This window comes from Argopecten irradians, chromosome 3 (assembly GCF_041381155.1).
Source record: "Argopecten irradians isolate NY chromosome 3, Ai_NY, whole genome shotgun sequence".
NCBI classification, from domain to species: Eukaryota; Metazoa; Mollusca; class Bivalvia; order Pectinida; family Pectinidae; genus Argopecten; species Argopecten irradians.
Window position 1 is genome coordinate 46973603 of NC_091136.1, and position 223940 is coordinate 47197542.

The 223940-nt window shown below is 34.8% G+C and overlaps 4 protein-coding genes and 1 pseudogene across 19 annotated transcripts; 1 reads left to right on the forward strand and 4 right to left on the reverse strand.

Moving 5' to 3' along the window:
- Positions 1-806: 806 nt before the first annotated feature.
- On the forward strand, positions 807-7221 carry LOC138318833 (uncharacterized). Its single transcript, XM_069261559.1, has 2 exons — positions 807-1982; positions 3214-7221. The coding sequence occupies exons 1-2, from the start codon at positions 1167-1169 to the stop codon at positions 4330-4332; spliced, it is 1935 nt and encodes a 644-aa protein (XP_069117660.1). The 5' UTR covers positions 807-1166; the 3' UTR covers positions 4333-7221.
- Positions 7222-8276: 1055 nt separating this feature from the next.
- On the reverse strand, positions 8277-29085 carry LOC138318834 (protein dispatched homolog 1-like). Its single transcript, XM_069261560.1, has 12 exons — positions 28545-29085; positions 24711-24936; positions 23012-24456; positions 22623-22850; positions 22163-22288; positions 21837-21980; positions 21501-21618; positions 18223-18350; positions 16566-16652; positions 14829-14999; positions 12588-13140; positions 8277-10655 (listed from the first exon to the last, which is right to left on the reverse strand). Exons 1-11 carry the CDS (start codon positions 28572-28574, stop codon positions 12634-12636), a joined length of 3210 nt encoding a protein of 1069 aa, XP_069117661.1. The 5' UTR covers positions 28575-29085; the 3' UTR covers positions 8277-10655; positions 12588-12633.
- A 6291-nt stretch (positions 29086-35376) lies between these two features.
- On the reverse strand, positions 35377-201764 carry LOC138318836 (nuclear receptor corepressor 2-like). 16 transcript variants are annotated; one of them, XM_069261567.1, is made up of 6 exons: positions 201623-201764; positions 185211-185421; positions 133366-133430; positions 80938-81002; positions 41536-41600; positions 35377-40451 (listed from the first exon to the last, which is right to left on the reverse strand). In XM_069261567.1, the coding sequence occupies exon 6, from the start codon at positions 40442-40444 to the stop codon at positions 38039-38041; it is 2406 nt and encodes an 801-aa protein (XP_069117668.1). In that variant the 5' UTR covers positions 40445-40451; positions 41536-41600; positions 80938-81002; positions 133366-133430; positions 185211-185421; positions 201623-201764; the 3' UTR covers positions 35377-38038. The 16 variants fall into 16 exon arrangements, 15 of the variants coding, with proteins under 15 accessions (XP_069117668.1, XP_069117665.1, XP_069117664.1 ...); XM_069261564.1 differs by lacking the exon at positions 185211-185421 and adding an exon at positions 149846-150056 and having other exon boundaries at positions 201623-201735; XM_069261563.1 differs by lacking the exon at positions 201623-201764 and adding an exon at positions 189822-189954.
- LOC138319709 (uncharacterized) lies at positions 65449-69633 on the reverse strand (annotated as a pseudogene).
- On the reverse strand, positions 170915-178499 carry LOC138318835 (glutamic acid-rich protein-like). The gene has a single exon (XM_069261561.1). The coding sequence runs from the start codon at positions 178126-178128 to the stop codon at positions 175642-175644; it is 2487 nt and encodes an 828-aa protein (XP_069117662.1). The 5' UTR covers positions 178129-178499; the 3' UTR covers positions 170915-175641.
- Positions 201765-223940: the final 22176 nt, after the last annotated feature.

Here is a 223940-nt window from a genome sequence, read left to right on the forward strand (position 1 = left end):
AGAGACAAACTTTCGCGAATTTACATGAATCGCGAAAGTAAATCGCACACAGAAAAAAGGTTTAAAACTGTATATAATGAAAAGATGAACACATACATTGAAATTAACCATAAGAAACTTCTGTCGATATAATTTCAATGATGTAGAGGAAAGGTGTGTTCGGTATATATATATAACCACACGATTCTCATTTGTGATTTTTAACGTTTTCAACATCTTACACACACAAAAAAGCCTCGATATGTATACTTTTGTAAAGCTTAATTTGGTCAGATAATCACTGATAATACAAAATGTACCTACTATTAAAATAACGCAGCACAGACGTGATACGTTAACATAATGTGATAGCAGCGTGGTAATCTTGAACGATCTGTCACCGGAAAGAGTATTCGCAGTAGAAACGTCGATCCCGTTACGATATAGTATATTTTCATCAAGTTTGAAGGGACCATGCGCACAATGGAGGTCTGAGAGAATTTTCATTTTAAACTTAAAAGTTTATTTATTCCAAAATTGATGAAATGTTAATTAATTAAAATTGCGTGTTGTTAGATATTGAGAGTTTTTAGGACGATATACATTGTAATTACCCTGACGTTGATATTGATAGCTGTACAGATTATGACAGTAAAGCCGAGTCACTGGGATACCAGTCTAACATCTGTTTACTACGGTGGGCGTACTGAATCGTTATCGCGTTATGATGACGTAGTTTGAAAATAATAAAAATATATGAATGAGTTTGTCTCGACCTTATGACGCAGTGTAAACCTGTTACACACTTTACTTAACTATCGATTTCATTGATTGGGTCTCGTTGCTATAAATTACCGAGCCGTGACGCACATCAGTGTCGTACAAGGACACGATGTGACAGGACCCGTAGCCTCAAATTTGTCAATTTTGTCGGAGTATTCCTTAGCCGGGAATAGTTGCAAGTGCTCTGAAAAATAATGATTTCAAGAAGCCACGCGAAGTCTGCAATGGTCTGCAAAGGTCTTTATTGCATTAAACGTGCATTCGGAAACGAATTGATGATACTGTAGACAAGGATGGTTTGTCATTACAAGGAGCTGCTCTATAATCAGGATTTTTTTTGTTTCTATCCATTTGGTTGATGGTGATGACATTGGATGACGAAAGCATGAGAAGCTGTAGGAAATATGATCGATACAAATATTCAACAAAGGTTTTGCAACATTTCGATTGATAACGCAAGTTTTTGCAACCAGAATATAAACGATTTGCCAAATGAAATCCTTGCCCGAATATTTTGGTACCTTCATCCGATTAAAGATACCCTTCCAGTCCTAGCAATTGTCTGTCGAAAATGGCGGGAAATCCTGTTAAGTAACGGTTCACTATGGCGCGTGGTCCACGTTGATCCAAGACGCTATGTTTACTGGCACTTCAGCATGATGTGTTGCATTTTTCGACTTTATGGACAACACATACAGAAACTAACGTGGACCGATCACTCGCCAGTATATCAAAGTGTCTTTTCTTTTATTCCTCGCTTACGGAACCTGAAATACCTAAGATTACCAATACTATGGACCAGATCAGTGGTAGAGGCTTTGTCATGTCTGACACAATTAGAAAACATACAAATCAACGGAGGATTCGCATTAACAGACGGTGAACTGGGAATGATAGGGAGATGTTTTCCCAATTTGCTGGAAGTATCTTTGAATGCGTGTTGGCGAGTAACTGCCAAGGGTATAGAGGACCTGGTTGATAGTCTGGCATGCCTCCAGACGCTGAAGCTGAAGATAAACTCTGGCTTGAATCTGAGTGATCCGCGGAGTGGACAAGCCATTCAGAGGGGATATGATATCACAAAGTGTGTTATAGACTACGACCGGTTCACACTCGTACATGTCTTATGTTTGCACTTTGTACCAATTCAGATGGAAGAGCTTTGGGACTTGGTTAAGAAACTAGAACGTCTCAAGAAACTCAGTATCAGCAACTGTGAGGTAGGTACCTATCTTGTTCTTCCATTTAGGATTCCCACCTCTCAAATAAATTGGATTCTATTAATTTTGTTTTCAACTGATAACCCTATTACAAAACGCGAATGAAACAGTAACCGCTAATGCAGATTTCCAATGCTTGAAGGATTGCTTTAAAAAATAAATCAATAATTTTCTTATTAAAGTACAATTCAACATGACGCCATGGTCGATATTAACATGAACAAGATGTGCTGGCGTCACCAAGTACTTCTGTATTTATCTTTTGATTGTTTTACACATAAAGCCATTTGTTCACCGATCATGTTACATCCATACCACCAGATGGTGCTAGCACGATCAAACAAAAACGACGACTGACTTCTTGATATTGAATCTAATGTTTATTTTGGCTTTAAAACAATGCTTTACACATGGCATTGAAATACAAACTAAAAATCGGCTTTATAGAAAAAAAATTCAATAAATAAAAGATGTACATATCGCTGTCATTGAGTCCTAACAGTGTAAGACATAACATCATGGATCATCACTTTGACCTAACGTTGTGTACACATTTTTTAGTTCCCGGTTCGGGTTGATTGTGTTACATTCGTTTCGGTACCTACGTTAATACTTGAATACTGATGGTCCCGTCTGGTACTGCTAATGTTTTGTTTGTAGTTTTGACACTACACCTGCGTCATGTACTAGTATAAACCATCCGCTACACCTGTGTACCTACCACCACCTGGCGGTATGGGATACTTTAGTATATAATGCGCTTATTGGCATTCAAGGACAAAGATAATTTCTATACTATTTAACAAATATCATTTATGCTATTTAACAAATAGCATCTTTGTTATTTATTAAATAACATTTCTATTAAGTTCGATGATTTGGCATTATCACTTAAAATAATATCATATAGCTGTCAAGTAGGTTGATAATTTAAACATGGCATGAACTACACCTACAACTTCGAAAGAAAAAGAAGAGGGAGATGGTTAAGTTTGAAAAATGTTGACCAAAGGGGAAAGACCAAAATTATTATCTCCTGTCGTATCTGTCTGAAAATGAACATCCCATGCTAAATCATTATCCCATTTGGGATATATGATACTAACATAATTATGAATACTATATTTAAATGTGGATTTTGTGTCGATTTCCTTTGCTTTGTTATGATGAGACTATCGACGCTGAATGGAATAGTTTCTGTTGAGTAATGAAGTCTATCATATCTTTGTAGCATATTCACGGTGTTCGACTAGTATCTGACTCTCTACAGAAGTGCTACCTGTTCAACTTGTGGAATGCTCTATTTGTATGTATACGATGTACAGCACTGAAGCTGTTAACGGTAGACCACGGTATGGAGACCATGCAACATGTCGAGGTGGAGTCGGCCTCGTTACGACGGGTAACCATCAACGGATGCAACGTACTGCGCACACTCCGCGTGTACAGCAAGCGCCTGGCATTCATGGAATTGTCCAAATGTGAGAATATCGACATGAGATCGTTCCACGAAACTTTAAGGAATAATGCATCACTTTTGTCTCTGCGACTCGGTTGCATATCGCAAGACAGTCTAACATTTGACGAGGTCATGATTCCTAATTTACAAGAGCTGTGTCTCCTTGGAGACTTTTCATGTGAGACGCTGCACATCAGGAGTCCCACGCTCAGATTACTACACACGGAGTCTGATAATGATATAGTAACGCTGAACCATATGTACATCACAGCCAACCATCTTTGTAAGATCGCGTTGACAGGAATGCCAGCTTTAAAGACTCTCACCATCCAATGCGTCAGTGTGGATTGCATAGAAATGAACCTCTGTAGCGACGACCGTCTTAATCTAGAGTCGTGTGTCATCCACGCACTGAACGCTATCGGCTTTCTTCGCTTGTTTGATTGTAAAGTGAACCTTCTGTCGGTGTGCACTCCTTTAGCAAGGACAATTGTTCTGTATAGATGCCAAATGTCAGATTACGTACTGCAGATGGCACTGAATGGATGCCTAAACATAGCTTATCTAAATCTCGAAAAATGTCGGGAGATCAGCAAGGTTTCTGTTCACTCCCCTTTGATGAAGTTTCTAAATCTGTTTGGCTGTGTGGAAGTTAATAGGCTTGATTTGGAATACTGCCCGCAACTCCTGGCCTTAAACGTAGGCCAATGTACAAATGTACGACTGTTCATTCGTGGGATAGAACAAAGACTAGATTCCTTATGTCGAACCTATGACATAGTCCACCCACAAGAGATGGTGCGCTGGAGTCACGACTTTCCACCTAAACCTTATGTCTGCGACACTCCAGACAGCTGTCTAGACGCAAACGATTACATTACTAGTGAATAACGAAAGGTTACCATAGAAATGTCTGCAACAACGCACAAACCGTAGACTTCTTGTATGCAATATTTGTATCATAGATGTACCGGTGTTATTTTCTACATATTTATACAATAACATTGTTCGACACACACATTATATTTCAGTGATGTATGAATGTGGTACAGTGTAAGTGGCATTGGAAGTTTGTACGCACTAGTGATAAATAGTGAATAACTTCGTTCACGCACTTTTCTTTCAAGAAGTCTGGAGTGTCATTCTCCTTATCGTCAGTAACCGACGCTTCATGCATTTATCATATATGTACAGTAGCGTAGCGTAACCCGACGATTCAATTTCTCTTTCGAGTTATTTTTGTTCATGCTTCTAACTTTAAGAATGCTTAAATTAACGATGTTTAGTTTGCTAAAAAAATAGAAAGCTTTGGTAATTAAAAGAAATAATTTGTAATCTCGTGAAGAAAAATGAGTCTTCCCTTTTGTAACACTGTTTAAAATTCCAGCAATGACTGAGCAAGTGACAAGCTGAAAGCTTATTCAAATAATAGGTTTTTTAATGACAATAGTGATTGTTATGTTCATATATTTACATTTCCGTTTTCTCTTTGCTATATAACCTTACCAACTACGAAATCGTTTACTCTTCCGTAGACGCAGTGGTTGCAGCGCAAGAATACACACACCGGAACAATGACTTCTGCAAGTAGTGTGAATGCGCATCCGGTAAGGCCTATTGTATCTGTATGACAAATCTTCAATATATTGCATGTATGAATGTTATGTAAATAATAAAGTATATATCAGCAAATAAGATATTTAACAAATATTGTAGGAATGGGACGAAAAAAGATAAAGTTAATGTGGAACTATATTCTGTGTACTCTCTGAATTTGACAACATTTCCCGCCAAATTGAAGCCAGCTGTCTCGGTATTCCATCAATTGACCGGCTGTTCCAAGAATCGTATAACATTGAAAAAAAAAAGTTTTATTTCATTTGAACACTTGATTGAAATGAAATGGTCGGTCGAAATGTTTATTGTTTGTTGTTAACTTTTGTTTAAACTGCATTTTTTGTACAGATATTTCAACCTGACGCGTTAACGTGCGTCATTTAAAATATCTGTACAAAAATTGCAGTTTACACACAAGTAAACAACAAACAATAAAAATCATTCCTTAAATACTTATATATGTCTCGGTATTTATGTCAGTTTGGGATTCGGCATTTTGTATACATTTGTTGTAAAAGCCTTGTACATGTTGGTTGGTTCAAATGTTTTACAGTTTGCATTTAAGCATTGAACGTCTTTCAGTTGGCATTCATAGCCAATATGAATGCAAACTGGACAGAGGCTAATTCCATGAAGCGCGTTAGCGTTTCATGTTGAATTTGCCTCTGTCCAGTTTGCATTCGTATTGGATATGAATGCCAATTGAAAGACGTTCAATACTTATATTTACATTTGATTACAATTTTATGATGAAATCCTAAGGCATTTAGCATCTAAATTAATTAATCATTCGTTATCGTCATGGATGGAACAGTCATTTGAACAGCCTCCTTCCGTGATCGCTGGCACGACAATTGTGACGTCACAATGACAATGACGTCATAATAAGCGCTTGAAGTTCATTGTCTATATGACTGCCAACTGCGCTTGGTAAGGTTACATAGTGGGACTGCAGTGAAAATGTAAATATATTGGTATGTTTGTGTATTACTTTATTCCTTTTGTCGATATTTGCATATTTGTGACGTCATGTGTTTGTGAGCGTATCTTCATACTTTGCCGTGAAAATGGCATGGGTTTCACTCACAAAATAATGACGACACAATGAATACCTCATTGGTGTATTAATCCTTTTGATATTTAAAATAACTGACATATCATATAATAGCTATAATTCAACTCTGCTGAATCCTAGAATATAAATAAACTCTGACTAATCTTAGAAAATATTCCAACTCTGACAAATGCTGTAACTTGATTGACATTTCATTTTGCTTTTTGTCTTTTGTACCTTATTGAAAATCATTCTTTGTGTTATGGTTTTGATAAAAGAAAACATGTTCACACAAATCCGGAATGGAAAATACCTTTGTATCTCAATTTTAATGACGTTAAAGTTTAAGACCCCGTTTAAACTAGTGATTTTTTGTATGCCTATATATTACTTCTTATATGTACTTGAGTATAACTTAGTTAATATAAAGTGTCTGTGAATCCTTCCTTACCTCAGATATTACTGTTGACTCGTAGATTATTGTGTTTGTAAATTTTGCCAAACTATGCAAAAAAAAATTTAAAAAAATGTGCATTTCAGTTTTGCAAGTCCACAGGGTTCAGTACATATTTCTGTCACCAAATAACTATGCCCTTATGTTCACTACTTTTTTTATCACATAACTGGCCCATCCAGCCATGTCATATGGCCATGTCATAAATATAAACATACATATCATGTTCATTGGTCAAATAAGTATATAATATACCTACTTGAGATGATTGAAATGCTTTCCCATATGCATCATATAATCTACTACCGCTATTTTCCTGACTTGATGTGTATGCCTATTATTGCCTTTGTAAAGTCGGATTCGGTCAAACCAGCGTTCCTACTACATGCTATAAACACTAGTAAACATAATGGAATGGTTATTTTGTGACAGAAATATGTATTGAATCCTGTGGACTTACAAAACTGAAATGTACAACTTTTACATATTTTGCCACTGTACACAACAGTCTACGAGTCCACAGTAATATCTATGGTTAGGACGGATATATAGGCATACAAAAATCACTATTATAAATGGGGTCTTAAATCTTTAATTGTTTGTGTTGTACATGTAGTTTGGGTGAGATAGTACTATTAAATTGACGTTATTATTTGCTAGGAGTTATGAGTTTAAATTTATGGTTTTAAGTTAATATTATGCTACTGCTAACAGCAGTCACAAAAGAGACAACTACACGATAAATAACAATCTTATTTAATTAAACATTTAACAATATCACACAGCAGTAATATCACAGAAAGCAACATATCATTTCATTTCAAATATCACATTTCCACGTAGATGTTAAACTGTAGATCATAACGGATTTACATTCTAAGCATCAACATGCAGCTAATGAAATATCTCACTCTCGCTTCTCCTTCCCATTTCTTCCTCCCTCTCAACAGCCCCCCTCACATTCTTTCGCCTTTCATCCTCTCCTTTGCTTCTCTTCATTCTCTACTGCCCGCTTTTTTTTCATCCTCTCGCTTCCCTTCATCCTCCCCCCTTTCTCCTCTCCTTTCCCCATCTTTCCCTCCCTCTCCACTTTCCCTCTATCCTTTCATCATTTCGCTTCCCTTCTCCTTCCCTCTCGCTTGCCCCTCTCACTCTCAGCATCCCCTCCCTTGCCCCCTCTCTCCCTCCCTCTCCACTGCCCCTCTCTCCTTTCATTATTTCGCTTCCCTTCTCCTTCCCTCTCCCTTGCCCATCTCACTCCCAGCATCCCCTCCCTTACCCCCTCTCTCCCTCCCTTTCCACTGCCCCTCTCTCCTTTCATCATTTCGCTTCCCTTCTCCTTCCCTCTCCCTTGCCCCTCTCACTCCCAGCATCCCCTCCCTTGCCCCCCTCTCTCCCTCCCTCTCCACTGCCCCTCTCTCCTTTCATTATTTCGCTTCCCTTCTCCTTCCCTCTCCCTTGCCCCTCTCACTCCCAGCATCCCCTCCCCTGCCCCCCTCTCTCCCTCCCTCTCCACTGCCCCTCTCTCCTTTCATCATTTCGCTTCCCTTTTCTTTCCCTCTCCCTTGCCCCTCTCACTCCCAGCATCCCCTCCCCTGCTCCCCTCTCACCCTCCCTCTCCATTGCCCCTCTCTCCTTTCATCATTTCGCTTCCCTTTTCTTTCCCTCTCCCTTGCCCCTCTCACTCCCAGCATTCCCTCCCTTGCCCCCTCTCTCCCCTCTCCAATGCCTCTTTCCATTTACATTTCGTTTCCCAACCCTTTCCTTTTCCCTTTCCTCCTCTTGCTTGTCTCTCCTCTTTTTCGTCCGTTTAGTTTTACATTTGTACTATCGATCAAGCAAAGAAGTCTTACTTTTCAAGAATACTAGTAAATAGTATGAATGCTTTACCAAGAGTCATCATATTATATTTCCTCGTTTAACATATTAGGAGTTTGTTATATTCCGAGTTACAAACATATATCAAAACACGACAAAATACGACAGAATCATTCAGATTATTCCTTCAATTTAGTGTTTATATCTTTGCTATATGTGTGAAAAATAATCTAAAGCATATTTGAGAGCAACATCCTACCACCATAAACATTTATTTTGAAAGCAAAGCAAATATGGCCTGAACATCATGTCTACCTTTTAATATTGGCAATATATTAACCGAAGCTCAAAATCGATCCAACAACGGCAGATATAAGGAAAAGTTTAAGTTGTAGTAAGTGCTGTGTGATTCATCAGTGACACACATCAAACAGAGTGGCCAAATCGACGTCATCCATCAAACAAATCTAAATCAAATCCGCGAAACCCGTCAAACAAATCTAGGTCAAATAGGCCAAATTTAAGACAGACAACATATGAAGAAACGTGAAAAATACTGTCCAATGTCGTTCAGGAACACTGAATGTTTTCTAGTGATATCATAATGTCGATCATACAACTTACCCACATTCTTCACTTTACTGTGTCTCTTATTACTGTGAAGATATATTCTTGGTCAGTTGTCAATATTTGTCCCAAAAATCAGGACGGAATAAACATTTGATTCTTATATAAGAAGTGAAATGCATTTAGTAAAAAATGATTAATTTTGTAACTTACAGTAAATAAGGTGCAACCATATATCATAATACAATTAATTAATTTGAGCCGAAAACGCATCATATCGTTCTATAAATACAAAAGGTTATAATATAAGGAGAGAGGACCCCATTCGGATCAGAATTTAGAAAAAAGGATCTGAAATATGCATGCTAATAAAAACGGCAAATTTAACGTGTTGCTTAGACTACTAAGTAATTGTTACAGACTGACGATACAATGAGTGCATTGCAATGCCAGAAGTTTCTCAAGCACTTGGTGAGCATCTAATATAATGCTACATCTATAAGTATGTTTTAATTCATCAAACCGTTTAAAACATCAAGCATAAAACCTTGAAAGAATTACAGTGAAAAGGAAAGTAACAGTGACGGTAACCTATCTAAATCCTACTTATCATGCTCTTCCACACATATTATATACATGAATCTATCTACGTTTACAATAGATGTTGTCATCATTGCAACTATTCAAGACAAATCATGTATATTACAAACTTTTTTAAACATATACTATGTATATATAATGTTGTCGACACCGCTAATTAAAACAGTTTACAACGTAAGGTTAACAAAATGACTAGTTACGTCGAAGAAATACAAATAATATTGATCTGCACTATTCATACTTTGATGTGATTTTACGTCACATGTTAACGTCATAAAGGTTGGTTTGGTAACGATCCCTGTTGTAATTTGTTTAAAGAGGTTTGCCAGCTGTTTTTGATATGGACACATATCCATATCCGTGACGTCATTCGTTCATTCATAAATAACGATTGACGTGTGATGCAGTCCAGCTGCCGAATCTTAGCAGCTTATGCTTTGTGACAGCTGTACGTAGCAGAAACTGATTTAATGCTGTATTTATGACTCTTATTTTACACATAACTCCTCAAATAAAGCGATACATAAATGTAATTGTTATCTTTGGTAATTTATGACAAAATAGTTGATTCAAACGATATAAATAACGCAAAAAAGGAAACCCCTTACCGGTTGGCGTGGAAAAGAATTATTACGCCATTTGAACATAGTCAGATATACTAGGAGACTCCTAGTATTTTTGATAGAATATAACTAGTTGTTATAAACAGGTCAAATCGGCGACACTCGTCATACAAAAATAGGTCAATCGGTCACAACTGTCATACAAGTATAGGTCAAATCAATGACACCATTTATACAAATATAGGTCAAATCAAATTTATCAACGACAGCATTTTTGCAAATATAGGTCAAATCGGCGACATCCGTCATACAAATATAAATCAAATCGGCGACACCCGTCATACAAATATAGGTCAAATCGGCGACACTCGGTTAGATCAAGGACTCATAAATCTCATATACGTCCTTGGTTGGATTGACAATAAATCAATATACTATATACAAAGTCACCAGGTAGATGATCGTTAAAAACCCACGGGACCCTGCTCTGTCGTCTTTGTCCTGGCTGATTCTTTTGCTTTTTGATCAAGGGTTTCTAACGCTTAAAAAGTAAGAAATCAAAATCTGTTATGATAAACATATAAAATAGGTTCCAAGTTGTTGGAGGACGTACTTATTAACATCGTCGGAAACCCGGTGACTCGTGGGTTTCCGACGATGACCTATTTATTTTATTGGGAATATCTTTACTATCATGAGTAATGGTGGACATGGATCGTAAAATTGAGTAATTATTTTTCAAGTGAGTCATTTATTTAACTCTGTAAGTCATAATTAAATATCTCAATGTTGTTTGTCAGCATTATTTTCACTTTTTATTAGCTCACCTGGCCCGAAGGGCCGGTGAGCTTATGTCATGGCGCGGCGTCCGTCGTCCGTCGTCCGTCGTCCGTCCGTCCGTCCGTCCGTCCGTCCGTCCGTCTGTCCGTCAACATTTACTTTAAATCGCTACTAGTCATAGAGTTCTGCATGGATTGTAACCAAATTTGGCCACAAACATCCTTGGGGGAAGGGGAACAGAACTTGTATAAATTTTGGCTCTGACCCCCCGGGGGCAGGAGGTGCGGGGCCCAATAGGGGAAATAGAGGTAAGTCCTTTAAATCGCTACTTGTCATAGAGTTCTGAATGGAATGTAACTAAATTTGGCCACAAACATCCTTGGGGGAAGGGGAACAGAACTTGTATAAATTTTGGCTCTGACCCCCCGGGGGCAGGAGGGGCGGGGCCCAATAGGGGAAATAGAGGTAAATCCTATAAATTGCTACTAGTCGTAGAGTTCTGCATGGATTGTAACCAAATTTGGCCAGAAACATCCTTGGGGGAAGGGGAACAGAACTTGTATAAATTTTGGCTCTGGCCCCCCGGGGGCTGGAGGGGTGGGGCCCAATAGGGGAAATAGAGGTAAATCCTTTAATTCACTACTAGTCATAGAGTTCTGCATGGAATGTAACCAAATTTGGCCAGAAATATCCTTGGGAGAATAAGAACTGAGTTTGTATAAATTTTGGCTCTGGTCCCCGGGGCAGGAGGGGCGGGGCCCAATAGGGGAATTATAGGTAAATTCTATAAAGTGCTACTTAATTGTCCAAGAGTTTTGTATGGATTGTAACTAAATTTGGCCACAAGCATCCTTTGGGGTAGGAGAACAGAACTTGTATAAATTTTGGCTCTGACCCCCAGGGGGCAGGAGGGGCAGGGCCCAATAGGGGAAATAGAGGTAAATTCTATCAATCGCTACTTGTCCTAGAGTTCTGCATGGATTGTAACCAAATTTGGCCACAAACATCCTTGGGGGAAGAGGAACAGAACTTGTATAAATTTTGGCTCTGATCCCCTGGGGGTAGGAGGGGCGGGGCCCAATAGGGGAAATAGAGGTAAATCCTTTAAATCACTTCTTCTCATAGAGTTCTGCATGGATTGTAACCAAATTTGGCCACAAACATCCTTGGGGGAAGGGGAACAGAACTTGTATAAATTTTGGCTCTGATCCCCCGGGGGTAGGAGAGGTGGGGCCCAATAGGGGAAATAGAGGTAAATTCTTTAAATCGCTACTAGTCATAGAGTTCTGCATGGAATGTAACCAAATTTGGCCAGAAACATCCTTGGGAGAAGGGGAACAGAACTTGTATAAATTTTGGCTCTGACCCCCAGGGGGCAGGAGGGGTGGGGCCCAATAGGGGATTTAGAGGTTAATATTAAAATTCCTTCAGAAAAGAAACAATGAACCTGTATTCAGAAAATTATTTGGCATTACAAACCAGGTGAGCGATACAGGCCCTCTGGGCCTCTTGTTTTCTAACGTTTAAAACAATATAATACAGTACTGTTTGGCGATGCAAAGCGATAGTTAAAATAAGCATCACTGACGCAGCAAACTGTACACATATTGGATTTACCTAGTCTCTTTATCTCTTCCAATATCCTTCGATACACATTTACAGTATACCAATATCACTGTGTAACCATTCGTACCTGACATTATAGTGAACTAGACATCCATGTTATCAGCCTCCCCGCCTCATTCATCAGAAAACGCTTTGTTTTCTTCTCCATTTGTAGAGATGTTGCCTTCCTTTCTAGGACTGTCGACAACCACAGCGGTTTCTTTTGGTCGGAAACCCTTTCCCTTACACTGATCACAAGTTTCGTCAGCAGGTTTCCGTCCTTGCACAGCATAAGCAAGTCTCTTCCACAATGGAACAAGTGATCCAAAATTTCCTTGGGGACCTACTATAGCCAAACCAGTTGAAAACAGGCCAAGCGAATAGATAAGGGAGAAACCAATGGTACAAAACATGAAGATTCCAAACTGAACGAAAAACAAAATCTTTGCAAACAACATGAATATGGACGCCCCTAGTGTGGATGCTGCTCCAGAGGAAATGGATACGCCTACAGATTCAAGCATATCACGGACTTTGCTCTTCCTGTCTGTATGGATGGACATGTGGTATCCTTCCGCGAGATGGACGACGTAATCTACAGACAACCCGACCACTAGGGACAGATTTAGAGATTCCAGCACCTGAAGACAAAATATTATCGTGATTTTGTATTTACATTCACCATTACCGTTAGTGTAAACGGCCGGCTGGTTCATCACCAGCTTAAACCCAAGCAGACATTGTTAGAGTAGAAAAGTAAAGTTATAACTTATTTTAACACAAATAACAATAATCTCATGACAGTAAAACTGAATATGTAATAAGAAAGCTTTCGGGTTGAAGTAACTTGATGGGGTTTCCCTCTCCCCTACGATTAACATATAACAACATCATTATTTCAAAGACAATGACATACATTTACTATTGGACTTACAGTTCGGTAAATATTTCGATAATAGAGCTACAAACTGTGGATGAGAAATTTTAACCAATGATAAAGAATCTGGCGGCCGGAATACCAAGCAGACCTTCAACTAAAATGTCTTCAACTGCCTTCAAACAGATAACCTTAAGAAAACTTCTCATAACCGTTTGGAAACTGCTTTAACGTCCAGCTCAATGTGACTGCCCTGCATGTATGGCGTTCAAATTGTGCTCGCGGCCCTCATTGCATTATCGTAAAAGACGACTAAATTTGTAATCAAATATTTTCTCGTCTCCCCGCTACTGCTTAAACCTTTGGTCTTGATTTGCCCAGTCGCCCCTATGTGGAGAGTTCTAGGTTCCGTCCCGTGACTAAGGCCGCAGTAGTCTATAGAAGAGGTAGTGTTTGCTTCTGGCTAGCACTCAGCATAAAGGGAATACGATGGTTTTTCCATGTCAGTATAATGTGACCGGGTACTATGTTGTTTCGCGGCGTGCCTTAGTGAGATGGAACAACAAAAAGGTCTTCACCAACTATAAAGAGACACAACACATTGTGTATATACACTTGAGGCCATCCTTAAATGAACAAAGCTGTAAAAGGACGATACGCCTAATTAACCAACCAATCAAATTTCAAAGCGAGGTCTCATCTCAGAGTTACAAAAAACCTACCAGATAAATAATTTGCCATAAGTTACAAGATTCGTCGAGGGTTTTATTGCCATCATGGTATGACATACATGCAACTTCAGGTTAACATGGCTATTATGGTATTAATTACCCCGTTTCCAGTCCACCATGTGTATGATGATATTACTTACCCCCAGTTTCCAGCCCAACATGTGTATGATGGTATCCCTACCCCCAGTTTCCAGTCCACCATGTGTATGATGGTATTACTTACCCCCAGTTTCCAGCCCAACATGTGTATGATGGTATCCCTACCCCCAGTTTCCAGTCCACCATGTGTATGATGGTATTACTTACCCCCAGTTTCCAGCCCAACATGTGTATGATGGTATCCCTACCTCCAGTTTCCAGTCCACCATGTGTATGATGGTATTACTTACCCCCAGTTTCCAGCCCAACATGTGTATGATGGTATCCCTACCTCCAGTTTCCAGTCCACCATGTGTATGATGGTATTACTTACCCCCAGTTTCCAGCCCAACATGTGTATGATGGTATCCCTACCTCCAGTTTCCAGTCCACCATGTGTATGATGGTATTACTTACCCCCAGTTTCCAGCCCAACATGTGTATGATGGTATCCCTACCCCCAGTTTCCAGTCCACCATGTGTATGATGGTATTACTTACATCCAGTTTCCACCCCACCATGTGTATGATGGTATCCCTACCCCCAGTTTCCAGCCCACCATGTGTATGATGGTATTACTTACCCCTAGTTTCCAGCCTACCATGGGTATGATCGCCATGATAGTAACTGTGACACAAGCTATACTGACAGTAGCCAGGAATCCTATAACGATGTTCTGTGTGGCTACGGTAATCACAACGAAAGCGAGACATATTCCTATTGCAATTCCCCGTAGAGCCGAGTCCACAAGCGTCTGTAATATATATATTAATATATGTTTGTTGAATAGGGCGAAAGCGCTCACTAGTCTGTCGTTATTGTTTTTATTTCTGATAAATTTCGTCCATAAGGATTTTTCTTCAAATTTATCATATATATTACTTACGGATCGATCGACTTGACTTAACTATGAGAGCTCCCTTGAATGGGGCGAAAGCGCTCACTAGTCAGTCGTTATTGTTTTTATTTCTGATAAATTTCGTCCATAAGGATTTTTCTTCAAATTTATCATATATATTACTTACGGATCGATCGACTTGACTTTACTATGAGAGCTCCCTTGAATGGGGCGAAAGCGCTCACTAGTCAGTCGTTATTGTTTTTATTTCTTAAAGATTTCGTCCGTAAGGATTTTTCTTCAAATTTATTATATATATGTATATATATATATAGTAATATTATACAACTCTCTTGTGTGATGATAAGACGAATTACATTTTTGGTTTGTTAAAGGCCCACTACCTTTCCGGAGCAAAATATAAAGATTTCTTAAAAACATTCATAACCTCAGAAAATATATACCGATGGCCAAAGATGAGGTTACAACACCAAACATATGCAAGATTTCCTGCGTAGTATGTGATAACAATGGTGAGTCATTTCGCTGTTTTACCGTCTACCGCAGTGATAACCAACTACCGCGCGGTATTTAGGACGACGTGGGGAAACATAAGACGACCCGCGTTATGAAAATAAACATTTTATTTATTTTAATTAAATTGTTTAGGAGGTGATAATAAGTGCAGCATTAACGTTAAGCTAATAACTTTTGCAACTCTACAAAATTATCAATCTCGTTATACATTCCCATTTTAAAAATCAAAAACTGTTTCGGAAAGGTAGTGGGCCTTTAAAGGGATAAATCAGTCTAAGAGTACAGTTAAAATATAAAAAAAATATATCGGAAACAAACCAGTTCTAATAGAAATTAGATTAGTTGGTTTTACTATGATATGCCAGAAAAGTCCACAGTAGTGAACTTTATGTGAGGTTTTCAAACTCACTTATTGTCCGCCATTACATATATTGGTCGGATGACTTGTAAGCCGAACCCTGACCATTGTCAGTGTAGCAAAGATTTTTTGTCTAAACTACTCAAATCGCCCTTACAGTAGTGTGTTTACCTTATTAGATGCATGTTCTTGTCTAATAAAATAATTTCATCAACTCCTCTTTGTGGTTATGTATTGCATTTGTTTAACGTGCGTGACTTTGGCTCGGGTATGGGTACAGCGTACATGTTGTATCTGCTTAATCATATTGATCAACGATTTAGAATTTCCACGCCATCAATCGAAATACTTCACACTGTCGTGATTTAAAAAAAATGCTTTTTATATGTTTCATAAGGAATGTAGAACTAGAACAACACATTTATGTCATATTTTGCTTCGTGGTTATGTAACAGAATTAGCCTCACTGAATTGTCCCTTTAACTATACACAAAATACGGCTTCGTTTGTTGATGGATATTTGAAGCTGATTATTTTTCATTAATTTACATTTTCTAGTTTCTATTTTAAAATTGTGTCGACGATACCTTTTGGACTTTCAGCCAATGCCACGGATTGTTTCCTTCTGGTGTACACTGGAATCCCCCAGACAGAGATGGAGGAAGTTCCGAAATCTGAAAAAAAGTATGTACCATACTAACAAATCTATTCATGTGCATGTATGTATTAGTGATACTAGCCTAATTAGTTACATTCTATGTATATTAAGGTTGTATTCTTCTGAGGTTTCAGTCCCGTTGAAGTCTCGTTTCGACATAGATCAAAGAAGTTATGAGATTTTCAATTAAAATATATCAATATCTGTAGCAAGTTGCCAATTGCAAATTTTGTCAAAAAATCACATTTCTATTTTTAGTAGATTTTTTTATACGGGGAATTTAAGAAATGGCCCATTTGGCGGCCATTTTGAAAATGTGTCTTTTTTCGCCTTGAGTAGAGCCACAGTTTTACCATTTTTTACTGAAATTGTTTTTGCTAAAATCCTCACTGCGCCTGTATTTTTAGCTGTATCGAGCTAATTTTTGCTGTAAATCTTTACTGGGTTCGTGGTTATCAAAGTATCGAGCATTAATGTGTGAAATGATACACTTTTGTCTCTTTATTTTGACATTTAATTGTAATTTGAGCACTTTCATTTTTTACTCTAAAATACTGAAAAATAACAAATATTCAAATGGAGCAAAAAAGTAAGCACACGGACCCCCCATTTTTCTGCCTGATTTAGAAAGAACAACCCTTTCCCTGTTGATATGCAAAATATTAACAAAAGTTTAATACCGGAACTTTTTCTATACAGGGTTAAATTTGGCAAAAATGGCTGAAAATGGTGCATTTTGTAGCTCAAAATTAAGGGGTAGGGGTAGCATATGTTCTTATTCTGAGAACAAATATTAGTCTTATTAATCAAAACTGGTATATTATTAAAGAAGACTACTGGAATATAAATTCTACAAACATCCATACATATCAAACACCTCATTAAGAAATTATGACTTTAATCTCTTGTGTATATGGTCAAAACGGCAAAATTCCCATAAAATCCAATATTTTGTCAACTAGGCATCTTTGAGTGACAATAGCTCGAAAACAAGCACACGGACATATGTTTTTTCTTCTGTTTTCTTTTATGGCATGAACCCCTTTTTCCAAAAATCTATATGAGAAAAAAAGTTTAATACAAGAAAATTTTGACTTCTCAGAGGAGTACATCCTTAATTTGAACCTTCCTAGAGTAGAACATTTACAGACAATATATGGGGGGTTAGATAAACAAAAAATGCAAGGTGAATATAGCAAGTCCAAACCCCCATCACACTCATCCCCTCCATCTCACTCCACTCCAAATATCCAAATGATTCATGTCCTTTATGTCAGATACAAGTAGTATTGATTATGAGCTGATGATTCACGTCCTTATAAGTCTATAATTTTCTTTTCCGAAAATTACTTTTATAAGTTGTATTCAAAAAAAATAAAGCATCGATACTTCTTTAATCACAACAGTGACAAAAGAAAACTGTACAACCCAACCCCCCTCTGTCCCGATGTCGTAGGGTTATAAACCGTTACTGAGTTAACGAAGGTGTTTGGCTGTTCAATGTGAAAAATATATATTTGATTATATTAACTACACACGATCAAAATAGATAAACAGTTATGAACCATAATAATCAAATTGGATACCTTTGATTTAAAGAAGCTCTCCCATGCATCGTAGATCGGTAGACCAACTTCATACCCCAGCCTTCCCTGTATGAGGGACGTATTGGCTATGATGGCGGCGTACCTCAGCCTTGTACCGTATACATCCCCTACAACGAACGGTTATCAGCTAACTACATTTAATATATTCTTATATCACATACATTTAAATCGCATAAAAAAGCAGAATTCTAATTAATAATTCAACGCGGCGTAAGTTCAGCATATCAAGATGTTTTTATTTGTAGTCGATTTGGCTCTTCACAACTATATCTGACCATATGTTTGAGAAGAGTAAGCGCGGCAATCACATGTTCTGTGTATATGAACAAAAAGCAAGTCTGACTTTATGTCCGGTATATATACCTTATTTCTCTCACACCTATACGTGTAATACTGGCTGGTCCAGGGCAATACACCCATGTCGCATGAAGTTTTATTGCATTGCTACCCATGCAATAAAGCCTCGTGACGTCACATTGTCAACAAATTTACTATTTCTCGGTACAATTTTAGCATTTTTTTTTCAGAAACTGTGCTGTATTTACTTTAAAAAATACAAACAATAGAATTGGCGTTGCAAAGATCACGCAATTATCATATATGTAGAAATTATTTGTATTCACATTTTTTTCGAATTCATTTCAAAATGGCGGAAAGTCGTAGTAGTAAAATTGCAATTAAAGTCGAAGTATGAGAGAAAAATACTCTTCCATACGTGGATATGCCTAGGGTTTTACACCATTTTGTGACCCTCGAGTAGAATCTCTCTATCCTTCATATCCACATATGAAAGAGTCTTATAATACAGTAAAGTCGGCTATCTATACGTGGTGCAAAATGTTCGCGATTTCAAGGTAAAACGAGAAAATTACATTTGAGTGGCTTTGGTGTAGGAGGATTACTATATCGATCAATTGTGCCTGGTCCAATTGTACATATATGACAATATGTTTTAATCAAATCGCGAAAAATATCATACCCGCTATAACTAAACAATGTTATCGACTATGAACTTTCCTTCATTAACATGTTGAAATTTAATATCAAAGGTTTGTGTTATCAGAGTCTGATATAAACTGCCAGTTTAACGCATCCGCCTATCTCTAGAATGGAAGCTTAACAAAGTGTAAGCAGAACCATTGTTCTTGTATCAGTGTTTGTTAACACATGACAATGTCATGTACTTAGCAGCCTCTCCCAACTAGAACAATAGCCTTTGATCCGACATCTCCTGAGTAATCACGTGACTCCAGACATCAGATCACATTTCATTTCAGGTGATTTGTATCGGTGATTGATACTGTTATTTCCTCCGTAAAGGCAAATTAATTCTCTCGTATACTCTTTTTTATTGATCAGTGACGTAGGAAAATCCTCATTAACCACGTTACTCGGGAAGTTATGGATTTTCTTAACGTTTCCAACAACAAATATCCCTGTTACCTAGAACACGGATTATTAAGTTAGACTTCGATTATATACTCGCGGAGGTATTCATATCATTAATGCATACATGTATACCCGGGTAGTGAAGGCAACATGGTATATAATTCGCTTTGATACATTTAGTAGTCTTACTAGGCACTTGTTTCATTAGCGCGACGATACCGTTATTATTCTTAAAGCTACAACTTTCATTTACAATAGTAAACGCAGAGCTTTTGAAGACACCTTCCTTGTCCTTTGCCTTACAGACGGCCTGTTGAACATATATTCTCAGCGTTATCGGAGGACAGTCATATGAATGTGATTATTATTGTCGATTTATATGGTCTGTTTTATTGAAAGCCTAATTACCAACTCTTCTTCGTTATGTATACTGGATAAACTTTTTCGTATCTTATGCATAAGACAATACTCTTGCATGGTTTGCGGTTATTCTGTCATTAAATGTACGAAATTTTAAAATTTCGAATTCTATATTGTTTTCCCCTTTGGCAATATAATGTTATATATAATATAATTATGTCCCCTGTTAAATTAATAACAAATTATGTCATATTTTGCTCATCTGCCCATCATATACTTAGAAATCACTAAACATATGCATGCAATTAGTAAAACCCGCGTATTTCCATACACTTTACTCAGGAGTCTGTTTTAGAATAACAATATCAATGTAGTTTTTAAATGGATCAAATACAAGTTCCACACTAAATCTGCTTTCGGTGTGACAGAAATCGAATCAAATAATAGATCTGGTACGACTTTGTATTTCAGCATTTACCTAATTTTGTTCTTTTTTAGAACCCACCACAATAAATTTACCTAAAAATAACAATCATTTTCTTATACAATAATTTAATAATAAAAAATATATTTGGTAAGATACCTCCTTATGCTCCGTATATATTATACATTGTAATAAATAAACAACCTCTCCTCTCCAAGATAGAACATACGTACGTTATCTATTTAGGATATCAATTGTTGATATGTTGATAATAGCATTATCTGTGGTATATTCAGATTTATTTTATATATTATTTTTATATTAAAGCTTTATATTTCTTCAGGGAAGGTATTGATTGTGACGTCCTTATTTTGTGGGCAATGTTTTTGAAAGCTGTGATGTTACACTCGAAAACTCATGACGTCACAGCCAATACCTACCCGAAAGGGAAGATAACTCTTTACACCTATACATGCGTTTATCTTTCGTGTTGCGCCAGGGGTAGCTAGACACTAAGAAATATTTAGTGAACAAACTTCCGAAACATGCGATTACGATAACACATCAGCTCGACCTTAGGGTCCATAGTTCTCGGTATATATGCAATCTATATACAAGCCCACGGGGTGTGTTCAATACGTGCAATGTTTAATAATGTATAAACTATAGCATACGTTACTCTCGCTGTGATCTGATCTCCACATACCTGAACAAATCAATACACGCACATGTCTATTTTCAAGTACAACAATAGAATTTATTAAAAAAAAGTCTCCTTATGCAATAGTTCTTTGTCACAATATAGGTTATCACGGATCGGTTTGGTTTGATTGGGAAACCAAAGAATGTAGCTAATATCATTTCAAATGTTTATACAATCTCGTGGATAAGTATCACCTTCTGGTGATTGTGACGTCATACAATGCCACAATCACCGGGAAGTATCAGAATAAGCTTACTCGGCTAACGCCCTTTAGTATTTCGAAACCACAATATTATCTATTACACTTGAAACAAATCAATTGCGTTGTGTTCTTTTCCAGCTGTTTACGAAAACAGTTACAGTTATAATATATTTACTCACATGTACTGTTGAGTAGGGGTAATGTATCGTACTGATCTAATGTGAACCCCAGGACTTGAGTGTAGTCAGAGCTAACATTAGACGAATAACCATCATGTAACCAATAGGCTGCGGCTGTCTACAAAGAGAAAACAAATAATGAGGGGATATAATTATTACAAACTGCATCCGTTTTCTTCTTAATCCCCTTGTATAAATGCATATATATTATTATACTGGCTTGGACTAATTTCAATTTTGTTTATCAATTCAGAGTTTGAATTTCTATTATGAAAAATTGTCTTAAACACTATCAAAAATATATTTCAAGAATATAACCCACGTGTTTTATTATACCTCAAAATATCTGTAGAAATTCGAAGAGATGGCAGAGATGTTGTAAAATTGAGGAAGTGACGTCATCAAGTGTGAAATTTTACTTTCAGAAAATGGTATACTAAAGTCTGCCGAACCGCCAAAAACTGCTTTACCGCTTTCGTTCTGTGGAAATAAAGAAGATCTTAATGTTATCTGTTGTGGTGTTTATCAGTTATTTTACTATTTTATTTTATCTAATTAACAAATTTGAAAGTAAATTATCGTCCCTAATTAAACATAGAACAGATGTTTATAATAACCTCGTTGCATAAATCGCCATTAAGCCGTTAATGTCGTGTACATACCACTAGAAAGTTTTCCATATCATCGAGAAAGCAGTCAACCTCCAATTTACCAGTAAGAGAGCTATTGCGTATATGAAGGTTGGCATTGGTACTTTCGGGCAAATTTTGTAGGTCGGTACACATCTTCTGTAAATATACAAGACACACATGTCATTTAATGAAATACATACAAATTTATAGATAAAATAATTATTTCTATTGCAGTTGGCAGGTTGGTATCGTACTGTATTAGTATACATGTACATTGTATTTCATATCTTGGATGAAGGCCGGTGCGTCCTATCAAAATATTTTACATTTCTAAATTATAATTTTATCTCACTTAATGTTATTAACAGGAACATGATTGTCCCTTACTACAAGACCGAACTATACACAATGGCTGATCTCAATATGAACCTTGAAACATTTTACTCTTTTAATCAAAAGTGAAGTTCTGGAATATTAAAAGCATCACTACCTTCATTTGTAGCTGGGCAGGACTAGGATTGAGATCAAAAGCTTCGTCCCAAACTGTTTTTCCTGTGCACTTTTCGCCATCTGTTTTGTGACAGTTACTTCGGTCCTGTAGACGAAGACCCCACACCATGTATACACGAATAATGTCGTCTCTTCCGCTGGGTTTAAATGCATTTTTTCGTCGATCGTTCGCCATTTGATAGTTATGGTCGTCTTTAAATATCTTTGTCTGCGTGATGAAATTAAAGAATTTTACTACAATTCAATGCCAAATGTTATTGAGAGACCTGATTTTTAAAATATGAAATGATACCTTTTAACGATAAATAATTGGACAAGACTGACTTTTTTTAAATATGGTAAAAAGTGATGAAAATACAACAGACTTACCGATTCTTCGTCTGGTTTCAAATCTTTGACAAAGACGATAAAAACTACAATTAGAGCTAGAAAGGAAGCAAGTATTATCCAACGGACGACTTTATGCGTGATGAATATGAAATAATGTCCATAAAAAAATCTAACAACAATGTTCTTCCTTGGTGTCTGATTTTCCGCCACATCTGTCACAGTGACCGTTTCAGATGACACAGTATGTGATCGTTGATGATAGCACGGTCTGAAGCACGGCCAGGTCCAGTTCTCGAAATAAAGGTGGTGCATCAGAACCACAGAAGGGAAAAATGTTATCACCGACAAATAATTAATTAAAACCAAAGTTGCACTGAAAAGACCAAACGAGGAAATCGCTAAAACTGGGGAAAACGCGTTGGAAATGAATGCGACCATGGTTGTGAGGGACGTGATTAACATGGATTTGGATGCCCTTCGGTAACACTCGGACAGTCTCTGTTCCAATGATTCCATATGTTCATGTGATGTTGCTCGCCATGTGTCAAAATAAACAAAAACATCATCAGCTCCAATACCGAGAATTATAAATATTGAAAGCACATGGAAGATACCGAAATATTTGTAATCAAAAGCAATACGATAAATCATGTTGGCCCCAAAGAAACTCGTTAGAATACTAAAGATACCCAAACATGTCACAAACAAGGATTTTGTTTGAAACAACATGAACAGAAAAATGAAAGCAAAACTGCCGACGGCAAGCATCATGTCGAATATGACTTGTCGCTGTACGTCATATACAAAAAGGGTTTCACAAGAATAAATTAAGCTCATTGATCCAAGCCCGTTGCTGTGTAGGTCGAGAAGTTTTTGTCGGTAGTTATCCACCATGAACGTTTCCAGCTCCGTATTATAGACAAAGTAGAAAGCGGTTCGGGTAATGGCAGATTTTGCAATACCATCAGCTACACTTACGATGGAGTTTTTTCCTAAGAAAAAATTTAATTGATGTGAAATCTCTGGGACGTTCATGGCATTTTGTAAAGTCTGAGGCACGTCACTGAAGGATGTGTCATTGAAAAGTGGTCCAAACGTTCCATCGAATAGACGGAGAATTGAAAAAGGCTTTGAGCAGGTGCCGTCGCTCTGTTTCATACAGAACAATGCATAATCTGCAACATTAGTCATCTGTTCCTCTAATGTTTGAATGAACTGTAAATTGTCCGCAGTAAAAACATTGTCCGCCTGGTAATATAGGACCAGGGTTTCCATGCCATCATCACGGTCTTCTGTTGATGGTGGCGATGTAGGCAGTATGGCGTCTGTCTCTCGATTTTGCCAAGCCAGCGCTCGAAGGAACACATCCTCGTGTTCAAGGTCTAGTGGTACCCCTTTGAAGTCGACAGGAAGAATGTCATATTGTCCCATCACCATCGCTCCAGTTATCAGTAGCAAAGACATATGTACCAAGAGAAGAGAAACTGAAAATAAACCAAATGGATGGAAATTATGTAATGTACCAATGAACCAGGATAATTTTAGATTAAACAGTAAAAACAGCATAAACAATACTTTTCAGGTTTCATGCAAAAGTCAAAGATGTTTACAAAATGCATGCGGTGAACTATTGTTTTCAAAGATTTCAAAATAACTGTAAGCGCATGTTTATATTCTTTATAAAATTAACAGAAGATTGTCTTATAGCTAGGAAATATAACGATAAGATAAAACTTACAGAAGATTGTTTTCGGTCTTTTAGCCATGACATAACAGATCCACAACGGTTGTAGATGTTGGCGTTCTTTCCTGTACTGTATGGCAGGTTGTTGACTTTTACCGTCTTGTTTCGTACCTTCTGACTTGGACCCTTCCTTCGTAGAGTCTGTTTCGACATTATAGCTCGATTTCCGGTTCCGTTTATCTGAATCGTCGATTTGTTTGTCATGTAGGATATTATCCATCTGGATTTATATATAATTTTATGTAATGTATATATTCAAAGACATATAGAATCTGGAAATGATAAATTTACATACAATATAATCATTGCTTCTTAATGTGCCACATGCAGGTAAGTAGTAAATAGAAAGAGTCTATAAGTCACATGTTGCTTGATAATCAATTATGTAACGTAATATGAAGGTATTTTCTGTGTTTACTTTATAACCATAAATGAAACACAGTGTATCTTTGCACGAGCTGTACAATAGATACACATGAAAAAAGACTTAGCCATCTAGCTTTTCTTGTACTTGACAACAGTTGATAAATGAGATCACCAAAATAAAAAGGATGAATACAAAATAAAAACAGTAGTTTCAAATAATGCATATTCGAAGAATTCAAATTGAAGTATTTCAATAAGTTTTACAAATTTAGAATTAAAAAAGACACGTGGAAATTCAGATGTTAATTTTGTTGCATAATTTAAACGATACTCATAGAATATCGGTTGCACGCGAATCGACGTTAATACCACTGATCCGAAACTACACCACTGCTATGTAGGTTAGGTTCTAAGAATATAAATTATTCGTCAAACTGTATGCATGTATGGTATAGATTGTGTTCCCAGTGACAGGCAGTACATCAACATCAGACTATTTTATGTTTCGAAAAGTGCATACGATTTACAAATTATATAGTTCAGGGATTATTATTCATCGGTTACACGATATTACATGTGTTGTAGTATATATACATCCAAACTCTTAAATCTGATATTGCTGCTAGAAACCTTAACCATCTTTTCGATAAAAGCAAAATGAAATGAACAATATCTTTAGTTAGTCTTATTAAAATTATCATATGTTCAATAATATCATATAAATCAGCAATTCATGCACTGCAGGAGAACAACACTATAGGCAATACATAAAGGGTCACAATCTTTAATGGAAATGGTACTGGAAATTTTAACCACATAATATACCAGAAAATAAAGAAAAACATGCATGCCTTCGATGAAAGTGGCAAAAAGTCGACCCTATAATAATTATGACTTTGTCTTCATCTCTTAATATTGTTAATTAATCAAACATTTTGCTTTATAATAATATGTTTATACAACATTTACTAACCACCAACATAATTCTGTCACAAACTAAACTGACAAAATCATACATAATACTGCATATTACTGATATTTATTTATTCATATTTATAATATCATACCACGTTGTTGTTTTAAAGCCCTGCAAGGACGGCTAAGATCTGTGTCAGAACACCATACCAATATTTTATTTATGAATACTTAAGCCAACGAGAGTATTTAAACTATAACATAAGAAACTCAAAGACTTTCTTTTGTTCCGTCTGTAGCTTTTTCACACACTGATCATCGGAGAGATACAAATCAAACTAGTCTAAAAATGCATTTTGATAGATCAGAATATAAGAATGGGATAAGGTATGCTGCTCTTCATAAACAGCGCTATTTATACAATTTAAGCAATAACAAATCAAATGTTTTTTGCATTAGTGACTTTATCTGGACATAAAAATTCATTTCTATTTACAAACTACAATTCGATTGAACATACTTGCCTTATTTGAGTTAATCCTAATTCTCTCTAGTTATCTATCTTCTCTCTTCCCTCCCCTTCTCAATATGTGCGTATGCCATATTTGCACCACATTTTTACCTGCACTAATCCTTGTTTGATTTATGTTAAAGAGTACTACTCAAGTATTCAAATTACCTTGGATATTACCCAACCAATCTTACCAAAGTTTACCCATCAGTCAAATGGAAGATTATCAATTTGGTATAAGGTTGGCACTAAATATCTTCTGGTACAAAGCATTCGATGTCGGCTAGATTTTCAAGTGATGACACTAATTGATGAAGGTTACACATTTTCATCGTGTCCTATACATGAGGATTCAGGTAATATATATTGGAGAAGAGATTTATTTAATCACTCATAGCTGCACGTATTAATCAACTCGGCTCTTCACTATGTTCGAGTAGTTTGTACTGTCCATCATTGATCATATTCAATCCTATTATACTATACAGGTTACATGGAGATTTAGCCCCACTAATCAAACAACCACTATACAAAGTAATAATTAGGTTAGAATTAAGCCTGAAAATCCATATATTCATTCATTTGTCCGTTCGTTCGTCCGTCCTTTTATCCGTCCGTTCATGAATTCATTCGATTACATTTATTCAATTCGATTACATTTATTAATTTAAAATCATTTATTTATGTATTATTTTTGCAATGTTTGACTTTCCTAAAGTTTTAATGCTTTGAATATTAAATATTTCAATAGTTAAGCAATCAATAATTGAAATCATGCCAAGATTCGCGTCCCCTACACATCTAATATCATCCAAAGATAAAGCTTGTCTAATATTATATTTGTGTCCTCAAGTGAACGTTTAGTTTTACATCGGTTCAACTTGGTATCAGAAATTGACGTTTTACAAAATAAGTTAGTTATACTAATATAGAACTGGCATAAGAAAAAAATAAAAATGAATAGATATATATGTGCAAAGAAATGAATAACAATGTCATTTTAGATCATTTATATTTTCAATATGTTTTTGAAGTGACCTTCTGGAAGTTTTAAACGTTTCATCATCTGTTAAAAATGATTTTGATTATGTAACATTGAATTTGAATTTTAGCATTATTTCAGCCACAGGAAAAAAGGAAAAGGTGAAATAAAATATCTTGCGATTTATTCTAAACAACAATATATCTGACGTGAGGAAACGGCTAGCTTAATCACTTGCATGATTTCTACATTTTTCACAGAATAATTGATGAACTGGAACATGCGTTACGTACCACACAAATTTTCGAAGACTGCTACATATGTTCATTTGTGTGACAGCTATATCATTATGCACGTTTAACTTTGTTCCCCAATGTGCTAACTCTTTCCTACACACATGTAATCAACATCTCTTTGGCAGGTATTTTGATACAAGAAAATAAAATATGTTTGTAGGCCTTACTTCTCACTTCACCCAATTTACTAAAAAAATTGACCTGCTTTTTTAATATAAACTAGATATTCAGGTAATTAACTCGCAATTGTAACATACTTATTTTAATATGTATTTTATTAACACCGTTTTCATGTGTTACTTGTGCTACAAAGAACTGTAAAATACATTTTTAGGATCCCGAAAAATAACATTCTACTGTGAATTCAATTTTAGTAAAACAAACCAAATACATGTGCAGGAAAGCAAATTCCCTTGCCTGCGTCATTTTTTAAAATTTATTTATTTACTTAATTTGTTTAGCTTTTTTCACATTTTTGGAAAACAGCGTTTGTTTAGAATTACTCATGAAAAGCATTTCATAGAATTGAATTTCATATTTGAATTACACAATCTAATCATATCACGTTATGTTTGTTTTATGGTCTGTATGGAGACGATATAGATAAAGCATACATATACATTGTATTTTAAATCGCACAAAAATTAGCCTGTAGTAAATCCTACTTTAAGAAAAAAATTAGTTTCTAGCAATATATTGATAAAATAGTGTTCAAATTATGAAACAAAAATACTCACAAAGAGGAGTACACCGCTTACCTTATAGTGTCCAGCCACCTCGCCTGACATCCTGTGAGAGCAATGTGTCTATATTCAACTTATAATCCAGTCATGCTCAGTGCCTTTTATAACCTCGTCATCCTCCGTACCTTTTATAATCCCGTCATGTTTAGTGCCTTTTATAATCCCGTCATGTTTAGTGCCTTTTATAATCCCGTCATGTTTAGTGCCTTTTATAATCCCGTCATGTTTAGTGCCTTTTATAATCCCGTCATGTTTAGTGCCTTTTATAATCCCGTCATGTTTAGTGCCTTTTATAATCCCGTCATGTTTAGTGCCTTTTATAATCCCATCATCCTTAGTGCCTTTTATAATCCCGTCATGTTTAGTGCCTTTTATAATCCCGTCATGTTTAGTGCCTTTTATAATCCGCGTCATGTTTAGTGCCTTTTATAATCCCGTCATGTTTAGTGCCTTTTATAATCCCATCATCCTTCGTGCCTCTTATAATCCCATCATGCTCAATGCCTTATCCCACAGCGCTTTCGCATCAGATACTCACAAATGAGGAGATAAAAAGCAGTTGTTTTCTTTACTTTTCAATGATGTTTCTTTTTTAATTCTATGTGACATTTTATTTTATTTTTAGAATGAAGTAAAAAGCAGTAGTTTTTTTTCACTGCCTGAACTCTGTCATTAGTGTGTGTTTCTCAAAATGAGCAAAAGTTTTTCTTTCAGAATATTACGATGTGGGGTAACTAACGTAGTTTTCTCCTTCTGTCACTTTCTCAAAAGACATCTTTTTTTTTTAGATATTACAGTTATTTTGCTTTAAGTTTGTGTTTGGGTGTTTGTCGTTTTGTTGCAGTGTGGTTGGTTGTTGGTCTCTAATATTAAGCACTAAGCCCCCGACCAGAATATGGTCTAGTGTACGTCCCAGTCTTGAGAACACATTACATATTACCTGACCTTACACATGTACTGGAATTAAAAACGAGCTTAGGAATAGTAAATCAATAGAAACCAGTCTACAGAATAAACAGGTGCCGTAAGCATTGGCAGCTGCAATAGAGGAATTCACAACGGTGAGATCGATTTTATACAGGTAAATTACATCTCATTAGGTTTCACTGTTTCAAATCATTGCGCCAAACCTTTCAACCTCATGCATATATTCTGTTAGTAGATTAATTTCTCGGTATAAACGAACCAGTTTTGCGATTTGGCTAGAAGAGCACGCACGATTAATTATAACCTCTTACTTCATATTTTGCTGAATAAAGTTTAACGGCCAAAAACCATGACCCAGAAATTGCGAAAATATCATCATTGCGAAAATTACCGGCTGTGTGATATCTGTGGTCTTTCTGGTTCTGTAAACGTGCTTATTTTGGTGCAATTAAATTGATTTGCAAAATTGATTTTGAACAAATTAGCGCAGTGAATTCGGGTATGGTCAAGTGCCCTAAATTCGTCAGGACCTGTTTTCGTCATGTTTACAAATTTGCTTATATCTCATGAACTATCGCGAGATTTCATAAAGAGTGTCGTCTACCAAAGCAGATTTGGCCAAGGAAGATTTGTATTGCACAAAAAGGAGTGTGTGTTATAAACAAGTGATTTTATAAAAAAAAACCGATAGAGCAATATAACACAAGACGAAGGCATTTTCTTAAGTTCATTTTAAATTACACTTTAAGACCCTACCGTCAGCGTTTGACTGTCCATATGCACTGATCAGCAGTTTGTCAACAAAGTACACGAAGTCACGTGTCTGATCATGTGATTCATAACCCAGATTTTGGGTTATTACAAATTATTTTGGCGATTCAACTTACCCGAATTTTTTGGTGCGGTACTGTTGAAAACATAACGTTATTCTATATAAACAGAGGTGTTCGCCACTTTCCATGACCAACAGGTTTAAAGATTTAAAATCGATGTAACAACAAGAAATTTTCAGCTTAAACACGATTTCACAAGTGCCTACTGCGCAACATTTATTTGGAATGACTTCAATTTTCGTAATAAGCCAAACAGCCCCCCTGACGAAAATAGGTCCTTATATGTGTCGGCCATCATCCGGTGACCGGCGGATAGACATTTTCCGTATTGTGATAGATGAAAAAAAATTGATAGACAACTTGAGCAATTAAGACAAAATATTATATATTTGTGTTGATAAAACTGGTACATTTTATTTCTTGCTGGTTTGTTGATAACCGAGAGGATTTGATACCCTAACGAATATTGGTCCTTCAGGGGTATATTTATACAAAAGGTCTGGCACGACAAACGCTGACACGTACACGTTATAACAATGTTTTAATTCCACAGAAATCTCAAACGTCTGGTAAAAGTCTGTTTGTCGAGCAGTACTTCGTGACAAATTAGGAGAAAATCTAACCTATGATTATATGATATTCAACGTACGGCATCGATATATGGAACATTTTGATTCCATAAGGTGAAGTTAAACCTCAGAAAACATAGCAAGCAGAATTATACAATATTGATCCCTTACTGGCAATTCTTTACCACAATTTTTATTTGGTATTCAAACGTGAGCTATTTGAAATAAAGCAAACTAGGATGTTGTCCTGAAAACAGGTTGATTTAAACGGGTTTCACTAAGGTTTCTTGTTAGCCCAGCTTTAGAGTAACTAGTTTAATATCCTTGGCTGAATAGAAACATGATATATAGTGTTGGAGGGTGATTCGTGTAAGTATAGACCTAGATATTGACCTCATTTGCGCTTGTCATTAACATTTAATAACTCCTGTACTGACGTGTGTACCTTGCTGCAAGAAAAATCGATACTAATTCAGAATAATCATTACATCAACACCATTGCAACGCCAAGTTGATGTTGATCTGATTGCTTTAATACTACCAAATGTGTTATTATACACTATACTCTCTCATTAAATTCCTACCCTGGGTCAACTTCTAGGCATTTGTCAAATATATAGCTTCATATATATGTATACATAATTCTGAAAATTCTAGTTGCATTCAAAAAATTCTAAAACTATTTATTGTTGTATTTATTGTTGTTAAAATTTACACACATGCAAAACGTTTAATCATTGATGGCGAGTCCTAGAAGGACCTACGTCCTTAACATCACATACAAGTAATAAAGAGACGAAGGATTTCAGGATCATTGATGGCGAGTCCTAGATGGACGTACGTCCTTAACATCACATACAAGTAATAAAGGGACGAAGGATTTCAGGATCATTGATGGCGAGTCCTAGATGGACGTACGTCCTTAAATCACAGACAAGTAATAAAGGGACGAAGGATTTCAGGATCATTGATGGCGAGTCCTAGATGGACGTACGTCCTTAAATCACAGACAAGTAATAAAGGGACGAAGGATTTCAGGATCATTGATGGCGAGTCCTAGATAGACGTACGTCCTTAAATCACAGACAAGTAATAAAGGGACGAAGGATTTCAGGATCATTGATGGCGAGTCCTAGATAGACGTACGTCCTTAAATCACAGACAAGTAATAAAGGGACGAAGGATTTCAGGATCATTGATGGCGAGTCCTAGATAGACGTACGTCCTTAAATCACATACAAGTAATAAAGGGACGAAGGATTTCAGGATCATTGATGGCGAGTCCTAGATAGACGTACGTCCTTAAATCACATACAAGTAATAAAGTGACGAAGGATTTCAGGATCATTGATGGCGAGTCCTAGATGGACGTACGTCCTTAAATCACAGACAAGTAATAAAGGGACGAAGGATTTCAGGATCATTGATGGCGAGTCCTAGATAGACGTACGTCCTTAAATCACAGACAAGTAATAAAGGGACGAAGGATTTCAGGATCATTGATGGCGAGTCCTAGATAGACGTACGTCCTTAAATCACAGACAAGTAATAAAGGGACGAAGGATTTCAGGATCATTGATGTCGAGTCCTAGATGGACGTACGTCCTTAAATCACATACAAGTAATAAAGGGACGAAGGATTTCAGGATCATTGATGGCGAGTCCTAGATAGACGTACGTCCTTAACATCACATACAAGTAATAAAGGGACGAAGGATTTCAGGATCATTGATGGCGAGTCCTAGATGGACGTACGTCCTTAAATCACAGACAAGTAATAAAGGGACGAAGGATTTCAGGATCATTGATGGCGAGTCCTAGATGGACGTACGTCCTTAAATCACAGACAAGTAATAAAGGACGAAGGATTTCAGGATCATTGATGGCGAGTCCTAGATGGACGTACGTCCTTAAATCACAGACAAGTAATAAAGAGACGAAGGATTTCAGGATCATTGATGGCGAGTCCTAGAAGGACGTACGTCCTTAACATCACATACAAGTAATAAAGGGACGAAGGATTTCAGGATCATTGATGGCGAGTCCTAGAAGGACCTACGTCCTTAACATCACATACAAGTAATAAAGAGACGAAGGATTTCAGGATCATTGATGGCGAGTCCTAGAAGGACGTACGTCCTTAACATCACAGACAAGTAATAAAGGGACGAAGGATTTCAGGATCATTGATGGCGAGTCCTAGAAGGACCTACGTCCTTAACATCACATACAAGTAATAAAGAGACGAAGGATTTCAGGATCATTGATGGCGAGTCCTTGATAGACGTACGTCCTTAAATCACAAGCAAGTAATAAAGAAAAAAGAGACGAAGGATTTCAGGATCATTGATGGCGAGTCCTAGAAGGACGTACGTCCTTAACATCACATACAAGTAATAAAGAGACGAAGGATTTCAGGATCATTGATGGCGAGTCCTTGATAGACGTACGTCCTTAAATCACAGACAAGTAATAAAGAAAAAAGAGACGAAGGATTTCAGGATCATTGATGGCGAGTCCTAGAAGGACCAACGTCCTTAACATCACATACAAGTAATAAAGGGACGAAGGATTTCAGGATCATTGATGGCGAGTCCTAGAAGGACGTACGTCCTTAAATCACAGACAAGTAATAAAGGGACGAAGGATTTCAGGATCATTATGATGGCGAGTCCTAGATGGACGTACGTCCTTAACATCACATACAAGTAATAAAGAGACGAAGGATTTCAGGATCATTGATGGCGAGTCCTTGATAGACGTACGTCCTTAAATCACAAGCAAGTAATAAAGAAAAAAGAGACGAAGGATTTCAGGATCATTGATGGCGAGTCCTAGAAGGACCAACGTCCTTAACATCACATACAAGTAATAAAAGGACGAAGGATTTCAGGATCATTGATGGCGAGTCCTAGATGGACGTACGTCCTTAACATCACATACAAGTTATAAAGAGACGAAGGATTTCAGGATCATTGATGGCGAGTCCTTGATAGACGTACGTCCTTAAATCACAAGCAAGTAATAAAGAAAAAAGAGACGAAGGATTTCAGGATCATTGATGGCGAGTCCTAGAAGGACCAACGTCCTTAACATCACAGACAAGAAATAAAAGGACGAAGGATTTCAGGATCATTGATGGCGAGTCCTAGATGGACGTACGTCCTTAAATCACAGACAAGAAATAAAAGGACGAAGGATTTCAGGATCATTGATGATGAGTCCTAGATAGACGTACGTCCTTAACATCACATACAAGTAATAAAGAGACGAAGGATTTCAGGATCATTGATGGCGAGTCCTTGATAGACGTACGTCCTTAAATCACAGACAAGTAATAAAGGGACGAAGGATTTCAGGATCATTGATGGCGAGTCCTAGAAGGACCTACGTCCTTAACATCACATACAAGTAATAAAGGGACGAAGGATTTCAGGATCATTGATGGCGAGTCCTAGATAGACGTACGTCCTTAAATCACAGAAAAGAAATAAAAGGACGAAGGATTTCAGGATCATTGATGGCGAGTCCTAGATGGACGTACGTCCTTAAATCACAGACAAGAAATAAAGGGACGAAGGATTTCAGGATCATTGATGGCGAGTCCTAGATGGACGTACGTCCTTAAATCACAAGCAAGTAATAAAAGGACGAAGGATTTAAGGATCATTGATGGCGAGTCCTATATGGACTAATCAAACCAAGCTAAACCAAATCATGTCTCTGTAATCAATCAAACCTCAAATCTTAGTTTGCCGCTTTGACCTCATTATACAATGTTTAATTGATAAAAATGTATCTCATACATGACAGGATTATCCCGCGATTGCTATGATCTTTTATCTGGGTAGGAAAAAGACAACTCACGCGCGCTAGTCAATAGAGAGACGTCATCAATTCATTCAGCAATCATTGTCGACGACGTCATTAACTTTTACGTGTTCAACGTACATGTGATGACGTAGAATGCAAATGTTCCTTTACAACATAGTTTTCATCACAAATAGAATCAAACATGAGCCAGTCAGGTGAACAGAAATAAAATATTTTAATTGTCAACCCTCGCCAAGACTCCGGTTGACTAGAAAAAATCGTTCACTCAGTCCACATCACAGACCCAGGTAAGATTATATTAACCTTTTCGCTTTATACCCTCATTTGCTTGTTTTATTTACCTCAAAAATATATTTTGAACTTGGTTATGGGATTTAAATATCAATTTTGATGGATTTTCTCTTCATAAATAAATACAGTTTAAAATTTGTACTCCGGATGTGTACTAAGTAAAAATGCTTACTTGAAAAACCATATCCAGTTTTATTCATTATATTTATCTTAGATATATTTTCATGGGCGACAGCTGATTTATTTCGTTTTCAAACGCTTTCTGCGATACCTTTATTTTAGTTTACTCAATCAGAGTTCCAGTTACACGAGTAAATATAAAAAAAAATAATAAATATCACAGTTTTAGGCAGTACATCAGAGCAATAAAATTGGAGGCAAATTAAATTTCAATTCAATTTTCAAATATTTTATTGACAAAAAGATGTTAAATGTCAGTAGGATTGGACATCAGGCCTAGGCTATCATTGTCCTCTCCATACACATGTGGTACATACATGGCGTTGTTTAAGGGGAGGTAACTCCCTGATGAAGAAAAATCGTACAATTACACATATTTATTGTCATTCTTCATGTAATTTTTCCCTTTTTAATATGGTACCCAAATTAACAGTGACATGATTTTTATATACTTGATAATATGTCTAATTGGTGATAATAAAACTATTCACCATAACTGATACAGGTTATACAGTTCATTATTATGTATGACACATCTACTGAAGGGAACCAATCACATCAAATCATGTATATAACTATAATTACTGGGAGTTACCTCACTTAAATATTTACTGATATTACGAAAAATAAAACAAGAAATAATGTAAGTTATATATCAATATCATACATTATAACAAATAATAGTAATATTGTCTCAGTCTTAAAAGCTGTTCATAGTACTATCATTATTTATTATAAAAGTATAATAATTACATACACGTACAGTGTATATGTAAGTGATATTATTATATAAGATTCTAAAGGTTGTCATATGAATGGATACGAGCTATAACATAGCGGATCATCAGCGGTGTTGGAAAGAAGTTCAACAAAAACAAAATTCAATAATCATATATACATGTATAAACAAATCAAACTACATATGAATAAAACAATATATAAATAAAGCTCTGACTTGTTTTATTACACACCTGTAATATAACCTATTTGCATTGTGATTGGTTGATTCCGATGAATTCTACGTATTTTTATGAATGGGAAAAACCCTATTTTTTACTACGTAACGATCAATTGAACGACGACACCGCCAATTTGTAGATTCATAACAGTGCGTAAAATCAGTATCAATTCTCACCTTGATGTGTCGGTTTGAACATGATTATCTTTAAAATCTTCTTAATCAATCAGTAAAACTGAAGTTATGCCTAGCGGTGAACAAACACTATATAAAATGTTGTTTGTCTAGTCGTTTATGCTTTACAAAGTTAACCAGTTTATTTATAAATCATTTTTATGTAAAAGTTTAATAATGAAGTTCATGATTAAACTAAAAAACTTCATAAATATTTCAAATATTTTTAAACCTCACTATTTGTCTCACTATTTTATGGCACATTGATACTTGATTGACTTTTGGTTGTATATGGTCCGAATGGCAACTGATTGATTGATTGATCATCTGACGTAAAACTCCAAACGAGAGGAACAAAAGCCTTTGGCGAGCAAAGATAATGAAATATTCTAAACTAGTATTATAAATATAATATGAAGGGAAATGAATGACATATCTTCTATTTATTAATTAGCTTGTGTGCTAATATGATACTTAGATTACTGTATACTATTACTGAAGACTACTCTATCCTACCATGTGATTTACAATATAATTTCTTATCCTTGTAACTTCCTAAATCATAGACCAATCGTTTCTGTAGGAAATAAGAAGAGTATTTCATTCCAGATTACTTTCATCTAAATGATAATGAAAAACATCTTATTATACTATACAATACAATTTGTAAGTGTATATTGGATCTTAAATGAGTGTTCAATTCATTTGAGATTTTATTAAACGAGTCTGAGAATTTTTTATCTTTGCGAGCCTTGGCGAGCAAAAATTCAGACTTGGAGACGATAAGATAAAGTGCTTTATATCACATAACAACAAAAGCCTACAGTTCAAAGAATCTCACGTCAAAATGTATTGCAAAAATCCAGCGGAGGCCGCCATATGATAACAGTAAATTGTATGATATAATTCCAGTTTAACATTTTAAGCAGTGTGATACGTATAAAAACGATTGTAATTGAATTGATTTAGCTTAAGGATTACTAGGTACAATTCATTACGTGTGTCTCTGTCACATACCATGCTCTTTTTAACTCTTGCTTTTTTTCCACATTTACTTAATTACCTTATAAAATTTTGCGTTATCCAGTTATTATCCATGTACTTTTTACCTGTATTAAAACATTGATAATTCCTGATGACTGATGTAGTTTTTATAAACTTATTTTTGTACTATGCTATTCGAGAAAAGCTACCGTTCCAATTTTTATTTGATGCATACATTGTGAACGTATTTCTGTAAAGTAAAACATAAAAGAAAACATAATTTGTATTCAATAAATAATTAGCAATATCTAATGAAGATAGTATACTCTCAGTTAAACAGAGATGGTGGCTGGTTTTGACAAAAATCACGTTATTTAGCGCTGTTTGATGGTATATATTGAATTTCATTATGGTTTCCAAAAAGGAAATTATTTGGTATAAGACCACCAAAATATGACATATACAATTAAAATCGGCTTTTGTAACCCATGCACCTCCTCCATTGACGCAAAAGTCTCATAAAAGAGAGATTTAACATTTTATCTTTTCGCAATTTGATGTTGTTTTTCAAATCCGATAAAATTTGAGATATAGTCCCAGTGTATTCCAATATATTTTTACAGACAGTTATCAATATTCTCACGTGGTTAGAATTGTTCTTTGTTTAGATTCCACTTTCGTTTTGATAGAAACTTCAAAAAGTTTTCCATCTCCTTTCCACTCAACAGAACCTCCACAAGACGTTTAGCTGTTTCCTTATCAACTTTTAACATTGCCATTTTCCCTTTTTATCAAAGCCCGAGCTACATTTTTTAATGATTCATCTGGTTCTGGTGGTTTATTTTGTTCTGATTGTTGATCTGGTTCTGGTGGTTTGTTTTGTTCTGATCGTTGATCTAGTTCTGGTGGTTTATTTTGTTCTGATTGTTGATCTGGTTCTGGTGGTTTATTTTGTTCTGATTGTTGATCTGGTTCTGGTGGTTTATTTTGTTCTGATTGTTGATCTGGTTCTGGTGGTTTATTTTGTTCTGATTGTTGATCTGGTTCTGGTGGTTTATTTTGTTCTGATTGTTGATCTGGTTCTGGTGGTTTATTTTGTTCTGATTGTTGATCTGGTTCTGGTGGTTTATTTTGTTCTGATTGTTGATCTGGTTCTGGTGGTTTATTTTGTTCTGATTGTTGATCTAGTTCTGGTGGTTTATTTTGTTCTGATTGTTGATCTGGTTCTGGTGGTTTATTTTGTTCTAATCCAGTACATTCCTTTTGTGTTCTGGTGTCTTGGATACTTTTGCAGATCACCACCTCTAAGTCTTTATAATCCCATACGAAAGCATTTTGTCCATTTTCCTCCTGTAAATAGTCTCTAATTTCCATTGGATCAGTAAGGTTATTTATCTTAAGACATGTCTTTGCGTCTTCGTTGAGTTCAATAGGCGATGGTAGCTTCATGTCGTTCATATCTATCGGCTTATTTTTTAAAACATTACGACAAAATAGTTTCATTTTATCTTTGATATTAAAATACTTCTTTTCTGGATATTTGAATACAATGTCTTCATCGAGGAGAAACGCAAAAGGTACACCTAGCGTTTCCGCCAATTCTTTCATTTTTCCATGTGATTTTCCTCCTTCCATGGAGATAATTTGAGTTCCAGAAATGTTTGCTTTCAATTTCCCCAGCTCTTCCCTGGTAAACCCCCTAAGCTTTTTAGCACCCAAAACCTCATCAAACACCCAGCCAATAACTGTGCGGTCTGTAATACCCTCCACAAACAGGACAGCTGCAGAGTACAACATATCCTTCAGTTGGTCCTGGTGTTGATGGATCTCTATGTCCTTCAACTTTATAATTGAGTGTCTAAATTCTGTTTTGTCGGTCTGCCGTTTTTCGTTGGTCTGCCCTTTTTCGTCGGTCTGCCTTTTTTCGTTGGTCTGCCCTTTTTCGTTGGTCTGCCCTTTTTCGTTGGTCTGCCCTTCTTTGTTGGTCTGCCCTTTTTCGTTGGTCTGCCCTTTTTCGTTGGTCTGACCTTTTTCGTTGGTCTGCCCTTCTTTGTTTGTTGCCCCTTTTTCGTTGGTCTGCCCTTTTTCGTTGGTCTGCCCTTTTTCGTTGGTTTTTCGCCTGCAAACATGTAATCGAGACATGGCCCTTAGGTTAATCATCACTGGTTGGTGGGAAATGATCACTATTACAATCTTCTTCTTCTCGCACTCCCTGAACACTAAATCCCGCAGCTTCTGAATCATTTGTGGATGCATGCCTCTATCCGGCTCCTCTAACAGCAACGTTTGGTATTTCCAGTGCGTATACATCAATGAAAACTGCTTTGCTTCGATTATGCCTTCTGGTACTTTGAGTAATTCTATTTCTATTCCTCTATTAAGAACAGTGATTCGCTGCTCTTTATTCCTTTGAAAATGATATTCCAAAGGAAAGGTGATTTCCTGAAATACATCACTTTCTTCGTCCCCATCTCCAGGTTTCTCTTCATCCCTCATAAGCGTTTGAATTATCTCAGCATTCTTTGACGTTGCTCTGTAATGCTGATCTCCTTTACCAATATTATTAGTATGACTCCACTGCAACGGTCCTGTAGAACGTGACGAAAACGTAACAACAACGGTTTCATTTAGATCCTGTAGAACTCGTTCACATTTAGTGGGTTCAACTTTGGATTTTATTGCAGCCTTTACCATTCCATTGATCTCTTTAAGATGTGGATCCGAATCATCAACTTCGATTAGTTTCGTCAGTGCTCCATGCATCATTTCTAAGCCTTCTTCCATGGTGGCTTTTAAATCATCGCCAAAATCAATATAACATTTGATATCATTTTCCTTGTGGATGCACACAAGTTTGTAATTCTCATCATCTTCCTCATTCAAATGCCTAACATAAAGAGAATAAAGCTGGTATCCCGCCGGGACATCATCTGATAGTTGATCTCTGATTTCAAACTCGGAAATAACGAAAGCATTGTTTTTATTGTCATGTACCGCTGAGTCTGTGATGTTTACAGATCTTGATAAGCATCGTCTTAGGAGTTCGAATATAGCAGTCTTCCCGGTACCGTTTGCTCCAACAAGGAAGTTGGGACCATTCTCGAATTGCAGTGACTGGCGATCCTTAAAGCATAAGAAGTTTTTGAAAGCTACTCTGCGAAGCATCTCGATGCTGAAATAGAAACATATATATTGAGGACAACCGGAAATAACAATATGACTATAAACATGATGACATGCTGGCGTTACTGTACAATATCAGGTGAAACATTATTTCTTCGATTGTTTTTCAATTCATACATTATACATTCACAGTGAAGAGAATACAAAATAATATAAAACTTGAATGAATTCTTCACTGATTTGATGCTCTAATTAGCATGCTTTACACTGTTAATACATTCATATATTATGACATCATCAGCATTATAGCCTTATAAGCACGAAAGATGCATAATAAGGTAGCATTAATTGTGATTTTCTTAGAATTCAGAAACGAAAATGAGACTAAAACGTATTCTCCCATATTTTACACACGTTGTGTTATGCGTGTGAATTTGCTTTTATGTGTACATTTGAACATTCAAAAAATGGTATTTTGTAATTGATGTGACAGCGAAAAAAAAACAATATTAAAGTCATATTATATGTTTTGACAGCATAAAAGAAAGTTTTACAAGCTAAATATCATTTTCCCTAACACATTGATCTGAATTTAATTTTGTTCATATCTTCGAAGTTTAAATAACAAAACACTTTCAAAATGCATAAAACTATAATACGGAAATGCGTGGTTTAAAATTATCCTATATTTATGTGAAGTTGTACGTATCGGATGAAAAAAAAGTCGACAGTAGACGGATAAACAATTTGCATCATGCGGTCCTAATATCGAATAGACAATTGGATCATAGTTTGGACCTATAGATGGTTCTAATCAATCTACTACTAAGCCTGTATATAATGAAAGCTGTCTTAGCGACCACCTTGATATAAAGACCACCTCTGTATAAAGACCACCTCTGTATAAAGACTACCTTGGTATAAAGACCACCTGTTTGATAAAACCATTTTCAAAGGCTCTCGAATGGTCAATTTCAACACAGTTTTAAAAATCATTTTTATTTGCCTCTTTGGGGGATCTCTATTAACAGGTAGACTACATAAATTTTAAACAACATAGTAAGCATAAGCGTGACTTCATACATTGGCCACTAAAGTTTTTAGGGTAGTTGTTAGTTTTATTGTATATTTACCTTCAAAGTACGCTTAACATTTCCAGCATCTCACTTGACGTCAGAATACTTTGCCCGAAGCGGTCCTAGGAAATTCAAAACACATTTGTTTAGTTATAGTCACCATTTTCAAACAATCCGGTAGTTATGTGGACGTTTGGAACACCTCAGGGAATCTAATACCGTGCGTATAATTTACATGTAATATATCACTAAAACCCGTTGTGTTCAGGATAACTATTTTAAAACAGGTATATGTAAGTGGTATTGATATATAAATCCACAATGATAACACACGTATACCTACGCAGTATTGACAGATGAATAATGAAAACATGTTTCTTCCTGTTACATGTATGATGTAAGAAGTGTTTACAACATATCAAACTTTATGTATTTTCAACTTTATGTTACGCGATAATGATAGTAAACACTTTTTCAGTCAAAGAATAATACCAGTCTTTAGTTTTAAGAAATTAGTTTTGATTAGACGTATGTTACAATGTAAATGGATAAATGGGTGATTTCGGTAGGTCTTAAAATTATTTAGCTTTTAGTTTATAAATCATGACATAAAATCTTTTAAGGATTAATCTGTGAGTATAACAAATGCTGACCGTTGGAAGTTGACCGATCATTGGAACGTGTTTCATCCTGTATTGTAAACAGAGTGAGATAGCAATATCTCATATCGATCACGTTGCAGATATCTTCCCATGCACATGATGGAGGGTACGAAAAATGTTTATCGCCATATCAATAAAACCTTATATGGATGTGTATTGTAGATAGAAATGCCTCTACCTTTATCAACTATTTTGTTGGTGGGTCAGCACGTTGCTTGCTGAATATTGACAATCAAACGTTATCAAGATATCCCCTGCCTACTTGACATTTTTTATTTTTTTCTCGTAATTATTGATGACATCATCGAAAATGTTTGCCGCCAGTTATCAGTTACTCAGAATGTGTTGATGACGTCACGCAATTATCTTGAGTGTGTTAGAGAATATCAACCGTATGTAATTTTTCCCTAACACCTATGTAATATCACTTCCCGTGAAGTATGGACGAAAAGAAAATTTCACAACAGAAAAATTGCGGATATCCCTGCTCACTGTATGAAAAAAACGTCTCCCATTAATGCAAGAATTCTGTTGGCATCATTAAGCGACATTATTTCCGTATGTGGTTATTAGAATCTTGTTTTAGGTTAGTAGGTTCGGTGTTACGAAAATTTTACAGGGCTGAAGTATAACTTCATAACCAATCCCAATGGGGACGGGATGATATTTTTCTCTAACACAGTTTACCACATTGTGAATCAAATATTGACGTTCAAGTTCTTATAAGGCAGCAAAAATAGAAATGTTGTCGTCTTGGTGAATACCAGTAACGTCGCGGGGCTACAAACAAACCCTTGCGAGGATTTTGCAGGTTCTGATTCATTGTAAAGCTTTGCGGAATGATAAAATGACGTCATAACGGTAGCGGCCATAATTCAATGACATCACGCCAGTCTAGCTTTCTATCACTGAGACATCAATGTTAGATATACAATATAATAAACAGGATAAGAGTAAACAGTCATTCATTCTCCAGAATGAGACACACATCAATCTTCGGCATTAAATCCTTAAAGATGCTTCACCGCCGAGAGAGCAGAAATGATATTCATCATTTGAATAATAATTGGTCTTTAATCGTGTATATATTTGTCTAAATAACACAAAAAAATACTTTGAAATATTTTTATTGCTTGTGGTGCATGCCATATATATGATTTATTTTGCTTGTGGTGCATGCCCAATCATATCTTCATTTCATAGAGGAAATAGTGTCACGGAATTTTTTCGGGATGCAATTAATTATTAGTCCCCTACCGGTGAAACAATGGTAGCTATTGCGAAATTATTTTGCTTGGGAATGATAAAATATTTCATCTACATGCTTTTGTCACTTTATTTTTACATTTAATAGTAATTTGAGCACTTTATTGTTTACTCTAAAATACTGAAAAAATAACAAATATTCAAATGGGGCAAAAAAGTAAGCACACGGACCCCCGATTTTTTTGCCTGATTGAGAAAGAACAACCCTTTCCTTACTAATATATAAAATATAAACAAAAAGTTTAATACCAGAACGTTTTCTATAAAGGGTTAAATTTGGCAAAAATGGCTGAAAATGGTGCATTTTGTAGCTCAAAATTAAGGGGTAGGGTAGCATATGTTGTTTATTAGCTGAGAAAAAAAAATTAGTCTTATTAATCAAAACTGGTATATTTTTAAAGAAGACTACTAGAAAATAAATTCTAACAAACATCCATAAATATCAAACACCTCATTAGGAAATTATGGCTTTAATCTCTTGTGTATTATGGTCAAAACGGCAAATTCCCCTAAAATCCAATATTTTGTCAACTAGGTATCTTTCAGTGACACAATAGCTTAAAAACGAGCACATTGACATATGATTTTTTCTTCCATTTTCTTTTATGGTATGAACTCCTATTTCCAAAAATCTATATGATGAAAAAAAAGTTTAATAACAAAAAAAAATTGTGACTTCTCAGAGGAGTACATCCTTAAAATCCTTTTTATTGCTTGTGGTGCATGCCATATATAGTAATTTATTTTGCTTGTGGTGCATGCTCAATCATATCTTTCATTTCATAGAGGACATAGTGTCACGGAATTTTTTTCGGGATGCAATTAATTAATTAGTCCCATACCGTGAAACAATGGTAGCATATGGGAAAAATATAGCTTACGAATGAATTGGGGTCAAAATGTCATCTACAAAGGTCACTGTTACTAAAATAGATTGTTTCACAAATTTTAGTTTCCGAATGATAAGTTAAGAACACATCAACGGAATTTGTTAAAACTTCACACAATGGTAGCATAATGAGAAAATAAAGCTTGGGATTGAATTTGGAGTCAAAAGGTCAACTACAAAGGTCACTGTTACTAAAAATCGATGTTTTTAACTAAATACTAGTTTCCAGAAAATAACTTGAGAAGACATGAACGTATTGTGATCAAACTTCACACAATATATAGCATTTGAGAAAAATACAGCTTGCGATGGAATTTGGGGTCAAAAGGTCAAACTACAAAGGTCACTGTTACAAATAATGATAGATTAGAAACATGTAATTGACGGCAGGGGAAGTATGTTGCTTGCAACACTTACTGTAATCTTGTTTTTAATATATTTATCTTAAAGTAAAATTAGAAGCTAAAACTTTTCAATGGTGGTAAGTAACTATTATAACTGACATGACAAAAAATACGTCTGCTCCTGTTTTTTATTGAGAAAAAGGCTATCAGCGGTGGAGCATCTTAAAAGATTAAGATTATTTATAATTTGGACAATTATTGATGATAAATCATCTGTATATATATGTCGAATTAACTCAAAAATTCATATAAAATAATTCATTTTACTTTTGTTCTCTGCGTAATCAGTATCTTATTTCATATATGGCATAGTGTCATGGATTTTTGTTTCGGGATGCTATTAATTATTTAACATACTTTTTCATGATGGTAATTGTGTAAAGTACGTAGCTTTTCTTTAAATCCCTTATGCATCTGTGTCTGTTTTTAATAGATAAAAACTACTATTCATCAGCGGTGCAGTATCTTTTTAAATAAAAGTTCTCAAACATAAGTAATTTATACAGTCGAACAATCTGTCTCCGATTTCTGATAAAGATATAATCAACAATATTAAAAATCAGTAAATATCCAAATGTCACGTTTTGAATTAATTGAGGAAATCACAGTAATCGATGCGTAAGGCCTTCCGCCATAGTAATCAACGTACATATCTCAATAAGTACGTTTAATGTGTTTAATGATTGTAATTTCTAGTGTCATTCATATTCAAACGATTATTAAAAATGTGCGAAGTAATAAAAATATATTCATGTGTATACAGTGGTTTTACTGTATTAAAAGCTTACGGTGAAGAGATTGTGACCAAGTCTGTCCATATATATTACCGTGCGTTCCATCTGCCGTACAATAAGGATTTGTTGTATCCCAAATGGAACGCGACACACCAGCCTGTGCACCAGCAGAACCGAATGAATACAAATGGTTTGCCTCCTGAAGCGAACGGATGGCGGACTCACGATTTTGCATATGTTCTCTCAATGTTTTCTTTGTTAAAAGCAAGACAGGGAGTATTCATTTCTTACGAAATTACACAGATTATTTATTTAATGTATAAAGAAACTATTTAGGTATTACTTCTATATCCATTAAGATTTTATTGTTACTATACGGAAACTGTTGATTCGAAACGTATCCAAAGGTGTTCCTTTTGGCGGAGCCGTGTCAATTCAGAATCCGCAAATGGAAGGCACGGTATATGTCGAATCGGGGATTGTATCATAGTGCGATATTGTTGGGTGCTTCTAACTGCGCAAGTGACCGTCTTTAAAAAACAAAAAGGTCAAACTGTACTTGAATGTTAGACTAATAATTCTTAAAATACAGTTGTGATGTCATCTATTATTGTTTCTGTACTTTAACTCCCAGATTATCGGATGATTACCTGTAACTGTCCTATATGTTACCTTGTACTGTCTTATATGTGACTCTAGTATACGTCAGTCACTTATATGACAGTAAAAGGTAACTTATGGGAGAGTTACACAATACGGGTGAGTAGGTCTCCGGGCATAATCCCATAATTATGTTTAAAACACGACACACAACCTGCCGAAATATTCCATTATTTTTTATCCAAATTACGAAAAAAATCCCACATAATGAATATAAAGAGAATTTAATTCTCTATCGATGCTGAATTAAACACATCCACAAAATATCTGTATATATCCAAAATCGAGTTTTTCCTCCTTATTATGAATTCACCATTTAACACTTATCTACAGCATTAACTCCAATTCCCGCTTTCTGAAACCTGGTTGATTTTGTACAACACTTTTGACTTTAAATTTCCAAATCATCTACTCTGTAGTTTTACACTTTTTTGATAGTGTTTCAACAACATTTCAGATTTTCACCTAAATCCAATTGGCTGTGTTGCACATGGTATGGTGATACATGTGTGCATAATGATTTAGTATATTCCCAATAAATCCAAGATTGTCCCTAGAGAGGTCGAACTTTTTAAATCCTCCGTATTCAATGAAAGTTCTGGGGGCACCGACTGTTTTGAACTGGCATGGAAATCACTGTTATATGCGATCATTTTAGCAAGACACTTTCAAACAAAAGCTAAATTGCAAATCTAGTTTCATATGACATTTCTTTACCATATCAGACATTGGAAAGAAATGCTCTTTTTATATCGCTTAAATTAAAAAAGTAATATCCCTCCATTACTGTCAGTGGACATGGTGAAAGTTAATTTACAGATAGTTGTCCAACCCGAAAGCATGCTTCATGCATTCCGTTCATGAATGCTATTCATCTCATATAACACAGGCAAAGGTAATTTTTTGTTGCCATTGTCTATATTGGATTTGTCATGGTTGAATGCATATTGGTAGAGTTACCTGAGCTCATAGACAAAGGCAAAAAACTGGATTATATTAGAAATAAACTGTACTTTATTAACACAAAGACTTGCTATGTTTTAAGTTAGAGATAAGCCTCAATCTGTACAATATGTGGGAGAGAGACCAGATCTCGGCCTTGGCGGGCCTCGATACAGTTCTCTCTCCCACATATTGTATACAGTTTTCGGCTTATCTCCATAACATATCAGATCTATTTCTCGCCATCCTATGATTGTCCTGTTTTGTTTTAAAACATTTTCAAATAATTTACTTAATGTAGTCCCTCTCATCCAACCCCTGGGATTAGATAATACAAATGAAGTTTAAACAATATTGTCTCAATGGAGAGAGTCAAACAATACTGTACGTAAGAGGGTGAGATTGAGGAATTATCTGTATTTACAACAATACGTTAGTGTCAGCGATATACTCTTACCTCCATATAAGGTTTAGTATTAACAGTTTTTCCCATCAAAGTTGTGTGATGTAGTAATTCTATCCACCATATAAACGTATTTAGACTCAGGTGTCCCCACAACCTGAAGAGTTCATGGGATACAACATCATCCCCCTAGCCCGATGAGTTCAGAATTATGACCCTTATTAATGTTACCAAAGTTCACGTATATTTTCTGGCTGTCATTGCCTGTCGCTAACTAATGTAACTCCTCTTTAATCTGTAACCGATTTAAAGGTAACTACACTTGTCTGATCTAATTAATGTACATGGCTTAGCAATAAGTTTGTACGACATCACGAAGGTCCTGATATGTGACGAAAATTAGAAATTCATTGAGAAAATACACAATATTGGCGACATGACATTAGACTTCTCAAAGCTTCTCACTATATTTTTTACTTCATGCTCACCACCTGATTCTCATTTTCGATTTTAATTTAAATAAACACTATTGATGTCACAAGGACCGCTTTTCCATCTGGATCACCTGACTCTCTCCTTCTCGTTAAACATTATCGTAGCCTTCTTACAAATCTGTTGATAGATTTCTGCATTTTAAATTAATTTTATATTTGGTTATGATATCGGTATATTCAATCAGGTTGATAATATTATCAAAACAAAACATTTCTGAATCATTGGTTTATCGTCGAAAAATAACTCACGCGATCGAGGGAAATAAATGAAAATTGTGATTGCACATGCCCAGGTAAGTTTAATTTGAGCGGCCAAATAAACATATTCTTTTGATAGAGTATTGCATACCATAAAATATCATTAGTCTTTATAATAAGTCACAAAACAGTTATAAGTAGATAATTAGTTACTTGTCTACTACTAGATGTCGGACTATCATATCAGCATCACCAAGTTTAGTTGATATGGAGGTGTCAGTGAAGAAGAGAAAACACGTGTTCTAACATGCAGAATATCTAGATGGATGATTATTTTTAAAATTTGGAAAACCCGCCAGCTTTAATGGAGACATCGTGACTGGTAAGATCGACAACAAAATGTCTTAACTGTAAAGTGGTGTGCAGCAAACCTGGTCACCGGATCATAAGATAATATGAAGTATCAATTGTTGTTTGAATTGATCTAAACATATTTCATTGCCATACGATGCAATCGAATTTCTCAATTACAGTTTACATGTTATCAAATAATATAGCATTTACATTATTTGAGAGCGTGCTTTAGATCAGTTAAACAACTGCTGCAAGATTCCAAGGTATATAACGAAATATTGCGAACCATGAGTTGTGCCAAATTTTCAAACTCGATACAAACTGTCTCACTTTAAACTCCGAGGTTAGCTCGCTTCATTGTTTGAATGCAGAGATATGCACAGGAAATATATCATTGTGACAAATCTTTGAGCATGAGTATGTATACAATAGATTTAAGTACACCTGACAAAGGTTTTTAGATAAAATAATAAGTTCAGTGATGTATAATCAAACAGACGATTTTATCATTCATAATAATAATTTTTTTTATTAATGATGTATTTATACTAGCGTATGTGGGGTATTTATTGTCTCTTAACAGTAAGTACACTCAAGCTAATTAATATCCAGTATTTATAAATGGCTAAACATGGAGGTCATTGTCTTACTGTGAGGCACACACTGATAACAGGCCCATAGTTAGATAACATCTCTACATTATGGGTTGTGGTATGTTGAGAAATTCTTATATGTTTTATATATTCTGAATGAGGCTCGTACATAAAATGAATATATAGATGATGGTTATTCTTTATTTCCTCTTTTTACAAGATTATATGTGGTGTCCGCGATTTCTTCCGCCCCTCGCCTATACAATTAGTTAGTTAACGGTGTGGGTTTGCCGAAATACAAAACGTAATCATTTTAAACTTTTATCACCAGTCGATTTTAACATTTACAAGATTGTGTGTTTTATTTTACTGTAAGACAATATTACATTATTTACTTTGCTATAACCAGCTACGTACATTTATATTGCCCCTTTCAAAGCAAGTTTTGGAAGATTTACTCTCGTTTCATTTGGAATTTGCAAGGTACAACGTTTGAATAGAAATTAGGAAGCCATTAATTCGTGAAGATATAAACATTCTTCAATTCTCTTTAATTGCGACATTCACGAAAACAAATCGTATGCGAAAGTAAGTTGGTTTATGGTACATGGAATATACAGAAAAAATATGACATTACTATTTAAAGTTCCCATTGGAGTATCAGTCCATATTAGGTTAAGTATTCACAGCTTTTCCCCGTCAAAATTGTTGTGCATTGTAGTAATTCTGTCCAACATAAAAACGTATTTAGACTCAGGTGTCCCCTTGACCTGAAGAGTTCATGGGAAACAAGATCACCCCAACCCGATGAGTTCAGAATTATGACCAGTGATAACAAAAATACGGTTATCTATAGCCAATAGTGACATACAATCATTGATACACATATATCCAGTGTTCATTCCATGGCATGTATTTACTACTTATCACATTTATTAAACTTTGTTATTAAACTTTGTTATTTTATGAAACTATGGACGTATGCTGTCAGCGAGTTTTGATAAGTAAAACACTGTAGGGATTAATCTTTGAGGTAATTCTGCAAGGAACAATCCGTTTATTTTTTCCGACGACATTCTTTTCTATTCCTTCCCTTTAGACATTTTTTTGCTTTACTTTTTGCGTAAGGAACGAGATTGCGGAAATTCTAACACAATCAACAACTTAGTATGGTGAACTAATATAGAATGATTAGTTGCTAGCTTTTAATAAGACGACAGTAGGACTGTGTTAACTGTAGTTACGGTAAACCTCCGGTTAATTCGAACCGCCGGATAGTTCCGGGAAAAACGGTAATTTTTAGCTAGTGATAGTTCGAAACACTGACTTTTTATAAATGATCCTATTTCGGATAGTTCGAGCACGTCAAATTATGAACGTAAAAGTAAGAATTTTGTCGGCAAATTGGCAAATGGGGTCCCACCCAAAAATGACGATATGGTTTTGCATATTGCAACAAAAATGTTTGGAATAAAGATTGTATAAATGATCATTATAATGACCAAACAACAGATAAGGAAATTAACATAAACATTTTAAGTCACAAATAAATGAAATGCCGGTATATCGTACACAAAAAAGCAAGGCCAAATATTTAATCTTAGGCCCCGACAATGTAAATTTGAACTCGCTGTACCTGATGGAAACACATGAAGATATCGCCAATGTTTTGTTAAGTCCAATCTAGATACAGATATCAGTTGAAGTCGTCATTAAAATATGCATTCAGTCTATCTTTAGTTAGCCGATCAAGGAGTTAAAATACCTGTAAGTTACGAGGTGTCACAGCGAGCATCCAAAAGCCAGTCGTTGGGTCACAGCAAGTGGGTGTGATTATAATTACATATTCAGCTCCAGCCCAAACAATCCACTTGTTAGCAAATTAAACAATAGATATCATACTTAGCTTTTCATCAGCTAAAACTAGTAACGTGTCTAATTTTATAAGCAGACAATATGTGCAATCGAGTTTTGGATAATCTGACAGTCACAGTGCGATTGTGACCTAATTTTACGAAACTTAATTTAAACAAATATTTTCAACAGCATTTTCGTAAATGCAACTGGACTTTCTTAACTAAAATAGATACATAAATAAATCAACGTTTGTTACGAAATATAACAAAGAACTGACTAGTTTTTTTGTGGTTTGAATAAAGTTTCTATCTCAGTTAGCGGTTCACGTCGATTTCTTCATTCTAGGCAGCGATCGTGAACAGTGCTGTTTTTGAGGCCTTGTCCACGTGTACATATGCATGCGGCAATAGTCCGCTAAACCTTCCTATATTAACATTTTTTTTATTTATTTTTTGGGCCTAATATATATTAGGCAAAAAAAAAGGCCTAACAATATAGGCAGATTTAGCGGACTAATGCGGCAATCGCTCCACAATTAATTATAAAATCACAAATAAATACTCCATGTTTACGAGAAAATGAATTGAATATTATCTTGAGGTAAAATCAGCAATCTATATACGTTTCCTATCATAAAGGAGATGTGGTACATATGACGGCTAAGTCGGCCAACGTTTTCACCGGTTGCCATGTTTTGTCAAAAGACCAATTTCTTCGATTTTAATGAAAGAAAACTATTTTTCCATTTTTTCCCCAATTTTTTGTGGATTGATGTTTTACAAAACATCATTAGATGCTACGTTTTGTAGCAACATTTTTAAATGAACGAATTTGTAGTTGCTATTTGTGATATTACATCCAATTCGATCGCGGTAAAATATTATTTATTGTTTATTGTTTATTACGTCACACTATACATGAATATTATGAAACAGGAAAGGAGAAAATATAGTGGTGCAGACCGGGATGCGAACCAGGGACCTCTCCGAAAACCAGCCAAAATGCTTCATGGTCCGGCGATAATACTATCGCACATAAGTTACTCAGACAATAAATATAAGACTAAAGAGTATTTTTCTTTCATACCTCGAGGTTTTATTGCAATTTTACAACTATGTTGATATCCCGCCATTTTGAAATAAATTCGAAGAAATCCACGACTGAAAGTCAATTTTTCATACATAAAAAATTACATGATATTTTCAACACGAATTCCGTTGTTTGCATCTTTTATAGTAAAACCAGTCAAGTTTGTGAAAAAAAATCTTCAAATTTTACAGAGGAAATAGAAAATTTTGTTGACGCCGTGACGTCACGAGGCTTTATTGCATGGGTAGCCATGCAATACAGCCTTAGGCGACATGAGTGTATTGCCCTAGCTAGATTAGCCAGTATTACACCCTTAAGGTATGAAAGAAATGTTAGTATCTGCTCTATCGTTACCTTGATAGTGGTGTTGTTCCAGCTGTCTCACTTTTATATACAAATATTGTATCTGAATCCCTGCGTAGATAAGACGGGCACTTAGTAACTCGCCATTTTCAAACACGCAGCTGGTTATGAATTATATATCTAAGTCACAAAATGTAGTGCATTGTGGGTTTTTAAAGACATGATAGAACATGTATCTAGACCTGACATACGTTTTAGATTATAAAAGATAAGTAATGCTGGTATTTGTTATGTCTGGTATACATTGTCGATATGCATGCAAGCGAGTGATTGAGTGAGTAGGACAACAACGTTAACGGTATAGGATTTGAACTGTTAACATACCAAGATACTAGGATTTTTTAAGGATAATGCAATGTCTTAGTTTTAAGAAATTAGTTTTAATGAGAGGTATGTTACGACGTAAAATTGATAAATGGGAAATTTCGGTAGGTCTTAAAATTATTGGCTGTCAGTTCATTACAAAAATCCTGCAAGGAATAATCTCTCTATCTCCTTTAAAGTCCGCAGATTTTTCTTTTCTTCTCGTTTCTTATCTTTTTTTTTTTTTTTACATTTACGTTGAAGCTGAGCAGATGACATATTTTAAGTCAGGTATAATGGTCAAATTGTAACACAATCAACAACTTAGTAAGGTGACTGATCTTATAGAACGGTTAGCTTGCTAGCTTTTAATCAGACGACAATAGGACTGTGTTAACTGTACGTAGTTACACCATACAGGAGGTGGTGCATATGACGGCTAAGTCGGCCAACACGTAGTTTTGATCGGTTGCATGTTTTTGTCAAAAAACAATTTCCCCGATTATGTGAGAGAACTATTTTCCCATTTCTTTTCCATTTTTGGTGGATTGATGTTTTACAAGAAAGCATTATTAGAAGCTGTAATATCTTGGGTTCCGTCGATATTCAAAACACAACTCGTGCAAATGGCGGTGATCTTACTACCGATTTATTCTAACAGTAAAACCCGGAAACCGGATACAGAGTTCCGGACGTCATCCTAAAAGCGGACAACAAGGTTACACATGATGTAGCGACAACACACCTTGAACAATTAATGTCACTACACTACAGAAGCTACGTTTTGTACCATCATTTATTAAAGAACGCATTTGTAGTTACTTTTTGTGATATAAATTAATCCAATTCATTCGAAGATTATTGTAGTTTATTTATTTAGTTTTACGTCACATTCTATATCAAAACAATGTCTTTTATTACAACCAGGATAGTAGGACATATCAGGTTAATGAGATGTAGAAAAACCGGAGTATATAGAGAAATTTCCACCGACCTACAGTCAGTTCATGGCAACTGCCCGTCGTTGGTTTCGACCTCGTGACCCTGATGAGGTGGCGAACTAGTGGTAAAATGTTGAAAACTTTACCCCATCATCCACATCGGACCTAATACCATCGTCCATCTGTTACTCAGACAATAAATGTTAGTATCTGCTATATCGTTACCTTCACAGTTAGTTAGTTAGCTGTTCCTGTGTTCCTTTATATCAAAATATTGTATCTGAAATCCGACGTAAATAAGACAGGCACTTAGCAAATATTTAAAGACTAAAAATGCTGCTTATGAATCACTTAACAAAGTCAAAATACAGTTCATCCTAAGTTTTTAAAATAAAAGAAAGGATATGCGTCTAGACCTGAGTTACATTCTAATATAAAGGATACGCATCGTTGGTGTTATTTGTATTATGTCGATGATTATGAAATAGTAGATGTTATGTATACATTGTCGATATGCATGCAATGGGTGATTGAATGAATAGAGTAACAACGATATTTTGTTTAACACGGGCGATTAAAAAAGATAAAGGAAATGGGTTATCATTGATAAAACATTATCTAATTTGCGTCAAGTTTTTGTAGCTGTTAACCTAGTCATAACAGATACAAGTTAAAAATTCAAAATTATTTTATTATCACGTCAAACGCATACTAGTAAATACCAACCTTATATACACATGTTGTTGACAACACAAGTTGCAAAGCTTCAATCGAGATTGAAAATAAGTTAAATTAACAAGGAATTTATATTTTTTACAATCTAAAATACTGAATTTTACCCTGCATTATCAGTTTCAACTAGGATATGTACAACTCTGTCCACATCACTCATCGCCGCCATTTCAGTGTATGTCTAACCTCCGCCTCCCGCACAGGAGAGCTCCATTTCTATTTATACTAAGTTGTACGTACAAGATACTAACTTGTACGTACAAGATACTAAGTTGTACGTACAAGATACTAAGTTGTACGTACAAGATACTAAGTTTGTACGTACAAGATATTAACTTGTACGTACAAGATACTAAGTTGTACGTACAAGATAACTAAGTTGTACGTACAAGATACTAAGTTGTACGTACAAGATACTAACTTGTACGTACAAGATACTAAGTGTACGTACAAGATATTAACTTGTACGTACAAGATACTAAGTTGTACGTACAAGATACTAAGTTGTACGTACAAGATACTAAGTTGTACGTACAAGATACTAAGTTGTACGTACAAGATACTAAGTTGTACGTACAAGATACTAACTTGTACGTACAAGATACTAAGTTGTACGTACAAGATACTATCTTGTACGTACAAGATACTAAGTTGTACGTACAAGATACTAAGTTGTACGTACAAGATATTAACTTGTACGTACAAGATACTAAGTTGTACGTACAAGATACTAAGTTGTACGTACAAGATACTAACTTGTACGTACAAGATACTAAGTTGTACGTACAAAGATACTAAGTTGTACGTACAAGATATTTAACTTGTACGTACAAGATACTAAGTTGTACGTACAAGATACTAAGTTGTACGTACAAGATACTAAGTTGTACGTACAAGATACTAAGTTGTACGTACAAGATACTAAGTTGTACGTACAAGATACTAAGTTGTACGTACAAGATACTAACTTGTACGTACAAGATACTAAGTTGTACGTACAAGATTACGAGATACTAACTTGTACGTACCTAAGTTGTACGTACCATTAAGTTGTACGTACAAGATACTAACTTGTTATACTTACTTGTACGTACAAGTTAATAACTTGTACGTACAAGTAAAAAAAAAATATGTAGTGGCCCTAATACGTAAGATTGATTGTGTCAGTTAACACGTTGTAAAACATCATAACATCCCAATTTCGAGATATTTACCACAAAGTCATATATAGTTCTAACAGACAATGGTTTAGAAAATACAGTATTCGTGTGGTAGAAATACACTGACTGATTATGCCTTTATATATTAATCCTGAACGCTAATGACCACGGGAGAAAAACAGAATATATACCCTCCACATTAGAGATCTAATTCTGACACAACATTTCTGAAATTTTCACAATTTACATTAACTTATTATTGACAGGATTGCATGTTTGGAATGTCACGAACTCTATTCGATCAGAACGGGTCTTAATTAACAAAGGAATTTCTGTAGATACATAACAATTCAATACCTTCTATATAGTGGAAATGTATGAAATTGCACGGAAATACCAATGCACCGTCCACTGGTCAAAAATAAGGAACAGGTGTATATACGACATCTAAAATAACCACTAATTCTATAACCTCTATTTTCTTTAAAGATCCATTTCTACAACTAAATATCAAAATAGATTTTCCTTTATTGTAAAGGAACAATTACCACAGCATGGAATTGATCGTAACCAATATACAAAATTAGGACTGGTTGGGACTAGTTTCGACCGACTGCTAATACACGTAATAAATAAATCAACATTTAAATATCTTCTATATAAAGTGGAACTGCATTAAGTTATTAACGCTTTAAATAACCAATGCACCGTACACAGACCAATTATAAGGGACATGTGTATACAGTTGATTCAAATATCTTTTATAATAATCTGAAGGAGTAGCAACTTATATCGGTCAAGGTAACGTCCAATCTTGTTGCTTTCTTAAATTGCTTAGGGAAAACATCTAGTAAGTATTAGATGAAGTTACCTGTTGCTTCAGAATACGTTATACAAGTCGACATAATACAAGAAATACTATAATATCAGCAATCCAACATTATTTTACAGTAAAGGCTTCATCCCGCTTTCAATCTAATGACATTTTGCATCTCTTTAAAGCATTTTTTTGTGCAAATGAAACTTAGTTAATGAAAACTTCGTATGCATCTTGACTAACAATATGTCATTCTGTGGATATCTTTTGATCAAAACGTATCACTAGATTGATGGAGGGGGCTGAAACCTAAACCCCTAATATAGCCCAAAACATCTTAACTAAATATATCATTACAAAATGTGTCGTAATATATACTGATAAATCACAAACAAGTTTTATTAATCAATAGCCTTTAAATCGAAGATCAATATCAAGCTTTGTATTAAGTAAAGGAAGGCAACGCAAATAATCACATTACAAGGTCAATGATAACCATAAGATATTTAGCATGAAAGCAATCTACCGCAGTTTGGAGTGTTTATATTCTTCACCAATAGTTTCCTACTTTGGTAGCAAATCTGTGCTGCAAATTCGAAACACCCATGAGACAGTTGCTAGGTAATGACCGTATGTCGGAGGTTTTTTTCCCTGGATACACGGGCTTTTCTGTCACTCCATACATAAGTTTCCCTTGTTGCTAATATAAAACGTCAAATCAAACCAATCTAAACCAAATGCTCACAGACACAAACATATAATTTACATGTTTTAGGTAATACATGTAAAGCTACTTAATATATCTTTTTACTTAATATTGCTAGGTTTTTTTAAAACTCTTTAAAGGCCCACTACCTTTCTGGAGCAAATTTTATAGGTTTCTTAAAAACATTAATAACATAAACAAATACATATCGATGGCCTAAGATGAGGTTACAACACCAAACATATGAAAGATTTCCTGCGTAATATATGAAAACTGTGGATATTCGTTTCGCTGTTTTGCCGTCTGGCGCAGTAGTATTCAACTACCGCGCGGTAATTAGGACGACGGCGGGAAACATAAGACGACCCGCGTTATGAAAATTAACATTTTATTTATTTTAATTATTTTGTTCAGGAGATGATGATGAGTGTAGTATTAACGGTAAGTTAATAACTTTTGCGACTCTACACAATTATCGATCTCGTTTTACATTCCCATTTTAAAAATTAAAAGTCGTTTCGGAAAGGTAGTGGGCCTTTAACTCTTTAAAGAAAATAAAACAAAAGTCCACTTGAAAATGCTACACAACTTGTCATCATTGATATCAAACATTGAAATGTGCCTAAAGGGGTTGTGGTGGCATATGGTTTAGATGTCCCGACATATTACCATAAGCATTCCATCTCTGGGTCGCGTGTTCAAAACTCATGTTGACAGTTGCCATGTACTGACCGTAGGTTGGTGGTGTTTATCCCGCTATTCTGGCTTCCCTAAGCCTGGCTGTTGAAAGGTCAAACCAAGCCAAATAACATTCGCGTCAAATAAACACAAAATATTTCATACATAATTAAAAACTACATTATTAAAAATAAAATTACTGTAATAATCAAGTTTGTTCTTACGTTATGAAAATGAGAAAAAAATACTCTGTAAACAATGGGTTTCCTTTAAAACTAATATCACTTCAGAGTAAGACTCAATGCTGTAATCGAGTGTTTTCGAAGCAAAAAGATGAAAAGACGAAAAATAAAACACGAACAGATGAAATTGAAGCACACTAATTAGCGTCGTCAATTTTCGTCTTTTCGCCTTCAAACATCTGAATGGACTTGGTCGGGTCTTTGTTATCTTGAAAAGGAAAGGCCTGTGATTAGTCAGCTCTGAACTTGTAGACACAATACAAGATTTTCATAATACATATCAAAGATCAAACATTGTTGTACAATAGAGGTTTTATTCCTCGTCTTGATAGTTTTCATCTCTTTAAATCATTTTAGTTTAGAAAGTTTAGAACTCAGCTGATGAAAACTTCGTATGCCTCTTGACTACCCACAGGTCTTACTGCTGATGCATAAGTCAAGCTGCTTGTGAATTTTATCAGTTTATCAAACTCATCACTAGATTTATCGGGGGGTGTTGAAACTGGTCGGTACTAACTAAATATATATTTTACAAAACATTGTACTGATCGAATTATCGTAGTCAATAACCATTCAATAATGTACCTGTATAAAATAATTATTATATAACCAATGCAGGGAGGCAACACATGTGATCACATAGCAAGATTGATAATTAACAATAAGGTATATCGCATAGCAGCAAGCTACCGCAGTTTGTTGTGGTTAATATTCTTGATCAATAATTTTCTACTTGGTTGCTAGTTCAGTACGCACATGAGAGAGTTGCTAGGTAATGACTGAAGGTCAGAGATTTTCTCTCTGGATACACGGGCTTTCCTCTCTCTTCAAAGTGTCCGTTGCTGCTAATACATTTTTATATGATGTCAAATCAAACCAATTTAAACCAAAATCACATAGACACTATACCATTTACATAGTATTGCCTTCTTCTATAAGACAACTGCTTGTGACCAAAGTGCACTCAAAAAAGAATGTAATAATGTGTTTGGTACATAACGGATTATAGAAAATACAATAAATGATGAGGACAAACAATTATGTCAATGATCAAAAATAACAATTATTCTTCAAACGAGTGCAACACGTGTGATTACATAGCAAGATTGATAATGTCATAAGGTCTATACATTTTTTTCTGCATGCAGCTTGTTTGTTAATAGTGAACAAATAGCGACAGTGACGTCATTTTTGTACGCAAATGCTAAAAAAAAAGCGCGCCAAACCATAGTCCCGCGGGCTTTCCTCTCTCTTCATAGTCCCTCGCTGCTAATACATTTATATGATGGAAATCAAACCAATTTAAACCAAAATCACATAGACAAAAATACCATTTATATAGTATTGTCTATAAGACACTAAGACCAAAGTGCACTCAAAAGAATGTAATAATGTGTTTGGTACATAACGGATTATAGAAAATAAATAATGATAGGACAAACAATTATGTTGATCAAAAATAACAATTTCTTCAAACGAGTGCGGGCACGTCTATTTAGAAATGTCATACAGGCGTCTATACATTTTTTCTGCATGCAGCTTGTTTTTGAACAAATAGCGACAGTGACGTAGTCATTTTTGTAAATGTAAAAAAAAAGCGCGCCAAACCATAGTCCCGCGGGAAACCATAGTCCCTCGACTAAATAGTGCCTGGGGACTGAAACCAAGAAAAAGTCACGCTATGTACTAATTGTTTATATGTTATGTAACGTCATCATTTTATAAAATTGACTCTTTATATAACTATAATATTTACATTTCCGTTTTGACGCGCGTCATTTAAAATATCTGTACAAAAAATGCAGTTTACACACCAGTAAACAACAAAAAATTAAAAACATTCCTTAATTATTTTTATTTTTTTTTTAAAAATAGTATGAACTAAAAGTCCATTTGAAAATGTTACACCAATTATCATCACTAATATTGAACATTAACATGTGCCTAAAATTGCGAGGTTAGTGCTTCTGTTACGATGACATGAAAACGGGTCTCATGTGAGGGTGATGTACTAAACCCATTATGGCCTGGTTGAGAGGGCACTACTGCCTCATAGTATTGTCGAGGGATGGAATAGTGCCCGAGCCGAATGTGCCTTAAGGGGCTGCGATGGTCTTAAAGTTCTTGGATATTACCAGAAGCCTTCCATCTGTAGGTCGCATATTCGATACTAATGTGGACAGTTGACATGTATTGACCGTAGGTCGGTGGTCTTTATCCGGCTACTCTGGCTTCCATAAGCCTGGCTGTCGAAAGGTTTAACCAAGCCAAACAATACTGCCGTCAAATAAACAAAAAATGTCACATAAAGAATTATAACCTACATAATTGAAAATACAATTACTGTAATCAGGTTGTTCCTATATCACTAACAATTAAAATGAAAAAGTATCTAATATATCTAATATCATTTTAGATTGTGACTCGATGATGTAATGGATACATTAAGGTATTAGTACTAGTGTTTGCGTTTCAGCAGTATTATAGGACTGCTAGTAAAAGGCGAGGTCGTCATACAAACATTGTCGAAATAGTCCGTACATTGGCACCGATTCCAGGAAGAAAACTTATACTTCAATTTGACTAAAAATTGTTACTTTTATTAAAGGACGAAAGTTTTCATGATCCTTGATGACGAGTCCTAGATGGACGTACGTCCCTAACATGCCAGACATGTAATAAAGGGTCGAAGGATTTCAATGTCATTGATGGGTCCTGCTGAGACAAAGACATTTCACATCATCGAAGAGCCAAATACAAGCTTTGTATCACTGACTGAAGTGCGTGACAGGGATGAATACTTTCAGCATTACTGGCGAATGATCGAAGACCTTCAACAACATCAACGTCGAATGAAAATGATTCAGTGTCATCACATTTCGACTATGGGAGAAAAAGAATCAAACATGGGCCTGTCAGGTGAACAGGAATAAACAGATTTTTTATTGTCAACCCTCGGACTGACTTGCCAAAATCTTTCACTCTGTCCACATCACACATCTATGGAAGATTCTTTTAATCTGTGACTGTTTGTTTTATACCCTCATTTGCTTGTTTTATTACCAACATTTACTTCAAAAATGTATTTTCAACTTGATGATGGGATTTAAAAATCAATTTTGATTGATTTTCTCTTCATAAAATAAATACAATTTAAAAGTTGTAATCTGGATGTGTATTAAGTAAACTGTTAATTTGGAAAATCAAATCCAGTTCCGAGTTCGTTTAGGATTTTGTTCGGAAAAATTAAAATTTCAAAAATTCACAGCCGTTTACGTAATTTGAACATATTACAAACGTTCTTTCTGTGCTATGTTTATTTTATGGTTAATTTGTGATAGAGCTAGTTTAAATACGTTTTCAAAAATAACACATATTTCCGTTTATGTTAAAACGGAACTCGTGGAACAAGTTTTATTATTGAAATTTTCTATCATTATTAGATAAAATTGTCTATATGCCTAAGAAATATGAGAAAACTGTTGCTTTTTTCTATGGCTTGACTAGTGATGAATTCCACTTTAATTTCGCTTTTTATAATCAACTCCTACTTTCCTTGACTTGACGGAAGCTAATTCCGGAACTCAGAACCAGTTCCGAGTTCCGTTTAAGGAGATTCTCTATCATTTAAGATAAAAGCATTCTATATGCATGATTAACGACATATACAGACAATGTTGCCTATAGAATTGTGATTCATGGGTTACTATAGTACTGAATCCACTTTAGATTTAGTTTTCAATCAACTGACTATTTCCGAGTTCCGTTTAGCTGAAAACGGAATCCTAACTCGAAACTCGGAATAATTCAAAATGATCGGTTAGCTGTTGTCTATATTCATAAATATGTAATGAAACATATATGTACAGAAACACACGGAAACTTCCGCACGTTTTGTCTAGTTGAAATGATGACGTAAGAATTCTTTGAATTTCGCTTTTAAAATGTAATAACGGTAACTTTGACTTGACGGAGGGCTATTCCGGAATGTCCATAATGTACCCGACTATTGTTTTTCATACAAATATCATTGGATATATGTAACTAACATAAAATAAAACATAGCATGGTTAATACATATACATAGAGGCAAATGAAATTATAGAATTTGTGATAGAAGATGTCGCTTATCTATAGGTGTCAAATTAGACAAATAATTGGTCAATGTTGACATGTACAGAAAAATTGGACTTCCGGACTCTAATTATAGACATAGATAATATTAATAATATGAATACTAGCTATTGTGATAATTTAGACATATATTTAATGGATTTAACAAGGAATTTTATGAGTAAACGTTTTTGAGTTCAAGGTCAATTTTAGCTACTATATTAATAATTTTTATCACAAAATATCCTTGCGATATATGTCTAGACATCCCATTTTAGACAGTATAACAGAGTAATGAAAATAGAGGCAAACATCAATTTCAATATTATAATTACTGGGACAAAAGGATGCTAATCAGTTATTAATCAGGCCTAGGCTATGAAAATGTACAATAAAACAGCTGGTACAACATTGCGGGGTTCAATAGGTAAATTTTCATGAGTTACTGTGCTCTAGTTCATAATATTTCACCTTAGGTTGGTAATCAACAAATGTTATATTGCACGAGGCCAAAGATGAGCTGCAATATAACATTTGTATGATTTACTATCACCGAGGAGTAACGATTTGAGTATATTTCTTCAGTTACAAAAGTTACTTTTATTACACCATAATCACCACCATTGAATATAATTTTTTTTTAAATTTTACTTCAAGTTAAAAATACCGTGCCGTGAAGAATAATTAATTGCATAGCCCCGAAAAAAATCCATGACACATTAATATTCTATATGGATTTTGAATATTACTAAAGATTGCGTAATGCCCAAAAGGGACGAAAAAACTCCGTTTTATATTATTAATTTTTATGTTAATTAGGCATATTATATTACGATTAAACACCAGCCTTATCTGTTCAAATGATGAATATCATTTATGCTCTGTCGGCGGTAATCGTTTAATGATTGTTTTTCCTTTTCGAGATGATATGTTACCCGAGCTAATAGTGTGCATGATTTATATATAAATATGTCTAATTGGTGATAATAAAACTATTCACCAAAACTGAACAAAATATTTCTTCATATATAGATTGGTGTAAACAAATTATGTAATAATGTAAGTTATATACCATACATCATATCATCAGGGGTGATGAAAAGAAGTTAAACAAAAACAAATCCAATAATCATACATACAGGGTGTTTCAGAAAACATGTTCTAATTGTTTGTTTAATAAAACCCAAATCCAAAAATGCCATACTATAAATTATAGGGCATGCAGACATGGATATTCATACCATTTGATTGGTATGTATCTATAGATGAAGTTTAACACATGCTGTTTATTTGCTACATATAACAAACTTGATTTCAAAAGTTTTCGGAAATGACGTCAGTTTTATTAGATTAGTGAGACATTTGCAGGAATTTCTCGTTTATTATGCAAACATTTATTGAAAAGGGCCATACTGTAAAAGTGATGAAGGAAAACAATTTCATCATTTCTGTGGAACATTTAGGTCCATTTATATTTATGAAACACTAGCTGTAAATTGTTGTATTCCAACAAATGGTGGTATCGATTGCTTAATTCGTTGAATTTTGGATTTTCATGAAGAAGTTACAACAGTTCACTTCGGGACATATTTTTTGAAACACACTGTACATGTATAGACATAGACAATGAAAATTATATATGAAAGCACATATAAGTATGGAAAATCAATTATAAGATTCACACCGTTTGCAAACAAATTTTCCTTCATACCCCGATGGAATTTAGAAAATAGTGAAATCATTGATTAAACAAACAATATATGAGAAGAACTTGGACTTCAAGGCAAATGTTGTAAACATAACATTAAATGAGTAATAAATCATTGTTATGAGGACATTTTAAAATTTGATATCAATCATTCGATAACCGGTATTGTTCATTAGGTTGTGTTACTATGATACTAATATTACTTTACTGTCTACCATGTAGGCCTAATTTACATTATTAATATGAGCTATGTTTTCTTATCCTTCTAACTTCCTAATTTAGCCAACGCACTCCCATTTGAACATATACCAATCGACCGACATGCTTTCTTATATGCCATATTTGCGCGATATAATTTATAATCAGCATTTGCATGACCATGTCAAAAATGACATGATGTGTATGTTTTTGTAAAGTCGAATCCGGGCAATCAAACGCTTCTTGTACCTGCTATAGATACTAGTAAACTTAATGGCATGAATTTTAGACGACAAAAATATGCTCCGAACCCTGTCGAATTGTTTTATGAAATGTACATTTTTCGCATATTTTACACAACAATTAACAAGTAGTGTTAGCCCCGATGCATTCACATTTTTGATCAAATTATTTATGTTCTAGTAAACCTAAGAAGTGATATACAGACATACAAAATACCAATAGTTTAAACAGGGACTGATACCTTAAAGTTATATGTGACGTAATTTTCATATTCACGAATCATAAAAGAGCTTGTAATATGGTATTCACAACAAAAGTTGCAAGCATTTAGAAAATAGAAATGCTTTTAATGCTGAGGTTTTAAATTTTTAAGTACAAATTAGAGATGAAAATAAATTTGCCAAAAAATCATTATAATTACATGTACAGTACTGTGACACGGCATAAGACTGGGGAATTAGCTGTTGAATGTGAATGTCTTTATTTAGTGGTGTCTTGTCCGAAACTGACAATTATACAATACATGATAATTGCAAATATTTATAATGTACATGAATAACACTTATATCGAAAATATTTGAACATATTAAATTGAATACGAATATTAAAAGATGTTGTTCTTATTATCTTTAAAATTACAGTAAATTTGGCAACCAGGGGCTACTCACTCAATACATAGCTACAAACATAACATTCTATTACATAAGTAGGTTAAAATATAGAGACTTGACCCTGTCGAAACTCAAACTCAGGTATTCTTGAAGAACTATAATATATATGTTAACGATTTATTGGGGATTAAAAATTCCCCTGAAATTAAAAAAAAATAAAGCCATTCATGTCACACACTGCCTCAAGCTATCGACAATACTGACGGGAGATAACTAGGGGATAATCCTGATTGGTCAGTCGCAACCCCTAAACCACTCATTAGCATATGCTATACATAGTACTCAAGAATTAGCATATAAGGGTAAACAAAGGTATGTAGATGTTCCTAGAAAACTAACACATCTACTTACATAAGTCAGTGAAAAACTTTCAAAAATCTAATAAAACAAATAAAACAACAAAACATATTTAATTAAACCATATCAATAATAAAAGTAAGTTTAGGAGCAAAGGGAAATAACTGTTGTATACAAACTATAATTTAACATTTAACATGTCAAATTATCATTTTATATACAACAAAAACGCAATCAAACAGTTTACCTGTGTATTACTACAGAAGACATAAAATTTGTAAATAGTTCTGCATGGTGGATACCGGGTTCAATGAGCTGTTCTCATAGATCTTGATCACAACACCTTTACTAAAAGGGTCTGTTTTCGAAGAGCATAGACACAAATGAAAACATGAATTGTCAGATAATACAGTTATATCTTGTAAACGAATAAATTGATATTGGAGTTTCGAACATGTAAACTCGCCACATCGTAAAAAACCCATAGAAGGCTGTCTTAAACACGCATATAAGAATACGGTCAATAAAAGGTTCAAACACACCACACGTACTAGATAAAACGGAGCACGGTTTTGTAAGCGCATCGCAAGTGCTAGGAAATCGTTTATAAGTATCACAAACGCGATTTTTCTTAATAGCACGCATGATGTACGACAGTCTTGTAGTGTACGTGAGAGGATCGCCGAAATTGTACCGAATGTAGTAAAAACCGCACACCAGCCAGGTACAACTTAATAGTGTCAAATTTCAAGCTTAATGCTGTGTGACAATAAGTGACAAAGCGTATTAATAAATCTTCTGAAACAGGGGGTAGCGAGTTCACCGGAAAAGCGATGCCTTGTAAGAGAATGAAAGTTTGAAAAACAATTCAAACCTGATCGGTACGTGGCAAGAGTTCTTTCACTTAACGCAGAGTTCCACAACTTGAGCTAGTTCATCGTTAAAGCAGACATTGGGAGACAAGGAATTGGAAATGCATCTGCCTTGGGTGCCAGCTGCCTGAACCGCTGCATCTGGAACCGAGAAATTGCATCTGCAACATTATTTTGTTTCCCGGGAATGTGAATAGCATGAATGGCATAATTGTTCATGGCAGAATGGTAAGTTAGTTTACGCATGAGTCCCATGATGCTCTTAACTTTAGAAAGACCTTTTGAGATGATTTCAACGGTAGCTAAATTGTCACAGTGGAACGAAATACGTTTCTTAGGCCACTGGTGTCCCCATAGAACACAAGCCATCACAATTGGATATAGTTCGAAGAGGGCCATAGACTGGTCTGTCTCTTTCAAGATTTGCGGAAAAAATCTTTGAAACCATTGATTCAAATGAATACCACTAAAAGAGTCGAGAGTGGCATCAGTGTACAAATGTAAGTCGGCTGAATTGGTTATGTGGTCATCTAAAAAGAACGAAACACCATTCCACTGTCTCAAAAAAGAGACCACATCGCGAGATCAGCGCGACAATCGTCGGTGAGTTTACCATGATAATGTAGTTTCTCAACTGTTGTAGAGAGTTTTATCAAGTGGGAAACGAAAGTGCGACCCGGTCTGATAACCGACAAGGGAAATTCATATGACCGAGTAGACTGAGGAGTTCACGTTTAGTACAAGATTTCCTCCACTTATAATAATCTACAATAGTAGTAATCTGTGCTATCTTCTCCAAGGTAATCGGACTTCACTGGTCACTGAATCCAGAATCACCCCCAGGTATTCCTGAGCGGTACATGGACCCACGGTTTTGTGTACACCTAGAGGAATGCATATTCCATAGAAGCGGTAGCATTCACGAAAGCTGATTCAATCACTATAAAATCATCCAACAGATGGAAATTGTTAGATATATTGTAGTTATTCTTCGCGATCCAGCAGACTTCTCTAGATAAATTGTCAAATAACTTAGGGCCCGATCGACTACTAAAAACTAATCTAGTAAAGAAATAAAACTTATTGTTCCACTGAATACCATGGTAAGGCCACAATTCTGGTTTAATAGGTAGTAACTGGAAAGCGTCCGTTATATCAGTCTTCATTAACCATGCATTTTTCCCAGTGATTAATAAGCTGAATAGCATCATCGATGGTAACGTAATGTAAAGAGCAAGCTGTTTTGTAAATAAGGCTGTTCAGACTGGGATTATCGGGATCATCGTGCGGAGCTGACAGGTCAACTATTAGCCTTTTCTTTCTTGAATATTTATGCTCAGCCAATCCGATCGGTTTAATACGGAAGGTCCTGATGTATTTCAATATTTATGTATTAATGTAGCTGAAAATTTGTCTAGATTCCAATTCTGTTTCCATAGAAACTTCAGAAATGTTCTCATTTCCTTTCCTCTTAAAAGAACATTCACAAGACAGTTTTTTGTATTTTCATCAATTTCAAATATTGCACTTTTGTCACCTTTCAAAGCGCCGAGCATATTCTTTAGAATGTCTGCTGTTAATTCAGGAAAATCATCATCGGGTGTTGTCGATAAGGTTTCTCGGATACTTTTGCAGATCATCACTTCTAAATCTTTAGAATCCCATATGAAAGCATTTTGTCCGTTTTCCTCTTTCTCTAAATAGTCTCTGATATCCTCTTTGCCACTACGATCTTCGATATCAAAATTGTTCTTTGCATGTTTAGTTGGCTCATAAGATGTTGTCGGTGATTTCTCAGCGTCGTCTAAAATCTCACCTAACGCCTGCTTAATCCGACTTTTTAGATACTGTTATTTTTAAAAGATTGTCTATTTCTTTTTTCAACTGACTTTTATTATTTGTATATTTGAATACGATATCCCCATCCAGGAGAAACGCAAAAGGTACACTGAGATCATTAGCCCATTTTTTCATTTGTGTATGTGCTTTGCCTCCCTGCATGGAGATAATTTCACTTCCAGTAAGTATCGCTTTCAATTTCATGAACTCATTTAAGCTAAATTCCTTTAATTCATCGATACCCAAAATCCTATCAAACACCCAGCCGATAATCGCTTTGTCTGACGGTCCTTCCACAAACAGCACAGCTGCAGAGTACAACATATCCTTTAGTTGGTCTTGGTGTTTATGAATGTTTTCGACAGGCATTTTTAGAATTGAGTATTTGAGGCTTTTGTCGACGATATTCATATTCCTCCTGCAAACATGTAATCGAGACATGGCCCTTAAGTTAATCATCACTGGTTGATGGGAAGTAAACACTATTACTATCTTCTTTGTCTCGCACTCCCTGAATACTAAATCCCGCAGCTTCTGAATCATTTGTGGATGCATGCCTCTATCCGGTTCCTCTCACTCCAACAGTAATGTTTGGTATTTCTTGTGCGTAAACATCAATGAAAATTGTTTTGCTTCGATTATGCCTTCTGGTACTTTGAGTAATTGTATTGTTCTCTCTGCATTAAGAACAGTGATTTTCTGCTTTTCATCCCTTTGAAAAATATATTCCATAGGATAGGTGATTGTCCGAAATACATCTCCTTCTTCGTCCACATCTCCAGATTTCTCTTCATCCCTCATAAGCGTTTGAATTATCTCAGCATTCTTTGACGTTGTTCTGTAATGCTGATCTCCTTTACCAATATCTTAGTATGACTCCACTGCAACGGTCCTGTAGAACGTGACGAAAACGTGAGGACAACGGTTTCATTTAGATCCTGTAGAACTCGTTCACATTTAGTGGCTTCAACTTTGGATTTTATTGCAGCCTTTACCATTCCATTGATCTCTTTAAGATGTGGATCCGAATCATCAACTTCGATTAGTTTCGTCAGTGCTCCATGCATCTTTTCTAAGCCTTCTTCCACGGTGGCTTCTAAATCATCGCCAAAATCAATATAACATTTGATATCATTTCCCTTGTGGATGCACACAAGTTTGTATTTCTCATCATCTTCCTCATTCAAATGCCTAACATAAAGAGAATAAAGCTGGTATCCCGCCGGACATCATCTGATAGTTGATCTCTGATTTCAAACTCGGAAATAACGAAAGCATTGTTTTTATTGTCATGTACCGCTGAGTCTGTGACGTTTACAGATCTTGATAGGCATCGTCTTATGAGTTCGAATATAGCAGTCTTCCCGGTACCGTTTGCTCCAACAAGGAAGTTGGGACCATTCTCGAATTGCAGTGTGAGGCGATCCTTAAAGCATAAGAAGTTTTTGAAAGCTACTCTGCGAAGCACTGGTGCTGTAATAATAAAGTAAATACTTTTATTTAGCCATCAGGGATATAACAATATGACTATAAACATGATGACATGCTGGCGGTTACTGGTACAATATCAGGTGTGGTGAAACATTATTTTCAATTGCATACATAATTCACACACAGTGAAGTCGATGATGTAAAACTGGAATGTAATTTTTCACTTAATTTGATGCTTAAATTAGCATACTATACACTTTTTTATACATACATATATTAACGACATCATCAGCCATTATCAGCCATTATAAGCACGAATAGATGCATAATAAGGTAGCATTAATTGTGATTTTCTTAGAATTCAGATAACCAGCGATGAGACTAAAACGTATTCTCCAATTATAATACTTTTACACACGTTGTGTTATGCATGCGATTTTGCTTTTATATGTATGTTTTAAATATTCTAAAACATTCCTATAAATTTAGAAAGGTATTTTGTAATTGATAAGACAGCGAAAAAAACCCCAATATTTAAGTTACATTACATGTTTTATCAGCATAAAAGAACGTTTTACAAGCTAAATATCAATTTCCCTAACACATTGATCTGATTTAATTTTGTTCATATCTTCAAAGTTTACATAAAAAACATTTTCAAAAATGCATAAAAAACTATAATACGGAAATGTGTGGTTTAAATTATCCTATATATATGTGAAGTTGTACGTATCGGATGATAAAAATGGTCGACAGAAGACTAATAAACAATTTGCGTCATGCGGTTCCTAATATCGAATATACAATTGAGTTCCATAGCTTTGGACCTATATATGGTTCTTATCAATCTAACTACTAAGCTGTCAGTATATTCAAAGCTGTCTTAGCGACCACATTGGGTATAAAGACACCTGTATTGATTAAACCTTTTTCAAAGGCTCTCGAATGGTCAATTTCAACATGTTTTAAAAAATCATTTTTTTTATTGGTCCCATTGTGGGATCTCTTTATTTAACAGTATGACTACATAAATTATTTAAACACATAAATAGTTAAGCAATAAGCGTGACTTCATACATTGTGCCACTAAAGTTTTTAAGGGGTAGTTGTTTGTTTTATTCGTTTATTTACCTTAAAAGTTACGCATTAACATTGTCCAATGCATCCACACTTGAACGTCAGAAATACTTTTGCCCGAAGCGGTCCTAGGAAATTTATAATCCAAAATTTAGTTTAGTTATAGTCACCATTTTCAAACAATCCGGTAGTTTATGTGGACATTTGGAACACCTCAGGGAATCTAATACCGTGCGTATAATTTACATGTAATATATCACTAAAAACCCGTTGTGTTCAGGATAACTATTTTAAAACAGGTATATGTAAGTGGTACTGATATATAAATCCACATTGATAACACAGGTATACCTACGCAGTATTGACAGATGAATAATGAAAACATGTTTCTTCCTGTATACATCCCACTGAAATCATACATGTAAGAAGTGTCTACACCATATCAAACTTTATGTATTTTCAACTTTATGTTACGCGATAATGATAGTAAACACTTTTTCAGTCAAAGAATAATACCAGTCTTTAGTTTTAAAAATTAGTTTTTGATTAGACGTATGTTACAATGTAAATGGATAAATGGGTGATTTCGGTAGGTCTTAAATTTTTTTAGCTTTTAGTTTATAAATCATTACATAAAATCTTTTAAGGATTAATCTGTTAGTATAACTAATGCTGACCGTTGGAAGTTGACCGATCATTGGAACGTGTTTCATCCTGTATTGTAAACAGAGTGAGATAGCAATATCTCATATCGATCACGTTGCAGATATCTTCCCATGCACATGATGGAGGGTACGAAAAATGTTTATCGCCATATCAATAAAACCTTACATGGATGTGTATTGTAGATAGGAATGCTTCTACCTTTATCAAATATTTTGTTGGTGGGTCAGCACGTTGCTTGCCGAATGTTGACAATCAAACGTTATCAAGATATCCCCTGCCTACTTGACATTTTTTATTTTTTTCTCGTAATTATTGATGACATCATCGAAAATGTTTGCCGCCAGTTATCAGTTACTCAGAATGTGTTGATGACGTCACGCAATTATCTTGAGTGTGTTAGAGAATATCAACCGTATGTAATTTTTCCCTAACACCTATGTAATATCACTTCCCGTGAAGTATGGACGAAAAGAAAATTTCACAACAGAAAAATTGCGGATATCCCTGCTCACTGTATGAAAAAAACGTCTCCCATTAATGCAAGAATTCTGTTGGCATCATTAAGCGACATTATTTCCGTATGTGGTTATTAGAATCTTGTTTTAGGTTAGTAGGTTCGGTATTACGAATATTTTACAGGGCTGAAGGATAACTTCATAACCAATCCCAATGGGGACGGGTTGATATTTTTCTCTAACACAGTTTACCACATTGTGAATCAAATATTGACGTTCAAGTTCTTATAAGGCAGTAAAAATATAATTTTGTCGTCTTGGTGAATACCAGTGACGTCGCGGGGCTACAAACAAACCCTTGCGAGGATTTTGCAGGTTCTGATTCATTGTAAGGCTTTGCGGATTAATAAAATGACGTCATAACGGTAGCGGCCATAATTCAATGACGTCACGCCAGCATTGCTTTCTCTCACTGAGACATCAATGTTAGATATACAATATAATAAACAGGATAAAAGTAAATAGTCATTCATTCTTCAGAATGAGACACATATCGATCTTCGGGATGAAACCCTTAAAGATGCTCCACCGCCGAGAGAGCAGAAACGATATTCATCATTTGAATAATAATTGGTCTTTAATCGTTTAATAATTTAAAATCTTTTTTTTTTTGCCCGTGGTACATGCCCAATCATATCTTCATTTTATAGAGGACATAGTGTCACGGATTTTTTCGGGATGCAATTAATTATTAGTCCCCTACCGGTGAAACAATGGTAGCTACATCTGTATTGGGAAAATACAGCTTGGAAATGAATTGGGGTCAAAAGGTCATCTACAAAGGCCACTGTTACTAAAATAGATTGTTTCACAAATTTTAGTTTCCGAATGATAAGTTAAGAACAAATCAACGGGATTTGTTAAAACTTCACACAATGGTAGCATATGAGAAAATACAACTTGGGATTGAATTTGGAGTCAAAAGGTCAACTACAAAGGTCACTTCTACTAAAAATAGATGTTTAAGCAAAACATTATTTTCCAGAAAATAACTTGAGAAGACATGACGTATTTTGATCAAACTTCACACAATGGTAGCTTATGACAAAATACAGCTTTGGATCTAATTTGGGGTCAAAAGGTCGACTACAAATATAACTGTTGTTAAAAATAGATATTTTACCTAAATATTAGTTTCCAGACAATAACTTGAGAAAAATATGAAGGTATTTTGATCAAACTTCACACAATGATAGCATTTGAGAAAATACAGCTTGCGATGGAATTTGGGGTCAAAAGGACAACTACAAGGTCACTGTTACAAAAAATAAATTATTTCACAAAAAATAGTTACCAGACTTGAGAAAACATCAATGCATTTTAATCAAGCTTCACACTATGGTAGCATATGACAAAATACAGATTAAGATTGAATTTGGGGTCAAAAGGTCAACTACAAAGGTCGCTGTTACTAAAAATAGATTGTTTCACAAAATTTTCGTTTTCAGACGATAACTTGAGAACACATCAACGGAAATTGTTCGAATTTTACACTATAGTAGCATATGACAAAATACAGCTTGGGATTAAAGTTGGGGTCAAAAGGTCAACTACAAAGGTGATTGTTTCTAAAAATAGATTGGTTCACAAAATTTTCGTTTTAAGACGATAACTTGAGAAAACACCAAAGGATTTTTGATCAAATTCCACACAATGAAAATGAATATGAATAACTATAGCTTGGGATTGAATTGTGGTCAAAAGGTCATCTACATAGTCACTGTTACTAAAAATAGATTGTTTCAACCGTGTGAACCGATTTAAAGGTAACTACACTTGTCTAATATAATTAATGTACATGGCTTAGCAATAATGTTTGTACGACATAACGAAGTTCCTGATATGTGACGAAAATTAGAAATTCATTGAGAAAATACACAATATTGGCGACATGACATTAGACTTCTCAAAGCTTCTCACTATATTTTTTACTTCATGCTCACCACCTGATTCTCCAATCTGTACAATATGTGGGAGAGAGACCAGATCTCGGCCTTGGCGGGCCTCGATACAGTTCTCTCTCCCACATATTGTATACAGTTTTCGGCTTATCTCCATAACATATCAGATCTATTTCTCGCCATCCTATGATTGTCCTGTTTTGTTTTAAAACATTTTCAAATAATTTACTTAATGTAGTCCCTCTCATCCAACCCCTGGGATTAGATAATACAAATGAAGTTTAAACAATATTGTCTCAATGGAGAGAGTCAAACAATACTGTACGTAAGAGGGTGAGATTGAGGAATTATCTGTATTTACAACAATACGTTAGTGTCAGCGATATACTCTTACCTCCATATAAGGTTTAGTATTAACAGTTTTTCCCATCAAAGTTGTGTGATGTAGTAATTCTATCCACCATATAAACGTATTTAGACTCAGGTGTCCCCACAACCTGAAGAGTTCATGGGATACAACATCATCCCCCTAGCCCGATGAGTTCAGAATTATGACCCTTATTAATGTAACCAAAGTTCACGTATATTTTCTGGCTGTCATTGCCTGTCGCTAACTAATGTAACTCCTCTTTAATCTGTGAACCGATTTAAAGGTAACTACACTTGTCTAATCTAATTAATGTACATGGCTTAGCAATAATGTTTGTACGACATCACGAAGGTCCTGATATGTGACGAAAATTAGAAATTCATTGAGAAAATACACAATATTGGCGACATGACATTAGACTTCTCAAAGCTTCTCACTATATTTTTTACTTCATGCTCACCACCTGATTCTCATTTTCGATTTTAATTTAAATAAACACTATTGATGTCACAAGGACCGCTTTTCCATCTGGATCACCTGACTCTCTCCTTCTCGTTAAACATTATCGTAGCCTTCTTACAAATCTGTTGATAGATTTCTGCATTTTAAATTAATTTTATATTTGGTTATGATATCGGTATATTCAATCAGGTTGATAATATTATCAAAACAAAACATTTCTGAATCATTGGTTTATCGTCGAAAAATAACTCACGCGATCGAGGGAAATAAATGAAAATTGTGATTGCACATGCCCAGGTAAGTTTAATTTGAGCGGCCAAATAAACATATTCTTTTGATAGAGTATTGCATACCATAAAATATCATTAGTCTTTATAATAAGTCACAAAACAGTTATAAGTAGATAATTAGTTACTTGTCTACTACTAGATGTCGGACTATCATATCAGCATCACCAAGTTTAGTTGATATGGAGGTGTCAGTGAAGAAGAGAAAACACGTGTTCTAACATGCAGAATATCTAGATGGATGATTATTTTTAAAATTTGGAAAACCCGCCAGCTTTAATGGAGACATCGTGACTGGTAAGATCGACAACAAAATGTCTTAACTGTAAAGTGGTGTGCAGCAAACCTGGTCACCGGATCATAAGATAATATGAAGTATCAATTGTTGTTTGAATTGATCTAAACATATTTCATTGCCATACGATGCAATCGAATTTCTCAATTACAGTTTACATGTTATCAAATAATATAGCATTTACATTATTTGAGAGCGTGCTTTAGATCAGTTAAACAACTGCTGCAAGATTCCAAGGTATATAACGAAATATTGCGAACCATGAAGTTGTGCCAAATTTTCAAACTCGATACAAACTGTCTCACTTTAAACTCCGAGGTTAGCTCGCTTCATTGTTTGAATGCAGAGATATGCACAGGAAATATATCATTGTGACAAATCTTTGAGCATGAGTATGTATACAATAGATTTAAGTACACCTGACAAAGGTTTTTAGATAAAATAATAAGTTCAGTGATGTATAATCAAACAGACGATTTTATCATTCATAATAATAAAATTTTTATTAATGATGTATTTATACTAGCGTATGTGGGGTATTTATTGTCTCTTAACAGTAAGTACACTCAAGCTAATTAATATCCAGTATTTATAAATGGCTAAACATGGAGGTCATTGTCTTACTGTGAGGCACCCACTGATAACAGGCCCATAGTTAGATAACATCTCTACATTATGGGTTGTGGTATGTTGAGAAATTCTTATATGTTTTATATATTCTGAATGAGGCTCGTACATAAAATGAATATATAGATGATGGTTATTCTTTATTTCCTCTTTTTACAAGATATCATGTTGGTGTCCGCGATTTCTTCCGCCCCTCGCCTATACAATTAGTTAGTTAACGGTGTGGGTTTGCCGAAATACAAAACGTAATCATTTTAAACTTTTATCACCAGTCGATTTTAACATTTACAAGATTGTGTGTTTTATTTTACTGTAAGACAATATTACATTATTTACTTTGCTATAACCAGCTACGTACATTTATATTGCCCCTTTCAAAGCAAGTTTTGGAAGATTTACTCTCGTTTCATTTGGAATTTGCAAGGTACAACGTTTGAATAGAAATTAGGAAGCCATTAATTCGTGAAGATATAAACATTCTTCAATTCTCTTTAATTGCGACATTCACGAAAACAAATCGTATGCGAAAGTAAGTTGGTTTATGGTACATGGAATATACAGAAAAAATATGACATTACTATTTAAAGTTCCCATTGGAGTATCAGTCCATATTAGGTTAAGTATTCACAGCTTTTCCCCGTCAAAATTGTTGTGCATTGTAGTAATTCTGTCCAACATAAAAACGTATTTAGACTCAGGTGTCCCCGTGACCTGAAGAGTTCATGGGAAACAAGATCACCCCAACCCGATGAGTTCAGAATTATGACCAGTGATAACAAAAATACGGTTATCTATAGCCGATAGTGACATACAATCATTGATACACATATATCCAGTGTTCATTCCATGGCATGTATTTACTACTTATCACATATTTATTAAACTTTGTTATTTTATAACACGATAATGATAAGTACACACTTTGATTTTTGACGAAACTATTGTAGTTTTTTTTCTACTTTTTGCGTAAGGGTAATGCAGGCATTTACATGATATGCTGTCAGCGAGTTAAATAAAAGGAAGAAAAAATCATTTGGTTTTTATTTTAAAAGTAATTGCGAAAAATATGTAGGGATTAATCAGATTATCATTAATAAGGTATGTTACGGCGTAAATTAATAAATGGAAGATTTCAGTGGGTCTTAAAATTATTTGGTTTTGAGTTCATAAATTAGAACAAAAACGCTGCAAGGAACAATCCGTTTATCCACAGGTTTACGACGCGCGCGCAAAAAAAAAGAAAAAAAAACCCTAAAAATACTGAAAGGTTGTTTACTTAGCCCTGTATCCCATTTCCAGAAAATGGGGTAACTAATTTTAAAATGTTCTGAACACCACAAAAATCATCCGATTTGAATATTTTTTAGCTTATATTGAAGGCCATTTTTTGTCTGTCGCCTTCGATTTGATACAAGCTCTCTGATTGGTCCATTCGCTTCTAGGAGTCAATCAGAGAACTTGTATCAAATCGGACACGACAGACAAAAATGGCCGAGATCACCTTTCGATATGAATTAATATTCGCCCATGATCCCATCATATCATATACCATAGTAACCAGTAAGGAATTGTCTTCAATGTAAGCTAAAACAATATTCAGATTGGATGATATTTGTGGTGTTCAGAGCATTTTAAAATTAATTACCCCATTTTCTGGAAATAGGATAGAGGGCTAAGTAAACAACCTTTTAGTATTTTTAGTTTAGTTTTTTTTTGCGCGTCGTAAACCTGTGGTTTATCATTTATTTAGTCCGCCGACATTCTTTTCCTTTCTTTCCTTTACATTGACGTTGAAGCTATGACATGCTTGAAGTAAGGTTTATCAATTGAACGAGATGCTGAAATTCTAACACAATCAACAACTTAGTAAGCTGACTAATATTATAGAACGGTTAGTTTGCTAGCTTTTAATCAGACGACAATAGGACTGTGTTAACTGTAGTTACACCATACAGGAGGCGGTGCATATGACGGCTAAGTCGGGCAACGCGTAGTTTTGATCGAATGCATGTTTTTGTCAAAAGAACAATCTCCTCGATTTTGTGAGAGAACTATTTTCCCATTTCTTTTCCATTTTTGGTGGATTGATGTTTTACAAGAAAGCATTATTAGAAGCTACGTTTTGTACCATCATTTATTAAAGAACGCATTTGTAGTTACTTTTTGTGATATAAATTAATCCAATTCATTCGAAGATTATTGTAGTTTATTTATTTAGTTTTAAGTCACATGATATATTAAAACAATGACATTTATTACAACCAGAACAGTAGGACGTATCAGGTTAATGATATGGAGAAAACTGGAGTATATAGAGAAACTCCACCAACCTACAGTCAGTGCATGGCAACTGCCTGTCGTTGGTTTCGACCTCGTGACTCTGATGAGGTGGGGAACTAGTGGTAAAATGTTGAAAACTTTACCCCCATCATCCACATCGGTCCTAATACCATCGTCCATCTGTTACTCAGACAATAAATGTTAGTATCTGCTATATCGTTACCTTCACAGTTAGTTAGCTGTTCCTGTGTTCCTTTATATCAAAATATTGTATCTGAAATCCGACGTAAATAAGACAGGCACTTAGCAAATATTTTAAAGACTAAAATGCTGCTTATGAATCACTTAACAAAGTCAAAATAAAGTTCATCGTAAGTTTTTAAAATAAAAGAAAGGATATGCGTCTAGATCTGAGTTACATTCTAATATAAAGGATACGCATCGTTGGTGTTATTTGTATTATGTCGATGATTATGAAATAGTAGATGTTATGTATATATTGTCGATATGCATGCAATGAGTGATTGTATGAATAGAGTAACAACGATACTTTGTTTAACACGGGCGATAAAAGATAAAGGAAATGGGTTATCATTGACAAAACATTATCTAATTTGCGTCAAGTTTTTGTAGCCGTTAACCTAGTCATAACAGATACAAGTTAAAAATTCAAAATATTTTATTATCACGTCAAACGCATACTAGTAAATAACAACCTTATATACACATGTTGTTGACAACACAAGTTGCAAAGCTTCAATCGAGATTGAAAATAAGTTAAATTAACAAGGAATTTATATTTTTTACAATCTAAAATACTGAATTTTACCCTGCATTATCAGTTTCAAGATTGATTGTGTCCAGCCATTAAGTTATTTACACGTTGTAAACCATCATAACAGTTAATCCCAATTTCGATATATTTACATTAAAGTCATATGTAGTTCTAACAGACAATGGTTTAGAAAATACAGTATTCGTGTGGTAGAAATACACTGACTGATTATGCCTTTATATATTTCATCCTGAACGCTAATGACCACGGGAGAAAAACAGAATATATACCCTCCACATTAGAGATCTAATTCTGACACAACATTTATAAAATTTTCACAATTGACATTAACTTATTATTGACAGGATAGCATGTTGGGAATGTCACGAACTCTATTCGATCAGAACGGGTCTTAATTAACAGAGCAATTTCCATTGATACATAACAATTCAATACCTTCTATGTAGTGGAATTGTATGAAGTTGCACGGAAATACCAATGCACCGTCCAATGGTCAATACTTAGCAAGGAACAGGTGTATATACGGGATCTAAAATAACCACTAATTCTATAATCTCTATTTTCTTTAAAGATCCATTTCTACAACTAAATAGCAAAATAGATTTTCCTTTATTGTAAAGGAACAATTACCACAGCATGGAATTGATCGCAACCAATAACTGCATTAAGTTATTAACGCTTTAAATAACCAATGCACCGTACACAGACCAATTATAAGGGACATGTTTATACAGGTGATTTAAATATCTTTTATAATAATCTGAAGTACTAGTAACTTTTATCGGTCAAGGTAACGTCCAATCTTGTTGCTATCAATAAAACAACAAACCTATCAATATCAACCAGAACATCACACCTCGTTTTATAAAATTGCTGATAGAAAAAATCTAGTAAGTATTAGATAAAGTTACCTGTAGCTTCATAACACATTAACACATTGCTGAGGGAAACCATTTAATAAGTATTAGATAAAGTTACCTGTAGCTTCAGAACACGTTATAACATTTCTTAGGGAAAACATCTAGTAAGTATTAGATAAAGTTACCTGTAGCTTCAGAACACGTTATAACATTGCTTAGGGAAAACATCTAGTAAGTATTAGATAAAGTTACCTGTAGCTTCAGAACACGTTATAACATTGCTTAGGGAAAACATCTAGTAAGTATTAGATATAGTTACCTGTAGCTTCAGAACACGTTATAACATTGCTTAGGGAAAACATCTAGTAAGTATTAGATAAAGTTACCTGTAGCTTCAGAACACGTTATAACATTGCTGAGGGAAAACATCTAGTAAGTATTAGATAAAGTTACCTGTAGCTTCAGAATACGTTATAAAAGACATCAATAGACATAATACAAGAAATACTATAATATCAGCAATCCAACATTATTTTACCGTAAAGGCTTCATCCCGCTTTCAATCTAGTGACATTTTGCATCTCTGTAAATCATTTTAGTGCAAATGAAACTTAGTTAATGAAAACTTCGTATGCATCTTGACTAATAATTGGTCATTCTGTGGATGTGTAATTTGTCATATCTTTTGATCAAAACGTATCACTAGATTGATGGAGGGGGCTGAGACCTAAACCCCTAATATAGCCCAAAACATCTTAACTAAATATATCATAACAAAATGTGTCGTAACATATACTGATAAATCACAAACAAGTTTTATTAATTAATTGCCTTTAAGTCAAAGATCAATATCACGCATTGTATTAAGTAAAGGAAGGCAATGCAAATAATCACATTACAGGGTCAATGATAAACATAAGGTATTTAACATGAAAGCAATCTACCGCAGTTTGGAGTGTTAATATTCTTGACCAATAGTTTCCAACTTATTTTCAAAAATGCATAAAACTATGATACGGAAATGTGTGGTTTAAAATTATCCTATATATATCTGTGAAGTTGTACGTATCGGATGAAAAAACTGGTCGACAGAAGACGGATAAACAATTTGAATCATGCGGTCCGAATATCGAATAGACAATTGGATCATAGTTTGAACCTATAGATGGTTCTAATCAATCTACTACTTAGCCTGTCTATAATCAAACCTGTCTTAGCGACCACCTCGGTATAAAGACCACCTGTTTGATAAAACCATTTTCAAAGGCTCTCGAATGGTCAATTTCAACACAATTTGTCCTGGGTATGACGATCATTTGACTTTAAAGATCATTTTTATTTGTCCCTTTGAGGGATCTTTATTAACAGGCAGACTACATAAATTTTAAACAACATAGTAAGCATCAGCGTGACTTCATACATTGGCCACTTTTAGGGTAGTTGTTAGTTTTATTGTATATTTACCTTCAAAGTACGCTTAACATTTCCAGCATCTCACTTGACGTCAGAATACTTTGCCCGAAGCGGTCCTAGGAAATTCAAAATACATTAGTTATGTGGACATTTGGAACACCTCAGGGAATCTAATACCGTGCGTATAATTTACATGTAATATATCACTAAAACTCGTTGTGTTCAGGATAACTATTTTAAAACAGGTATATGTAAGTGGAATTGATATATAAATCCACAATGATAACACAGGTATACCTACGCAGTATTGACAGATGAATAATGAAAACATGTTTCTTCCTGTATACATCCCACTGAAATCATACATGTAAGAAGTGTTTACAACATATCAATAAAACCTTATATGGATGTGTATTGTAGATAGGAATGCCTCTACCTTCATCAAATATTTTGCTGGTGGGTCAGCACGTTGCTTGCCGAATGTTGACAATCGGACGTTATCAAGATATCAAGATATCCCCTGCCTACTTGACATCTTTTATATTTTTTCTCGTAATTATTGATGACATCATCGAAAATTTGTGCCGCCAGTTATCAGTTACTCAGAATGTGTTGATGACGTCACGCAATTATCTTGAGTGTGTAAGCTGTATATCAACCGTATGTAATCTTTTCCCTAACACCTACGTAATACCACTTCCTGTGAAGTATGGAGGAAAAGAAAAATTCACAACAGAAAAATTGCGGATATCCCTGCCCACTGTATGAAAAACACATTTCCCATTAATGCAAGAATTCGGTTGGCATCTGTAAGCCACATTATTTCCGTATGTGGTGATTAGAATCTTGTTTTAGGTTAGAAGGTTCAGTATTACGAAAATTTTACAGGGCTGAAGGATAACTTCATAACCAATCCCAATGGGGACGGGAAGATATTTTACTCTAACACAGTTTACCTTATTGGGAATCAAATATTGACGTTCAAGTTCTTATAAGGCAGCAAAAATAGAATTTTTGTCGTCTTGGTGAATAGCAGTGACGTCGCGGGGCTACAAACAAACCCTTGCGAGGATTTTGCAGGTTCTGATTCATTGTAAGGCTTTGCAGAATGATAAAATGACGTCATAACGGTAGCGGCCATAATTCAATGACGTCACGCTAGCCTTGCTTTCTATCACTGAGACATCAATGTTAGATATACAATATAATAAACAGGATAAGAGTAAATAGTCATTCATTCTTCAGAATGAGACACATATCAATCTTCGGTATGAAATCCTTAAAGATGCTCCACCGCCGAGAGAGCAGAAACGATATTCATCATTTGAATAATAATTGGTCGTTAATCGTGTATATATTTGTCTAAATAACACAAAGAAATACTTTCAAATCCTTTTTTGCTTGTGGTGCATGCCATATATATAATTTATTTTGCTTGTGGTGCATGCCCAATCATATCCTCATTTCATAGAGGACATAGTTTCACGGAATTTTTTCGGGATACAATTAATTATTAGTCCCCTACCGGTGAAACAATGGTAGCATATGAGAAAATACAGCTTAGGATTGAATTTGGAGTCAAAAGGTCAACTACAAAGATCATTGTTCCTTAAAATAGATGTTTTACCCAAATATTAGTTTCCAGAAAATAACTTGAGAAGATATGAACGTATTTCGATCAAACTTCACACAATGGTAGTTTATGACAAAATACAGCTTTGGATCAAATTTGGGGTCAAAAGGTGGACTACAAAGGTCACTGTTGCTAAAAATAGATATTTTACCAAAATATGAGTTTCCAGATAATAACTTGAGGAAAATATGAAGGTATTTTGATCAAACTTCACACAATGATAGCATTTGAGAAAAAAACAGCTTGCGACGGAATTTGGGGGCGAAAGATCAACTACAAAGGTCACTGTTACAAAAAAATAGATTTTCGTTTTCATACGATAACTTGAGAACACATCAACGGAATTTGTTCCAATTTCACACTATAGTAGCATATGACACAATACAGCTTGGGATTGAATTTGGGGTCAAAAGATCAACTACAGAGGTGATTGTTTCTAAAAATAGATTGTTTCACAAAATTTTCGTTTTCAGACGATAACTTGAGAACACATCAACGGATTTTGATCAAATTTCACACAATGGTAGCATATGAATAACTATAGCTTGGGATTGAATTGTGGTCGAAAGGTCATCTACATAGGTCACTGTTACTAAAAATAGATTGTTTCACAGATTCTTATTTCCGAATGATAACTTGAGCATCACCGGAATTTGTTTAAACTTCATGCAATGGTAGCATAGGAGAAACCATAGCTTTGGATTGAATTAAGGGTCAAAAGGTCACTGTTACTAGAATAATTTGTTTCAGAAATGTTCGTTTACGGACGATAACTTGAGACAGAATTTGTTTCAACTTCATTCAATGATAGCATAATTAAACAATAATAACTGGTCATAGATTAGAAACATGTAATTGACGGCAGGCGACGTACGTTGCTTGCAACACTTACTGTAATCTTGTTTTTAATATATTTATCTTAAAGTAAAATTAGAAGCTAAAACTTTTCAATGGTGGTTATGATGTAAAGTAAGTAACTTGTAACTGACAAAAAATACTTATTCGTCTGCTCCTGTTTTTTATTGTGAAAAAAGCTATCAGCGGTGGAGCATCTTGTAATCTTGTAATTTCTAGTGTCATTCATATTCAAAAGATTATTAAAAATGTGCGAAGTAACAAAAATATATTTATGTGTATATAGTGGTTTTACTGCATTAAAAGCTAACGGTGAAGAGATGGTGACCAAGTATGTCCATATATATTACCGTGCGTTCCATCTGCCGTACGATAAGGATCTGTTGTATCCCAAATCGAACGCGACGCACCAGCCTGTGCACCAGCAGAACCGAATGAATACAAATGGTTTGTCTCCTGAAGCGAACGGATGGCGGACTCACGATTTTGCATATGTCCTCTCAATGTTTTCTTTGTTAAAAGCAAGTTAAAAGCAAGGAGTATTCATTTCTTATGAAATTACACAGATCTTTTATTTAATGTATCAAGAAACTATTTAGGTATTACTTTTATATCCATTAAGATTTTATTGTTACTATACGAAAACTGTTGATTCGAAACGTATCTTTCATAAGGGTGCCGCCATCATAGAAAAATCCAAACGTGTTCCTTTTGGTTTTTTGATAGTGTTTCAACAACATTTCAGAATTTCACCTAAATCCAATTGGCTGTGTTGAATGGGATTGCACATGGTATGGAGATACATATGTGCATAATGATTTAGTATATTCCCAATAAATCCAAGATTGTACCTAGAGAGGTCGAACTTTTTAAATCCTTCGTATTCAATGAAAGTTCTGGGGGGGACCAACTGTTTTGAACTGGCCCGGAAATCACTGTTATATGCGATCATTTTAGCAAAACACTTTCAAATTCATATGTGGTATAGACGGGTACGTCGTCGAGTGTGACTTGGTCTGTAATACTGGTTTTAGTGTTTGTCTGCGAGATGACAGGTGACCCTGCAGTGGTTTTGGCTCTTACTAGGTGTACGTACCCTTAGTCGCTAGGTTAGCCGTACTCTGGGGGGTTCAGCCTAGGGTTTACGGAGGGATATCGTGTCTGGTTTGACAGGTGTCTGCTTCGGGTTGTTTATGTCGGCCATCTTGTGAGGTGGGCCGGGGTCGGTTGTGTTACGCAATGTGATTGGTCGAGGCTTCAGCGGTGGAGCCAGTCGCTGAGTCTTATAGCTACTTTCGGTTTCATTCCGGGTAGGTTCACTGGGGTCAGGGGGTATAAAAGTCACGCACGTGTGTAAGGCCGTGCCTTTCTTGCCGGAGATTTGGTGAGTTCCAGTGGACTTTCTGCTGTTATTACTGATGCTTTGAGACCAAAGCGATACTGGATGGGGACATAGCTGTATGCACGCTCCGAAAACGGAGTGATAGTTTAGTGACACTTTGAGAACAGAGTGTTATAGGCCACTATTCAACCATGTAGACGGGGCTTAGATCATTACACGTAGTACTGGTAGTTGGTATTACGCTCGGAGACCCGAGCGCGGGGCAGGACTTTATTAGTTAATAGTACTAGTCTAGTATAGGGCTGGGAGTCTTTTACAGTTGTATATTCGGGTTAATCTTTAGTAAACTTGTCAGTAACATGTAGCGTTTAGCTTATATATTGTAGCTTCTCCACGGGAGGGGGTTGGAAGTTTCGCCCGTCTCGAAGGCAGTTAGAGTTATAAACATACTGTAGGTCTATCAAAGCGTAATGTTAGGGACAGGCTGCTATTAATAGCAGCCACCACAGTCAGTAATTGTGCCGGAAGTGCTCAGGAACCATGAATTAGTCCTTCAGTAGTCTTTATTTTTGGTTTTGTTTACCTTTAGTTATTTTTGTTAATATTTATTCTGATTTATTTATTTTTCTACTGGCTTTACACCTAAGTTAACTGATTTTTCTATGTTATATATTATTTGGTTATTTACTTTTGTTGCACCATGATTACATTATAATTAAATATGTGGAACTTAAACTTTGGTGTGTTTGTGGGTCTTTCCTAACACTTCGGCTAATCAGGAGGAAAAGAACCGGAAGGCGCGCTTGACAGTTGACTGTTGGCCACTGATTTTCTGCTATATTCTGGTTTTGGCCTTGTACCATTTGTACACTTTAAAATTACACAACGCGAAGTCATTTGGGTGGCAAACTCTCATCTCCCGACCCCGCCTACTACATAAATTGGTGCCGTGACCAGGATTAGTCGTATTAGTGAGGGAAAGATACCCATATTTTGGTAAATTATTGCAAAAATGGACTCTGACATAGAAACAGTTGATGAAGACTACTATTTGATTAAAGAAGGTCTTAGGGAACTAGGATTGTCAAGTTTAAGTGTGAGGGAAACCTTGCTGCATTCAGGGACACCCAAGGTCATTATGGTGTGGGTAATTTTTTCTGACACTCAGAGCTATGAGAGTGAGTTTTCTCCAGTAAGGTCAGATGGTAGGTTCCAACAAGATAGTTTAAGCCGTAGTGTGAGGTTTGATTCCCCCGTCTCAAGTACACCTCTCTCAAGGCAGGTTCATGTTAGTGAAACCCCCGGGAATAAGTCTAGCAGATCTAGATTATATCATGCCTCATATTCTGGAGTAGGAGGGAATAGACTTAGTCGGAGCCATGTGTCAGAAACTGATACAGAGGATAGTTATGAGGGTGATACAGAGGAAGGGTATAGGTATCCAATGCCCAGGGTAGAGTTAGGCACAGGTTTGTCAGAGATAAGGAACAGGCGGAGGACATCTTTGCCAACTAGGGCTGATTATAGAGTCAGACCTCGTGAACGACAAGATATTGGGCATAGAACACCCAGAGTCTCTAGGAAAGAAAAATTTCCAGACACCCTTTGATGGTAAATCCAGTGATTGGCAGGATTATATAATCCATTTCGAGCAGGTGGCAGCCTGGAATGGCTGGAGTGGCTCGGAAAAGGCTCAGCAACTGAGCATGAGTTTAAGAGGGGTAGCCCAAAAACTTTTAAGTAACCTTACTGTAGGTCAGCTTAGTGATTACCAAGCTATTAGAAATGTGTTGGCACAAAGGTTTAATCCGAAAGAGCGTAGTGTTGCCTATAGATGTGAATTCAGGAATAGACGACAAGGGAAAGATGAATCAGCATCGGACTATGGCTATAGTTTACGTAGGTTAGCATTGCTAGCTTATCCAGAGGTTCCATATAGTTCATTGGAGTTACAGGTAGTAGATCAGTTTGTGACTGGCCTGAATTGTTTTGCCTCGCGTAAAAAGGTTACATTTAGTCATCCCCAAACATTAGAGGAAGCTATCTCCTCTGCTGTAGAGTATGAAGCAGTAGTGGGAAATAAAGGTAGAAAACCAACTGAGGGTGCTAATCAAGTTTATGCTGTAGCCGTACAGGAAAAGGGTCCTAATAAAAAGTCCAAAGACAAGAATAGTACTGAATTTAAAGGGGAGATAACTATGGAGAGCATATCAAAAATGCTAGATGAGAAGTTAGCAAATCTTCCTCCAAAAAGAACTTGGACTGCAGGCCCTAATCAGTGTTACTACTGTAAACAGGAGGGTCATTTTAAGAGAAATTGTCCTGTTTTGTCCGCTAAGTTGGCTAATACACAGTCTAACAATGTTCAACAGGGGTCGGAAAACTAAGCAGGGTTGGGTTCGGGCCCAAGAATCCAGCCCGGGGTGTTGAAAATGCAGTACAGCAAGGGCAACAGGAAATTGTTACTGAAGATGTGGAAACATCTGCTGGTACATCAGTGATTAGATTAGGTAGTGTGCAGTCTGTAGTAACTTGTCTGTATGCTAGGTTAAAGAGCCCAGGAAGGAGGTTTAAATGTCTTGGTGGATACCGGATCGCCTGTTTCGATTATGTCGTATGCCAGGTTCAGGGAACTAGGTTTTAATTCTGCTCTGTTGACAAGGTTTGATGTAAATCTTGTGTCAGCGCGTGGTAAAAGGTTAACAGTAAAGGGTCAAGCAGCCATAGAGTTTAAGTTGGGCATTTATCCTTTCAACAAACCTTATGTTATAGCAGAGTTCAGGAAGATTGGATGGGATAATAGGTATAGACTTTTTGAACAAGTATGATGGTCAATTATCCAGGTTAGACGTCACGAAAATTTGAGAACCAATCAGGGCAAGGTTAAGTTAGATCAAGTTGAAAACCTACAGATTGTTCCCATATCAGGGTGGGAAGTAGAGTTAAAGTTCCTGCTCTGCTTCCGAGAAATTCCTGGTGAGTCAGACTGACCGACCCTTAGTCATTAAATGAAGGACTTGTAGAACCAACCCTACAAAGAGAAATTAAAGGTCTTTTGCTGGGCAGAATGTTTAGTGAAACCGAGTGCCCCTAATATTATAGTTTTCTGTAGTAAATCTGGGTGGAAAAGATGTTTGTCAATGGAACCAAATACAGTTGTGGGTAGAATACAGGCGGTGACCTCTGTGGTTGAAGTTGATATGAATAACACTGGGGAAGGGACAGAAAGTGAACTTTCTGAAAAGAGGGGGTTGGATAAGAAGAAATTCCCGGAACATCTCAAGCCACTATTAGAAAACTGCTCTGATAAACTCACTAGCAGTCAGAGGGAAAAGTTTCAGAAATGTTTGGTAGAGTTTACAGATGTGTTCGTTGATGAGGAAGGAGTTTTTGGCCAAACCAATAATGTTACTCATAAAATAGACACTGGTAGCGCAGCTCCAGTCAAAATACCAGCCCGTAGAGTAACCCCTGCTAAAAAACAACTAATAGAACAGGAAGTAGAGAAAATGTTAGAGCGGAATATCATAGAGCCAAGTGAAAGTAGTTGGTCTTCCCCTGTGTGTCTAGTCACAAAGAAAGATGGGTCCTGTCGGTTTTGTGTTGATTTCCGTCGTCTTAACACTCTTACCCGCAAAGATGCGTATCCTCTTCCGAGAACGGATGAGATTTCTTGAGAGTTTAAATGGTGCCCAGTGGTTCAGTACATTGGATCTTGCAAGTGGTTATTGGCAAATTAAGATGGATAGGGCAGATAGAGAGAAAACGGCTTTTTTTACTACACACTTAGGCCTATATCATTTTAATGTAATGCCATTCGGGCTATGTAATGCTCCCGCCACATTTGAAAGGTTAATGGATAAAGTATTGGGGGGGTCCACTTAAATGGAAGAAATGTCTTTGTTATCTGGACGACGTTGTCTGTTTTGGTAGTGATTTTGATGGCGCCTTAGCCAATCTTAAGCTAGTTTTGACCCAATTCAGGTTAGCCAATCTTAAACTCAAGCCTAAAAAGTGTGTGCTATTTCGCACCGAAGTGACCTTCCTAGGGACACAGAATATCACAAAAAGGAGTTAGTTGTGACCCAGAGAAAACGAAAGTCATAGAATGTTGGCCACGACCCGAAAATAAAAATGAAATCCGTAGTTTTCTAGGTCTGGTGGGGTATTATCGTAAATTTGTACCAAATTTTTCTGAAATAGCATCTTCCTTAACAAGACTCACCAGAAAAAGGGTAGAATTTTCATGGGACGACAGTTGTGAGACCTCATTTAAAACTCTGAAGCAGAAGTTATTAGAGGCACCTGTTCTAGCGTTTCCAGACAATGATGGATTGTTTATTCTTGACTGTGATGCAAGCTCATTTGGTATAGGTAGTGTGTTAAGTCAGGTAATATCTGGTGAGGAGAAAGTTATAGCTTATGCAAGCAAAACTCTTAACCAAGCCCAACGAAATTATTGTACCACCAAAACGTGAACTTTTGGCTGTAGTGACATTTTTGCGCCAATTCCAACATTATTTATATGGCAGGAAATTTCTGATTAGGACTGACCATGCCCCTTTAATCTGGTTAAAAAATTTCAAGAATGCAGAAGGCATGTTAGCACGCTGGTTAAGTGTGATCGAAACTTATGATTATGAAATTCAATACCGAGCTGGCACAAAGCATAGAAATGCTGATGCGTTGTCAAGGCGTCCGTCCAGAAAGTGCGGACGTGTAGATTGTCCAGATTGTTTTGAGGTTACTGATTGTGAACATTCAGATGTAGAACAAAGGAGACAACTCTTTGAAATCTCAGGTAATACTGACTGTGAACAGTCTAGAGAACCAGTATGACCCATAACTCAGACACCTGAAAATCAATGTAATTGGTTACCGGTTTGGACTAGGGATGAAATCTTAGAAATGCAGACTAAAGACCCGGAATAGGTCCCATTTTAGAATTAAGGAAAGAATCAGACTCTGTACCAGAAGAAGGCGAGATAAGTCACCTTAGTAGTGATGCTAAAAAGTCTGTTGGCTCAGTGGAATGTGCTGAAAATATAAAATGAGCTACTATACCGTCAAAAGAAACTTGGTGACAATGAATTTATCATGCAACTTGTAGCTCCTATAGAGATTAGGGAAACTATCTTTGAGCATTTGCATACAAATCGCACTGCAGGGCATTTTGGTCGTGATAGGACTGTGGAAAGTGTAGGTCGTAGATTTTACTGGCCCGGGATGACAGATACATTAGCTAGGTGGTGTAAATCCTGTGACCTCTGTGCTAGGTGTAAACCAGGTCCTGGTCGTGGTAAATCTGCTTTAAGACAGTTTAAGGTCCGTAGTACCATGCAGTGTGCAGCTGTTGATATTGTTGGTCCCTTACCTAGGAGTAGAAATGGAAATGAGTACATCATTGTATTTGGTGACTATTATACAAAGTGGAAAGAGGCTTTTGCAGTTCCGAATCATCAAGCTCTCATAGTAGCGGATAAATTAGTTACAGAAGTGTTTTCCAGATTAGGTTGTCCTTTACAACTTCATAGTGATATGGGTCGTGAGTTTGAAAGTGATTTGTTTTCTGAGGTGTGTAGATTATTAGGCATCAAGAAGAGTCGTACAACCCCATATGGACCATGTTCAAATGGGTTGGTGGAGAGATTTAATCGTACTCTGAAACAAATGCTGTCAATGTATGCACATGAGGAAAAGCTAGAATGGGATGATCATCTTCCCTTCATTTTAATGGCTTACAGGGCAAGTGAACACAAAAGTACCGGTTGTACACCAAACCTCATGATGTTAGGTCGAGAAGTAGACTGTCCTTTAGATCTCATGGTGGGTGGGGCTCCAGAGCAGAGTCACAGACAGATTTGTGTACACTAGAGTATGTGGAATGGTTGCGAACAACCATGCAGGAGACTTTTGTGTATGCTAACAAGCATTTAGATATAGCTGCTAAGTCTCAGAAACAAACTTATGACAGAAAGTTGAAAACTAGAGAGTTTGAAATCGGCACATGGGTGTTGGCGCTGGTATCCCCAAAAAGCTGGTCAGAAGCTAGAATTAGGTTGGACAGGTCCATTCTTAGTAGTAGGGAAAACTCTCAGCTTTGACCTACAAAATACAGAAAAGTAGTCAGGCAGTAGCATTTAGTGTGCATGTAGACCATTTAAAGCCATACGAGGGTACCAGTCCCCCACAAATCTGGTTAGAACCACATGCGGTGGATCCTGTTCCTCTGGAGACGTCCAAGGGCCATCACACTTTGAGTGATTCGTCTTCAGATGAGCAGGATATAATTCCACCACAATTGTTCAAATCTCCTGTAAAAACTAGGGCTGGGAGAGAGGATCAAACCCAAGAAAAATATACTCCCCATAGTTCCCAGGAATCAGTTTTAAATATTTTTATTTTTATTGTCATTACATTCTATGTTCTGTGCAGAGTTACATTCTGTATAGGATCCAGTTTCAGTGTTCCTGAAATAACCAATTCTTCGGCAAAATTTTGTGTACATAATAAATATAATTCAGATTGATAGCAATCTGTTTTGATATTATTTTGTGACATGGTTCAGAGGGAAAAAAAGTTCCACTTGTTTTAGATAATACGTACAATTGTTGTAAATAAAGTTTTTCAATTTTATACTGGACAATTAATTTTTGGAGAATGGTAATAATCTTCGAAGGAAGCTGAAGGTGTCGAAGACTACAAATAAAGTTGAGTATAATTTTAACTTTATGAATTAAATGTGTTTTTGTGGGTTTTTTATATGCATAAAGCCTATTTATAAATGTAGGTGATAAGGTCACGGGTATAGCCAGTTAATTTTTTTTTTAGGGGAAGGAGGTTTGTGCGATACTGTGTATAATGGCACGGGGTATCATCTTAAATAGTTACCTTGTATTGATGATCAATGGTTATTTATTATTATTTTTTTAAATTTAATAATTGGTTATAGGTAGTTAGAAGGGGTAGGGTATAGTCTATTTAATTATTAGGCTGTTAGTGTTGCATGAGTGTGACATGCATATTTTATAGCGGGTTGGGTTTTGTGTGTTTATAAGAAGCTATGAGTAGTTTCTCTATTTTGTTTTCAGTAAATCAAACTCAAAAAAAAAAAAAAAAAAAAAAAAAAAAGATGTCTGACAAGATGCTGGTGGAATTGTTGGCTGACGCCAAAGAGTTGGAAGAATTTAGGCAGCTTGAGAGGCCTCTTTGGCCGCAGGCCTACATCCGTCTCGGCGGATACTTGGACCATTGGAGCCGGTACCACTCACCTACCACCAGACTGTATGAGTGCAGCCGCTGTGGTAGGCGAGTGAGGGGCCGTCCACGGGGCACCAGGACACCTCAGGACCCACCATCCAGGACTGCCAGGGTACCTTGTCTCCGGTAGTCGTTCCTAACCGGGAATACCGATCCCCAGGGGGTATCCTCCCACCTCGTCCGGGCAGCGAGGCCGAGAGGGCAAGCACCAGACTACTCCAGTCCATGGTGGATGAGGCGGCCGAGGGAATGGACACCCTACTTTTGTAATTTTATTTAAAAATAATTTTGTTTAATAATTATATATTATTCTTTGGTTCTCTTTTGTTGTACAGTTTTAATATTTTGTTTTTACAGGACGCGTTCGCGGTTAACGCACATCTCGATGTATATTATATATATCTGAAATAAAATAAATTTAGCATTTCTATCTTCAAGGTGTAGACTACAAGCCAGAATTCTCAGTTAATGGTTAATGCTTCAATGGTAGAATAGGGTCTGGACAAAGTTAATTGTTTGTGAAAATTACTTTGATCTTTTGGTGGGAGGTATGTGCTATAGACGGGTACGTCGTCGAGTGTGACTTGGTCTGTAATACTAGTTTTAGTGTTTGTCTGCGAAATGACAGGTGACCCTGCAGTGGTTTTGGCTCTTACTAGGTGTACGTACCCTTAGTCGCTAGGTTAGCCGTACTCTGGGGGGTTCAGCCTAGGGTTTACGGAGGGATATCGTGTCTGGTTTGACAGGTGTCTGCTTCGGGTTGTTTATGTCGGCCATCTTGTGAGGTGGGCCGGGGTCGGTTGTGTTACGCAATGTGATTGGTCGAGGCTTCAGCGGTGGAGCCAGTCGCTGAGTCTTATAGCTACTTTCGGTTTCATTCCGGGTAGGTTCACTGGGGTCAGGGGGTATAAAAGTCACGCACGTGTGTAAGGCCGTGCCTTTCTTGCCGGAGATTTGGTGAGTTCCAGTGGACTTTCTGCTGTTATTACTGATGCTTTGAGACCAAAGCGATACTGGATGGGGACATAGCTGTATGCACGCTCCGAAAACGGAGTGATAGTTTAGTGACACTTTGAGAACAGAGTGTTATAGGCCACTATTCAACCATGTAGACGGGGCTTAGATCATTACACGTAGTACTGGTAGTTGGTATTACGCTCGGAGACCCGAGCGCGGGGCAGGACTTTATTAGTTAATAGTACTAGTCTAGTATAGGGCTGGGAGTCTTTTACAGTTGTATATTCGGGTTAATCTTTAGTAAACTTGTCAGTAACATGTAGCGTTTAGCTTATATATTGTAGCTTCTCCACGGGAGGGGGTTGGAAGTTTCGCCCGTCTCGAAGGCAGTTAGAGTTATAAACATACTGTAGGTCTATCAAAGCGTAATGTTAGGGACAGGCTGCTATTAATAGCAGCCACCACAGTCAGTAATTGTGCCGGAAGTGCTCAGGAACCATGAATTAGTCCTTCAGTAGTCTTTATTTTTGGTTTTGTTTACCTTTAGTTATTTTTGTTAATATTTATTCTGATTTATTTATTTTTCTACTGGCTTTACACCTAAGTTAACTGATTTTTCTATGTTATATATTATTTGGTTATTTACTTTTGTTGCACCATGATTACATTATAATTAAATATGTGGAACTTAAACTTTGGTGTTGTTGTGGGTCTTTCCTAACACTTCGGCTAATCAGGAGGAAAAGAACCGGAAGGCGCGCTTGACAGTTGACTGTTGGCCACTGATTTTCTGCTATATTCTGGTTTTGGCCTTGTACCATTTGTACACTTTAAAATTACACAACGCGAAGTCATTTGGGTGGCAAACTCTCATCTCCCGACCCCGCCTACTACACATATGACATTTCTTTACCGTATCAGACATTGGAAAGAAATGTCCTTTTTATATCGCTTAAATTGAAAAAGTGATATCCCTCCATCACTGTCAGTGGACATGGTGAAAGTTAATTTACAGATAGTTGTCCAACCCGAAAGCATGTTTCATGCATTCCGTTCATGAATGCTATTCATCTCACATTACACAAGCAAAGGTAATTCTATGTTGCCATTGTGTATATTGGATTTGTCATGGTTGAATGCATATTGGTAGAGTTACCTGAGCTCATATACAAAGGCAAAAAAACTGGCTTATATTAGAAATAAAACTGTACTTTAGTAACACAAAGACTTGCTATGTTTTAAGTTTGAGATAAGCCTCAATCTGTACAATATATGGGAGGGAGAACATATCTCGGCCCTGGCGGCCTCGATACAGTTCCCTCTCCCACATATTGTACAGTTTTCGGCTTATCTCCATAATATATCAGATCTATTCCTCGCCATCCTATGATTGTCCGGGTAAGATATGGATTAAACATGTGCAAGATTCCAAGGTATATAACGAAATATTGCGAACCATGAACTTGTGCCAAATTTCCAAACTCGATACAAACTGTCTCACTTTAAACTCCGGGGTTAGCTCGCTTCATTGTTTGAATGCAGAGATTTGCACAGGAAATATATCATGGTGACAAATCTTTGCGCATGAGTATGTATACAATAGATTAAAGTACACATGACAAAGTTTTTTTTAGATAAAATAATAAGTTCAGTGATGTATAACCAAATAGACGATTTTATCATTTATAATTATAAAATTTGTATTAAGGATGTATCTATACTAGCGTATGTGGGGGTATTTATTGTCTCTTAACAGTAAGTACACTCACGCTAATTAATATCCAGTATTTATAAATGGCTAAACATGGAGGTCATTGTCTTACTGTGAGGCACACACTGATGACAGGCCCATAGTAAGATAACATCTGTACATTGTGGGTAGTGGTATGTTGTTATATGTTTTATATATTTAGAATGAGGGTTTTAGTGGAGAGAATACATACATAAAATGATAATATCGATGATTGTGGTTTGTTAACAGTATGGGTTTGCCCAAAGTAAAAAACGTAATCATTTTAGACTTTTATCACCAGTCAAGTTTAACATGTACAAGATTCAGTGTTGTATTTTACTGTTTGACGATATTACATTATTTACTTTGCTATAACCAGCTACGTACATTTATATTGCCCCTTTCAAAGCAAGTTTTGGAAGATTTACTTTCGTTTCATTTGGAATTTGCAAGGTACAACGTTTGAATAGAAATTAGGAAGTCATTAATTCGTGAAGATATAAACATTCTTTAATTCTCTTTAATTGCGACATTCATGAAAACAAATCGTATGCGAAAGTAAGTTGGTTTATGATACATGGAATATACAGAAAAATATGGCATTACTATTGAAATTACCCATTGGAGTATCGGCGATATATCCTAACCTTCATATTAGGTTTAGTATTCATGGCTTTTCCCCATCAAAATTGTTGTGCGATGTAGTAATTCTGTCCTACATAAAAACGTATTTAGACTCAGATGTCCCCGTGACCTGATGAGTTCATGGGAAACAAGATCATCCCCAACCCGATGAGTTCAGGATTATGACCAGTGATAAAAATTAGGGTTATCTATAGCCAATAGTGACATACGATAATTGATACACATATATCAAGTTTTCACTTCATGGCATGTATTTACTACTTATCTCATATTTATTAAACTTTGTTATTTTATAACACGATAATGATAAGTACACACTTGAATTTTTGATGAAACTATGGAGGTTTTTTTTCCTTTTTGCGTAAGGGTATGCTGTCAGCGAGTTTTGATTTTAAAAGTAATTGCATAAAAACTGTAGGGATTAATCAGATTATCATTAATAAGGTAATTCTGCAAGGAACCATCCGTTTATCACTTGTTAAGTCCGCAGACATTCTTTTCTTTTCCTTCCCTTTACAATGACATTGAAGTTATGATATGCTTTAAGTGAGGTTTATTCAATTGAACGAGATGCGCAAATTCTAACACAATCAACAACTTAGTATGGTGACTAATATAGAATGATTAGTTTGCTAGCTTTTAATAAGACGACAGTAGGACTGTGTTAACTGTAGTTACGGTAAACCTCCGGTTAATTCGAACCGCCGGATAGTTCGAACACGCATTTTTCCAAAATATTTAACCTTAGGCCCCGACAATGTAAATTTGAACTCGCTGTACCTGATGGAAAACACATGAAGATATCGCCAATGTTTGTTAAGTCCAATCTAGATACAGATATCAGTTGAAGTCGTCATTAAAATATGCATTCAGTCTATCTTTAGTTAGCCGATCAAGGAGTTAAATTACCTGTAAAGTTACGAGGTGTCACAGCGAGCATCAAAAGCCAGTCGTTGGGTCACAGCAAGTGGGTGTGATTATAATTACCTAATTTTACGAACTTAATTTAAACAAATATTTTCAACAGCATTTTCGTAAATGCAACTGGACTTTCTTTAACTAAAATAGATACATAAATAAATCAACGTTTGTTACGAAATATAACAAAGAACTGACTAGTTTTTTTGTGGTTTGAATAAAGTTTCTATCTCAGTTAGCGGGTCACGTCGATTTCTTTATTCTAGGCAGCGATCGTGAACAGTGCTGTTTTGAGGCCTTGTCAACGGTGTACATATGCATGCGGCAGTAGTCCGCTAAACCTGCCTATATTATTTATTTTTTTAATTTTTTTTTTTGGCCTAATATATATTAGGCAAAAAAAAGGCCTAACAATATAGGCAGGTTTAGCGGACTAATGCGGCAATCGCTCCACAATTAATTATAAAATCACAAATTAAAGTAAACTCATGTTTACGAGAAAATGATTGAATATTATCTTTGAGGTAAATCAGCAATCTATATACGTTTCCTATCATAAAGGAGGTGGTGCATATGACGGCTAAGTCGGCCAACGTTTTCACCGGTTGCATGTTTTTGTCAAAAGAACAATTTCTTCGATTTTGTGAAAGAACTATTTTTCCATTTTTTTCCCAATTTTTTGTGGATTGATGTTTTACAAAACATCATTAGATGCTACGTTTTGTAGCAAGATTTTTTTAAAGAACGAATTTGTAGTTGCTATTTGTGATATGCATCCAATTCGATCGCGGTAAAATATTTTGTTTTTACGTCACACTGTACATGTATATTATGTAACAGGAAAGGAGAAAATATAGTGGGCAGACCGGGATGCGAACCAGGGACCTCGAAAACCAGCCAAATGCTTCATGGTCCGGCGATAATACTATCGCACATAAGTTACTCAGACAATAATATAAGACTCTTTCATATGTGGATATGAAGGATAGGGATATTCTACCCGAGGGTCACAAAATGTAGTAAAACCCGAGGCTTGCCGAGGGTTTTGCAACATTTTGTGATCCTGCGGGTAGAATATCCCTATCCTTCATATCCACATATGAAAGAGTATTTTTCTTTCATACCTCGAGGTTTTATTGCAATTTTACAACTATGATATCCCGCCATTTTGAAATAAATTCGAAGAAATCCACGACTGAAAGTCAATTTTTCATACATAAAAAATTACATGATATTTTCAACACGAATTCCGTTGTTTGCATCTTTTATATTAAAACCAATCAAGTTTGTGAAAAAAATCTTCAAATTTTACAGAGGAAATAGAAATTTTGTTGACGCCGTGACGTCACGAGGCTTTATTGCATGGGTAGCCATGCAATACAGCCTTAGGCGACATTAGTGTATTGCCCTAGATTAGCCAGTATTACACCCTTAAGGTATGAAAGTAATGTTAGTATCTGCTCTATCGTTACCTTCATAGTGTTGTTGTTCCAGCTGTCTCACTTTTATATACAAATATTGTATCTGAATCCCTGCGTAGATAAGACGGGCACTTAGTAACTCGCCATTTTCAAACACGCAGCTGGTTATGAATTATATATCTAAGTCACAAAATGTAGTGCATTGTGGGGTTTTTAAAGACATGAAAGAACATGTATCTAGACCTGACATACGTGTTAGTATAAAAGATAAGTAATGCTGGTATTTGTTATGTCTGGTATACATTGTCGATATGCATGCAAGCGAGTGATTGAGTGAGTAGGACAACAACGTTAACGGTATAGGATTTGAACTGTTAACATACCAAGATACTAGGATTTTTAAGGATAATGCAATGTCTTAGTTTTAAGAAATTAGTTTTAATGAGAGGTATGTTACGACGTAAATTGATAAATGGGAAATTTCGGTAGGTCTTAAAATTATTGGCTGTCAGTTCATTACAAAAATCCTGCAAGGAATAATCTCTCTATCTCCTTTAAAGTCCGCAGATTTTTCTTTTCTTCTCGTTTCTTATTTTTTTTTTTAACATTTACGTTGAAGCTGAGCAGATGACATATTTTAAGTCCGGTGTAGTGGTCAAATTCTAACACAATCAACAACTTAGTAAGCTGACTAATATTATAGAACGGTTAGTTTGCTAGCTTTTAATCAGACGACAATGGGACTGTGTTAACTGTAGTTACACCATAAAGGAGGCGGTGCATATGACGGCTAAGTCGGCCAACGCGTAGTTTTCACCGGTTGCATGGTTTTTGTCAAAAGAACAATCTCCCCGATTATGTGAGAGTTATATGGTAAAGGAACACAGCATGGAATTGATCGTAACCAATATACAAAATTAGGACTGGTTGGGACTAGTTTTGACCGACTGCTAATACACGTAATAAATAAATCAACATTTAAATATCATCTATATAAAGTGGAACTGCATTAAGTTATTAACGTTTTTAAATAACCATTGCACCGTACACAGACCAATTATAAGGGACATGTGTAAATACGTGATTTAAATATCTTTTTATAATAATCTGAAGTACTAGTAACTTTTATCGGTCAAGGTAACGTCCAATCTTGTTGCTATCAATAAAACAACAAACTATCAATATCTACCAGAACACCACACCTCGTTTTATAAAATTGCTGATAGAAAAACATCTAGTAAGTACTAGATAAAGTTACCTGTAGCTTCAGAACACGTTTTAAAAGTAGGCATAATACAAGAAATACTATAATATCAGCAATCCAACATTATTTTACAGTAAAGGCTTCATCCCGCTGTCAATCTAGTGACATTTTGCATCTCTGGTAAATCATTTTAGTGCAAATGAAACTTGGTTAATGAAAAATTCGTGTGCATCTTGACTAACAATAGGTCATTCTGTGGATGTGTAATTTGTCATATCTTTTGATCAAAACGTATCACTAGATTGATGGAGGGGGGCTGGCTGAAACCTAAACCCCTAATATAGGCCAAAACATCTTAACTAAATATATCATTACAAAATGTGTCGTAACATATACTGATAAATCACAAACAAGTTTTATTAATCAATAGCCTCTAAATCGAAGATCAATATCAAGCTTTGTATTAAGTAAAGGAAGGCAACGCAAATAATCACATTACAAGGTCAATGATAACCATAAGATATTTAGCATGAAAGCAATCTACCGCAGTTTGGAGTGGTTATATTCTTCACCAATAGTTTTCTACTTTGGTAGCAAATCTGTGCTGCAAATTCGAAACACCCACGAGACAGTTGCTAGGTAATGACCGTATGTCGGAGGTTTTTTTCCTGGATGCACGGCTTTCCTGTCACTCCATACATAAGTTTCCCTTGTTGCTAATATAAAACGTCAAATCAAACCAATCTAAACCAAATGCTCACAGACACAAACATATCATTTACATGTTTTACATGTTTCACATTCCCCAAAATTTTCCATGTCGTTCAATATTTTTCATATTTGATTTATGAAGTAAATATGTTGTTATGCATCTTCTGTCAAAGTTTCGAAGAAATTGAACCATCCATTTTTTCTAAATAAATATTCAAATTTGCCATTTTTGAGTAGATTCTGCACATGATAAAACAGCATTAGTCTGTACTAAATCTGCCCTGTAAATGAAAATAATTAACAAAATGTTCTACGATATATATATTGTTTAATTGATGTGATATATATATCAATCCTTTTTTGAAGAAAATGCTTTACTTCTCGTCATAATTAATTTCTAGTGATCATTTTTGGAGGAAATTAGGTAAAAAAGACGCAAGTAAATTACCTAAAATATTCTCACCAAAATGAAAATAAATCAAAATTGTGAAGTTCAATTTTTATAGAAAAATAACAGACTAAAAAAGTGACAAAGTTGCTTTTAATCAGTCAATTTTCAAGAAAATTGAACCACAATTTGTCAAGATAGAGCATTTTTAGCACCAAAAAACCTTCATTTTTCATTGAAAAAGACGGGATTCACAATAGAGTTATCTCCCCTAATATGTATACTTTTTATACAATCACTGCAGAATTTTCTGTTACAATATAGCCTAGATGTCAATACTTTTAGTTTTAAAATCATTAACAATGTTTAATTAATATATATTTACCAGAAAATAGCAATTTAAGATTGATAGGATTATTTGTGTTGTTATTTTTCAAACTAATAAAATAATTTATTCATAAATTCGAACTTCAGAAAAGGGGGTATTAATCAAATCGCGGTCATTCAAATGCTTGAAGAGCTAGGGGCACTGTCATAACTCAAGCGTCTGTATGAAAAAATCCTGATCTATCTCCCTTACCACGAGACTACATTCTTACTACACAATTTGTCATCATTGATATCAAACATTAAATGTGCCTAAAGGGGCTGCGGTGGCATATGGTTTAGATGTCCCGACAAATTACCATAAGCATTCCATCTCTGGGTCGCTTGTTCAAAACTCATGTGGACAGTTGCCATGTACTGACCGCAGGTCGGTGGTGTGTTTATCCGGCTATTCTGGCTTCCCTAAGCCTGGCTGTTGAAAGGTCAAACCAAGCCAAATAACATTCGCGTCAGATAAACGCAAACTATTTTATACATAATTAAAACCTACTTTATTAAAAAAAAAATTACTGTAATAATCAAGTTTATTCTTACGTTATGAAAATGAGAAAAAAAATACTCTGTAAACAATGGGTTTCTTTTTAAAACTAATATCACTTCAGAGTAAGACTCAATGCTGTAATCGAGTGTTTTCGAGGCAAAAAGATGAAAAGACGAAAAATAAAACACGAACAGATGAAATTGAAGCACACTAATTAGCGTCGTCAATTTTCGTCTTTTCGCCTTCAAACATCTCGTCTTTTCGCCCCAAAAAGACAAAAAATAACAAACATTAAATCTCGTCTTGGTAAAACACCTTACGATGTGTGATAATGACCAAATTAAAAATTTGCCTCGTAGATCACCCCAAGCGCACGGCAGCCATTACGTACGGTACTGCCGAGATCCCGAATTTCGTCATTTTTCAGAGTCACAAAATTATGTATTCTGGTTAACTTTTTCGTCAGAAATTTTGGAATTTAGTTTATGACATTCAAATGAGTCATTTTATAGTTACTTTTTTATCATATTTTAAAACAAAACTTCGAGTATTTTAGGATTCTCGAAGCCGTGCGCAATATGTGTCCTGGTCGGCATTATATAGTAATTACTATCTACCATATTAATATATCTAAATGTAGTCTATCTAACATGTATTCAAATTATTTAAAAGTAATATCACCTCAATATGAACTTCACATAACGGCACATGGAATAAAAATGGCTAAAAATTAAAAAGTAAACTCATGAAATTGAACGATTTCACTATTTTATTTTTCGAGATATCGGCAGCCATACTGTACGTGTACGTGCGTACATGTACATGTACACATACATCTTTATTTATGTGTAACAGTGGTTTTATACCATTCATTAAAAATAAGATATACATGGGAAATAACGAAATATATATATTTTTACAAGTACTTATTGAGATATATGTTGGTAATTACGCATAAATAGTATTAATTTCCCAATTATTGGCTGTTACCCGAGGTGATCTACCAAGCGAAGCCATGCACGAGCGGCCGTGGTCTAGAGCTGGCCAGGTGGTTTACATTTCGTTATATTTACATTAATTAGTGTTATGAACAGATTTTTCGTGTATAAAAGAAATATGATACATTGAAATCAATTATCTATTCATAACTTTTTCACAATATGGATTTCTACGTGTGAACAAAAAGCGGGTACGTGTGACGGCCCGGCACCGCTTCGCAAGCTGGCTTCAACACTAAATCTACACAAATATAAATGTCTGTAACCTCTGAAACAATAAGAAGCTATTTAAAAAATCAGAATTTGCAAGTATGAAAGTGTATACTTTTGCCAGCGTATCGATTGTGTAGCAGGGATGTACATATCTGTTATTGTTTTTATTAGTCGCCATACTGTGTTTGTACCTTTGAGGACCCGGATGTAAACTTTCTGTGACGTCACGCCATCTTTTCTGAAATCTCCTATTCCTCGCCATCCTATGATTGTCCGGGTAGGATATGGATTAAAGCTGTTTTGTTTTAAAACATTTTCAAAAAATTTACTTAAAGCGAATAGTCGAGCAAAGAAGGGCTAAAATCGGTAAAAATGGTGTTAATATATCCAGTATAATTTCTTATGAAATAGAAAAATAAAATCTCCCATCAAAATCGCTCTGTATGCGAAGAAATTAAATATATATTATAGGAATCCTAATAATCCTCCCGACCGGCTATCAGTGCAGTTCAATCTTAACGCATGCGCAACATCCACCACTCTCCGTAGTAAACAAAACATGGCTACCGTAGTTTTGAACCAAAAGGTTTCCGCCAAAACAACCAACTGACTCCCCTAAAATGCGAAAGGAAAGGCAATGGAGCAGCGACAATCCCAACATATGACTCGGTAAACATTACGACGCATGGAGAGTGTTAATACAACTTTTTCGAGCACGCGGCTCCGGACCGCTACTGTACCTACATGTACCTAACGTTAGGCCTACAACCCGGTACTCCCTGCTCAGCTGATAGTGAGCGAGTCTTCGTATTTTGATCATTATGTAATTAGTCCCTAGCAGTATTTTTTCATTAATGAGTTGTCACATATGGTCACATGTTTCATATCTGTTCCCCAATCGAGTAAAATGTAACCCTTGGGTAAATAGCGGTTCTTTCATGGGGCCTCTTTAGTGGTAATGCCCTGTATATTTATAAAATGTACCGTTGTAATGCATGTACAGTTAGAATGTAACCGCTAGTGCATTATCAAGCTAAGATTTGTTTCAATCAATCTATATTATGCTACCGGTCAATTCATACAGTTCTGTTGTATAATCTTTATAGATTTTAATTTGTAAATTATTGTTCTGTATATGTTCTGGTAGTGGTATATACACATACATATACATATGTACATGTAGGTTTTAGCTTGTTCTTTAGATATATTTTGGAGGACACATACAGTATTATTTCTGGTCATAATAATAAATAGTGTTTATATATTTATTACAACTGTACCTGGTTCATGTGTATATGACAAACTTTACAGATTTGAAATGTACTGCAGCCATGTATCATTTATAATTATTCTGAATTTTTGTTGGAACTATAGATAATGAATTTTGTATCTTTTTTGGAACAATATTTGATTCTATTAAATGCATCAGTGACACATTCACAACTTATAAAAGGTTTTCTCTAAAAATAAAAAAACACCTGTAGAATGAACCTACGTTTATTCATTTATAAATATTTGAAATTGATTATTTCAATTTTTGTCATATTCAACAGATATAAAAAAAAATGTTGGTTCTTTTTTTCAGGCACCATGCATGCATAGTGACATGAATACAGAAAGTTCATCCCTTGGACCTGTATCCAAGTGTATGTATACATATACATACAATTAGCATCATATGAAGACTGAAGAATGTTGATTTGAGTGCTCTTGAAAGTAAACTTTACCAATATGGACCTAGAAGATCATGAACAGAACATTTAAACAGTATTAATTTATTAAATGTTCCTTTCAACTGTAATCATTAAATAAAATTATGATGCTATAATTTTTCATTGTTTAACTTTGTAGAAATATTTGTTTATATTAGTCCTCTAGATCCAGTGATTATAATCTTGCATCCACATGCCTGCCCATTTGTTTGGTAGGGCTTGTGAGATAGCTTTTCAATTACTTTTAAAATATAAGGATTTTTTTACATATAGATACCATTATACCAATACCAATATAGATACCATTGTCTTAGGATTTCTAAATTCTACTTTACAAGAGAGTAGACTCAACATATAAATAAAACCATAAAACTAGCAAGTTATCTTTTTGTCTGAACCAAATTTCACATTTATTGTCTATGTGTAACTTGTACATAGAACATTTATGTATTTAAACTGTAGTAACAGTGATCACAAACACATAGACTAAAATGTAGTATGTAGTACTATGTACATATGTCTTTGATTTGAGTTCTAAACAAAAAAGTGGTACCTGGGAAGTTGTAACTTGGGCGGGGGGTGAAATACAGAAGAAATAGCTACACATGGAAGAAAGAAAGATATACAGTACCATATGAATTCAAAGTTGCTCCAAAATCAATGAGACTAAATAACCAAAAAAAAGCCATGTAAACCCCAAATATGCAATGACCAGATCAATGATAAAGCACCCTTCCACTTCCAGTTATCTGTAGCTATTTCTTCTATATTTCAACCCCCCACCCAAGTTACAACTTCCCAATCTCATGATTCTTCAGTCTTTAACCCCCCCCCCCCCAACACACACATACCTGATTGATTGTCATGTTATTTCAGGTTCCTATTCAGGTATTATTCCTGAAAACCAAAAAGGGTATACACACTGTGTACTCTCAAAGGAGGGGAACCGCTTCATTCAAAAATGGAATTTACAATTTCATCTTAATTTTGAAATTTTCAATTTAATTATTAATTACTGGACTATTAAAACAGTATAGAACCCCTCGGCTACAGACAAAGTACTGTTCTCTTAATTAATTACTTTTCTTCCAACTCAATCATCTTTTTCTCCAGAGCACAAAAAAGAACAAGAAACAACAGAAAAGGACAGTAATATACATGTAGGCCTATATGTTTTCTGGAAATATATATGATGTGTTAATTCTCACAGCATAGGCCTACATGAATGTGAAGAATTAAATATCATCAATGTTTGAGAGAATTTCCTAGTTGTTATTCTATAGCAGCTACATGGAATGTACGTTTACATATACATTGTACAATACATATACATCATAAAAGTTTCTTTCCTTCCAGCTGGACATTCATGTCATCTCTCTCCAGAACTCAAATATTTTTTTACAAAAAAACAGAGACATAGATAATTTAATTAAATCTCTGCAAAAAACTACACGAATAATTGAACACATATATTGTACTTGTAAAATATCTATGTATGAGCTAATTTATTTTCACATCTTTGACAGCTACATGCATGGACGTTGTATGGAACGTTTTCGTGTGGTTTTAAATGGGAAATTATGTTACGATTATTTGTATTTAACCTTCATGATTTGGTTGATTTGAAATACGACGATTGCGATGCTGCAATAATTGCCCCTTGCCGGGGCCCCATCTCTGCATCGGCCGAATATTTGTGTCGATTTCCATGTCTAAAGATGCTTTTATCGAAAAATGATTACAAGGCATTGTCATTAATGTAAGAATACTTCATTTGCATCAAATGTATCATCTCAAAACAACAATTTACATACCGCATTAGTGGTTTATCACACGAAACGAAAGCGACACGACTGAGAAAGACATGTCCATGTTGACATTTCCACGCAGCCTCGTTTTGAAAGAGTTTGGCGAATTTATATTTAGAACGGTGCTAAATTTACACGGGGCTTCCCCAAAATTTCAATGGTCAAAACTGGACACCGTAAGCAGAACTTGACCATCATTATGGTATGCAATGACTTTTGGAAGGCCAAAGAACGCATTTAGACTGGTTTCCTTTGCCCGACTATTCACTTTAATGTAGTCCCTCTCATCTAGCCCCTGGGATTAGATAATACAAATGAAGTTTCAAACAATACTGTCTCAATGGACATTGTCAAACAATACTGTACGTAAGATAGTGAGATTGAGGAATTATCTGTATTTACAACAATAAATTAGTGTCAGCGATATATTCTTACCTTCATATTAGGTTTAGTATTAACGGCTTTCCCATCAAAGTTGTCTGATGTAATAATTCTATCCACCATATAAACGTATGTATGGGACAAGGAAGTAATTCCAACCGTGTGGACAAAAAAAATTGTCATATAAACGTATTTAGACTCAGGTGTCCCCACATCCTGAAGAGTTCATGGGATACAACATCATCCCCCTAGCCCGATGAGTTCAGAATTATGACCCTTATTAATGTAACCAAAGTTCACGTGTATTTTCTGGCTGTCATTGCCTGTCGCTAACTAATGTAACTCCTCTTTAATCTGTGAACCGATTTAAAGGTAACTACACTTGTCTAATCTAATTAATGTACATGGCTTAGCAATAATGTTTGTACGACATAACGAAGGTCCTGATATGTGACGAAAATTAGAAATTCATTGAGAAAATACACAATATTGGCGACATGACATTAGACTTCTCAAAGCTTCTCACTATATTTTTTACTTCATGCTCACCACCTGATTCTCATTTTCGATTTTTATTTAAATAAACACTATTGATGTCACAAGGACCGCTTTTCCTTCTGGATCACCTGACTCTCTCCTTCTCATTAAACATTTTTGTAGCCATCTTACAAATCTGTTGATAGAAGTCTGCATTTTAAATTAGTTTTATATTTGGTTATGATATCGGTATATTCAATCAGGTTGATAATAATATTAAAACAAAACATTTTTGAATCATTGGTTTATCGTAGGAAAATAACTCACGCGATCGAGGGAAATACATGAAAATTGTGATTGCACATAAACTGGTAAGTTTGATTTAAGTTGCCAAATAAACATATTCTTTTGATACAGTATTGCATATTATAAACTATTATTAGTCTTCATGTTACGTCACAAAAAATATGGAGGTGTCAGTGAAGAATAGAAAACACGTGGCTAACATGCAGAATATCTAGATGGATGATTATTTTTAAAATTTGGAAAACCCGACAGCTTTAATGGAGTCATCGTGACTGGTAAGATCGACAACGAAATGTTTTAACTGAAAAGTGGTGTGCAGCAACACTGGTCAACGGATCACAAGATAATATGCAGTATCAATTGTTGTTTGAATCGATCTAAACATATTTCATTGCCATACGATGCAATCGAATTTCTCAATTTAAGTTTGCATGTTATCAAATACTACAGCATTTACATCGAGCGTGCTTTAGATAAGTTAGACAACGTGTGCACGATTCCAAGGTATATAAAAAAAACTATTGCGAACCATGAAATCGATACAAACTGTCTAACTTTAAACTCCAAGGTTAGCTCGCTTCATTGTTTGAATGCAGAGATATGCACAGGAAATATGTATGACAGGCACATAGTTAAATAACATCTGTACATTATGGGTTGTGGTATGTTGAGAAATTCTTATATGTTATATATATATAGATTGAGGATTTTAGTGGAGAGAATACATACATAAAATGATTATATAGATGATGTTAGTTTATAAATAGTATGGGTTTGCCCAGAGTACAACACGTAATCATTTTAGACTTTTATCACCAGTCGATTTTAACATTTACAAGATTGTGTGTTGTATTTTACTGTAAGACAAAATTACATTATTTACTTTGCTATTAACCAGCTACGTACATTTATGTTGCCCATTTCAAAGCAAGTTTGGGAAGATTTACTCTCGTTTCATTTGAAATTTACAAGGTACGACATTTGAATAAGAATTAGGAAGCCATTAATTCGTGAAGATATAAACATTCTTGAATTCACTTTAATTGCGACATTCATGAAAACAAATCGTATGCGAAAGTAAGTTTATGGTACATGGAATATACAGACAAAATATGACATTACTATGTTAATTATTTAAATATTTAGGGGTTGTAGAACTGATATGCGCATTTTTAAAAACTTTTTTGTATCAGGTTTTTTTTCTGTGCGATATTTATTGTCATTTATTTTTCATATATGCATATACAATATCCTAGATAGATACATATGATACATTAAGACTGAACTGGAGGTAAATATTGATATTGACATTTACTACACTATACCTTTCAACATTGATGCATTAGGCATAAACATGTATAGGCATAATGGTATCTTGATGCATTAAGGGAGCGTGACATTTAATAATTTCGTGACTTTGAATGTCATTGTACGATACCAGTGATTCTTATGACATTCATGTACCATTACATGTTACAGTAAGATGATCGACGCATTTACGTTGACAAATGTAAATGATAAAATTACATATGACACTGTTGTCCTCACTCGGAAAGGCATTATTATAAGACTTTTTCACGTGTGGGTCTGAATGTCCAGAATATTCTACCTGGGGTCACAAAATGTAGTAAAACCCGAGGCATGGCGAGGCTTTGACTACATGTTTTATCCTGAGGTGAGAGCATATCATTGTTTATCATATCAACATACGAAAAAGTAGTTTACCCCCATTCGTCGACGTTTTAATTATAATTTTACAAATTCAGAAATATTCCGCCATTTTGAAACATAGCAGTTATACGCTGTAAGGATGTCAGTTCTCCATAATAAAAACTTGGTAAAATGTTAATGCATATTTCGCTGTTTGCCTCATTTACAATAAAACTTGTCCGGTTTCTGATAATGACGTTAAAATATTTCCGCGAAAACAGCAATTTTGTCGATACAGTGATGGGTAACCATTAAAAACCATAATTCATTTATTCAGCTAATTTAAAAGTGCATAAAATAGATATATACATCTCCTCATTGTATGTATTAAAAGCTACCGAATAAGGTGCTAAATTACATTGCATATTCTTGTAATACAATAGATTGTAGATTTCGGGCCATCTTGCCAAATCAGTTATGTTAGGAAGTCATTAACAAGTTGTCAGAAATACAAAATGATTCTCGGCAAAGTTCCTGGCGAGTTGGAGATGCACTGATACAATATGGGAAGAATCTAGAGTACTTTGAAATAACGCTTGCGTTTTCTTTTTTCGATATCGGAGATGAAATGACTGTGGTCAAATCTTGGTCTAGAATAGAGGTAAACGTAACAAGAGGCGTCTGGGCTTGAGGTTTGGTTATCAAAGACAAATAATCTCCTTTTGATTTGCCTGTCAGCCCATTACATCGATCTCTATTCAAAGGAATTGCAGGAACGACAAGTCTAGGTAGATATTATTCATTGGTTGTGAGATATTTTCTTCAGGTTGATAAGAAAAAAACTATATGTATGGCTATGTAACACAAGATTTGTCTTGACGTCTCAATAACCACACTGATTTCTTTCATACCTACGGATGTTATACTGGCTGGTCTCATGCAATACACTCATGTCGCATGAGGCTACCCATGCAATATAGCCTCGTGATGTCACGGCTGATGTACTATAGAGGATTCAAACAACGGGATTTGCGTTGAAATATCACGTTAATTTCATGTATAAAGAATTGACTTGCAGTCGAAGTTTTCTTCAAACTTATTTGAAAATGGCGGGATATCATAGCTGTAACATTGCAATAAAAAGTCGAGGTATGAAAGAAAAGAAAACATTTTCATATGTGGATATGAAGGATAATCATATTTTGTGACCCTCAGTTAGGACCAATATAGAGATGTTTTACTAAGGAGGTATACTCTTGACTCAATGTCTATTGTAAGTTTTAGAAAATAGCTCACTCGTGTGGAACAAATTTCATACTGTATCCAACAACCACTAGTTGTGTAACCTCAATTTTCCATAAAGATCCAGTTCTACAACTAAATAAACAATCAACAATTTCCTTTATTGTTACAATTACCACAGCATAAATTTGATCGTAACCGATATACACATTTAGGACTGGTCGGGACTAGCTTGGACCGGCTGCGATCGGATTTTAACAAAAAAAATCGCTAATAATTAATCAATAGATGAAGATCTTCTATATGAAGTGGACCTGTATAAAGTTAATAACACTCTAACTAATGCAGCATACACGGATCAATAAATAGGAACACGAAATAAAATATACACGATTTAAATGTCTTTCATACCCATGATCATACAAAACTACGTTGTATTACGCCTTTAACAATCTGAAGTGGGGCGGGTCTTTGTTATCTTCAAAGGAAGTCTCCTGTGATTAGTCAGTTCTCTACTTGTAGACACAATACAAGGGACTTAATAAATATCAAACATTGTTGTACAATAGAGGTTTTATCCCGCTTTCAATCTAGGGATATTTTTCATCTCTTTAAATCATTTTAGTTTAGAAAGTTTAGAACTCAGCTAATGAAAACTTCGTATGCCTCTTGACTACCCACAGGTCTTACTGCTGATGCATAAGTCAAGCTGCTTGTGAATTTTATCAGTTTATCAAAACCCATCACTAGATTTATGGGGGGGTGTTGAAACATATGTACTAACTAAATATATAATTACAAAACATTGTACTGATCGAATTACTCGTAGTCAATAACCATTCAATCATATCCATATAAAAGTATTATATAAAGGGAGGCAACACATGTGATTACATAGCAAGATTGATAATTAACAATAAGGTATATCGCATAGCAGTTGTTGTGGTTAATATTCTTGATCAATAATTTTCTACTTCTTGGTTGCTAGATCAGTACGCACATGAGAGAGTTGCTAGGTAATGACTGAAGGTCAGAGATTTTCCTCTGGATACACGGGCTTTCCTCTCTCTTCATAAGTGTCCGTTGCTGCTAATACATTTATATGATGTCAAATCAAACCAATTTAAACCAAAATCACATAGACACAAATATACCATTTATATAGTATTGCCTTCTTCTATAAGACACTTTAGGACCAAAGTGCACTCAAAAGAAGGTAATAATGTGTTTGGTACATAACGGATTATAGAAAATTAATAAATGATAGGACAAACAATTATGTATGATCAAAAATAACAATTTCTTCAAACGAATGCGGGCACGTCTATGGTAGAAATGTCATAGTCGGAGGCGTCTATACATTTTTTCTGCATGCAGCTTTAGGCCATGGGCTAGGAGGGTCCCACATGCACCCCCCCCCCCAAACCTCCGAACCAATATTTTTCTGAACCCTTATGACCCACTGATCACAAATCCAAATGTTAACATTGCATAAGTTGGGATGAACTTCCGGTTATGACGTCATCAAGATGGCCGCCATCTCGAATTTCACTAAAAACTGAAAAATAGTCATAACATTAACATTTTTCAACCGAAGTAGACAAATGAGGTATCAAAATGACCACATTAGAACAACAAATACATATCAGGACCAAAAAATCCAATATATGTAGTGATTTCTACGCAGGAAATGAAAAAATCGGATTTAAAGCTCAAAAATGGTGATTTTTCAGCAAATTTTTCATATTTTGTTTGACGCAGCAAAAATGTTTCCCAACAGCAATCTATTATTTCTAATAAATTTTTTGACCACTTATCATTCTGTTTAAACAACAAAAACCAATGTTAACATTGTATAGGTTCCGGTTATGACGTCATCAAGATGGCCACCATCTCGAATTTCACTGAAAAATGAAAATAGTCATAACATTGACATTTTTCAACTAAAGTAGACAAATGTGGTATCAAAATGACCACAATAGAACGATAAATACATATCAGGACCAAATACTCCAATATGTGTAGTGATTTGTACGGAACAAATAAAACAATAAGCTTTTAAGCTCAAAAATGGTGATTTTTCAGCAAATTTTTCATACTTGGATTGACGCAGCAGAAATGTTTCCCAACAACAAATTATTATTCGTAATCAGTTATTTAAACTCCTATCAATCAGTAAAAACAAAAAAATCAAGAAAAATATATAGAAATACAAAAAAAGAATTATTGTTATACCCTCAATTTTGTAGATTAGCAGCGTCTCAAAAATAACACAACACCTACTGATAGCGTAACAAATGTAACCTAAGCTAAGCCTGTGTTTCCGTTAATATCATTTACAGTTCCCAAAGCGTTTGTGTCTTTGAAAATGAGCACATTCATTGTTTATTTCCTATGCATAGCATAAGCAAAATGTCAGATGGTTACTACAATGTCACTAATATGTCTTTCACTGGTTCTCAATGATAATTATTATCATTGTGCGCGCTTTCTCGCCTCACTGACCTTTCCACTGAAGAGACTCGGCATATCTGGTAGCTGGTACTTGCAGTCCGAATCAGAGTACTCGAGATATCAGTATTCAATTCGTCGAAAGCCAGATCGACGTCTTCGATGTCGATGAGCTCATGTGACACTGCATTACCAGTGTTGTTCTAGCCTTTTATGACCCATCCATATAGTTCATATCAGGAACAACAGGTTCAGGGATGTGGGATCTCTTTCAGATTCTAACATATCGTACGTATATGCTGTTTCAGACTTCTCCGGCATTATGGAAATTACACCAGATGCACATTCTTCCAATGGTGGAATTGGTTCTCCTTAGCACATAACTCCATAATTCGTATAAGTACTATTCATCAATCTTGTGGACACTCGTGCAACCATAAATGGCACAGGTGATATCATCGAGGTCATTAATGAGGGCATAAATGTTAAATGTTTTTCATTGGTCTGACTTTTCCCACTCCCTTGAAGGTGCTGGTTGTGTCACATCTGGTGTATGCGCAAAGAGACCACTGAAGACTCTCCAGTAAAAAGTTTTCTAACGTGCTTTCCAGTTTTTGGCAAAGAGTGAAACTTCACTGCAGACCTCATTTATGTAATAATTCAGTTTGAGAGGCTACTAGTCTACAAAATTTCGAACATGAAAATGGATTATTTTGAAGTCCCACTTAGATATTCAGCCAACTTTAAATTCAAATTTGTTAAGATATAAATCGTCAATAGCCAATGTTATATTCAGGTAATTCCAAGACACTAGGAAACTGTAGTGTTAGCGGTTTGGAAAAAATAACAATCATATGCCGCATCCGTATAAGTACTATTCATCAATCTTGTGGACACTCGTGCAACCATAAATGGCACAGGTGATATCATCGAGGTCATTAATGAGGGCATAAATGTTAAATGTTTTTCATTGGTCAGACTTTTCCCACTCCCTTGAAGGTGCTGGTTGTGTCACATCTGGTGAATGCGCAAAGAGACCACTGAAGACTCTCCAGTAAAAAGTTTTCTAACGTGCTTTCCAGTTTTTGGCAAAAAGTGAAACTTCACTGCAGACCTCATTTATGACCTCAAAGAATCCACCTGTGCCACCTATGGTTCACAAGAATGAGAAATTGTGCTTCATACGAATAAAGGAGAACCAACTCAACCCTCCGCAGAATGTTGATCTGGTGTCTTTTCCATCATGCCGGGGAAGTCTGGAACATCATATACGATATGTGAATCTAAGTGAAACTAGGTTGGAAACAGGAAGAGTTCCCATATTCCTGAAGCCGGTGTTTCTGATCTTAACTCTGACAATGGACAGTTGACAAGTTAGAACCACGATGGTAACCCGGTAATGTAATGTCACATCAGGTCACCGAGGTCCAAGACGACACTCTGGCGAGAAAGCACGCACAACGAAAATGATTAGCATTAAGAACTAGTGAAAGAAATATGTGACACTGTAGTAACCATCTTATATTTCCTTGCGTTATACACAGGAAATTAACAATGGATGTGCTCATTCTAAAAGACACAATATGTTTCGAAAAGTGTCATGGTATTTACGGAACTTTAATTTTATTTGATATCCTAAAGCTATTAGTTAGCGTTTTGCTGTAATAATTCAGTTTGAGAGGCTACTAGTCTACAAAATTTCGAACATGAAAATGGATTATTTTGAAGTCCCACTTAGATATTCAGCCAACTTTAAATTCAAATTTGTTAAGATATAAATCGTCAATAGCCAATGTTATATTCAGGTAATTCCAAGACACTAGGAAACTGTAGTGTTAGCGGTTTGGAAAAAATAACAATCATATGCCGCATCCGGTGATGTTTTGTAAACCAAATGATGGTATAACATTACTCTTTTGCATTTCTATATATTTTTGTTATTGTTGTTTTAACCGATTGAAAAGAAGTCAAATAACTGATTGTGAATAATAATTTGTTGTTGGGAAACAATTTTGTTGCGTCAAGCCAAATATGAAAAAATGCTGAAAAATTACCATTTTTTTAACTTAAAATATCATTTTTTTTTCATTTCCTGCGTTCAAATCACTTCATATATATGGGATTATTTGGTCATGACGTGTATTTGTTGTTCTATTGTGATCATTTTGATACCTCATTTGTCTACTTCAGTTGAAAAATGTCAATGTTATGACTATTTTCATTTATCAGTGAAATTCGAGATGGTGGCCATCTTGATGACGTCATAACCGGAACTTATACGATGTTAATATTAGTTTTGGTTGTTTTTGTTACTTAAACTTATTGACAAGTGGTCAAAAAACTTATTAGAAATAATAGATTGCTGTTGGGAAACATTTTTGCTGCGTCAAACAAAATATGAAAAATTTGCTGAAAAATCACCATTTTTGAGCTTTAAATCCGATTTTTTCATTTTCTGCGTAGAAATCACTACATATATTGGATTTTTTGGTCCTGATATGTATTTGTTGTTCTATTGTGGTAATTTTGATACCTCATTTGTCTACTTCGGTTGAAAAATGTTAATGTTATGACTATTTTTCAATTTTTAGTGAAATTCGAGATGGCGGCCATCTTGATGACGTCATAACCGGAAGTTCATCCCAACTTATGCAATGTTAACATTTGGATTTGTGATCAGTGGGTCATAAGGGTTCAGAAAAATATTGGTTCGGAGGTTTGGGGGGGGGGGGGGGTGGTGCATGTGTGACCCTCCTAGCCCATGGCCTACTTGTTTGCCAGTGAACAAATAGCGACAGTGACGTCATTTTTGTAAATGTAACAAAAAAGCGCGCCAAACCATAGTCCCGCGGGAAACCATAGTCCCTCGACTAAATAGTGCCTGGGGACTGAACCAATGAAAACGCGAGAAAAAGTCACGCTATGTACTAACTGTATAATTATGTTATTCACAGCATGTAAAGTATCATTTGATATAAATTTCTCTTTATATAACTATTTATTTTTATTTTTTTTAAATAGTATGAACTAAAAGTCCATTTGAAAAGGTTACACAATTATCATCACTAATATTGAACATTAACATGTGCCTAAAGTGTCTGCGATGGTCTTAAAGTCCTTGGATATTACCAGAAGCCTTCCATCTGTAGGTCGCATATTCGATACTAATGTGGACAGTTGACATGTATTGACCGTAGGTCGGTGGTCTTTATCCGGCTACTCTGGCTTCCATAAGCCTGGCTGTCGAAAGGTTTAACCAAGCCAAACAATACTGCCGTCAAATAAACCAAAAAATGTTACATAAAGAATTATAACCTACATAATTGAAAATACAATTACTGTAATAAAAAGGTTGTTCCTATATCACTAACAATTAAAATGAAAAAAGTAAACAAGTTATAGACCACAACGTAATATAAAGGGCTTTCTAATATCATTTTAGATTATGACTCGATGATGTAATGGATACATTAAGGTATTCGTACTAGTGTTTGCGTTTCAGCAGTATTATAGGACTGCTAGTAAAAGGTGAGGTCTTCATACAAACATTGTCGAAATAGTCCGTACATTGGCACCGATTCCACGAAGAAAACTTATACTTAAATTTGACTAAAAATTGTTACTTTTATTAAAGGACGAAAGTTTTCATGATCCTTGATGACGAGTCCTAGATGGACGTACGTCCCTACCATCCCAGACATGTAATAAAGGGTCGAAGGATTTCAATGTCATTGATGGGTCCTGCTGAGACAAAGATATTTTAATATCATCGAAGAGCCAAATACAAGCTTTGTATCACTGACTGAAGTGAGTGACAGGGACGAATACTTTCAGCATTACTGGCGAATGATCGAAGACCTTCAACAACATCAACGTCGAATGAAAATGATTCAGTATCATCACATTTCGACTATGGGAGAAAAAGAATCAAACATGGGCCTGTCAGGTGAACAGGAATAAACAGATTTTTTTATTGTCAACCCTCGGACTAACTTGCCAAAATCTTTCACTCTGTCCACATCACACATCTATGGAAGATTCTTTTAATCTGTGACTGTTTTGTACCCTCATTTGCTTGTTTTATTACCAACATTTACTTCAAAAATGTATTTTCAACTTGATGATGGGATTTAAAAATCAATTTTGATTGATTTTCTCTTCATAAGATAAATACAATCTAAAAGTTGTAATCACTGTAAAGGGAGGCTGAAGTTGGTTCCGAGTTCCGAGTTCCGTTTCAGCTAAAATGAACTCGGAACCAGTTCCGAGTTCCGTTCCGTTTAAGGATTTTGTTTTTTAAATTAAAATTTAAAAAATTCAGTTTACGTCATTTGAACATATTACAAATGTCCTCTGTTGTGTTTTTCCATGGATAATTTGTGATAGAGCTAGTTTAAATACGTTTTCAAATAACATATATTTCCGTTTATGTAAAACGGAACTCGGAACCAGTTCCGAGTTCCGTTTAAGGAAATTCTCTATCATTTTAGATAAAATCATTCTTTATGCCTAAGACATATGAGAAATGTTGCCTGTTGTCTTTTTTCATGGGTTACTAGTGATGAATCCACTTTAATTTAGTTTTCGATCAACTCCTATTTCCGAGTTTCGTTTAAGTAAACGGAACTCGGAACCAGTTCCGAGTTCCGTTTAAGGAGATTTTCTATCATTAAATCATTCTATATGCCTAAGACATATGAGAAATATTGCCTGTTGTCTTTTTTCATGGGTTACTAGTGATGAATCCACTTTAATTTAGTTTTCAATCAACTCCTATTTCCGAGTTCCGTTTAGCTGAAACGGAACTAGGAACTCGAAACTAGGAACCAACTTCAGCCTCCCCATATAGAATGGTTTTATCTAAAATGATAGAAAATTTCCTTAAACGGAACTCGAAAAATCAAATGCAGTCTTATTTATTCGCTTCGGAAAAATTTCATGGATGACAGCCGATTTTATTTCGTTTTCAAACGCTTTTTGTGCTATGTTTATTTTAGTTAACAAATCAGAGTGCCAGTTACAAGAAACAAATCAATGTGATTAAGATATTTAATATTTTTAGACCGAAATCACAAGTTATTATTGGAGTTCTATCAAAATTATCGGTTAATGTTGTCTATATTCATAAATATGTAATGAAACATATATGTAACACACGGAAACTTCCGCACGTTTTGTCTAGTTGAAATGATGACGTAAGAATTCTTTGAATTTCGCTTTGAAATATAATAACGGTAACTTTGACTTGACGGAGGGCTATTCCGGAATGTCCATAATGTACCCGATGTGTTCCGTACAAAGTCGGAGATCTAACTAACATAAAATAAAACATAGCATGGTAAAATACATATACAGACAATGGAATTATAGAATTGTGATAGACAGATGTCGCTTATCTATAGGTGTCAAATTAGACTGAGGCAATCAGAAGATGACCAGTGGACTAATATGATAATCCTAATACGTAACATAATGGACAGGTTAGCTGAGTTTTTATACCTATACGACAAATAATTGGTCAATGTTGACATGTACAGAAAAATTGGACTTCCGGACTCTAATTATAGACATAGATAATATTAATAATATGAATACTAGCTATTGTGATATCTTAGACATATATTTAATGGATTTAACAAGGAATCTTATGAGTAAACGTATTTTGAGTTCAAGGTCAATTTTAGCACTATTCGTTTTATCACAAAATATCCTTGCGATATATGTCTAGACATCCCCATTTTAAGACAGTATAACAGAGTAATGAAAATAGAGGCAAATTCAATTTCAATTCAATTTAAGATATTTTATTGACAAAAGGATGCTAATGTCAGTAGGATTGGACATCAGGCCAAGGCTATCATAGTCCTCTCCATACACAGCTGGTACACACATTGCGGGGTTCAAGGGGAGGTAACTCTCTGATGAAGAAGATCGTACAATTTCACTTATTTATTATCATTTTTAATGATTGTTTTTCCTTTTTGATATGTTACCCGAGCTAATAGTGGCATGATTTATTTATAATATGTCTAATTGGTGATAATAAAACTATTCACCATAACTGATAAAGGTTATACAGTTCATTATTATGTATGACACATGCATTAGCCATCTACTGAAGGGAACCAATCACATCAAATCATATAGATAACTATAATTACTGGGAGTTACCTCACTTAAATATTTACTGATATTATGAAAAATAAAACAACAAATAATGTAAGTTATAAACCATACATCATATCATCAGGGGTGGTGAAAAGAAGTTAAACAAAAACAATTTCAATAATCATACATACAGGGTGTTTCAGAAACCATGTTCTGATTGTTTGTTTAAAAAAACCCAAATCCAAAAATATCTTACTATAAATTATAGGCCATGCAGACATGGATATTCATACCATTTGATTGGTATGTATCTATAGATGAAGTTTAACACATGCTGTTTATTTGCTACATTCGGAAATGACGTCAGTTTTATGAGATTAGTGAGTCATTTGCAGGAATTTCTCGTTTATTATGCAAACATTTATTGCAAAGGGCCATACTGTAATGGTGATGTAGGAAAACAATTTCATCATTTCTGTGGAACACTAAATACATTTACATTTATGAAACACTAGCTGTAAATTATTGTATACCAACAAATGGTGGCATCGATTACTTGATTCGTTGAATTTTGGATTTTCATGAAGAAGTTACAACAGTTCACTTCGGGACATGTTTTTTGAAACACACTGTACATGTATAGACATAGACAATAAAAATTATATATGAAAGCACATATTCGTATGGAAAATCAATTATAAGATTCACAGTTTGAAAACAAAATTTCCTTCATACCTTGGTGTAATTTAGAAAACAATGAAATCAATGATTAAAAAAACAATATATGAGAAGAACTTGGACTTCAAGGCATTTTGGAAACAACATTAAATAGGTAATAAATCATTGTTATGAGGACATTTCAAAACTTGATATCAATCATTCGATAACCGGTATTGTTCATTAGGTTGTGCTACTATGATACTAATATTACTCTACAGTCTACCATGTAGGCCTAATTTACATTAAGAGCATGATCTATGTTTTCTTATCCTTGTAATTTCCTAAATTAGCCAACGCACTTCCCATTTGAACATATACCAATCGACTAACATGCTTTCTTATATGCCATATTAGCGCGATATAATTTATAAACAGCATTTGCATGACCATGTCAAAAATTACATGATGTGTATGCTTTTGTAAAATCGAATCCGGGCAATCAAACGCTTCTTGTACCTGCTATAGATACTAGGTAACATAATGGCATTGTTTTTTATGACAAAAATATGTTCCGAACCCCGTCGAGTTGTTTTCTTGAAATGTACATTTTTTCGCATATTTTATACAACAATTAACGAGTCGATAGTAATACCTAATATTAGTTAGCCCCGATGCATTCACATTTTTGATCAAATTATTAATGTTCTAGTAAACCTAAGAAGTGATATATAGGCATACAAAATACAACTGGTTGGCTAATACATTAAAGGTATATGTGCCGTAATTTTCAACTCACGAATCAAGAAAAGCTTGTAATATGTTATTCAGCCAATGTTGCCTATGTTTAGAAAATAGCAATACCTACAATGCTTTGGTTTTACATTTAAAAGTACAAATAAAAGATGAAAATGATTAAAATCATTATAATTGCATCTACAGTGCAATTAAATGAGTACATACAGTCAGACCATGAAGTCAAGGTGTGGTCCACAATTTTATTAAACATTTTACAGGTCATAAGTAATTGTAAAGTGATTTCTGCAGGTATCTTTCCATGTAAACTTACATAATGCATAAACACAAGAACTATTACAGCGCACAAGTTCTGTGATATAACTAATGTTTATAAGGCACCTAACATTTTTGTCTGCCCATTGGAGTGATATTCACAGCTTAATTCATAAAATCTTATGGTTGTCAATAGACAGCTGCAGAAAAATAACATTTTAAAGATTTTGCCCAGTTATGGCACATATAATTTTAACTGAAATCTCTGATAGTTTAAATGCATAAAAGCCAAAGGTATATAGTTCATACTTGCCAAGGAGAAGTCAAGCGAATAAAAGTATTACTTAATATCCTGGAAGGTCCACTACCTTTCCGGTATTTTTCTTAAAAAAACCAAAAGTAATAATATAAGCAAACATTTTACCAGTATTCTCAATTTCTTCTGGGTTTATGAAATCATAGACAAAAAAAAGAAGGATATTCTTCATAGACGGGAAGCGTTTGTGAAAAAGAAGATTAGTCAGTTTTTTGTCTATGATTTCATAAACCCAAAAGAAATTGAAAGAATAATGCTTCTTCTAATTTAGTTTAAATGGTTTAGTGAGGAATCACTAATGCATAAATTTGCGTGCATTGGCGTACATTTACCATTATATATTCAGTAATGGCGCATCGATATCTTTGAAAGTAGTTTAACTTGGTCAATGACGTTGCCACTTTTCCAAATTTCCCGCGAAAACATTCCTGTTGTATGACGTCATAATACCCGCGTTCAATTCTTTCAATGCAAAGATAATCTCAAGGAAAATAAGTGTAGCAAATGAAATTAAATGATCTATTGGTGGCCTTAGAAGAGGTTACATTACAAAACAAACGCAAGATTTCCTACGTAATCTATGTTAACAATGACGATTCGATTCGCTGATTTGCCGTCTGGCGTAGTGATAATCAACAAACGCGCGGTAATTAGGACGACGGCTGGAAACACGTTATGAAAATTAGCATTTGATTATTTAACTAAATTGTTCAGAAGGTGTTTATAAGTGCATAATTAAGCTAATAACTTTTGCGACAAAAAATATTAATTTTGTTTTATATTTCCATTTTCGGAAAGGTAGTGGGCCTTTAATGACGCTATACTAACGGATTATCAAATACAAACAGAAATTCTCCTTTATTGACCCTGTTAATCCAATTCACATGTTATGGTCTATTCAAATATACATTTTTTCTTACTCGTGATTTCTGCTAATTCCCTAATATGTTTTTTGTGTAAATATATAGGAACATATTGATTAATAATAAAATGTTTGTTTATATACAATGTTTATTAATCAGTAATATGAGTAATGAGTGTACATATCGATGAACACTCATTACTCATTACTCATTACTGATTAATAAACATAGTATATAAACAAACATTTTATTATTGATGATCATGTTAAATAGATATTAAATAAATAAATAAATAAAGTTATATAAAAATAAAGATAAAAGATGTTTGTAATGCATAACACTAAAAACATTATATTATTTACAAGGTTTTGTTTTATAATGCTTGCTACTGTCAAAATTAAAACAATTCACTATTATGTTACATCAACCTCTGTGAGTCCTTGGTCTTTTCTTCCGTGACACTTGCTCTATGGTAAGCGCAATACAGGACTACGTAAAATGTATCAATGAAAAATACTCTAGCAACATAAAAAACAATCATCGCATTTGCACGTACTTACAACTTGCGTTGACTTAGGGACAACGTTCGTGAGCAGCACGTGTAAAAGTCATCTGATAGGTGGTAATCGTACGCAGATCGTACATCGTAAGCACGCCAAACTTGCGTGCCTGCCTCATATGCGACGTATGATGTACGCAATCGTTCACACGTGCATATCACTTGCGAGCATATTGTGTGTGACGCACTCATCCTTACTATCGCCACTTTGCCACGATTTCGGGTTGTGAGCACAACTCAGATTCTAATGATATTTTACATTTTTATGTTTGAAAAAAATACATTGGGTGAATGACGTCATTGCTTTGTTGTCGTTACATCACGGTATTATTGTCATGTAATTATTAAGATTGTGTAGATATCTGTATCTTAAAATTCTGCATCGTGAAAGGAAAATCTTCTTTCAAAATTGTAATTCAGCATTACCACTTCTTCTATATCCAAGCTTCTGTCAAAAGGTTCTGACGTATTTCAATATTTTGACAGACAATCAATATATTAATGAAGTTTAAACTGGTCTTCTCTGTTTAGATTTCAATTCCATTCTGATAGAAACGTCAGAAATTTTCTCATTTCCTCTCCTCTTAATAGAACATTCACAAGATAATCTTTCGTTTCTTCCTTAATTTTTGATATTGAAGTTTTTGTTCTTTCACCCAAAGTGCGATCCATATCTTATCTTCTTTAATGCCATCTATTTCAACTTTCAAAGCTTTAAGCAAATCTTTGAGTTCATTTTTGTCTGGTGGTTGATCTTGTTTTGATGGTGGATTTTTTTCTAATTCAATACAATTAATTGGCGGTGAGGGTAAGTTGTCCAGAATGCTTTTGCAGAGCGTCACCTTTAAGTCTTCCTCATTACGATTCAAAGCCTTAAGTATCTTTTCTTTTGCGCTGAGTTTTTGAGGTTTTGGCGTTTGACTTTTTGGCGTTTGATGTTTTTCTGATGGTTCTTTTTTTGTTTGATCTTTTCCTGAGGGTTGATATCCATATTTTCCGATACTTTTCCAGATCATCTCCTCCAAGTTGTCAGACTTCCATGCGAAAGCATTCTGTCTTTTTTTCAATTTGGATCCGATATCCCCATCAAGGAGAAACGCAAAAGGTACTCCGAGATCATTAGCTATTTTTTTCATTTTTACATATGATCTTCCTCCATTCAGGGAGATAATACGTGTTCCAACCAGGTTCGCTTTTAATTTCTGGAGTTCCATCGGGCTAAATCCCTCTGGCTCACCGCCATCCAAAACCTTATCAAATATCCATCCGATAACTGCTCGGTCAGTTATACCCTCCACAAATAGTACAGCTGCGGAGAACAACATATCCTTCAGTTGGTCCTGGTGTTGATGGATATCTTTGACCTTGTCGGTCAATTTTATAATTGAGTGTCTAAATCTTTCGTCGGTCTGCCTTTCTCTCCTGCAAACATGCAATCGAGACATGGCCCTTTGGTCAATCATCTCTGGTTGATGGGAAGTAAACACTATCACTATCTCCTTTTCCTTGCATTCCCTGAATGCTACATCCCGCAACTTCTGAATCATTTGTGGATGCATGCATCGGTCTGCCTCCTCTAGCAATAATGTCTGGTATTTCTTGTTCGTAAACATCAATGAAAACTGTTTTGCTTCGATTATGCCTTCTGGTACTTTGAGTAATTGGATTGTTTTTCCTTTATGACTAACAGTTATTTCATCCGTTTCTTCCGTTTCTTCCGTTTCTTCCGTTTCTGTCGTTTTTTTCTTTTTGAATTCATATTCCGATGGATAGATTATTGTCTGGAATACTTTTTTTTCTTCTTTTTCTTCTTCTTTGCTACGATTTGGTGATTCTAAAAGGGTTTGAAGTATTTCAGCCTTTTCTGATGCCGTCTTGTAATGTTCATCGTCTTTACCCATATTCTGAGATTGGCTCCACTGTATAGCTCCAGGTGAACGTAAAGGAAACGTAATTACAACGGTTTTATCTAGAGTCTGAAGTATACTATTCAAGTCGTAGTATAGTATCTATCACACGTAGTATGCCGCTCAGTTTTTTTCGTGATATGGTCTTTCAACAACTTCTTTAAATCATCTCTATCCTTAATATCTTCAACTGCAGATGATAGTTTATTTCCTGTTAGTTGATCAACTAAGCTTTGGATCTTTACAAAGATTCCATCGATTGTGTCGACATTATCTTTGGTTGCTGAAACGCCATCGGTTGTGTTGACATTATCTTTTGTTGTTGAAGCGCCTTCGGTTGTGTTGACATTATCTTTTGTTGTTGAAGCGCCTTCGGTTGCGTCGGCTTTATCTTTGGTTGCCAAAAGGCCATTCAACCACTTCACTAGATCCTTATCCTCAACTGCACCTTTAGATGACAGTTTTACTTTTCGTTGATAAACTAAGCTTAGGATCTTTTGAAGGGTTCTATCGGTTTGGTGGACTTTATCTTTGTCTGTCAAACGGTCATACAACCACGTCACTAGACCTATATCCTCATCATCTTCACTATTAGATGACAGTTTTCCTTTTCGTTGATCAACTAAGCTTTTGCCACCGGTTGTGTCGACTTTATCTTTGTCTGTCAAAAGGCCATGCAACCACTTCACTAAAGTTTCATCATCAATATCTTCACCTTTAGATGACAGTTTTTCTTTTCGTTGATCAACTAAGCTTTCGCCATCGGTTGTGTAGACTTTATTTTTGTCTGCCAAAAGGCCATACAACCCCTTCACTGAAGTGCTATCACCTCGACATCTATTCTTTTGAATGATTCCATCGGTTGTGCCGACTTTATCTTTGACATTTAAAAGGTCTTCCAACAACTTCTCAAGATCTATATCCTTAATATCTTCATCTGTAGCTGGTGCTTTATGTTCTTTTAGTTGATCTTCTATTCTTTTGATCTCTTGAAGGATTTTGTCTGTGCCATCGTCTGTATCATTGGTGAGTTTATCCAATAATTTTGACAACTGCTTTATATACCTATCCTTATAAAAATCAAGATAACATGTTGTACGATTTTTGTCTACAACGCACACAAGTTTATAAGTGTTATTAGTTGGACGCCTTACAAACAAAGAATAAAGCTTACATCCAGCAGGGACCAATTCTGATAAATCTGATTGTTCGCTGGTTTCAAAGTAAGAAAGAACGAAAGCAACTTTCTCCTCGTCATTTATTCCCGAGTCTGTGACATTTACATTGCTTGATAAGCACCGTCTGATCAGTTCGAAAACGGCAGTCTTTCCAGTTCCATTCGCCCCAATAAGGAAATTGGGACCTTTTTTAAATGTCAAAGATTGGTAATCCTCAAAGCATAAGAAATTCTTGAAAGCTACTCTTCGAAGCATATTGATTCTGAAAAGAAAACATATATTTAAAATACAATTGAGGACATTTTAAAAACACATTTCAGATAGCTTTAATTCGTGTTAATCTGATGATATACATGTGGTGCCATCAACAGTTGTTACACACAACTCATTGTATACATGGAAGGCCGTCATTAAAACACCGATACATTATTGTTGTAGTGGGATAGAAATAGATGTTACACAACGAGTGGCTGTTGGATATGGAATTTATTTCACACGAGGGAGTTATTTATTAAAAGTTACAAATTGGTAATCAACAGCTGCATCGTTTATTTGATACTCTGAGAGTTGAATAACACTGACTATTGTGGTAGAACAACCAATAAACCATAATGTCATGTATCTGCCATAGATTTAATTTAAACTTAATTTGTCGCTGTCCAGACAGGCTCATTACGCAGAATCGAAATTGTTTTGGTTTAACCATTTTTTTTAAACGAAGACGACTGTAAACACGTAGCAAAAATTATCAGCGAAATTAGGAAGAAAATACAATCTTGCTCCGATTTATTGAACGAATTGCAGACATAACTAAAAGACAAACATTTTGACTTTGTCAGTTTTTTTTTCTTAAGTTTATTTCGAGATATCGGGACCTGGCTCTGATATCTCGGAACAATAATACAATAATTTTTCCTCTTATGTAACTTATATCAAAGCGTTTGACTTAAGTCAGTTTTTGACTTAAAGCCACACTATACGTAACTATCAACAAAAATTCAAGTTAAATTCGACTCCGATATTGTTAGTATTTGTAGATGTAGTTAAAATTAAGATATATTAAAGAATATTCATAATGTTTTTTTGATAACTTTGGTACAGCAGTTGTTGAAAGTCGATACATGTAAACATGCCTTCATTTTAAACTGGTCGCCATAGAAGTTACGAGTATTGCCGAACGGAAGTCGGAAAGTTCATGACCCGTTTTCGGAAGAGTTCGGACAGACGTTACGTAGTTACAGTAGTCACATGACGTTCTCTGCAAAGACGTTACATTGTCGGCTAACTTCGGCTTGTTTGACTAAGTGGGACCCACCTAGCGATAGTTAATATTTATTTGATTTTTAAAGAAATATTACGAATCATTATCGCTCATCTTGACTTCGATTTAGTCCTGTCTATGCATGATTTACAACAGGATTTTTTTTCAACATTCTTCTAAATCAAGAAAAAACTAAGAAAGATACGGATATTGGGCCTTTAAGTTTGTTTCGATAAATCGGGGTCAGGTGCTCCTGAAACGAAAGCTAAACAGAGACATGCTTTGTTCATACAAGTACATAGTATGCAGGTATAGGAGGAAAACAGATATATCTTATTCCTATAAACATATTAATATTACGTCTGCAAAAAATATTATTTTCCCATAACTCGAAGACTTGACAAAAACATCATTTGTGTCTACGGTACATGTATATCCTAATAAAAACGGATGTGCTCGCATCGCTCTTACTTGAGAAGTGTGCATTGTATGGTCTCGTGCAGAAATTTAGGTTTGTTCAATACCATTATGTTTTCGTAATATTTCTAATCATATCAAATTACCAAATTTTGCCAAATGATAGAGTTGATAACCTTATGGCGACATTACTTATTTTAAAATGCAGGAGTTAATCAGGTTTGTAGTGACGATGGGGGAATACAAGTGGATTCCGTTAATGTTGCATTGGTGATGCCACAGTCCATACGTGGGTACAATCACACATGAGGACCGCTTTGTATAACCTTTGACCCCAATTATGTTTGTCAGCTGATATATGTTGACAGATGACGCTAATGCATTCTCATCTTGTTTTCGTTATTTTTTTATTGAGTCTTTATAAACATTACTTAAACTTCTACTTAAAATCTTCAAATTCTTTATAAACTAGTACATGTATATAACCATAGATTGTCACAGTAAGAGAGTTAACCATAAAAGGTAAGCACTTGGTTATAAGAAAGTATTCAGCAAACAAATATTAAAAAAATAGACCATGACAATGTATTCTATACAGGTAAGAGGCTAGCAGAAATATTGTAGCTCAAACGAATCTTAGACAGATAATGGTGTCGTCTTTAGGTATAGTAGGCCGGATACGTATATTTGTTCAAGTGAGAGCGAAGCGAGTACACGTGCTCGTTTTCGAGTTATCTGAGGAGTATTCACTACATGTTCACTGTACCCAACCGGATGTGGGTAACGCATACGTAAATGACTATGAATAAGCGAAACAAGCCAACACAAAAAGGACATTTAGTGGATAACTGTAATTCAAATGTGCGTAACTGAGTTATAATTTTAGGTGAATGGTGGGTATCTGACGAACATGGAGCGTGACTGACGAATTAGGCTTGGATCGACCAATATATGAAAGTTATTTTTTTAATTATTTATGCATTAGGGCCTATGGGTGAAAAGACCTATTGTTTTTGTTCTGTTTTTTATTATTATCATTCTGCACAGAAACTTGTATATAAAGAATCTCCGAACTTAGAAGAGATGTGCCAATGAACATGTCACCATATTGTAGGGCCTGAGTTTAAGGTGTGACAGGAACATTTTTATGTTGCTCGAACATTCAATATAGTCTAATGACCTTACTTCCTGGTTTTAAACTGATATCAATATCTCGTTGACGACTTGACGCATTTATTTCTGTTTTGGATATGTTAACTAACGTACCACTTTTCTGTAAAACGTCAACTTCCGGTTGAAATAAGGGTCAAAGTTTAAAAGTGCATTTTTCCGAAATAATCATTAAAATATCTAATCTTCTCAAGTTCTAGAAGACCCAGAGACCTAATATTAGGTCTGTAGCATGCTGACACATAAATGCTTATTAAGTTTGATGATATGATTGACCGTGACCTTCATTCAAGGTCATATGGTCCTAAATTCCTAAAAATTTTAAATGACTACTGACGTCCTTCTTGAGTCCTGAAATTGGACCTGTAACATGTTGCGATTAAGTGCTAACAAGTATGTTAATATGAATGACCTTAAAAGAAATTCCTTCATGGTGAAAAACCCGTCAAAATGTCCAGAGAAAATTTCGAGTTTTTCTTTGTTTTCATGCTACATCCGCATTTCCGATTGGTCGATTCTTTTCATACCTATAGAAAAGTTGAAAGTTTGGGATTGTTCTTAGTTTTTGAAGTGTCACAAGGATTTTAAATTATTTATGTAAAACATTTATCTATTTCTTATCTGTTCCGCTTTAATAAAAATAATTATGGTGTAATTTAAAACAAAAAGAAAGTATATGATATATGGTCATATTTGCATGGCTATTTTCTTTTTTTAAAGAGAGTTACAGTTCAGCGCCAGGCACAAAATTTAGTTATTTTATCTTATAAACAGATGTAATTGACAGCAAGGTCAGCATTGCCCGACAAACATGTTAACTGAGGCATGCGAAATCTGACCTAAATCAGCGGTCACCATGTTTGTAGAGCTTAACTACAGTTACCCACATCCGGTTTGGTACAGTGATGTTGATACTTCGGTCTTTTGTAGCCTTTACAAATGCATGCTCACAGTAGTTGAACTCCACCAATATTTTCGCAAATTGTTTGAATAATTAACTCGTATATCACCTTTCACTCAAAAATTACGCATTTTCCCTCTAAAGTACTTGACTGAGAAAGCATAAACATACACACAGAGATTGGCAACGCCTTCTTTGTCTTTGTTGACAGGCAGTGTATTCTTTTAAACATGATATTTTTGCATCAACACAAAGTTTAAACATTATATCATGGTTTGATGTGATCAGTTTTTGCGATTGATGTTATTTTATATGATTTTTTAAAGCATTAACATAAGCAATTTTACCTCGTTTTTCGAAAATCAGACATTCAAAACCGGAAGTGGTTTTAAAAGTTGTTTTATAACCAAAGTTATTCTGGTGTATTTAACTATTTAAGAGTTTATCTAAAAACCCCTATATATATATATAGAGGTATATCTGTTGATCTTAAAAATGGTTGAGTTGCCAATCTCTATGTATATTTACGTTATAAGTGTTTCTGGAGAATGCATTCAAATTTTAGAAAACAGAATAAACACCGATTATAAAAACACCCCTGGACACGCTTCTGTATGGTTTGTAGCGACAAAACTGTATGTAAATAGAAATTTTGGTTTTATATGACTGTATGCTTTGTTGGATTTGTATTTTTGTCTTTTAGTGATTTAAGACCCCTTTTCGCACAGATGGATAACTTGGATAATGCACTCAAAGACCAGAGAGTGGCGAATAATTTGATGACATCTTTAACCACTACATACAAGAGCACTGTTCTGAAAAATATATTTTGTAAAAACATCTTTAGAAAGAGCAATGAAAAAATAAAGAATTATATTCTAGAGGAAATATAAGTCTCCGGGGAAAGAATAAATGTCTCTTTTGATGAAAACTGTTGAGTTTATGTACAAAGACTTGGTTCGGCATCCCTTATGACCCCAATGTGTTAATACTGAAACCAGACAATATGTATGTTAACCAATCAGATGCAAAAGAACTTAAAAAGGAATCCCCAGCACGACAATCTCAATTGACTTGGATTAAATCTATCATTAGAATAGTGTAATGGATAAAGCGATCGATCTGTGATCCCATAATGACAGGGTGCTCGATGCGGTGTGTTTCATTGTTTTTAATTTTGGCATTGGAACATATATATCTAAAATATATTTAGATAGCATACTACACGTATTAATATACTTATAAGAACAAAAAAGTTGCAAAATACATTGTATTTCACAAGACAAGTAATACACATTCCACTATCATAATCATAAAACTTCTACAATTTCTGTTATTAGGGAACCCAATAATGACAGTGATACCGAATGTCGGCATGTGCACTTTAGCTATAAACAAACCAGTTCTAATAGAAATTAGATTAATTGGTTTTACTGTGATATGCCAGAAAAGCCGACTCTAGTGTAATGTATGTGAAATGTTAAAACTCGCTTATCGGATATCTTGTATGTCGAACCCTGGCCCTTGTCAGTGTAGAAACGATTTTTTTATCTGGAATTACTCAAATCATTCTAACAGTAGTGTGTTTACCTTTTTAGATGCATGTGATTTTGTCAACTCCTCCGTTGCTATGTATTGCATTTGTTTAACGTGCGTGACTTTGGCTCGGGTATGGGTACTTCATACATGTTGTACCTGCTTAATCGTATTGATCAACAAAATACTTAACAATGATGTGAAATTTGTCAATATTTCTTGTTATATGTTTCATTAGGAATGTAAAACAAAATATTTATGACATATTTGCCTCGTGGTTATGTAACAGAATTATCCTCACTGAATTGTCCCTTTAATAACCACCCTCAATGAAATACAACACATCAAAATCGTCTTGTTGTCGATTTCTAACAGATTCCGTCGCAAAAGTATGCCGACAAGACCCAAACGTCCACACATCATTTTGTAACCATATGGACTTTAAATAATGAGATTTTGGACCAGTATTACTAGTAGTTTGGGAAATCGTCAGAATTTGATGTTGTATTTTTCCAGTTGTGTATAAATGTTGACAATGAATGATACGTTAAATGAAAGATCAACATTTCCGAAATACGGTTGTGTATAATCGCTTAAAGTGAAGTGGGGTGCCGTAGGGTACGTGATCGAGTTGCCAGCCTTGATTTTATAGAATACTACTAAGACATCTATAATGCAATCTTTATTAAAACAAAAGATTAAGAGGTAAGTTATTAAACTGCTTTTGTGTTTGTAGCCTTTCAGTGCAAATTATATCCATGTAGGCAAATATTGAAATCTTAATACCGTTACATATAATGGTATAAAGATCTAGAGATAGACAAGTACGTGTAGATATATGTGTTTTGACATTCAAATAGGATATGGGGATCTCCTATGGTTTTCATGGCCTAATTTGCAGGTATGGTATGTATGCTGTTTCACTTTGACATTGGAAATGATATATTTAAAATTGATTTTCAATCTTGCCAGATTGGGGCAGTGAGCTTTGCTTTCTGTGTGCCGGAATTCTGGCAAGTTGGCGGGGCATGTGTCAATATGTAAATTCCCCTTTCCTTTTAAATTGGAACAGGTATCCCGGGTAGGTCTGCTTGGTTGTCCAAGGGACATAACTCAGAAGGTAAAGTGATAAGGGGAGGTATTGTGCTTGTTCTTTTGAAAATGAAACTATATCCCATTACTTTCTCGAATGCCCTTTATATTATCAACATAGACTTTCCCTGTTCACCTCCATTAGTAGTTATGCAAATCATAACCATATTGATACCAATATTCTTCTTCAAGGCTGTCCTGACTGTGACGAAACTATAAACAGACAATTACTTCATGATGTTCACCTATATATTGGGAAATCAAAACGTTTTAATCTCTATATGATTTAAATAAGCCATGACATAACCTTTTGAAATAAGCTTTTGAAATTTATTAAAAAAAAAAAAAAAAAATTCTCAAAAATTATGCAATGTCCACTATATATCATTTGAATAATATTGTATATATTCTACTCTAATTATCCTCTGACAAAGATATATATTTGGAGTATTTTGTTGAGCATGGTTGCTTTGGTACTGTTACTTTGCTTTGTTCTATATACAGCCTATACATAGTCTATTAAAGTATATATATACGTGCACGTTTTTAATTATTTTCAAGAAACTTAACAGTATTGAGAGCAATGACAAGTGTATATATACACACATGGACTGTTGGTTATTGTCTGTCAATATCTGAGTAATATTGGGTCTAATATAACATGTTCTTGTAATAAAATAATAGCTGTATTTATATTATGTGTGATATGTGAATGGAGTATGCAAAAGAGTTATCTCCCTTTAACTGTTGTAAAAATTTAATTTCAAAACTTAAATATTATATCTATAATTGATGTAAGTTTAAACTATTACTTTTGACACCAGAAGTATGGGGAGAATTTATAAAGGCTTTGCCTGTTATTTAATCCACTTCACCTGAAACATCTTTGTCAATAAAATTTGTTGAAATGAAAATAAGGCGAGGTATCGCTGCATGAGATGGATGATAGATCTAAGTTTAGGTGTTGGCTATGGGAGCCATCACAATGTTTCATAGGCAACTGTAAGGAGCACTCCAGGACGGTGTGCTTGCACAAGAGTTGTGTTCGCCTAGTTTCCCAGGAACCAGCCCTATTGTTGCTGTTTGTTGGTCATCATGCAGCTGGTGGGCACCATGCAGGTGAGCATTCAGCAGGTTGCTGTTTGCTGGACACTTTACTGGTGGACATTCAGCTGGTTAACTGTTTGTCTGTCACCATGCAAGTGGGGATTCAGTTGGAAATATCAGTCTCTTGTTGGGTTTCGGGTGCTTATTGATTCATGCTGCTTCCTTCTTTTACAGATTTTTTTTTTTATGGAATAATGGTCTTTTTTAATTTACCTTTTTTGAAATTAGTGTCTCATAAGCTTTTTAGGCTGGATATTTTATTTTATATCTACATAATGTCATGTAAAGTATTATTGTGTTTAAAATGCATGGCACTATAATAAAATATATCTTAGTTACTTACTTACTTTAAAGCCCTGACAACATAATTCACAGTTCTAATCTATTACGTTATGTGTAGAAAATTCGAATTGTATACAGACTATGATTGAAATGATAAAAAATAACACTACATACACATCCTGTAATATCTTCAGACAAACACATTGTTTTTTCAAAGTAATTTATCCTGTCAAAATAAAATTGCTGAGTTAATGTGTGATCCCATTTTGTCCATAATGCATACAAGTTTGCAGCAAGAATAGGACCAAAATCCGGGTCGAAAATTCACTCCGCAAGTTTACTTTTACAGGATAATTTACTTGAAAAAATAATGTGTTGACATATCTGTTGTCAATAATTTTTCAAAAACGTTATAAAGGCTCTAGAAGTGTTCCCGTGTATACATACGTTTGATGTTGTTTTGTGTTCGTTATACATGTGATTAGAATTAAATTGAATTTAAATTGCATAGAGTCATTAAATGTTTTATAACATATAAGCACTGATATATCTACACAATGTATCTAATATATTTAAAAAGGTTCGAAGAGACACATATCACAAATCGTCAGTAATCGGCAGTATAATCACTAGGAATCATACAGTCAATTCCGTCATGACCAGCTACAAACCATACAGTAGCCTCCGACTAAAAGACATGATTGTAAAAACTCCAGATAATGATTTCAAACAGATATTGTCAGGTTGTCTCTCCATACATAAATTGTTCATCACTCACTATGTACATATAGCACGATATATAAAGTCCCTAGGATGAAAACACACATTGAATATCAGTACCCGCAACCCTGTTTTTAATGATCGCTATTTCCGGAATTTAATCACTTTATACATTGGCCACTAAAGTTATTAAGGTAGTTGTTAGTTTTATTGCATATTTACCTTCAAAATACGCTTAGTATTTCCAGTAACTCCCTTGACACCAGAATAGTTTGCCCGATGCGTTCCTAGGAAATACAAAAAAAAAAACATCGTTTAGTTATAGTCGCAATTTTCAAACAATCCGGTAGTTATGTGGACATTTGGAACTCCTCGGGGAATCTCATGCCGTACGTATAATGTACAGGTAATATATGACAAAAACCCGTTATATTCAGAATGACTGTTGTAAAACAGGTATATGTAAATGGTATTGATATATAAATCCACAATGATAACACTGGTATACCTACGCAGTATTAACAGATGAATAATGAAAACATGGTTCTTCCTGTATACATTCCACTACAACCATAAGGATGATTTACAACATATCAAACATTCAGCAGTTCCGATAATGATAGTATATGGTGATACTGGGAAAGTGAAAGGTATTTATTTTTGGATTTTTTTTTCTTCACTTTCTTTATTCCCCAGACATGTTTATATAAGTTGAAGGCTGACAAAGATCTGTTAAAATATCTCAATGTACATTTAATGGACTTTCGCCATAGTAAGCAAAATTTCTCAATGTAACAACACGGTCGGAAAAACTCTATACGGATTAACGGGCTCCAAGACAACTCTGACAATCTCTATGGAGGAATGTTTGAAGAAAGTGGTTGAGCTCGTCAACACCAAGCTCAATGTGCCCCTCCAGCCCCACGACATAGACATAGCGCACAGACTGGGGAAATTCGATAATGCCAGGAAAAGAAGCATCATAGTGAAGTTCACTCACAGGCGCAAGAAACATGAAATAACCAGGTCCAGGCGGAAACTGAATAACTATTTTCGAAGACCTTACAAAAACTAATCAGCAGAGATTGAAAGACGCATTTAAGGTAGACTGTGTACAGAAATCATATAGTGTTGATGGCAAACTTTTCGTAATCCTAAAGAATGGAAAAAAGAGACGGCTGTTTCCTGACACAAAACTAACTAATCAGATTCTGGAAAACGATGCGAACTTTAATTACAGGAGAATTTGATGGATATTGAGGTGACTGGTCGACCGTGACTTGGCTTTAAATGCCCTGTTGACCATATATACATGTACGAGTTCGTTTCAAAAGTGGTATTCTATTCAATACGTTTCTAACAACGATTTCTATTTATTTAAGTTTTGGTGTGTGTGAAAATGGAATAGTGAGTTGTTTTTTCCCATTCTTCTTGGATGGATACCAAATTCTTTTTTTCGAAAGGTGAGTTTGTTTGTTGTATTATTTTACCTCTCTCTAATGACATTTACATACACAATTTGTACCTGTATGTACCTATGAGGTGCATTTTTTAGGTCATCTGACCCGAAGGGTCAGGATGACCTATTGTCATCATGCACCGTCCGTCGTCGTGCGCCGTGCGCCGTGCGCCGTGCGCCGTCCGCCGTCCGCCGTGCGCCGTCCGCCGTGCGCCGTGCGCCGTGCGTAAACTTTTTATTCAAACGACTTCTTCTCAAGAACCAGAAGGCCCAGGGTACTCATATTTGGCGTGTAGGTTGCTGGGATGGAGGGCTACCAAGTTTGTTCAAATGAATGACCTTGACCTTCATTCAAGGTCACAGGGGTCAAAAAGGCTAAAAATTTTAAACAACTTCTTCTCAAGAACCAGAAGGCCCAGGGTACTGATATTTGCCCTGTAGGATGCTGGGATGAAGGGCTACCAAGTTTGTTCAAATAAATGACCTTGACCTTCATTCAAGGTCACGAGGGTCAAATAGGCTAAAATCCTTTAAACAACTTCTTGTGAATAACTAAGAGGCCTAGAGACCTGATATTAGGCCTGTGGCATGCTGGGTTGAAGGGCTACCAAGTTTGTTCAAATAAATGACCTTGACCTTCATTCAAGGTCACGAGGGTCAAATAGGCTAAAATCTTTAAACAACTTCTTCTCAAGAACCAGAAGGCCCAGGGTACTGATATTTGCCCTGTAGGATGCTGGGATGAAGGGCTACCAAGTTTGTTCAAATAAATAACCTTGACCTTCATTCAAGGTCACGAGGGTCAAAAAGGCTAAAATCTTTTAACAACTTCTTCTCAAGAACCAGAAGGCCCAGGGTACTGATATTTGCCCTGTAGGATGCTGGGATGAAGGGCTACCAAGTTTGTTCAAATAAATGACCTTGACCTTCATTCAAGGTCACGAGGGTCAAAAAGGCTAAAATCTTTAAACAACTTCTTCTCAAGAACCAGAAGGCCCAGGGTACTGATATTGGGACTGTGACATGCTTGGATGAAGGGCTACCAAGTTTGTTCAAAAGAATGACCTTAACCTTCATTCAAGGTCACGGGGGTCAAAAAGGTTAAAAAATTTAAACGACTTCTTCTCAAGAACCAGAAGGCCCAGGGTACTGATATTTGGCCTGTAGGATGCTGGGATGAAGGGCTACCAAGTTAGTTCAAATAAATGACCTTGACCTTCATTCAAGGTCACAGGGGTCAAATAGGCTAAAATCATTTAAACAAATTCTTGTGAATAACTATGAGGCCTAGAGACCTGATATTAGGCCTGTGGCATGCTGGGATGAAGGGCTACCAAGTTTGTCCAAATGAATGACCTTGATCTTCATTCAAGGTCACAGGGGTCAAATAGGCTAAAATCTTTAAATGAATTCTTCTTAAGAACCAGAGGCCTAGAGACCTGATATTAGGCCTGTGGCATGCTGGGATGAAGGGCTACCAAGTTTGTTCAAATAAATGACCTTGACCTTCATTCAAGGTCACAGGGGTCAAATAGGCTAAAATCCTTTAAATAACTTCTTGTGAATAACTAAGAGGCCTAGAGACCTGATATTAGGCCTGTGGCATGCTGGGATGAAGGGCTACAAAGTTTGTTCAAATAAATGACCTTGACCTTCATTCAAGGTCACGAGGGTCAAATAGGCTAAAATCTTTAAACAACTTCTTCTCAAGAACCAGAAGGCCCAGGGTACTGATATTTGGCCTGTGACATGCTTGGATGAAGGGCTACCAAGTTTGTTCAAATGAATGACCTTGACCTTCAATCAAGGTCACAGGGGTCAAAAAGGCTAAAATCTTTAAACAACTTCTTCTCAAGAACCAGAAGGCCCAGGGTACTGATATTTGCCCTGTAGGATGCTGGGATGAAGGGCTACCAAGTTTGTTCAAATAAATGACCTTGACCTTCATTCAAGGTCACACTGGTCAAATAGGCTAAAATCCTTTAAATAACTTCTTGTGAATAACTAAGAGGCCTAGAGACCTGATATTTGGCCTGTGGCATGCTGGGATGAAGGGCTACCAAGTTTGTTCAAATAAATGACATTGACCTTCATTCAAGGTCACGAGGGTCAAATAGGCTAAAATCTTTAAACAACTTCTTGTGAATAACTAGGAGGCCTAGAGACCTGATATTAGGCCTGTGGCATGCTGGAATGAAGGGCTACCAAGTTTGTTCAAATAAATGACATTGACCTTCATTCAAGGTCACGAGGGTCAAATAGGCTAAAATCTTTAAACAACTTCTTCTCAAGAACCAGAAGGCCCAGGGTACTGATATTTGCCCTGTAGGATGCTGGGATGAAGGGCTACCAAGTTTGTTCAAATAAATAACCTTGACCTTCATTCAAGGTCACGAGGGTCAAAAAGGCTAAAATCTTTTAACAACTTCTTCTCAAGAACCAGAAGGCCCAGGGTACTGATATTTGCCCTGTAGGATGCTGGGATGAAGGGCTACCAAGTTTGTTCAAATAAATGACCTTGACCTTCATTCAAGGTCACGAGGGTCAAATAGGCTAAAATCTTTAAACAACTTCTTCTCAAGAACCAGAAGGCCCAGGGTACTGATATTTGCCCTGTAGGATGCTGGGATGAAGGGCTACCAAGTTTGTTCAAATAAATGACCTTGACCTTCATTCAAGGTCACGAGGGTCAAAAAGGCTAAAATCTTTAAACAACTTCTTCTCAAGAACCAGAAGGCCCAGGGTACTGATATTTGCCCTGTAGGATGCTGGGATGAAGGGCTACCAAGTTTGTTCAAATAAATGACCTTGACCTTCATTCAAGGTCACGAGGGTCAAAAAGGCTAAAATCTTTAAACAACTTCTTCTCAAGAACCAGAAGGCCCAGGGTACTGATATTGGGACTGTGACATGCTTGGATGAAGGGCTACCAAGTTTGTTCAAAAGAATGACCTTAACCTTCATTCAAGGTCACGGGGGTCAAAAAGGCTAAAAAATTTAAACGACTTCTTCTCAAGAACCAGAAGGCCCAGGGTACTGATATTTGGCCTGTAGGATGCTGGGATGAAGGGCTACCAAGTTAGTTCAAATAAATGACCTTGACCTTCATTCAAGGTCACAGGGGTCAAATAGGCTAAAATCATTTAAACAAATTCTTGTGAATAACTATGAGGCCTAGAGACCTGATATTAGGCCTGTGGCATGCTGGGATGAAGGGCTACCAAGTTTGTCCAAATGAATGACCTTGATCTTCATTCAAGGTCACAGGGGTCAAATAGGCTAAAATCTTTAAATGAATTCTTCTTAAGAACCAGAGGCCTAGAGACCTGATATTAGGCCTGTGGCATGCTGGGATGAAGGGCTACCAAGTTTGTTCAAATAAATGACCTTGACCTTCATTCAAGGTCACAGGGGTCAAATAGGCTAAAATCCTTTAAATAACTTCTTGTGAATAACTAAGAGGCCTAGAGACCTGATATTAGGCCTGTGGCATGCTGGGATGAAGGGCTACAAAGTTTGTTCAAATAAATGACCTTGACCTTCATTCAAGGTCTCGAGGGTCAAATAGGCTAAAATCTTTAAACAACTTCTTCTCAAGAACCAGAAGGCCCAGGGTACTGATATTGGGCCTGTGACATGCTTGGATGAAGGGCTACCAAGTTTGTTCAAATGAATGACCTTGACCTTCAATCAAGGTCACAGGGGTCAAAAAGGCTTAAATCTTTAAACAACTTCTTCTCAAGAACCAGAAGGCCCAGGGTACTGATATTTGCCCTGTAGGATGCTGGGATGAAGGGCTACCAAGTTTGTTCAAATAAATGACCTTGACCTTCATTCAAGGTCACACTGGTCAAATAGGCTAAAATCCTTTAAATAACTTCTTGTGAATAACTAAGAGGCCTAGAGACCTGATATTTGGCCTGTGGCATGCTGGGATGAAGGGCTACCAAGTTTGTTCAAATAAATGACATTGACCTTCATTCAAGGTCACGAGGGTCAAATAGGCTAAAATCTTTAAACAACTTCTTGTGAATAACTAGGAGGCCTAGAGACCTGATATTAGGCCTGTGGCATGCTGGAATGAAGGGCTACCAAGTTTGTTCAAATAAATGACATTGACCTTCATTCAAGGTCACGAGGGTCAAATAGGCTAAAATCTTTAAACAACTTCTTCTCAAGAACCAGAAGGCCCAGGGTACTGATATTTGCCCTGTAGGATGCTGGGATGAAGGGCTACCAAGTTTGTTCAAATAAATAACCTTGACCTTCATTCAAGGTCACGAGGGTCAAAAAGGCTAAAATCTTTTAACAACTTCTTCTCAAGAACCAGAAGGCCCAGGGTACTGATATTTGCCCTGTAGGATGCTGGGATGAAAGGCTACCAAGTTTGTTCAAATAAATGACCTTGACCTTCATTCAAGGTCACGAGGGTCAAAAAGGCTAAAATCTTTAAACAACTTCTTCTCAAGAACCAGAAGGCCCAGGGTACTGATATTGGGACTGTGACATGCTTGGATGAAGGGCTACCAAGTTTGTTCAAATGAATGACCTTAACCTTCATTCAAGGTCACGGGGGTCAAAAAGGCTAAAAAATTTAAACGACTTCTTCTCAAGAACCAGAAGGCCCAGGGTACTGATATTTGGCCTGTAGGATGCTGGGATGAAGGGCTACCAAGTTAGTTCAAATAAATGACCTTGACCTTCATTCAAGGTCACAGGGGTCAAATAGGCTAAAATCATTTAAACAAATTCTTGTGAATAACTATGAGGCCTAGAGACCTGATATTAGGCCTGTGGCATGCTGGGATGAAGGGCTACCAAGTTTGTCCAAATGAATGACCTTGATCTTCATTCAAGGTCACAGGGGTCAAATAGGCTAAAATCTTTAAATGAATTCTTCTTAAGAACCAGAAGGCCCAGGGTACTGATATTGGGCATGTAGCATGCTGGGATGAAGGACTACCAAGTTTGTTCAAATGTATTACCTTGACCTTCAATCAAGGTCACAGTGGTCAAATAGGCTAAAATCTTTAAACGATTATGTTGTATTGTACTAATAGTCAGATGACCGTTAAGGCCCATGGGCCTCTTGTTTTATTAAAGTAAGCTAACAGTAGTGTATTTTTTTTTAAATGATGCTCATATAACGTTTGTTTCTACAATAGTGATTTTATTTTCATATACTACAAATTTAGAGTACGTTGTATTTGCAAATTTCAATGTTTTCCACCCTTCTTTCCCCTCCGTCTTCTGTTACTTGATTTATCATATTTATTCGTCCTCTTCTATGCCTAGAAATGTTCTATGCCTACATTATAGCTATATCGCACGAACGGCAACTCTGCCTTACTTTAACGTCCTTAGCAATTTAGGATACGGACCGTCGTCCGCTCCATATTCGATTAAATTAGTGCTCTGATCCTAGTCATTTATACGTTTGTCTTCAATACGTTAGTGTACATTTTCAAGCATACGTTTGACTATGACTCATACTATTTAGTCAAGCGCTTCCGGCGATGATGGAGTCTCGATGATATGTTTGTTTTGTTCTAGGGTCCATCTACAGTGAGTCGTGGTCTAATGCCTATTGACCAATGGATAAGATTTTAAAATCTGCTTTTCCTTTCTGTCCTTCTTTATCTTTCCGGGGAGATTCAAGCTTCTTAACTTACTATCTTTTCCCACATGTAACATGAGTAGCGTAAACATATTTTCGGCCAACTGTCAGGGTCTTGGCGACAAAGTTAAAAGAACAGATGTTTTCTCATACCTTCGAGATAAAAAAACATCACATATTGATTCTGTCTACAGGACACACATTTCACGGATGATTTATCTGATATTATTAGAAACGAATGGGATTTTGATTGTTTTTTTTTCAGTTCTTTTTCTTCAAAATCACGGGGTAGAAGAAACTTCCGGTTCCGGTATCGGTACATGTAGCTACGCGACGATTAGAGGAGGAGAGAAAATCGTAAAATTTTAGAGGTTTGGGGTAAAAACCCTAAACAAAAAGATATATGCGTGTTTATAACAGTTAATAACACCAGAGGATTAAATTTAAACAAAGTGACACACTCTGGAAGAGACCGAACAGGTCGGGCTGAAGATGTCAACAGCGGCAAGGACAAAGAAAGATGGCGGCGGCGTCCCTAGCGACAAGCCAATATCAACCAGAGGGAGGCGTGCGGACTCAAAATCGGGATCGAAAACGAACCTAATTGATGTATCTCCAAGTGGTAGTTTATTCCAAACAAAATTTAACGAGTTGGGCAGCGAGGAAGAGGATGAACATTGGAGATGCAAAGATTGTAAGAAGATATTTTAGGACGAAAACGCCAAAATGTTAGAATGTGAAAGATGTAGGTCACATTTTTGTATAAAATGTCTCGGTAAAAGAGACGCAGAATATAAACTTCTTCAGGAATCAGATTATATGTGGTTCTGCATAAACTGCAGATTAATTGTACAGAAATGTATAGTCACGGACATGAAAATAGAAACAAGATGTAAGGAGATCATGGATCAGTTTGAAAGCCGGATATCAACACTAGAGGAATCAATGACAACAAAATGTGATGAGGCAGCAGTCCGCAGAATAATAAATGAAGAGAAATCTCGAAATCAAGACGAATGGAGTCAAGTCGTCAAAGCCTAGTCAAAAACACCAACACCTAAGCCTGAAATCACTAACGACATCATGTCGGAAATAAATGAAAGAAAATCTAGGGAGCGCAATATAGTCATATATGGAATTCCTGAGTGTGATTCCAGCTCAAAGGACCTAAGAATATCCCACGATACGGACAAAGTGAAATCAATCCTACACCAATGCGATGTCAGGAGCGAAAGTATAGAGGAGCTTGTTGCGAAGATTGGGGAAATACGTGAAGGATACCTCACAGGAAACTGAGCAACAGGCAAAACCCAGACCCCTGCTGGTATTATCACTGTAAAGCGTAGAACAGAAAAAGTCTCTGTTCAAAAATATCAAAAATCTAGGAGAAGATGGTTACGAGAACATAAAGATCAGTAATGATCTCACAAAGGCTGAAAGAGAGCAAGAAAATAAACTATGGAAAGAAGCTTTACAGAAAAGAAAATCGCACCCATCGGGGGAATTTACCTTCAAAGTTCGGGACCCACCATGGACCAGAAAAGTAATGAAAATCAAAGTAAGGCAAGACTAAATTGCAAGAGGAAATTGGATAGTAAACAAAACACTGCCACATTCTCCAAACTTACATGCTTATATACTAATGCAGATCAGATGAAAAATAAACTTTCTGAATTAGCTCTGAGAATAAACAGCGATAATCCCGACATAATTGGAATTACAGAGGTTAAACCGAAAACTAGATCACTAAATATGAAGCCACATGAATTTTCCATTGAGGGCAACACCAACTACAACATGTTTGATAAAAACATTGATAATAACGTAGGGAGGGCCATGATTCTCTACATACACAAAATGCTTTCGGCACGAGAGGTGGAAATAGAAACAGATTTCCAGGAGAACATATTTGTAGAAATTTCTCTAAACAAAAACGAAAAGATATTAATCGGATTGATATACAGGTCGGATAGTGGAACGGATGAGAACAACGAAAAATTAACAAAACTGATCAACGAAGTATCAAATAAAACCTACACCAACCTAGTAATGATGGGTGACTTCAACTACCCTAAAATAAACTGGGAAACGTGGAACACTATGAGTGACAGCACAGAATCTCAGGAGTATAGATTTCTTAATTGTTTACAGGACAACTTCTTATGGAAAAAATCACTAGACCTACAAGATGGAAAGGGAATGATAAACCTCATGTATTAGATTCTTATAACTAACAAGGAAAGCACAATATCATCAATAGAATACCAGAGTCCTCTGGGGAAGAGTGATCATAGCGTAATTCTTACCAGCATCGAATGTAATACAACGGTTACTTGTAGAAATATAAGCAAAAAGCAGTACTCGAAGGCAAACTACGAGGAAATTAACAAACAAATTAGAGACACAAACTGGAACGAGGCAATGGAGGAGCAAAACGAAATCAACGATAATTGGCAAAATTTCAAGAAAATCATTCAGAATATCATTGAAAAACATGTACCAACAAGAACTTTTTAAAACTAGCAAGAAAAAAAAACACCAGTTTCCAGTAAATGAAAGTACTGTCAAAAAAATAAAATTTAAACATCAACTCCCAAGAAAAGTAGTAGAAACATCTGACCCTGAAGTAAAGAAACAATATAACAAAATAAGAAATCACGTTAAGTCGGAGACAAGGAAGCTACGCAAGGAATTCGAACATTCATTGGCAGCAAGATCTAAACATAACCCTAAACTAATATGGAAATATATAAACTCGAAATCAAAATCAAAGCAGGAAATAATAGAGTTATATGAAAATCCTGAAGATAACAAATCTAGAATGGTTACATCGGATAAGGAAAAAGCAGGCATACTAGCAGAATTCTTCCAAAGTGTATTCGTTCAAGAAGAAAATGGAGACATACCAAAATTAGCACCTAAAAGAATCAACGAAAGCATGAAGACACTTGCGATAACCAGTGAAATGATAACCAAGGTACTTAAAAACCTGAATCCCAACAAGTCACCAGGCCTCGATGAAATGCACCCAGAATTCCTAAAGAAGACTGCCCAGAGTATATCAATTCCATTGGTACAAATCTTCAACCAAACTTTGCGTGAGGGCATTATCCCTGAAGACTGGAAGCTTGCCCGAGTATGTGCCATACATAAAAAAGGAGATAATAAGGTAGCAGGAAACTACAGGCCAGTTAGCCTTACATCCGTTATATGTAAGGTTATGGAAACTATTGTCCGCGAGCACATCAATAACTTTATGCGTTCAAATGAACTGTTTTCATCGAGACAATATGGATTTATATGATCGGGTCAATCTACTCACTGTAGCTATTGGAGGTGCTAGATAAATGGACGGCAGCTATGGATAATGGACATGTAATTGATTGTATATAAATGGACTATCAAAAGGCTTTTGATACAGTGCCACACAGAAGATTAATGAGTAAAATAAGATCATATAACATTTCGGACCAAATCATCAACTGGATATCAAGTTTTTTAGAAGGGAGAAAACAACAAGTAACAATAAACTCCACAAAATCTGAATGGAAAGAGGTTACATCGGGTATCCCACAAGGGTCAGTCTTGGGACCATTATTATTTGTAATATTCGTAAACGATCTACCAGACATTGTAAAATCTGATATGTATCTTTTTGCTGATGATACAAAAAATTTGAGAATAATTAAAAATATTGAAGACAAATCAATATTACAAGATGATCTGAATACTATGGGAAGTTGGAGCGCCAAATGGTTATTGAAGATGCACCCAGAGAAATGTAAATATATGTCAGTTGGTCGAAACACAAAACAAAGAAATGGAACAGAAGCTACCTATCATTTACTTGGAAAGGAGTTACAACTCACAGAAAAAGAAAAAAGATATTGGAGTAATCATTGAAAAAGTAAATAAAGCAAACCACATTTTTTTCGACTTTTAAGGAGAACATTTCACTTCATGAACCACAAAACTTTCCTTCCATTACATAAAAGCTGAGTAAGAACACATCTTGATTATGCAAGCTCTGTGTGGTCACCAACTAGAATAAAAGATATCGATAAAATTGAATCAGCACAGAGAAGAGCCACGAAAAGTCTACCAGACATGAAAGAACTACCATATCAAGAAAGACTGCAGAAGCTAAAACTACCTACTTTAACATATAGAAGGATTAGAGGAGACATGATTGAACTTTTTAAAATAACAAACAATATTTATGACAAGGAGTCTTGTAAATTCTTAAAACTTTGGAAAGATGTAGGATACAGACGGGGTAGTCGAGGTCACACCAAAATGATCTTCCCACAACAGTTTAAGACCAACAAAAGAGGAAACAGCTTTTCGATCCGAACAGTTAAATAGTGGAATAGTCTAACAGAAGAAATTGTAACAGCTCCAAACATAAACACTTTTAAAAACAGACTTGATCGATTCTTTACTTAACATGATATTATTTATAACTATAGGGCAACCATGCCATAACCGGAAAATGAACTGTAATGTACATTTGTATTTAACTTTTATCATTAATTTGAGTCCAGTGTAGATGAACATCATGTGTTCTGTATTGGAAAACTACTATATTATTATTATATTATTATTATAGTAATTATTTGAATAATAATTTTGAGAGTAAGGTCCAAAAAGAAAAGAGAAATTTAAATGGCAATTTTCTTGCGATAGACATAGATATCGAAGGCCAAAGAACGACACTTATAACACTTTACGGTCCTAATCGCGATAGTCCCATTTTTTTTTAATTTGATCACAGACACAATAGACGATTTCGGAAATCAGAGCGTAATTATTTGTGGCGATTTAACATTGTTTTAGACCCTGAAAAAGACTATGATAACTATCGAAACATAAATAATAATGCAGCTAGAGATGAAATTTTAGAAATAATTGAAAGTAAAGGCCTTGTTGATATTTACAGGAATAAACATCCAGATATTAGAAGGTTCACTTTGCGTAAAAGAAATTCCAAAAAACAAGCTAGATTAGACTTTTTCCTCATTTCAGAAAACCTAGTATCTTCAATAACAAAGTCATATATTGAACCTGGTTATAGAACTGATCACTCTGCCCCTATGATATCTATGAAGTTTAACAATTTTAAGAAAGGAAAAGGCCTATGGAAATTCAATAATTCTCTTTTATATGATAAAGATTATTCCAGAATAGTAGAAAACGTTATTGAGAATGTTAAAAAAACAGTATTGTCTTTCAGTATACAATTTAAACTCGCTTTCTCTTATTTCTGATAACTTAATACAATTTGTAATTGATGATCAGTTATTTTTAGAGACTCTGTTGATGGAAATCAGAGGAAAGATCATTTCATATTCATCTTATAAGAAAAAGCAGCAAACTCTTAAAGAAAATGAACTCAAGAAAACTATAGAACTCATGGAAAATAGTTTAAATAGTAATAGTGAAGAATTAGAAGTCAAAATGAGAGAACTAGAAGCAATACTTTTAACAAAAACTAAAGGAAGTATTATTCGATCTAGGGCTAAATGGTTACAAGAAGGTGAGAAACCTACTTCTTATTTCTTTCACCTAGAAAACCGCAATTTTATTTCAAAAGTAATTCCAAATCTTCAAAAACATGATACTATTATAACGGAACAGGAAGAAATTTTAAAAGAAATACACACATTTTATAAAGATTTGTACAGCTTCAGAGAAGTTACAAATATTAATCTTGATGAATATCTTCGAGGTTGTAATGTTCCTAAATTAGTTGAATCTGAAGCTAATAGTATAGAAGGTCTTATAACACTAGCAGAAGCAGGTAATGTACTTAAAAAATGAAAAAACAATAAAAGTCCGATGGTTTTACGGCAGAATTTTTCAAGTTTTTTTGGAAACATCTTCAGCAATTTTTAATCAGATCTATAAATTTTGGATTCTCAGTTGGGCAGCTTTCCATAACCCAACGACAGGGCATTATTACATGTATCCCTAAGGGAAATAAACCACGTAATCTAATAAAAAATTGGAGACTCATATCCCTTCTAAACATCACATATAAATAGCTTCTGGAGTAATTTCTCAAAGAATTAGATCAGTTTTAGATAAGTTAATAAGTAATGACCAAACAGGCTTTTTATCAGACCGTTACATTGGGGAAAATGTCCGTACTTTATATGATGTGATGCATTATGCTGAAGATAAAAATATTCCAGGGATGTTACTATCAATTGATTTTGAAAAAGCCTTTGATTCTGTATCATGGATTTATATTGAGAAGGTCTTGAACTATTTTAATTTTGGGAATGAAATAAAAGCATGGATAAAAATATTACACAGCAATGTAAGTTCCTCTATAAATCAAGGTGGTAATATTTCGGCCCCAATCTCCATCCAACGCGGTTGTCGTCAAGGCGATCCAATCGCTTCTTACATTTTTATTCTTTGTGTTGAAGTTCTTGCAGCAACACTTAGAACCAATATAGATATTAAGGGTATTTCAATAGAAAACAAACTCAATTTCTCAATTTACAGTATGCTGATGATACTGGTCTGGTGCCAGATGGCTCTGAGACTTCCTTAAAGAAATCTATATGTGAATTAAATAAATTTTCTGAGATATCTGGGCTTAATATTAATGCTGACAAAACATGTCATTTGGCTAGGTAGTAAAAAAACAGTGATGAAACTGTCTTGCCAGATGCAAATTAAAATGGGGTAGAAATAAGTTTACATTTTTAGGCATTGATTTTTCAGTTGACTTAACAGAAATACCTAGGCTGAATTTTGATAAGAAATTAGTAAAACTCAAAGCTCTGATTACATCATGGAAAAGGCGGAATCTCACACCTATTGGAAAAATTAACTTTATTAAATCACTCCTTATCTCCCAGTTTAATTATCTTTTTATCACCCTGCCAAACCCGTCCGAAAAATATATTGTCCACCTTAACTCTACTATTTTTAGCTTTCTCTGGGACGACAAACCTCATAAGATAAAAAAAGATGTTTCTATTCAAGACTATCTAGATAGGAGATTAAAGATGATTGATGTTCAAGCCTTTATAGAATCTTTGAAACTTAGCTGGGTACGGAGGCTACTTAATTAATCAGGAAAATGGACCGCATTACTGAACTCCATGGTAGATCTGAAAAAATTACAAAATTGTGGAACTGGTTTTATTTCTATTTGTATATCTAACTGTTCAAACAAATTCTGGAAAGTTGTTTTTCGAGCTTGAGTGAAAATGAATGATTCCAAAATGTTTAAGAAGAAATTGTTCGATCAAAACTCAATATTGAGAACCCCTTTATGGTACAACAGAGACCTATTAATTGGCAAAAAAGTCATTTTTTTTTACAAAAATTGGTTTAATGCTGGCATATTTACATTTAATGACCTAATTAAAGACCCCAGTAATCTCACATTTTATTCTCTTGATGAGTTTCAGAACATATATAACATTAACACAAATTTTCTCCATTATAATATTATAATGGACTGTTATCAGCTATCCGATGGTTCCTTGAGATATCAAATTCGCTGTTACCATTTCAGCGAACAGTTCAACCATCTATTCCCCTGCTTTTTGAAAAAAAAATTCAGAAATAGAAAAGGCTCAAAAGATTTTTTACAAATGTCTTATTACACTAGCCACTGTACCAACTGGAATAACGAAGCGGGGACAGCAATTTCACTATGACACAGATAAATGGGAAAAAATATACAGAATTCCTTTTTTAGTCTCCCATAGCACAGGGACCTGGCACGATTTTTTAAAACTAACAGTATACATATATATATATTATAGTATCAAGGGTATGAACTCGGCGGTCGAGAAAAACGGACCTATTTTTTAAAAACCGTGATTATTTTAATAAATGGGTTTTATACAACATTGACGGATATCTTACCTTAAAGAGAAATAATTTATCTTTCCATTAAGTGCTTAATGAACAAAATTGGCCAAGTATTGACGAAGTTATGGCTTGATGAATCGGGAAATTTACGACAAATATGCTAGGTAGACATTTCCCTGTCCGGTCGAAATGTCGTCTCGGCTCTAATGGGTACCTCAAAAACCAAGCCAAAATCACAAAATCTACGCTTGTGGTGGTAGACAGTACCTATAACTGTGTTCATCCACAATCTCCTTTGGAGGTGTCATGACCCGTGCTTTGTAGAAACTCCATTTAAACATCGTGTAGCTCTCTTACTTTAACCGTCACCGCCATGTTCATTTTTCTCTCGGAACGATTCTCGACTTTACATATTGTGACTGCATTATGCAAATTATGTAGTGTTGTGCTTATGAGTAAACTCGAGAAGCGTTCCGAAGAACAAATGAACATGGCGGTGACGGTTAAAGAAGGGAGCTACACGATGTTTAAATGGAGTTTCTACAAAGCACGGGTCATGACACTTCCAAAGGAGATTGTGGATGAACACAGTTATAGGTACTGTTTACCACCACAAGCGTAGATTTTGTGAATTTGGCTTGGTTTTTGAGGTACCCATTAGAGCCGAGACGACATTTCGACCGGACAGGGAAATGTCTACCTAGCATATTTGTAAATTTCCCGATTCATCAAGCCAGAACGTCGTCAATACTTGGCCAATTTTGTTCATCAAGCACTTAATGGAAAGATAAATTATTTCTCTTTAAGGTAAGATATCCGTCAATGTTGTATAAAACCCATTTATTAAAATAATCACGATTTAAAAAAAAAATAGGTCCGTTTTTTCTCGACCGCCGAGTTCATACACTTGATACTATAATATATATATATATGTATACTGTTAGTTTAAAAAAATCGTGCCAGGTCCCTGTGTCCCATAGTACAAAGTTATAGTGGTTCCAACTTAGAATAATTCACCATATATTAGTCAAAAATAATTTCATATTCAAAGCCAAGCTAGCTACAAGCCCTTTATGTACATTTTGTAACAACAAAACAGAAACGATAGTCCATTGCCTATGGGAATGCAGCTCAAGGAAAAAATCTGAACCAATCACAGGCCAGCACAAAATTCCTTTGAAGACTACAGAGAGAGTGACGCCCACTTAGTCAACCACAATGTACCGTTGTACGGTTCTTTTGATGTACATCAAAAGATTAAATTACCTGTTCTGTTGCCTACAGTTTTACTATGAAATAAGCTAGGGGTGTAAAAATCGTAAGTGAACGGAGCCCCTGGAGTAATGAGGATGAGCCGAACCTAGCCATCATGGGAAATTCCAAACTTGTTCCTTTAGGTGGTGCCGTATCAAATCGGAATCCGCAAAATGCGACAACTGTACGTATTAAACATATTGTTGTTTGCTTCTAAAAATGACGGTCTTAAAAAAAAAAAAAAAAAAAACGCCAACCTGTACTTGACTAATAATTTATATCATATCTGTTCCTCGCCATCCTATGATTGTCCGGGTAAGATATGGCTTAAAGCTGTTTTGTTAAAACATTTTCAAATAAATTACTTAATGTAGTCCCTCTCATCTAGCCCATGGGAATAGATAATTTACAAATGTAGTTTCAAACAATACTGTCTTAATGGACATAGTCAAACAATACAGAACGTAAGAGGGTGAGATTGTGGAATTATCTGTATTAACAACAATAAGTTAGTGTCAGCGATATATCCTTACCTTCATATTGGTTTCAGTATTAACGCCTTTTTCCATCAACGTTGTGCGATGGAGTAATTCTATCCACCATATAAACGTATTTAGACTCAGGTGTCCCCACAACCTGAAGAGTTCATGGGATACAACATCATCCACCTAGCCCGATGTGTATGTTCAAGTATATTTTCTGCCTGTCATTGCCTGTCGCTGGCTAATGTAACTCCTTTTTAACCTGTGAAGCGATTTAAAGGAAATTACACATGTATAAACTAATTAATGTACATGGCTTAGCAATAATGTCATCATTTTTTTCCATTACTGGTTTGATACATTTACTTCCATGCACCCCAATCCTGTGCTGTTAAATATACCCGGGTTGTTTTTGTACGACATAACGAAGTTCCCGATATGTGACGAAAACTAGAAATTCATTGAGAAAATACACTGTTTCTATTGGCGACATGGCATCAATTTCTCAAAGCTTCTCACTATATTTTTTGCTTCATGCTCACCACCTGATTTTCATTTTCGATTTTAATTTAAATAAACACTATTGATGTCACAAGGACCGCTTTTCCTTCTGGATCACCTGACTCTCTCCTTCTCGTTAAACATTTTTGTAGCCATCTTACAAATCTGTTGATAGAAGTCTGCATTTTAAATTAATTCTATATTTGGTTATGATATCGGTATATTCAATCAGGTTGATAAAAATATTTAAACAAAACATTTTTGAATCATTGGTTTATCGTAGGAAAATAACTCACGCGATCGAGGGAAATAAATGAAAATTGTGATTGCACATAAACTGGTAAGTTTGTTTTAAGTTGCCAAATAAACATATTCTTTTGATACAGTATTGCATATTATAAAATATTTTTAGTCTTCATGTTACGTCACAAAAAATATGGAGGTGTCAGTGAATAATAGAAAACACGTGTACTAACATGCAGAATATCTAGATGGATGATTAGTTTTAAAATTTGGAAAACCCGCCAGCTTTAATGGAGTCATCGTGACTGGTAAGATCGACAACAAAATGTCTTAACTGTAAAGTGGTGTGCAGAAAATCTGGTCAACGGATCACAAGATAATATGCTGTATCATTTTTTGTTTGAATTGATCTAAACATAATTCATTGCCATACGATGCAATCGAATTTCTCAATTAAAGTTTACATGTTATCAAATAATATAGCATTTACATTATTTGAGAGCGTGCTTTAGATAAGTTAAACAACTGCTGCAAGATTCCAAGGTATATAACGAAATATTGCGAACCATGAACTTGTGCCAAATTTTCAAACTCGATACAAACTGTCTCACTTTAAACTCCGGGGTTAGCTCGCTTCATTGTTTGAATGCAGAGATTTGCACAGGAAACATATCATGGTGACAAATCTTTGCGCATGAGTATGGTATACAATAGATTAAAGTACACATGACAAAGTTTTTGATAAAATAATACGTTCAGTGATGTATAATAAAAGAGACGATTTTATCATTCATCATTATATTTTTTTATTAAGGATATATTTATACAAGCGTATGTGGGGTATTTATTGTCTCTTAACAGTAAGTACACTCAAGCTAATTAATATCCAGTATTTATAAATGGCTAAACATGGAGGTCATTGTCTTACTGTGAGGCACGCACTGATGACAGGCCCATAGCTAGATAACATCTGTACATTATGGGTAGTGGTATGTTGAGAACTTCTAATATGATTTATATAATTAGAATGAGGGTTTTATTGGAGAGAATACATACATAAAATGAATATATAGATGATGGTAGTTAGTTAACGGTGTGGGTTTGCCAAAATACAAACCGTAATCATTTTAAACTTTTATCACCAGTCGATTTTAACATTTACAAGATTGTGTGTTTTATTTTACTGTAAGACAATATTACATTATTTACTTTGCTATAACCAGCTACGTACATTTATATTGCCCCTTTCAAAGCAAGTTTTGGAAGATTTACTCTCGTTTCATTTGGAATTTGCAAGGTACAACGTTTGAATAGAAATTAGGAAGCCATTAATTCGTGAAGATATAAACATTCTTCAATTCTCTTTAATTGCGACATTCATGAAAACAAATCGTATGCGAAAGTAAGTTGGTTTATGGTACATGGAATATACAGAAAAAATATGACATTACTATTTAAATTACCCATTGGAGTATCGGCGATATATCCTAACCTTCATATTAGGTTTAGTATTCACGGCTTTTCCCCATCAAAATTGTTGTGCGATGTAGTAATTCTGTCCTACATAAAAACGTATTTAGACTCAGATGTCCCCGTGACCTGAAGAGTTCATGGGAAACAAGATCATCCCCAACCCGATGAGTTCAGGATTATGACCAGTGATAAAAATTAGGGTTATCTATAGCCAATAGTGACATACGATAATTGATACACATATATCAAGTTTTCACTTCATGGCATGTATTTACTACTTATCTCATATTTATTAAACTTTGTTATTTTATAACACGATAATGATAAGTACACACTTGAATTTTTGATGAAACTATGGAGGTTTTTTCTCCTTTTTGCGTAAGGGTATGCTGTCAGCGAGTTTTGATTTTAAAAGTAATTGCATAAAAACTGTAGGGATTAATCAGATTATCATTAATAAGGTAATTCTGCAAGGAACAATCCGTTTATCACTTATTAAGTCCGCAGACATTCTTTTCTTTTCCTTCCCTTTACAATGACATTGAAGCTATGATATGCTTTAAGTGAGGTTTATCAATTGAACGAGATGCGGAAATTCTAACACAATCAACAACTTAGTATGGTGACTAATATAGAATGATTAGTTTGCTAGCTTTTAATAAGACGACAGTAGGACTGTGTTAACTGTAGTTACGGTAAACCTCCGGTTAATTCGAACCGCCGGATAGTTCGAACAAGCATTTTTTTCCGGGAAAACGGTAATGTTTTAGCTAGTGATAGTTCGAACACTGACTTTTTATAATCGATCCTATTTCGGATAGTTCGAGCACGTCAAATTATGAACGTAAAAGTAAGAATTTTGTCGGCAAATTGGCAAATGGGGTCCCCAAAAATGACGATATGTTTTGCATATTGCAACAAAAATGTTTGGAATAAAGATTGTATAAATGATCATTATAATGACCAAACGACAGATAAGGAATTAACATAAACATTTTAAGTCACAAATAAATGAAATGCCGGTATATCGTACACAAAAAAGCAAGGCCAAATATTTAATCTTAGGCCCCGACAATGTAAATTTGAACTCGCTGTACCTGATGGAAACACATGAAGATATCGCCAATGTTTGTTAAGTCCAATCTAGATACAGATATCAGTTGAAGTCGTCATTAAAATATGCATTCAGTCTATCTTTAGTTAGCCGATCAAGGAGTTAAATTACCTGTAAAGTTACGAGGTGTCACAGCGAGCATCAAAAGCCAGTCGTTGGGTCACAGCAAGTGGGTGTGATTATAATTACCTAATTTTACGAACTTAATTTAAACAAATATTTTCAACAGCATTTTCGTAAATGCAACTGGACTTTCTTTAACTAAAATAGATACATAAATAAATCAACGTTTGTTACGAAATATAACAAAGAACTGACTAGTTTTTTGTGGTTTGAATAAAGTTTCTATCTCAGTTAGCGGGTCACGTCGATTTCTTCATTCTAGGCAGCGATCGTGAACAGTGCTGTTTTGAGGCCTTGTCCACGTGTACATATGCATGCGGCAGTAGTCCGCTAAACCTGCCTATATTATTTATTTTTTTAATTTTTTTTTTTGGCCTAATATATATTAGGCAAAAAAAAGGCCTAACAATATAGGCAGGTTTAGCGGACTAATGCGGCAATCGCTCCACAATTAATTATAAAATCACAAATTAAAGTAAACTCATGTTTACGAGAAAATGATTGAATATTATCTTTGAGGTAAATCAGCAATCTATATACGTTTCCTATCATAAAGGAGGTGGTGCATATGACGGCTAAGTCGGCCAACGTTTTCACCGGTTGCATGTTTTTGTCAAAAGAACAATTTCTTCGATTTTGTGAAAGAACTATTTTTCCATTTTTTTCCCAATTTTTTGTGGATTGATGTTTTACAAAACATCATTAGATGCTACGTTTTGTAGCAAGATTTTTTAAAGAACGAATTTGTAGTTGCTATTTGTGATATGCATCCAATTCGATCGCGGTAAAATATTTTGTTTTTACGTCACACTATACATGTATATTATGTAACAGGAAAGGAGAAAATATAGTGGGCAGACCGGGATGCGAACCAGGGACCTCCGAAAACCAGCCAAATGCTTCATGGTCCGGCGATAATACTATCGCACATAAGTTACTCAGACAATAATATAAGACTCTTTCATATGTGGATATGAAGGATAGGGATATTCTACCCGAGGGTCACAAAATGTAGTAAAACCCGAGGCTTGCCGAGGGTTTTGCAACATTTTGTGATCCTGCGGGTAGAATATCCCTATCCTTCATATCCACATATGAAAGAGTATTTTTCTTTCATACCTCGAGGTTTTATTGCAATTTTACAACTATGATATCCCGCCATTTTGAAATAAATTCGAAGAAATCCACGACTGAAAGTCAATTTTTCATACATAAAAAATTACATGATATTTTCAACACGAATTCCGTTGTTTGCATCTTTTATATTAAAACCAATCAAGTTTGTGAAAAAAATCTTCAAATTTTACAGAGGAAATAGAAATTTTGTTGACGCCGTGACGTCACGAGGCTTTATTGCATGGGTAGCCATGCAATACAGCCTTAGGCGACATGAGTGTATTGCCCTAGATTAGCCAGTATTACACCCTTAAGGTATGAAAGAAATGTTAGTATCTCTATCGTTACCTTCATAGTGTTGTTGTTCCAGCTGTCTCACTTTTATATACAAATATTGTATCTGAATCCCTGCGTAGATAAGACGGGCACTTAGTAACTCGCCATTTTCAAACACGCAGCTAGTTATGAATTATATATCTAAGTCACAAAATGTAGTGCATTGTGGGTTTTTAAAGACATGAAAGAACATGTATCTAGACCTGACATACGTTTTAGTATAAAAGATAAGTAATGCTGGTATTTGTTATGTCTGGTATACATTGTCGATATGCATGCAAGCGAGTGATTGAGTGAGTAGGACAACAACGTTAACGGTATAGGATTTGAACTGTTAACATACCAAGATACTAGGATTTTTAAGGATAATGCAATGTCTTAGTTTTAAGAAATTAGTTTTAATGAGAGGTATGTTACGACGTAAATTGATAAATGGGAAATTTCGGTAGGTCTTAAAATTATTGGCTGTCAGTTCATTACAAAAATCCTGCAAGGAATAATCTCTCTATCTCCTTTAAAGTCCGCAGATTTTTCTTTTCTTCTCGTTTCTTATTTTTTTTTTTAACATTGACGTTGAAGCTGAGCAGATGACATATTTTAAGTCCGGTGTAGTGGTCAAATTCTAACACAATCAACAACTTAGTAAGCTGATCAATATTATAGAACGGTTAGCTTGCTAGCTTTTAATCAGACGACAATGGGACTGTGTTAACTGTAGTTACACCATAAAGGAGGCGGTGCATATGACGGCTAAGTCGGCCAACGCGTAGTTTTCACCGGTTGCATGGTTTTTGTCAAAAGAACAATCTCCCCGATTATGTGAGAGTTATATGGTAAAGGAACACAGCATGGAATTGATCGTAACCAATATACAAAATTAGGACTGGTTGGGACTAGTTTTGACCGACTGCTAATACACGTAATAAATAAATCAACATTTAAATATCATCTATATAAAGTGGAACTGCATTAAGTTATTAACGTTTTAAATAACCATTGCACCGTACACAGACCAATTATAAGGGACATGTGTAAATACGTGATTTAAATATCTTTTATAATAATCTGAAGTACTAGTAACTTTTATCGGTCAAGGTAACGTCCAATCTTGTTGCTATCAATAAAACAACAAACTATCAATATTAACCAGAACACCACACCTCGTTTTATAAAATTGCTGATAGAAAAACATCTAGTAAGTACTAGATAAAGTTACCTGTAGCTTCAGAACACGTTTTAAAAGTAGGCATAATACAAGAAATACTATAATATCAGCAATCCAACATTATTTTACAGTAAAGGCTTCATCCCGCTTTCAATCTAGTGACATTTTGCATCTCTGTAAATCATTTTAGTGCAAATGAAACTTAGTTAATGAAAACTTCGTATGCATCTTGACTAACAATAGGTCATTCTGTGGATGTGTAATTTGTCATATCTTTTGATCAAAACGTATCACTAGATTGATGGAGGGGGCTGAAACCTAAACCCCTAATATAGGCCAAAACATCTTAACTAAATATATCATTACAAAATGTGTCGTAACATATACTGATAAATCACAAACATGTTTTATTAATCAATAGCCTTTAAATCGAAGATCAATATCAAGCTTTGTATTAAGTAAAGGAAGGCAACGCAAATAATCACATTACAAGGTCAATGATAACCATAAGATATTTAGCATGAAAGCAATCTACCGCAGTTTGGAGTGTTTATATTCTTCACCAATAGTTTCCTACTTTGGTAGCAAATCTGTGCTGCAAATTCGAAACACCCATGAGACAGTTGCTAGGTAATGACCGTATGTCGGAGGTTTTTTTCCCTGGATGCACGGGCTTTCCTGTCACTCCATACATAAGTTTCCCTTGTTGCTAATATAAAACGTCAAATCAAACCAATCTAAACCAAATGCTCACAGACACAAACATATCATTTACATGTTTTACATGTTTCACATTCCCCAAAATTTTCCTGTCGTTCAATATTTTTCATATTTGATTTATGAAGTAAATATGTTGTTATGCATCTTCTGTCAAAGTTTCGAAGAAATTGAACCATCCATTTTTTCTAAATAAATATTCAAATTTGCCATTTTTGAGTAGATTCTGCACATGATAAAACAGCATTAGTCTGTACTAAATCTGCCCTGTAAATGAAAATAATTAACAAAATGTTCTACGATATATATATTGTTTAATTGATGTGATATATATCAATCCTTTTTTGAAGAAAATGCTTTACTTCTCGTCATAATTAATTTCTAGTGATCATTTTTGGAGGAAATTAGGTAAAAAAGACGCAAGTAAATTACCTAAAATATTCTCACCAAAATGAAAATAAATCAAAATTGTGAAGTTCAATTTTTATAGAAAAATAACAGACTAAAAAGTGACAAAGTTGCTTTTAATCAGTCAATTTTCAAGAAAATTGAACCACAATTTGTCAAGATAGAGCATTTTTAGCACCAAAAAACCTTCATTTTTCATTGAAAAAGACGGGATTCACAATAGAGTTATCTCCCCTAATATGTATACTTTTTATACAATCACTGCAGAATTTTCTGTTACAATATAGCCTAGATGTCAATACTTTTAGTTTTAAAATCATTAACAATGTTTAATTAATATATATTTACCAGAAAATAGCAATTTAAGATTGATAGGATTATTTGTGTTGTTATTTTTCAAACTAATAAAATAATTTATTCATAAATTCGAACTTCAGAAAAGGGGGTATTAATCAAATCGCGGTCATTCAAATGCTTGAAGAGCTTGGGGCACTGTCATAACTCAAGCGTCTGTATGAAAAAATCCTGATCTATCTCCCTTACCACGAGACTACATTCTTACTACACAATTTGTCATCATTGATATCAAACATTAAAATGTACCTAAAGGGGCTGCGGTGGCATATGGTTTAGATGTCCCGACAAATTACCATAAGCATTCCATCTCTGGGTCGCTTGTTCAAAACTCATGTGGACAGTTGCCATGTACTGACCGCAGGTCGGTGGTGTTTATCCGGCTATTCTGGCTTTCCTAAGCCTGGCTGTTGAAAGGTCAAACCAAGCCAAATAACATTCGCGTCAGATAAACGCAAACTATTTTATACATAATTAAAACCTACTTTATTAAAAATAAAATTACTGTAATAATCAAGTTTATTCTTACGTTATGAAAATGAGAAAAAAATACTCTGTAAACAATGGGTTTCTTTTAAAACTAATATCACTTCAGAGTAAGACTCAATGCTGTAATCGAGTGTTTTCGAAGCAAAAAGATGAAAAGACGAAAAATAAAACACGAACAGATGAAATTGAAGCACACTAATTAGCGTCGTCAATTTTCGTCTTTTCGCCTTCAAACATCTCGTCTTTTCGCCCCAAAAAGACAAAAAATAACAAACATTAAATCTCGTCTTGGTAAAACACCTTACGATGTGTGATAATGGCCAAATTAAAATTTGCCTCGTAGATCACCCCAAGCGCACGGCAGCCATTACGTACGGTACTGCCGAGATCCCGAATTTCGTCATTTTTCAGAGTCACAAAATTATGTATTCTGGTTAACTTTTTCGTCAGAAATTTTGGAATTTAGTTTATGACATTCAAATGAGTCATTTTATAGTTACTTTTTATCATATTTTAAAACAAAACTTCGAGTATTTTAGGATTCTCGAAGCCGTGCGCAATATGTGTCCTGGTCGGCATTTATAGTAATTACTATCTACCTATATTAATATATCTAAATGTAGTCTATCTAACATGTATTCAAATTATTTAAAAGTAATATCACCTCAATATGAACTTCACATAACGGCACATGGAATAAAAATGGCTAAAAATTAAAAAGTAAACTCATGAAATTGAACGATTTCACTATTTTATTTTTCGAGATATCGGCAGCCATACTGTACGTGTACGTGCGTACATGTACATGTACACATACATCTTTATTTATGTGTAACAGTGGTTTATACCATTCATTAAAAATAATATATACATGGGAAATAACGAAATATATATATTTTACAAGTACTTATTGAGATATGTGTTGGTAATTACGTATAAATAGTATTAATTTCCCAATTATTGGCTGTTACCCGAGGTGATCTACCAGCGAAGCCATGCACGAGCGGCCGTGGTCTAGAGCTGGCCAGGTGGTTTACATTTCGTTATATTTACATTAATTAGTGTTATGAACAGATTTTTCGTGTATAAAAGAAATATGATACATTGAAATCAATTATCTATTCATAACTTTTTCACAATATGGATTTCTACGTGTGAACAAAAAGCGGGTACGTGTGACGGCCCGGCACCGCTTCGCAAGCTGGCTTCAACACTAAATCTACACAAATATAAATGTCTGTAACCTCTGAAACAATAAGAAGCTATTTAAAAAATCAGAATTTGCAAGTATGAAAGTGTATACTTTTGCCAGCGTATCGATTGTGTAGCAGGGATGTACATATCTGTTATTGTTTTTATTAGTCGCCATACTGTGTTTGTACCTTTGAGGACCCGGATGTAAACTTTCTGTGACGTCACGCCATCTTTTCTGAAATCTCCTATTCCTCGCCATCCTATGATTGTCCGGGTAGGATATGGATTAAAGCTGTTTTGTTTTAAAACATTTTCAAATAATTTACTTAAAGCGAATAGTCGAGCAAAGAAGGGCTAAAATCGGTAAAAATGGTGTTAATATATCCAGTATAATTTCTTATGAAATAGAAAAATAAAATCTCCCATCAAAATCGCTCTGTATGCGAAGAAATTAATATATATTATAGGAATCCTAATAATCCTCCCGACCGGCTATCAGTGCAGTTCAATCTTAACGCATGCGCAACATCCACCACTCTCCGTAGTAAACAAAACATGGCTACCGTAGTTTTGAACCAAAAGGTTTCCGCCAAAACAACCAACTGACTCCCCTAAAATGCGAAAGGAAAGGCAATGGAGCAGCGACAATCCCAACATATGACTCGGTAAACATTACGACGCATGGAGAGTGTTAATACAACTTTTTCGAGCACGCGGCTCCGGACCGCTACTGTACCTACATGTACCTAACGTTAGGCCTACAACCCGGTACTCCCTGCTCAGCTGATAGTGAGCGAGTCTTCGTATTTTGATCATTATGTAATTAGTCCCTAGCAGTATTTTTTCATTAATGAGTTGTCACATATGGTCACATGTTTCATATCTGTTCCCCAATCGAGTAAAATGTAACCCTTGGGTAAATAGCGGTTCTTTCATGGGGCCTCTTTAGTGGTAATGCCCTGTATATTTATAAAATGTACCGTTGTAATGCATGTACAGTTAGAATGTAACCGCTAGTGCATTATCAAGCTAAGATTTGTTTCAATCAATCTATATTATGCTACCGGTCAATTCATACAGTTCTGTTGTATATCTTTATAGATTTTTAATTTGTAAATTATTGTTCTGTATATGTTCTGGTAGTGGTATACACAAACATATACATATGTACATGTAGGTTTTAGCTTGTTCTTTAGATATATTTTGGAGGACACATACAGTATTATTTCTGGTCATAATAATAAATAGTGTTTGTATATTTATTACAACTGTACCTGGTTCATGTGTATATGACAAACTTTACAGATTTGAAATGTACTGCAGCCATGTATCATTTATAATTATTCTGAATTTTTGTTGGAACTATAGATAATGAATTTTGTATCTTTTTTGGAACAATATTTGATTCTATTAAATGCATCAGTGACACATTCACAACTTATAAAAGGTTTTCTCTAAAATAAAAAAACACCTGTAGAATGAACCTACGTTTATTCATTTATAAATATTTGAAATTGATTATTTCAATTTTTGTCATATTCAACAGATATAAAAAAAAAATGTTGGTTCTTTTTTTCAGGCACCATGCATGCATAGTGACATGAATACAGAAAGTTCATCCCTTGGACCTGTATCCAAGTGTATGTACACATATACATACAATTAGCATCATATGAAGACTGAAGAATGTTGATTTGAGTGCTCTTGAAAGTAAACTTTACCAATATGGACCTAGAAGATCATGAACAGAACATTTAAACAGTATTAATTTATTAAATGTTCCTTTCAACTGTAATCATTAAATAAAATTATGATGCTATAATTTTTCATTGTTTAACTTTGTAGAAATATTTGTTTATATTAGTCCTCTAGATCCAGTGATTATAATCTTGCATCCACATGCCTGCCCATTTGTTTGGTAGGGCTTGTGAGATAGCTTTTCAATTACTTTTAAAATATAAGGATTTTTTTACATATAGATACCATTATACCAATACCAATATAGATACCATTGTCTTAGGATTTCTAAATTCTACTTTACAAGAGAGTAGACTCAACATATAAATAAAACCATAAAACTAGCAAGTTATCTTTTTGTCTGAACCAAATTTCACATTTATTGTCTATGTGTAACTTGTACATAGAACATTTATGTATTTAAACTGTAGTAACAGTGATCACAAACACATAGACTAAAATGTAGTGTGTAGTACTATGTACATATGTCTTTGATTTGAGTTCTAAACAAAAAAGTGGTACCTGGGAAGTTGTAACTTGGGCGGGGGGTGAAATACAGAAGAAATAGCTACACATGGAAGAAAGAAAGATATACAGTACCATATGAATTCAAAGTTGCTCCAAAATCAATGAGACTAAATAACCAAAAAAAGCCATGTAAACCCCAAATATGCAATGACCAGATCAATGATAAAGCACCCTTCCACTTCCAGTTATCTGTAGCTATTTCTTCTATATTTCAACCCCCCACCCAAGTTACAACTTCCCAATCTCATGATTCTTCAGTCTTTAAGCCCCCCCCAACACACACATACCTGATTGATTGTCATGTTATTTCAGGTTCCTATTCAGGTATTATTCCTGAAAACCAAAAAGGGTATACACACTGTGTACTCTCAAAGGAGGGGAACCGCTTCATTCAAAAATGGAATTTACAATTTCATCTTAATTTTGAAATTTTCAATTTAATTATCAATTACTGGACTATTAAAACAGTATAGAACCCCTCGGCTACAGACAAAGTACTGTTCTCTTAATTAATTACTTTTCTTCCAACTCAATCATCTTTTTCTCCAGAGCACAAAAAAGAACAAGAAACAACAGAAAAGGACAGTAATATACATGTAGGCCTATATGTTTTCTGGAAATATATATGATGTGTTAATTCTCACAGCATAGGCCTACATGAATGTGAAGAATTAAATATCATCAATGTTTGAGAGAATTTCCTAGTTGTTATTCTATAGCAGCTACATGGAATGTACGTTTACATATACATTGTACAATACATATACATCATAAAAGTTTCTTTCCTTCCAGCTGGACATTCATGTCATCTCTCTCCAGAACTCAAATATTTTTTTTACAAAAAAAACAGAGACATAGATAATTTAATTAAACTCTGCAAAAAACTACACGAATAATTGAACACATATATTGTACTTGTAAAATATCTATGTATGAGCTAATTTATTTTCACATCTTTGACAGCTACATGCATGGACGTTGTATGGAACGTTTTCGTGTGGTTTTAAATGGGAAATTATGTTACGATTATTTGTATTTAACCTTCATGATTTGGTTGATTTGAAATACGACGATTGCGATACTGCAATAATTGCCCCTTGCCGGGGCCCCATCTCTGCATCGGCCGAATATTTGTGTCGATTTCCATGTCTAAAGATGCTTTTATCGAAAAATGATTACAAGGCATTGTCATTAATGTAAGAATACTCCATTTGCATCAAATGTATCATCTCAAAACAACAATTTACATACCGCATTAGTGGTTTATCACACGAAACGAAACCGACACGACTGAGAAAGACATGTCCATGTTGACATTTCCACGCAGCCTCGTTTTGAAAGAGTTTGGCGAATTTATATTTAGAACGGTGCTAAATTTACACGGGGCTTCCCCAAAATTTCAATGGTCAAAACTGGACACCGTAAGCAGAACTTGACCATCATTATGGTATGCAATGACTTTTGGAAGGCCAAAGAACGCATTTAGACTGGTTTCCTTTGCCCGACTATTCACTTTAATGTAGTCCCTCTCATCTAGCCCCTGGGATTAGATAATACAAATGAAGTTTCAAACAATACTGTCTCAATGGACATTGTCAAACAATACTGTACGTAAGATAGTGAGATTGAGGAATTATCTGTATTTACAACAATAAATTAGTGTCAGCGATATATTCTTACCTTCATATTAGGTTTAGTATTAACGGTTTTTCCCATCAAAGTTGTGTGATGTAGTAATTCTATCCACCATATAAACGTATATATGGGACAAGAAAGTAATTCCAACCGTGTGGACAAAACAAAATTGTCATATAAACGTATTTAGACTCAGGTGTCCCCACAACCTGAAGAGTTCATGGGATACAACATCATCCCCCTATCCCGATGAGTTCAGAATTATGACCCTTATTAATGTAACCAAAGTTCACGTGTATTTTCTGGCTGTCATTGCCTGTCGCTGGCTTATGTAAATCCCCTTTAATCTGTTAACCGATTTAAATGTAACTACACTTGTCTAATCTAATTAATGTACATGGCTTAGCAATAATGTTTGTACGACATCACGAAGGTCCTGATATGGGACGAAAATTAGAAATTCATTGAGAAAACACACTGTTTCTATTGGCGACATGGCATTAGACTTCTCAAAGCTTCTCACTATATTTTTTACTTCATGCTCACCACCTGATTCTCATTTTCGATTTTAATTTAAATAAACACTATTGATGTCACAAGGACCGCTTTTCCTACTGGATCACCTGACTCTCTCCTTCTCGTTAAACATCATTGTAGCCTTCTTACAAATCTGTTGATAGATTTCTGCATTTTAAATTAATTTTATATTTGGTTATGATATCGGTATATCAGGTTGATAAAAATATTAAAACAAAACATTTTTGAATCATTGGTTTATCGTAGGAGAATAACTCATGCGAGCGAGAAAAATAAATGAAAATTGTGATTGTACATGACCAGGAAAGTTTAATTTAAGCGGCCAAATAAACATATTCTTTTGATACAGTATTGCATATTATCACAAAAAAAGTTTATTATTAGATAATTAGCTTCATGTCTACTAGATGTCGACTATCACATCAATCACAAAAATATGGATGGGTGTCAGTGAAGAAGATAAAACACGTGGTCTAACATGCAGAATATCTAGATGGATGATTATTTTTAAAATTTGGAAAACCCGCCAGCTTTAATGGAGTCATCGTGACTGGTAAGATCGACAACAAAATGTTTTAACTGAAAAGTGGTGTGCAGCAACACTTGTCAACGGATCACAAGATAATATGCAGTATCAATTGTTGTTTGAATTGATCTAAACATATTTCATTGCCATACGATGCAATCGAATTTCTCAATTTAAGTTTGCATGTTATCAAATACTATAGCAATTACATCGAGCGTGCTTTAGATAAGTTAGACAACGTGTGCAAGATTCCAAGGTATATAACGAACTATTGCGAACCATGAAATCGATACAAACTGTCTAACTTTAAACTCCAAGGTTAGCTCGCTTCATTGTTTGAATGCAGAGATATGCACAGGAAATATGTATGACAGGCACATAGTTAAATATTATCTGTACATTATGGGTTGTGGTATGTTGAGAAATTCTTATATGTTATATATATATAGAATGTGGATTTTAGTGGAGAGAATACATACATAAAATGATTATATAGATGATGGTAGTTTATAAACAGTATGGGTTTGCCCAAAGTACAAAACGTAATCATTTTAGACTTTGATCACCAGTCGATTTTAACATTTACAAGATTGTGTGTTGTATTTTACTGTAAGACAATATTACATTATTTACTTTGCTATTAACCAGCTACGTACATTTATGTTGCCCATTTCAAAGCAAGTTTTGGAAGATTTACTCTCGTTTCATTTGAAATTTACAAGGTACGACATTTGAATAAGAATTAGGAAGCCATTAATTCGTGAAGATATAAACATTCTTGAATTCACTTTAATTGCGACATTCATGAAAACAAATCGTATGCGAAAGTAAGTTTGTTTATGGTACATGGAATATACAGACAAAATATGACATTACTATTATAATTATTTAAATATTTAGGGGTTGTAGAACTGATATGCGCATTTTTAAAAGCACAAAACTTTTTGTATCAGGTTTTTTTTCTGTGCGATATTTATTATCATTTATTTTTCATATATGCATATACAATATACTAGATAGATACATATGATACATTAAGACTGAACTGGAGGTAAATCTTGATATTGACATTTACTGCACTATATCTTTCAACATTGATGCATTAGGCATAAACATGTATAGGCATAATGGTATCTTGATGCATTAAGGGAGCGTGACATTTAATAATTTCGTGACTTTGAATGTCATTGTACGATACCAGTGATTCTTAAGACATCCATGTACCATTACATGTTACAGTAAGATGATCGGCGCATTTCGTTGACAAATGTAAATGATAAAATTACAAATGACACTGTTGTCCTCACTCGGAAAGGCATTATTATAAGACTTTTTCACGTGTGGTTCTGAATGTCCAGAATATATTCTACCTGGGGTCACAAAATGTAGTAAAACCCGAGGCATGGCGAGGCTTTGACTACATGTTTTATCCTGAGGTGAGAGCATATCATTGTTTATCATATCAACATACGAAAAAGTAGTTTACCCCCATTCGTCGACGTTTTAATTATAATTTTACAAATTCAGAAATATTCCGCCATTTTGAAACATAGCAGTTATACGCTGTAAGGATGTCAGTTCTCCATAATAAAAACTTGGTAAAATTTAATGCATATTTCGCTGTTTGCCTCATTTACAATAAAACTTGTCCGTTTTCTGATCATGACGTTAAAATATTTCCGCGAAAACAGTAATTTTGTCGATACAGTGATGGGTAACCATTAAAGACCATAATTCATTTATTCAGCTAATTTAAAAGTGCATAAAATAGATATATACATCTCCTCATTGTATGTATTAAAAACTGCCGAATAAGGTGCTACATTACATTGAATATTCTTGTAATACAATAGATTGTAGATTTCGGGCCATCTTGCCAAATCAGTTATGTTAGGAAGTCATTAACAAGTTGTCAGAAATACAAAATGATTCTCGGCAAAGTTCCAGGCGAGTTTGAGATGCACTGATACAATATGGGAAGAATCTAGAGTACCTTGAAATAACGGTTCCGTTTTCTGTTTCTTATATCGGAGAATAAATGACTGTGGTCAAATCTTGGTCTAGAATAGAGGTAAACGTAACAAGAGGCATGTGGGCTTGAGGTTTGGTTATCAAAGACAAATAATCTCCTTTTGATTTGCCTGTCAGCCCATTACATCGATCTCTATCCAAAGGAATTGCAGGAACGACAAGTCTAGGTAAATATTATTCATTAGTTGCGAGATATTTTCTTCAGGTTGATAAGGAAAACTATAACACAAGATTTGTCGTGACGTTTCAATAACCACACTGATTTCTTTCATTCCTACGGATGTTATACTGGCTGGTCTCATGCAATACACTCATGTCGCCTGAGGCTACCCATGCAATACAGCCTCGTGATGTCACGGCTGATGTACTATTGAGGATTCAAACAACGGGATTTGCGTTGAAAATATCACGTAAATTTCATGTATAAAGAATTGACTTGCAGTCGAAGTTTTCTCCAAACCTATTTGAAAATGGCGGGATATCATAGCTGTAACATTGCAACAAAACGTCGAGGTATGAAAGAAAAAAATACATTTTCATATGTGGATATGAAGGATAATCATATTTTGTGACCCTCAGTTAGGACCAGTATAGAGATGTTTTACTCAGGAGGTATACTTTTGACTCAGTGTCTGTTATAACTTTTACAAAATAGCTCACTCGTGTGGAACAAATTTCATACTATATCCAACAACCACTAGTTGTGTAACCTCTATTTTCCTTAAAGATCCAGTTCTACAACTAAATAAACAATCTACATTTTCCTTTATTGTTAAGGTACAATTACCACAGCATAGATTTGATCGTAACCGATATACACATTTAGGACTGGTCGGGACTAGCTTGGACCGGCTGCGATCGGATTTTAACAAAGAAATAGCTAATAATTAATCAATAGATTAAGATCTTCTATATAATGTGGACCTGTGTAAAGATAATAACGCTCTAACCAATGCAGCATACACGGATCAATAAATAGGAACACGAAAGAAAATATACACGATTTAAATGTCTTTCATACCCATGATCATAAAAAACTACGTTGTATTACGCCTTTAACAATCTGAAATGGGGTGGGTCTTTGTTATCTTCAAAGGAAGTCTCTGCAGGCCTGTGATTAGTCAGCTCTCTACTTGTAGACACAATACAAGAGATTCTTAATACATATCAAAGATCAAACATTGTTGTACAATAGAGGTTTTATTCCGCTTTCAATCTAGTGATATTTTTCATCTCTTTAAATCATTTTAGTTTAGAAAGTTTAGAACTCAGCTGATGAAAACTTCGTATGCCTCTTGACTACCCACAGGTCTTACTGCTGATGCATAAGTCAAGCTGCTTGTGAATTTTATCAGTTTATCAAAACTCATCACTAGATTTATGGGGGGTGTTGAAACATATGTACTAACTAAATATATAATTACAAAACATTGTACTGATCGAATTACTCGTAGTCAATAACCATTCAATCATATCCATTTAAAATTATTATATAAAGGGAGGCAACACATGTGATTACATAGCAAGATTGATAATTAACAATAAGGTATATCGCATAGCAGTTTGTTGTGGTTAATATTCTTGATCAATAATTTTCTACTTCTTGGTTGCTAGTTCAGTACGCACATGAGAGAGTTGCTAGGTAACGACTGAAGGTCAGAGATTTTCCTCTGGATACACGGGCTTTCCTCTCTCTTCATAAGTGTCCGTTGCTGCTAATACATTTATATGATGTCAAATCAAACCAATTTAAACCAAAATCACATAGACACAAATATACCATTTATATAGTATTGCCTTCTTCTATAAGACACTATAAGACCAAAGTGCACTCAAAAGAATGTAATAATGTGTTTGGTACATAACGGATTATAGAAAATAAATAAATGATAGGACAAACAATTATGTATGATCAAAAATAACAATTTCTTCAAACGAGTGCGGGCACGTCTATGGTAGAAATGTCATAGTCGGAGGCGTCTATACATTTTTTCTGCATGCAGCTTGTTTGCCAGTGAACAAATAGCGACAGTGACGTCATTTTTGTAAATGTAACAAAAAAAGCGCGCCAAACCATAGTCCCGCGGGAAACCATAGTCCCTCGACTAAATAGTGCCTGGGGACTGAACCAATGAAAATGCGAGAAAAAGTCACGCTATGTACTAATTGTTTAATTATGTTATTCACAGCATGTAAAGCATCATTTGATATAAATTTCTCTTTATATAACTATATATTTACATTTCCGTTTTGACGCGCGTCATTTAAAATATCTGTACAAAAAATGCAGTTTACACACCAGTAAACAACAAAAAATTAAAAACATTCCTTAATTATTTTTATTTTTTTTTTAAAAATAGTATGAACTAAAAGTCCATTTGAAAATGTTACACCAATTATCATCACTAATATTGAACATTAACATGTGCCTAAAGTTGCGAGGTTAGTGCTTCTGTTACGATGACATGAAAACGGGTCTCATGAAAACGGGTCTCATGTGAGGGTGATGTACTAAACCCATTATGGCCTGGTTGAGAGGGCACTACTGCCTCATAGTATTGTCGAGGGATGGAATAGTGCCCGAGCCGAATGTGCCTTAAGGGGCTGCGATGGTCTTAAAGTTCTTGGATATTACCAGAAGCCTTCCATCTGTAGGTCGCATATTCGATACTAATGTGGACAGTTGACATGTATTGACCGTAGGTCGGTGGTCTTTATCCGGCTACTCTGGCTTCCATAAGCCTGGCTGTCGAAAGGTTTAACCAAGCCAAACAATACTGCCGTCAAATAAACAAAAAATGTCACATAAAGAATTATAACCTACATAATTGAAAATACAATTTCTGTAATCAGGTTGTTCCTATATCACTAACAATTAAAATGAAAAAGTATCTAATATCATTTTAGATTGTGACTCGATGATGTAATGGATACATTAAGGTATTAGTACTAGTGTTTGCGTTTCAGCAGTATTATAGGACTGCTAGTAAAAGGCGAGGTCGTCATACAAACATTGTCGAAATAGTCCGTACATTGGCACCGATTCCAGGAAGAAAACTTATACTTCAATTTGACTAAAAATTGTTACTTTTATTAAAGGACGAAAGTTTTCATGATCCTTGATGACGAGTCCTAGATGGACGTACGTCCCTAACATGCCAGACATGTAATAAAGGGTCGAAGGATTTCAATGTCATTGATGGGTCCTGCTGAGACAAAGACATTTCACATCATCGAAGAGCCAAATACAAGCTTTGTATCACTGACTGAAGTGCGTGACAGGGATGAATACTTTCAGCATTACTGGCGAATGATCGAAGACCTTCAACAACATCAACGTCGAATGAAAATGATTCAGTGTCATCACATTTCGACTATGGGAGAAAAAGAATCAAACATGGGCCTGTCAGGTGAACAGGAATAAACAGATTTTTTATTGTAAACCCTCGGACTGACTTGCCAAAATCTTTCACTCTGTCCACATCACACATCTATGGAAGATTCTTTTAATCTGTGACTGTTTGTTTTATACTTTCATTTGCTTGTTTTATTACCAACATTTACTTCAAAAATATATTTTCAACTTGATGATGGGATTTGAAAATCAATTTTGATTGATTTTCTCTTCATAAAATAAATACAATTTAAAAGTTGTAATCACTGTAAATGGAGGCTGAAGTTGGTTCCGAGTTCCGAGTTCCGTTTCAGCTAAAATGAACTCGGAACCAGTTCCGAGTTCCGTTTAAGGATTTTGTTTTTTAAATTAAAATTTCAAAAATTCAGTTTACGTAATTTGAACATATTACAAATGTTCTCTGTTGTGTTTTCCATGGATAATTTGTGATAGAGCTAGTTTAAATACGTTTTCAAATAACACATATTTCCGTTTATGTAAAACGGAACTCGGAACCAGTTCCGAGTTCCGTTTAAAGAAATTTTCTATCATTTTAGATAAAATAATTCTATATGCCTAAGACATATGAGAAATGTTGCCTGTTGTCTTTTTTCATGGCTTACTAGTGATGAATCCACTTTAATTTAGTTTTCGATCAACTCCTATTTCCGAGTTCCGTTTAAGTAAAACGGAACTCAGAACCAGTTCCGAGTTCCGTTTAAGGAAATTCTCTATCATTTTAGATAAAAGCATTCTATATGCCTACGACATATGAGAAATGTTGCCTGTTGTCTGTTTTCATGGGTTACTAGTACTGAATCCACTTTAATTTAGTTTTCAATCAACTCCTATTTCCGAGTTCCGTTTAGCTGAAACGGAACTCGGAACTCGAAACTCGGAACCAACTTCAAAATGATCGGTTAATGTTGTCTATATTCATAAATATGTAATGAAACATATATGTAACACACGGAAACTTCCGCACGTTTTGTCTAGTTGAAATGATGACGTAAGAATTCTTTGAATTTCGCTTTGAAATGTAATAACGGTAACTTTGACTTGACGGAGGGCTATTCCGGAATGTCCATAATGTACCCGATGTGTTCTGTACAAAGTCGGAGATCTAACTAACATAAAATAAAACATAGCATGGTTAAATACATATACAGACAATGAAATTATAGAATTGTGATAGACAGATGTCGCTTATCTATAGGTGTCAAATTAGACAAATAATTGGTCAATGTTGACATGTACAGAAAAATTGGACTTCCGGACTCTAATTATAGACATAGATAATATTAATAATATGAATACTAGCTATTGTGATATCTTAGACATATATTTAATGGATTTAACAAGGAATCTTATGAGTAAACGTATTTTGAGTTCAAGGTCAATTTTAGCACTATTCGTTTTATCACAAAATATCCTTGCGATATATGTCTAGACATCCCCATTTTAAGACAGTATAACAGAGTAATGAAAATAGAGGCAAATTAAATTTCAATTCAATTTAAGATATTTTATTGACAAAAGGATGCTAATGTCAGTAGGATTGGACATCAGGCCTAGGCTATCATTGTCCTCTCCATACACAGCTGGTACACACATTGCGGGGTTCAAGGGGAGGTAACTCTCTGATGAAGAGGATCGTATAATTTCACTTATTTATTATCATTTTTAAAGATGCTCCACCGCTGACAAATGGTATTATTTCACTATCAAAAACAGGAGCAGACGATTTAGTATATTTCTTCAGTTACAAAAGTTACTTACTTTACACCATTACCACCATCGAAATAATAGAGCTTTTAATTTTACTTCAAGTTAAAAATATGAAGAATAATTAATTGCATCCCGAAAAAAATCCATGACACTATATTCTATATGGAATGAAGTACTGATTGCGCATGCACCAAAGGCGAAAAAACTTATTTTATATTATTATTTTTATGTTAATTAGGCATATATATATACGATTAAACACCAATTATTGTTCAAATGATGAATATCATTTATGCTCTGTCGGCGGTGGAGCATCTTTAATGATTGTTTTTCCTTTTTGATATGTTACCCGAGCTAATAGTGGCATGATTTATATATAATATGTCTAATTGGTGATAATAAAACTATTCACCATAACTGATAAAGGTTATACAGTTCATTATTATGTATGACACATGCATTAGCCATCTACTGAAGGGAACTAATCACATCAAATCATATAGATAACTATAATTACTGGGAGTTACCTCACTTAAATATTTACTGATATTATGAAAAATAAAACAACAAATAATGTAAGTTATAAACCATACATCATATCATCAGGGGTGGTGAAAAGAAGTTAAACAAAAACAATTTCAATAATCATACATACAGGGTGTTTCAGAAACCATGTTCTGATTGTTTGTTTAAAAAAACCCAAATCCAAAAATGTCTTACTATAAATTATAGGCCATGCAGACATGGATATTCATACCATTTGATTGGTATGTATCTATAGATGCAGTTTAACACATGCTGTTTATTTGCTACATATAACAAACTTGATTTCAAAAGTTTTCGGAAATGACGTCAGTTTTATGAGATTAGTGAGTCATTTGCAGGAATTTCTCGTTTATTATGCAAACATTTATTGCAAAGGGCCATACTGTAATAGTGATGTAGGAAAACAATTTCATCATTTCTGTGGAACACTAAATACATTTACATTTATGAAACACTAGCTGTAAATTATTGTATACCAACAAATGGTGGCATCGATTACTTGATTCGTTGAATTTTGGATTTTCATGAAGAAGTTACAACAGTTCACTTCGGGACATGTTTTTTGAAACACACTGTACATGTATAGACATAGACAATAAAAATTATATATGAAAGCACATTTTCGTATGGAAAATCAATTATAAGATTCACACAGTTTGCAAACAAAATTTCCTTCATACCTCGGTGAAATTTAGAAAACAATGAAATCAATGATTAAAAAAAACAATATATGAGAAGAAATTGGACTTCAAGGCATTTTGGAAACATAACATTAAATAGGTAATAAATCATTGTTATGAGGACATTTCAAAACTTGATATCAATCATTCGATAACCGGTATTGTTCATTAGGTTGTGCTACTATGATACTAATATTACTCTACAGTCTACCATGTAGGCCTAATTTACATTAAGAGCATGATCTATGTTTTCTTATCCTTGTAACTTCCTAAATTAGCCAACGCACCTCCCATTTGAACATATACCAATCGACTAACATGCTTTTTATATGCCCTACTTGCGTGATATAATTTATAAACAGCATTTGCATGACCATGTCAAAAATGACATGATGTGTATGCTTTTGTAAAATCGAATCCGGGCAATCAAACGCTCCTTGGACCTGCTATAGATACTAGTTAACATAATGGCATTGTTTTTTATGACAAAAATATGTTTCGAACCCCGTCGAGTTGTTTTCTTGAAATGTACATTTTTCGCATATTTTATACAACAATTAACGAGTCGATAGTAATACCTAATATTAGTTAGCCCCGATGCATTCACATTTTTGATCAAATTATTAATGTTCTAGTAAACCTAAGAAGTGATATATAGGCATACAAAATACAACTGGTTGGCTAATACATTAAAGGTATATGTGCCGTAATTTTCAACTCACGAATCAAGAAAAGCTTGTAATATGTTATTCAGCCAATGTTGCCTATGTTTAGAAAATAGCAATACCTACAATGCTTTGGTTTTACATTTAAAAGTACAAATTAAAGATGAAAATGATTAAAATCATTATAATTGCATCTACAGTGCAATTAAATGAGTACATACAGTCAGACCATGAAGTCAAGGTGTGGTCTACAATTTCATTACACATTTTACAGGTTATAAGTAATTGTAAAGTGATTTCTGCAGGTATCTTTCCATTTAAACTTACATAATGCATAAACACAAGAACTTTTACATCGCACAAGTTCTGTGATATAACTAATGTTTATAAGGCACCTAACATGTGTGTCTGCCCATTGGAATGATATTCACAGCTTAATTCATAAAATCTTATGGTTGTCAATAGACAGCTGCAGAAAAATAACATTTTAAAGATTTTGCCCAGTTATGGCACATATAATTTTAACCTGAAATATCTGATAGTTTAAATGCATAAAAGCCAAAGGGATATAGTTCATACTTGCCAAGGAGAAGTCAAGCGAATAAAAGTATTACTTAATATCCTGGAAGGTCCACTACCTTTCCGGTGTTTCTTAAAAAAAAACCAAAAGTAATAATATACGCAAACATTTTACCAGTATTCTCAATTTCTTCTGGGTTTATGAAATCATAGACAAAAAAAAGAAGGATATTCTTCATAGACGGGAAGCGTTTATGAAAAAGAAGATTAGTCAGTTAGTAAATTTTCGTGCATTGGCGTACATTTACCATTATATATTCAGTAATGGCGCATCGATATCTTTGAAAGTAGTTTAACTTGGTCAATGACGTTGCCACTTTTTCAAATTTCCCGCGAAAACATTCCTGTTGTATGACGTCATAATACCCGCGTTCAATTCTTTCAATGCAAAGATAATCTCAATGAAAATAAGTGTAATAAATGAAATTAAATGATATATTGGTGGTCTTAGATGAGGTTACATTACAAAACAAACGCAAGATTTCCTACGCAATCTATGTTAACAATGACGATTCATTTCGCTGTTTTGCCGTCTGGCGCAGTGATAATCAACAAACGCGCGGTAATTAGGACGACGGCGGGAAACACATTATGAAAATTAGCATTTGGTTATTTAAACTAAATTGTTCAGAAGGTGATTAAAAATGCATAATTAAGCTAATAACTTTTGCGACAAAAAATATTAATTTTGTTTTATATTTCCATTTTCGGAAAGGTAGTGGGCCTTTAATGACGCTATACTAACGGATTATCAAATACAAACAGAAATTCTCCTTTATTGACCCTGTTAAACCAATTCACATGTTATGGTCTATACAAATATACATTTTTTCTTACTCATGAATTCTGCTAATTCCCTAATATGTTTTTTTGTGTAAATAAATAGGAACATGTTGATCAATAATAAAATGTTTGTTTATATACTACATATGTATGTTTATTAATCAGTAATGAGTAATGAGTGTACATATCGATGAACACTTATTAGTCATTACTCATTACTGATTAATTAACATAGTATATAAACAAACATTTTATTATTGATCAACATGTTGAATAAATATTAAATAAATAAATAAAGTTATATAAAAATAAAGATAAAAGATATTTGTAATGCATAACAGTAAAAACTTCTACAAATAATATTTACAAGTTTTTGTTTTATAATGCTCGCTACTGTCAAAATTACAACAATTCATTATTATGTTAACATCAACCTCTGTGAGTCTTTGGTCTTTTCTTCCATGACACTTGCTCTATAGAAAGCGCAATACAGGACTACGTAAAATGTGCCAATGAAAAATACTCTAGCAACATAAAAACAATCATCGCATTTGCACGTACTTACAACTTGCATCGACGTAGGGACAACGTTCGTGAGCAGCACGTGTAAAAGTCATCTGATAGGTGGTAATCGTACGCAGATCGTACGTCGTAAGCACGCCAAACTTGCGTGCCTGCCACATATGCGACGTATGATGCACGCAATCGTTCACACGTGCATATCACTTGCGAGCATATTGTGTGCGACGCACTCATCCTTACTATCGCCACACGATTTCGAGTTGTGACCACAATTCAGATTCTAATGATATTTTACATTTTTATGTTTGAAAAAATTACATTGGTGAATGACGTCATTGCTTTGTTGTCGTTACATCACGGTATTATTGTCATGTAATTATTAAGATTGTGTAGATATCTGTATCATAAAATTCTGCATCATGAAAGAAAAATCTTCTTTCAAAATTGTAGTTCAGCATTACCACTTCTTCTATATCCAAGCTTCTGTCAAAAGGTTATGACGTATTTCAATATTTTGACAGACAATCAATATATTAATGAAGTTTAAACTGGTCTTCTCTGTTTAGATTTCAATTCCATTCTGATAGAAACTTCAGAAATGTTCTCATTTCCTCTCCTCTTAATAGAACATTCACAAGATAATCTTTCGTTTCTTCCTTAATTTTTGATATTGAAGTTTTTGTTTTTTCATTCAAAATAGAAGCATATCTTTTTTAATGTCATCTACACCTTTCCAAGCTTTAAGCAAAGCTTTGAGTTTTTTTTGTCTGGTGGTTGATCTTGTTTTGATGGTGGATTTTTTTCTAATTCAATACAATTAATTGGCGGTGTGGTTAAGTTGTCAGGAATACTTTTGCAGAGCGTCACCTTTAAGTCTTCCTCTGTACAATTCAAAGCCTTAAGTATCTTTTTTTTTTTGCTGGTGTTTTGAGGATTGTTTGGCGTTTGATCTTTTTCTGATGTTTGATCTCCGATACTTTTCCAGATACTTTTCCAGATCATCTCCTCCAAGTTTTCAGACTTCCATGCGAAGGCATTCTGTCTGTTTTTCAATTTGGATCCGATATCCCCATCAAGGAGAAACGCAAAAGGTACTCCGAGAGCATTAGCTATTTTTTTCATTTTTTCATATGATTTTCCTCCATTCAGTGAGATAATACGTGTTCCAACCAGGTTCGCTTTTAATTTCCTGAGTTTCTCCTGGCTAAATCCCAGCTCAATGCCATCCAAAACCCTATCAAATACCCATCCGATAACTGCTCGATCAGTTGTACCTTCCACAAATAGTACAGCTGCGGAGAACAACATATCCTTCAGTTGGTCCTGGTGTTGATGGATCTCTGTGACCTTGTCGGTCAATTTTATAATTGAGTGTCTAAATCCTTCGTCGGTCTGCCTTATTCCGTGGGCCTGCCTTTCTCTCCTGCAAACATGCAATCGAGACATGGCCCTTTGGTCAATCATCTCTGGTTGATGGGAAGTAAACACTATCACTATCTCCTTTTTCTTGCATTCCCTGAATGCTACATCCCGCAACTTCTGAATCATTTGTGGATGCATGCATCGGTCTGCCTCCTCTAGCAATAATGTCTGGTATTTCTTGTTCGTAAACATCAATGAAAACTGTTTTGCTTCGATTATGCCTTCTGGTACTTTGAGTAATTGGATTGTTTTCCCCCTATGACTAACAGTTATTTCATCGTTTTCTTCCTTTTTGAATTCATATTCCGATGGATAGATTATTGTCTGGAATACTTTGTTTTCTTCTTCTTCTTCTTCTTTGCTACGATCTTGCGATTCCAAAAGGGTTTGAAGTATTTCAGCCCTTTTTGATGCCGTCTTGTAATGTTCATCGTCTTTACCCATATTCTGAGATTGGCTCCACTGTATAGCTCCAGGTGAACGTAAAGGAAACGTAATTACAACGGTTTTATCTAGAGTCTGAAGTATACTATCACACGTCGTAGTAAGCTTAGTATCTAGTATTCTATTGATCTCGCTTTTGAGCTCTTTTTGGACCTTTTCAGGATCTTTTTTTTTCGTGATAAGGTCTTCCAATGAATTCAACAACTTCTCTAAATCATCTCTATCCTTGCTATCTTCAACTGTAGATGATAGTTTATTTTCTTTTCGTTGAACAACTAAGCTTTGGATCTTTTCAAGGATTCCATCTTCGGTTGTTGAAACGTCATCGGCTGTGTCGACTTTATCATTGGTTGTTGAAACGTCATCGGTTGTGTCGCCTCTATCTGTGGTTGTCAAAAGGCCATGCAACCACTTCTCTAGATCCTTATCCTCAACATATTCAAATGTAGATGACAGTTTTACTTTTCGTTGATAAACTAAGCTTAGGATCTTTTGAAGGGTTCTATCGGTTTGGCCGACTTTATCTTTGTCTGTCAAACGGTCATACAACCACTTCACTAGATCTATATCCTCAATATCTTCACTTTTAGATGACAGTTTTTCTTTTCGTTGTTCAACGCTTTGGCCATCGGTTGTGCCGACTTTATCTTTGTCTGTCAAAAGGCCATGCAACCACTTCACTAAAGTTTTATCATCAATATCTTCACCTTTAGATGACAGTTTTCGTTGATCAACTGAGCTTTTGATCTCTTGATTGGTTCCACCGGCTGTGTCGACTTTATCTGGGACATCTTTCAAAAGTTCTTCCAACAACTGCGCAAGATCTATATCCTTAATATCTTCATCTGTAGCTGATGCTTTATTTTCTTTCAGTTGATCTTTTATTCTTTTGATCTCTTGAAGGGTTGTGTCTGTGCGATCGTCTGTATCGTTGGTGAGTTTATCCAATAATTCTAACAACTGCTTTAAATATCTATCCGTACAAAAATCAAGGTAACATGTTGTTTTATCATTTTTGTCTACAACGCACACAAGTTTATAAGTGTTATTAGTTGGACGCCTTACAAACAAAGAATAAAGCTTACATCCAGCAGGGACCAATTCTGATAAATCTGATAGTTCGCTGGTTTCAAAGTAAGAAAGAACGAAAGCAACTTTCTCCTCGTCATTTATTCCCGAGTCTTTGACATTTACATTGCTTGATAAGCACCGTCTGATCAGTTCGAAAACGGCAGTCTTTCCAGTTCCATTCGCCCCAATAAGGAAATTGGGACCTTTTTTAAATGTCAAAGATTGGTAATCCTCAAAGCATAAGAAATTCTTGAAAGCTACTCTTCGAAGCATATTGATTCTGAAAAGAAAACATATATTTAAAATACAATTGAGGACATTTTAAAAACACATTTCAGATAGCTTTAATTCGTGTTAATCTGATGATATACATGTGGTGCCATCAACAGTTGTTACACACAACTCATTGTATACATGGAAGGCCGTCATTAAAACACCGATACATTATTGTTGTAGTGGGACAGAAATAGATGTTACACAACGAGTGGCTGTTGGATATGGAATTTATTTCACACGAGGGAGTTATTTATTAAAAGTTACAAATTGGTAATCAACAGCTGCATCGTTTATTTGATACTCTGAGAGTTGAATAACACTGACTATTGTGGTAGAACAACCAATAAACCATAATGTCATGTATCTGCCATAGATTTAATTTAAACTTAATTTTTCGCTGTCCAGACAGGCTCATTACGCAGAATCGAAATTGTTTTGGTTTAACCATTTTTTTTAAACGAAGACGACTGTAAACACGTAGCAAAAATTATCAGCGAAATTAGGAAGAAAATACAATCTTGCTCCGATTTATTGAACGAATTGCAGACATAACTAAAAGACAAACATTTTGACTTTGTCAGGTTTTTTTTCTTAAGTTTATTTCGAGATATCGGGACCTGGCTCTGATATCTCGGAACAATAATACAATAATTTTTCCTCTTATGTAACTTATATCAAAGCGTTTGACTTAAGTCAGTTTTTGACTTAAGTTTGTTTCGATAAATCGGGGTCAGGTGCCCCTGAAACGAAAGCTAAACAGAGACATGCTTTGTTCATACAAGTACATAGTATGCAGGTATAGGTGGAAAACAGATATATCTTATTCCTATAAACATATTAATATTACGTCTGCAAAAAATATTATTTTCCCATAACTCGAAGACTTGACAAAAACATCATTTGTGTCTACGGTACATGTATATCCTAATAAAAACGGATGTGCTCGCATCGCTCTTACTTGAGAAGTGTGCATTGTATGGTCTCGTGCAGAAATTTAGGTTTGTTAAATACCATTATGTTTTCGTAATATTTCTAATCATATCAAATTACCAAATTTTGCCAAATGATAGAGTTGATAACCTTATGGCGACATTACTTATTTTAAAATGCAGGAGTTAATCAGGTTTGTAGTGACGATGGGGGAATACAAGTGGATTCCGTTAATGTTGCATTGGTGATGCCACAGTCCATACGTGGGTACAATCACACATGAGGACCGCTTTGTATAACCTTTGACCCCAATTATGTTTGTCAGCTGATATATGTTGACAGATGACGCTAATGCATTCTCATCTTGTTTTCGTTATTTTTTTATTGAGTCTTTATAAACATTACTTAAACTTCTACTTAAAATCTTCAAATTCTTTATAAACTAGTACATGTATATAACCATAGATTGTCACAGTAAGAGAGTTAACCATACAAGGCAAGCACTTGGTTATAAGAATGTATTAAGCAAACAAATATTTAAAAAAAAATAGACCATGACAATGTAATAATCTGTACTCTATACAGGTAAAAGCGTAGCGGCAATATTGTAGCTCAAACGAATCTTAGACAGATAATGGTGTCGTCTTTAGGTATAGTAGGCCGGATACGTATATTTGTTCAAGTGAGAACGAAGCGAGTACACGTGCTCGTTTTCGAGGTATCTGAGGAGTATTCACTACATGTTCACTGTACCCAACCGGATGTGGATAACGCATACGTAAATGACTATGAATAAGCGAAACAAGCCATCACAAAATTGACATTTAGTGGGTAAGTGTAATTCAAATGTGCGTAACTGAGTTATAATTTTAGGTGAATGGTGGGTATCTGAGGAACATGGAGCGTGACTGACGAATTAGGCTTGGATCGACCAATCTATTAAAGTTATTTTTTCAATCATTTATGCATATTTAGGGCCTATGGGTGAAAAGACCTATTGTTTTTGTCCTGTTTTATTATTGTTATTATTCTGCACAGAAACTTGTATATAAAGAATCTCCGAAATTACAAGAGATATGCCAATGAACATGTCACCATATTGTAGGGCCTGAGTATGTTAATATGAATGACCTTAAAAGGAATTCCTTCATGGTGAAAAACCCGTCAAATTGTCCAGAGAAAATTTCGAGTTTTTCTTTGTTTTCATGCTACATCCGCATTTCTGATTGGTCGATTCTTTTCATACCTATAGAAAAGTTGAAAGCTTTGGATTGTTGTTAGTTTTTGAAGTGTCAAATGGCGCAAGGATTTTAAATTATTTATATAAAACATTAATCTATCTCTTATCTGTTCCGCTTTAATAAAAATAATTATGGTGTAATTTAAAACAAAAAGAAAGTATATGATATATGGTCATATTTGCATGGCTATTTTCTTTTTTTAAAGAGAGTTACAGTTAAGCGCCAGGCATAAAATTTAGTTATTTTATCTTATAAACAGATGTAATTGACAGCACGGTCAGCATTGCCCGACAAACATGTAAACTGAGGCATGCGAAATCTGACCTAAATCAGCGGTCACCATGTTTGTAGAGCTTAACTACAGTTACCCACATCCGGTTTGGTACAGTGATGTTGATACTTCGGTCTTTTGTAGCCTTTACAAATGCATGCTCACAGTAGTTGAACTCCACCAATATTTTCGCAAATTGTTTGAATAATTAACTCGTATATCACATTTCACTCACAAATTACGCATTTTCCCTCTAAAGTACTTGACTGAGAAAGCAGAAACATATACACAGAGATTGGCAACGCCTTCTTTGTCTTTGTTGACAGGCAGAGGGACCTCCGGTTTATAGGCGTTTTCCCTTGGCTACATGTATCTACTTTTAAGTGTATTTTTTAAAACATGATATTTTTGCATCAACACAAAGTTTAAACATTATATCATGGTTTGATGTGATCAGTTTTTGCGATTGATGTTATTTAATATGATTTTTTAAAGCATTAACATAAGCAATTTTACCTCGTTTTTCGATAATCAGACATTCAAAACCGGAAATGCATTTAAGAGTTTTTTTTTTTCTATCCAAAATCGTACTCAACCATCTGAAAATTACTGAACTTTTATAACCAAAGTTATTCTGGTGTATTTAACTATTTAAGAGTTTATCTAAAAAAAAACTATATATATACAGAGGTATATCTGTTGATCTTAACAATGGTTGAGTTGCCAATCTCTATGTATATTTACGTTATATGTGTTTCTGGAGAATGCATTCAAATTTTAGAAAACAGAATAAACACCGATTATAAAAGCACCCCTGGACACGCTTCTGTATGGTTTGTAGCGACAAAACTGTATGTAAATAGAAATTTTGGTTTTATATGACTGTATGCTTTATTGGATTTGTATTTTTGTCTGTTAGTGATTTAAGACCCCTTTTCACACAGATGGATAACTTGGATAATGCACTCATAGCCCAGAGAGTGGCGAATAATTTGATGACATCTTTAACCATTACATACAAGAGCACTGTTCTGAAAATTATATTTGTAAAAACATCTTTAGAAAGAGCAATGAAAAAATAAAGAATTATATTCTAGAGGAAATATAAGTCTCCGGGGAAAGCATAAATGTCTCTTTTGATGAAAACAGTTGAGTTTATGTACAAAGACTTGGTTCGGCATCCCTTATAACCCCAATGTACTAATACTGAAACCAGATAATATGTATGTAAACCAATCAGATGCAAAAGAACTTAAAAAAGGAATCCCCAACACGACAATCTCAATTGACTTGGATTAAATCTATCATTAGAATAGTGTAATGGATAAAGCGGTCGATCTGTGATCCCATGATGACAGAGTGCTCGATGCGGTGTGCTCTCCATTTGCCCACTTTATATAGAACAAAGAAAAGCGTTGATATATGAGGAGAAATGGAAAACCAATTATAGCCAGTTCCATATTAATTTTACCTGTGTTCACCTGAGCTATCTGAAGTTTGTCAAAAGTGGGGAAATAGAGCTATGTATACACAGTGCAGTACTATATATATTTCATGTATTCTGACAAACAAAATACAGGATTTTTTGCAGGATGCTGTATAATTTTCCGTAGCTTACATGTATTTCAAGAAATATTTTATGTTTCATTATTTTTTTTTAATTTTGCATTGGAACATATAATATACATGTATATCTAAAATATATTTAGATAGCATACTACACGTATTAATATACTTATAAGAACAAAAAAGTTGCAAAATACATTGTATTTCACAAGACAAGTAATACACATTCCACTATCATAATCATAAAACTTCTACAATTTCTGTTATTAGGGAACCCAATAAAGACAGTGATACCGAATGTCGGCATGTGCACTTTAGCTATATACTTGTAGCTAAACCGAGAATATTACATCAGGATGCTGTTCAATTGCACAAGATCATGCATGTAACAAAACAGAAATTACCAAGCAACGTTCGATATAATGTACTGTTGGTATACTTATGTACGTGTGTGTAATGGTATCGAAGGTGACACTAATAATGTGTCAAGTATAATAATGTGGATCTCGTGGTGCATATGACATACGCTTAAAATTTTGCTATTATTGTTGCAAGACACGATCTACGGCGGTTATGTCAGAAAAATATCCTTCTATTCTGTGAATAGACAGTACGATCAGAAGCATATATTAGAAAGTATAGATCTGTTGATATATATGTTGTTTCGAGGACAGGCGCAAGATTTCATAAATGCACAAAACAGTATCGATAAAATCAAAAAAAATGTTGTTTTCTTTTCTTTTTTTTTTCTTTCTTTTCTTGCATTGTAGTTTAACTTTTATTTTTGATGATAACTGAAAAGGCGATTTTCAAAGCAATTAATTTATTGAAATAGACGTGTGAACTACAAAAAAACCCACATAACACGGATGTGAACTTTGATTGATGTACATTCACTATGGCAGGGTAGCTTTCAACACAGCCTTCAAATACTTTTTTTTAAATGATGAGAGTATAAACCTATCACATGTACCACCCATCTTGAGGACAACAAACCCGACATACACCGCTTGTTACATTCGCAACGTAAAACATTGACCGTATGCAGTGAAATATGGGACTACATGTGTGTATATATAATAATATTAATATAATACCCTCAATGAAATACAACACATCAAAATCGTCTAGTTGTCGATTTCGAACAGATTCCGTCGCAAAAGTATGCCGACATGACCCAAACGTCCACACATCATTTTGTAACCATATGGCCTTTGAATAATGAGATTTTGGACCAGTATTACTAGTAGTTTGGGAAATCGTCAGAATTTGATGTTGTATTTTTCCAGTTGTGTATAAGTGTTGGCAATGAATGATACGTTAAATGAAAGATCAACATTTCCGAAATACGGTTGTGTATAATCGCTTAAAGTGAAGTGGGGTGCCGTAGGGTACGTGATCGAGTTGCCAGCCTTGATATTTTATAGAATACTACTAAGACATCTATAATGCAATCTTTATTAAAACAAAAGATTTAGAGGTAAGTTATTAAGCTGCTTTTGTGTTTGTAGCCTTTCAGCGCAAATTACATCCATGTAGGCAAATATTGAAATCTTAATACCGTTACATATAATGGTATAAAGATCTAGAGATAGACAAGTACATGTAGATATATGTGTTTTGACATTCAAATAGGATATGGGGATCTCCTATGGTTTTCATGGCCTAATTTGCAGGTATGGTATGTATGCTGTTTCACTTTGACATTGGCAATGATATATCGAATCGGGGATGGTATCATAGTGTCACGATATTTGTGGGTGCTTCTAACTGCGCAAGTGACCGTCTTTAAAAAACAAAAAAGGTAAACTGTACATGAATGTTAGATTAATAATTCGTTAGATCTAGTTTGATGTCATCCGATTATTGTTTCTGCTACTTTAACTCACCCAGATTATCGGATGATTACTGTAACCCGTCCATATATGTTTTCTTGTACTGTCTTATATGTGACATCTTAGTATAACGTCTAGTCATGTATAAGACAGTAATAAGGCTAACTTATGGGAGAGTTACACAATACGGGGGGTAGGTCTCGGGCATTAATCCCATAATTATGTTTAAAACACGACACACAACCTGCCGGAATATTCCATTATTTTTTATCCAAATTACGAAAAAAATCCCACATAATGAATATAAAGAGAATTTAATCCCTCTATCGATGCTGAAGTAAACACATCCAATACAAAAGATCTGTATATAATCCAAAATCGTGTATTTCCTCCTTATCTATGAAATTCTCCATTTAACACACTCTTCTTACAGCATTTAACTCCAATTCACCGCTCTTCTGAAACCTGGTTGATTTTGTACAACCACTTTTGACTTTAAATTCCAAAATTACATCCTACATCTGTAGTTTTACCACTTTTTCGACTAGTGTTTTCAACAACATTTCAGCATTTTTCACCTAAATCCAATTGGCTGTGTTGAATGGCGGATTGCACATGGTATGGAGATACATATGTGCATAATGATTTAGTATATTCCCAATAAATCCAAGATTGTTGTACCTAGACGAGGTCGAATCTTTTTAAATCCTTCGTATACAATGAAAGTTCTGGGGGGACCAACTGTTTTGAACTGGCCCATGGGAAATCACTGTTATATGCGATCATTTTTAGCAAGACTACTTTCAAACAAAAGCTTAAATTGAAATATTAGTTTCATATGACATTTTTTTTCCATATCAGACATTGGAAAGAAATGCTCTTATTATATCGCTTAAATTAAAAAAGTAATATCCCTCCATTACTGTCAGTGGACATGGTGGTGAAACGTTAATTTACAGATAGTTGTCCAACCCGAAAGCATGCTTTCATGATTCCGTCATGAAATGCTATTAATCTCATATAACACAGCAAAGGTAATTTTTTTGTTGCATTGTTATATTGGATTTGTCATGGTTGAATGCATATTGGTAGAGTTACCTGAGCTACATAGACAAAGGCAAAAAAACCTGGAGCCAGTCGCTGAGAAATAACGTTACAATACTGTACGTAAAAGGGTGAGATTGAGGAATTATCTGTATTTACAACAATAAGTTAGTGTCAGCGATATACTCTTACCTCCATATTAGGTTTAGTATTAACAGTTTTTCCCATCAAAGTTGTGCGATGTAGTAATTCTATCCACCATATAAACGTATTTAGACTCCGGTGTCCCCACAACCTGAAGAGTTCATGGGATACAACATCACCCCCCTAGCCCGATGTGTAAGTTCACGTATATTTTCTGCCTGTCATTGCCTGTCGCTGGCTAATGTAACTCCTTTTTAACCTGTGAAGCGATTTAAAGGAAATTACACATGTATAAACTAAAAAATGTACATGGCTTAGCAATAATGTCCTCATTTTTATTTTTTCCATTACTGGTTTCGGTTTCCTGTGCTGTTAAATATACCCGGATTGTTTTTGTACGGCATACCGAAGTTCCCGATATGTGACGAAAACTAGAAATTCATAGAGAAAATACACTGTTTCTATTGGCGACATGACATCAATTTCTCAAAGCTTCTCACTATATTTTTTACTTCATGCTCACCACCGGATTCTCATTTTCGATTTTAATTTAAATAAACACTATTGATATCACAAGGACCGCTTTTCCTTCTGGATCACCTGACTCTCTCCTTCTCGTTAAACATTTTTGTAGCCATCTTACAAATCTGTTGATAGAAGTCTGCATTTTAAATTAGTTTTATATTTGGTTATGATATCGGTATATTCAATCAGGTTGATAAAAATATTAAAACAAAACATTTTTGAATCATTGGTTTTATCGTAGGAAAATAACTCACGCGATCGAGGGAAATACATGAAAATTGTGATTGCACATAAACTGGTAAAATTGATTTAAGTTGCCAAATAAACATATTCTTTTGATACAGTATTGCATATTATAAACTATTATTAGTCTTCATGTTACGTCACAAAAGATATGGAGGTGTCAGTGAAGAATAGAAAACACGTGGTCTAACATGCAGAATATCTAGATGGATGATTATTTTTAAAATTTGGAAAACCCGCCAGCTTTAATGGAGTCATCGTGACTGGTAAGATCGACAACAAAATGTCTTACCTGTAAAGTGGTGAGCCACAAAACTGGTCAACGGATCACACGATGGTATGCTGTATCATTTTTTGTTTGAATTGATCTAAACATATTTCATTGCCATACGATGCAATCGAATTTCTCAATTACAGTTTACATGTTATCAAATAATATAGCATTTACATTATTTGAGAGCGTGCTTTAGATAAGTTAAACAACTTGTGGAAGATTCCAAGGTATATAACGAAATATTGAGAACCATGAACTTGTGCCAAATTTTCAAACTCGATACAAACTGTCTCACTTTAAACTCCGGGGTTAGCTCGCTTCATTGCTTGAATGCAGAGATATGTACAGGAAATATATCATGGTGACAAATCTTTGCGCATGAGTATGTATACAATAGATTAAAGTACACATGACAAAGTTTTTAGATAAAATAATGCGTTAAGTGATGTATAATAAAAGAGACGATTTTATCATTCATCATTATATTTTTTTTATGAAGGATATATTTATACAAGCGTATGTTGGGTATTTATTGTCTCTTTAACAGAAGTACACAGCTAATTAATATCCAGAATTTATAAATGGCTAAACATGGAGGTCATTGTCTTACTGTGAGGCACACACTGATGACAGGCCCATAGTTAGATAACATCTGTACATTATGGGTTGTGGTATGTTGAGAAATTCTTATATGTTTCATATAATTAGAATGAGGGTTTTATTGGAGAGAATACATACATAAAATGATTGTGTCGATAATGGTAGTTTGTTAACAGTATGTGTTTATCCAAAGTACAAAACGTAATCATTTTAGACTTTTATCACCAGTCAGATTTAATATTTACAATATTGTGTGTTGTATTTTACTGTACGTCGATATTACATTAACTACTTTGCTATTAACCAGCTACGTACATTTATGTTGCCCATTTCAAAGCAAGTTTTGGAAGATTTACTCTCGTTTCATTTGAATTTTACAAGGTACAACGTTTGAATAGAAATTAGGAAGCCATTAATTCGTGAAAATATAAACATTCTTAAATTCTCTTTAATTGCGACATTCATGAAAACAAATCGTATGCGAAAGTAAGTTGGTTTATGATACACGGAATATACAGAAAAATATTGCATTACTATTTAAATTACCCATTGTAGTATCAGCGATATATCCTAACCTTCATATTAGGTTTAGTATTCACGGCTTTTCCCTATCAAAATTGTTGTGCGATGTAGTAATTCTGTCCTACATAAAAACGTATTTAGACTCAGATGTCCCCGTGACCTGAAGAGTTCATGGGAAACAAGTTCATCCCCAACCCGATGAGTTCAGGATTATGACCAGTGATAAAAAATACCGTTATCTATAGCCAATAGTGACATACGATAATTGATACACATATATCAAGTTTTCACTTCATGGCATGTATTTACTACTTATCTCATATTTATTAAACTTTATTATTTTATAACACGATAATGATAAGTACACACTTGAATTTTTGATGAAACTATGAAGGTTTTTTTCTCCTTTTTGCGTAAGGGTATGCTGTCAGCGAGTTTTGATTTTAAAAGTAATTACATAAAAACTGTAGGGATTAATCAGATTATCATTAATAAGGTAATTCTGCAAGGAACAATCCGTTTATCACTTATTAAGTCCGCAGACATTCTTTTCTTTTCCTTCCCTTTACAATGACATTGAAGCTATGATATGCTTTAAGTGAGGTTTATCAATTGAACGAGATGCGCAAATTCTAACACAATTAACAACTTAGTATGGTGACTAATATAGAATGGTTAGTTTGCTAGATTTTAATAAGACGACAATAGGACTGTGTTAACTGTAGTTACGGTAAACCTCCGGTTAATTCGAACCGCCGGATAGTTCGAACAAGCATTTTTTTCCGGGGAAAACGGTAATGTTTTAGCTAGTGATAGTTCGAACACTGACTTTTTATAATCGATCCTATTTCGGATAGTTCGAGCACGTCAAATTATGAACGTAAAAGTAAGAATTTTGTCGGCAAATTGGCAAATGGGGTCCCCAAAAATGACGATATGTTTTGCATATTGCAACAAAAATGTTTGGAATAAAGATTGTATAAATGATCATTATAATGACCAAACGACAGATAAGGAATTAACATAAACATTTTAAGTCACAAATAAATGAAATGCCGGTATATCGTACACAAAAAAGCAAGGCCAAATATTTAATCTTAGGCCCCGACAATGTAAATTTGAACTCGCTGTACCTGATGGAAACACATGAAGATATCGCCAATGTTTGTTAAGTCCAATCTAGATACAGATATCAGTTGAAGTCGTCATTAAAATATGCATTCAGTCTATCTTTAGTTAGCCGATCAAGGAGTTAAATTACCTGTAAAGTTACGAGGTGTCACAGCGAGCATCAAAAGCCAGTCGTTGGGTCACAGCAAGTGGGTGTGATTATAATTACCTAATTTTACGAACTTAATTTAAACAAATATTTTCAACAGCATTTTCGTAAATGCAACTGGACTTTCTTTAACTAAAATAGATACATAAATAAATCAACGTTTGTTACGAAATATAACAAAGAACTGACTAGTTTTTTGTGGTTTGAATAAAGTTTCTAATTCAGTTAGCGGGTCACGTCGATTTCTTCATTCTAGGCAGCGATCGTGAACAGTGCTGTTTTGAGGCCTTGTCCACGTGTACATATGCATGCGGCAGTAGTCCGCTATCATAAAGGAGGTGGGGCATGTTTTTGTCAAAAGAACAATTTCTTCGATTTTGTGAAAGAACTATTTTTCCATTTTTTCCCCAATTTTTTGTGGATTGATGTTTTACAAAACATCATTAGATGCTACGTTTTGTAGCAACATTTTTTAAAGAACGAATTTGTAGTTGCTATTTGTGATATGCATCCAATTCGATCGCGGTAAAATATTATTTATTGTTTATTGTTTTTACGTCACACTATACATGTATATTATGAAACAGGAAAGGAGAAAATATAGTGGGCAGACCGGGATGCGAACCAGGGACCTCCGAAAACCAGCCAAATGCTTCATGGTCCGGCGATAATACTATCGCACATAAGTTACTCAGACAATAATATAAGACTCTTTCATATGTGGATATGAAGGATAGGGATATTTTACCCGAGGGTCACAAAATGTAGTAAAACCCGAGGCTTGCCGAGGGTTTTGCAACATTTTGTGATCCTGCGGGTAGAATATCCCTATCCTTCATATCCACATATGAAAGAGTATTTTTCTTTCATACCTCGAGGTTTTATTGCAATTTTACAACTATGATATCCCGCCATTTTGAAATAAATTCGAAGAAATCCACGACTGAAAGTCAATTTTTCATACATAAAAAATTACATGATATTTTCAACACGAATTCCATTGTTTGCATCTTTTATATTAAAACCAACAAGTTTGTGAAAAAAATCTTCAAATTTTACAGAGGAAATAGAAATTTTGTTGACGCCGTGACGTCACGAGGCTTTATTGCATGGGTAGCCATGCAATACAGCCTTAGGCGACATGAGTGTATTGCCCTAGATTAGCCAGTATTACACCCTTAAGGTATGAAAGAAATGTTAGTATCTCTATCGTTACCTTCATAGTGTTGTTGTTCCAGCTGTCTCACTTTTATATACAAATATTGTATCTGAATCCCTGCGTAGATAAGACGGGCACTTAGTAACTCGCCATTTTCAAACACGCAGCTAGTTATGAATTATATATCTAAGTCACAAAATGAAGTGCATTGTGGGTTTTTAAAGACATGAAAGAACATGTATCTAGACCTGACATACGTTTTAGTATAAAAGATAAGTAATGCTGGTATTTTTGTTATGTCTGGTATACATTGTCGATATGCATGCAAGCGAGTGATTGAGTGAGTAGGACAACAACGTTAACGGTATAGGATTTGAACTGTTAACATACCAAGATACTAGGATTTTTAAGGATAATGCAATGTCTTAGTTTTAAGAAATTAGTTTTAATGAGAGGTATGTTACGACGTAAATTGATAAATGGGAAATTTCGGTAGGTCTTAAAATTATTGGCTGTCAGTTCATTACAAAAATCCTGCAAGGAATAATCTCTCTATCTCCTTTAAAGTCCGCAGATTTTTCTTTTCTTCTCGTTTCTTATCTTTTTTTTTTTTTTTTTTACATTTACGTTGAAGCTGAGCAGATGACATATTTTAAGTCCGGTGTAGTGGTCAAATTCTAACACAATCAACAACTTAGTAAATGACTAATATCGTAGAACGGTTAGTTTGCTAGCTTTTAATCAGACGACAATAGGACTGTGTTAACTGTAGTTACACCATAAAGGAGGCGGTGCATATGACGGCTAAGTCGGCCAACGCGTAGTTTTCACCGGTTGCATGGTTTTTGTCAAAAGAACAATCTCCCCGATTATGTGAGAGGACTATTTTCCCATTTCTTTTCCAATTATTTGGTGGATTGATGTTTTACAAGAAAGCATTATTAGAAGCTACGTTTTGAACCACCATTTATCAAAGAACGCATTTGTAGTTACTATTTGTTATATAAATTAATCCAATTCGTTCGAATATTATTGTAGTTGATTTATTTAGTTTTACGTCACATTCTATATTAAAACAATGACATTTATTACAACCAGGACAGTAGGACGTATCAGGTTAATGATATGGAGAAAACCGGAGTATATAGAGAAACTCCACCAACCTACAGTCAGTGCATGGCAATTGCCCGTCGTTGGTTTCGACCTCGTGACTCTGATGAGGTGGGGAACTAGTGGTAAAATGTTTAAAAGTTTACCCCATCAGCCACATCGGCCCCAATACCACCGTCCATCTGTTACTTAGACAATAGATGTAAGTATCTACTGTTTCGTTACCTTATTAGTTGGTTAGTTCCAGTTTCCCTTATATATATCCCTTAAAATGCTGCGTATAAATCTCTTACCAAAGTCAAAATAAATTTCATCGTAAGTATTTAAAATAAAAGAAAGGATATCCGTCAAGACCCAAGTTATATCTAAGCATTAAAATGACTTCCTATGGCATCTATATAGACCATAGATGCCAAAGGAAGCCAGTTTAATGCTTTTATTTACATTATCAACTCATTTTAGGATCTCTGCATTAACATTGTTTAAGCTTGACCATGAAAACCGTTTATCAACGACGATTTAATCCACAAGATTGAACAGCGTTTTGGATGTCGGTTATACCGTTATATCCTTCGATTTGCCTTAGTTAGTTTATATAGTAGAAGTTACAAGTAAATGTAAATATTCTAGTATAAAGGATACGCATCGTTTGTGTTATTTGTATTATGTCGATGATTATGAAATAGTAGATGTTATGTATATATTGTCGATATGCATGCAATGAGTGATTGAATGAATAGAGTAACAACGATACTTTGTTTAACACGGGCGATAAAAGATAAAGGAAATGGGTTATCATTGACAAAACATTATCTAATTTGCGTCAAGTTTTTTGTAGCTGTTAGCCTAGTCATAACAGATACAAGTTAAAATTAGCAAAATATTTTATTATCACGTCAAACGCATACTAGTAAATACCAACCTTATATACACATGTTGTTGATAACACAAGTTGCAAAGCTTCAATCGAGATTGAAAATAAGTTAAATTAACAAGGAATTTATATTTTTTACAATCTAAAATACTGAATTTTACCCTGCATTATCAATTTCAAGATTGATTGTGTCCAGCCATTAAGTTATTTACACGTTGTAAAACATCATAACAGTTAATTAATCCCAATTTCGAGATATTTACCACAAAGTCATATATAGTTCTAACAGACAATGGTTTAGAAAATACAGTATTCGTGTGGTAGAAATACACTGACTGATTATGCCTTTATTATATTAATCCTGAACGCTAATGACCACGGGAGAAAAACAGAATATATACCCTCCACATTAGAGATCTAATTCTGACACAACATTTCTGAAATTTTCACAATTTAACTTATTATTGACAGGATTGCATGTTGGGAATGTCACGAACTCTATTCGACCAGAACGGTCTTAATTAACAAAGGAAATTTCTGTAGATACATAACAATACAATACCTTCTATATAGTGGAAAGGTATGAAGTTGCACGGAAATACCAATGCACCGTCCAATGGTAAATACTTAGCAAGGAACAGGTGTATATACGGGATCTAAAATAACCACTAATTCTATAACCTCTATTTTCTATAAAGATCCATTTCTACAACTAAATGTCAAAATAGATTTTCCTTTATGTAAAGGAACAATTACCACAGCATGGAATTGATCGTAACCAATATACAAAATTAGGACTGGTTGGGACTAGTTTCGACCGACTGCTAATACACGTAATAAATAAATCAACATTTAAATATCTTCTATATAAAGTGGAACTGCATTAAGTTATTAACGTTTTAAATAACCAATGCACCGTACACAGACCAATTATAAGGGACATGTTTATACAGTTGATTAAATATCTTTTATCATAATAATCTGAAGTAGTAGTAACTTTTATCGGTCAAGGTAACGTCCAATCTTGTTGCTATCAATAAAACAACAAACTATCAATATTAACCAGAACACCACACCTCGTTTTATAACATTGGTTAGGGAAAACATTTAGTAAGTATTAGGTAAAGTTACCTGTAGCTTCAGAACACGTTATAACATTGCTTAGGGAAAACATCTAGTAAGTATTAGATAAAGTTACCTGTAGCTTCAGAACACGTTATAACATTGGTTAGGGAAAACATCTAGTAAGTATTAGATAAAGTTACCTGTAGCTTCAGCATACGTTATAACATTGCTTAGGGAAAACATCTAGTAAGTATTAGATAAAGTTACCTGTAACTTCAGAACACGTTATAATATTGCTTAGGGAAAACATTTAGTAAGTATTAGATAAAGTCACCTGTAGCTTCAGAACACGTTATAATATTGCTTAGGGAAAACATTTAGTAAGTATTAGATAAAGTCACCTGTAGCTTCAGAATACGTTATAATATTGCTTAGGGAAAACATCTAGTAAGTATTAGATAAAGTCACCTGTAGCTTCAGAACACGTTATAATATTGCTTAAGGAAAACATCTAGTAAGTATTAGATAAAGTCACCTGTAGCTTCAGAACACGTTATAACATTGCTTAAGGAAAACATCTAGTAAGTATTAGATAAAGTTACCTGTAGCTTCAGAACACGTTATGATATTGCTTAGGGAAAACATCTAGTAAGTATTAGATAAAGTTACCTGTAGCTTCAGAACACGTTATAACATTGGTTAGGGAAAACATCTAGTAAGTATTAGATAAAGTTACTTGTAGCTTCAGAACAAGTTATAACATTGCTTAGGGAAAACATCTAGTAAGTATTAGATAAAGTTACCTGTAGCTTCAGAACACGTTATAACATTGCTTAGGGAAAACATCTAGTAAGTATTAGATAAAGTTACCTGTAGCTTCAGAACACGTTATAACATTGCTTAGGGAAAACATCTAGTAAGTATTAGATAAAGTTACCTGTAGCTTCAGAACACGTTATAACATTGGTTAGGGAAAACATCTAGTAAGTATTAGATAAAGTTACCTGTAGCTTCAGCATACGTTATAACATTGCTTAGGGAAAACATCTAGTAAGTATTAGATAAAGTTACCTGTAGCTTCAGCATACGTTATAACATTGGTTAGGGAAAACATCTAGTAAGTATTAGATAAAGTTACCTGTAGCTTCAGAACACGTTATAACATTGCTTAGGGAAAACATCTAGTAAGTATTAGATAAAGTTACCTGTAGCTTCAGAACACGTTATAACATTGCTTAGGGAAAACAATCTAGTAAGTATTAGATAAAGTTACCTGTAGCTTCAGCATACGTTATAACATTTTTAGGGAAAACATCTAGTAAGTATTAGATAAAGTTACCTGTAGCTTCAGCATACGTTATAACATTGCTTAGGGAAAACATCTAGTAAGTATTAGATAAAGTCACCTGTAGCTTCAGAACACGTTATAACATTGCTTAAGGAAAACATCTAGTAAGTATTAGATAAAGTTACCTGTAGCTTCAGAACACGTTATGATATTGCTTAGGGAAAACATCTAGTAAGTATTAGATAAAGTTACCTGTAGCTTCAGAACACGTTATAACATTGGTTAGGGAAAACATCTAGTAAGTATTAGATAAAGTTACCTGTAGCTTCAGCATACGTTATAACATTGCTTAGGGAAAACATCTAGTAAGTATAGATAAAGTTACCTGTAGCTTCAGCATACGTTATAACATTGGTTAGGGAAAACATCTAGTAAGTATTAGATAAAGTTACCTGTAGCTTCAGAACACGTTATAACATTGCTTAGGGAAAACATCTAGTAAGTATTAGATATAGTTACCTGTAGCTTCAGAACACGTTATAACATTGCTTAGGGAAAACATCTAGTAAGTATTAGATAAAGTTACCTGTAGCTTCAGCATACGTTATAACATTTTTAGGGAAAACATCTAGTAAGTATTAGATAAAGTTACCTGTAGCTTCAGCATACGTTATAACATTGCTTAGGGAAAACATCTAGTAAGTATTAGGTAAAGTTACCTGTAGCTTCAGAACACGTTATAACATTGCTTAGGGAAAACATCTAGTAAGTATTAGATAAAGTTACCTGTAGCTTCAGAATACGTTATACAAGTCGACATAATACAAGAAATACTATAATGTCAGCAATCCAACATTATTTTACATTAAAGGCTTCATCCCGCTTTCAATCTAAGGACTTTTGGCATCTCTTTAAATCATTTTAGTGCAAATGAAACTTAGTTAATGAAAACTTCGTATGCATCTTGACTAACAATAGGTCATTCTGTGGATGTGTAATTTGCCATATCTTTTGATCAAAACGTATCACTAGATTGATGGAATGGGGCTGAAACCTAAACCCCTAATAAAGGCCAAAACATCTTAACTAAATATATCATTACAAAATGTGTCGTAACATATACTGATGAATCACAAACAAGTTTTATTAATCAATAGCCTTTTAAATCGAAATCAATATCAAGCTTTGTATTAAGTAAAGGAAGGCAACGCAAATAATTACATTACATTGCAAGGTCAATAATAACCATATGATATTTAGCATGAAAGCAATCTACCACAGTTTGGAGTGGTTATATTCTTCACCAATAGTTTCCTACTTTGGTAGCAAATCTGTGCTGCAAATTCGAAACACCCATGAGACAGTTGCTAGGTAATGACCGTATGTCGGAGGTTTTTTTCCCTGGATACACGGGCTTTTCTGTCACTCCATACATAAGTTTCCCTTGTTGCTAATATAAAACGTCAAATCAAACCAATCTAAACCAAATGCTCACAGACACAAACATATAATTTACATGTTTTAGGTAATACATGTAAAGCTACTTAATATATCTTTTTACTTAATATTGCTAGTTTTTTTTAAACTCTTTAAAGAAAATAAAACAAAAGTCCACTTGAAAATGCTACACAACTTGTCATCATTGATATCAAACATTGAAATGTGCCTAAAGGGGTTGTGGTGGCATATGGTTTAGATGTCCCGACATATTACCATAAGCATTCCATCTCTGGGTCGCGTGTTCAAAACTCATGTTGACAGTTGCCATGTACTGACCGTAGGTTGGTGGTGTTTATCCCGCTATTCTGGCTTCCCTAAGCCTGGCTGTTGAAAGGTCAAACCAAGCCAAATAACATTCGCGTCAAATAAACACAAAATATTTCATACATAATTAAAAACTACATTATTAAAAATAAAATTACTGTAATAATCAAGTTTGTTCTTACGTTATGAAAATGAGAAAAAAATACTCTGTAAACAATGGGTTTCCTTTAAAACTAATATCACTTCAGAGTAAGACTCAATGCTGTAATCGAGTGTTTTCGAAGCAAAAAGATGAAAAGACGAAAAATAAAACACGAACAGATGAAATTGAAGCACACTAATTAGCGTCGTCAATTTTCGTCTTTTCGCCTTCAAACATCTCGTCTTTTCGCCCCCAAAAGACAAAAAATAACAAACATTAAATCTCGTCTTTAAGGTTTGTTATTTTTCGTCGGTATCATGAAAATACAAGTCTCTCTCTTCGATTCCAATTTTGCTTTTTGTAGGGACACCTGCTCTAGTTAGTGGGTTTTTGAATGCTATCCCCATTGGTGTACGAGACTTACTCCATAAACTCTTTTTAGAAAAAGAAGATGTAATTCTCTCACGAAAACTAATGACATAGCAATTAGTCCCCACTAACAAGAGTAGATTACCATGTAAAACGAAATGAATGCTGATTTGTATGGCTTCAATATCATTCATAATTAAAGTATGTAAAACGACTTGGTCGTCGGAACATTTTCCACCTCGTGTCATTCTTTTACACATGTAATCTAAGTTACACCGAACTTGAAACCATTGTCGGCTAAAATCGATTGAAATCGCCAGCTACTTAACTTAATTTCTACATCGTGATTAGTTTATTTAAGAACACTAAGCATGCATTACATTCATACGCCTGACGACAAACAAACTCTGGATCATGAAACAGTCTCATAAGATAGACTTAAGCTTTAGCTTAGCCAATCAGATATGACGTAACGTTTTGTAACATCATTTGTGATTGGTTAAGTCTAAACTTAAAACTAATATGGTCTTAGGTCTGTTTCGTGATCCCGGGGCCTGGAGGTTAACCCGATAGTAATGGAAGGAAACAAATTAGGTTATATCTACTTACAACCAACAGGCATGTTAGAACAGTCGAGGAGTTAACAAAATTCACTTCATAATATTTACCTGTTGTGTAATTTGATTTTTTTAGAATTTACATATATCTACGAAATAATATAAACAATTGAACATATTACACAGAAAATATCATACCATGGCTATTTCGGAGAGCATGAAAATGACGAACATTTAGTTTTTTGTCATTACATTAACGATTTCAAACTGTAAAATAAGTTTAAAAATATGCGAGTCTTTGATGTGAAAGTTTTAAAATTTGAAGCGAGTATTTTAAAATTTATATGAAGTTAACACAAATTGACAGTTTGCATCACATAACTACAATCAACAACATTTAAAAACCTCCTCCTGTGACGCTGTTGGCATATACAGCGGAGGCTGCCATATTGTCACACCGTTCTTGTAGCCTAATGTAAATCTTGATGTAAATCCTGATGTCACATTTTTGTTTCCCGACGTTACGTCATGGTTTTCCCATAACGTCACACTATATTCCTTGGTCGACACAGCCAATTAAATTCGCTGCATGTCATATTACACAAGTGACATGCACAAACATATTACATGGAATGTTGTTTTACTGGATAGCAGATGTAATTTAGTGATGCAATATCCGTGTGTATAATCGGAGTCCTCAAAGTCTCCGGTTGTCTCGGCGATGAAATATCACTATCATGTACTATGAAGTGTACAGTTACTAAAGATTTTCCCCCTTTTACTAGCCTTGGGGAGTGAAATAAAATCTGCAAAACGAGTTTCATAAAACAGCACACATTAAGTACTTTGGATGACATAACTACAACCACCTGCATTTCGAAGAATTTCTTCGACAAAATTTTTCCACGACGTTTTCGAATCATGACGTTACAATGAATTTCGTCTCCGACAGAACCAAATATATAAAAATCCATGGTCGAAATCATACAATAATCATACAATATCAGACGTATATGATTCTTGTTCACACTATTGCTGAATTCGTGTACACTACGGAGATTTTGGGTGTCCTTTTAAACGTGAGCAAGAAATTAAGAAGTTGTTTGATTTCCCAAAAATCTAGAAGTCGATTAGCCAACTTTTGTGATGTTTCTTTGTTGATTTCCATCAACCCTTTCTTTAGTGTATTTCTACCTATTTGATTCGTTGACTCATTTGTCGATGCTTCGGATCGTAATCTTTTTCTTTGTGTCTCCTTTTCAGCAGCTGCGTTTTCAATTTCACGTAGAAGTGTCATACCATCGTCATCTTCCATAAGGCATTGTACAACGACATCTTCGAGATTTCCCGTTTCCCATAGGAATATCTGTCGCTTTAAATATACTTCCCTGACACTTTCCCCGTCGCTTAGTTTATCTTGCTCTTCAAGACCTAAAACGTTCATGAGAGTTCGTTTGTCCTTTGTTGTGTCGCATTGTTTTGGAAGGTACATCATTTTCAAAATTGCTCGTGCATTTGGCTCCGTCTGTATGAAATCCCTTTTCTCTTTATCAAGTTTTTGCGATTCGCGTGTCGACGATTTCCTTTTGTTTTTCAGAATTTCTGGTTGCTCAAACAGAAGTTTACGCACATCATCCCATTCGCTGGAATTTCCGTCATGCAACTCTAGACACGCGCTGAAGACCTTCGCCCTTGCATTAGAATTATTCATTCCCTGTAGTTGTATCTGTGGTTGGGAGACAAATACCATATCCCTGTCGAACACAAACCAGTGTTTCAATCCTGCCATTTCATTTGAAAGTTGTTTGTACATATTGTATTTTATGGAACTTTCTATTTCAATAATGTTCGTTTCAGCAAGTAGGTGCTGTAGTTGTTTGTATTTTTCATAATCTTCACAATTGCTTAAATCCATTTCCAAGATCTCGTCAAATACTGCATCCAAAACAACACGGTCTGTTGGGCCTTCCACAAATAGAACCGAAGAAGAGAAGAGCATTTGTTTGAAAGTTTCCTCTTGGTGACGCCGGATGGCGCAGTCGTCAAACCTTCGGACAATATGATTTGGGATGTCCTTTTCCATGTCATTTCTGCTAATAAACAGTCGATTGAAGGCCCAGAAATCAATCATGCTAGGTTTATGTGAAATCACGATCAGCGTTTTCTGTTTCTGTTTCCGGAGCAGTAAATTCCGCATCCTTTGTACCATTGGTGGGTGCATACCGCGGTCGGGTTCCTCCAGACAAATCGTTTGATATTTTGTATGCGCAAGTAACAAACTGAAATGAAGTGCTTCCAAAATGCCTTCGGGAACTTTCATGAAAGGAAATGAGACGCCGTTTTCTTTCACATCTATTTTATGTTGGTGTCTGTATTCATTCAACTCATTCGGTGATCTTCTTTCTTTCTGAAATTCAATGGCCTCAATAAAGTTATTCGACGATTGGGTAACTAAACTTGTCTTGGTGGTTTTCTCTCGATTCACCTAAATCTCCAAAACGTTTCGCGATATCAACGAGTAGTTCATGGCTGCGATTCGAACTGATTTTACTTGAAATGGATTTTTGCATCTGACCAATAAAGTTGTCTTTGAGTTTGTAACTTGACATGAATATATGGTCATGTACAGTCACTAGCTTGAATAGCTTGTCTTTAAGCAACAACACAACCTGAATACAGGAATCTGCTGTTTTGACCAACGGCATTAGAGTCTGTAGACGATGTAGATCCTGGATCTACAGGTGAGTCATTGGTTGTAATAACTTCTTTTATCGTATCAGCTAGAGATTTGTTTAGCTCAAATTTACATATAACGAACGCTGGCTTAGATTCATCGGGTAAAGAGGAAATCTTTGGGTTTCTTTTCCGCGCCAGACATCTCCTAGTTAGCTCTAACAGTGCAGTTTTCCCGGTCGAATTAGCTCCAACTATGAAATGGGGACCCTCGTCTCAAAATTAAGAATCTGTTTCGATCGAAATTGCACAAAATTTTGTCGATAACTAGTGTCCTCAGCATTGTCCTGCAAAATAAATGAAACTTTAATTGAAATACAATCAATAATCAACACTACTACTTCAATGCCAATGTTCTTAGAAGACAGATCAAAAATTAGTTTTGATTAGATTATATTGCGTCGCAGATGCTGTTGTTAAGCTTCATAAAAACATCGGAAAATAACTACTAGTAGTGTAATGGAAGCTCGTATTTACAAAAATAAAACGTACAGTGTAGCAATTTTTAAACACAGATCGTAAATAAAAGGTATTATCTACATGTACCCTGTTTATATCAATAGACACTATTTTATTCATGTGTGTTATTTTCTGAGTGGTAACCTGTTACTGTCTGATAAGTGTGTCATATAACACAGAGTAAAGGTAAACAGAATCAACAATAGATTACATCACATATAAAGAAAACATATATATATAGACTAGAGGTTTAAATATCCGACAATTGAATTGTCCATATCTTGCAACACAGGCGTAATTATACAGTTAAAATATGGGGTTGAGGGATATAGCAAGTTTCTGGTTTCCCGAGACTTATCTATTTCCCGAAGCGGAGCCGAGGGAAATAGGTAAGTTAGAAGGAAAACCAGAAACTTGATATATCACTCAACCACATACTTTAACTGTTTTCATAATATACCGATACATACAAAGGTATGATTAGACTAAAAATGTATTTCTCTCTGCGCCTTCTACCACAGCGCTACATATGCCTATATTAATTCCTGTCGGGTACGGCCATGGTCATAAGAGATTGAGAGAATTTAACATTGTAATAGATCTACTTAATCTTAGCTTCAAACGTCAAATTATTCCGAGATAATAATTGTGATTTCATGCCCGTTTTGTCGAAAACAAATTAATTAAGTTACACGTAACCCACATTTATTTAAGTAGACAGTTGTATAACACATCATACGCGAAGCCCAAATTCGTCACCATCTTATCTACATCGTCCTATTTGATCAATTAATTTACTCGTCATGGAAATGGTCATAACGTGCAAAGATCTTGTGAAGATCTCGTGAAGCTTGTCTTTACGCTAGATTGAGATAGAAAAATCTTACACCGGTACCATTGAGGATATCTCTGTCCGCTGTAAGAGAAAATGTTATCTGTCAAATATTAGCGCGACAGAACATGCATGATCAACTTACGTTTAATCAGTGTATGAAAGACTGAAAATATTGTAAAGAAAGGGTGTTATACGTACTAACATTACGATGTTTGTCTCTAAGGGCGTATGTTATTAAGTTTTATTAGATTCCATAATATAAGAAATTCATTCGAAATTGATAGAGAAATATTGTCATAAAAATAATATACAGCTGTTATGTGTGGCCAAAAATATCGGTGATAAATATCTTATTTTCATTTGTTATTTTTTGTTCGTCTTTGCAAAAAATATATATATACGTATACTCTAGATACAATTACCTAAATCCATCTGACGACCCTTTGCCCATAATGCAAAACATAGTATATATGTCCAGGTAAAAAGTCCAGGTAGATCACACACATCGTAGTTACCTTTATGATACAGACTATAATTGTTATAACATTATACTTGCTAGTAGCTGTTTTTAAAATGTAGGCGTTCCGGGATACAGCCATGAAAGACAAAGCCAGCACACGAAAAGTGTGTCGAGTATACAAGACACATAAAATGAGACTTACACATTGGATTTCCCGGAGCCGGTGAAAACCTCTCCAACGTTCTCGTACATGCCACCCAGTGATCACACTGGTTAACTGACTACACTTTGTAGTGTAATCCAACCATATCTAGTATTGTATAATCTGAGAAGAAGCAAGTTTCAGCATGCATGCAGATTTATTGATCGACCACTTGAATAATCATCTGAATCTATTTTTTTCCACAAATCACGTGACGCAGTCGCCCTACTGGCCTATAGTGGACGCCCACATAAAACGAAATAGGAAGAAAAACCCACCTAGCAGTTTGCCTATTTTGTATGTGATCATTATATCAAATAATGGACACCTAGAAGTCTATTATGTAACTCCACTGTCAATTATTTTCCAAAATAATGGACAGTCGTGTCAAAAATCCTTCCAAATATGGACAGTCTATTTTAAACAAAAGAAAACAAAAAGCCCATGGGCCTTTACGGTCACTTACTATTGGAACCAAAACAACATTATACAGTAATTTCATTTCAACCAATTTTATTGAATAAATCAAAAGGATTGGGCAATAGGCTACTAGGCCTATATAAGCCCTTTCCTAGCCAGAAACTATACAAATTAAATTATATACATGTATTAAGTTGATTAAGCAACATATTAATTAAACAAATATGGTATGTAACAAAAGAATATTATTAATATGCCATGTTTTATACTCCTATGGACATATAAGGTTAGGAATAAATTTCATATTGATCTGTCAAATTTAGCCAAATTTATCATATATATATATATTTAAAGATTAACTTGAATAGATTTTTTATGTTATGGAGATATAACACAAAAATATGAATGTACTCTAAATAAACTGCGAAGCGATTTATTATGAGAGTACACTCAGATTTTTGTGTTATATATCCATAAAATAAAAAATCTATTCAAATTAATCCTTATAATTCAATTTACTGGAGATAATCTCTTCAATATTCAAAAATCATTTTAGGACTCTTTTGTCTATGAAATCATTACGCCGTCATCTAAGCCAATCAGAAACAACGTCACAAACGACGACGCCATTTTTCCTTTATTGGGCTGATAAAGTAAATTTTTAAGCCAATGAAAATGCTCGCAACAAGCAAAATTGAATTATATATATAATTGTACAACGGAGATAATTCATTAATAGACAGAATAATAATGTAGTAGTAAGATAGTAATTAGTTATGTAATATAACAGACTAGTAAGCAACTAATACTTTTTTTGAAGTTTTCTCAGTTTTAATAGGTACATAATCCAGTAATTCTGCCTGTGTCTGGGACTACAATAGTCCATAGCCAATTATTGGCAAAAGCTCCTAACACAGGCGAAAACTAGAATCGTACCCAATCAAACTGGAAAAGAGAGTAATGCTTAATATGATCATGATTTAACATATAAGATACATATAATAAAAAGGATATTTTTTTAGAAGTTCTGATCGCCATCACTACCCACCATCGCCATACAGGAAGTTTATAAACAATAATAAGAATATTTGGACATTTGGATAAATTGGATATTTGGAAGTTAGACTCAAACAATATCAAAAACGGTGTACATGGGTGTGCAAATAAACACACACACACACACACACCCTCACCCTCAAACACACACACACACACACACACACACACACACACACACACACACACACACACACACACACACACACACACACACACTCGTACACACACACCCTTACACACACACACACACACACACACACACACACACACACACACACACACACACACACACACACACACACACACACACACACACACACACACACACACACACACACACACACACACACACACACACACACACCCTCACACACACACACACACTCACACACACACACACACATGTGCATTTGTATATAAAAATAAATCAGATAAGTCATTTGGCATTAATTAAAAAAATTGAAACATATTTGAATATATTTGCATTAACTTCATCTGGGCATATATATATTATACAGTAATGGCTAACATTTAAGGCGATACAATGATCTCCTTAGTTTAAGCTGTACGTTTCCAAAATATTTGATGAATTTGGCGTACGTAAAGTTCATTCACCTGAACAAATTTGGTAGCCTTTCATCCTAGGATGTTGCAAGCTCAATATCAGGTCTCTAGGCCTCAAAGGTTATACAAACCTATTCGCAAAAGTTCGTTTAAAATGTTTAACCTATTTGACCCCTGTAACCTTGAATGACGGTCAAAGTCGTTCATGTGAACAAAGGTGGTAGCCCTTCGTCCCAGCAAGCCCCAATATCAGGTGTCTAGGCCTCCTGGTTATTGACAAGAAGTCGTTTAAAGACTTTAGCCTTTTTAACCCTTGTGACCTTGAATGAAGGTCAAGGTCTTTCATTTGAACAAACTTGGTAGCCATTCATCCCAGCATGTTACAAGCCCAATATCAGGTCTTTAGGCGTCTTGGTTTTACCCTATTTGAATAATGTGACCTTAAATGAAGGTCAATGTCATTCATTTGAACAAACTTGGTTCAGTTCAGTTCTTTATTACTTTAAACCAATTGGTTTATCAGTACAGTGCATATATATATATATACAGTGCAGACAGGAAAAACAATACAATATGTACAGACACACAACACACTCGCAGCGTACACGGTTTTTTTTTATTATTGTTCTCATATTGTATCTCTATTTTACTCACAATACATTCATTTATAATCCTATTCTACATTTGAACGTTACTCGATTTATATCCAATAATGTTCTTACATTACATCTACACGTTACTAATCTTACATTCATTAACCATCGCACATTACGTTGATATGTTACATTGTATTAACTATATAATACAATGCATTAGGCGTTACTAGCACATTACATTAATATTATTTATGTTATCTCATTCTTACGTTACATTACTTATACATGATCTTGTTCGCATAATATTACATTTACGTTACTCAAATTACATTAATAGTATTTTTACATGTAAATGTAACATCACATTCTATATTATTAACACATTAATTTAATCATTCAAATAAAACCTTCAACCACGGCATTTATAGTACATGTACGTTAGTATTAGTGCGGTATGCCATTATTCATGCTAAACTTTCTCTCTTTTTCCTGCTCAATCTGATAAATTTGGCTAAATTTGACAGATCTTTTATATTATCTGTTTTCATTAATTGCACAAATTTAAACATACTAGGGTTTTGAAAATAACATCTCTTGATACACTTACTTCTTATATCTTTAAAACTTTCGCATTTAATAATAAAATGATATTCATCCTCGATATCCCCGCTATTGCATGATGTACAAATTCGACGACTTCTATCTGTATTGTTATAACGACCTCTCTCGATATTTAACTTATGTGACGACATACGAATTTTTGATATTTTTTCAAATTTTGAGTCCCTATAGATTTTGTTAAATATTTCTGTAGACCAAAAACTTCGCGAATATATTTGTACAATGAGCACTTTAGAAGATAACTCTATCTGTTCACTACAGTCTTGTTGGAATATATCATACATTCTACGTTTGATGATATCAATATCTTTGTCAATTATTTTATCACTATGCCAAATATAACCTAACCCCATTCTGTATAATTCATCTCTGACACTATCCGACCAATCACTCCCCTTCTCAAGCATTTCTTGTTAGATAGCATTTGAAATACAGTAATGCTGCAGACCAAATATCAGTACCATGGGCTTTACGGTTATTAAGAAGATGTTGTTTAAAGATTTTAGACTTTTTGACCCCGGTGACCTTAAATGAAGGTCAATGTCATTTATATGAACAAACTTATCTTCATCTCAGCGCGTAATAGACTCAATATCAGGTCTCTTGGCCTCTAAATTATTTAAATGTCGTTTGAATAAATTAAACTATTTGACAACTTCATCCCAGCATGCTAAAGGCCAAATATCAGTACCTTTGGCCTTTTGGTTATTGAGAAGAAGTCGTTTGAATGAAAGTTTAAGCACGTCTAACGGCAGAAGGCGCATGACGACGGACGGTGTATAATGACAATAGGTCATCCTGACCATTCGGGTCAGATGACCTACAAATTCTACTGTAAGGAAAACCAAACAATTTTATTGGACAAATCAAAATATTCAAACTTTTACATTGATGTTCACAATTCCATCAAAAACATGACATGTACTTCCCTTCCTATACCATAACTAATATTACAAACTTTCTGTTGTTTAATATCACATGTGATAGTTTTGTTTTGTTGTATTTCCCCATGAATTATTATACTCATTTGTTGTTATTGTTCATTGTTGGTTATCTTGTAAAGTCTTACTGCTTTAAACCGTATATCCATTTTTCTGCTTTCAACTTGTTCAATTTCCTACAAATCTGCTTCTTAGTAAGAATATTATTTTGTGGTATAAAAATCTTCTGGAGCATCCACAAACCAACAGGTTCTGTTACCAGATGTTTTGGGTCGCATACAATTGCGTTCGCTTTAGCTGTTGCTGTTCTGGAATTTGAAAATATCATAATTAAGAGTCTTGAAATATTAATAGTTAAAGTTATTTAGTGACTTGATACGGAAACATATTGAGTCCATGATACCTTTGACGATGATGTGTCTTCAAAGCCAGAGGATGGATATAATGATATTCTTGAGGAAATCGGGGACGGTGATCAAGAAACATCGGATGTAGAGGATCTCTTCAATAGTGAGGAAGCTTGTGGTTCTAAAATAAATGAAAAACTTGCCAGTTCGTGCAACGGGGCTTTTAGGATGATGATAGGGACACACCGCCTAAATGACACTAATGCCAAGTATGATAGACCTGTGAACTGCCCTAACCTAACTACGCCCATAGTTAACATCGAGGTTTGGACGGAAGCAAAATCCTTCGCTTAGACTAAAGATAAGGTTATGCAGAAAGTTCAATCGATGATGGCTAAAACGACTATACCGGTTCTGGAAGTTACGCACAGCTTGATAACTGCGTCCAAGGAAGGGAACGCCGGACGTTCCGTGAAGGAAAACGTAGCTAAGCTCACAGATGCAGTCAAAATGCAGGCGTGGGCGCTCACAGAACTGAGTCAAATCCGGAAAGATAATTTCAAACACTCACTGGACAAAAGGTATCAAAAATTGTGTTTGCCGGGGAATGCTGTTACAACCGAATTATTTGGAGACGATCTTCCAAAGAAAATCAAGGACATTCATGACAGTAGAACTCTGTGTAAGAAAGTGGGCCTTTCTAGTTCATCGACTCAGTCTACCAGGGGCAAGGTTACAGGTAACCATGGTCACCGAGGTAACTTTGGGAGAAGCTACCACAGCTACCACCAGAACTCCCTTGGAAGAAGAGGTTTCTCTCACTCCAACAGAGGCCAGTTCAGAAGCTCCCCATATCCAAAACCAGCTAGTCAAAGCCAGGTGGCTCAAGGTAAGCTCAAAATCCCTGTTGATGTCTCGGCCCCACAACACACCGGACAATTTTCTATCGGGTAAACCAGCCAGCTTTTTATATAATTGGAAAAAGATAACTTCTGATGCCTGGCTATTGAATGGTGTTAATGGGTATTCCATTGAATTTGAACAATATCCAGAACAGACTAGAGTTCCACGACCTCTGAATTTTCCTTCTAAAGAAAGAGAACTGATGGATAAAGAGATCCCTAAACTTGTTAATAAGAACATAATAGAACCAACCTATCACACAAGGTCAGAATACTTTTCTAACATTTTCCTCGCTAGAAAAAAGATGGAAATATTCGTATTATTTTAAACTTAAGCTTTCTTAATGAGTTTGTTGAACATCATCATTTTAAAATGGATACTCTAAAGTCGGCTATACTGTTGAAGAGGAAAAATTGTTTCTTTGCCTCAGTCGACTAAAAAGACGCCTATTATTCCATTGCAGTATATGAACATGACAGAAAATTCATGAGATTTTATTGGAAGAAACAACTTTCATACCAATTTTACTTGTCTCGCGAATGGTTTAGCTTGTGCATGAAATGTGTTTTTTCGACATCAAGGATATCGGGATACATCAATACTAGTTATATTAATGATCCACTCTTATTGGGCGACTCGCACAAGTTATGCCTGAATAATTTGACTGACACCATCACTCTTAGGATTCCTTAGGGTTTACAGTTCACCCTGACAAGTCTATTCTGGAACCTTCTCAGTGTATTATATATCTAGGATTTGTTTTGAACTCGGTGGACATGACTGTCAAACCGGCGACTGACAAAGCAACTAAAGTTAGGAAGCTATGCGAGTCTTTTCTACATAGAGAAACTTGTACCATTAGACAAATAGGTTTTTGAAAGGGCACATAATATATTATTAACATAGCAGTTTGAGACAGACTAAAACATGCATATATGTTACACCTGTCCGGTCTCTAAGTTTTGAGCGATATGTGATCAGTAAATCAAAATATATGTAGTGTAAAAGTGTTCTTTTTTTAATCAAATTTCAGCTTTAGTGTTTTTATTTAGAACGATAGTAAGATGGATGACTCTAAAACTCTCACGTGATCACTCAGTTACCCATAAATTTGGCATTGTGGAATGAGACAATTAAACGAGATTTATTGAAGTTTGATTAAGATTCCACACTTAGTATATGGTACTGAGGGATTACGTGCCTGCCCTGTAATTCTATTGGTATTTATATATAGTATCATACCCATACCCAAAAATTATCACATATCCATCTTACTATGTTGCTTTAAAGACTGACCACATCCGCACGACTGTGTCATCCTCAAGTAATCGCTCAGTACCAAATATACAAGTGTGGAATATTATTCCATAACTTCAAAATTACATAATTAGAGCAAAACTTCGTCTTATTTGGCACATGTCATTTTCATACACATCAATATCTGTAACTGTAACCCATATTCCCTTGTAACAGACACAATAGTCTTGTTAACAATATCTTACTCTTCCCTACATCCTGTGCTAATCTGAATAAAACAGTTGCTTCTCACATGGTGTCGGATTAGACAGGGTTATTTAACAGTATATCCACACAATTTTACCATATAGCAATCCAGATATGGTTCTTTTTATCATATAGCATGCGCATGGTCGAATATGAAAAAAAACCAATTATGCTTACATGTATTTGAACAATCGCACCTGTCATTGTGCAAATAAAAAGGTAAGCACAAACAGTGAAACATGGCTTGTACTGATTCTCCATATCAATAACTTCAGATAGGACGTGTGTCATCTGAATCACAGCGGGTACATACCTAAATTTCTGACATGTTCAAAAACACAGTCATACCTCCAAATGTGTATAAAACATTGCTAGTCCATTATTTGTCACAGGTGAGTGCACACGTGTTCAATACACGTACCTGAATTTGAATGCATCATTGCTCAAACAGGGTGTGCAAGGTAGTGGGTATTAAGGATGTATTCTTATGAGGTTTCAGTCCCGTTGAAGTCTCGTTTCGACAAAAAACAAAAGAAGTTATGAGATCTTCAAATACGATTTATCAATATCTGTAGCAAGTTGCCAGTTGCAAATTTTGTCAAAAAATTACATTTCTATTCTTAGTAGATTTTTTTTATACAGGGACTTTAAGAAATGGTCCAATTGGCGGTCATTTTGAAATTGTGTCTTTTTTCGCTTTCAGTAGAGCCACAGTCTTACCATTTTTTACTGAAATTGTTTTTACTTAAATCATCACTTCCGCAGTATTTTTGCTGTATCGAGCTAATTTTTGCTGTTAATATTTACTAGGTTCGTTGTAATTAAAAAAAATAGCATTAATGTGTGAAATGATACACCTTTGTCATTTTATTTTTACATTTAATGGCAATTTCAGCACTTTTATTTTTTACTCTAAAATATTGAAAAATAACAAATATTTAAATGGGGTAAAAAAATTACGCACACGGATAATTCTGTTGGCATCATTAAGCGACATTATTTCCGTATGTGTTTATTAGAATCTTGTTTTAGGTTAGAATGCTTTCGGTATTACGAATATTTTACAGGGCTGAAGGGATAACTTCATAACCAATCCCAATGGGGACGGGTTTGATATCTTTTCTCTAACACAGTTTTACCCACATTGTGAATCCAAATATTGACGTTCAAGTTCTTATAAGGCAGTAAAAATATAATTTTGTCGTCTAAGGGTGAATACCAGGACGTCGCGGGGCTACAAACAAACCCTTGCGATTATTTTGCAGGTTCTGATTCATTGTAAAGCGCTTTGCGGATTTATAAAATGACGTCATAAACGGTAGCTGGCCATAATTCAATGACGTCACGGCCAGCATTGCTTTCACTCACTGCGGACATCAATGTTAGAATATACAATATAAAAAACAACATGATAAAAGTAAATAGTCATTCATTCTTCAGAATGAGACACATATCGATCTTCGGGGAAGAAACCCTTAAATATGCTCCACCCGCGAGAGAGCAGAAACGATATTCATCATTTGAATAATAATTGGTCTTTAATCGTGTATATATTTGTCTAAATAACACAAAAAAATACTTTAAAATCCTTTTTTTGCTTGTGGTGCATGCCATATATATATAATTTATTTTGCTTGTGGTGCATGCCCAATCATATCTTCATTTCATAGAGGACATAGTGTCACGGAATTTTTTTCGGTATGCAATTAATTATAAGTTCCCTACCGGTGAAACAATGGTAGCTACATCTGTATTGGGAAAATACAGCTTGGAAATGAATTGGGGTCAAAAGGTCATCTACAAAGGCCACTGTTACTAAAATAGATTGTTTCACAAAATTTTAGTTTCCGAATGATAAGTTAAGAACAAATCAACGTGGATTTGTTAAAACTTCACACAAAATGGTAGCATATGAGAAAATACAACATGGGAATGAATTTGGAGTCAAAAGGGTCACTACAATGGTCACTTTCTACTAAAAAAAAAATAGATGTTTTTAAGCAAAACATTATTATCCAGAAAATAACTTGAGAAGACATGACGTATTTGATCAAACTTCACACAATGGTAGCTTATGACAAAATACAGGCTTTGGATCTAAATTTGGGGTCAAAAGGTCGACTACAAATATAACTGTTGTTAAAAATAGATAATTTTAACCTAATATTAGTTTCCAGACAATAACTTGAGAAAAATATGAGGTATTTTCATCATACTTTCACACAATGATTTAGCATTTGAGAAAATAGAGCTTGTAACTGACAAAAAATACGTACTGCTCCTGTTTTTTTATTGAGAAAAAAGCTATCAGCGGTGGAGCATCTTAAAAGATTAAGATTATTTATAATTTGGACAATTATTGATGATAAATCATCTGTATATATATGTCGAATTAACTCAAAAATTGATATAAAATAATTCTTTTTTCTTTTGTTCTCTGCGTAATCAGTATATTATTTCATATATGGCATAGTGTCATGGATTTTTGTTTCGGGATGCTATTAATTATTTGATATACTTTTTTCATGATGGTAATTTGTGGAAAGTACGTAGCTTTTCTTAAATCCCTTATGCATCTGCGTCTGTTTTTAATAGATAAAAACTACTATTCATCAGCGGTGCAGTATCTTTTTAAATAAAAGTTCTCAAACATAAGTAATTTATACAGTCGAATAATCTGTCTCCGATTTCTGATAAAGATATAATCAACAATATTAAAAACCAGTAAATATCCAAATGTCACGTTTTTAATTAAATGAGGAAATCACAGTAATCGATGTGTAAGGCCTTCCGCCATAGTAATCAACATACATATCTCAATAAGTACGTTTAATGTGTTTAATGATTGTAATTTCTAGTGTCATTCATATTCAAACGATTATTAAAAATGTGCGAAGTAACAAAAATATAATTTATGTGTATATAGTGGTTTTACTGCATTAAAAGCTAACGGTGAAGAGATGGTGACCAAGTCTGTCCATATATATTACCGTGCGTTCCATCTGCCGTACGATAAGGATCTGTTGTATCCCAAATGGAACGCGACGCACCAGCCTGTGCACCAGCAGAACCGAATAAAATACAAATGATTTGTCTCCTGAAGCGAACGGATGGCGGACTCACGATTTTGCATATGTTCTCTCAATGTTTTCTTTGTTAAAAGCAAGACAGGGAGTATTCATTTCTTACGAAATTACACAGATTATTTATTTAATGTATAAAGAAACTATTTAGGTATTACTTCTATATCCATTAAGATTTTATTGTTACTATGCGAAAACTGTTGATTCGAAACGTATTTTTCATATGGGTGCCGCCATCATGGAAAATTCCAAACGTGTTCCTTTTGGCGGAGACGTGTCAATTTAGAATCCGCAATTGTATCATAGTGCGATATTGTTGGGTGCTTCTAACTGCGCAAGTGACGGTCTTAAAAAAAGGAAAACAAAAGGCCAAACTGTACTTGAGTGTAAAACTAATAATTCTTAAAACATAGTTGTGATGTCATCTATTTTTGTTTCTGTAGTTAAACTCCCAGATTATCGGATGATTACCTGTAACCGTCCTATATGTTACCTTGTACTGTCTTATATGTGACTCTAATATACGTCAGTCACTTATATGACAGTAAAAGGTAACTTATGGGAGAGTTACACAATACGAGTGAGTAGGTCTCCGGGCATAATCCCATCAGTTAATTGTGTTTAAAACACGACACACAACCTGCCGGAATTCCATTATTTTTTCATCCAAATTACGAAAAAATCCCACACAATGAATAAAAAGAGAATTTAATCCTCTATCGATGCAGAATTAAACACGTCCACAGAATTTCTGTATATATATCCAAAATCGAGTTTTTCCTCCTTATTATGAATTCACCATTTAACACTTATCTACAGCATGAACTCCAATTCCCGCTTTCTGAAACATGGTTGATTTTGTACAACACTTTTGACTTTAAATTCCCAAATCATCTACACTGTAATTTCACGCTTTTTTGATAGTGTTTCAACAACATTTCAGAATTTCACCTAAATCCAATTGGCTGTGTTGAATGGAATTGCACATGGCATGGGGATACATGTGTGCATAATGATTTAGTATATTCCCAATAAATCCAAGATTGTACCTAGAGAGGTCGAACTTTTTAAATCCTCCGTATTCAATGAAAGTTCTTGGGGGCACCAACTGTTTTGAACTGGCCCGGAAATCACTGTTATATGCGATCATTTTAGCAAAACACTTTCAAACAAACGCCTAAATTGTAAGTCTAGTTTCATATGACATTTCTTTACCATATCAGACATTGGAAAGAAATGTCCTTTTTATATCGCTTAAATTGAAAAAGTGATATCCCTCTATCACTGTCAGTGGACATGGTGAAAGTGAATTTACAAATAGTTGTCCAACCCGAAAGCATGTTTCATGCATCCGTTCATGAATGCTATTCATCTCATATAACATAGGCAAAGGTAATTTTATGCATCTACACACTGTCACAAGAATAACACAACGATGAATATGAATGAAAATGGCCAACCTAAAGTAGGCTGACTTAGAATTTATTAATATGTATATTCAACACAAAAAACAATATAATCAAAAATACATGGTACAAATTTCAAAAATATACATATTGAAAAAGGGGGCCAATGTGGGGTTACCAAAAAGCGCCCCTTTAAAACACAAAAATTGAACTCGGCTTAAATATGGGAGGAAGAGGGTGAGTAATTTTTGTGAAAAAAGTCAGAATAAAAAGTCTTAAAATTTAGCCCTTCTCTTCAAAATCCAATATGGCTGACTGATAAGTGGGGCTCCAGCATCCCACCATGTAATTGACCAATCAGCGTGCGAGTTATGTGAAAAGGGGGCGCCCGATTTACAAAGGGGAATAACTCTAACAAACGAATATTGCCAATTAAGGGAGATAACTCTAAACACTCAAGTACCAAAAATACGAAAATACTAGTACTCTTGCTGTGTGTTTAAGATGCATAAATTAAGCTAAACATTTAGCTGCCTTCTATGTTGCCATTGTGTATATTGGATTTGTCATGGTTGAATGCATATTGGTAGAGTTACATGAGCTCATATACAAAGGCAAAAAACAGGCTTATATTAGAATATTAGAAATAAAACTGTACTTTATTAACACAAAGACTTGCTATGTTTTAAGTTAGAGATAGGCCTCAATCTGCACAATATGTGGGAGAGAGAACAGATCTCGGCCTTGGCGGGCCTCGATACAGTTCTCTCTCCCATATATTGTACAGTTTTCGGCTTATCTCCATAACATATCAGATCTATTCCTCGCCATCCTATGATTGTCCGGGTAAGATATGGATTAAAGCTGTTTTGTTTTAAAACATTTTCAAATAAATTACTTAATGTAGTCCCTCTCATCTAGCCCCTGGGATTAGATAATACAAATGAAGTTTCAAACAATACTGTCTCAATGGACATTGTTAAACAATACTGTACGTAAGAGAGTGAGATTGAGGAATTATCTGTATTTACAACAAGAAGTTAGCGCCCGCGATATATTCTTACCTTCATATTAGGTTTAGTATTAACGGTTTTTCCCATCAAAGTTGTGTGATGTAGTAATTCTATCCACCATATAAACGTATATATGGGACAAGAAAGTAATTCCAACCGTGTGGACAAAACAAAATTGTCATATAAACGTATTTAGACTCAGGTGTCCCCACATCCTGAAGAGTTCATGGGATACAACATCATCCCCCTATCCCGATGAGTTCAGAATTATGACCCTTATTAATGTAACCAAAGTTCACGTGTATTTTCTGGCTGTCATTGCCTGTCGCTGGCTTATGTAAATCCCCTTTAATCTGTTAACCGATTTAAATGTAACTACACTTGTCTAATCTAATTAATGTACATGGCTTAGCAATAATGTTTGTACGACATCACGAAGGTCCTGATATGGGACGAAAATTAGAAATTCATTGAGAAAACACACTGTTTCTATTGGCGACATGGCATTAGACTTCTCAAAGCTTCTCACTATATTTTTTACTTCATGCTCACCACCTGATTCTCATTTTCGATTTTAATTTAAATAAACACTATTGATGTCACAAGGACCGCTTTTCCTACTGGATCACGTGACTCTCTCCTTCTCGTTAAACATCATTGTAGCCTTCTTACAAATCTGTTGATAGATTTCTGCATTTTAAATTAATTTTATATTTGGTTATGATATCGGTATATCAGGTTGATAAAAATATTAAAACAAAACATTTTTGAATCATTGGTTTATCGTAGGAGAATAACTCATGCGAGCGAGAAAAATAAATGAAAATTGTGATTGTACATGACCAGGAAAGTTTAATTTAAGCGGCCAACTAAACATATTCTTTTGATACAGTATTGCATACCATAAAATATCATTAGTCTTCATAATACGTCACAAAAAAAGTTATTATTAGATAATTAGCTTCTTGTCTACTACTAGATGTCGGACTATCATATCAGCATCACAAAGTCATATTTGATATGGAGATGTCAGTGAAGAAGATAAAACACGTGGTCTAACATGCAGAATATCTAGATGGATGATTATTTTTAAAATTTGGAAAACCCGCCAGCTTTAATGGAGTCATCGTGACTGGTAAGATCGACAACAAAATGTCTTAACTATAAAGTGGTGTGCAGCAAACCTTGTCACCGGATCACAAGATAATATGAAGTATAAATTGTTGTTTGAATTGATCTAAACATATTTCATTGTCATACGATGCAATCGAATTTCTCAATTAAAGTTTGCATGTTATCAAATACTATAGCAATTACATCGAGCGTGCTTTAGATAAGTTAGACAACGTGTGCAAGATTCCAAGGTATATAACGAACTATTGCGAACCATGAAATCGATACAAACTGTCTAACTTTAAACTCCAAGGTTAGCTCGCTTCATTGTTTGAATGCAGAGATATGCACAGGAAATATGTATGACAGGCACATAGTTTTAAATTAAATATCTGTACATTATGGGTTGTGGTTATGTTGAGAAAATTCATTATATGTTTATATATATAATAGAATTGTGGGATTTTATAGTTGGAGAGAATACGTACATAAAAATTGATTATATATAGATGTGATGGTAGTTTATAAAGCAGTATGGAGGTTTTGCCCAAAGTACAAAACGTAATACATTTTTACAGACTTATGAATCACCAGTCTAATTATTAAACATTTAACAAGATTTGTGTGTTGTATTTTTCCTGTAAGATCAATATTATACATTAATTACTTTGCTATTAAGCCAGCTACGATACAAATTAATGTGCCCCCAGATTCAAAGACAAGTTTATATGGAAGATTTAACTCGTCCGTTACAATTGAAAATTACAAGTTACGACAATTTTGAATAAGAATTATACAAGCCATGTAATTCGTGAAGATATAAACATGACTTGAATTCACTATTAATTGCGACATTTCATGAAAACAAATCGTATGCGAAAGTAAGTTTGTTTATGGTATATGGAATATACAGACAAAATATGACATTACTATTATAATTATGTATCGGCGATATATCCTAACCTTCATATTAGGTTTAGTATTCACGGCTTTTCCCCATCAAAATTGTTGTGCGATGTAGTAATTCTGTCCTACATAAAAACGTATTTAGACTCAGATGTCCCCGTGACCTGAAGTGTTCATGGGAAACAAGATCATCCCCAACCCGATGAGTTCAGGATTATGACCAGTGATAAAAATTAGGGTTATCTATAGCCAATAGTGACATACGATAATTGATACACATATATCAAGTTTTCACTTCATGGCATGTATTTACTACTTATCTCATATTTATTAAACTTTGTTATTTTATAACACGATAATGATAAGTACACACTTGAATTTTTGATGAAACTATGGAGGTTTTTTCTCCTTTTTGCGTAAGGGTATGCTGTCAGCGAGTTTTGATTTTAAAAGTAATTGCATAAAAACTGTAGGGATTAATCAGATTATCATTAATAATAAGGTAATTCTGCAAGGAACAATCCGTTTAGTTTATCACTTTAAGTCCGCAGACATTCTTTTCTTTTCCTTCCCTTTACAATGACATTGAAGCTATGATATGCTTTAAGTGAGGTTTATCAATTGAACGAGATGCGGAAATTCTAACACAATCAACAACTTAGTATGGTGACTAATATAGAATGATTAGTTTGCTAGCTTTTAATAAGACGACAGTAGGACTGTGTTAACTGTAGTTACGGTTTAACCTCCGGTTAATTCGAACCGCCGGATAGTTCGAACAAGCATCTTTTTTTTTCCGGGAAAACGGTAATGTTTTAGCTAGTGATAGTTTCGAACACTGACTTTTTATAATCGATCCTATTTTCGGATAGTTCGATGCACGTCAAATTATGAACGTAAAAGTAAGAATTTTGTCGGCAAATTGGCAAATGGGGTCCCCAAAAATGACGATATGTTTTGCATATTGCAACAAAAATGTTTGGAATAAAGATTGTATAAATGATCATTATAATGACCAAACGACAGATAAGGAATTAACATAAACATTTTAAGTCACAAATAAATGAAATGCCCGGTATATCGTACACAAAAAAGCAAGGCCAAATATTTAATCTTAGGCCCCTTTAAATGTAAATTTGAACTCGCTGTACCTGATGGAAACACATGAAGATATCGCCAATGTTTGTTAAGTCCAATCTAGATACAGATATGTGTTGAGCTTGTTCAAAATTGAAGTCGTCATTAAAATATGCATTCATCTATCTTTAGTTAGCCGATCACAGTGAGTTAAATTACTTTGTAAAGTCACGTTACGAGGTGTCACAATTCGGAGGTGTCACAGCGAGCATCAAAGCCAGTCGTTGGGTCACAGCAAGTGGGTGTGATTTTTATTACATAATTACCTAATTTTACGAACTTCTTATCAAAGCTAAAACTATAATTCAGTGTCCATACAAATATTTTAAAAACATTTTCGTGAGATTGTTCTGTCTGGACTTTCTTTAGTTTAAACCTCAAAAAATAGATCGAAACATGCTACTTTCTTTAAACGTATAAAGATACCATAAAATAAATCAACGTTTGTTACGAAATATTAACAAAGAACTGACTAGTTTTTTTGGTTTGAACGTAGTAAGTTTCTTGTAATTCAAATAGCGGGTCACGTCGATTTCTTCATTCTAGGCAGCGATCGTGAACAGTGCTGTTTTGAGGCCTTGTCCACGTGTACATATGCATGACGGCAGTAGTCCCGCTATCATATAAAGGAACATTTTTTCACAAATAAATGAAACAATAATTATATTTTGTGGAAAGAACTATTTTTCCTTTTTTCCACAATTTTTTATAAAATCACAAAATCTAAAAGATGTTTTATGTTTACAAAAAAATCATTAGATGTCTATCTTTTTGTAAAATCAATTTTTTAAATTTCATGAACGAATTTGTGGTGCTATTTGTGCCAATGCATCACAATTGCATGTTTTTGTCAAAAGAATATCAATATATTTTGTTTATCCAATTTCTTCACATCATATGTGGATATGAAGGATTAGGGATATTTTACTTCGAGGGTCACAAAATGTAGTAAACCACCCGAGGCTTCAGCCGATGTGGGGTTTTGCTACATTTTGTGATCCCGAGGGTAGTAAATATCCCTATCCTTCATATCCACATTATGAAAGAGTATTTTTCTTTCATACTCGAAGTTTTATTGCAATTTTACAACTATAATATCCCGCCATTTTTGAAATAAATTCGAAGAAATCCACGACTGAAACGTCAATTTCATCTTTTATATTACAGTTTGTGAAAAAAAAAATTTTACGTGATATTTTCAACACAAATGTCGTTGCTTTATTGCATCTTAGTCCATATAGTTACAATAACCAGTCATAATTATTGAAAGTTGAAATTGTTAAAGTGTTGTTGTTCATTTGCTGTCGCTCCACTTTTAATATAAAATACAAATTAAGAAACTCAATTTATTAAGATAAAATGCACTTAGTAATCCCATTTTCATACGTACGCAGCAGGTAATATGAATTATATATCTAAGTCACAAAAATTAATTGTGGGTGGTTTTAATGACATGAAAGAACATGTGCCAATCGTTTAGACATGCATACGTAATTTTTTTGTCAAAAGAAAATTTGTGGTATTTGTTAGAACCTATTGGTATTATCAATCATTGTCGATATGCATGCCATTTTTTTGTGATTGAATAGGACAACAACGTTAACGGTATAGGATTTGCAATCAATTTGTTAACAACCAGAATATAGGATTTTTAAGGATACGTAATGCAATCCAATCGCATATATTATTTATTAACTTTGAAATTAGTTTTTATGAGACACCTATATGTTACGATTAAATTGATAAATGGAAAATATACTCGGTAGGTCTTTAAAACCGGAATTGGCCAGTTCATTACAAAAATCCTGCAAAATAATCTCTCTATCTCCGGCTTAAATATCGCACATTTTTCTTTTCTTCTCGTTTCTAATTTTTTTTTTTTTTTTTACATTTATGTTGAAAGCTGAAGCAGATGACATATTTTAAGTCCGGTTGTAGTGGTCAAATTCTAGTTTACACAATCAACAACTTAGTAAGGTTTTTTTTTTTTGACAAATATTTGTTTTAGAACGGTTAGAATTGCTTTGAATATCCCTTTTAATCATATCCACAATATGAAAGAGTATTTAACTCTTTCATACCATCGAGGCGGTTTTATTGCAATTTTACAGTCGGCCAAACGCGTAGTTTTTCCCGAGTTACAGGTTTTGCCACAGTGATAATAAAAAAGAACAAATCCCCGATTATGTGAAAGGACATATTTCCATACACAAATTACATGATATTTTCAAATTATTTGGTTGATTGATGTTTTATATTAAAATTTTGTTAAGTTTGTGAACATCTTCAAATTTTAGAAGTAGGAAATAGAAATTTTTGTTGAACCGTGACACGAGGCTTTATTCATTTGGGTAGCCATGCATACAGCCTTAGACATGAGTTATTGCCCTAATTAGCCATATTAACACCCTTAATCCAAAAGAATCATTAGTACTCTAGTAATCTGATTATATCTTCATTCATCAGTTTGTTGTTCCAGCTGAGTCTCACTTTTATTATACAATTTTATTGTATCTGAATTCTATATTAAAACATTTAGTAATATCGCCATTTTCAAACAACGCAGCAGTTAGAATTTAATATATCTATCAGTCACAAAATTAATTGATGGGTTTTTGGAAAGAACATGTAAAACCTGGAGTAATATATAGAGAAACTCCACCAACCTACAGTCAGTGCATGGCAATTGCCCGTCGTTGGTTTCGACCTCGTGACTCTGATGAGGTGGGGAACTAGTGGTAAAATGTTTAAAAGTTTACCCCATCAGCCACATCGGCCCCAATACCACCGTCCATCTGTGACTTAGACAATAGATGTAAGTATCTACTGTTTCGTTACCTTATTAGTTGGTTAGTTCCAGTTTCCCTTATATATATCCCTTAAAATGCTGCGTATAAATCTCTTACCAAAGTCAAAATAAATTTCATCGTAAGTATTTAAAATAAAAGAAAGGATATCCGTCAAGACCCAAGTTATATTTAAGCATTAAAATAACTTCCTATGGCATCTATATAGACCATAGATGCCAAAGGAAGATAGTTTAATGCTTTTATTTACATTATCAACTCATTTTAGGATCTCTGCATTAACATTGTTTAAGCTTGACCATGAAAACCGTTTATCAACGACGATTTAATCCACAAGATTGAACAGCGTTTTGGATGTCGGTTATACCGTTATATACAATCCGATAGTTAGTTGACATAACATTATCAAAATAACACAATTTTGTGTACATATTTTTTTAAAAATCATGTACAGTACAAACTACTTGTATTGCAAAATGTCGTATGATTATTTTTTGAAAAAATTACATGTAGTTATATTAATATTGCAATATGTGTACATGTACATTTTTTGAAAATATGACATGTACAGTACAAATACTTAATATTGCAAAATGTGTACATGTACATTTTTTTGAAAATTGTACATGGTACATATTTTATAACTTCCTAAAACATTCCAAGTATTTATCTCTAATTTTAGAACCGTCAATTAATTTTTTTGAGAACCATCATTTGATTAATTTTGGAATGAAACATGTTAAAAATTCAATACCGGCTTTTTTTTTTTATTAAGTAAAGCAAATCAAATCCCCGATATTGTGTCTATTTTAGCCAAGTACAATTATTAGACTTCAACAGTGTTTTCAAGTCCGCAAAGGAGAAGTTGAACTCGAAATGGCCGCAAAATTAATTCTCCAGTAAAGAAACAACATTATTTTTCCATATTACTATTTTACTAACACATTACATAAAATATCCCGCATGTGCCAATTTGTTCACTGCAATGACGTCATCAACATGCAAGATTCATTTGTGTCACAAAAATCCTTGAAAAATCATTTTACACGTTGTTTTACAAACAGAACGTGGCCGCCTTCGTGGAGCAGAAAGAGATTTTTATTAAACCACGTTATGTAACATGTATTTAATGGCATATTGCAAAAATACAACTGATTGCTCCAAGTGGCGGCTTAAATCCATTTGATTATGCCTTTTCTAACCTAAAATGGTGAATTTCTATGCGGGAGAAAAATTTGGCGAGAAAAATATCCCTCATCCAATTTGATGACGTCATAGGTGGACTAATCGTATTTTACATGGTGCCAGGATTATAGAAAGTTATGTTTTGATGAATGGCAAGTATGAAGACTCTTATTGATGTGAAATTGATGTGGATCAGAGTTAATATTTCTCGGCCTGAAAAATTAAAGGCCATAAATACTGTCCTCCCCCCCTATCATATCTACTCCTTTTCCGTCAAAGATCCAATTTCTAAGCTTGTTGTAAAAGGAGTTATAGCTATACATGGATGATCGGTCGCTTCATGAGAGAATGGACAACGATAGTGATTTCGTGAGATTTAAATATGTTCACTCCACATATGATAAACCATATCACATACTGCACTGCGGATATTGACAATTAAATAGTGTTATATATGGTAACAACGCATCGCATGTAATTTATTCATACGACATAATAAGTTTTGTAACAAGTGTACATACAAAGAACCATTCCTACTGAGAGATACTTTTTTGACGAAAGTGATTGATACATGGTATAAGCCATATGTAACTATGTCTAACCTTTCCGAAGAACTTTTTGCTTTTATATCAAAGAGTTCCGAATTTGAATATGATGAATCCAGATGAATTTACAAAGGATGCGGTATCTCCTCAAAAATTCTACTTTCGCGTTGTTGTGACATCAAGCTGTCATTTTAGGTGTAAAGTAATATGCATTAACGATGTTTATCGCTAACTGAAACCGACCTGAAAACTTTCAGTGTAAATAGGTCTGTATATCTCTTTTTTTTCATTTCCCCTGTACTCAACTTTTGATTGAATAAAGAATGATGAATGTTTATGATGATGATGATGATGATAATAACCGGAAAATCTCCGAATTAATTATCCTCACAATACAAAAGCTGTACGTCTTCTCCATTTGTATTTAGGTTTTTATTGCAAACCACTCGCATTATATTTTACATTCTTTGTTTTCTGCTTCATTTCAGAAAGGTCAAACGATTAATTTGGAATGCTAATTCGAATAAATGCAAAATGTGTACATACAATTTTTGGTGTATTGTACACATTTGCAATATTAAGTAGTCTGTTTACTGTACATGTAATTATTTCAAAAACTGTTAACATGTACACAAAATTGTTAATAGCCCTGTTATATGTGGCGGCCGCTATCGGCCATCGTAGTTATATCCTTCTTACGGGAATTTGCCTTAGTTAGTTTATATAGTAGAAGTTTACAAGTAAATGTAAATATTCTAATATTTAAGGATACGCATCGTTGTAAGTAGATATTTGTATTATGTCGATGAAATGAAATAGTAGATGTTATGTAACATTATCGATATGCATGCAATGAGTGCTTGAATGAATAGAGTAACAAGCTTCTATATTTTGTTTCACACGGGCGATAAAAGATAAAGGAAATGGGTTATCATTGACAAAACATTATTAATTTGCGTCAGTTTTTGTAGCCTTAAACTTAGCACATAACAAATACAAGTTTACTAATTAAAAATATTTTATTATACGTAATAAAGCATACTATGTAAATAACAACCTTATATACACATGTTGTTGATAACACAAGTTGCAAAGCTTCAATCGAGATTGAAAATAAGTTAAATTAACAAGGAATTTATATTTTTTACAATCTAAAATACTGAATTTTACCCTGCATTATCAGTTTCAAGATTGATTGTGTCCAGCCATTAAGTTATTTACACGTTGTAAAACATCATAACAGTTAATCCCCAATTTCGAGATATTTACCACAAAGTCATATATAGTTCTAACAGACAATGGTTTAGAAAATACAGATAAATCGATTGTGGTAGAACATACACTGACTGATTTATGGCTGTTTTATAATTTACATCCTGAACGACTAATGACCACTCAGGAGAGAATAAACGATGAATATATATACTCCTACTCACATATACCACGATTGTAAGTACCTGACACATACTCATTTCGCCTGAAAATTTTCACAATTATATACTTAACTTATTCTATTGACAAGAGACAATTTATCGTGCATGGTTATTGGCAATGTACACGGAGCGAAGCTCTATTACACAGTAAGTCTAAACCAGATAAAACGTGGTCCTAAATATTAACAACAAAGAGAATATTAACTGTAGAGACATTACAATTCATTTTTTTCTGTTCATTTAATACTTCTATATAGTTGCTTGAAAATGTAAATAAATGAAATTGCACACAGGAAATTGTCCAATGCAACACGTCACACAGCTGATGTCATAAAAATAACGGTAATAACTAGTGTTATAGATAGTACATGACCAATCTATAAATAACCAGTAATTCTAATAACCGCATATTTGTCTTTAAAAGATCCATATTCTAACAACAAACTACAACCTTTTAAAAATCAAAAATAAAGATTTTTCCATTTATTGATAAAGGAAAACAATTAAACTCACAGCAATGGAATTGATCACGTAACCATGTATACAAAATTAGGGACTTGGTCGCGGGACTAGTTTCGACCGACTGCTAATACACGTAAATAGACTAAAATCAACATTTAAATATCTTCTATATAAAGTGGAATCTGCATTGAGTTATTAACGCTTTAAATAACCAAATGCACCAGTACCACAGACCAATTATAACGGGACATGTGTATAAAGTTGATTCAAATAT

Bases quoted from the DNA above. Each gene is read 5' to 3' on its own strand.
- LOC138318833 (XM_069261559.1), top strand. From the start codon at position 1,167: ATGATCGATACAAATATTCAACAAAGGTTTTGCAACATTTCGATTGAT. The intron at 1,983-3,213 runs GTAGGTACCTAT...ATATCTTTGTAG, and splicing joins TCAGTATCAGCAACTGTGAG to CATATTCACGGTGTTCGACT.
- LOC138318834 (XM_069261560.1), bottom strand. From the start codon at position 28,574: ATGTCAGGCGAGGTGGCTGGACACTATAAG. The intron at 22,851-23,011 runs GTAAGTCTGTTG...TTCATCACGCAG, and splicing joins TGAAACCAGACGAAGAATCG to ACAAAGATATTTAAAGACGA. The intron at 16,653-18,222 runs GTATCCAATTTG...ACTTTTTTTCAG, and splicing joins AGAGCTTCTTTAAATCAAAG to ATTTCGGAACTTCCTCCATC.
- LOC138318836 (XM_069261567.1), bottom strand. From the start codon at position 40,444: ATGCTTCGCAGAGTAGCTTTCAAAAACTTCTTATGCTTTAAGGATCGC.
- LOC138318835 (XM_069261561.1), bottom strand. From the start codon at position 178,128: ATGCTTCGAAGAGTAGCTTTCAAGAATTTCTTATGCTTTGAGGATTAC.